General features: G+C 48.4%; 1 protein-coding gene across 1 annotated transcript; it reads left to right on the forward strand.

The window, feature by feature from the left end:
- The first annotated feature begins 81,518 nt into the window (after window positions 1–81,518).
- On the forward strand, window positions 81,519–218,886 carry TLCD2 (TLC domain containing 2). The gene is made up of 4 exons (XM_086955206.1): window positions 81,519–82,306; window positions 97,915–97,997; window positions 100,120–100,202; window positions 218,100–218,886. Exons 1-4 carry the CDS (start codon window positions 82,131–82,133, stop codon window positions 218,475–218,477), a joined length of 720 nt encoding a protein of 239 aa, XP_086811332.1. The 5' UTR covers window positions 81,519–82,130; the 3' UTR covers window positions 218,478–218,886.
- Window positions 218,887–288,358: the final 69,472 nt, after the last annotated feature.

Here is a 288,358-nt window from a genome sequence, read left to right on the forward strand (position 1 = left end):
CAAAATTAATGCAGCCGCCAATGCCCCAAGGGAAATTTTTAAAATTGTTAAATCCCTCATCTCATCCCCTGCGGAATGTCCTTCTGCTGATGGCGCCCAAAACCGTTGCAATGATCTGGCTGTCTTCTTTTCTCAAAACATTCAGACTATATACTCTTCATTTAGGGATGTTAATAATGATCTGGAACCCCCTGTCCCCACAACCTCTGTTGCCTCTGTCTCTTGTATGCTTGACACAATTCCACTCTTAGACATTCCGGTCTTGGACAGACTTATCTCCAAAATCACCTCTGGCTCTCCTAATGATCCTGCACCCCCGCAGACCCTCATTAAGGCTACGGACGTGATCCGCCCGGTCATATTGGACGTTCTCAACACTTCCATCATCTCTAAATCCGTACCTCCTTTATGGAAGTGCGCGATGGTGAGGGCCTTGTTGAAGAAGCCCAATCTTGACCAGAACCACTTGGCGAATTATCATCCCATTTCCTTGCTCCCTTGGCTGAGCAAACTGCTTGAGAGGCTCGTAAATAACATCTTGATGAACTATTTGGAGTCAAATAGCCTTCTGCGTGCCTCTCAGACAGGGTTTCGTCCTTTACATGGGACTGAAACCGCTCTCCTAGCGGTAACGGAAGAAGCAAGAGCCGTGTTGGACCAGGGCGGAAAAGTCGCTATTATTCTATTAGATCTTAGCGCCGCGTTCGACACGGTTAACCATGTCACGCTATTACAACGTTTGGTGGACATGGGCGTGTCGGGCGCGGCCTTGGATTGGCTGACATCCTTCCTGGCTGACCGTTTCTTCCAGGTCTTTGAGGGTGAGGCGGTGTCCCCTAAACACCCACTCAGATGTGGGGTTCCTCAGGGCTCCTCCCTGAGCCCCACCCTGTTTAATGCCTACATGGAACCCCTAGACAGGATAGTCCATCCCTTCGGTGTGCGTATTGTCACCTATGCGAAAGATACCCAACTGGTGGTCTCCTTAGACCACTCGGAGGGATCGTCCCACACCTTAGGTCCCTGTCTGGAGGCTGTTGCCAGATGGATGCAATCTTCCTGTTTAAAACTTAACGGGGAGAAGACAGATGTCATCTTACTGGGTAATCCTTCTCCCTCTGTCTTTGCATCCATCTGGCCACCATGTCTAGGCCCGCCCCCCGCTCCCAAGCCCCAAATAAAAAGCCTGGGGATCTGGTTCGATACAGCCTTGAACTTCTCGGTCCAAGCCACAAAGACTGCAGCTACCTGTTTTGGGTTGATGAGGATGCTTCGGAAGGTGCTCCCCCTGCTTCCATTCCAGGCAAGGAGGATCCTGGTCCAGGCCCTTATACTATCTCGCCTGGACTACGGGAACGCCCTCTATATGGGAGCTCCTACCTTTGCCACCCAGAAGCTCCAAGTCACCCAAAACAGCGCGGCCCGTCTACTTTATAATCTTCCCCGTTGGCAGTCAGCAAGGAATGTCCTAAGAGAGCTTCATTGGCTCCCTATAGCGGCAAGAGTACAATTCAAGGCCATGTGTATTTTACACAAAGCCTTTCATCGCACAGGCCCTGCAATTTTACAGCCCTTGGTCACTCCCTATGTCCCGTCCCGTTCCCTCCGTTCATGTACCCTCCAGCTGGCTACTTCCATCAGAGTCAGGAAAGCCCGCTGGGGAGGCCGCTCTTTTTCACACACTGCGGCCAAGTTCTGGAACACCCTCCCTTTATCCCTTCAGGGAACTGTTAATCATCTTTCCTTCAGGAAAGCCCTGAAAACACACTTGTATGCTAAATCCTGCTGATCTGCCCTGAGCCCGCGCTAAGTAAGTTTTCAGTCATAAGCGCTACGAGGCCTCCGGGTAGATAGCGCTATACAAGTGCAGTTTTCATTCATTCATTCATTCATTCTTTCATTCATTCATTATCCTCAATAAAAGATTTGAAAAATTAGTTAAAATGAGAGCCGGATTACAAAGTATGGGGTTACAGCTATTCACCAGTGCTGTACTATTGCAAACTACCTGGGATATGGTATTCTTCAGGTTCGCAGTCCGCCATACCACCCTACGCCCTGCATCCTTACTAGATAGATCCTGGGGAGGCATTAACTTAAACTTATGTTGCACGTGGCGACAGTATCTGTGCAGTGATGGGGTTATGGTCGCTGAGTAAAAACCTCACAGTTATTAATAATTAGAGACATACTCCAGGAGATAAAAATATAATCTATGGTGCTCCCTACACCCCACCCTATGAAGGTTGGGATATGACGGTCAGTAAAGTTAGGAACCTTGTTGGCCAGACCCGTTCGGCCAGGAGGGAAAATAGGACCCGCCCCCTAGTATCCACCACATTGTGATCAGTTTCTCGAACAAATAAACCAAAAGTGGTTGGAGATAGAGACGGCGGGTGCCCCAGTTTGGCATTAAAATCACCTGCCACGAGGGGGCGTGGTTAGCAGCCAACGATGGCGGCCGCAGCTTAGAGAGGCTCCCGTGACGAGGCGGCTTCCCACTTAAATCCGATATATTAATCCTGATTTTCGAGGTGCTTTGAGGGGTGGATCGGACCCAGAGTCCGTGCAGCACCCGGTGGTCCAATCTTGGGACGGCGAAGTCCCCGAAACAACGCGATCATCGCCTGGCAGAAGGCGGCGAGAGGTGGGGCCTAGCACTCTCCTGGAGGCAGCGGAGTTGCGTACACTTGGGACCCGGCCGGAAATAAACTTTTGTCCGCGGTGGTTGGCCGAAAGTGCCGGTGCACGGGACGCACCTCCAGAACGATCCGTATTCATCCTCCGGCGGCCCGGTGATGCATGTGAGGCCCGGAGACGGCCTGTGGCGGTAGATACTAGCTGACCACGCCCGGAGGCGCCGCAAATATCGCCGGGGCTCAGACGGCCGGCCCCGCCATCTTGGGACCCTTGCTCATTGCACCATCAGGATTCAAGCAAACCGGGCCGAAGACGGCTGTAATGCCAGAAACCGGTCCCCGGGAGCTTGTTTCCTTCCCAGTGTAAGAATTGGCTTTTGTAGTTTGGTTTGCCCTGTTCCCATCATGCACTGGGACAGGAACAGACTAATTTGCATACAGCCAGGTTCTGAAACTGGGATGGTGCAGTGAGCTAAAAAACGGTGTTGGATCTAGCCCTGATCTCTTGACTGGGTGAGAGCTCTCTGCTTAATTCAGAGACTCTGTCCCTCACCACCCCTTGTTGTAAATATTTTTGTCCACCCTAAGCGTGGAAGGGTATTCTCAGATGTGAGACCCTTGCTCATTGCACCATCAGGATTCAAGCAAACCGGGCCGAAGACGGCTGTAATGCCAGAAACCGGTCCCCGGGAGCTTGTTTCCTTCCCAGTGTAAGAATTGGCTTTTGTAGTTTGGTTTGCCCTGTTCCCATCATGCACTGGGACAGGAACAGACTAATTTGCATACAGCCAGGTTCTGAAACTGGGATGGTGCAGTGAGCTAAAAAACGGTGTTGGATCTAGCCCTGATCTCTTGACTGGGTGAGAGCTCTCTGCTTAATTCAGAGACTCTGTCCCTCACCACCCCTTGTTGTAAATATTTTTGTCCACCCTAAGCGTGGAAGGGTATTCTCAGATGTGAGACCCTTGCTCATTGCACCATCAGGATTCAAGCAAACCGGGCCGAAGACGGCTGTAATGCCAGAAACCGGTCCCCGGGAGCTTGTTTCCTTCCCAGTGTAAGAATTGGCTTTTGTAGTTTGGTTTGCCCTGTTCCCATCATGCACTGGGACAGGAACAGACTAATTTGCATACAGCCAGGTTCTGAAACTGGGATGGTGCAGTGAGCTAAAAAACGGTGTTGGATCTAGCCCTGATCTCTTGACTGGGTGAGAGCTCTCTGCTTAATTCAGAGACTCTGTCCCTCACCACCCCTTGTTGTAAATATTTTTGTCCACCCTAAGCGTGGAAGGGTATTCTCAGATGTGAGACCCTTGCTCATTGCACCATCAGGATTCAAGCAAACCGGGCCGAAGACGGCTGTAATGCCAGAAACCGGTCCCCGGGAGCTTGTTTCCTTCCCAGTGTAAGAATTGGCTTTTGTAGTTTGGTTTGCCCTGTTCCCATCATGCACTGGGACAGGAACAGACTAATTTGCATACAGCCAGGTTCTGAAACTGGGATGGTGCAGTGAGCTAAAAAACGGTGTTGGATCTAGCCCTGATCTCTTGACTGGGTGAGAGCTCTCTGCTTAATTCAGAGACTCTGTCCCTCACCACCCCTTGTTGTAAATATTTTTGTCCACCCTAAGCGTGGAAGGGTATTCTCAGATGTGAGACCCTTGCTCATTGCACCATCAGGATTCAAGCAAACCGGGCCGAAGACGGCTGTAATGCCAGAAACCGGTCCCCGGGAGCTTGTTTCCTTCCCAGTGTAAGAATTGGCTTTTGTAGTTTGGTTTGCCCTGTTCCCATCATGCACTGGGACAGGAACAGACTAATTTGCATACAGCCAGGTTCTGAAACTGGGATGGTGCAGTGAGCTAAAAAACGGTGTTGGATCTAGCCCTGATCTCTTGACTGGGTGAGAGCTCTCTGCTTAATTCAGAGACTCTGTCCCTCACCACCCCTTGTTGTAAATATCTTGGGGCGTTGGCTGCACGTTGTGCCCCGGGCTTTCTCGGCAACCACCCCAGCGGAACCGCTCGCCATGGCGGAGCGATGAAGACCTGAGGTCCTACTACTGCGACAGCCAACTAACTGGACCCCCGCGGACACCAACATAGCGTATCATTGATTTGATCCCGGACCTGTGTTGGTCCGCAAAGACCGTGAGACCACAGTCATGTCCAACAGAGGCCCCAGGAATACCGCTACTCAGGCAAAACTGGACAAATTCGCCTACGAGAGACAGACCCCTCCCCAAGACCAGCGCAAAAATGCGGGGAAAACATCGGAGCCCAAGGGGGCGAAGAAGGCCACACTAGAGGACGTTATGGCGGCGCTGGCCCAGGTGCAAACTACGGTAGGAGCGACAGCTACGGAAGTCACCCTGATACGAGCGGATCTCCAGAAAATGAACGAAAGGGTTAAGCAGGTCGAGGTGGTCACTAAGTCACTGGTCGAAGATGTGTCTGAGTTACAAACGGCAGTGGAACGTCTGCAGACAGATAACAAACTACTCAGAGATAAGTTGGATGACCAAGAAGGGCGCTCCCGGCGCAACAACGTTCGAATTTTAGGAGTGCCGGAATCTGAAGACAAGGGTGCCATGGACCTCTATGTGGAAGAGTTCATTAAAACCAGACTCCAGCCCAAAGGCCTCTCAAACTTTTTTTCGGTGGAGCGGGCCCATAGAGTGCCGGGGGGCAAACCAAAGACAGGTGGTTCGCCTAGACCAATATTGGCGAGACTTTTCAATTTTAGGGACCGCAACATCATCTTACAGGCCGCGAGGGTGGCGCCGCCTATCCAAATACAGAACTCAAGAATTGCCTTCTTCCCAGACTATACGGCAGAGGTCTCCAGGAAGCGAAAAACGTTCTTGTAGGTAAAGAAAACATTGAGGGAGAAGGAGCTGCCATACTCGATGCTCTTTCCGGCCCGGCTGCGAGTGGTGGTAAATAAAAAAGTATGGTTTTTTGATACTCCTGAAACGGCCCGGGACTGGCTTGAGGGATGGCATACTGTGGACCGGCAGCGGAGGCGACACAGGTCCGACCAGGATCATAGACTTGACAGCAGGACTGGCTCACAGACGTCTGGACGTGGAGGAGTGGAAAGTTCTCCGTCCCGTGGCTTTGCGGGGGCTGGCGGTGAAGAATGACCTCATTCTCTGATTCTCTTGAACAGGGCAATAGCCGACCATTCACACACTGTTGTATAAGCTGCAGTTGGACACTGGCACGGACACCCCTACGGCACACAGGGATGCCGCCTGCTCGGGGAGAAGCTCTCCCCCCTACACGCAAGTACTCTGGTTGCGGGATGGGTTAAGCACTCTGCTCAGTTGGGGGGGCAGGCAGTTGGAAGTCCGTTAGGCAGGGTAGCAGGGAGGGAGGATGGGGGGAGTTAGTAGTGCTATTGTTAGGAAGGTATGTAAAAGGTCGAGGACAATGTTTTAATTCCTGTATGAGTCAATGCATGTTGGTTGGGATGGACAGTGATCATACGCCCCCGTGATGTCCCTTAGTTCTTCGCTGTGCATTGGCATAGCCACCAAGCCGGATCCACTTCTTGGCCGATACATCATGAACCCCGAGGTACCTAATGGCTGATAACTCTGTCCCGGCAGGGGGGTAGTGGCCCCTGAAGCACAGTGCCCTCCCCTACATTTGCTTTCTTGGAATGTGAGAGGTCTAGGGGATAAGGTCAAGCGAGGGTTGGTACTGACTGCAATTAAAAGACAACGGCCCACCATAGCCCTACTGCAGGAGACTCATCTGGTAGGGGGGGCTACAAAGGCCTTGGACAGGCGAGGTTATAAAATGTTGGTCCACTCAGAGTTCACGTCCGGTTCCAGGGGGACCGGCATTCTACTACAGAAAAACACACGATTCATCCCCTTATTGACTAAGACTGATGATCAGGGCTGTTTTGCGGCCCTGCAGGGGCAGTGGGAGGGGAAACTTTTTAATTTGGTCTCAGTGTATATCCAACCGGCACTGCACTCGGTCCACCTCCCAAAACTAGGTGACTTTCTTCTGACTCTCCCCGAGGGCGAGATCATCCTGGGGGGGGATTTTAACGCAGTTATGGACACGCAGCTTGATAAACACCCCACGCCGGTTCAATCGGGGTGGGGGTCCCCTACCTCCAACGGTTCGCAGTGGCCATGGGACTGACTGACATCTGGAGACACCAACACCCTAACACGAAACAATACACTTTTAATTCCGCTGTGCATGGCAGCCTCTCTTGCATCGATCACTTCCTGACGCTGGGAGAGGGCCTCCAACATATAGATGCAATGGCAATTCACCCTCTAGGGATTTCGGACCATTCACCGCTCACGCTGACACTTTCCTCACAGGCAAGATCACGCAAACGCATTTACCCCAGTCACGCTACCTACTTTAAAGTTCCACAGGTTTGCAAGGCCCTTAAAAGAACAACGAAGCAATATTTCCAAGAAAACATACACTCAGTGCGCTCCCCCGAGATACTTTGGGAAGCCTACAAAACGGTCCTACGGGGACAAGCCATTAACTCCATTACGGGTCATAAAAGACAAATGTCTCAAGAATTGGTCGGTCTGGAGGTGGCTTTACAGGAACGGACCACGGCCCATGAACAGCACCCCTCTCCATCAACACTTCATGCACTCACCCTTCAACAACAGCTATATAACGACCACCTGCGCATCCAAGTAAAAGGACACATAACCGACACACAAAATAGAGTATACGAGGTGGGTGAAAAAGCTGGGAAAATGCTGGCGTGGCTTGATAAACGGGAGGGTAATTCCAGGGGGATCCAGCGTCTGAAAGACGAAAGTGGGGCGGTGCACACAGACCCAAGACGTATCACAGAGCTACTCGCTGCCCATTTCGAACGGGTGTACACCCCGGAACGAGTGATCACACCCGAGATGGCCAAAGACCTCCTAGCTCCGATAGAGGTCCAAACGTTGTCACCGGAAGCGTCAAATGAGTTAGAGGCGGACATCACTGCCGAGGAAATCCAACTGGCGATTCGGGCACTAAACCCGGGCAAGGCAATGGGACCCAATGGCATACCCATTGAATGGTACCAAGCAGTGCCTGAGACCCTCAGTGTACATCTATTGGGAATGTTTACAGAATGTTTGGAGAAAGGTTCCCTTCAGCCGGATCAGCGCGCGGCGACCATCGTAACTATTCCTAAACCGGGCAAAACGCCTGATGAATTTTCTTCTTATCGTCCCATCTCCCTGCTAAATGCCGAAGTTAAGATTCTGGCTAAACTCCTAGCGACGAGGATCCTGCCCCATCTGTCGTCGATTATACACCCGGACCAATACGGATTTATGCCACACAGAAACACAGCGTTGAATCTGCGAAGGATGCACGGTGTGCTGGCTAGAGCCGATTCAATCAACACACCAGCAGTAATTTTGGCGCTTGACGCTAAAATGGCGTTTGATTTGGTGGAATGGGCGTATCTTTTTGAGGTGCTGAAGCACTTGGGATTTGGGCCATGCTTTATTGCGTGGGTCAAACTACTATACACTGACCCGATGGCACACGTGGTAGCTAATGGCCATATTTCACGTACGTTCCCGCTGGGGAGGGGCACACGGCAGGGTTGTCCTTTGTCACCCCTGCTGTTTGCTATTTCGTTGGAACCTCTCGCGACCCTCATAAGAACCTCGCCCCTCCTCAAGGGCATATCATGGAGCGGGGGATGGGAGGAGCGACTGTCTCTATATGCAGACGATATGTTGATTTATCTAACAGACCCCGAATGCGGAGTGCCGGCTTTGTTACACATTTGTGACGCTCATGGCAGTGTTTCCGGCTATACGCTGAACTGGAATAAATCGGAACTGTATGTATTGCAGGGCAGGCCCCGAACCTTGGCGAGGCGTGCCCACTGACGGTAGCGGGCTCATCGTTTAAGTATCTGGGCATTCATATCACTAGGGACCCGACGGAATTTATGGATAAGAATCTGAAACCTCACTTGGATAGATTTAAACGAGATGTTACGTTCTGGTCCGGTCTTCCGCTAACACTCTTGGGCAGGGCCACACTCTATAAAATGATGGCGTTGCCACGTTTTTTGTATGTCCTCGAAAATACACCCTATCCTGTAGCCCCTAGGTTTTTTCAGAAAGTGGCAGCACTAGTTTCCAACCTTTTATGGGGGAATCTCCCCGCACGCATTGCGCAATCCAAGCTGCACAGAGGTTGGTACAACGGGGGTATTGCTCTACCAAACTTAAGACTGTATTATTGGGCAGCGCACCTTAGGCCGATCAACCACTGGATTCACGCACCTCAAACCGAACCAGCGTTCCAGTCCGACAGGGCACAATTGGGCACGAATAGTCTGTTGGGTCCGTTGTATGATCATCGTAAAGTTCGCGCCTTACTGGGTCCCACCAAATTAACAGTTCAGTTGTGGCATACAGCAACAGCAGCGCTGGGTTGGAAAGGGAAGATCACCAAGATGACCCCGCTGTGGGACTCTCGGGTGCTGGGCAACATGAGGAACAGTAAGGGTTTTACACACTGGGATACTATAGGGATTTCCACGGTGGGTGATCTTTGGGAGAGGAATGGTGTGATACCTTTTGCCCGGCTAAAAGAATTATATGACCTTGGTGACAGGGAACTTTACAGATACATCCAAATTCAGCATGCATTGCTCGCAGCCTGCCCCCCGACACACCCCTGCCCGAGTCCTCACTGATTACATGTTGGAAAGGGCAACATCACTTACTTACCGCAAACTGCTCAATAATTTCCCGGATCCAACACTCCTGTTAAAAGGGAAGTGGGAGGGGGACACCAGCGAAATGGATGAACATGAGTGGAATGAGGCACTTGGGTCCCCTAAGGAAGTGGGCATCTCGGCGCGAATGCGGCTAGTACAACTCAAGATACTACACAGGGTCTATTACACTAGGACCATGTTACACCGCATTCATAGAACGCCACATCCATACTACCTTTGTCGGTGTGGGGTGGAAGTAACATTTTTCCACACTATATGGGAATGCCCCAAGATTAGGGAATACTGGAAGCAGATACTCCGCACAATTTCACAAGCATTGAATCAGTCGCTGTTGCCTGACCCACGGAGGTGCTTACTAAACATCTGGGAGCCTACTGACCTTTCCAGATATGAACAACTTTGGGTCACGGTAGGATTAATGGTGGCAAAATGAGACATCGCACAGCGCTGGGGTGCGGCAGACCTGCCGACCAAGTCACAATGGTGTCTGAATATGGACAGGGTGATGGTAGCCGAAAGGGCAGTTTATTCTAACCGGGCCTGCCCAGGGAAGTGGAATAAGGTCTGGATGAAATGGAATGTGTACAGGGGGGAAATCTGTGATCCCTTGCTGGAAGATTACCAAGATGTCTCCGACGAGGAAGAGGAAGAGGGGTGAAGCTGGGTGAGATGGGTGGGAAGGAGGGAAGCCAAGGATGCTGTAAGGGGTCTCCTCTTAAAATAGACATGTGGGAAACAGGGAGTGGTTGTAAGGGTGAAATAGGCGGGGGCGATCGAATACCGGGGCACGAAATTAGAATAGGCCTCTCCCGAGAGGCATTTGTAACTCGAACTGTGTTGATTCATGCAAGACCGTAATATCATTCCTACTGTTTTAGGTTTAAGTTTGTTGTTTTTTCAAAAAATGTAAAATCAAAAAACCTCATTCAGCGTCGACACATATATCTGAGATGCACTTTTATTTTGCAGCGACCTCAATTGTACATATACAGACATTGGTGACTTAAAGACTATTTCGAAATGCTGCATTTTGAGTTACGAACTGTGATAGCGGCCGGCCCACTGGGTTGTAGGCATTCCGCTTTGTAATATACAATGTGCAATAAAGGTTTTTGAAAAAAAAAAAAAAAAAAACCTGCCACCATCAAATTAAGGGGGCATTCAATCTGGGCCTATTTCTCCACAACCATATCAATTACTGTAAAGAGTTCTTGAAAACAGCAGTCTCTCTTACAAGAAAAATTATTGTTGTAAAACTTTACCAAATGGATCTTATGGTTTTCATTCCAGCTAAGGCAGAATGCCTGCGCCTCCCCCGGCTCCAGAACAAATGCAACATAGAACAGCCAATATTAACTTTAAACCAGGCAGTCATTCCCCCTTTTGCTCTACCCACTGGGGATGGAATCACAGGCAAACTAAAGCACGTAAATCCATCAAAAACAATCTCATTCACCTCCTAGGTGTCCTGCATAAAAACTATATCAAAATTTATAATAAAGGATTGCCATCCTTCAATCGAAATTTTGGAGGCTAAATCAGCAATGTTCCAACTTAAAAAGTTTATACATTGCACCTTTAACCATGGATGGGCTCGCACCAGACCCTTTGGAAAATGGTTCTGTACAAGATTGGTGGTCAATTGGACAGCAGGAGTTGGGCTAAGAAGTACCCCACCCTTTTCCAGCGCACCAGAGTAATCATGCTCCTCACTCAACTGTCAATCAATGTCCTCCAACCCTGCCAGGACTGTGAATCTATTATTCAGGGGACTATCGATTGAGGAGGCGGTCTAGGCAAAACACTCTTTGTGGGATAGGTCCGTCAAAATTGCAAGTGGGTTAGCAAGATGCTGATAAACAAAACCAATTGGCACTATTTTAACAGGACTAGTTTTAGCCATTCCTACACTTGCTTTACACAGTATTTCCTGGACAACCATAGGATTATGGAGGTTAACCACCTTAACATAGCCATTGTACCCTTTTCCTCCCCCTCCAATACCCCCACATGTCTTGCCAACAATATCTCTTTAGATATGTCCCAATTACCAGGAACATTGCTGTTCAACCAATGCATAGATTTGTTCATTAGGCCCCTGGTGGATTCCGTACTGCCAGCTGGGAGCCGGGGGCATTAGCCAGGACAACAACGTAGTGAGCAGACGCAGGGGAAAGATCGATCACAGGTAGGGGAACCTGGCTAGAATCACTTGTTACCGGTTGCTTGACAGATAGTTTATCCTTTGTATGATACACTTCGATGCTTTGGACGACTTTGTTAGAGAGTGAGCCAGTGACTGAATACTGAGTCCATGTAGAGACCCTAGGGGCCAATGGCTTCACTATTTTGGCTTCAGTTTGTACTAATCGATCATTAATGGAACGCAATTTAGGGTCAAGTGGGTCACCGAGGCAACTACTCAGTTGGTTCCAGGTATTTTCATCTGCAGCAGACATTAGCCCTGGTGTTTTGTCGTTACAGGACCTATTACAGGGTACCATTTTGCCCTTTGAGGCAGGCGTTCTGATTTTCGTGGATTTAACAGCTTTCCTCCTGTGCATTACTTTTGGGCCTCACTTCAAGTTAGATACACAATGTTGGTCACCACCCGCCATCCCAATAGGGCTATGGTCAATTCCCCTCCCTGATGCCAGTGACCCAACCCCTGACTATGCTGCAGTGACATTGGGAGTTTGTCTCTCTCCCCGGGCCAAACACTACCAGTTGTGCCAGCAGGTGTACTTGTTGAAATGGATACACACGGCGGGAGCAACCCAGAAGGGCTTTGATTGTTGGACTGGAGCAAGGGCACAGCTAGAACATGTTCCTCTGTAGTGAGTGAGAGGCGTCGTTCCACCAGTGTATTTCATTAGAGACCATATACACTGCCCGGGTTAAACAGTTATCAATAGTGGAACAGGTACGGGGTGGAGGTAGCACACTAGGCACCACGGAAGTTCCCTTCCTTTTTCACATTCTCTGGAGCTACGATGGAACAAATCAGTATAAAACTGAAAAGACAAAGAGACAGCAGAGAGCCACAGTCCTCAGAGCAAGAAAGCACGTCAAAGGGGCATAGGCACTATACCTCTGATCATAATGGCATCTTGAAACCGTAGCCAAAACCAAATCCTGGTGGCTCCTAAAGCAGATCTCAGGGGGGGTGGCTTAGCCTCTTCCGGGATATGACGGGGGCAGATGGGCCCTCCTTTGGCCCGGGCTTCTCCTATGTGTGTCCCGTACTACGGAGAGCCTCGCTGCTGAAGAGCGCCTCCGGGCGCAGAATGATGTGCGGCGATGGCCACAGGCATTTCTGGGGCTTTTAGTCTCCTGCCCACCTCTGCCTCTGCCAACAACACTAAAGTACCGAGCTCCCCGCTCTACAGGAGAGCCGTGCTGCTGAAGAGCACCTCCGGACGCAGTGTGACGTGCGGCGACGGCCGGAGACGTTTCTGGGGCTTGTAGGCTCCTGCCCCCCTTTGCCTCTACCAACAACACCAAAATACCGGGTTCCTGTAAGAAAGTGGCTCTGTATATACTGCACCAAAGTAAGGTACAGTGTGCACAGAGTCCACAGTCCCCAGAGGTTTGGCAGAGGCTAAAGTTAGATATAACCTTACTCTCCAAAGTGGTAGCTTGGTCGAGCAGTAAGGCAGTATTAGAGGACAGTGTAAAGCATTTGTTGTACACACTCAGTCAGCTAATCGTCTCGCACACTCAAGAACTGAACTCTAGGCCAATGGTTTGTATAAAAAGTATGTAGCTGGTTTATTTTAGAACCAACAATAGGTATCAAAATGTACTTTCTCAGAATGAGTTACTTTAGTTAAATACTTTTCAAATAGGCAATAGACTTTTGAGTACAAGAGTTACAATTGTTGCAATAGGCAACACAATTTCAAACACAATGTGACATTGAGCTCAATGGGAATTTCTAGTTAAATGCAATTCATTACTTTATGGATTACTTTTCTAACCACAGAACTGGATCCTAAATTAAGTCCTGGGACATCTCCTGTTAACAGTTGAGTAAAAGCGTTTTGGTTACAGTTGTGATTTTTAAGGAATATTATTGTATTTTAAAAGTTGACACTTGGAAACTTTTTCACATAGAATCACCAATGTTATCCTATGGGAGGAAATTCACTTAGCAGGTAAGTAGTGTTATCGTTACTTTTTCTTACTCAGTGTTGAATCCTGGATCCAGCCCTGGTGCATCTCCTGTAAACAATTGAAAGAATGGGTTTAGGTCATACAGGCGATTTGTAACCAACATTTGTAGGTTTCAAAAATCGACACTTAAAAACTTTTTCAGCAAAACCCAGGCAATGTTATCCTATGGAAGGAAATTCAAGTTACCGGTAAGTACAGCTGTATTTATTTTTCAGCGTCAATGCTGGGCAACAAGATCCAGCACTGGGATCCCACCTACTCCTCCCCCCCCCCCCCACCCGAGAGGGCCAGTAGCCTCTACCTGATGTAAGCCATCCCAGGGTCGATTCCCGGTACCCCCTGTATCCTGATCAAGTTCTCATATGTCATACCGCCCATCTCGTTACTCGCCTGCGCGGGGTGTATCCACCCCCTGCCAATCCTCTCTCCCCCCCCCCTTTTTGGAGCACAGACTGTATGGCTCCTGCTTAGACCCTGCTAGCGCCCACATGCTTCCTTCCCACAGTTTTTTCCCCCCCTGTTCTCTGGTAGCACCGTTATATGGACAGTACAGACCCCGATCCTGCGCTATTGTGGCGGGAACTTGCATGCCTGTCATTATTCATCGTCCTCTTGGCGACGCAGGTCCACTGTCTCCCAGCCTGCAGACATATTTGCGCGATCTGTACTGATTAATTGAGGAAATGTATATTTGTACCAGTTATATAAAGCAAGAAAACGTTGCACGCTTAGCTGATCGTGGCTGAATGTTGAGGCCACGTCAGCGGATTATTTACACTGTACCGGTATACTTTGATGCAACAATAAAAACAAATTTAAATAAAAAAAAAAAGATCCAGCACTGGGATCTCTCCTGATAACAGGTGAGTATTTTCGCTTTCGTGATTCGGCTGATTTGAGATGAATATTTTAAAGTTTCAAAACTCCACATTTGAAAGAATTTCCAAGTGAAACCAGTCAATGTTACTCTATGGAAGAAAAGTAAATTATCAGCTTCTGGGTAAGTACTCGACTGGCAGAGTTACGGTTTTGGGCATGGACTCGGGTCTCCCAGGGTCAGGTAGGTACAGTTGTTACACCCTAAGCGGCACAGGGGCAGCCGGGTGCAGAGAGAGTTAGGCCCAATCTTAGCCTATGGGCGGGAGGGGTCGTTTGGTTGGTGGGAGCTGGCAAGCAGGCCATGCGGCGGTGGGAGCTGGGCTCCTGGTCACTTGCTCAGGGCAAATGGGGAAGTAGATTAGGACAGAGGTTGCACTCCCAGGGGCACGCGGGCGGCTAGCTGCAGGGTGCTTTTGAGCCATCGGGCACTCAATGTTATTCAATGGGAAAGCTGGAAGTTGAACAAAGGCTGCAGGCTCGGGAACGGAGATTCTTCAGGTGCGACCACCACTTCGAGTGGTAAGTTGGGATCTTGGAGGCTAGGTAGACACCCAGGAGTTGGGCACAGGGGGCCATGGGGCGCCGGGAGCAGGGGTGTCTTTTGACGTCGGGAAATCTTACCCTCAGCTGGTCACGGTTGGAGGGGTCCCTTGTTGTGAGGCTGCAGGCGTCGTCTGGGTCGTCGAGGATGGTCCTTGTGCACTGGATTTGTGGTCACAATCGCCAGGGGGGTGTCCTTGTGGTCTTTGTCCACTCAGGCACAGGCAGGGCTCGGCGGGTGCAGAGTGTGCTGGATTCACGGTTCCTGGGTGGCACCAGGGGTGGTGCTTGTTTGAGCAGAACCACTGCTCGTGGGAGTGACAGTCTTTGTAGAGTCACAAGGCAGTCCGGTCCTCCGGGGTTTTTGAGGTTGCTGACTACTGAAGGTGCCAGAGTTTAGCAGGAGCAGGTTTGAGGGTCGACAGGTCTGTGGGGCTGGGGCCAAGTCAGTTGGTGTTGTCCTCTTCTTAGTAGTTGCACAGCAGGTCTTCTTGTTTCTTGATCTTCTTGCTTGTTTGGGAATCGAGATCTGAGGATGGAAGGTTCAGGGTGACCTTAAATACTAAATTTTGGGGCGTTACCGTTAGGGTAAGGGCAGGGACCAATGGTTCCCTGTCCTGGGGTGAGTACACCCCCTATCCTGCTCCTCTCCTGTGGGAGGGGGGCAGGAGCCTATCTCTGATTGGGCAGGGTTCCCCATCCTCAAGATGGTGGGAGCCCGGTGTTATGCTTCACCTCACCTCTCCCACCTGAGAGTTGGGGTTGGCAGAGGCTGGCACACCCCCTTTCCTCACCTAGGGTTTCCCGCCTGTCTTCCCGCCAGAGTGGGGGTCAGAACCGGTGGGGGCCAGTTGCTGAGTACAGCAATTGGCCTGGGGAAGCTCACAAAAGGTGGAATGCCTTTAAAGCTTCCTCTGCCTATCCTGGGGGAGGAGACTTACCACCTCGTTCCAGGATATGCATTGTTTCAGGCCCCCGAGAGCGGCAAGCTCCCGACCCAGGGGGCCAGAAACATGTGCAGTGGTAGCAGCCTCGGTAGCAACGCAGTCAGGACCCTGGGAGTTGGTTAGGTTTCAGGGGGCATCTCTAAGATGCCCTCTGTAGTTCATTTTACATTAAATCCCACTCTGGCATAAGTGTGGGTTTAATGTGCTGATGAGATGTTTGATACCAAACTTCTCAGTCTTCAGTGTAGCCATTATAGTGCTGTGGAGTTCATAATGACAACCTCCCAGCACCACATACTCTTAATGGCATCACTGCACTTACAGTGCCCAGGAATGGCCCTGGGTACTGTAGGGGCACAGGGCTCATGCACCTGTGCCCACACCACTGGCATAGTGCACCCAGCTAGAGGGATGACTGGGGTATGCCAGGGCAGTGTGTTTGTGGACATGGCACACATGGATGTGTGCCATGTCGACTCTCTGTTTAGTTCTGCGGCAAGACACTCAGCCTGCAAAGGCAGTGTGTGTGTCAGGGTGCAGGGCCCTAAGGGTGGCACAATAAGTGCTGCAGCCCTTAGGGGTCTTCTCTGGTGGTCACAGTGCCTTGGGTACCTAGGGTACCATTTACCAAGGGCCTACCTGTGGCCAGAGATGCCAATTGGGTTTAGGCTTCAACACCGGTTCAGGGAAGGAACACAGGCCCTGGGTACCTGATTGGCAGGAACCCAGGGCACACTCAGTCAAAGTACATCAGCAATTCAGCAAACAGTGGGGGCATACCATGCAAGAAAGATGGCACTTTCTCACAGCTCCCATGTAATTTTCTTCAAGAACCCTGTTCTTCCAACGTTCTTTGAAAAATGCCATTGACACTAATGAAAAAAGTGATCCCAAAACAAGCAACATCTGTGTTTTAACACCATCCACGGAATCTTCACTTGTCGGAGTCTTACATGAGTCCGCATCCACCACTGTGAGCAGAACATCACTTGTGTCTACATCCTCATGAGGACCGTCAATCATTAAAATCATGTTATCTTTCTCACTGATTCTTGTGAATTCTCCATTTTATACTCGGACACCATATTGACACTGTGCTGAGATTTACACACTGCTAAAAAGCCCAGCTTTACCACACTTGAAGCAAACCTTGGTAACTGCTGGACATGTAGATTTATTATCATGCGCATTGGATCCACATATGGAACATTTGGATCTACTAAGAAATCTGTTTGTATTGATCCTGTTGACTCAACGTTTGTTAACATTACTCACCAAAGCTATATCTGAATGAATATCCTCAATAAGAACCCTGAATGACTTGGTATATCTCTCCAATGCCTTAGCGAGCTCGACTACCTCCCCAAGCTTAGGGTTCTTATGCCTCAGAAGTTATTCCTGGATCTTGTGTGGCACAATGCATTATAATCTGATATCTGATATATTGACCCATCAAGGTTCCAAAATCACCAGACCAAGCCAGAAATACATAAAGCTGCCACATATCTTTCAGTTGTCTCACTAAAAGATTTGTGCCAATAAAAAAATAGAAATCTCTCCACAACCACATTAGTTTCAATGCAAAAATGTAATTTAAGTCTGTCAATAGCTTCATAAAAGTCACCATAATTCTCAACACCTGCAGGTGTCTGGATGACTGGTAAATGCTCAAATATTTCCTGTGCTGCGTCTCCTATAGCATTGAACAACTGACTATTTTCTCCTGGCTACAGAGAATCTATTAGCATCTATGGCAATCATGAAGTTGTCAAACAACCCCAACCATTTTTTCCATTTCATTGGTTGATCGCCGGGACATTGTAGTAATGGACGTAGAGGATTACAATATTGCTGCATGACTGCCCGGACAACAAAGCAGAAAGCTGCATGCTGTAGCAGCTCTTTGGTAAGTGCTGGTAAAACTGTACATTTTGATAAAAGAAAAGGTTGTCTTAGTAAAAAAATCATTATCCCCAGCTTAATCCTCGCTCAGCTAGCGCTTGACACAATTTGAGGCCAGGGCCGGCTTTAGGGTTGGTGATGCCCTGTGCGGGAATCTCTGTTGGTGCCCCCTCACACCCTGCGCTGAACTTTTCTTTTTAAAAAAAGTGCAGGTGACTAAACTTGCTCTCGGGGTGCCCACCCTTTTCTACTACTGGCATGATCTTCTTCAACCAACTGCACTGCCTGCTGCCTGCATAGACTCTTACTGAATTCAGGTGTAATACCTGACCTGATTTGCAAGTTAGGGAGCTTGTTTTTCGCCAGAAAGTTTCAAATCAGGGGTTGATGCTTCAGACAAAAATTTGAAAAATGTTTGTTCAATAGTGCATTTTATAGCAATACCTTCACTTACATTTGCTGCAAGACCATAGACTCTGATATAACAAACATTAAATATTCCAATACTTTAATGTTTTAAACATTAAATGGAAACAGGTTAATCAAGTTAAACAAGACCACGTTGGTTGGTGCTAGGGGCAGGAATAGGTTTGAGCAGCTCTTACGCATGCACCATTTTACTTGGTTCAGATTCATCACGCCCTGGCAGCCTGGACGGGTGCACATAGTAGGGTTGTACTCAGTGCTTGAAATGGAAAAATAGGAAAGCAGGTACTCTGTACCAGAGTACCTGCTTGTTTTTGAGCAGTGCCAGTACTCTCCAATTAAAAGTAATACATCACCCTTGAGAAGCACAGTACTTTCCCTCTCAAAATAAAAAAATGTGCTGGTACTTCGTACAGGACAGGACCGGCCCATTTAAAGCACTGGAGTGCTAAGCCAAATTCTGCAAGCAGTACTCTGCAAGATGTAGTATACGTGCAAATTAGGAAGCAACATGCGCATTGGTTAAGTTGTGGTCCAGGCGAGGTACATTGTGTTTTACTGATCTCGCTATAACTTAACTCGTGTGAGGCCCAAAGATCTTTCTATGTGGTCACGTAAGCCCTATTCAACTGTTTTAATACTTGGACACAAACAAATATAGGGCAACTGACTACACCAAAGAGGAGCCATAGGAATGCACAAATCACATGTCCACAGCAGCCATCCGATAGGCATTTGTGTCTCATATGTTAACAACTGAAGCAAACCGGGTCAGCTTAAATGAAAACACCAATGCTGTGGCATGTCCAGTTCAATTGAAATCTTTAACACTAAACCACAGACATATACTGCATTCATGACCACGTCAGTTCAACTGAGAAACATGTTTAATTCCTTGCACCATGCTAATATCTAGTCAGATAAATATGCAATTTGCACGACTACGCAGTCAAACAAACATAGAACTACACAGTTGCCGTACTCACCAACTATGAATTAGTCACATTCAAACGTGCTATGCGTGCTTTTAGTGACATATGCTCATTAAACAAATAGTGGTACAAACGTGAGGCACCGCATTCATTCAAGGAATACACAGTGCTGTTTCAGACACACACACCCTTATTAATGTAGCATTTCAGCCACAGACACGCTGCTCTCAAACACATCTATAAGCAAATTGTCATCCTTACAAACTGATTCCTCTGCCACAGAAAACGCTGCTATGGGCTACAGGAAAGTATGTGAGGCATACTGAGCCTAGCATATCGCCATTTTATACCATTCAATATGCAGAGTTTCCTTTCAAATCCTAAAATCCACCATGGGAGGAAGATCTTTCTCCTTCTTGGCGGCCAAGACCTGGAACTCTCTCCCCACTCGCCTCCGCCTTACTCAAAACCACACCTCCTTCAGAAAAGAACTTAAAACCTGGCTATTCGACAAATAATGAACCCCTTACCAAGCGCCTTGAGACCCTCTGGGTGAGTAGTGCGCTATACAATTGCCCGAACTTGAACTTGAACTATTTGTTTAATGAGCATATGTCACTAAAAGCACGCATAGCACGTTTGAATGTGACTAGTTCATAGTTGGTGAGCACGGCAACTGTGCAGTTCTATGTTTGTGTGAGCGCGTAGTCGTGCAAATTGCAGATTTATCTCACTAGATATTAGCATGGTGCAAGGAATTAAACATGTTTCTCAGTTGAACTGACATGGTCATGAATGCAGTATATATCTGTGATTTAGTGTTAAAGATTTCAATTGAACTAGACATGCCACAGCATTGGTGTTTTCATTTAAGCTGACCCAGTTTGCTTCAGTTGTTAACATATAAGACACATATGCCTACCGGATGGCTGCTGTGGACATGTGATTTGTGCATTCCTATGGCTCCTCTTTGGTGTAGTCAGTTGCCCTATATTTGTTTGTGTCCAAGTATTAAAACAGTTGAATAGGGCTTACTTGACCACAAAGAAAGATCTTTGGGCCTCACACGAGTTAAGTTATAGAGAGATCAGTAAAACACAATGTACCTCGCCTGGACCATAACTTAACCAATGCGCATATTGCTTCCTAATTTGTGCGTAGACTACGTCTTGTAGAGTACTGCTTGCAGAATTTGGCTTAGCACTCCTGGATCTGTCAGTACAACCAGTGCCTTAAATGGGCCTGTCCTGTCCGGTACGGAGTACCAGCACATTTTTTATTTTGAGAGGGAAAGTACCATGCTTCTCGAGAGTGATGTATTACTTTTAATTGGAGAGTTCTGGCACTTCTCAGAAACAAGCAGGTACTCTGCACTTCTATTTTTCCATTTCAAGCACTGAGTACAACCGTACGATGTGCACCCGTCAAGGCTTCAAGAAAGTGCTTCCAATAGATATTGGAAGAATCCCCTGGCGCTCTACTCTGTGGAAATTTTGATTGATTCAAGAAGAAAATTCGTGCAAATTATTTGAAAGAAAACTTATTTTATATTCATAAGTTCAAGTTATGAAGCAATATCCATTCAATAGTAAAGTTCATTATGGTTCAAATTCAATACAACACATTTGCGGGTCCAATGGATTTCGGGCTAAGTGCCCTTCATCTGGGACAATGGCTGAAAGCAAGACAAAGAATAATGTTTAAGTCGCTGTGGGTCATACAATCTATTCTAACAAAAACATTTCATCTTCTATACAGTAAAAATAAAAGTTGTGCTCTCCCCTAATGTGCATTCATGCAAAACTTAATAGGCATTTCCATGAACTCACGTGTTGTAGGTATCTGTATAACTCGCTCGAACGTTAGACTAGAGGATAAGCATAAAGGTTTCTCAGTGTTCTAGTAGTACAAAACCAGAAATATGAGGTAACTAAACATGATGGAATATGAACTTACTTATCATACGCGTAGCGTCTTCAAGCTAGTTTTCAGTATCGCGTCTAGCGCGAAGCAGTTTGAAAGCGACTACTGCTTGCGTCTGGTATAAGAAACCTGACAGGTTCCTCTTTATGAGCGGCGTAACTTGATTGGATGAAGTTCCGATCATGTGATCGGAACTCCGCCAATCAACGGTATTCACCCGTTACAACGCATCTTTTACTCCGCACTACCACTACAACGCGGGCATTACAACGCATACCGTTACAACGCATTGCGCTGGGGGGCGCTCTAGGATAAGAGGTAAGTTTAATTTACTATCCAACACCTTCCCTAGGGTCCACGGGGACTGGAGTTAGAATAGTAAATTATACTTACCACTATCCAGCACCCCAAAGCGCTATGCGTTGTAGCGGTATGCGTTGTAAATACCGCGTTGTAATGGTACGCGGAGTAAAAGTATGCGTTGTAACGACATACATCCCCAATCAACTGTCTAGATATCGCTAACAACACTGAAGGGAGAATGTATCAATAAAGTTACAAACAGTAGGAAAATTGTAACAATGGGGTTGAGTCGAGGCACTATCATAGTCAGTGTAAATATTCTCTAGACCATATTAAAGAACATGAAAAACTTGGAAATAAACGAAAAAGTAAAGTTGATGAAAAGCAATGAACAAGGCTGCCAGGGCGTGCTGAATCTGAAAAAAGTACAATGGTGCATTCTTAAAAACTCCTCCACCTTATTCCTGCTCCTAGCACCGACCAGCATGGCATGGTGTGACTGGTCCAGTAATAGAGTTGTGCTACTTTCAGAGTTGAAGTGCATTGGCTCAATGGTCAGAGTCTTAATGCTGGTAGAACCGTTTTGTGCTGCAGGTCAGGTCTGAGGTGAACTGTACAATTAAATCTTGTTGGGCCAATCTGCTAGACTTTTGTGTATGGAATGTTTTTTCTTGAAGATGATATATTATCACCCTTCTTATAAATTGGCTATTCACTCATCTCTGAGCAATCTGTAGCCACTTTGCATAATGGCATAAAACTTGGTTCTCTCTTGTCTTGTTTAACTTGATTAACCAGTTTCCATTTATTTTTTTTACTATTAAAGCATTGGAATATTTAATGGGTGTCATATAAGAGTCTGTGGTCTTTCAGCAAATGTAAGTGAAAGTATTGCTATAAAATGCACTATTGAACAAAAAAAATCATATTTTTGTCTGAAGCAACAACCCCGCATTTGAAACTTTCTGGGGGGAAACAAGCTCCCTAACTCTATGCAAATCAGATCAGGTATTACACCTGTAGACTTCAGTAAGAGTCTATGCAGGCAGCAGGCAGTGCAGTTGGTTGAAGAAGATCATGCCAGTACTAGATAAGGGCGGGCACCCTGAGTGCAAGTTTAGTCGGTTGCACTTTTTTTTTTAAAATAAAAGTTCAGCGAGAGTGTGAGGGGGCACCAACAGAGATTCACCAACCCTAAAGCCGGCCATGTTGCCACAGGTACAGGAGTGTCACAGACAGCACGCTGCTCTCTTCGCACATATATTTCTAAGAATCCTTGTCTGCACAACCAGCTGCCAAAGTTCAGAACTCGCTAGCTGCCGTGATAAACACAGTGACATGTGACACTTTCAGACATGCTAAATTGTGCACGCATGCACATGCGCAATGGTACTATACAGAAACATAAATATGTCATTTTTTTTACTCCTATTCTTACACACAAAGGGCAGCATGTCTGCTTCCGCGGGGCTCAGCTGGAGGTCCTGAGGCAGGATGGGGCGAATGCATCTGAGAACCGCTGCAAGCTCAGAGCCCAAAGGGAATGGGAACAGTAAACAGCTGCCGTCAGCTTTTAGAAATGTTTTAAACAAAGTAAATTCAGGCAGACTAGACGAGTAGGGCAGGTAAGCGGGTGGCATAAGTAGGGAAATGGGTTCAGAGCACACCACATCCAAAGCAGAACAAATTCGAGGCACTGTTGCCACCCAAATGCACTTTCAAGTACAGTTGTGTACCTCACCTGGTACGTAGTCCCTATCGCCGCTCTCAGCCAAACCAATTTCAAATAAAAAATAAGAAGACATGCGTGACTGACACATGATGACCGGCCAGGCCGCACTATATACTTTCATCACCAGTCGTTCAGCTAAGGACCTGAAGCACAGAGTCCCGGTGCCAAAAACTAAGTGGCGGAGGGCCGCACAAATAAAGTGCAATGCCACCTCACATGCCACCAAGGGGACAGGATGGAATTGGCACTGGGGCAGTCAGTGATGCATATTTTCAGAATGTATGTGCATATGGCGCCCCCACATCTTGACGTCTGGTGCGGTGGCACCGCCCGCACCTCCCAAAAGCCGGCACTGTTTGGGGCCCAAAAGCAAAATTCTTGTAGTCCTCAAATACTCGGTGCATGTCAAAAGTCTCTTGCCAACTGACAAGAGATTGGTAGAGATTGGTAACAGGACGCACAAAAACTGAAGCAAACCAGCAGGTGGCACGCAGAGCATGTAGTGCCAGGAGCTTTATTGCAGAAACGTGCTCCAAAACTCGGCACTGTACCAGTGACACCTGGCAGACGCGTCAGAGAATGAAAGCTAGTCACAAGTTTTCTTTTTTTTTTCTTTAACCTACCAAGGAGGCAATGGTATGACCAAAAATGCGCTTTACCAGATCCTGGAGCCTTTATGAGCGTGGAGAGCCAAGTGGGGAGGACATAACCCTCGCATGTGCCTATACCGTGGAGACACAAGCATACATCACTTACCGACCCCCGTATCCTGCTGTTGCCAATGATGGAAAATAATGTCAGCCAACAATAACTGGTATTAGTAGTGGTCGTTGTTGGCCGCAGTTTATTAATAACCAAAAACATATTAATAACACAAACTGGTTTTAAGCAATCTTCCATTTTGCGAACTGTAACCATCAATCATACATGTCATATTACAAATTATGACACCATCTTGTGATAACAGGTGTCAGTCTTTTTGTGCCCTCCTTAGTTCGAAAATGGGACTTGTACACAAACCAGTTTGTTGACAGTCTATTGGTGCTCCAGTGGTTGGTTGCCCACACCTTCTGCGTGTTGCGGAGGGGAGCTTACCTGTCGGGAGTTAGGTCCCCAGCTCGCTACCATTTGCGCCCTGCCGTCCGGCCGGGTCTGGGCCGCGAGTGCCGTCTCCTCCTGTTACTCCCCTCCTTTATGCCGCGACGTCACCCTGCCGTGCGGCATTCAAAAGTGAGTGGCCATCTTCTTACACACCGCCCGCCGGTGTGTTTCCTTAGCCAACCAGCGTAGGATTTCCGCAAACGCCCCTTCCCTTATCCAGCACTGCGACTTTGCTGTTCCTTAGGTGTGGGTGGGTGGGCTTCAGTCGTTGTTGCTGTCGCGCCGTTCTCCCAGCTCCTCGAAGGCGTTGTGCTTCTGCTGGGAGGGCGGCGGCGCTTAAATCCTCTTGCGCCCTCCATGAAGGCCACAGGTGAGCCCCCCTGATTGGGGGGTTCAAATAACGCCAAGTTGACCATTGGGCGCCCTTTGGGGGCGCCCAGGTCAAAGGGTCACTTCCGGTCGGGTGGCTGGTGCGCACCCCGCTTCCGCTGGTTCCTGGGCGCATCGAGGCACCCAGAACCAGTTTACCCCACTGGTGGCACCACGTGGATTATGGCGCCGGCCTTCAAGCCTCCCCCCCCCCTACGGGAGGGTGCGGCGGCCTCTGCAAAACTCTGGAAAATAAAAAAGAAATATTCTTCCTTTTTTCCCTCCACTCTGCGAAATGTGCAGAATCCAACTAGTGACACACCGTAGCCACTGGGAAGGATCATGGCTGACATGGGGGGCAAGAGTGGAATGTAATATTTTTTTTAAAAAAACACTTACTTGGGTGGCGTGGCCAAGATGGCAGACGCCTAGGATGTGCTTTCCGATTGCTCCGAGCCGCTGCCAACGAAAGCACTAAAAAGAGCCCGCCTGCTCATTCCCATGGCCTCCGGGAGTGAGTGTGAGCTGCGGTAGGCCGGGAGCACAAGTGAAGGCTCGTGGAAAAGGTGCAGATTTCTGCAGCGCCCTGTGGGTCGAGAGGACGGGGTCTCAAGGGTCATAGCTGGCGCGCCCACGGCCTGGTGCCCTCCTTCCCAAGGACCTCTCTACCGACTGCGGTTAGATCACTGCTACAGAGGGGCATATGGTATAATAAGTGAGTCAGTGGCGGAGGATAAAACTTTACAGGTCCTGTGATGACAGTGGCCAAGGAGTGGTGGTCCGAATTAAATACCCGTGTGGAGTGCCTGGATCACATCGGCTACAGGTCAGGCACTTACTAGCTGGGAACTAGCAACACTGTTGTGTGCTGAGTCTGACCAACAGGTGCCCTCCCCCAGAGATCCTGTGACTAAGATTGAGGAGGTGGTGCGTTGGTCATCTGCAGGTGTCGAGATAAAAGGGCCTGTCTGAAACACATGTAAGAGTGTGGGCTGACCAGCGGTAATTACCTTGATAAACCACAACAACATGACGGGGAGCAGAACAAAGAAAGTGCGCTCCCTTAAAGAAATGATTGGCAAGTCAGGAAGCTCCAGTGCAGAAGACAAAAGCCCAAGTATGGGGATGGACACTAGGCCAGACACTGAAGATGGGGAGAGCCCGGTAACCAAGATATTCCTGGAAACGTTATTCTCCTCCTTGCGCACAGATCTCCAGGCGATGAAGACGGAAATCGCAACAGAAATACGGGAGGTGTAACGCGGCGTAGATGAAGAGGGTGAGAGAGTGGCCGAGCAAGAGGACAAGGAATCTGGCTGGGAGGAAGAGGTCACCTTCTGCAAAAAGAAGCCCTTAGGCTCAAAGAACAACAGCTCGATCTCCAGGCGCACACCTAGGATTTGGAGAATCGATCCAGGAGAAATAATATTAGAATCAGCGGTGTGCCATCCAACGTGGAAGGGTCCATCCTAAGGGACTATGTCACGGACCTCTTCCGACATGGTCTGGGCCATGCAGTAGACTCCACCATGCAGTTGGACCGGGTCCATAGAGTAGGGCCTGACAGATCAGGAAAGGGACTCCCGGCAGATATATTGGTATGTGTGCATGGTTTCCAAACTAAAGTGGATAAACTTAGAAAAAGCCATAGATTTGCATTGAGTCCAGTTTAAAGGTCACTCCTCGACTTTCTTCGAGGATCTCTGCAGGATTAAGTTACAAAAACGTAAAGACTTCCATCCTGATACAGAACAGTTAAGGAAAGCTAACAGAACCTACGCATGGGGTCATCCCTTTCACATAATTTTCCGGTATGAAGGAACGCTCCACCAGATTAGATACCTCAAAGAGGCCTGCCCCCATTTACACATTACTGTACAGGAGGGCAATGAAGAGCAGCCTTCCTCTCCCAAGCGGCAGCGACCAATGTGGCAGAAGGTGACAAGCAACCGCCGCGGAGCAAGACCTGACCCGGCCACCATATCCAAAGAAAGGAAGGCAGTGCTGCAAGTCCTCTCTGCGGAATCTACCCTTTCACGAGGCATCCTGAATTGAGGGCAGCATCGTCCTGGAGGTGTGGGGAGGAGTCGGTGTGAACCCAGCAGTGGCATCGGAGCGGCTGGAGGCCTGAAGATACTAGAGATGATTCTCCTTCAACTCGCCCTATGGACATCTCCTCGTGTTGGCGGGAGACTCTTTGTTGGAAAGGACATCCTATGGGGGGTCACTTCTCACCCTGACTCACTGGATTTGACTGACATTGGTCACTTGTTTCATCTGTTGTATCCTTTATTTTTGCCATGGGTTTCTTTCTTTCTTCACCCATTTCATTTTCCTCCTCACCAATTGGGGCCGTATTTAGGTAACAGGCGCACCAGGGACAACAGGGCAAAGATCCTACTCACTATCCCTCTGGAAAGACAAAGACCTAGCAATTTAGCGGTTGTAGGGCGCCCCGAAGGTACATGACACATCTCATCCGTATCGTGAGCCTTAATGTGCAAGGCCTTAACAGCCCAGTAAAGCGCAAAGTGATATTATCTTAACACTCATATCATATCATAAAGCTTTATTCGGTACATAACAAATGATGACCATAAAAGCACAAAAAGATAAAAACAATGTCAACATATGGCATAGTTACAGGGTGCAAAAGTACGACTAAACATTATGAAAGATTAAAACATCATACTTTTCCTCACATGAATACATTTAAGAAGGTAGGTAGCAGTAAAAACAAGCACTGGCGTTGCCAATAGGTCTTGCAGTAGGAAAGTTGGAGCTATTGGTTTTGTAAATGACAAAGCCCTTTATGTTTTTAAAATGAAAACCAAAATAAAAGGCATTGTTATTTGCAATTGTAATAGCTCCAACTTTCCTACTGCGAGACCTATTCGCTCTCTTGTGACAGAATAGAAAGTGAAGACAGCCGTCTACCTTTCTTAATGACGCACACACGGACCTGTGAGCAACGTCCTTGTTTACTGAGAGCATTAATTTACAGAAACATCCGTAATCCCGAATGGCTTCACAGACCACTTCCTCTTTGATCGTTATCAGTGCATACAATAAATATGGCTTCCATTGAAGCAGGGTGGCTTTAGAATGATGGCCTCAGAAAGAAAGAACGCCCAGAAGAATATGGTATTTTCAAGCTGTATTGTACTCTATTTTTATTGTAAAGTGCAATAGAATATTGTGAAGATACGATGCTGCAGCCAACCGCCTTAATTTGTAGGTAGCACGTGCGCCACCACACATGCACACATCTATCAAATGACGCTAGCAGCCACTTTAAAAACAAGACGGAGGGAAGGCAGGGGAGGGGGGAGGAGAAATGTGACACGGTGTGAAGCAGCAGGGGCCTTTGAAGTGAAGCTAAGCTTCACTTCAAAGGTCTGGGAGGAGTGCTGCTACGGCCTGGGGGAAAACAGCAGCTGGGGCTTGGGGGGGGGGGGGGCGCTTGAATTAGTGGGCTAGTAAGGGAACCAAGGAAAGATGGGATCTACTGGCTTTGCCAATGTTTATGTCGCACAAGAACCATGTTTATGTATGTGTTTGTATTAATTTCCAGGACACTGTTCAAGGGTTTCTCAGCAGCATCTAGTCAAGGTACAGTTCGTTTCAAGCACGAGCAGCGTGTCACCACGCAAGGTTTTTATAACTTTCAGAACAGCTGAAATAGCAGCCGCACGTTCCTGACGAGACCAGACTGGTGTATGCAGCGTCCACAGCGCCCTTTCAAGAGCCTGTCACGGTGCCCCCTTGCCGGAAAGATAAGCAGGAAAGGGCCAGAGTTTTATGACCTATTAATAAAATAGGTACAGGACTCCTAGTCCTATGGGCAGAGGTTCTGACTCTCTCGTGTCATGGCAAATATATCTGTCCCAGACTAGAAGATGCTGAGAACTCACTGTACAGACCGCAGTGGCACGACCACCCTTCCAGTGAAATCAATGACCGCGCGCTCTCTTGTGACAGAATAGAAAGTGAAGACAGCCGTCTACCTTTCTTAATGACGCACACACGGACCAGTGAGCAACGTCCTTGTTTACTGAGAGCATTAATTTACAGAAACATCCGTAATCCTGAATGGCTTCGCAGACCACTTCCTCTTTGATCGTTATCAGTGCATACAATAAACATGGCTTCCATTGAAGAGGGTGGCTTTAGAATGATGGCCTCTGGAAGAAAGAACGCCCAGAAGAATATGGTATTTTCAAGCTGTATTGTACTCTATTTTTATTGTAAAGTGCAAACGAATATTGTGAAGATACGATGCTGCAGCCAACCACCTTAATTTGTAGGTAGCACGTGCGCCACCACACATGCACACATCTATCAAATGACGCTAGCAGCCACTTTAAAAACAAGCGCTACAATAGTAAATATTTTAGATCTTGTGCAATGGAAGGATTTTGCTTATTGAATACAACAGACACACAGCCCTACACGAATACAGGCACACACACTCTATTTTTCAACAAGACAGCTGCCATCAGGGAAAGTGAAAGCGCGCCATGTGTGTTGTGCGTGCATGCAGAGTGAACAAGGGGGAATGCAGAGCGGCCGGGAAACTGAAAGTACGGCCGGCCATGAATAATTAGGGGAGGAGAAGCCCTTTGGGAAACTGAAAGTACGGCCGGCCTGCGGCCGGCCATGAATAATTAGGGGAGGAGAAGCCCTGGCCGTGAATGCGCGTTCTTGTTTGCTCACGTGATTCACGTGAACTCTAAGAAAACCGCAGTGCAAGAAGCCCTTGGTTTGACGAGGATTTCGAGCACTTGAATTCTCGATCCCTCAATGCGCATTGTAGGTCACGAGACCTAAAAACAGACATCTGAATGGTACATGTTAAAAAGCAGTTTCATGGAATCGTGCACCATATTTTCCAAAAATTGGTTTTAAAAAATAAGTACGTAAATGACGATACAATTTACATATCAAAAGAAAATGTAAAGTGCTTTGTGCTGAGGTACCATCACATGGGCAAGGACCAACTGGATGCACTTTAGGGGAGGGAAAAGCTACCAAATTATGTATGATTCCCAGCCTCAGTCTGGTTAACACAAACCGGTGGGACACTCTGGTTACATTACTGAGATAAATTTGATAGCCAACCCTTTCCACATACCTATTATAAAACGTGCTGGTAGATAATTGGCCAACACTGACCTTTCGCCTCACCGCCCGGTATGTCATAAATATATTCTTCATCTCTAATTTTGACAGAACTGAATCAGCATAACAATCGGCAATAATATCAATACCATAAATTTCTTGAAAACTGGAGATGATATATTTTAACCACGGAATCTTGAGTCGATTATCAAGAGAGAGACACTCATTAATAACTGCTCTATTTAAGGAAATGAAATGAAATGAAATGAAATTTAGGTTTTATATAGCGCATGGCTGCCCGTGAGCGTCCCAGCGCTGGGATTGCAGAACATCTGAGGGTGAAAGCCGGAGGGAGGGAGGAAAGTTATTGCGGAAAGAGATGCGTTTTAAGGAGCATGCGAAATTTCATAAGATTGGTCTCGGAACGAAGATGAAATGGCAAAGCGTTCCAGGTGGTGGCCGCTGTAACCGAGAAGCGACGTCCTCCAGTTCGGGCTTTTCTGGTTCTGTGGACTGTGGCCAGATGACCTTGGGCTGAGCGTAGGGGCCTGTTGGGTCTATATGGGAAGATCATAGCTTTTAGCATTGGGGGCCCTTGATTTTGCAAAGCTTTATGAGTGGTACAAAGGGCCTTAAATTTGAACCTTTCGCGGATCGGCAGCCAATGTAGTGCCTTAAGGGCGGGTTTGGCTGAGACTCTACGGGAGGTCCCTGTAAGAATCCTTGCAGCAGCATTCTGTGTTCTTTGAAGAATGTTGATCGTGGATTCTGGGGCAGCCAGAAAGAGAGCATTGCAATAGTCCAGTCTTGATAAGACTAGACCTTGAACGAGCAATTTCTGTGAAGGTCCCGGAAGTAATGGGAGGATCTTTCTGGTGGAACGCAGTAGCCCCACACATATACCAGCTGTTTTTTTTGCTTGCGTTTTCAGGGATAGGTCCTGTTCCAGCCAAAAACCCAGACTTTTTAATTCAGTCTTGGGTTGTGGGAGGGGGCCTAAGCATGCTGGCCACATGGCGGAGGGAAGAGAAGGTATTTTGTTTTGCAGCAGCATGAGCTCAGTTTTCGAGCCATTGAGCTTGAGCCTTGAGGTGGACATCCAAGCATGAATTCCTTCTAAACAGTCATCGAGATTTTTGAGCTTGTCCTCTTCCAGTGAGAATGATACGATCATTTGGGTGTCGTCAGCATATGTGACGGCTTTTATCCCAAAAGGGGAGACCACATCTTCCAGGGAGGCCATGTATGTGTTAAAAAGTGTAGGGCTCAATGAAGAGCCCTGGGGGACCCCACACTGGAGAGGGAGAATGTCGGATCGCACATTCCCTTCGCAGACCTGAAATGTTCTGTCTTTTAGAAACGAAGAGAGCCAGCCAAGGGCTGTGCCCCTTACTCCCAAACTGAAGAGGCGCTTAATGAGAGTTTTGTGATCCACCGTATCGAATGCAGCGCTTAGATCCAGGAGGATCAGTAACACTGATCCTCCCGAATCCAAGATGCATCTGGCCTCTTCAACCACTTTCAGAAGGGCTGTCTCCGTCCCTTGACCTGGACGGAAGCCTGTCTGTGTGGGACGAAGAAGATTGTTGGTTTCAAGGAAGGCAGACAATTGCCGGTTGACCACCTTCTCTGCAATCTTACTTAGTCCAGGTAGGAGGGAAATTGGGCGGAGGTTGGTCAGATCCGCAGGGTCCATACCTGGTTTTTTCTGTAGAGCTTTGACAATGGCGTGTTTCCAATTAGGGGGGACCACTCCTTGGTTAAGAGAGGCATTAATGAGATTGGTGGCCAGATGCGAGATGGTGGGTCCGACTTGTTTGAGGATGCGAATAGGTGCTGGATCATTAGGGGAGCCACTTTTCAAGTCTGAGAGGACTTTCAGAAAGTCGTCATTAGACAGTTGGTTGAAACTGTCTAGAGTTGGACCAGTGACGAAGGCTGATGGGGCGGCCAGGGGATTATCATCGTTTAAAGGTGGAAGTGACTGTAAAATATTAGTGATTTTATTTTGAAAAAAACAAGCTACTTGATTGCATCTGGCAACTGTGGGTTGTTGGTTTGAGGGGGGGTTGGGTATAGTGAGGAGCTCTTTGACTATTTTATAAGTCTCACGAGAAGAATTAGAGGAAGCTTTGATTTTTTTTATCAAAGAAGGAGGCTTGTGCTGCTTTTCGCACAGCTTTATAAGTCCTCATCGCTGATTTGTATTCTTCCTTGATGGTAGGGTCCCATTTTTTCCTCCATTTGCGCTCATGGATTTTGCAGATTTTCCTTAGGTTCCTGAGTTCCTGTGAGTACCATAGAGATTTAAAGGTGGTACTTTTTTTCTTTAGGTCTATCTTGGGGGCGACTATATCCAAGGTGGAGGTGAGCCAATTGGTAAAGTTATCGTTGGCTAACACGGGGTCAGGGTCTGCAAGAGGGGTAGATCGTGTTAACTCCTGTGTCCAGTCTTCAAGAGGTATTCTGGACCATAGTCTGTCACGTTCTCTTGGAATTGGCAAGTGGCCGGTATTTATGCTGGTTTGCCACGTAAAAGGGATGAGAAAGTGATCAGACCAAGGGAGAGGAAGTGAGGGGCGAGCTTCAATTATTGTGAGATTGGCAAAAAGAGGGTCCAGAAGGTGACCCTTAATATGGGTTGCCTCTGAGTTAATCAGGTGAAGGTCAAGTACTTTTAGATCTGAGATAAGATCCCCAGCAGTTTTATTAGTACTGTCCTCGAAATGTATATTTAAATCGCCAAGCAGGATAAAATTAGGGGTCAAGGTACAAGATGAGGTGGTGGTTTCCAGTAGTGAACTGACAAAGTTACCTGTGGTCCCCGGAGGACGGTATATCAAGATACCTGAAAGGGATTTATTAGGAGTTAATTGGAGTGAAAAATGAGCACTTTCACAATCCTCAATCCCTCCTTCTTGTAGCCTGCAAGTGAAGGAATTCCTGTAAATAATCGCTAGGCCGCCTCCTATACCTTTTATTCTGTTTTGGTGATGTATGAAGTAATCCTTGGGTAGCATACTCACAATGTCAGCATCTGAGTGAGGCGTCAGCCAGGTTTCCGTGAGAAATAAAATATCTAATTGTAGATCTTGGATAAGCGTTTTAATCTCTAACGCATGCTTGACAGCCGATCGGCAGTTCAGTAAAGCCAGACTGAGGCTGTTGGTTGTCTGGTGGGTGAGTATCTCAGGAGAATCGTCATGGAAAATGATTGAAGGGATAGGAGTTGGGAGTGAGTTTGCCGAGCAGAATTGTAGGAGGTAGTCCCGTGAGTGTCTGATTCGGTGCTCGTGCAATACGGGCATAGTGGGTGGCCCTGTGCCCGGCCTGGCCCGGACGGGCACAGACGGGCTTGCCTTTGGCTCGCCTTCGGCGCGACGCCGGCACGCCCGCTGCGCCCGCCCGCTGCGCGGACGTGCATGTCCGTTATTTTTATTCATGGTTGAGAGGGTGGGAGGAGGGTGGGAGGGGCGATCAACTGGACCGTCGACCTTCCCTACCCAAGATGGCGGGTCCGTTCGGTGAGGCGATTCAACAGCGCCTGTCACGAAGACGCTACCTGGCGAAACAATCTCGCTGCAGGTAAGGGACAAGCAGAGCCTAAAAACTGCTGATTAAAATATATACAATTTTAAAAATATTTCGGCTCCAACTAGCGGGTACTCGGGGCGCGACTGCCCAGATGTACCAGTGCTCCTGTTTATGATCTACAGTGCTCCGATCAAAATTCAATTGTTAGGTCAAGTTAGCAGAGTGCGCAAGAGAGCGCTGAGAGCCCCGGCTTCCGCCTCAGGGTAAAGTTTTTACGAGTTCCAGCAAAATTCACGAGAGAGTAGGGGACCGCCCTTAAGTATCCAGGGAGGGCGGGAGGGGCGATCAACTGGACCGTCGACCTTCCCTACCCAAGATGGCGGGTCCGTTCGGTGAGGCGATTCAACAGCGCCTGTCACGAAGACGCTACCTGGCGAAACAATCTCGCTGCAGGTAAGGGACAAGCAGAGCCTAAAAACTGCTGATTAAAATATATACAATTTTTAAAATATTTCGGCTCCAACTAGCGGGTACTCGGGGCGCGACTGCCCAGATGTAACAGTGCTCCTGTTTATGATCTACAGTGCCCCGGCGGACCCTAAACTTCGTTGTGCACTCCCCATTAGTACCATATTGCACACTGGTTCGGAGATTGGCATAAAGTTGGGCTAGAAAAAAGACGATCCCTTCTGGCGCGCCCATTTCTAACAACTTAGCCCAAAGGATCGAATGATCTACCATATCAAAAGCACTGCTTAGATCTGCAAAGCAGAGATAAAGGGAACCCTTTTTGGCCTGCGTATACTTCCCTATAAGGAGTTTTAGATTTAGACACTGGTCCAAGGTTCCCCGCCCCTTCCTAAAACCATACTGGGTATTAGCCAGAATACCCCTATCTTCAGCCCATTCTTCAAACCTTACTAATAGAACCCTGCTCATGATTTTGACCGAGGAATCTTATAGGGAGATAGGACGATAGTTCTTGACTTCCCCTCTATCGCCCTTTTTTTATAAATAGGAATTATAATGGATTTCTCCCAGGTCAATGCTGCTCCAACGCATACTGCAGCGTTGAATACTTTAGCTAGCAGGGTCCCCACATCTCAGGAACTGCTTTATAAATATCAATAGGGACCCTATCAGGTCCCTGGGCCTTGCCCCCTTTACTAGCACTAATACTTGATGTAACCTCCGCAATAGTAACATCCAGCGGGATGCAGGGCCAAGAACCACTACTATCCCCTGGAGGTATATTGGTGTTAAAAATAGTAGAGAAGGGGGCGTGGCCAAGATGGCGTCGGAGTAAGACGTGCTTTTGAGTCGCTCCGGCGCCCGACCTGCTAAGCATTGTACAGCATCGCCTACGGGGCCTCGATCCGCTCCCGAACGACGACAGCGGTCCGTGGTGCTGAGCGGAGTGGTCTGGTGCTATCGGCGCCCTCCGGAGTGGTCGTCCGGCGCCATTCAGAGCTCTGCAGCGACGGGCCTACTGAGCACCGCCCTTGCGCACGGACGAGCCCGCCTTGGAGCGCAGTAGATTGGCGGCGGCTGGGCGGGGCTTCACGGAGCAGCGGACGTCCTCTGCCTTCTCGGCTCTCGGGCCCCCTTCGCTGCAACGGAACGTTGGTTTGGAGGTTCACCTCTTGCTTTGGCCATCTGGGGAGCTCAACGGCTGACTACTTGGGGCAACTTGGCTGTTGTACGGACCATCCACTGGGCCCGAGCGACCGGGAGACGGAGGGCTCAGTCGTGCACTGTGCCGAGTGACTGATTACGGCCTGGCTCTGCGAGTCCGGTCCGTCGACTTTGCTGCCACTCCCTGGCTCCTCGGCTGGGGAACTTTTCTCGAGTGTCCATTGCTGTGTGCAAGTGCTCTTCCCTGCAACTCGGACGGCCTTGTGCCGCTACCCCGCCGCCATGTCGACCTTGCCTCGCAAAGGAAGGACGGTGAAGGAGGGGACCTCCAAGGCATCGCAACCGCCCAACTCCCCAGGGGCGAGTGGCTCGGCGAGACAATCGGATGAAGAGGCGCCGGCCACTAAGGCCTTCATGTCGGAGCTCTTTGCCTCAATCAAGGAGGACATCTCTGAACTGCGAGCCCAATTAGCTTCGGACCTCCGTGAAGTCCGGAGGGACGTGGATGGCATTGGTGAGCGAGTGGCCGTACTGGAGGACCATGACCTAAGTATGGCGAATGACGTCCACCAGCTACAGCAAGATGTTCTTCCCCTTACGGACCAGAACTTGAATTTGCAATCCTACGCCGAAGACCTGGAGAACCGCTCCAGGAGGAACAACATCCGGATCAGAGCGGTCCCCTGGGACGGTGAGGCTGGTGATTTGAGGGGCTACGTGCAGGCCCTCTTCCTCCAGGTGCTTGATGAGGAGGACGTTCTAGAGATTAAACTGGACAGGGTGCATCGAGTGGGCCTGCCCAGGCGGGGGGGGCCCTCCTCCAGATATCCTGGCTTGTGTTCATGACTTTCAGATCAAGGAACGCATCCTCCGGAATGCCAGGGCCCTCTCCTCCTTGACCTTTCGAGAACATCGGCCACAGTTGTTCCAGGACTTGGCGGCATCTACCCTTCAGAAACGGAGGGAGTTCCGGCCGGTGACTGCCTATCTAAGGGAACAGGGCATCTCTTACTCTTGGGGTCACCCTTTCCGAATCATCTTCCGGTGGCAGAACCGGCTGGTGCAAATCCGCTCCTTGAAGTCCGCGAGGGAGCTGTTGGGACTGGAGGAAGAGCCACCCTCACAGGCAGCACGATCCTCGCCTTCACGGCGCCGCCATCGCTCCTCGTCATGGCAAAGAGTTGGGGCCTCCCCGGAGCGGCTGCGACCGGACCACTCCATTCGCCTGCAGGAGAGAGGATCAGCAGTGGCGTCGGTGGCCTCGGTCACTCTTGCAGACTCTCAGCACTCCTCTGGAGCGGCTTGACCCCTGATTTCTTTCAAGGTTGGGCGCCGGAGCGCCTCTACTTCGACGGCCCTGGGGTACTATGGTACTTTTGGAGAAGACACCCCGGGCCTTGGCCCTGGGGGCCCCCGATCTGGTGCCCCCGCCCCGGTACCAGTCTGATGCGGACCGTGTGACCTGTGGCCCATTGGAACTGCTGACTGTAATCTTCAGGTTGCGGGCCTTGTGCTCTGTTTTTTTGGTTTTGGGGCTGTTTGGGGGGGGTGGGCCAGTTGGTGCTTGGCAAGCGCTTGTAGTGGCAGTAGAGTTTTGGTTGGGGCTGGGGTTTGGGGGGGTGGTGGTTGCGACCTGGTGTGTTAGCGGTATGGTGCGTGTGATTACAACCCTGTTTACTCCCACGCTTCCTGGAATGCTCTGTTTGAGGGGTCCTTGGGCCCTGGTGCCTCTTTGGGCCTCTGACCGCGAGGTTCTGATCGGGCTGTGTGGCTGTTCGGACGTATGCATGGCGTGGCTTTCTAGTTTCCCGATATGACTATTAGCATAGGTACATGGAATGTGAAGGGCCTCAACTCCCCGCAGAAGAGGCAGAAGTTATGGAAGTACATTGTGGACCACCACTTAGACGTGGTTGCCCTTCAGGAGACCCATCTGGCTAGGAAAGATGAACTGCGGCTCCGCCACAGACAGTTCCCTCTTATCTATAGGGCGTCTGCGGCCACGAAGCATAGGGGAGTGGCCCTTCTATTCCGAGCTTCCCTGCATTTTCAGCCCCTGGGAGTGAATGTTGACAAGGAGGGTCGATGGCTGATGGTGAAGGGGGGGTTGCATGGCCGCCTCTGTACCTTTGTTGTGATGTATGCCCCGAATACGGGTCAGAATGGCTTTTTGCAAGGATTGCTTGATAAGTTGGGGGATTTTGTGGAGGGACACCTGATCTTATTGGGTGACTTTAATATGGTGTGGGACAGAGACCAGGACGCTTCTGGAGCACGAAGGGCGGACACTGGAGTCTTTTCGGAGGAAACTAAGCGTCAGTTGGGTGATATGGGATTGGTGGATGGTTGGCGCTTTGTCCATACGCAGGCTAGGGACTACACTTTTTTCTCTAATGTTCACCGCTCGTACTCTCGCATTGATTATGTCTTGGTGGGCCAAGCTCTCCGGGGTGATATTCAACTATCTAATATCTTTCCACTTTCTTTATCCGACCATAGCCTGGTGGTTCTGGGACTACGCTGGGCCCCTGGGGGGGACGGTTGGCGCAAATGGTACTTCCCAGCAGCCCTGGCGAGGGATGACCTGTCCTGTAAGGCTTTACGTAAGGCAATCGGAGATTTCTTTCTTCTCAATCCCCCTTCGGACACCTCGGTGTACACCACCTGGGATGCGTGCAAGGCCTCCTTAAGGGGCACTTGCCTCGCTCTCAATGCGCGCCTGAACAAACTGCGGCGCGAGGAGAGGGAGGCTCTTGAATCGGAACTTGCCACTCTGGAGCAGGCCCACAAAGCGAACCCCTCCAGGGTGACTTTACGGCCCCTAACGGCAGTGCGTGGGAAGCTGAGGGCCCATTATAATAACAGGGCGGAGTTCACTCTTTTGCGCCTACGGCGCGCCTCTTACTCCCAGGGCAACAAGATTGGGCGCCATCTTGCCCGGCAACTCCGTGACAAGCGCGAGCGGGAATACGTTGGAGGGGTGCGTGATCGCACAGGCTTGGTTCAGCATAAGGATGCGGACAAGGCGGCCATCTTTGGGCGCTTCTACGCAGCACTCTACTCGAGTGATGCTCTCGACCCGGAGGCTCAGTCCAGATTCCTGGAGGGGCTCCCTCTCCCGAAGGTCTCCGCTGAATGGAACAATTTGTTGTCCTCCCCCATCACTCGGGAGGAAGTTCTGGACGCTATCAAGGCTCTAAAGCTACATAAGGCGCCTGGGCCTGACGGCTACACGGCCCTCTTCTATAAAACGTTCGCCTCGGAGATCTGTGACTACTTGGTCTCCCTCTTCAATGCTATGGCGACTGACGGTAGGACTACGGACTCCATGGCCGAAGCATTGATCACCATAATCCCCAAGCCAGGGAAGGACCCTTCCTCCTGTACGTCTTATCGCCCGATAGCGCTCCTCAACCTGGACGCTAAACTGTATTCCTCCATCTTGGCGGGCAGACTGCAGGACCTCATGCCGGCCTTGATCCATCCTGACCAATCTGGTTTCATCAAAGGTCGGCAGACTCATGACAATCTGCGCCGCGTGGTCCATCTCATAGAAAAGACGGAACGATTCCGCATACCTGCGGTGCTGATAGGGCTGGATGCGGAGAAGGCCTTCGATCGCGTGGATTGGGGGTTCCTGCACCGGACACTGGAGGCCTTCGGATTCTCGCCCGGCTTCATTCGCATGATCGAGGCCAATTATCGAGGTCCTACCTCCCGGGTTCTGGTCAATGGCCACAGATCCGAGAGTTTTAGCCATTCCAGGGGGACGCGCCAGGGGTGTCCCCTCTCGCCCCTCCTTTTCGCCCTCAGCATCGAACCTTTGGCATTGGCGATACGGGAAAATGAGCGGATCTTGGGGCTTCCCTTTACAGGTGAACAACATAAGATATCGCTCTTTGCCGACGACGTCCTCCTGTCCATACGCGACCCTGCTCAGTCCCTACCCCATGTCCTCTCAGTCCTCTCCGCCTACGAGGCTGTGGCAGGTTTTAAGGTCAACTTTGATAAGTCCTATATCTTGAACCTGACCCTGCCCCCGGGAGAAGTGCAACAGACCCGGATGCTTACTACGCTTGCTTGGGCGTCCACGTCCCTGCTTTATTTGGGGGTGCGACTGACCCCCACCGTGGGAGCCCTGTTTCAGGCTAATTTTCCGCCGATATTGTCCTCAATCCGGGCTGAACTGGAACGGTGGAAGCCTAAATTCATCTCCTGGCTTGGCAGGATTCACGCCCTCAAAATGGTTCTTCTTCCTAAACTCCTGTACCTCTTTCAGGCTTTGCCGATTCCGGTGGGGCTGGACTATTTCCGCCGATTGAAGACCGTGATGCTGAAATATGTATGGCAAGGTGGCCGTGCCCGGCTTCCATTTGCGGTTCTTCGGCGCCCACGCTTAGATGGAGGGGTGGGTTTCCCGGACATGCAATTGTACTACAAAGCTGCTCAACTGAGAGTCCTGGTGGAGTGGTCCCAACAACGCTCGGAAAAACATTGGCTCCATATGGATCGGAGTGTGGCGGGCCGCTCCATATGGGATTTGGCATGGAAGCCTAAGATGGACCGGCCCAGGAACGCATACCTTAGCACCCCCACGAGCACGGTATTGAAGGTATGGGACGTGGTGAGTGGTGATGACCGCTGGACCACATTTCCGTCCCCGTTCACCCCGATCCATTTTAACCCGGCCTTCCCCCCGGCCTTGACGGAGGGTCCCTTTGAGGCCTGGAGGGAGGGCGGCTGCAGAGCCCTCACTCATTTATTTCATGGTACTGTGCCCCTCACTTTCCACAACTGTATGAGGGACTACGGGGTGCTGCCAACGGAGCGTTTTAGACATCTCCAGCTCCTCCACTGGGCGACATCGCCCTCGGTGGCGGATGCCGCCACCAGGCCCCTGACGACTTTCGAATCTTTCCTTCTTCGCACCTCCACCATGAAGGGGGCGATCTCTTTCATATATAAGCTGCTATTGGACACTACTATATCTCCGAGACCGCGGTACCAGGACCATTGGGAATCTGCGTTGGGAAGGGACATCTCAGCTTGTGAATGGCGGGGCCTGTGGCGGGACGTGTCGGCGCATAACCACTCCACCGACCTCAGGGAGGCCCATATGAAACTCATCTTTGATTGGTACCTGTATCCCTCTAAATTGCGACGCATATTTCCGACTGCTTCGGATAGGTGCTGGAGGGGCTGTGGAATGTTAGGGGATTTTAGTCATATCTGGTGGGACTGCCCCTCCATCAAGCCATTCTGGGCCGAGATTCTCTCACACATGAGGGATATCCTGGGTTATCCAATCCCAGACTCCATGGCTTTTGTCCTATTAGGCCTTAGGGACCCTCTGCTCGAGCATCAAACTAGGGCGGATAAGCGTATCATGTGGTTGTGTTTGGGTGCGGCTAAGATGACCTTGGCAGCCGCCTGGAAGGCTCCGTCTGCCCCTGCTGTCTCCTTGTGGCACGCCCGTTTGTGGCGCTTGTTGAGCATGGAACGTCTCTCTGACATTTTTCTGGGTAAATTTAAGAACTTCATGCACAACTGGGGCCCACTTGTACGATTTCTATCTCGGGGCCTTCCTTCGGCAGTGTGTCCGTCAGCACTGCGATCCCTTCATCTTTTCCAGATCTGATTGTGGGTGTGATTGTGATGGATTGTGTGTTTGGTGTCGCCACCACTGGGGGGGGGTGAATGTTGGGGTGGGATGAGGGTGGGAGGGTAGTTGGGGACGTTTTTCTTTTTTGCGACTTACTTTACTCTTGGGATGAACACTACATCTTGCTTAAGGCTGGAGCTGCTTCCCCTCTCCAGGGACACTGCCTCTATTGTTGGTACGCCTGGCTTACTGTGGACGCTCTGATGGGTGGGCCTCCTACCCATGCCTCTGTTGCTTGCCCGGTCCCTGGTGTCATGGTGTGGACTTTGGAGTTTAGCTGGCCTTGCTCTGCGGACGTTCCTCTCCCCAATCATTGCTCCCCCTGTGTGGGGTTTATGGCGGCATGTCGCCTGTTCTTCTTTCCTTCTCCTTTGATCCTCTTGCTCTATTCCCTTCCCCCCTTTCCGTTTCACCTTGCATACTACAAAATAAAAATTTTACCAAAAAAAAAAATAGTAGAGAAATGTGTAACCCATGCTGCCATACTAACATTAGAGGTAAGTTCAGGGACCAAATCATCTTTAAGAAAGGGGCAGTTAACTGTGGTCCAAAATAGAGCACAGTTAGATGTTTCAGCTGCCAATGTCAGCTTGTCCCAAGCCTCTTGCTGAAGCTCCTTCTTCCGCTGTTTGACCTCTGTCTTGTAATTCTTTCTAAGTTGGTTGACAGCATTCTTGTCTCTCGGCCGGACAGCCAGGCTCTGCTTTAGCTCTGTTAACTTCATAGTACAAACGTGGTCAAACCACCCCTTACTGGGAGCTGATTTCCTCAATACATTTTTAGTAAATTTGCTGTCAATGACATTGTTGATGGATATAAAATCCTTCACAATATCAACAGCTTTACGGTCATCCTCAAGGATGGCAAGAATTTCTTCTCGGCAGCCGTTGACTATGTAATTCATTACCCCTTCAGCTTTTTCACCCTTCCATCTAATTCTTACGCCATTGGATCTATAGGCTTCGATGTTCACCACGGAACCTTCAATGGGGAGGAGACTATCCTTCCACATGGTAATTACAGTGATGATATAATTGTGGTCACTCACCATATAATCAATAACCTTGGGCGCCTTACACTGCGAAATAATGTTAGATGACACACAATTGTAGTCAATTACTGAGTTGGCATTCCTTCCCATAAAAGTGGGGATTATGATGCCCTGTCTTTCCTTAGCATTTTCTAAAATTTCCATGTCAAAGGATGCCAATAATTTATTCAAGGAATCCCCGTACGGATTATGCGGAAATTGCAAATCATCTTCCCCAAAACAATTCTTTGCCCCACAGACCCCCATGGTAGAAAAATACAAGTGGATACATTAAAATCCCCTACCCAGATAAAGTTAAAATCAATGTTGTCCCCAGAAATTAGGTCATCTAAGGCAACCCCCAATTTGTTCACAACTTGATGCCTCGTAGTATCGAAGACATTATTATAAAAATTTATTAAAATAAAGTTATAACCCTTTTTGTCAGATAACCAAAAAATCTGGGAATGAGCACCAACAGTCAAATATCTTTTGGCTTCAATTGGGAGATTTACAGAAACCAAGATCAGAAGCTCTCCCTTGGGTCTTCCCGATGACGAAGCCAGGGCTGGTAAATTAAACGAGACATGGCCCGGGTAACTAAGCCATTCCTTGCACCAGGTTTCTTGAATACAAATAATATCATAGGAACTAATGAACTCAGTCCACCCCAAGGTATCTCCTTTAGCAGCTAAACCTGCAATGTTCCAGCTAGCAATAGAACAAGACGGATACTCGTGACCTCTATTGGACATAAAATTCTTAGAAACCACCACTGTTCTCCCCGGTTCCTCCCCCATTATAATAGTGGTACCCTCTGCCCCCTCTGCAGCTACCCTAACGGGGCCCCGCCCATTCCCTGGGTTACCCCCAAGGTAGATGAATCTACCGTTGGCAATTCAAAGCATGGATGCTGAGCAGCTGCTCTGGGACTAATACCATTCTTACTCTGGAGAAAAAAAGTGCCTAGGTGTTCTCCCCCATTAGACTGTAGTCAATCTACCGACTCCAGTCCACTAAACCTGTTTTGGGTGGGAGTTTGACTCAAGACAGGTGGGAAAGCTTGCCAACCCTTGTTGGTCGTTCCCTTCCCGCGTCGCTGTACTAGGTCCAATCATCTTCTAGGGGTGAGTAATGATCGTAAGGGTAAAAATAGTAAAGTGGAAGAGATTGAATAGATGCTCCTGGGCTATAATAACTCCAGTTACAAATATAGTCCACAGTCCTAGTGTCCTTAAAATTAACAAGGACACAATCACCCCTTATAGCTTTAGCCCCACGTCCCACCCAAGGCACCCTTCGCACCATAAGTATTTTACTAGAAATATGCAGGGGTAAGGGCCTGAATTTATTTAACCAGTCAGCAACTTTGTTCTTTAAAGACATGAAAGATTCCTGTCCAGGTTTACTCAATTCTTGAACCCCTGTTAAAACAACCAGGAATGGGCTCACTTCGGGAGGCAAATCGATAATTATTTCTCCCTGGGGAGTCTTGGTGATTACAGCCCCCTCGCCCTCTGTAGGCTGGACCGTGTTACGCTCCCCTGTCGTCTTAGTCGAAATTGCCACTAGGGCCGGAAGAACTACGGTGGGGGCCGTTGGGGGGGTGGGTTCTGTCATAGCCTTCTCCCCTAACAGGTTATTCGATGAAGCAATATCCCTAGGCATCATTATCGTTTTTAGAGTATCTACAGTACCCAATGATACAGACTCGATTTTGGTAAGCTGTAGCTCAATCCTAGTTAGTCTAACTTCTAAAGGGTGAAGAAGGAGTCTAAGCAAATCACACACTTTAACCAAAATGGGATCCTCCGTCATCACCCTGTCCCCCAGACATTTGCCCGCACCCTGAGTGACAGCTCCCATAGTTATTGTAGGTTCAACCGGAACGGCTGGAGTGTGCAGGAGTTTGGTAACACCCTACCCCCTAGATTTAAAAGTAGCATCGGTGCTACCGGTTTTGTTAGTCAGTTTCCCTTTCTTGCCGCTGTAACCGTCACCATGCCCGCGTTTTGTCATCGAAATCTTTGGGATCGCTCCTTCTCGTCTCTCCCGGAGTTGTCTGGTATTAGATATCTCGGGGGGCTAACCAAAATAGGTGGCAGGGGCGAAGAAGTCACTAATAAATCAGAAGCTGCGGACTGTTCCTCAGGAGTAATATTATGCGAGTCTAGAGCAACCATAGGAATATGAGTAAGTTCGAGGGCACCATTAGCACTAGTTTTCCCATGGGACCCTGGTGTTCGTACATCAGCAAGATGACCCATGGACGTCCTTTGAGCGTTGGCTAAATCTAGTGAGACCCGCTGCTCCATTAACGTGATCCCTTGATCAATAACAGGATTAGCTCTAATAATGAAGCTGTCCAAAGTCCCAGTTAAGTTGCCATTTGCCGTTTTACTTCTACTCTCCCTCAGTGCCATGATACAATAGAAACTCGGTTCTCATATAAGAGTACTTACAGGTTAAGTCACAATGAGGTTGACAGGTCGAAATAAAACCAGATGACAGGGGGGTGGCCTGGTCCGGTCACCTCCGGTCTCTAACGAGCTACAACAGGCCTGCCCTTGGCCCGGGCTTAGCCCGCTTGTGTCCTGCGACGCGGGAGAAGGAAGGAGCAATTAAGGGCTGTAGGCAGGAGGAGGAGACTGCGGGGAGAGGAACCAGCTGCGATATCCAAGAGCCTGCTGGTCCTCGCAGTCCCGCGTTTAGTCAATGTCCCCGGCAATCAGGAATCCACTTTCCGCTACAGCAGCAATGGGCAAGTATGAGCGGCTCCCGCGGAGCGGGGGCCGCGAACAGTTAAGGGCTGCAGGCAGGAGGAGGAGACTGCGGGAAGAGCAACCAGCTGCGATATCCAAGAGCCTTCTGGTCCTCGCAGTCCCGCGTTTAGTCAATGTCCCCGGCAATCAGGAATCCGCTTTCCGCTACAGCAGCAATGGGCAAGTATGAGCGGCTCCCGCGGAGCGGGGGCCGCGAACAGTTAAGGGCTGCAGGCAGGAGGAGGAGACTGCGGGAAGAGGAACCAGCTGCGATATCTAAGAGCCTGCTGGTCCTGGCAGTCCCGCGTTAGGTCAATGTCCCCGGCAATCAGGAATCCGCTTTCCGCTACAGCAGCAATGTGCAAGTATGAGCAGCACCCGCGGAGCGGTGGTCGCGAACAGTTAAGGGCTGCAGGCAGGAGGAGGAGACTGCGGGAAGAGGAACCAGCTGCGATATCCAAGAGCCTGCTGGTCCTCGCAGAGCCGCGTTTAGTCAATGTCCCCAGCAATCAGGAATTCGCTTTATGCTACAGCAGCAATGGGCAAGTATGAGAACACTCATGGGTATGTCTGTTTTGTACAAGAGACTCATCTATTAGCTAGGGACACCCTTCGCATGCGATCCAGGTTCCCCAGGCAGTACTGGACTTCAGACACAACTAAGAAGAATTGGGTCGCTATTTTACTTACACATAAATTCCAATGAAGGTCATCAGCACAGTTGCAGAACTTAGAGGCAGGGCGCTGGGGATTAGGCTTCAGTGGGGTCATATGCAGTTTACGGTGGTGTCTATTTATGCACTGAATGAACACCAAGAGCGCTTCCTGATCAACTACCTTAAAAAGGTTCTAGCCACTCCTGGGGCCAGATGTAGGTAATTCCTATTTACCGACTTTTAAATACCGAATTTTACCGATTCGGTATTTAAGAGTCGGTAAATAGGAAGGGGGGAGATGTAGGTAATTCGAATTGAATAATTTCCGAATCGGTAGGATTCGGTATTTACCGATTCAGTAAATACCGAATCGGTATTGCCCATTGATTCCTACGGGCCATGAAGCCCATTGGAATCAATGGGCAAATACCGAATTGGTAAATGCCGAATCTTGCAAGGGTGCAGGGGGTGTCACTTTGACACCCTCTAGCACCCCAATTCTGGACTTGTGTGCCATGTGGCACACAGACATGCCCTAAGGGCATGTCTGTGTATCACATTGCACAGATGTGCATGCACATCTGTGCATGCACACCTGAATTCGGTATTTTACCACCCAATAGGATTGGGTGGTAAAATACCGACTCTTAAGGGCCTGTGGCACTCTTAGGAGTGCCACCTACATGTGGATTTACCGAATCAGTAAATATACTGATTCGGTATTTTACCGATCGGTAAATTTACAGAATCGGTAAAATATAGGCCCCCTACATCTGAAAACCCTAATACCGGTCGGTAACGGCCGAATTCGGCCGTTACCGACCGGTATTAGGGCTCCTACATCTGGCCCCTGATCATGCGGTAGTGATAGGGTCAGGGGGAGACCTGAATCTTATAATGAATACAGACTTAAACCGTTCTGTGCAGCGTACTACACAAGCTGGGGCTCTTTCACAGACCGGGCTTCATTGGCTTGCGAAAAGCTCTCTTAACAACATATGGAGACAGACACATCCTTCCACTAGGGATTACACGTTCTTTTCAGTTGCCCATAATTCCTACGCCCACATAGATCATTCTCTAATTACAGATGCCCTAAAAGGATGTGTAGCTGATGCAACAATCAAACCATGCGCCCTTTCTCATCACGCCCCGATCACGTTATTGCAGAACCTTGGTGCCTGCCAGCCGTGCGCATCGTGTTGGCGACTTAGAGATGCCATGTTCTAATCAGACCAGACAGTAAAAGCAATTAAAACGGAGATTACAGAGTATCTCACTATCAACGATCATGAGAAGGTACGCCTCGACTCTGTACGGGAAGCTTTAAAATTGGTAATACGCGGCGAACTAATAGGGAGAAAACAGGCTTTGTAAAGAGCAGAGGAATCAGATTGAGGCGGAGGTAGCAGAATTAGAATCAATGCATAAACGCACGGGTGCTCCTCGCATCTGGAGGTAAATTCAATTGAATCTCAATTCAGGATCAAATTAAAGACCTTTTTATTCGCTGGATATTGATTTCTTCCCCCTGCTGCCTGCAATCCTTAGCGCCGGGACACCCCCGTTGGGGGTAGCCGTGCGCTTAACAAATGTCAATAATAATATTAATAATAATAAATGGAAAAGAAACATCTACTCTTGCGCCGCCTAGACCTAGTACGAGCAGAATATGCCTTATTGCGCCTTTGGCATAAATTCTTTGTCAGTGGTGATCGCTCAAGCTATATGTTAGCCCACAGATTGTGTCAGGAGTTCTCCGGAACGGTGCCGGAGATTAAGACTCCTTCAGGGACACTAGTACACTCAGATTTAGAAATTGCTGAAGCCTTCCGAGCCTTCTACAGCAGGCTATATGCAGGAGAAGACTCTCCCTCCGGAGACATAGATTCATATCTCCGCAACGTTCAGCTAACCAGGCTACCTGCTGACATTGCTTCTCGAATTGATTGGCTCACCCAAATAGATGAGGTGGTGGCGGCAATAGCCCGCCTTAAATTTTCTAAATCACAGGGCCCAGATGGCTTTAGCCCACTATTCTATAAGAACTTCTGTCAGATTTTAGTTTCTTTGCTGACAAGACCTTTTAACTCATTCACTGATACAGGTTGTTTGCCTGACTCCCTCTCGGAAGCTTCTTTCTCGGTCATTCTAAAACCCTCTAAAGACCCGTAGGATTGTGTCCCTTATCGCCCTATCTTGTTATTCAATCTAAATGCAAAAATATTTGTGAGCATACAGGCTATTCGCATTAGTCTATACATGGCAGGTCTAATTGATCCGGACCAAGCTGGGTTCATGCCATTGAGGCAATGCGGGGATAACACTAAACGACTCATACACCTCACAGATCTCATCCATTGTTCTCAAGACGAAGCCATCTTACTCTCTGTTGACACAGAAAAGGCCTTCCACAGGGTCCATTGGCCCTTTCTATTTGCTCCGCTCCGCTGATTCAGCCTTAGTGAGAGGTTTCTCGGCTTGACAGGATGCATCTATAACACTCCCAGGGCTTTATCATTCAATGGTCACTCTTCCGGGCCTTTCCCCATATACAGATGAACAAGGCAAGGTTTCCCCCTGCCCCTGTTGCTATTCGCCCTATATATGGAGCCAATGGCACAAAGAATCAGAGACAATCCATTGATTGCGGGGATTCGCCTGGGGGCAGATACGCATACTATAAGCTTGTATGCAGACGACGTTGTCCTATCCTTGACGAATCCCGTGTATTCGCTCTTGGCCCTAGTGGATAAATGCTGTTGTTCTATTGGGGTGTCTGGCTTCAAGGTAAACCTTGCTAATCCTAAATCTCTCAACTGCTCCTGATAGGGTGGCGGCCTTGACTACTCAAATCCCATTTACCTGGGCCGGTGACCATGGGTTATATCCATCGTTCTTTTGCTCACCATGCCACCCCAGTTTAGACCCAGCCCTATGCAAATCAGTCTTGACCCTGTGCCTCATAGGAACAGTCCAGACCGAACTGCCAAGCCAGGTCCTCCCTGGATCGGAGGGAAACCAGCATTCTGGGACTGGTTTCTGTGTATTACCCTTCATCAGCCAGACTAGCTTGAATCCAGTGGCACAGTGAGCAAGGGAACAATGGATTAAACCCAGATCTCTTGACTGGGGGTGGATATATGATTTATTCAGCATTCTGTCCATAATTTGTTTGCGTAGCCCTTAGGAAGGCAGATAACCTTTGCTCTTAGCGCTGCAAGTTTAGAACTATTGGCTCACTGGGTCTCCACAATGGTTCCAGATCACAGAGCATGGTTGAGGAGGCTGTGGACTGTGCTCGGCATGGAGCGCTTCTCCATGATGGTGAACAATAAAGCTAAAGCATACATGGAGCTATGGGCACCATTTATCACACTGTTAAGCAAGGAATTCAGGGCGGTAACTTGCCCCAGGTTCCTGTGTGGAATATTAATACAAGCTTGGTGAACATTATCTGCGCCATCTTGCCCCTTTTCGAGCCCATTCGTGCGCGTAAGCGGCAGCCATTTTGAGCACCATGGCCTCCCTGCCCCTCGCTGATAGCCAGCGCGTCTCTCTCTCTCTTAACCTCGCAAGCAACCCCCTGCTCTCTCATGCCTTGGGTCATAAACCCCTCTCCAGCGCAGCTTCACCACAGAATCCCATCCTGTACCCAGCGCGACACCTTCCCTCATTCCTTTCATGGCCTCAGGTCCTTTTGATGCAAAACCCCCCCCTTTTTCCTGTGTCCCCGTTTGTCCTCCTTGTTCCCAGGCCGCCACCTGGCCCTGCGGATACTGTTTATTACCCCATACAGAAGGAAGCTTCCCCTCCCCATCAAAAGACCCTCGAGCCGATCAAAGCCCCCACCCTATGAGATCCGATCAACCCCATGCATTCCGTGAATCGGCGGAATGCCCTGCTGTGCGACAACCATCACCTGTTGTGACCGGGGTGGGGAATCCAACTGTAAATGTATGTGGGAACGGGTCTGAAGGGGAGATTCCGAGGATGTTCTTTCAAGTACCAAAGTGTTGCGAGAATGTGTTATGTGCAATAAAGGTCATAAACCCTAGTATAAGAGGCCAGGCCTCAGAGATGTGGTTAGAGCACCTCGTGACGATACTTGCTGTCTGAATTGATGTGTTCTCCTCCGGAGAGAATAAAATCCTCGTTTCCTGCCTTCCAGTCTCCAGCGCCTGCTTCTTCATTGATTAACATTGGTGGGTCATAGAGGCGATACCGCCGGGCAACATAAAAGGGTCTCTGGTTACTGGTTGTCTTTGAAACCCCTTTTTAACAATTGGCGTCCCAAACGTGGGGCCCATCAGCGACTCGTGGATCCAGTGGGAGAGGTCCTGACGACAGAGTGAACGACTGCAACGATCGGAAGGTACCCTGTCCGATAGACCCTCGTCTGACAGCCGATCATCCGAACTTCACTGGTTCCGAACAGACCTCTCTCGAGTGATCTGCGGTCCTGACTGGGAACCATCAGGAGTGCCACGAGAAGTACGAAGAGAAGAGGACGATCGGGCGCTGGATTCGGAAGACAAGAAACTGTCCATGCGGTCCGGGTAAGGTCGTGTAAACACGACGAATTGCGAAAGTGATTGATAATTGAAAGTGATTGATAATTGAAAGAGATTGATAATTGATGAGAAAATACTAGTATTACTTTTTGTTAATTTATTTGGAGATTCACTGTCTGCAAACGGAGAAACAACAGGCTCTCCCTTTATAAACAGTGAAGGATAGGTACGCATCCGTCGGACCTATCTTTCCCCCCACTGAACAATTGCCCCTCCCCCCATTGATTAACTGTTATAGATTGTTTTCTGGAGATTCTCTGTCTGCAAACAGGGAAGAATAGGTCCCCTCTTTGCAGATAGTGAAAGGGTAGGTGACGCGAACCTTTGCGAGCCTACTTATTCTCCCCATTGACCATATTGATTTTTTATTTTTGACCTAAACATTGCCATTGATTAACTGTTATAGATTGTTTTCTGGAGATTCTCTGTCTGCAAACAGGGAAGAATAGGTCCCCTCTTTGCAGATAGTGAAAGGGTAGGTGACGCGAACCTTTGCGAGCCTACTTATTCTCCCCATTGACCATATTGATTTTTTATTTTTGACCTAACATTGATTGCTCAAAATTGGTTCATGAGGTATTCACTACGTGCAAACAACGTAGAATAGAAATATTCTGTCTAGTCTTTGCACGCAGCGATAAGATAGGTAGTGCTGACTATTATCCCATTGTGATCCGTCATGCCTGTCTTCTCCCCACTGGTTAGTAGCCTGTTTAGCCCGGACCGCTTATTAGAGATGAACCATCCGGCTCCACTGGAAGGCACCCCTAATAAGGACATGTTCACGAAGCATGGATTGATCGCTATAGCCTATAGTGAGCTGTGGCATAAATATACGAAAAAGGATCGAGAAAGTCAGTGGCCACTGAGAGGATCCTTTGATCTTGACAAAATAGAAACAGTAGAAATAGCCCTTCGTAGGAATGAAACAACACCTATTATGCTCGATAGTCTTGGTATGTGGCGCAAAGAAGCCACACGACGAATGGAAGGCGACGAATTCGGAAAAGGTGAAGGGACACGACGGACAACCCTCCAAACGTCTAGTAGGCAAAGGGAAGGGCCAGCGATGGCGCAGTTCCGAGGAGTAGACATGAAAAGAGAACGGTGTAAAGGGATGTGCCGACAAGCCAACCCCGGAACACAACGACCCGAAGGTAATCCCCCGACACTATGCACAGGACGAACAGATTTAAAACAAAACCAATGTGCTTTCTGTAAATGTCTCGGACACTGGAAAGCTCAATGCCCGACTCTGCAGAGCATAGGTAAGAACGGAGGGTCGACAGAAAGAACAGGCCGACAGAAAGGGAAAAGGCGCGAGATAAAAACCAATCAGACTAGTGCAGACAGGACAGACAGAACCACCCCGTTTGATTATGCTCGATGGCACAGATTTCGTCAGACCAATTTTAACGACATGTTAGAGTTCTGGGACTGATTGCTCTCTGTTGCTCCCCCACTCTGAAAAACAAACACAACTACAGGCCAGTGTACACAACCCCCGTTAGAGAAAGGACTCCAGGAAGCCAAGCGTCTATTATATAACTTAGGATTTAATTACGGTAAAGAAAACACACAGCCAACGGTAAATAGAATACCTAGTAGAACACTCTCTAAAACAAACTGTACTAATAGGAGAAATATAAAACATATTCTGCTCACTCCGGAAGTCCTCGAAATGTAACAGTTCGATGGTCCCGCCCACCCGAAACACATAACACGTGTGGGGCGGGGCCTGCCAGCAACCATGGACCAAAGGGGATCGCCGGCAAAGAGGTACTGGAGGCTCCACAAAGCAGGCAATGAAATGGTCTTCCCATACTACCCTTCCAGGGATGGCGTCCCCCGGGCCACGAGTAGGGAGGGGGCGGATGCAAATGACCCCCTCCCTCGTATCTCCTGGTCCGGCCATCACGAATTCCTCCATCGAGCGGATGCAGGGTGGGCAGGGAGGAAGAGGCGACGCGGACGAGCCTCTTCCACCTCCACAGGTAGGAGGCTTCCCTGCCCTGGTCCGGCGCCGATGTTCTCCAGCCGGGCGACGGCCATATACCTACGCTGCACAGGACCTATAATGCCCGCCTGGTATATTTCCGCAGCACAGGACCTATAATGCCCGCCTGGTATATTTTCGCAACACAGGACATACAATGCCCGACTGGTATACTTGAATAACACCGGACGTACGATGGTCCCCCAAGAGTCGGAATCAGGGGTGTAGGGTGGTCATCATGTGCACCCCTGATTCAAAGGGACGGCACGGGCGAGCCTCCCTCACCTCCCCAGACGAAGGCTCCACTGCTGCACCCTGGCGCCCCGAACCAAAATGTCCTGCTCCAACAACATGATGTTCTGCTTTTCATCACCATAAGAAGTTTCTTCCACTCCTGATAGATACGACGAAGGGCGGCTGCCGCAGGGTCTCAAAATGGCGTCTGGGCCCTCGGAAGGCGGGTCTAGGCCGCTGGAGTAACTCTGTCCGAAATTGCAACTCGGGCACTTGCCCACCTGGGCGCAAGCCCCCACCATCGACAAACATCCCCTCGACTTTGAAGATTCTACCAAAGTCCCAAGAGCCCTCAGCCCCTTCAGGCTTCCGGTGGGGAACAGCTGCATTGATCACTAATGAAATAGCCGCGGCACAGCAACAAGATGGCGGTGCTCTCGTGTCTGCATCAGCTTCCGTCTGAACCACCCAGGAACATTATGGGCTAACGAACTCGAGTAAGTTCCGGCTGAACATCAACATGACCCGGTAAGAAAGACTCTACCCCCTCCCTCTCTTGATTGACGGTCCACGCCACCAGCCCCTCTGTTAGCACAGTTTTTTTGAACTGCCGAAAGGGACCCTGGTCCAACCGCCAATCGTCGGGGACATTTTTCCCTGATGCTACTTCCGGACTAAACCGGCCTCGCCCAAAATGGCGCCGGTATCAATAGAAACTAACGGATGCCTCGTGGTGTTCCTCAGCAAATGAAACTTGATGTACTAAGATATATATATACGAACCATTGTGCACTCGATGAGAAAGGGAGGAGGGTTCACTTGGCGAACATTTGAAAGGGGTTCCGTAAAAATGTTGATTTCAATGAACGATTTATTTTGATATTTATTGTAACTGGTACATAACGTCGCTTATGATGCACACCCACGGTATACATCTAGGAAATGTGATTACGATGAGCTTGACTGTGTTTCCATTTATGAACTGAAATGCCCCTGATTCCCCATCACGCAATGAAATGTTTTTAGTTACTTGCAAATAATTAATTAGGCCTTTTTTACATGTTCTTGTGCTACAGAATAACCCCCTACTGTATGTGCTTCCATCGACGACATGTCAGGCCAAAATATGATTGCACTCTCACATTTTACGTACTGAATGATTATACAAATAAAGGTCTTAAAAACTATGAATAGGCATCACATACTTTTGTAAATGTGGGTATCGGTGGGAGGGTTTTTCTGTGCGCAACCGTTCTGCTCCTTTTTTAAGGTTATCTGAAGAAATGGTTGTTCGGCCCTGGATTAATGATCGAATCAAAGGTATGATACGTTGCCTCCGAAATATGCGACTAAGCTCAGGAACTAACGTATGAAGAAGGACCTCGACGTCTGAGAATGGGTAAAGTAAAGCGGCGTGATTGATAAAATGTTATAAAGATATGGTGGTCAAAGGTACTGAGGTACCGGGTTGAACGAAGAACTGATATGCCTTAGAACCTCACAGCTTTGAGAATGATTTAAGGATCCCGATGGCCGGATACATCTACAAAACCGGGTACCTCACGCTAGGCACCTCTGATCCCTTTTTAGCGTTTCCCTACGCACGATCCTTCATGCCACCCTCGAACCCCCCCCCCATGAACCACCTATCACATTGCCCGCCCCCCTTGACTTCAGAGACCAAGACCCTAAGGATTATATCCCGAAGAGATAAGTACGAGTATGCAGTAAGTAAAGGACTTTCGTGCCTGTACATTTGATGTGTTCGAATGTTGTTCCCCCACCTTCCCCCTTTTTCCCTCCTTTTTCCCTCCGCAGATTATGTTGGGGTCCTGATTAGGGTACCGTAAAGGATCTGGAGCCACGTCACGCCCGATGCATGAAAACGGATTAACGCTGCAAGACGGCACAAAAAGACGCCCTACCCAATGCACGACCTTTCTGTACCTGACCTAATGCTCTTCCGTCCCAAAACTGCATGCTTTCTACATCCTAACACAGACCCGAAACGTCTAACGTTGGGTAACGCACTGAATAGCCCAAACAATGCACGGTCATTCTCCATGTTACACGTGTACTGTTTGGCCTATTGTCTCTCTCTCTCTCTCTCTCTCTCTCTCTCTCTCTCTCTCTCTCTCTCTCTCTCTCTCTCTCTCTCTCTCTTCCACCCCTCCACACTTTCCCTCTTCCCAGCGACTGGCACCTAATTGGCAAACCTGGTGCACCTCCTGATTGGCCCCAAATACCACAAGTATTTGCACAAATTCGTCCTAAATAAAGTTGTATCGGTACCACGTTACTACCTCTCCTTTTCTGCTAAAATATGGATGAAATTTAAATTGACCAAAAGGAAAGGGACAGGTAAGACGACTAAGGTTCCCTAAATTTGACCCACAGCCAGGGAACTATTTGTCAGTGGCTTCTATGATAAAATATGTCTGTGGTAATGCGACCATCCCCATTCCCAATTGTCTCCATACCCCAAACAGTAAGAAATGATCGAGACACCCCCGTCTTCCCAAAATGCCCCCAGTTTGGTATCAGCTGCCCTGAACAAGAACCTGAAAAACGCCCCTTGCTCCAATTCGCTGTGTTCCTAATTGTTTTCCATAAGATCCCACCCATCCCAAGGATAAGTTTAGTAATTAACACAAACCCCCCGAGTTTTTGTAGTAACCAGGTTGCGAGAATTTATATAGAAAAGTTAGAAAGATGTGTGCAAAGTTAAAATTAGATCGAAAATCGAAAAGAACTTGTTGCAGTAAGCCTTGTTGAAAATAGGTTGTTTTGATGTAATGAAGAGTTGTTTAGCCTATGTTCATCCCTCAGAAGGATGCCTATCAGACTATGGTGAATAGCACGTTGCACTTTTTCGTAAAATACAAAGCCCTGAAGACCAGCCTAGCCTTTCAAGACTCGTACTAGGGAAATGGGTCTCTACCAGAAGAACTGACATCTACTATAATAGACGAATGCAATAAATGATTACCAGACCTCGTACCTATTACAAATGAATATAATAACCAACAAAGCGCCAAAGAATTAGCCACAAAAGGAAGTTGTAAGGGAGCCAGCAAACCCATCATCAATTGTTTATACGTTGGCTGCAAAATCTCAAATATAGCGAGTGCTTACCCCAGTTGCTTGGTGTTGGGAGAGAAATAGATTTATGTAATTACCTTCTTCTGCAAAATCTCTAAAGACTGTCTTTTCAAAACTCATTTAAAGGTATCACTGTCGGAGGAGAAAGAGACCGGATGTGGGAGCACGCGGCCTGACTGCGGATTGTGGAACATCAGCGGCGGAGGCCGAGGCGAGACCACAGCAGTAAGGAGTCGCAGGATGAGGCACTGTTTCAGACAAAACTAAGGAAAGGGCTGACCTGAAGCCCCTGCGCTATGATCGACGTGTGCCAAAAGGTCCCCGCTCTCTGAACTTGGTTATGGATCCGCCTGTCTCAAATTCTCCGTCCCCCTGATCTGCTCCCGACTTGGCCCTGCTCCATCCCCTCCTCCTCCGACCTACCATAAGGACTGTTCACACCCACACCTCTCCACCTGAACTTCCAAGTTCCTCCAAAATCCTACTGAGCTACCCAGAAAGGGGTATTCCCTGCGTCAAAAGGAAGGGAACTCCGACCGAGTAGACCACGAACTATGTTAATCTCAGAACGGTGATCTAGAACTCCACCAAGGGTCACCCCTAAAGAAAAGATGAACGAAGTATGTGGTTCTACCCGCTGCTGAACGCCTCGAAGATGATGGAAGCAACAGGAAATACCCACCACAGAGACTCAAGAAACAAACAGATCTCACAACTCAGGGACAATTGCATTTTTCATCGCAATTCTATGCTCTGCGTTACGGAAGAAAATGCACCTGCTCCAAAACCATAACGCATTTCTCCTATGAGGTCTGACGAAACCGAACAAAATGTACCCCTACCCGCAGACCCCCAACGACTCAATCCACATGAACATTTCTGTTGATAGGTAATCCAGGTGTTCAACAGTGCCAACAGAAGACGACAAAGACACCGAGAACTCTGATATTTTTACTGTATCTCCTTTCTCTCCCAATCACCATTGGACTAACTATGCTCCCGCCGAATACAAAAAGGACTTACTTATATGATAACTTACCAGCTCCTATTTCGAATGACTATAAGTATCTATGATCTGTAACCCAACGCCCTCACTACGTAATTCTAGTCTGATATTACATTACGATGATTTTTTCTACGACCAACTTAACGATGAACCCGTTTACTAGATGAAGAGATTTTTCAATGTGATGTTTATAATATGATGTATATGCACAGTTCCTTTGCCTAAGTCCCCTCTCCCTTACTTATGACCGCTGCAATAGGTATAGATAGGAAATAGGCCAGCAAGATGTCTTGGAAATGTTAAAGGGAGGACTGTGGAATATTAATACAAGCTTGGTGAACATTATCTGCGCCATCTTGCCCCTTTTCGAGCCCATTCGTGCGCGTAAGCGGCAGCCATTTTGAGCACCATGGCCTCCCTGCCCCTCGCTGATAGCCAGCGCGTCTCTCTCTCTCTTAACCTCGCAAGCAACCCCCTGCTCTCTCATGCCTTGGGTCATAAACCCCTCTCCAGCGCAGCTTCACCACAGAATCCCATCCTGTTCCCAGCGCGACACCTTCCCTCATTCCTTTCATGGCCTCAGGTCCTTTTGATGCAAAACCCCCCCCTTTTTCCTGTGTCCCCGTTTGTCCTCCTTGTTCCCAGGCCGCCACCTGGCCCTGCGGATACTGTTTATTACCCCATACAGAAGGAAGCTTCCCCTCCCCATCAAAAGACCCTCGAGCCGATCAAAGCCCCCACCCTATGAGATCCGATCAACCCCATGCATTCCGTGAATCGGCGGAATGCCCTGCTGTGCGACAACCATCACCTGTTGTGACCGGGGTGGGGAATCCAACTGTAAATGTATGTGGGAACGGGTCTGAAGGGGAGATTCCGAGGATGTTCTTTCAAGTACCAAAGTGTTGCGAGAATGTGTTATGTGCAATAAAGGTCATAAACCCTAGTATAAGAGGCCAGGCCTCAGAGATGTGGTTAGAGCACCTCGTGACGATACTTGCTGTCTGAATTGATGTGTTCTCCTCCGGAGAGAATAAAATCCTCGTTTCCTGCCTTCCAGTCTCCAGCGCCTGCTTCTTCATTGATTAACATTGGTGGGTCATAGAGGCGATATTGCCGGGCAACATAAAAGGGTCTCTGGTTACTGGTTGTCTTTGAAACCCCTTTTTAACACCTGCAAATCCTACGCCTTACTTCCATTACCCAGGATACGGACACATAAAGATGGGGTGTGCTTAAGAGCTTATCAATAGTTAACATTGTGGGATGATACAGGATCACCCTCAGTGTGGAGGAGACATGGGGGAGGGATGGAAAGTGGGTGGGAGTCCTTTTTTTCCTGGTTATTGGGTTTTCCCCCATTTGCCTTCCTGGGTTCTCTTTTTCTTTTGGCCACTTATGTTGTACAGCCTTTGGCATAAACAAAGCAGCTTACTGGTGCATAGTTTGATACACATGCGCTGGTATTTTGAAATTTGCTGCCGGCCTACGGGTTGTTGGCGCATAGGCTGTGTCTCTCTCATATGCATGTAAACTTGATGACGGGCAGTGGTTGTAGGCATACGCAATGTTTTGATATTGTGAAAAGGAATAAAAGAATTGTTCCATAAAACAGTTACTTATCGCTGCGTACCACATCTCTGCTCCATCTCTTCTCCGTCGGACTCGGCCCAGGAACAGGAACCAGGAAGCATACCCAGGCTCCCCTTACAAATCACAAAGCTGCAATGCAGCGTTGTGATTGGTAAGCACCTAGGCTTCCCTGACCAATCACATTGCTGCAATGTAGCACTGTGATTGTTCTGAGCGCCATGATTCATCGCTCAGACAGAAACTGTAATGCAGCCTGTGTGGAGAACATGCAAAGTGCGCATGACTGTTTGGCCGGCCCCAGAGGACTGCCCAAGCATTCATGCGCACTTGGAGTGGGCAAACCTCTCCTCCCCTGCCCTGCTCTGAGAGCATAGCAGCTTGGCCCGCCCGCAACGCAGCTGGAATCAATAAAATGATAATTATTATTTTATTTTTCCTGTAGTCACACTGCTTAAAAGCACTGGGGCAACGCTCCTCTGTGCTTTCGTGAAAGAGCCACCACTGTGACACAACTCATTGCCAAAAATTTTAGAAAAGAGAAGAGACAGTAACTCTTGCTTAACCCCTTCCACGCGGGGCTAATTCCCCCACGGTGCGGGGGGTCGGTGAGGGGCTGCGCGTGGCGCTGCGGTACTCAAGACGAGTCCAGCTCGTCATGCTGCACAGTGGAGACATGCTCATGACGAACTGGACTCAACATGACTCCGCCCACTCCAGGTAGGACCAACTCAGCATTTTCTAACATCATAATGACACAAGCAGGCTCGAGGAACCGCTCGTACCAGAACATAAGCATTTCTGGTCTGACCAGCATGCAGCTTATACATACCTGATAAATGGCAGCCAATGACAGACAGAGTATTATTTAATTGTCCGTGAGGTTTGGTCTGCTCCCTCAGCAACTGGTAAAAGGGAGCACATATCTGCCCAGTAAGGTGTAGAACGTATATTTTTTGCGAACTAGAACCCATGGGCCATACAGCTCTATACATGAGCACCAGTTACATTACAAAAGCACACGTTCATTTATTTTTTGTGCACAGGGAGACTAAGTGATATGCCCAGAATCCCAGGATGTTGATTTTACGCTGAGACTCGAACCTGGTTCATCAGTTACAAAGTCCACAGCTCTGGTTGTTAACGTCACATCCTCTCCTATTCATTTCTGTTAATTGTATTTTGTTTCTACCAAGGCTTTGGAGTGGTATAGGGGCATGAAGGAAGGAATTCATGTATGACCAAGGCGAACCAGCATATGGCCAATGAAAATATGCCCTTTTTCGGTAATCGATTATTACTGCATTTGAAGGCATAAGCAGACTAGATTCTGGTGTCCACTGAATGTTATTTATTTGGACCCATAATTCTGTTTTTTTCTTTATGAGTTTTATATAGCGCGAACTTGACCTGAAGGTATCGGGTATCAGAGCGCTTTACATAGCACCAGTTGCGTTACATGAGGAGACAATTAATTTTTCAAATCATCAAATGTGCCTGGTCATCAACCTAACCAATGCTCATACTGCTTACAATGCATCAACTATAATTATATGTGTGTCCCTAAATGGAGAAGTTATACATATTTCTTAAAAGAAGATATACCCAATTTCAAGCCATACATAAATTCCAGTGTTAGATTCACAATTATTCCTAACAGTCCCTAGGCTCCCGTCTATTCAAAACATTATAACCAATAGATGCCCCAATGAAGCCACAGCACTGTGTTTATCTTTGCTCTCCTTAAAAATATGCCATAAATCAGTTGTCTACCATATATACAAGTCCATTTGCTTTTAGAAAAAACCCTTCTCATTTTCATATGTTGAAGCTCTGGCCTCAGTTACAAAGAAGTAGATTGAGGAATAGGAAGTTGTAAGACAGTAGAGGTAAACAGACAAGTAAGTTAGACATTACAGAGTATTTATTTATTTATAAAGTTTTATATAGCGCGAACAAGATCCCGAAGGATATCAGAGCGCTTTACAATAAGTTGGTGGAGAGGACCCACCCAACCCAAATAAAAAACAGTTGAACAAAGAGCAGCAGTATTTAGACACAATACCTACAATGTGCAGAATTATATGTCACCTACACTCAGGGCACAAGTTGAGGGTACACACGTGTAGATGGCGTCCACCCACTCTTTTCACAGGGTGGACGCTGCCTTCTCTACCAAGAAGATGGACCCCAAAAAAAATATGCTGAACTTATCCTGGTACTACAACAATATACAGGGGTTCTGCCCAAATTACCCTCCCATACCTGGGCAAGGAGCATCACAAGGATGAAAAAGTAGAAAAAATGGTACTGAGGAATCAATAAAGCATGGGTTTCTTCAAAACAAGATACGTTTAATTATCCTGTTTTATACAGTTATTTGTATCGTCATTAAATGGTACAATTTAAGGAGGACATATATATGGATCACAAGACAAGGTGGATCAAAATATACACAATAGACAAAGACCTACAAATGCAATATATACATTATATATACAACAATGTACCCTAAACAAAGAAAAAAAAGAAAAGGAAATCAATTTTCTGTCAATACCCACTCCTCAATTTGAGTGGAGTATCACAATCAAGGAAGTCCTTATAGCGCCTAAGTTGTTACTCCTTATAACCACAAGCAAAAATAATGATTAATCAAGGCGCCTAACGTCATTCAAACAATATACAGTATAATTGGACTCCTTAAAAAGGTGTCGCTGGGGGTCGCGTAACTAGTTAGCATGGAGGTGTAATTTTCAGACACTGGGACACATTCAGCCCGCATACACGTTGTCTGCTTTAATTCCGAGCAGCAACGTGCAGGCTAGGAGGCTTTGTTGCTTTAAATTCCAGTTGAGGTCAAAACAAAGGCAAAGGTTAGAGGGCCATTAGGCCTCTTTTTGATTAAGTATCCAGGCTGGGGGCAATCTGGAGCCTCGCTCCTAGATAGGGATCAAAGGCTCACAGCTTGTCATTAGTTCTCAGGTGCTTGGAAGAGGCATGCTTTTGACTTTGTTCAGTCCTGACATATGCATGCGCTGTAAGAATGTCAGATGGGTTGGTCTGTCCAAGTATTTACACACATAACAACTTAACCGCTTCGCCGCAGCGAACTACACCACCCTGAAGAACGCTATCACAGCGCGCTTCGAGCCATATATGAGTTGGCCGATGTGTTCCATAGCCGTCTAAAGGAATTGGCTAGCATGTGCACTCTTCCTAATGAAGCTGAAGTGTGCACCCAGTTTATTCAGGGGGTTTTCCTCTTGCAAACTTTGAGAGGGGATCATACAAGAGCCCAACATGTGCATGAGAGATATCCTGATCCTGGGGCTTTCCAATGAGCTCTCCAAAGCTGCCCTGCCTGTATGGACCCCAACCACTCTGCGCCCATTAAAGAGGAACCCGCCATTGCTGTCAGCAAGGAGATGCGAAAGCCGAAGTCAGAGTCTACCAAACCGAAGACAGACTTTACCAAACCTAAATCGACAGCCCGAACATGGTTGGTGTGGTGGACCATACCCTAACTCTGCTGCCTTCCCGCCCAAGAGAAGTCCTGCATAGTGTGCGGCCAGCCAAACCACTTCTCCAAAGAGTGCAGTTCGTCCAAGAAACAACAGCCCAACCCCCTACCACTGAAAATGGTCAGCTGTGTGGAACCACACCCAGATGAACAGACACGCAGGGGAGCCCAATCTCGGAGGTGGAAAGGGGCAGACTACAAGCCCCAGAGTATTCCACAGCCGCTGCCTGTCATCAGTTTTTGCGCCCGGAGGTGCTGAAAAGAACTCTCTGGCTTCCGCTGCTCTCTGAGCCCATGTGGTCAGGGACTACCATCCATCCCCCTCCCCTGCCTTGTCCACCCCACATATTTATTAGAAATTGGACATGAGAGAGGAGTTTCTTTGGAAGGCGGGGTCTCAAGACCCCCTAGCCGTATTTAATAAAACATGAAAACAAATTAAAAATTTGAAATAAACAATATTTACACAATCATTTATGCAGAAAAACACAATCAACATTTGATTACAATCCATGTAGACAGGTATCAAAGGGCTAACCTTAATATATTTCTAATACAGAATATTTCCCATCCGAATCTAAAATTTTGGATCATAATCACACATTTATTAATTTTTCTGCATATCCTATTTTTGGGCCTACGGCAAGGTCGCTAACCAGTGTCAGATCCTTATCAAACAGACAAGTCCTCACGTCTGAGTGTACATGCGCAGAGGGCCCGTTTATCCAGAGGGTACTTATCCCCCTCCCGGTTACCCCTGTACGTTCCATGAACTCCATTAACCAAAAGGGGGCCCTTGCACTCTGCGCCGTTTAATGACGTCATAGTGCACGTGCGGGGCTCCCAACCAGCCTAAGGAAAGCGTGACTCCTCCCTCCCCCGCACCCATCCAACCAACCGGATGTACTGCCCCTGTAGTTCTAGGAGAGACCACTTGTCCCTCCCCCTGGGCGACCTCATTCAAGAATGGTGCCGCCCCCTAAGGACCTTAAAGTGACTGCTCACCAATCATGACCTTACCGCCTGACCAAGGAATAGCAATAAATACGACAATTGTTGACTTGTGAACCGGAAAAAAGGCCTAAGGAGAAAACTCACGCCAAAACACAATTACTGTGAGAAAAGAGATACAGCGATACCACAACATTATCATACAAGCCTCACAATGTGCCTCAGGCGATGGTGGGTGGGGAAAAAAGGTCAAGGCCTCGAGAGGCTGGGGGGCAAAGGGCAGGCCGGGAAGCGCGGGAACAAGAGAAGGTCTCCCGCGCTCCCCAGCCTTTTAAACCCTCCACAGCAGACCAGTTCCAACTGGTCTGCCCCATGGTTCCCCCCTTTGACCCGGAAGCGATTCTATCGCTTCCGGGTCACCTGGGGAGCCGGGCACCAATTGGCGGTAAGGTGCGCCAGCCGCGTCATCTGACGCGACGGGGGCGCGCCCCACCACAGTTGTTTAGCAAGGGGAAGGGGGACCGGCGTCCTGCCATACGTGCGGGTGGCCGATGCGGCCCTATCCTTTCCTTATGGTCAGGGACTACCATCCATCCCCCTCCCCTGCCTTGTGCACCCCACATATTTATTAGAAATCGGACATGAGAGAGGAGTTTTTTTGGAAGGTGGGGGTCTCACGACCTCCTGGCCGTATTTATTAAAACATGAAAACAAATTAAAAAATTGAAATAAACAATATTTACACAATCATTTATGCAGAAAAACACAATCGACGTATGATTACAATCCATGTAGCCAGGTATCAAAGGGCTAACCTTAACATATTTCTAATACAGAATATTTCCTATCCGAATCTAACATTTTGGATCATAATCACACATTTATTAATTTTTCTGCCTATCCTATTATTGGGCCTACGGCAAGGTCGCTAACCGGTGTCAGATCCTTATCAAACAGCCACGCCCTCACGTCTGAGTGCGCCTGCGCAGAGGGCCCGTTTACCGAGAGGGTTCTTACCCACTCCCGGTTACCCCCGTACGCTCCATGAACTCCATTGACCAAAAGGGGGCCCTTGCACTCATTTAATGACATCATGGTGCATGTGCGGGGTGGCCAACCAGCCTAAGGAAAGCGTGTTTCCCCCCTACCCCACACCCATCCAACCAACCGGATGTACTGCCCCTGGAGTTCTAGGAGAGACCACTTGTCCCTCCCCCTGGGCGACCCCATTCAAGAATGGCTCCACCCCCTAAGGACCTTAAATTGACTGCTCACCAATCATGACCTTACCCCCACAGGCCAGCATAGTTGCCCGACTATCTGGCCCCCCTATCCTCCTAGCCTTTTACCCTCCACGGCAGACCAGTTCCAATTGGTCTGCCCCTTAGCTCCCCCCTTTGACCCGGAAGCGATTCTATCACTTCCGGGTCACCTGGGGAGCTGCGCACCAATCAGCGGTGAGGCGCGTCGGTCCCGTCATCTGACGCGGTGGGAGCGCGCCCCACCATGGTTGTTTAGCAAGTGGAAAGTGGGGCCAGCGCCCCGCCATACGTGCGGGGGCCGATGCGGCCCTCCCCTTTCCTATCTTGGAGGTGGAAGGGGGCGGACCACATGCCCCAGAGTATTCTGCGGCCGCCGCCGCTGCCAGTTATCAGTGTTTGCACTCGGACCTAGGGACCCTATGTTGAAATGTCCTGCTAAAACATGCAAACTAGAGGCTAGACGTAAAATCTCCACCCCGGGGTTGTCCATATCTACCAAGTCAACCAAGAAGGCTATACCTGAGCGTGGGAAAGACCCACCTATTCCCGTAATGGATAATCTTGTAGTTACCAGTAGAGACGCCCCAGAACACAGTTTTTACGCGTCTTTTAAACACCTGGAAATGAAGATCACTACAGCCCTAAATGCATAAGCAGTTGGCTTTCCAATTTTCTGAATAATTTTTCAAATACAGGTCTGAGCACTATCCCTCATGATGTTATTGACAGTTCAAGGGCTGGAGCAACCCTTCAGGCTGAAGACGGCTGTAATGTCAGAAACCGGTCCTAGGAAGCTTGTTTCCGGTCCAGGGAAGGCATGGCTTGGTAGTTCGGGGTGGACTGTTCCCATGAGGCACAGGATCAAACGGATTTGCATATCTGAACTGGGGTGGCAGAGTGGCCTAAAGAACGGTGATGGATTAAACCCAGATCTGTTGACTGGGTGTGAGTGTTTGATTGGTTCAGATGCTCCGTCCATCACCACCCCCTTTTGTACCGCTGTGTCTAACATGAGCAGTGAGCCTTACGTCTTCTTTTTCTGTGGTCAAGGGTGATTACCCTTTTATTGGCATCCCTTGGCTGCGTTTTGCTTTGAGCTGCCTGTTGGCCTGCTGTGGCCGTGTTCCATAGGTTGCTGTGTCTTCTGACTGTGGTATTGAGCTGGTGGCTCAGCTCTGTAATGTATTACTGCTCTGAACTCATATTCACGGGTTTGGTTTGTTACTGCGCTCTTTTGGCTTGGCTTATTGCCCTAAGAGGTGTTCCCCTTTGTTTGGGGTATACATACTCCATATGGGGTACTTGTATACTATTATTTAGCTTTGCTTATCTCACCTGGGCCTGGAGATCCTGTCTACTCCATGCGTCATTTGGTGGTCCGTTGTACGGTGTTCTATGTTTGTCCCTGGTGCCATCTGCTTTTGCCATGGTCATCCACCTCCTTGGGATGTTTATGGTCTCCTCTTCAAAAATGGCTCCTACCTGACTTTACAGTACTAGGTTTGATCCAGTATGGACATGTTCCTGCTCCTGTCTAGTTCTGTCTCTATATAATTATATGTTTATACATTTATGTATACATGCTGATTGCTTTGGTTTTCCTCTTTCTACGTCACCACCTCTTTTCGAGGCTGCGAGGTCTGGACCAATATCTCCGTATGTGGGGGAGCTTTTCTGAGGTGTTGCAAGTTACCCATAGGTTCCTCCTTGCTTCCGCTTACTGGGGTGATTTCCCAATTTGACATATGCTCCCTTTTTGGTGTTTGATGCTGTACGTGTCTTTTCTGGAGTGTTGGTCTCGTATTCTTAGACTCTTCCCACCATTCGTTAACTTGGTGTTTTTGGACACTTCCTTCGGATATGACCTTTTTCCCAAATTATCACTTACTATTGTTAAAGCTACGCCTGCAGGACAGCTCTTCTGATGGCAGTGGTCCTTGACTACTGCCTGCAAGTCTATATTGTGGGTTGTTTCTCACTTTGGCTTCAGACTGCCCGGTCGGGCACTCTTATGCTTCTTGTGTAAGCCACTTTAGGTCTCTATAGCCGTTTGCCTGCTGCATATTTCTACCTGCTTCAGCAGGATTAGAATGGATGCTAATTGCCCCTAAATACCCTTTTTGAGATTGGTGTGCACTTGGCGTGTTTCATGTCCCGCTGGCTATTCCCAACTCATTGCTCAGGTTGTAGCTCTTGCCTTTTAGCTCTTGACACCGGCTCCTTCGGCTTCCTTCTATAGGCTAGTCTGTTAGGCTCTGGTTGCATCTTTTCAAGTTCCTTTCGAGCTTGGGTCGGTTAACTCATCGTGCACCATTAAGCGGAGAGTGGTCCTTCTTCCTCTCTCTCTCTCTCTCTTTTTTTGCTCTGGTTTAGGGCTCATGCCGTTCTACCTGTCATTTTTATAAGGGTATGGTGTAGCACCATTCTGGCGTTTTTAGGATATCTACTATCCCTTTATTTCTGCTCTTCGAGCTGCTTGGGTTGCTGTCTGGCTGTTCCGCCACAGCTTTCCCCCTTTATCCGTCACTCTGTTGCCGGTCCGGATGCTTGCCGCTTTCTGTTGTTCTGTCGCAGACCTACCTCCCCTTTGGGGTGTGGCTGTGGTATCTATTCTAAGTTAAGGAATCTGCGGCTAGATGCCTCTATCAGATGTACGAGTTACTTACCTTCGGTAACGATGTATCTGGTAGAGAAGTTGTCTAGCCGCAGATTCCTTAACGCCCACCCAGCCTCCCCATTCTGCAAGAACCTTGCAGAGTGGGTTTCTCCGCTGGCCTCTTCAGTTGCCATTGGGTTAGCTCTCACTGGAGTTCAGTTTGTGGCTCCCCACTGAGTGTTTCCATGTACAGTTAACCTCTGCTGAGGGGCTTCTTTCCTGTAATACGGCACAAGGAGATTTGTTTTCCTCTCCAGTTACCTTGCCTTCCTTCCGTCTTCTCTATTGACTCAGGGCCTTGGTCATTCTCTTGGGGGTCGGTTGTGCTCTGGTTTCAACCTCCGTTATTATAGGGAGAGGGCCAGTCTTTTCATCCTGCCTATGGTGCACTGTTGCTCTTCTGTGCTCCGTTCTTCATAACTACACAGTTCTACATGGCAATATCAGTCTATTTCGGTCTGTTGAGATGTTCTTCCCTTGTTGCACTCAGGGAAGGGCTTTCGCTTAGCTTGTGGGGCTTTTTCTCACAGCTTTTCACTTATATGTAGGCAGTGTCTAATTCTGTCTTTTATGATGGTGTCTCCACCATCCTCCTTCTTGTTCACAGATTTTTCATCCCTCGCACACTGTTCCCATACTGACACGGTTTTTTGTTGGTGGCTTCGCGTTGTGCCGCGGAAAGGTTTCTCTGAAGAAACCTGACGTCAGCACGCCGGGAGGGACTTATATGACCTTGCTGACGTCACGTACTTGGACGACATCAGGGCGGATCATGTGGCGCCGTCCCCTGGCGTGCAGTGGTGCTGCTGCAAAAAAATTCCGGTATGACACCTGGGGATATTCTAAGTTAAGGAATCTGTGGCTTGACAACGTCTCTACCAGATACATCATTACCAAAGGTAAGTAACTCGTACATTTAAACAGGGACTCCCGGTGTTCAGTGCTGCCTCAGTTCCAAGCCACCCAGAAGGTCCACATCTAGTGTGCAGCTACGGCTCGTGCAGGTAAGAGCAGTGGTGCCACGTGGGTGGTATTTTGAAGGATGATGATGAGGGAAAATAAATAAATAAATTATTTTTCCTCGTCTTCGTCCGTTGAAATACCCGCCACATGGCCCCACCGCTCTTACCTTCATGGGACGCGGCTGCTAGTGTGGTTCCCCATGGTTTGAAACTGTGAAGGGGCTTCTGGACTGCTAGTGAGCCTGCAGTTATGGAGTTACTATCCAGCTCTTAGATCTCTGGGTCTAGGTGATGCCTGGACTAGAAGAATGTATTAAAGTTTCTCGTGCTCAACTAAAAGGACTGGTGATTGGTGAATAGAAAATCTCAGTACTGTACTACATGGCAAAGTCACAATAATGATAATGCCAACTATAAATAACATCAATGATGTACTGTGTACTTTTCCTATAGGTTCTTTATACTCACTTCTGTTATTTTGGCAAAAAACGCTCTCCAGTCATCATCTGGAGCTGTTCCTACAAGATGTAGGTAGTGACAATCCTACTTCTCCAAGACTACTGCTTTCCAATATCTAACTCTCCGACATACATGCCATTGCAATGTTTACTGCCTCTTCTAAACTAGGCGTAACCTATTTCTAAACAACGCCTCAAAGGTCCAGAAAATATTCCGACAAAGCATGTGCAATCCCCTCCGATATCTCATTAGCCGTTTTCAGCTAAATCTTCATTTTGGAAGTAGAGTTACTGTGGCAGGTCACAGATCTGTATTCTGGAATAAGAGTGTTAGCCAGACCAGTCCATTGCAAAGTTCTCATAAAGGAATTCTAGATAATCTCCTGTTACAAAATTCTGCATCACCAGTGTTGGAATCTGTAGTTTAACTCTTGTAAGGGATGCTTCTCCTGTTTGGCCACCTGAGTTTGTAACACTTGCTGGAAAGCTTGGAGATTCACCTGAGCCTGCAGGAGCTGCCCATCCGCTAATGCTTGAATCAGGAATTCTGATTAGATAGACCCCCCCATGTCCAATACCAATGAGTATCTTCCAATGAAGTATGCATAAGGCAAGTGGTAGTCCCTTTCATCTTTATCTGTAGTTGTATTCTCTTAATGTGTAGCGTCTTTGAACTAATACAATCTAAGTTACTTCTCAAGTCCACTTAACATGGCTTCTAAAGACCATCATAATTAGGTCAGATGGATAACAGTTCTTTGATTGTACTTCACATGGTACAATATGGGATGGCCATTGGAGGCCATCCCATATTGTACCATGTGAAGCAGGCAATTTCCCCTTCACCATGCAGGCTGCATATAGCCTGCATGGAGAACATGCTCACCCCTACAGCCCCTGGCTGAGCTCCGTATCACGGTGCTCAGACCAATCACAACACTGCATTGTAGCATTGTGATTGGCTTTGGGGAGGTAGCCTGGCTGCCTGCTTCCTGTTCCTAAAGTCGGAAGCAGGAGTGCAGGAGCAGTACCAGAAACGTAGAACTCGGGACCAGAGGAAAGGTAAATTATTTTCTTTCTTTTTTTAAGCTTCCTCGCAACCTATAACTCCTCTCCCAAACACCCCCCCCCCTGACCCCCGCACCCACCCCCCAACCTGCAAGCCATGCTGGTCGCCCTTGCGTTTTAGTATCAGGGTGCTTGTACAAAAAAACTAGACCCAGTTTTCCTTTCTCTACATGATGCATATTTAAGTTCCTGCATAAGTGCAGATTTAACACTATTCTGTACTCTCTTCAAGTAGAAAAAACGTAATTCTGAAAACAGGTTATGCAAGACAGTGTCTTCCTGGTTTGGAATTTGGTATTCACCTGGACAGACTTGCTGTCTATTTTGATGTGTAATTGGTTGGTATAATTTGCTTTCAACCATAACTTTTGGAGAAGAATTTCTCCCAGAGCATGGTTCTTTCTTTCTCTTCTGTTTGGAGCTCAATTTAGCTGATAACATTTTTTTTTGTGTGTCACTCACATTCTTTACTAGAAACTCAGTTCTTTAGCGAAATGGCAATTCCTTGTTCTTTCTCATTTCAGGATCCAATCAGAGACATAAAGACAACTCCCAACTATTGTGTTGAGTATGGTGATCTCACTCCTAGATTGTTGGGAATCCATTCTATATATGGTGTGTTAAGTGCATTTATATGCTGCCATTGTTATAGTCCTAAAATATTTTCCGAATTTAGTTACCCTTTATGTCTAGGTTGACCATTTCACAATGGCATATTCTGGGCAGGGACTGTAAAAAATTCAGGACAAAGGATACATTCTACAGACACATCTGTGTAAGTCGAGCAATATTAGAACCTTAAAAAATCCCTTGATTTGTTGTCCATGTGCTCCCCATTCCTGCACACCCACCGTTCGAAGTCCATATGCTCCTCCAGCTCTTGCCACCCACTCTCTGTCGTCAGCTTGCTCCCACACTCCCTCCCGCCCACCCTCCGTTGTCAGTTTGCTCTCAGAGTCCACCCTCCATTGTCAGATTTCCACCCCAATGCCTCCTGCCTACCATCCGTTCTCAGCTTGTTACCCTAGACCCTCCTACCCACCATCCATCATAAACTTGCTGCCCCGGCCCCTCCCACCGACCCTCTGTTGTCTACCCTCCGCACACCCTCTGTTCTCCGCTTGCTACCTCAGCCCCATCACCCACCCTCCGTTGTCAGCTTGCTTCCCCACCCCTCCTACCCACCCACAGTTGTCAGCTTGCTGCCCCATCCCCTCCCACCCTCCGTTGCCTGCTTACTTTCCCAGCCCATCCTGCCCATTATATGTTGTGCGTTGGGCACTCCCAGTCTCTTCTGCCCGCACTCCATTGTCTGCAGGCTTCCCCACCATCCCTTTGTGCCCTCTCCTCCAAACAGATCCTTCTCTACCCCCCTCCCTCCATGTTGACTTGTCCCCAAACTTCTACCCATTTCTTTTTTTTATAATAATAAAAAATAAAAAAAAGTGCTGGCCGGGTCCTAGCACTTTTACTTTTATTTATTTTTATCCCTGCTGCTGTACTGCATGGCAAAGCATTGCCAAAGCCAATAGTTCTTATGTGTGTGGAATAAAAAAAGGGTGTTCTTTACTGGAACAATGCAAGCAGCATGAACAAAATTAGTCCTAAGAGACACTGAAAGGAAAACAAGCAATGACAAGGCCAATAGGGTCTCACCTATGCAAGAGCTATTGGCTTTGCCAATATGTTAGCCATGTTGTACCCGAGCGTGGCTGCTGTTCAGCATGGTTAAAAGTTAGTGGTGTAAAGGAGAGGCGTGTGGAGAGAAGTGTCATGAAGTAGAGTGCCATGGAGTAGAGTGGAGTGTTATGGAGTGGCGTAGAGAGTCGCGGGGTAGTGTAAAGTAGAGTTGAGCAGCATGGAGTGAAGTGGAGTGTACAGTGTTGTGGATTGTCGTGGAGGAAGTAGAGTGGCGTAGAGTGGAAGGGCATAGAACAGAGTAGAGTGAAGTGGTGCAGGGTAAAATGGAGTGGTGCACGATAGAGTGCACATGTTTAAAGTGGCATAGAGTGCAGTGGCATGGAGTGCAGTGGTGCCGAGTAGATTAGAGTGGAGAGATGCAAAGTACAGAGGCTTAGACTGAATTGGCATAGAGTGCAGTAGGGCAAAATAGATTTGAGTGGTGCAGAGTAGAGTGCAGTGGCATATAGTAGAGTAGCGCTGAGTTCAGTGGTTGAGAGTGCAATCTTGCGAAGTAGTGTAGAGTGCATTGGCTATAGTAGAGTGCTGTAGAGAGCAGTGGCGTACAGTACAGTGGTGCAGAGTAGACTAGAGTGGCGTAGAGTGCAGTGACGTAGAGTGCAGTGACGTAGAACACAGTGGTGTAGAGTGGTATAGCGTTTATTGCATAGAGTGTAGTGGCGTAGAGTGTTGCAGAGTACAGTATGGTGGCATAGAGTGCAGTGGTGCAGAGTAGTTGGTGTAGAGTGCAGCAGTTTTGAGTAAAATGGTGGAGTTCATTGGTGTAGAGTGTAGTATCGAGTAGAGTGGACCAGAGCGCAGTGACATAGAGTAGAGTGATGTAGTGTGGCACAGTATAAATTGGCATACAATGCAGTGGCACAGAGTAGATTGCTTCAGAGTAGAGTGAACTGGCATAGAGTTGAGTGGAGTGGCATGGAGTAGTGGTGCAGAGAGCACTGGCGTAGAGTGGAGTGGTGCAGATCAGAGTCGAGTGGCCCACACTGGAGGGCGTAGAGCGCAGTGGTGCATAGTAGAGTAGAGTGCATTTGCATACAGTAGAGTACTGTAAAGAGAAGTAGCGTGCAGTGTCAGACTGCAGTGGTGCACAGTAGATTAGAGTGGCATAAAGTGGATTTGCCTGAAGTACAGTGGCTTAGAGTGCATTAGAATAGAGTGTAGTGGCAAAGAGTGCATTGGTACAGAGTGGTGCAAAGTAGAGCGCAGTGGCTTAGAGTAGATTGCCATAGAGTTCAGTAGCAGTGAATGCAGTGTTGTACAGTAGTGTCGTAGATTGCAGAGGTGTAGATTATAGTGGCATAGAGTGCAGTGGTCTAAAGTAGAGTAGAGAAGAGTAATGTGGCATAGAGTACAGTGGTGCAGAGTAAACAAGAGTGGCATTAAGGTCAGTGACGTAGAGTGCATTGGTGAAGAGCACAGTGTCATAGAGTGCAGTGGTGTAGAGTAGTGTGTTGTAGAGTATAGTATTGTGGAATACAGAGCTGTGGCATAGAGTGTGTTGGTTTTGAGTAAAGTTGTGTGGAGTGAATTCATTGAGTGCAGTGGTGATGTTGGAGGTCCTTCTTTCATTCACAGTTGTGCCTTTGAAGTAGGGAGAAGCTTCTAGAGGCATGCCTTTGAAGTGCGCAGATGCCCGACCTTCCCTGCCCTTGTTCCATAGTAACTATAGGGGGTGTACAGTCTTTTTTGTGGAGACAGGACACAGACTATTCCAGTGTAAGTGAGGCTGTGGCCAGTTCCTCTCTTTTTTTTGCCAGTGATGGCCCATCCAGTCACACCTAAGTTCCCCATTGTGTGTGGCTGTCAACGAGGAACACACAAAGCCTAACTGTCACCCACACCCTGTCAAGTGGCGCAGAATAAGGCTGCAAGCACCAAATGTAAGGCAAGTAAATTGCAACTTTCTAAAAGTGGCATTTTCAGAATTGCAATTTTAAATATGGTTTCAGCATAAGTTAGGATTTTAAATTGTGATTCCAGATTTACCAAACATGAACCGGTTATCTCTTCCCATTTAGAAATTACACTTATAAAATGTAATACGGTAACTCCAATGTTATCCAATGGGAGAGATAGGCCTTGCAGTAGTGAAAAACGAATTTAAGAGTTTTTCACTACCAGGATATGTACACTTAAAAGTACGTGTTCGACTTTTTAAGTACATGGTAGTCCAGGGCCTACCCTAGGGGTACCTTAAATGAATTAAAAAGGAAGGTTTGGGCCTGGTGAAAGGTTTACTTTGCCAGGTTAAAATGGCAGTTTAAAACTGCGCACACAGGCTCTGCAATGGCAGGCCTGAGATATGTTTAAAGGGCTACTTAAGTGGGTGGCACAATCAGTGCGGCAGGCCCACTAGTAGCATTTAATTTACGGACCCTGAGCACAATTATCATAAAACACTATCATAATACACTCCCCACATAGTCCCATAGCCCTCATAGCCAAAATTTAGTGTGGCCGAAGACATTTGTTATCAAAGTGGGTAGGATTGGCCCCAAAACCTTTTATCCTATTGGTTAGGCTGTGCCCATGAGTCATTCCCATCCACTAGCTAGTGACAGTCATAAATGTAGCACCTCCGGGTATCCACTTCAGAACCTGAGGAAGAACAGAAGATGGCTGGACCTGCTCTCTATGACCTGAAAGGGGCCCTGGAAGACTGGACCTTCTCTCTCTTGTAACTGGCACAAAGAAGTAGACTCCAACGGTCAGAAAGCTAACTTCTTGTTCAAGCTTCAGGGATACAACAAACTACAAGAGGTCCTTTCCTGGAAGTACTCATCTGGCCAAAGGCATTTGGACCTGGCCTGGACCCTGCTATTGGCCTTTGCCTAACACGCTGTATCTCAGTGACTCACTTGAGGTTCTGGGGGTCCTTTAGGTGTGTACTCCTGTGTTGGATTGGGATTTAAAGGACTAAATCAAAAGGTAAAATCTTTGACCAGGATAAACCTGATTGGTGTATCTGACCAGTGCTCCATTGTGGTCAGCCTCAAATTGCACCTTTGCTGCGGTCTACCATGACCGTTGACTTTCATTGGCGCTTTGTGCTTTTTGGCTTATTGGATTTTTGTCATTTTGTTTATTACATTGTACTCTCTTTTTATAATTCGGTTTGGGATTTGTATTGGGTTAATTTAATAACTGTATTGGAGCTGAATAAATTACTTTACACATTGCCCTACATTAAGCCTGTCTGCTTTGTTCCACTGCTTCCAGAGGGTTGAACTCAGTTTAGTTTAATGACTTTGAGGGTTCACTCTGACAGGGAATGATTGCTTCTTGAGAGTTTTCATGCACCCCAAATAATAATCCAGATTCTTAAAGTTGGGCTTTACAAATGCCAGAATAGCATTAAAAAAAGCTTGCTAGCAACCCTAAAAAAACAAGACAATTATGTCTATGACTTACAGCTCACAAACCCTAGATAAACATCTTCTGGTGTCTCTTGAAGTGATAATGGAAAGTTAGCCATTCCAGATTCATTACCCACACGTTTCTAAAAGCAACATTTACATGTAGAGTGGAGGGGATGTAGCCTTATGACTAGAGCTACCCACTTTGGAGCTGGGGAACCGAGTTCGAGCCTCGGCGTCGGCTCAGCATCCTGTGATTCTGGGCAAATCATGTAATTTCCCAGCGCCTACAAAGAAATTAATGTGTCCTTGATTAATGTAATGGGTGGCCATGTAAAGCGCTCCAATACCTTCAGGTCGAGTTTGTCCTATATAAATCTGCAACAACAAAAAAAGTAAAATGCATGCATAGTATCTGCTATTTAAGATGCTGACATCATCACTGCACCTCACATCTATGTTTACGGATGAAAAGATTTGCTTGTGATATTAAAACTGGTGACATGAATGTTTCCCCTGATCTGGTTCTAATAGTACCCGGTGTGACCCCTTGTGAATGGATTGCTAGTGCCAGGACGCCAGAGGAGCACGGCGGACTCACCGTGTAGCTGACCCTTTGTGGATTTCATCCTTCTCCACGACTCGCCGGACCCGCTTCGCGGGTCCCGCAGCGCGTCGCTTGCCAGGAGGCAGAATCAGAGACCTCAGGAGGAGCGCGGGGACAGGCGAGTAACCAGCGGGGCTGCGAGCATAGGCAGGGGACTCCAGCGTCCAGGAGCCCCTGCGCGCCCAATCACCATCACCTGGGCTGCTCTCCCCGCTGGCCACGCCCCCCCGCCTATCACGTAGCTGCAGAGCCTTAAGGAGACTAGTATCCCCGCCAAGGGCGGGACCGTCTGTGGCCGTCCGGGGCCGCAGGAGGCCGGGCTGGGCCCTATTATTAACACCTTCTTCCTTACTACTTTCCATAAATTGTATTTTGGTTATATTTTTATTGTTACATTTTGTGTCCATAGTGACGTTAAAGTCCCCTTATTTGGAAAGATTAATATTGTGGCCTGAGTGGCTTCGCTGACTGAGTATTAAGGTTGGTTATATTCCTGTCCGTTGTATCCTAAAAAAGAATAACAAAAATGACCCTAAGATCTGGTAAGGAGAGGCAAGTTCAGGTCTCCACCTCTAATGGTACTTTTACTGGTACAATTGACCAATTTTTTAAACGTTCAACTGCCATATTAGAGAAGGAGATCGCCTTAGTTGAAAAACGCCTTTCGCTTGATATTATTACTGGCAAGCGTTCTTCACTAGGTAAAATAAGTGAGGCTGTCTCCCCTGTTCCACTCTCCACGTTGAACTCGGATAGTAATGTAGATGTAATGTTGGCAACTGTTCCTGAGATTCACACTGGGGAGATAATGGATTCTAACCAGGAAAATGCTTTTAATACTGCACATGATAACTTACCAAATAGTGGGACCATTTGTTTAGATCAGTCCAGGGAAAATTCTGGTCTTTCAGACTCTCCAAAACTCAATATTAGTAATGATCTAATGGATTCCCCTTCCCAATTAGAACAGACACCGACTCATAATCCAGGGAAACGCAAGAGGGTTGACTCACCAGATCTGGAGGAACAAACTGAGGGGGTGGTAAATGCCTCACCTTCCCCCTACAGCTACCTAATACTTACGCTACTACCCAGCAAGGGGGGGTGAGTCTATGACTATGATTAGCATTACAGAAGAGATATTTTTGGCTAAAATTGAGTTGCTATTCAAATCTCTACTTTTACCTCTCTTTGAAAGGACAAGGTTATTAAACACAAAAATGGATACCCTAGATTTGCTAGTGAAGGATAATATAGCGACTTCTGACAGAATTCTCGCCAGCTTAGCAAGTGCTGGTCTGTCCCCTCCTGTCCCGTCCAATCCGAAGCCCACGATTGTGACAAATAATAATAAAGCGGGGGGTAATAACTCACAAGTGGGACCCTCTAAACCTAAGGCCCCGCAAAAAACTGGACCCGCTCCCAAGAAAGTAGTCTCTACAGAGAACCCTGCAAGGCCTAAGCCTGTAAAAAATCAGCAGGCTCAGAAAAATCCTACTCCGGTCAGGGGCCAAAATATTATCCATCAGCCCATTGCCAAACCCATCCCAAAGAAGCAGTGTGTGAACCTTCCACCGGAGTCAGTGCCTTATACAATCGTTTTAACTGGCGTGGCTCCGCTTGTACATGGTAAGAGGGAAACACACAAGGATCTTTACAACAAGGTTACATTTTGGCTTAATAAAAACCGGCCACTCCCTCCTAACCTAAACCCTGAAATACTTAACGTAAGGAGGGTGGATTGGATAGGTTATGGTAAGAAAGATCTTGAGGGGGATTGTGTGGTGGTTAGCTTTAGAGAGCCCTGGGTTGCCGAATACATCGGCAGGGAACCAAGATTCGGTAGAGTTGGGGACGTACAAACTTTACTATTGCATTATTTTTATCCAGCTTTATATGTTAATAGATCCCACACTCCGTTTCAACACTCGAGAAGGGACAGGTCTAGAGGGAGATTCCATTTTGACACCCCGCTCTATCCAATGTTCTACCCCCACCTTGCGAACCGGTTTGCTCCCCTTTCCGGTCTAGACGGTGTGGATTGACTTGATGTAGAAAATCGAATACTGGGAGTGCTAGCGCTGTAGTAACTTGCTCTCCAAATAATGTGAGTGCTCCAGGGGTAGAGACTGTTTCTGTGTCTAGCGTAAAACCTAAGAGGGTGGAAACAAGGGAAACATTCCTGTCAGGTAACCCCAGACAGATAATTACTAAGGCTATTGTCAACCCAACTGCCAAGATGGCAGAGAAAACACACACCCTCGCAGTCTTGTCTTGGAATATAGCGGGATTAAAGGGGAAAGTGTCAGAGGCCGCTTGGGGCTCTTTTGTGGATCTACATGATGTAATCATCCTGCAGGAAAGTTGGTCAACTGAAGCTATTCATCGGGTTGGCTACCTTAACTACTATAAACCAGCTAGCAAAGGACCGAAGGGCCACCCTTCAGGAGGTTTAGTCATTTGGATTAGTCAATCCTTAGCCATCACCATCACTGAACTCCCTACTCTGGGTAATGATATTCTAGCGTTGAAATTAACAGATAACAATAATCAGGACCTCTTTCTGTTCAATATATATGCTAGAGGGATACCAGGTGGGAAGCCTGCGGGAGTGGTAGCCGAACTTGACTCCTTATTGAATGACATTAGTAGTGACAGTTGTGTCATGGTGGCAGGTGATTTCAACTGCTGTTTCGAACCGTTTCCTAACCTTGATAGCGGGGGATATGGGGAAATTGATCAGCTTTGGAATATTCCCCCTTTGTCTGTTCCTCCAATTAAAAAAGTCACGGAGGCAGTTATGCAATGGTTGGGTCTTTGTCTTGAATGGGACTTACGTGCAGCGAATGGAAAGACCAAATCAGACGCGATGGGAAAAGTTACATTTGATAACTCCGTAAACTCGAGCCGTATTGATTATTTTCTGCTAAAGATAGAGTTCTGGAAAATGTTGGTGGACATGGAAGTAGTCACTAGATCTGAGAGTGATCATAATCCCCTGGTGATATCACTATCAGTATATGAGGGTTTCCGCATGAACCCTGCAACAAATATTGATACAGCAGATGCTGGCCTTACAAATGACTGCAGAAGGGTAAGATGGGCTGGGCTCCAAGACAACACTGCTACTATTAGCAGGATTGCCATGGAGGTCTTAGCGGCTACAAAACAGATGGCACCCATACTTGAGGCCGGAACCCCACTCGACCAAATTGGGACAATTCATGAGTCTCTTTTTAATAAAATTAAGTCTTTTTTATCAAACCTGTTAATGGAGGAAGCAATAAAGTCCAAGCACAACCTAGGCTGAAATGGTATGATAAGACCTGTAGTATTGCCCACAGCTCTCTGTTAAGTGCTATCAAATCCAAATCATGTGCGGATATAAGGATAGCTAGGGTGAATTATAAGAAAGCATTAAAAGAGGCAAAAATCAAATGGGATGACCAGCGTTGGTTAGACTTATACCAGGCAAGCACCTTATCTAACCAACAAAAATTTTGGGAGGTTGTGAAATGGGGAGGATCGGGGGAATTACATATTCCGGTAAACCACGTCCCTGCAGAGCAATGGGTCAAGCATTATGAGGCGCAGTTCAGCCACACGGAACGGATCTCCCTTACCGCCATTAGGGAAGATGCCAGTGTGCAGCCTGAATTGTCCTCACTTGATCACGTTGTTTTTACTGAAACTGAAGCTATCTCTGCTCTTAAACAAGTGCAGAATGGCAAAGCCCCCGGCATGGACTGCATCCCTGCGGACCTCTTCAAATACGATCAAACACACTGGGTCCCGTATATATTATTCTTAGCAAACGCTATAGCTAGAGGGACTAGAATCCCTAACTCCTGGAAAGGGGCTGAGATCTTGCCAGTGCATAAAAAAGGGGATAGATCTGATGCTGGAAACTACCGCCTCATCAGCCTCATCGATGCCCTTCAAAAAGTAATAGCCAGAATGTTGTTGGGGAAAATCCACACGTGGATGTCAGAAGTAGATGTCCTGTCTCCAATGCAGGCTGGTTTTAGGGCACACATTAGCACAGTTGATCAGATATTAAGATTTGTCATGATCTATTGGAAAACTGTGTTACTGAGAGATGGGAAGATCTTCGCTGCATTTGTGGACCTCAAATCAGCGTTTGATCTGGTCCCCAGAGGGAAGATGTGGGCAGCATTGAGAAGGATGGGGGTCCCTACCGCACTATTAGAACTTACCATTAGGATGCATGAGGGTAATTTTGCAAGAGTCAGATGGGGTCGTCAGGGCCAGGTTACCGAATCCTTCCCCGTGACCCGTGGTGTGAGGCAGGGCTGTGTCCTGGCCCCCACCCTATTTGTACTCTTCATTAATCAGGTGGTTAAGTTCCTTTCAGATACCCCCACTGATGCTCCTTCACTGGGTGGGACAAAATTCCCTCTTTTAATTTTTGCAGATGATACTCTCATATTGGCCAAAACACAGAAGGGTTTACAGGTTGCAATAAACAAATTCATGGATTTTTGTAATATGAACGATCTTGAGATTAATATTAATAAAACTAAGTTCATGGTCCTGACCAAGAAAAAGCCATTGAGGGGCCATGTTTTAATGAATGGGTCTAGACTGGAGCAGGTTGATGTAATGACTTATCTTGGTGTTACTTTGGATTATAGGCTAAAATGGAAAGATCAAGTAGCGGCACTTTGTCTGAAATTTGCCCGCTTGACCGGTTGCCTAGTAAAAGAACAGCGGCGTTCCCTGACTAAAAGAGTACTGCCCGCACTTAAAATCTATAGTGCTAAAATCAGCTCAGCCATATTGTATGGGGCAGATATTTGGGGATGTGTGGACCTGGCGGTCCTGGATAGGTTACAGAATAAATTTCTGCGTAACTTAGTTAGTCTCCCCCCCTCAACACCAGTCCTTCCACTTTTGATGGACATGGGCATGCACACCATTAAACACCAGGCCCAGTATAGGATGGTGGCGCTATGGAGACGCATATGGTCCACCCCGGAACTGGCCATGTTTGCCCGTGAGCTTCAGGATGTGAGACTGCAACAAGGGGCAGGTGACATACCGTGGCTAAAGCTAATTAAGAACACTCTTATCGAAATGGGCCTTCCTTTGCTATGGTCAGAGCCGGGTTCCCAAACCTTTCCCACCAAGAATGAATTTAAACTTCTTTTCTGGTCCATGGTAAAAACGGAACATGTGGCACTTTCTGAGAAAGTGAACTTGACAGGCCAGTTCTTGCTCCACAAAGCAGTTCCCAACAAAGAAGTATACTGGGATGTTATCCTTAAAACATTAGACAGGAAACTATACCATCAGTTCCGTGTAGGCACATTGCCTTTGAGGGCCTTTACTAGCGGCTGGCAGAGGTTGGAGTCAAGCTTCTGTCCCTGTTGTGCCGTCTGTAAAGAAACACTAGGTCATTTTTTTTTTATTTGTCTGTACTGCTTATTGCGAACCTCGTAATAAGTGGCTGAAACCTATATGTACTAGACTAAACACCCGAGTGAGTAGTGATGCACTGTACATCTTGAAAACGAACACATCTGAATGGCTAACTATAGGATTGGCGAAATTCCTTGGGTGGGCTTGGCTGATAAGGATTAAGTCAATCAGTTCATAAATCATGATCTAAATAACTTGTATCCCATGTTATCCCACTGTTTTTTTGGTCTATGACTTTATTAGTATCGATGATCTGCTATTTTTATATATGCTCAAATGATTTTACCATTTCTCTTGACGTCTTTACACGCATGTTTAATTGAGATCTTAACTTCACTTGTCTTCCCTTAATTATTTTTGTCTTGTTTTTCTCTTCTGATTTGGTTAATACGTGTATTTAAATATTTATATATTTATGACTTTGTTGCACCAATTGTATTCATTGTAATTTTTGTGTATATATGTGTCTTTTATGATGAAAAATCGAAATAAAGACGTTAAAAAAACTGAAACTGAGTACCCGGTGTGATTTTCTGTGATGTCATTAGCGAACAAAGGTTCCAGTGAGGACACAATTACGCTGGTGGGTGGGTTTAAATTTAAATGATCCTCTTTCTATGTGATCACCGGAATTAAGCATGCATGATTTCACCAATTGGTAGTAAGTTCCCCACTGTGGGGTAATGGCATTTACCACATGTGGCAATTATCTCACCCTATTCTTGTGGTCCGAGCCGGCCCTGGCTTTGATAGCGCTCTGGCGCCCTTGCTGATGCTAGTTAATACGATACAGCTGGGTCCCTTTTGTGTTCACTGGTCACTCCCTGGCTGAGCAGTGAATGGTCCCTGAATGCAAACTTCTTTGGACCTCCCCCAGCTCACCTAAATCGCCCATGGCTTAGGTGCCTCATGCCGATGAGGGTGTTAGGGAGTGTCATCATGGGTGAGAAGGCGAAGGGAGGGCAGTGAAGAGGGCAAAAGGGGTGTAAAAAATATCGCCTATGGCACGATACGAAAGGCCACTTTAAACTGGTAAATGTGACAGAGAAAAGATAACACAGGGACACGGACAAGGTTAGAGCAATAGAGGGGTGATGCTGGTTGCATAAACTTAATTAATACACCTCCAAGTGCCACTCAGAAGCATGGCGCCTTGGGCCTGCGCACAGCTCACCCATGCCAAAAGTCAGCCAAGCCCTTGCTTTAAATGCGCAGGTATTGTCCAGTGCAGAGTACCTGCAGCTCTTCAATTAGAAAGAGCAAGTACCTGCACTTCTCAGCACTGCTTCCACTGCGTTTAATGAGAGTATCTGCCCTACTATGGGGCAAACCATTATTCTAAATAGTACCTGCATTTCTATATTTCAATTTGAAGCAATGCCCTATTCTACAGAACCCATAAATGCCAATAGACCCGGGTCAGGCAGGAGACTCTCAATTTTTAAAACAATAAATTGCTTTATTTAGGCTGTCTCCCGACTGAAATTTACACTGCTTCATTAGAAGTCAATGGGAGAAAAACATACTCCAAATATTTTTTTTTAAAATGTTTCACTTTGCTCTTCTAAAATGTTGCCATGTGCATAACCTGTGATGCGGGCCACTGAGTTTTTGCTGTATCACACTAGGAGCGAGGCAGTCGCCCCCGTTGCTTTAATGTTTTGGTTTGCATTTCCTCTACATGCCTTGCTAATTCCGGTCTCTTAATGCATGTCTCTGTTCATCATTATTCCTGGCTACGTCCCAGTCCTCGTACCATCCCAACTGAATACAAGGTTTGGACTCGCTCCGAGCGCAGGTATATAGCTGAGCCCGCCAAAGTCCCGGCGGTTGCTGGGACTGGTAGTTTAACCCGCAAAACATTCGGGAGTTGTAGTCTTCCATAAATACTCCGTGGCGCAATCGCTCCTCCGGGGGTGTGACCGGTCGCCATGGAGACGATTGGGCGTGGCTAAGGTTAGCCAATGGACGAACGCTGGAGGCCACTTGTTTGCTGGTTACGAGAAAATGTTACACAAGGTTCGAAAAGGGCGAGAGTAGCAGAGGAAGGATATCTTAAGGGGATAGGGAGCAGATCCCCCCGTGAGACACGAGAGGAGAGCGCCCGAGGGAGAGAAGAAGAGCGAAGGAACACTGAGCAAAGAGCTGTAGGCACTCCGCCTCGCCCATCGGCCAATTTCCACCTTTCCTCTTTAGTTTCACTTCTTATTTAGATACCCCCTTTCCTTTGCCCTTTCCACACCTCGTCTCTTCTTTATTTTGACCCCTCGCCCCATTTTCAGTGTCTTCTCTCCAGGCTTGAGATCGCCCACCCCTTCTATACTCTTTCTCTCCATCACGCCCCTCCTCATCCGCAATTATTTCCGCTTTCTTCTCTTCTCAGGCTTTTATCATCTGTCTCTTTCCACTTTTTTCACCCCTCTTTCTTTCTTCTTTCCCCATTCTCCCCTCCTCTATCCACATTTCTTTATCTGATTATCTTGCTTTTTTATCTTACCCTACAGCCCATCCCATCGTTTTTGTTTCTTTCCCTTTTCATTGTATCCTTCCAGTTTGTTCTCTCATATTTGTATCCCTATCTGTCCTCCCATTTCGGATTCTTTGTTTCCGCACTCTTCCATGGATTCCGGTGTGCTGCTGGTCGCTGGGTCGTTTGCATCTTTCCATCTTCTCAACCGGAGTGTGGATCGCTTCTTTCCTACCCCGCAGTCCGCGCTGCGAAACCCCTGGAAATGGAGAAACATCTGGACTTCCTTCGTGCACAGCCTACTTACCGGCTTCTGGGCTCTGCTGGGGTAAGTGTGGGTTGTGAGTGTGTCCCCGAGGGACGACAGTGGCATGGACCGCATGTGCGGGGATGCGGGTGGAATCACTTCAGAGGTGGCGTGGGCGGTCAGAGCTGCCGGGTGTGTGTGGCTTAGACAAATCAGGGACTGCGAACCCAAACGTAACTATGCTGAGTCCGGCTCACAAGAGAACAGTTGTCAGAAGAAGTGTGGGTCAAAGGTCATAGGTAAACTGGGGCCACTTCTGCAGCAAGACTTAATCGAACCGCGGAAGTTACGCTGCCCGGACTGTAACGCACCCCTTTAGGCCCCCAGATCCTGTGACCAGCTCTTTATCACACACACACAGGCTGTCCCGTTCTCGCCTTCAGCCTCATCTGTGTCTCTGAACATAGTTTGGTGGGGACAACAGCAGAGCTCGTTGCGTTCTCGGTATAGATATCTTGATTTGCGTCAGTTGAATCAGTCAGAAGAGCTTATTTGATAGTAGTTCTCTGTTGGTTAAAAGCCTATACCTGAAAAGAGCCATTACCTGAAAAGAGCCTATACCTGAGAACCGACTATGTGATGACATGAGGGGGTGGGGCAATTTAAGCACTCCCATCGGGTGCAGATCGAGGAATTGAGGCCTCGCCTTCACCGTCTAGCTGACCTCAACCTCCTCTCTGTGGAGGAAACTGGCACAGCCGGCGAAGAACGCCGTTCAACCAGAACGTCCACCTGGTCTAATCTCCCCCCCCCCCCCCCCGCCACCTGACGTGATTTCATGGAAGCATCGCATAGCTGTATTTAGCACCAAAACCACCCTACACACCCTGAGTGGGTATTTCAGTGCAGGCACACACCTAAGCTCTGAGATGAGGCTTCAGAAGGCACACACCGTCGAGAGGTGCTGATATGTGCGGCTTCTGGGAGGGCCGCGTGCCACTTAGTTCCACATCTCTTTTCCAACGTGTTTACTACTACCCTCGCAGCCTGAGAAAGGCAAGTGTGGGCTAAAATGCAAATGACGTCTCACTGGAGCAGAAAGAATACTCTTGTTAACATGTTTAGAGTTGTTTGCCATTCTCCGTATATTTGGACTAAAGCCCTCATTTGGCTTTAAAAAAAACTGAGCTGCCTGTTTTACGTTTTTGCTGACCGTCGGAACCCCCAACTTGTCTTTTTTTTTGTGCAACTTCATTTTAATTGCCCTATTTTACATATATATTTGTGTTTAGAGCAAATCTTCATGCATTATTTTTGCATAGTCTGCTACAAAGTTGTGTAGTAGTGGGAAAAGAAAGTTGAGCGTATTTTCGCAATCGTAAGGATTTGACAGACGCGCTATAACTCTTTATAGCGCTGGGTGACGTCAAACACCGCGCCAGTGACCCCGCCGCTTCCCCTTCCAGTGATGGTTCCTGGCTGTTACCTCACTGTACTAATGTGAGCGTGTGTGTGGTGGCAGTGCGTTCGCACTTCTGTCCCGTGAGTTAACCTAGGCCATTGGTTGGGGGAACTAAGCCAGGTTCTGGCTATCTGCACGCCACCTGCAACTGGCAGGTGTGTGTCACAGAGGGCCGACTCAGACTCTCATCCTTCCGAGAATTTGGTATCATTCGATCGCGTAATAGCACGTGTTAACACCAATAGGTGAGACATAGAAGTGTGGGTAAAAAGAGGTCTGCTCCTTAATAGAGGGCCTCTTGAGAGTTACGAAAGAAGCGCGTGCGACTGCAGGTGCACGTGGCTGAGCCCGGAACCTATGATGTGGACTCTCCCGCCTCCCCCTTCCCGGCAGGCAGTTCTGCATCTGGTGGGAGCCAGGCAAGAGGGCAGAGTACCCTGGGAGCAGAGAGCATTATCAGTAGACTCTGAAAACATTCTTTATGTTTCACGGCCAGGCGGCAGAGGCATAAAGAGAATAACGATGAAGCTAGAAATGCCATGCTGCAGCCAGAATAAACCTCTCCCGTTAGCAGTTTTAAGCCACAGTGAACAAAGAAGCCAGCTGGTCTAAATCACGGATTCTAAACCTGTGGGCCACAACTGTCTTGAAAAATAATGTATATTAGTACATTGATAAAGTACATACCCTTAACAATGCAACATTGGAAAGTGTAAAATGCCTTGTAAATGTGAAGAGAGTTGAATCTGGAGGCTAAACGCTGGTAGCCTCTTCAAGCGCCTTGAGACCCTACGGGTATGTAGCGCGCTATATAAATCTTTTGACTTGACTTGACTTGACTAGCTTGAACTGGATTCGTGGTAGCTGCACAAGTACAGCAAACAAAAGTATGGAGAATTAGGGGCCTCGTGAAATACTAGCTTCCTCTGGCAGAAAGAGAGGATTCATTGGGAACAAGAAAAAGACAAAGTGATATGTTGGAGTCTAGCATATTGCTTTGTCTTTCAGAACTAAACCCTAATTCTGGAAATCTCCAACCTACCACTAAAATTTCGATTTTTGTTTGTGAATTAAAGGCGGTATTTCATAATTTTTATCTTTGTCTGATGCACACTTCTTTCTGCAGTTGTTTGTATTTTTTGTTTTCTACTTTTGAGAGGTTTGCATTGTGCAGATTGTTTAGGCATGGTGCCCGGCTTCGCATAGGGATTCAGTGGGGGTCTAAATCTATCAAAAGGTTAAAAGCTGCTGGTCTAAAGAACCATTTACTGAACACCTACCAGCTCAGCACCCGTAAAGCCCCCTCTTACATTACGACAATAGGATAAGTATACTTTGAAACTGTAGAACTCCTGTTGCTATGCATTATGTATTTCACTCAACATCTGCTCCTACCCAGTGTCCTGTGTTTGCTTCACTGTGGCTTCATTTTTAATGTTAATCTGTTTTCCAACCTCTAGAATACTCCAGCACGCCTGTGATGGCCACGGCAGCGCTACATAATAATACATGAAATATAAACAGACATAAGATGAATTAGTCAGGATAAAAGCCAAGAGGGGTAATTTTTCGACTGCTTCATAAAGTGTAGAAACAAGTTTTTGCTCTGGCTCCCAGAAGTAAATATAATGTTACTAAAGGCTGGAAATGGGGACAGGACCTCCTATGTTATAAAGTGATGTATGCTTCAGCTACCTGCATGGTAATGATAGACCACACCCTAACAGGATCTTCAAACATACCTGGAGGCGTGGGGGAGGGGGATGATTCAGACAAAGAGTCTGACATGTATGTAATCTACACCCTAGCCTATTCCGCATAAATATTAAAACATAGCAACACTGCTTAAGGAATCCTAGGCATCAGGTCTGGTGCTGAATGCCTCCCGCATGTGAACTTATCCTCCCAACACCCACTACAGAAAGTTATGTGCACAGCATAGATTTCCCGCAAGAGTGCTGCAGGACATAGGCCTGGTAAGCAAATCAAAGCCTGTTTTTAGAAAAAAAAGTAAGGGAAGCAAAACTATATTCCCCCAGAAGCTTATAAATAACTACAAAAAAGGTTGCAAGAAAAGAAAACCTCTTCTGCACTTGGGATGACAGATTTTCCTTGGGCAGTCAACGGTTACTGGGTTCCAGTTGCATCAATGGGAGTTGTTCACCACTGGTGTCCTGGGGCCATAGGACTATAGGACCCCAAACTGGATATCCAATTACTCCCTGTGAGAACTCTACGCTCTCAGCATAATGTGAAGAGCAGTCCGAAGAGGAGAGGTGGGTTAGACATTCAGAATGCAGTTTACACCATAATACCAGCCAATAAGATCTATCTCCAGCCAATGCTTTCATTTGTAAAAGAAAAATACTTAAATACACGAGAAAAAATATACTGCACATGAAATTAAGATGCATGGTAAAGACCAAAAGAGTCCGCAAGCCTCAGGGCCAAGTTTCTGATCCCAAACAGTATTATAGCTCCTAGATGCTAAGCACTATGTGTACAAACCATGTTGCACAGGGTTCCTCTTCAAAGCTAGAGCAACTGCACCAATACTTGTATTGCAGTCATTTTGGCTTCAGCAGTTCATATGAAGTCAATGTTCCTGGTCCTCTCACTGTCCCACTAGTCAATTTAATGGAAGTGCCCCCTTTGCTTGGCGAGGACACCACTCTGTTGTTGTCAGGGGTCTGGTTAGGAGTGGCCGCTGTTACTAAAGTCCCACTGACCCAGTATCCACTAGCTGTAGGAGGACACCAAAATAGGTGTTGGCCCGTACCACAGAGCCTGCTAATCCCAGTCCAACGTTTATAATAGCAGGGCACTCACAGAGACTGTGCTGCTTGCTTCTAGTGCAGGATGGGCAAGGACTAAGCCATATACAATGCAAGTCCTAGGGCAGTGGCAGAGCATATGTTCTTCTTTCTACAGGGTAGTCTTTCCCAGCTACTGATGGTAACTGGAAGCACCCACAGGTTCCCACATAACAGGGGTGGGTTCCAGAGAGAAGCAGTCTCACCTGCTCGGACTGTAAGGAGCTACCTTTGTCTCACTTGTTGAAGTACGGCAAGTTGCCTTATCGTGAGCAGCTGCCTGGATTTTCCTTAAGTTTAAAAACGCCTGTAGTTCCGGGTAGCTCATTCTTCGCTGGGATATTGCAGAATAAGCTCCTTCCGTCAGACTGTTAAGTGCCAGGCAATCCATCACAGATGCACCTTCTCAAGTCCAGACTAATTTCTGCAGTCTGCCAGGGGGGGTGAACAATTGAGCTTCTGGGTTCAACTCTTGGTTCTCTGCTTACCGAGGACCCTGCTATGTGACTGGTCCGAAAGCAAGAACAGTGTTGAACAATTCACTGGCCAATGAATCCAGTCTTTTATCATTTCCTGATGGATGCGATGATCCAAACCGGGAGGATGGTACTTTTCAATCTCGGTAGCCCATCAGTCCTTGTGTATATTTACTGCACGATCAGTGCATGAGGAGCTCCTGTTGTCCTCTTCCTTTGTCCCTTGGTACCTGTCTGTGCTATCCCCAGGGAGGGATGCTAATTAGCTCCATTCCTTGAAGCCCTGATCATCTCCCAGTAGAGGGTTGAACACCAATGGTTCATTCCTGGTCCAACCAAGCTTCTATGAGGACTAGAATGTGGCACGAGTCAGCTGGAATGTTCAGCAGAACCAGCTCCGCACTAAACACAATGGCTCTCCAATCCCTCCTTACCCAGTGAATACACTGGCTCTCAACATACATATCCCAAACATGCTAGAAACAAAAAGAACCAAAGAAAAACGGGTAAAGGATACTGCACAGACTTTACCAGGAGGGATCAGCCCCCCCAAAGAGTACAGCTACCTCGGAGTATACATGAATGCCACTGCTGGCCATCTATCACAGCTGGTGTAGAGGGCAGAAGCCATTCTTCATAAAAGAGGTGTGCACTTTGTATGCCCCTTTAACCTCTGAGCCAAGCTTTAGCGTCTCAATCCTTGTAAATACGGAGATCCTCAGTGGACACGTGTGATTGTCATGTCCAGAGGTAAAGAAGAAAAATCCTACAGCTGCTTTCTAGTGACTTGCCAGATCATCAGCTTTTGGCAGGGAAAAACTCTCTCCAGAACATTGCAGAAGACTGTCCACCCCCAAAGCACTCTACCATCAAAAGCGAATTCTGCAGACTTTGATAGTATCCCAATGCTACTCTACAAACATGATCTAGCCTAACGTTATACACAGAATGGGAAGAGATACCACAGAACCCCTGCACCTCTGTTTCTGTAAACCAGTATTAAGTGTGCATAGAAAGGACCCAACTTGTGGATTCTTAGTAGACCTAAAAGGTTACTTGTAGTGCTCAATTTCTTTAAATTCACCCAAAGCCCTACACTACATGGCCAACATCTCACCAGGTATTCACCAGAATCCAAGAGCATTGTTTCTCAGCAACACCTGCCAGATCACTAATTGGAGGAACGCACTCAGGAACTTAAAATGGGTTCAAGAAAGTCCTAGTGCCTCATACTAGGAGACATCTCTGGGGCAAAACAGCAAACAAAAATGCTACAGGCCTCGTGCACAAGACCCAAAGTATGCAGAATATAATATTATGTTCTGAAACATAAACCTCATTCAAATGGAGACCACAGAGTGTGAATGGAGACTGACTGGCATAGACCATAACTAAAACGCAAAGGGTCCAACACATGTTCGTCTTTTTCCCTGGCCCTGAAGCAGTCCTTGGTTAACTTAATTATCTGTGGTGGATGCGGTCTTTGATCACAGGCGACTTAAGGCTCCGTCTACTATTGCACTCAAAAATAAAGCTACTACTTAGGGTATTTGACTGTCCAGGGTAGCAAAGTTAAACAGATAAGGCTTGCTGTAGCCAGGAAGTACTAGTAGATAGAAACTTATTTACAGCATGACATTTATAGTATGCAAGAAGCTTAAAAATAGGTCAGTTACAATTAAGGAGGATGAATGCGGAAACTCAAGCGCCTTCTGATTCAGAGCTGTGACCCTAAGCACTGTAATAGCGTTTAACATGGTGAAACACTCCATTCTCAAGGGGCCCTATTACCTCAGTGGATCTGTGTGCCAGGGTTCTTCTGTCCTCGGATCTTTAGAGAGTTCTCAAGTTGGTTACATATTTTATTCCTCCTAAACAGTCATTACGACAGAATTGCCAAATAGACTGCAGCAGTTGTATGATGCATTTGTCCTAGTTTGTTTCTTGCGATCATCTGTGTGCAGTGTTGAGTAAGCGAGTCTGTCCAGTGTGGCTGAGATTCCATAAAAACAAGCCAAAGACCTGCAACGCTAAAAAGACGACCACCCACATTTGAATAGGGTTTGCACTCAAGCCCAAAATGTTTGTCTCTAAAGCCCAGTCTGATACTGTCTTGGTGCTTGGGTGACAAGCCTGCATGAGATGGGTGCTGGGGTTGAGGAGGGATCCGTTTGCTGTGCACGGTTTTCTGATTAGAACAGTTTGGAATCTTAACTGGTTTCCCAGTCAACGAAGGAGGACTGGGAGCTGTCATAGACCCCGCATCCAAAATCCATTGTTATTTATGTATTTTTTTTAGGTCTCAAAGTGGGCTATTGCTCCGGGTCATCACCCTTCATGGGGTCCCCTGATAAAGAGATTTGGACAGCCAGAAGCCCCACTGTAATAATTATGTATAAAAGATACACCCATCTCTGTCTCTAACTCCATTCTTCCTGTACTGCACATATCTCGTCCTACTGTTCTCTTTAGCTCTATTTCTGTCTCCCATCCCCTCCTGTTTCTTTTATTCGGCAGAGCCAGGGGTCACTGTGTAGCCAGAAAAGTGTCCATAGAGAAAAGCAGACGCTGTTAGATGGTAAAGGAAAATAGCTAACGTTAAAATCACCAGATTTCATGCCGCTGGATGGCGACTGTCCTAAGAGCAGTGCGACTTTCAGTGTTCCAATTAGAATGCTAGTTTTGAAGAAGCATTACATTGTGATTATTAATATCCAGAAATGAAAGGCACAATGCCAAGAGCTATCTGCATTGTCTTATTTTAATATTACTGCTCTTCAACTCAACATCCATTACATTAAGTCACTGTCTATAACCAGGACTCTCATTCAGTGGGAGCAATAGGCTGGTTAGACACTGAATTCCTCATAACATACTTTTGCAAGACAAACAACCCTAGATCCAAGCACATGATGAAATGGCTTCATCAGTGCATGTTCAGAGTTTCTACTAGTACTGTTTGGCTGGCAGATTTCGGGCAGATTGAGATTTTGATTGTTTTTCTTAGCCTTTTCTGAAAGTTGTACCTATAATTCAGTATTGATATACATTATGGAGATGAAAAGGGCAGTACATTCGAAGTGCCAAACAAGAAGGCCCCGATATAACGTTTTTCCAGGAACTCTATAATCTTGAATATGGCACTGCTTGGGAACAGTGTATATAGAATATATCGCATCCAGGAAAGGACCAAGAAAAGCTGGAAGGGAATCCCCAATTTGGGTGGCTCACGGCGTGTCCTACCTGGCCACCATTCACCTTGACATGATTGCCTGATCCTACCTACATACCCATGAGAAGCACACCACACACAACTTCACCACACTGTGGCAGCAACGTAAAGACCTCATGGGACTGCACAAAATTTACAGCAAGCGCCTAGGTGAGCAATCTCGCTCCCCTTCAGCGGTACAGATAAAAAGGCATGTACCCTTTGTTGTCCGTCACCATACAATCTGTTATGAGGTTGTAGCAGCCACACTCGACCTTGGTTATGGTAAACCTTGGACACAGGCAGTCCTTGGCAAGCAGAGCCTGTGTTCTATTGTTGATCTTCCATAAATCAGAGAGAATCCCTAGTAGATTTAAGTTGTCATGTCCATGTCTTTCAGTCCTACTGAAAGAATCTGCCCAGCTTGTGACCTGGTGGAAGTGGACACTGTGAGGCGTGTTCTGTTACACTGTCTTGCATGCAAGGATATTCTGAGCACTTATTTTCCAGTATTTTGCAAGAAAGCCTTTTCGAAGACAATAGAAGCATAATCGGGAAAATAATAAAAATCTGAGTAGGGCAGCAAAGTGTTGTATTTGAATATCTTTTAATAGAGACCTTTACAACACAAAAAGCAATTGCCTGAATTACTCTCAATTGTTGTTAATTCCCCTGGGCCGCATTTGAGTCCACTGTTTTTAGTGTTTGTCCATTGCAGACAGAGACTAACCTCATGCCAAGCTGACTTGGCTCTGCCCCACAAAGGACAGTGTAGGCCAGGTCCAACCTGTAGGAGACACAAGCAACTCCCGGACAAGCTTCAGCCTTGCTCAGCCATCTTATTGAGGAGCAGCCTGATGGCTTAAACCGTAAAGTGACGTCTGGACCCAGATCTGGTTATGCACGTCACACTTAGACTGCATATACAATGACAGGTGGAATGCTTGCTTTAATGTCAGCCACTAGTAATTTACTCTGGGCCGTGTTCCAGTTACATGTTTAACTTGTCAGGGCCACTGTGGACGAGGACGACCATATGCATCCATCTTGGGTCACAACGGACAGTCCAGGCTGAGCTGCCCGTCCAAAGCCCGAGCAGTGAAAGGGAACACAGCAGCAAAGAAATAGCATCTCGCTGCGAGCCACCTTGAAAGGGAATGTAAACATTTGTACGGTTTATTGCTTTTTGTGTCTCCTTCTCATTCTTTTGGCAAGACTTGTTTGACTTGTCGAGCCAAGAAAGTGTTTTAGGACTGCATGGCTACAGAGTCTTCCTGCTGCCCCACCCACTGGGCGCGCGCCGGGTTAGCTGATGATGCTTAAGGAAAGAACATGAGCTGTTAGCAGTGTACGAAAAATGTGTTTATGAATGAATGGGCTTGTCTAGTGTCCGTTCCACATACCGGCGATTCAGAGCACTGTACAGAGCACTTCGAGAAACAGAAGCCAGGCACTTATTGACTTCTACTTCGGAAGATATTACTAATCCGTATAATTGCTGTTAAAAGTCGAGCATGAATGCACAGAAAAAAGTACAGTGAACAAAGATGTGTCTCAAACAAGTTAGAAAACACATTAAAAGCAGTTACATAGGGCAAGGTTTTTTTTTTCAATCCTAGCCTGCCTTGCTCAAAGCTTTTATTGGGTGTGAACGAGAAGGTCAAGAGTCTGGGTGCTGCCTTCTACTGCGGACTTGTCCTTGGGTCGCTTTATTCGGGTGCTGTGAGTGAGGGCGAGTCTTGCTTACATGGAATATTGCGCAGTGATATTGTAACCCAGCGAAGATCTAACCTGTCGTGTTGTGTGTTGCCCGTGTGTTTTAGGGGCCGTGAGGATGTACGCCTCGTTCCGGTGTTTGGGGTGTGGCTTTTTTCTCAACCGGCCATGTCCGCTTCATTGGTGAATGATGTGTTTTGAGTCTCCGAAGCTCTGATGCAGTGGTTCCGAGATCTAAAGGGGGACGGGGGGGATGGGGTGGACGGTTGTTCCTCTCTCGTCTCTTGGTGTCTCTGCCTGGAATTCCCTCCCTCTGCCCCTTCGGGAGTTGAAGAGCAGACCTTCAAACGCCTCCTTAAGACCTGGCTATTTGAAAGAGCTTTTGAGTCATTATGTGTCATTATAGATAATCACGAGCCAGTAGTGCCAGGATAATCCCTGAGCAGCCCTGCTCTCTACATACTCTGACTGATTGAGCCACACACGATCAGTAATTTCACCAGTTCGTGGGGGACTCTCCTCCTTCCATGCTCTTGCCCTGTGCCCGATTGTGGATTGCTCATAAACTCCCTGAGTACCTTGTCCTGCGGGGACCCCTGTAGTGCTTGTCTGGTGCTGCTGGCAGTGCTTGGAAGTGCTTGTAGGCCAGCCACCGGGCTTACTTTCCATGCTCCCATCGTGTGATTACTTTATCGTACTTTTTCTCTGTGTTCCAAACCTGTTTTCACCTGTAAGAATTTGGGATGGTGGTTGAGTGAGGGGTTGGCGCTGCTAAAGCAACAGCCACAATCCCTGTCAGGGTGAACTGCTAGTGAGCGTGTGCCTTGCTAGGCTTGACCCATGGGGGTGGGGGGTCCATCTGGGTGACAGCCCACATGTGGTGTCCTTGTATGCCGATAATGCACTGATCTATTTACGGGACCTGGAAAAGTCGGTCTGACTTTTGTTTGAGGGACCAAGCAAATTTGCTGCAGTCTCGGGGTTGTAGATTAACAGGGCAAAGTCTAGGTTGTTTCCCCTGGCGCGACAGGCGCAGGCAGACCTGGTACTTACTCTACGGATGGGACTACCCTGGAAACTGGATGCTTTTTGATATTTGGTGGTTCTGGGTAGCACGAGACCCGAAAGCTCACTATGCACTCAACGTGGAGATGGTGGTGGAGAGGCTGGCTTGGTCGTTCGAGTTCTGGTAGATGCCACTACCCTCCTTGATGGGACGCATCTCTGTGGCAAAAATGTTTTTTTCTGCCGTGTTGTTCCTTTGCTGAAGAATGCAGTGTTCCCAATCCTTCCTATGACCTCTGTACGGCTGGACCGATTGCTGGGCCGCATGGTTTGGGTGGGTGGTAGAAATCCGGTCAAACTGGACTCCCACAAGCTCCATTGGTGGAGTGGGGGTCTCTGACTGCCGGACCCTTTTGTATACTATACAGCATTACAACTTCAGAGTGCAGTGGTTGGACAAAGATGAACTAGATAAGTCCTTCCTAGGGGAAAACTATGACCCCTACACACTACAGGAGGTTCTTATGATAGGGATTATGGTCCCTGATTCTCTCCCCTACTTGCAGAGCCAGATGTTTAAAGTGTGGATATGAAGACCATTTCTTGCCCTGCTACATAACATATCATTTGAGCGGGAGGTGGGTGTGTAAGCTGGTGGGAGACCTCTATGCCAATAAACAGTTCATCACATTTAACCAAGCCCGGGAACGGTTTGGAATGGACCCGTGCCAGTTCTTGCAGCAAGCTCGCCTGGCACATCCAGCCCAGGGTGCCTAGACCATGTTTCTGAATGAACCAAGAGAGCACAAGGTATAACAAGAGACTGGCAGAACTGGTGGACTGCTGGTGCTTCATCACACACCTACATGTGGCCCTGTTGGCGTACTAGTAAGGGAAAGCTCTCTGGGAAAGAGAGATGGAGCGTGGATGGTGGGAAAGACCTGACCGACTGAGTGGTGAAAAGCCTGTGAGCAGATCAGGTTTGTGTAAACCAATGCCCGCTTTAAACTTATACAATTTACTACTTGCATCAAACCTATCTGACCCCTCTCAGACTTTTTAAAAATATACCCTTGCTCTTATTCCAGATGTGGTAGATGTCAGTCCTCAGCTGGATTTTTGCATATGGCCTGGGACCGTCTGCAGGTGAAAAGTTTTTGGATAGTGTGGTTGGTATTTTGTCCTAAATATCCTTAATTTTGATGCCATGAACTGTTAAAGTGAGTCTCTTGGGAGTGCTTCCATAGGGACCCGAATCGTTGCATTGGGGTGGTTCTGGTAAGACACCAGATTGCTCTCAGCAGAGATTTCGGTCTGGAGGCAGGACCTACTGGAGTGTGCGGTGGCAGGTGAGCAGCACATTAAGCGCAACCGCAGAGATGAGCGTGAGGCAGAGGACATAGCGACATAGGGGTAAATGGTTCTGATGATAGTAGACCCTCCGCCGATCACTCGCAGTGAAGGATGCACTGGGGTAACTGGCCAGTGTGTTGGGTGAGCAGATAGTTGATTTAAGGTAGAGGGTATTGTTCCATGGTTTGAAAGTAATTGCACTGTATACAACTTGACTGCAACAAAGACCCTGTTATGCATTGTTAGCAAGTAAAACTTAAATAAAGAAATTTACACACAAGTTTGTCCATCCTTTTAATTACAATGCATCTTGCCTTGTGGGCTACCTAGGGCCTACCTTAAGCCAGACTTGTATGCAATAAAGAGGGAGTTTAACCCCTTGGCCGCGGCGGTAATTCTGCCACAGCGCTGGGGGGAGGGAGGGAGGGCGCTCGCGACCCCACCATGCTTGTGACGGAACTACTCCGTCAGGAGCCACGGGCGCGCTGTGCTCATGACAGTGGTTCTGTCACTGCCCCACCCGCTCATTAATTCAGCCGCGCAGGCGTGGAATTGATGCAGTGTGGGCGGAGCGGCTGCAGCGTGACGTAACCACTCCGTCATGAGCACAGTGCGCCCATGGCTCGTGACGGAGTGGTTCCGTCACTAGCACGGAAAGGGTTAAGGCTTGGCAAGGGGTTATTTTGCCAAGTCGAATTGGCACAATAATGGCTACAGGCTCACTTGTAGTATTAATTTTTATAGGCCTTGGGTATATGGTATACCACTTTACTAGGGACATATTGGTATATTAAATATGCCAATCTGGTGTAAGCCAATTTACCAGGTTTTAGGGAGTGAGCACAAGTTCACACTGGTTAGCAGTGGTAAAGTGCACACGGTCCGATGACCAGCAAAAACGAATTCAGGAAAAATGGGAGGGGGAAGGCAAAAAGTTTTGGGGAAGACTACCCTAAGGCTGACTGGTCTGATACCACCTCTTAGCCACACTACTGCTAAAGAGTCATGTGTGAGAAGAGAACAATACGGTTATCCATTTGAAGTGCAGTTTTACCAGAGTCCCTGGGACACCAGCAGTAAACACTACTAGTCACAGATTCCAGTTAGTAGCCACTAACTTAAGTGCTTGGCCTAACGTGCAGTGAGGTGGCTGCATTTTAAAATAACTTGTTGCTCGCTTCGCCGACATTGGCATCCTCCTAGAAGAACTATTTGAAGCTGCCACATTAAGAGCGATAGGATGGCGCGGCAAAGCGACAGTCATCCAAATGGCCTTGATGGGCAGCACCCGGCAGAGCTGGAGCCGGGCAAGGTGAGGCACTGCTGGGTGGTGCAGCGTGGCCGCGCACAGACCTGGGATAATCCAGAAGTGGCGTGAAGCCTGACTGCAGAAGATTAGCAGGCAAGCAGGACACACCAGGTGAGAGGTCGGCTAGTTCCAGGGCCTGCAGGGACAGGGTGCTGGCTGGCAATTGTGAGCGGGGTCAGAAAACAGCTCCAGATGCATTGAAGGCCAAGGATTCTGTGGGGCTGAAACTGGCCTAACTTGCAGCATATTAGATAAGGCCCACTATCTTGACGAACACAGGGAAGAATTTCTATAGGCTCATAGTTACCCTGCAAAGACACACCTCGAGGGTTTTTAAAGGGACTCTCACCCACGTATTATCTGTAGCATGCTTTAAGTTCCTCTTTCAGAATGATAAAACATGTGTACGGGCTCAAACTTAATGAGAGCTGCTAATATTGCTAGGGGTCCTGTGTAGATCAAATAAAATTACCTAGGCAAAGAAAACAATCGAGTATATTTAGTCATGGGTTTTCCAGGCAGGATTCAAAATGGGTATACAGTGTAGCAGTGAGCTGATTAGTACTCCAGTATCACAAAGTTGGTCTACATGTTATGGTTGTGTTTTAGCCACATGGGTCAGTCTGCCTTCATCAGGATCAGAGAGGTCCCTAGCAATTTCCTATGAAACCAGTTGTGATTCATGAGTTGTAATGCAGCGGTGAAGCGAAGGAGACAGGTGCACAAGAGAGCCTCTACCTTTGATGTAAATTTGACAACCGTGTCTTCTCACTGTCCCCTATGAAGCTTTAAGAAGACTGTATAGTGATTCATACCTGGTTACCAGATGGTGAAACATATGTGTGCATGTTTGCTTCCATGCTGATTCATTACTGCAGCCAATCATGAATCACAAATTCATTAATTGAAAATTGATAGGCTATTTACATTATTTTGTCGCAATAGAGCCTGACTGATGGTGCAACATGGGCAAGTTTAGACCAGTGAGACATCGGGTGGTGAACAAACTGGAAAATATGTATTTTTGAGAATGATAGGTAGAGGCGGGGGGGCTGAGAAGTGGAAGAAAAAGGCAACCACTAACTGCCCCAAGACCCATTGGAAAAATTGTAATTGTACAAACTTATTACATTCCACCTCTCTGTGCTAAGTGCCACTACTCCAAAACTGGCAAGTTAACTGTTATTCAACATTTGTCAAGCACGTTGAAACAATAACAAATCACTTTACTCCATGAAAGGCCATTCAATTGTGATGTGAGCCTAGTGTGAGTTCTGGTTGGTGGGGAATTCGGGTTCTGCAAGCTACGTGGTCTATGGTTGCTATAATAGGTAAGTGGTTTCTTGCACCCCCCCCCAGGTAGGGCCATCCTGCCACTCTAGCATGTCCCCCGTTGAATGCCAGGCTTGAGCGCTGATTTAAGAGCAATATGGTTGGCCAAAACCAACAGTGCCCTCATGGCCGCATTCCAGTCTACACCTTGTATATTAAGGGCCTGGGTTGGACCTTTTTGCCCAGTTTACTATTTGGTTTCCATTCCAGCCATGATACCAATGTAAATATTTTGTATTTATATAGCGCCTTCTACCCAGAGGTTTCGTATCGCTGTATTCATACCGCTGTGAAACCCTTCCTGGCTTTCCTGTGAGATGTCCACTCCTGGGCACCCCCGAGGTGAAGCCAGGCATCCAAGCGCTGCTGGGCCCATCGCCCAGAGTCACAGAGTGGGACACATGATTAGACTAGGCACCAGGGCGAGAATTATCAGGTCGGGGTAGATTGAGTCCAAGAGCCGCCGAGGCGGGAATTGAACCCTGGTCCCGGGCCAGACCTCTGCATCAGGGTCTGCCGCTCTAACCATTGAGCCACGCTTCTCCACCAGGTTATGCTATGTTAAATTATAATGCACGCAAATCACCCCGGGAGGGTTAACTCAGCCATACTAAGTGGCGAACTCCTGTGTAACATGCAGCAGCAGCAGCAAGCAGCCTTACACATCTGAAGAATGCTCCACCTGGTCCTGTGTCCATAGTTTTTCTTTCCCCAGAACAGTCCCAACTGCTGAACCGCAGTACCTGTCCTCTGCAGCACCTTGTTATGTGACCGGCGGGAAAGGCAGTAGTCTTGGTCATTCAGCCAAAATTAACTCCCTCCTTTGGAGTTTTGTACTTGTAGAGAGGAGCTCACATGTTGCATTCTGCGAAGGGGGGGGGCTTATACTTTGAAAGTAGGATTCACATTATCCAAAAGCCTGCTTATGCTCATGCCTCGTGCTATGTACTTGACTGACCTGTGACCTGTCCATGTGTACAGCATTAAGTGTTGTGTGACTGTCTCCCAACAGGTTTTACCTCCATCCAGAAATGGCAGAGGACCTCATCTCCACTCACTCCAGCTTCTCCCACAGCCTGGTTGCTGTTTCCATAGGTAAGATTCGCGTGGTGACTGCGGAATGTGGGGATCCCGGGGTATAAAGGACTGTGGGGGCAGCTGTCAACAAAGAAGAGTGCCTGAAGCACCGTGGGAGGGGGCGATGACACGAGCAGTAGGGAAATGGGGCAAACACAATAAAGGAGGAGGATGGGCGAATAGTGGCGTGCACGTCTTTGTGTATCTGTGTGTCTCTTTGCTGCCATGTAGAGGGGTGGGCTGAACATGGATGTTTGTGTGTCTGTTGGTCTGTGTTAACATGTAGGGTGCTGGGCTGAAACTACAACCCCATATCCATCAAAGCCACCAGTGCTGCTCCAATTAAAGAAAGCCTATCAGACGCCCCGCTTTAAAGAATGCTACATCAATGCATTCATCGCCCTCAGTCTGCTGCCTCCATAGCCCCCTTTGACTGTATGCATGTCTTTGACACTGTACAGCGCTCTGCTACTTTCTGGCTAGGTCTGCGTTTTTAGCTAGTCCTATAGCAGGATGGGCTGAATAGGGGTGTGTTTGTGTGTTATGGCATGTAATGCTGAAACCGCTTTACCTGGTGCTTTGATTTCAGTGGTACCTGTCGGGTTGCAGGTGTGTGGTATGAGTCTCAGGTCAGGTCAGGCAGTGTCCTTTCATGGGGTTGAGGTGACTGCATCTGCTAATCCTCCTTAGTGTTCAACACAGCTGCGAGGAGGCAGGAGATTATGACACACTTTCTGGTACTCCGAGACCGAAACGGAGAGGCACAGGCTTCTGGGTCCATTACCCAAGGAGGAGTGGCGAGGATCCGAGTCTGCCATTAGAACTGCAGCTACCGGTTCCTTAACAGCAGCCCATTCACCCTCCTGTCCTGGAAGCTCATGGGACAGTGATCCGGTCTGTGAATCCATCACCACTGGTGAACTTCTGTGTCATGCGGGTGGCACAGCAAAGCCTATTGCTCGCTCTTTAAGCTGACAGTTGTCTTGAATGTACTGGGGACACTGCTCTGGAGTTGGCAGGAGGCCATCTCCACTCCATTGCTTTCCTAGCATTACATCTTTACATTGTTGAAGACTCTACTATAGATTGAGTTCTTCTCGGTTTTTTTTCTCCCCAGCTTTCATTCTTGGTCTCTTCTTTGTGCCTTTTCAGTGTTTTTTTTTTTTTTTATTCATTCAATGAGTTCACTTTTATTATACGGACTTGCATTTCCTGTACATACCAGTTTATTTCGGGTTTTTTTATATTAAATACACTTGATTTTTTTTTTTAATGGACTGGATTTTTTCCCATTGTCGAATGTATTTAATTTATGCCACACACACTTGCAGACGTGACGCCTAGTCCCCCACCTGCTATCAAAAGAAGAGAAAGGGGTTTCTTTCAGAAAGACATTATTCCTCTTTGAGCGGGAGTACTTCAGATGCGTCTGGCAGAACATTGTACTACTGCTTATTATGCTGAGATCAGCCGTCCTGCTCTTTGGAGCGCAGCTGTAAACCTCACTGACCTTGTTTGTGGTGGTCATTGTGTATTCCTTGTGCCCTATATCTGTGTGACCTGTTGCATGCAAGTCATGGGTACTAGTGTGCTCTTGGGTGGGCTGTCAGTGTGATGATGTTGACCTGTTCCCGTAGATGTATGTGGATGTTTGTATTGCCATCTTTCCTGCATTAGCGGGGTCCTACCATCGAGGCCTTGAGGGAGAACAGATTGGTACTGATGCTAACATGTGCTGTGGGTATTGTAGCGTCTTCATCTATTGCCCTTGTGTGTTATGGATGCAGTGTTGTTCTCAGGGCATTGAGACTATCTGTGTGTAATGCAGGGCACCGAGGCTGTCTTCGCCTGCATGCTGTGTTTGACACTGCTGTAGCCTGCGTGTAAAGCTTGGCGTCACTGCAGTGTTCACATACAGGCAATGCATGGCATTGATGCCTCTGGGTAGTACAGGCCACTGATGCTACCCACTCCTGTGAGTAGCGCAGGGCACTGATTCTATCCTCGCCTGCCTTGATAATGTCTTCGATCCTGTAGTTCAGGGCACTGATGTTTCTTCTCCCATGGGCTGCGCAGGGCACTGATGCGGTCGTCTCGCATGCTGAGCGCAAGGCACTGATTCTGTTGCGGTCTTTTGCAGGATATTTTCTCCATGACTTTGTGGATATGATATTGAACCAGAAGCTCCATCAGTCCTGGGAACTGCTTTTCCATCACACAGTGGTGAGTCTTCTGCCCGTGAGCCTGCTGTACAGGTCACGTGTCCCACACTACTACAATAGTGACGCTGCGGTGCACACCGTGTAGAATCTCGTGGTGGGGTGGCACAAGTGGGTGGCCTTTATTCATGGTGTTTCATGACCCTTTGAGGTATGCCCCACTAGAGGGAGTGCTATAAAGTCTGTTCTGATGAGGAAGGGCCCTTTCATGGGCCCTGGCAGTTCTCTCGGAGGGGGGCACCACTTAAGGGAGGAGGCGCAGACCTCCCCGAGGTGTTGCCATCTCACGGCACTGTCTGTTCTTTTTCTGCTGTCTCAATATAACGCCGTGCCTCCATCTGCAGAGCACGTGCTGTGATCATGCTTGTGTATGGCCTGCTATAACCTGGGGGGTGAGTGTTTGAAAAGTTTCCACACCCCGTCCATCATTTTATTTTGTGATGCTGCTGTAACTCTATCTTGGCGCGCTAACCTACAGATGTATAGTGGTCCCTCCTATATCTGCTGCCTGCTCCATGACTGCTGTGCCCTTGTCTTCTCGCTTACCTGGTCTGTCTGTTACTCCTACTTACATGCCCCATAGATCTGTGTGTAGTTTGTTTTGTACATCTCTCATGACCCTACCTTGTGTACACCCGTCTTCTGTATTCCTTGCTCTTTGTTATTGTTACCCTGTTACACACCATCCGAATCTACAGAAAGATGCGTGGACATTTGCCCAAGTTGATTTCCGATGTCTGTGGGAAAAGAAGGTAAAATATGTGGAAATGACAGTGGAAAAAAATAACTTTTTTTTTTATTCCCGACCAATGAATAGCGCATCAGACTGCGCTTGCTGGGTTATTTTTGTTTTCCTAAATGTTCTGGGGAAAAAAGCTTATTGAAATGTGGATCTATGCCCCTCTCATTCAAATGTATCTTCAGATACAATTGGTGAGTCCTGTTGCCAAGGTCTTGCCTCCTTCAGCAGCCTTTCTGTGTCTTAATCCCGGGGTATAAGGTGCACCCTAACCCTAACGCACCTTCCCTCGGGCCTCTCGGCGCGTGTATCTGCCCCTAGCAGCGTGCACGTGCATGATGCTTTTATGTAATAATGATCAGAGTCACTGGATGACTAAGTAACTTGGGCTGGGCAGCTTCTCTGCAAACTGACTATGCAGGCCTCCCTGATCAGACCAGCCGCAGGGTTAATAATAATAATCCACATTTGTAAAGCGTACAATCACCCGTAAGGGTTTCTAGGCGCCGTCGGGAAGATTAAGCAAGCAATTCCCAGAGTCCCATGGTGCTGGGCTAATCTGCCGCCGGTGATCAAACCATGATCCCGGAGTCAGTCGCCCTAGCCGCTGCGCCACACCTCTTCCCTTAGTGCGTGCATTGTTTGTAAGCTGTTAATAGCTGCCATCAAGGTCTCACCTCCCTGGCCCCATACATTCCCCTTTCCTTTCAAATGTTTCTGCACGCTTTCCCTCAGCGTTGACATTCAAGCAGAAATAAAACAAACACTGGGTTATTTCTCTACAAAAAAAATGCCCACTTTATGTACGAAAAACTGAGAAATCTGTGTCTTCCGCAGGAACATCTGCTCTGCAGATCTGGACTGTACATCTGTCCTCCTGAGGCCGCCATTTGCTTGGTGCCGGTGCAACCTGCGGCATTTCTATTTAACAGTCGTGCGGTTTGCGGAAAGGAGTTGCGTCTTTAGCAAAGAAGATTCCAGGGCAGAGGTCACCGGCTCCCGTTCATAATAGGATGAGGCGATAATTCCTGAAATCCACACTGAGCTTGGGAGGCGGAGGGGTGCGACGGGAGGAGGGTGGCCTGAAAAGACTTGAGGTGACTGGAGGCTCAGGACAGCCTGCCCCGTGCGTGTCAGCCCCCTGGGGCGCGCGGAATGCATGCCCTGAGCTGAACTCGGACTTGTACCCTCTTGGTCTAGGAGTGACGACCCCCCCCCCCCCCTCCCTTGAAGGGCGGAGGGCGTTTATAGTGAAGTGAAGCTTTCAGGGTTCAGCTGTGAGGAAGGGAGGGGCGTGGGCGGCGTGAAGCCTGAGGCAGCCTGCTGTGGGCGTGTGGTGCCCTTGGAGTTTCCCCTGCGCTGCTGAAGTGTGTGGTCTGGCCCTGCGTTTAGCGGTAGTAGGAGCCATATATTGCTGCCTCCCTCTGGAGATGGTGATGTGGAATACAAAATTTTCTAGCTGTCTCCAAGAATGTTAGATTTTTAGATTCTATTAAGGACAAGGAGGCGAGGATTATGCTTTCTCATTTCTTTACTGCAAAACACAGCAGCCAATGAAAGTAAAACTACACATGTAAAAAACTACAATATCCATGAGGCTTTGAACCACGCCTCCAATATAACATCCAATCACATCATGAACAAGCATACAAAGTAGAGAGACACTAATACTGCCTCCTCTTTCTTTGCGCAAAGAAGTCCCATAAGAACAAACAAAGTCTTTGAATTCTCAACGGAGAAATTAACAGTTCCCGTAATAGGTTCTCAACGGAGAACAATCCACCACAAGCGAAAACGTCTGTTTCCATCCTGAAGGCACGACCACTCCATCTGGAGAAGGCACTCAACTTTTGTTGGAATAATTTCCTACAATAGAAAAATAAGTTTGAGAAAGGGAGCCCACAACTACATTTCTCTTTGGGCGGGCATAAAAGCTGTTAAACAGCATGACATCAAAACAACTTTACAGTTGAACAACTGTCCCACCGGGTGGGATAATACTCACCTCCGTGTCCTTAATAGAATCTAACATTCTTGTCGCGATAGCTAGAAATTTTGTATTGTATGGCTGGACCGGAGGCTTCTGATTATGCTGGTTCAAAGCTCATCAATCACAGCATCAGAAACAGGAGGAATAGGTTTGTAATAAAACACTTTAAACATTGAGTCAGACGACCAATCAGCTGCTTTAAGAATGTCCTCTAAGCGGGACCCTAATAAATAGGCCTTAGAAGCCGTAGCTCCTCTAGCGGAGTGAGCACCATAAACAGAAACATCAATGCCAGATTCAGACATGATCCACCTGACCCACCTAGCTAGCGTAGCAGCAGGGACTGATTTGAAGGGTTTCTGAACAGAAATTAACAACTGACCCAAAGGATCCACCCTGTGAGAAATAGTACGTTCTTCATACACTTTTAAACACTGTAACACACACAATTTATTATTGTGAGGAAAAGCAGGACACTCCACCGACTAGACATAGTCTTAGTCTTTCTCGTGATAGTGAAGGAAACACCCTGTGGAGAGAACATCCTACCAGCTAGGTCTAAGGCTCTGACATCTGACACTCTTCGACAAGAAATAAGACAAAGCAACATAGTAAGCTTGGCAGAAAGCTGCTTCAATGAAAGATCAACATTGTTGGGCCAGGATTCCAAAAGAGTGAGAACTTTAGTAACATCCCATAGCGTGGAATACTAGGCCGAGGGGGGTTAGACACCGAACCCCTTTAAGTAATTTGCAGACCAGGGAATGCATCCCCACAGGTTTACCATCCACATGATCGTGACCAGCCGAAATAGCGGACCTGAAATTATTAACAGACCTGTAGGCAAGTCCAGACTCGGCACATTCGGACAAGAAATTCAATACTTCAGTTAAAGATGATCCCACGGGATCCACCTGTTTTGAAAGGCACCAACCCATCCATCGCTTCCATGAAGCAGAATATCGTTTCTGGGTGGAATGAGCCCACGCTTGTTGCATAAAATTGGCAGCCGCTTGTGAAAGTCCTGTAATGCTCTCATGTCGCCGGAGTGCGTCCACACCATCAATGTTAACTGGTTCTGCAGAACTAAGGGGTGGCACGACCCCACTGGGTCCTGGAGAAGCGTCGGGAGAGTTGGAAGCTGGAAGTTCTACAGACAACTCCAACAGAGTGGGAAGCCAAGACTGAGTCGACCAAAACGGAGTCACTAGTACTAGAGAGGCTCTCTGGCACCTGACAAAGGCTGCCACCCTCGGTATCAATGCAAACGGAGGAAAAGCAGAATTCCTCTGTAGCCCCCATTGTTGCAGGAATGCATCCGTTCCCATCGCCATCGGATCCGGTCTCCAACTGAAGAACCGGGGAAGCTGGGCGTTGAGGCTCGAGGCAAAGAGATCTATCTGGCAGGGGCCACGCATAACCATGATCTGTGCAAACAGCGAGGGTAGAAGTCTCCAATCGCTGAAATCACGCTGAAACCGGGAGTTCCAATTCACCAACTGATTGAACTTCCCGGGTAGATACTCTGCCACCACTGAGATCTTGCGATCTAGGCAAAACTGCCAAAACTCTTTCACAATGTGTACTAGCATCTGGGGCCTCGTCCCCCCCAGATGGTTGATGTATCTCACCCCTGAGACATTGTCCATTCGCAGCAGTTGCTCCTCAGCGGTGAGATAGACTTGATGGCAAAGGACCCTGCTAACCACTCCAGACAATTTATGTGTGAGCTGAGTTCGTCTGCGGACCATCTTCCTCCAGTGGTAAAATCTCCACAGCGAGCGCCCCAACCCCACTGACTGGCGTCTGATTCGATCACCACGTCCGGGGCGGATCCGAAGATTGCTCTCCCATTCCAAGCTGTTATGTGCTCCAACCACCAATGAAGCTCCTTTCGAGCTTCCGGAGATAGGGGAATGAGATGGTCGTAATGATGGTTCTTTCTCAGATAAAAGATTTTTAACCTCTGAAGGGTTCTGTAATGTAAAGGTCCGGGGAAGATAGCTTGGATCGAGGAGGACAGGAGGCCCACAATTAGCCAGCACTCTCAAAGAAATCATCTCCTTGGTTAAGGTGGATCTGATTTCCCTCTTTATGGACCTGATTTTGCTCATAGGAAGAAGCAGTTGAGTGGATACTGAATCTATCATGAAGCCCAGAAATTCCATCTGTTGGCTTGGTAACATCACAGATTTCTTGACATTGATAATGAACCCCAGATTCTGTAGCAGGGACGTCGTCCACTCCAGATGAGTAAGGAGGAGACCTCGATCCTGCGCCAGAATCAACATGTCGTCGAGGTAAACAATGAGGCGCACCCCCATCTCTCGAAGGCGAGAGACCACTGGTTGGAGTAGTTTAGTGAACACCCATGGTGCTGAGGAGAGGCCGAAGGGGAGTGAACGATATCGGTACCATCGCCCTTTCCAAGGAAACTGTAAGAATTTTTGATGAGGGGCAAATGGGGACCGTTAGATCAGCATCTTTTAAATCCAGGCGGACCATCCTGTCCTTCTCCAGCAGGAGATCTTGCAAGAGGTGAATACCCTCCATCTTGAAGTGACGATACACTACAAATGGGTTGTAATCTCTCACATTTAGAACCAGGCGCTGGCCGCCACCTTTTTTCTGAACAAGAAAGACATTGCTGCAAAACCCTCCTGGAATGAAGGGTCCTACAGCAATGGCCTGTTTGGCTAGCAACTCTTCTAGCTCTGAGTCTATAAGACTCTGCTCTCGATGGTGAAAAAGGAGAGGGGGGAAGAGGGAAGGCCTGCTGAGGGCACTCAGTCATCTCTATGTAATACCCCTGAACCGTCTGAAGGATCCAAACGTCTGACGTAAGGGTCTCCCAATTCCTTACAAAATGTCTCAACCTGCCCCCTAGAGGCATAACGGGAGTCGTCAGACTTACCGGAGGACTGATTATCGAAGTTCTTGTAGCCTCGGTTGACCCCTCGATTAAAGCGGCCTCTAAAACCGCGGGATCTGGACGGGTAGAACCCCACCTGATCGGGTTCCTGGGTGTATCCCCCTCTGCCACGTCGAGGGGTGTATACTCTCTGGGGACTGTTATTAGAGAAGCATCCGGTCGAACGTCCCCTGCCACGCCCAGCCCTTCCAGAGACCACCTGTAAAACTCTCTTCAGAGATGCTTGCGACTTGTCAAGGGACGCAAACGTGCTAACAAATTTCGCAATGTCTTTTACAAATTTGTCGCCAAATAACTGCCCTTCGGCCAGAGGACCTGGCTCTGAAGAGGCCAACTCCACCAGCTGTGGGTCAATGCGCAATAGGACAGACTTCCTTCTCTCAGACGCAAGGGCGCAGTTAGCGTTCCCATAGCTCGTTGCGCCCAGCCAGCCAGTACCTCGGGATGGATGATAGCGCCGGTTTACTGAGCCTGGAGGGCCAATGCAAGTATTTTTGCCAAAGGGCCTGAAAGGTCTAGGACCATGTCTTGGCACGCTCTGAGCGCGCGATCAATCCCCTTCTTGGGGTCCTTCTTGTATTTCTTGAGGAAGGTAGTCATAGACGTATCAATATCAGGGGTAAGGGCTACCTTGTGGGCCAGGTCGGGACGGGGACATTCGGACCTCAGGCGTGCCCTGACTTCCTTATCAAATCCCTTGCGCAGGTGGGTTTGAAGATATTCGGCCACCGCAGGGGGAGGGACCCAGTCTGAAGACCCAGGGTGGACAATGTCCGCAGGGTCAAACAAAAAGGGGGAGGGAGTAACTGGGGAGGAGGAATGTTTGCGCTTCTTGGCGCATTTACGTGGCTTGGGAACAGGTGAGGAACTCGTGTCCGTGTCTGTGCCAGTGGAGGTGTCAGTGACCGGAATAGGGGAGGACTGCGGTGGAGGAAGGGAAGAGGTGGAATCCTTGGCGCCATCCTTAGACTTACACAGCTTAGAATAGGAATGTGAATGAGGCCACGAGGACTCAGTGGGCGCATGGGGAATAGGGGAAGGGGTCTGGCCAGGGTTAGAAGGCGTGGAGGCCTTGGGAGCACCAGGAACAAGCAACTCCAATTTCTTTGCTACGGGAAGCAGGGCGGTTGACAAAGCTTTGTCTAATTTGGCATCAAGCTTCTTGTCAATGAGGTCCTCCATTGTCTCGTCATTATAATATTCCTCTTCGCCCAGTTCATTACATGCAGGTACCTCCTCCTGGTAGTAGTCGAACTCTTCCATAATCACAAGGAATTGCAATTCCAATCAAATTCCCAGAGGGAAGCTCAGATCACAGCCCAGGTATAGGGCGTCGGTCGGGAGTAGTGCCAGGCACAGGAGCCGTGAAAAAATATAATTATACAATGCCAAAGGGAGATATCCAGTCCTATTCTAGGACTAAAGGATGTATTTTGCCCTTATTAATGAAAAGAAGGGCTTCCAAAAATTACCCCACTTCCACACTCTCAGGGAAGGTAGGGGTTACGGCCAATAGCCTTTGATTTCAATCATGGTGAAAAACGCTGCCTATTTTGTCCAAAAAACGGCCTACCAGCTACTGGCCACCTGCGTGATTCCCCACTTCAGCTGGGGGGGGGGGGGGTAGAGCGTCTGCTGGCACACAATCACGGGGCTGCGCGTACAAGGACACGCGTGAGCTCCCGAGATGCACGCTGAAGCCGGGCTGGTCTCAGCATGCGTTTCACTCCCCTGGGGGTGGGCCAAGTCCCTCTGAAATGCGGCCGTAATGAAGGCAGCCGCGGCTGCAGGAAGCTAGTGGACACGGCCTAAAGTGCAACACGCGCTCGTAATAAAACCCTGTAAGGGCTTAGAGCGGGCCGGAGAAGCCGCGCTCTAAGACCAGGAGGTAGGGGGGAAGGGCGCCGCGAACAGCACCGGCAGAACGAGGCAACCAGCACCGCGAGTAATCAAAAATGAAACACAACAACGTGCACAGGATAACAGTAGCATATATCAGATGCATCAAGTTAGCTTTATAAAACCTGCAGAAAACTTGGTTGAGTCAAACAAGCATACAAAGTAAAGAGCACTTATCTGGGCTGCGGAGCAGCAAAGAAAGAGGAGGCAGGATTAGTGTCTCTCTACTTTGCATGCTTGTTCATGATGTGATTGGACGTTATATTGGAGGCGTGGTTCAAAGCCTAATGGATATTGTAGATTTTTACATGTGTCGTTTTACTTTCATTGGCTGCTGTGTTTTGCAGTAAAGAAATGAGAAAGCATAATCAGAAGCCTCAGGTCCTGCCATAGAATCACACGGGTGGGGCAGCAGTGTAGCCCTGGTTTGGAGAGGCCTCCCGCCTACAAACTGGCTGTCCAGGCGCTAGTAAAATGACCATGTGAGGTGCTCCCGTCTTCCTGCAATATACGCTTTACCAGCTACATATTTGAGTGAAAGAGCGCGCCCCGGGCAGGGCCGCGGAGCTAAAATCCCTTCCCCCATCTTTGTGCAAGGGGCAGGGTTTCAGATCATGGGGGTATACAGGCAGGGCCGGCCTTGGGCATGGGTGAGCTGGCGCCAGTATTCCGAGGGGTGCAGCAGGGAAATGCCTAATTTAATATCATGCAGACAGCCGCTCGTCCAACCCACCTGGTCTCAAACCGGTCCTGTTAAAGCCTTTCAATCAACACGTACAGTACCTCAGTGTAATTGTTACCACCCAACAACTCCTTGCTCTCCTCGCACCTTTCGCCCTCACAATGCAGTGACCTCCTAGCGCGACAACAAACACCCAATTTTCTTTCCGGCCAGGATGTTGTCCCGGTCGGTCTGATTTTGGGCCGGCCCCCTGTACAGGTGTGGGGGCAGGGAGCGTCGGCCTTTCGCTGACTCCATGGCCCCAGTGGGTTAAGCAGTGGGTGTTTGTGGTGTGAATGTTACTAAGAAGAGAAGAGACGAGGGCACGTTTTGAAGGTTTCGGAGTCATAGGCGAGGTTGATATTTGAGCCTCTCCACAGTAGCACAGGTCTTGGTAGTTTTAGCTTTCACGTGGTTGGTGGGGATGGGGGAGGGGGTGGGGGTAGTGGCAGCTCCTCCGCTAAGGTGGAGGAGCGTCACCCCACTGCCAGTGAGCAGCAAGAAAGCAAAAACCTAAAATGAAAATAACAATGTTTTTATTATTGTATTTCGTCCTCCTGCTGCTGCAGTGTGTGAGGGGGCGGAGCTGCAGGGGAAGATGCTAGTACAGTTCTGTGCACAATGACTGTTTGGTAGGCACTCTCGGGTGCCCAAAATAGTCATGCGCACTCCCCCTTCCCCCCTCCTTTCTTCCTCATTCAGGCTGCATTACAGCCTGCATGGAGAACATGCCCACCCCTACAGTACCTAGAGGTGTGCCGTGGCAACGCTCAGACCAGTCACAACACTGCATTGCAGCACTGTGATTGGTCAGAGTAGTCTGGGTGCCTGCTTCCTGGTCCGACCTGGAGTCGGACTCAGGCGAGCAGAAAAGAAGACGCAGGACCCGGCAGCAGCAAGGTATGTTGTTGTGGTTTTTTTATTTTATTTTTTAAATGCAGCCCACGACCCCCCCCCCCCCCCCCCCCCCCACCCCCCCCTCGCTATGAGCCGTGCTGTCTGCCCCTGGCATAGGTGCGGGCATAACCACCAGGGGGCAGTTGGGACTAGATACTAGATTTAGAAGAGCTCAAAGACCTGGACAACATAAACACAACAAGGAGTTCGACTGGGGACAGTTGGTAGAGCGTGAGAGAGGGTTTGGGGATGCAAGGGGAGGGCTGCGAATGGAAGAACATACAGTGGGGAAAATTAATATTTTGCATTTTAAAGGAGGGATTGTTATGTATTCGAATCGTTTATTGAATGTATTTTTATAAATTGGTTCAGGAACTAAAAGTCTGTCCTACTAAAGTGGCCTTTTATGCTACAGAGGTTTGTGGTCTGTTTCATTGCACAGTCAACCTCCTATGAGACCACTATCCGGTGTAACTCCGTTTTATATAGCATTCTGGTGTTCAAACATTAAGCATTGCCCTTTAACCGGTTCGATGCTGATGACGGAACCGCTCCGTCATCAGCTGCGGGTGCACTGTGCTGGTGATGGAGCGGTTCCGTCATGGCCCGCTCGGAACGCCTGCGCGTTGCGAATTCCGCGCCTGCGCTGGACGTTCCATTGAGCAGGGCGGGCCATGACGGAACCGCTCCGTCATGAGCACAGCTCAACCGAGGCTGGTGACGGAGCGGTTCCGTCACCAGCATGCGGCCGCCGCGCGACCGCCCCGCCCCCTTAACACTGCGGCAGTGAAGGGGTTAACTATTATTCCTGTCAGATGTTTTTTTTTTTTTTTTTTTTTGCAGAGCATGTTATACCATCCTTTGCACAAATAACATTTATTCTTTTGTAAAATGCCTCACCTGTCCGGTGTTTGTTCCACCGTTTTGTATTCTGAGACAAACAAAGAAATGATGGGTGCAGTGTATGAATTAATCTCAGCTATGTTGCATTCCATTCCAGGTTTTTTTTTTTTGTTCAACTGCCTGTATTGTAATTATTTATCGGATTCTTGAGTGCTTTTCAGGATGCAGTTGGTAGGGAAAGCGGGACAGGTTGTGGGTCTGGGGAAGGTGCGAACAAGCAGTTTCGTATGCCTGAGGTGGGTGCAGGGACAGGCTGCATGCCCTCAGCATTGCTGCCCACCTGTGGGCTCGGAGATCTGTTCCTCTGAAAAAACTGCATCTAGGATTAGGTGAAACCATGTTCCTGGGGCAGGGCCGTGCATCTAGCATAAGGTTTATAAACCTGGCAAAAGGGATACATTACGGCTTCATCGGAAAATAAAATGATGGACGGAGTGTTGCAACTTTTTCAACACTTCCCCCCCCCCCCCCCCCCTCCCCCCCCCCCCACCTCCCCCCCCCCACCTAGTCGCCGATCTGGGTTTCATCCATTGTTGTTTTGATCGCCATATCACTCCAGTTTGGAACCAGCCATAATCAAATCAGTCTTGACCCTGTTCCCCATGGCAACAGTCCAGCCCGAACTTCCAAGCCAGGCCCTCCCTGGACTGGAAACCAGCATCCTGGGACCGGTTTTGGGCTTTCAGCCCTCATCAACACACAGCGAGCAGGACACCCACGTTTGAGCATACCACTTAAGGTGCACATAGCAACATCACAACATAAAATGATGGACAGAGTGTTGAAACTTTTCTGGAAGTTCAGGCCGGACTGTTCCAATGAGGAGCAGGGTGAAAAGACGGATTTGCACATGGCTGGATCTAGACTGGGAAATAATGATGGATTAAACTCAGATCTGTGAAGGGCAGTGAGTGAAAGGTTTCTTCTACACCCCGTCCCTCATTTTATTTCGTGATGTTGTATTAAGGCTTCTCCATACCTAAACTCTTAGCCCCAAAGGTGACTGACCCAGGATTGTAAAATGTTTTAGTGCCCCAGCGTTACGAAAACATACGTGTGTATTCGGTGAGATAAATATGCGAGCAGTTTAAACTGCAGTTAAATAGTACACGCCCACCACTACCACACCTGTACAGGTAACAGCAGAGTTAACAATCTTCCAAGGGAGAAAAGAGCATCATTTGAAGGCCGTCGTTTACAGCTTAACAGAAAAAGGCAAATGTGTTGCAGTGCTTTCTTAACTGCTTTCCATGAATGACTCCCTGTCATTAGAAGGCCTGTTCAGCGCGTCATTCCCAAGGCTACACGGTAGGGAGGGTGAGCGCAGTCACAGGTGTTATAAAGCAGACCTGTTTTGTAACCAAGCACTAACCATTGCATAAGTTTTCCCGTGCATGCTCCTAAACAAAGACGTATTGAGGACTTTCTCACTTGTGGTAAGGAGGGTGCATTTTGTGTAAAGCAAACGGGAGCTGTGCTCTTCAGAGAGCTGTGGGAGGCAGGGACTTCAAACAAGAGACCTGAGCCACTCGGGTACGAGGTTAGTTCTTTATTTTATGTTCAAAACTTACGTTGCACCCAGAGCTCGCCGGCCTGTTGGGGCTCTCGGATCCCCCCAGGATCGCACAGTCGCCCACTTTCCGCGCACCGCCACAGTCTCACAGCCTCCACCCTCAACGTTCCATCGTGTCAGCCTCTACTGCACGCGCACCTCACGAGCGTGTCAGCCTCTGCTTGCACGCGCACCTCGCCTCTAAAAGCTGCCAAGCCTCTCCTTAGTGAGCGCGCGGCGGGGCCACAGGGAAAGGGGTCGACAGGTGCAAAGGGCACATTATTCCTAGTCTCGTGGCAGGGTAAGGCTGGGAAGGACCGGGGCCTCAGTTCTTAATAACTGTTGCTCTGCTCGTTCTTGAATCAACATAAGTACACACAGTCGGCTGCCGTCTAATGATTTTATACATCTGGGTGTCTCGTTGAACCTTTAGCAGAGGCTCAACTAGAGCCAAATGTCGAGGGGGGGACGGGGGATAATTTTTCCAGCAATAGGCAGAGTGGAGATGCAGGGGCTCTAAGAAGGGGTGAAAAAACAACAAAGCCTCGTTAACACGCACATGGTATTTTAAAGACCTGTGAAGCACTCGGTGTGCAGCACACGGGAGGGGGGGGGGGCATGGGGGATGCTGAACCCTTTTGAGCCCTTTGGCGTTGCGCGCCTGCCTCATAGGTTTAGTGGAACATTCTCAGATATTTAGAATTCCAAATACCAGTTGAAGTGCCATTCTTCCAACTAGACACATCAGGCATGTAGCAGATGGGGGATCTGCAACCCAAAATTAATTTTTTTCCTCGATAATTGAGTACTTCAGAATTGTCCAAAAGAGAAGGGTGGGTTTGCCACGTTCCGCTTTCCTCTCAAAGTTCAGCGTGGGCCTTAACTTTATTTGTAGCAGAGCAAACTGCCCTCACTAGCACATCCCTCCATGCTCCGTAGAGGCATGCCAAAACCCCATACCATTCAGCCCTCTGTTTCTCTGCTGCGACTGCTAACATAAAGCCAATAAAAATTGCGGTCAAATCTTGCTTCTCCCTCCCCTGGTCTTGCGCCCATATGTGGTGCTTCTAGGGGGGATCTTGCACGTCCCAGCTGGGGCTCCCCTAGGCAGCTGCCTAGTCTGCCCCCTCGCCCTCCAGTGGCCCTGGACTGACCCGTGGTTAGATGTAGCCGTGGCGAGGGTGGTAGGTGGCAAAGCCTCTTATCTGAGGAGTGACGGAGGGCACCTGAGCCTGCGGTCATGTCCTTGCCCTGCCCGCCCTCGCGCTCTGCTGCAGGCGAGCAATCTGCATTCCCGAGCAGTTTATGCAATGCTCTCCAGGATCTTTTGTAACGTGCCCCGCCCCTGTTATATCACTTTACAACGGAAGATGTTGGAACTGATAGGGCGCTCCTCGTCCTCATGACCTCTACCGGCTCTGCAGAGCAGGCGCTGTCTGGGTGGGGCATGCGCTGTGGCGCCGCCTGTGCGGGGCAGGCGCTGTGTGCATCCAGCATGTCCACGCAGTGCACGGGTAGCAAATGGTCGTACATCTTCCTTCGATTCAGCTTCCTTCATTTTTAAATGACTCCCCTTTCATGCAGACGAGTCCACCGAGTAATCATGCTTTCAAGCCCTGTTCCCCAGCGCCTTGACACCCTCACGGGTATGTAGCGCGCTTTAGAAATGCAGCGATTGATTGTTCCCGGTGGCCTAACCTAACATCGTTGGGGCCCCCCTGCGGAATATGACGAGGGCCCCCTGAGTCTTCCATCTCTCTTTCTCGCTTTCTCTTTCTCTCACTTTCTCGCGCTCGCTCTCTTTCTCTCTCTTCCCTCTGTGTTACGCTCCTGTCTGTTCGATATGGACAAATATTCATGTGAAACAGAGGAATACAGCACTAAAAACACAGGATTAAACTCCTGTACCATTAGAAGCCTTTTGGTCAGTCCGTTGCTAACCATTGGCGGGTAGTGACCTCTTGTAACTAACTTTTACTTGCTTCTTTTTCAATGCCTTTCTTTCCGCTTCTTGTGTGCGACCTCTCTGAAGTAGCATGGCTTCCCTACCATCATTTGGACTGGATGAACCCAACCCACATTTAGGGAACCCTTTTCTTTGCTTTAACACTTCACATGAGTGCATGTGTCTTCTTGCTTTCATACGCCACTCTCTCCACCAGTCGCCACCCCAAGGCTATCCTTGTTGCTTGCTCTTTGCTTCCCCCCCCCCTCCTCCCAGGCTGCCTTTTTAGGTTTCACCTAAGAGAGCGTAAGCACTATCTCTTGCAAGACCTTTTGTTCCCTTACAGTGGGCTTAGAGGACTCCCATTGCCACTGGTAAGCTCCATTGTCTCTCATTTGCTAGATTCTTCATCTGCTTCCGTTAGCTTCCTTCCTCCTCGTGTGCTTGTCCCTCCCCTGGAGCATGGATGCATTACTTTCACTGCTTATTTTTCAGGCACCACTCTTTTCTTTTTTGTTTAGGCACCTTCAAAAATGCATGTGTTGGTGTTTTCCATCCACCCTCTCTCCGTTGTCTGCAGTTTCCCAGCCACCTGCCCACAGTTGCCATTTTGTCTTTTTAAACATAAACTGCTTGTAGTTTTTCTGTTCCCTTCACCCCCCCCTCTCCTCAGTTGCGCCATCTTATTGTGTTTTTTTCTCTTCTTTCTTTTAAAGAGCCCAGCAGTTGCGTTTTGCTTTTTGGCCTTTTCTTTCGTGAAGGGTGCTTTTGCGCACATTTGTTTTTCAAATTTAACACTCACAGATAGGTATGTGCAATGTTGGAATGCTAAAGAAATAAAATGGTGACTGCGTCATGCCATATGCATATGTGGTGGCTCCAATGCATTTATATTTCGCCATGCTGGGCTGCCGTAGCGCCATAACTCATGCATGATGACTGATGCGCGTGTGTATATATACACTTTTTTTTTTGCCAATACTGTTCAGCATTGTATAACGAGCATTGTTTTTTACTTGTGAAAGAAAAAAAAGGCCTCCGCAAAAAGACCTATTGGCTATGCCCATGCTTTTTTTTTTTTTTTAACTTTCCCTGGGCACAAATGGGCAGATGTAAAGGAGGTCGGAGTATATGCAGAGATGCTGCTGCATGGAAGCTGAACCCCTCAAAACTAAACAACCATCACTATATACAATAACGGGATCATCCTAATGCAATCCACTGACAAGAACCTGGAACTACTTGACAACATGTTCCCCAAGTTCAAACAACACCTCGCCAGTCATCGGACCCCCACTCACAGCACCCGCAGGCCTATCACCCCTGAAGTTACCCCCAATCAACCCCAAAACGACACGCACCTTCCCCCCACCCCCGGCACCTCAGACACTCACCCACCTCATGTAGCTACCTTGCACTCCACAGCTACAAACATAGATCCTTCAGATCCTTCAGCCGCACATTCCAGCGGCACCCCCTTCCCCCCCTACAACCTCACCTTGTCATCCTCTCATACCACACCCATCCCTGACACCACTGCCTCAAGCCACAGTCATTCTAACCTAGCCCAGCCTCGAAACGACATGTACCTCTCCTTTACTCCCGACACCCTAGTCACTCACCCACGTACCGTATCTACCTCACTCCCGTCGAGCACAGACATAGATCACTCCCCCGCCTACACCAACCACCTCACCCCTTCTCATCACACACCAGCCCTCACCCACTTTCCCACCCCTAATACCACAGCTCCCACCCAAAACGACATGCATCACCCCTTTACTCCCGGCACCTTAGTCATTCACCCACCTACCGTAGTTACCCCTCATCCCTCAAACACAGACATAGATCTCTCTCCCGCTTACAACAACCACCCCACCCCTTCCCCCTACTCAACAGACCTCATCCACGTTCCTCTCATCCCCGTTCCTCTCACCCCTGATACCACAACTCACACCCACAACCCGCCTAACATAGATCAACATCAGACCGTCACACACAAAGGCAAACCCCACTATTTATCCCCCCCCATTCTCAGCCCCCACTTCCTCCCATTAACTAATCACACAGAACACACCACCTCCATCAACTCAACTCCACCCGCTCAAAAAAGAACAATCTACAATCCCGCTACCCTCCCCAGTCTCACCCCCCACTACCCAACCTCCACCCCCTCCACCACTAATAAACGCCCATCCTCCACCTTGCACTCTACGCCTACCACCAATACTCTCATCCACGCCACCAACCTCTCCCCTATGTCATCCACGCCCGACCCTCCCAACCCCACCTCCAACACATTTCCCACAATAGACCACATTACGGCCTCCCTCCTCCAGCTCAAAGAAGACATGTACATCATCAAACAACAACTACTCTGTCTATCACACTCCAATCACCCCTCACCCAACACCCTCCACCAGATCAAACAAGACATTCACAGCATCAAACAAATACTCAGCACACACCCCAGACACCAATCACGCGCCTCCACCGTCACCTCCCCTCCCAAATGGTCCTCCAAACGGGTGGCGAACTCTCGCACTCGACCCCCACCGCATTGGACCTCAATCCCTGTTCACAATCGCGAAAATCGCCCCCATCGATCCTGCAACCCCCTCTCAGACCTAGACACAACCACACTCCTCCGCTCCTATGACTCAGGTCCCCATAGCATCACACCCGACACTCTCACTGCCATTCCCACGATTCACTCCAATCCCCTTAGACCCCCCACACTGAACAACAGAATCGCTATCCATTGTAACCTGAGTAATGTCCCCCTCGCTCTAGAACACCCGTCTGCCATCGACACACACCGTCTCAAATGTACTCTGCTCAACTGCAGATCAGCCGCTAGACACTCCGCCGCCATTGCCGATCTCATCCTAAAATTGGATCTTGACTTAATCATCATTACTGAAACATGGCTTACAGAAGCTTCCACACCTATAATGGACATTCTGGTTCCCCCCAACTACCACATCACTAGGCTTGATAGGTCTGGCAATAAAAAAGGTGGCGGAATCGCATGTATATACAGGAGCAACCTCTCTGTTCTGAAAGTAACTTCCCCTTCCATACCCTCCCCAACGTCTTGTGAATACATCTGCCTCGATATTGTCAGTGAGGGCAAACAGATCTGCACTCTGCACGGCGTTTACCACCCACCCGGTGACAACCTTACCTTCTCCCAACAAATCATGGACATGATCTCAACCAACTCCGGGCGACAACTCTCACAAATATACCTTGGTGACTTCAACCTCCGCTGGAACGATCACAATGATGCGGTGGTAAAAGGTCTGAAGAATTTCCTCAACGCCCTTGACCTCACCCAAATTTGCAACAGTCCAACACACGTTAAAGGCTCTATCCTTGACCTTATCATCTCCAAAGAGGACTCTATCCAACTCGAATCTATCCAACCCTGTGACTGGTCAGATCATCATATTGTCACATTCTTCATCAATGAAAAAGTTAAATTTAACCCTGCTCAATCCGCCAGGCCCAAAGTCTGGAAAAGAGACATGAAAAAGCTAAACTCAAACTCGCTGCCCCCCAACAGCTGCAACTTACTACTTCCTCCTGCTGGCGTTAAGGACGTCCAATCCTTGACTGATCACTATCTCAACACTATGACCTCAATAATTAACGAAGTCGCACCCTTGCAGCTAAAAAAAGCCACCGCAAAAATCTCCAACCCCTGGTACGACGGAAGTCTCAATGACGATAGACGCGCAATGCGAATGGCAGAGCGCACCTGGAGATCAGCTCCCTCTGCACTGAACCTAAAAAACCTGAAGAAAAAGAGAAATGCCTACTTCAGGAAAATAAAACGATCAAAATCAGACTTCTTCAGTCGTCAGCTCGACCAAGCCAAAAATCGTCCGAGAAAGCTGTTTGAGCTTATCCGAACACAATCCAAAGAACAACCCCAACCTCTCAACACCATGCGCGAAGCTCCCTCCTGCGAAGACTTCGCATCTTTCTTTTACCAAAAAACTGACAACATAAAGAATGATCTCCTCATGGACGCAAGCCTCTTCCCCAAACCCCACCGCATAGCACCCACTAAACCAAAAAACAATGCCTCCTGGTCAACCTTTGTCACCTACACAGAAGAAGAAATTGGCAAACTGCTCAGCACTCTGAAACCATCCAATCACCTCACGGACCCCCTTCCTGCTAACGCTGTCAAAGTCCTTACCCCGTCGCTCCTTCCACTCTGGACCAAAATCATTAACAGCTCACTTCAACAAGGGATCATTCCCGACTCCCTCAAAGTCGGACAAGTCACACCTTTGCTAAAGAAACCTACAGCCGACCCCTCTGACCTTAACAACTACCGTCCCATTACCAACATTCCGACTCTTGCCAAACTGCTGGAAAAATGCGCACAAATACAATTGACTAAACACATTACTCAGTTTGATCTCCTCAACTCTCATCAATCAGGCTTCCGAGCAAACCACAGTACTGAAACTGCTATGACTCACATAATCGACGACGCCCTCCAAATCCTAGATCATAACGACACCTGCCTCCTCATCCTCCTTGATCTCTCCTCCGCATTTGACACCGTCAAACATGAGAACTTACTCGAACTATTAAACACAAGAATGGGCCTATCTGGAACTGTGCTCAAATGGTTTACGTCCTTTCTACATAACAGGTCGCAGAAATTCAAGAGCAACAACTTGATGTCCGCGCCAAGACCTGTATCGCTAGGCGTACCACAAGGATCCTCCCTATCCCCAACTTTGTTCAACTTAGTTATGGAACCTCTAACCACTTTGCTGCAAGAATCCAATGTACACTTCCACATGTATGCTGATGACACCCAACTTTATCTCAAACTACAATCACCCAAAGACATCACGCTCTTGAACTCAACGATCAGAAGCACTCAATCTTGGCTGGCCGCTAATCATCTCAAACTCAATGCCCTTAAAACAGAGTTCCTTCTGATCTCACCACCCGCGAAGATCACTACCGCACAAATGTGGCTTAAAGACCTCACAGCACTTAATGTTCAACCCACCATTGTGGACTCAGCAAAATCTTTGGGCATAACACTTGACACCAATCTCAACATGCAGGAACACATCAACAAAGCAACTAAGGGAGCGAACTACCAAATCAACACCCTTAGGAAACTTAAACCTTTCCTTCCGGCCAAAGACTTCCAAACTGCGGTACAATCACTAGTCATACCTCGAATAGAATATGGCAGCACCGCACTCTGCGGTCTCTCCCTAGCTACTACGGCACCCTTAAGAGCCTCTTTAAACGCCGCAGCAAGACTTATCACTGGATCAAAAAAACACTCACACATTTCCCCTGACTTCAAATCCCTGAACTGGCTGCCGTTTGAAGCCAGAATACACCTGAAAATCGCTTGTTTGACGCACAAGGCTATCCACCTGAGCTCACCTAGATACCTTGCACAGAAGCTCACGATTTCTGGAGGCACCAGAATCACTAGAGGTACAAACAATCTTTTGCTAAAGCCTAAACGATTCCGCAAGGAAAAAACCTATAAACGTTCCTTCTCGGGAATGGCTCCCAGGATTTGGAATTCGCTTCCCCCTGAAACCAGGCTGATCACATCCTCCATACTTTTCAAGAAAGAAGTAAAAGCGATCCTCATGGCTAAATACACTTGATCCACTACTGGAGATAAAACTACAAAGACTCGTTACCCATCTGTACTATTTGTTCGAACCCTTGGTATTTTATTTTGACTCTGAATTTGATTGACCACACTGTTTTATGATATAACTTCAATGTACTTCTAACATGATTGATGTATCTGCGTATACATGCTCCCCTTCTCTGTAAAGCGCTCTGATATCTGCGAAGATCTTGTTCGCGCTATATAAAACTTTCAAAATAAATAAAATAAACCAATACAGCTTAAAAAGGTATGCTAGTTAATACCACTAGAAATAAAGAACGTGTTTTTGAAGAGCATTAAATACAATTGTCCCCATCCTCTGGTAACAGCAGTGATTGGTGTTTTACCGAGGGAAAGTCCCATTTTGCATGCCTGCTGTCCTAATGAAGAGCCCTGCAGTAATAAAGTGTATGAACTGAAATGATAGCTCCTTTCTCGCACTTGGTACTGGCTGGCATTTTTGACAGAACCAGTGATGAATTTCTTTCCACTTCAGCTTTTTTTTATTAAATTAGTATCTGATGTGTATTTTCCATTTGTACAGTTTATTAGGAAGGAAATGTATGGTCACTTCAGCAGTGGCCGAAGTGCAAGAAGTATGGAAATTGTGATCCTGAGTACAATGGGGGGTGTTCAGTGTGAGTGTGGGGGGGGGGGGGGGGGGAGTGGCAGGGTCGATGATGTGGCTAAAAAGAACAAAATATTCTGTAACAATTCGGTTACCACTTCATCTATACCTTAAATGAAAAGAGAATGCACGTTAAATGTATCTGTGGGGAATTAATATTGCTGGTAGGACCGTTTTGGGAGGTTAATGCATTCAGTTCAGATAAAGTTGGATGTACCCGATTGGTTACTGATTTGAATCCTGGTTGGCGCCTAAGTAAGTCATTAGTTTAAAACCTGAATTACACACAGTATACACTGGGTTAATCCACAAACTGTCCAAAAATGTGCAAAAAGATTGTTTAAATGTTCACAGTGCTTTCAAAAGTTATTTTTGCAATAATAGTCCGATTGTACCTGATGCAAACCACTCATGTTTTCCTTTAAAATTACACATTCCAGATTCTATTAATTAAAGTCCATACTGGCCCCCCCAGAAGGCTTTAGATTTTCTGATTAACCAATTGCACACCTTTACATTTTTTTCACGTATCCGACATCCTAGAGAAAAGGCATTTTAAACTGCCTCTCCCTTCTTTCACTTCTCAGTAGAGGGGTCCCTACTCCCCTTTCAATCTGTGCAGTGGCGTAGCAAGGGGGGGAGGGGGGTGGCGGTCCAGGCTGAACGAGTTTTGGCGGCGGCCGCCTCTCCCATTCCCCTCCCACTCTTCCCTGTGGCCGCAAGGGTGGCAAACGCAGGAATCTATCAACAGCACCCCACACCCCCTGCTCTTATTTCCGCCGCGGGCTAGCAAAAGGCCTAGCTACACCACTGACCTGCGGCAACTCAACCGTTAAATAAAATGTATGGGAACTGTTTTGATCAAATTAATAAAAGCTGCCTTCCAAGCTATTGTTAGTGCAGTGATGCAGCGTACCAGGAGTTTAAGGGTCCCACATTTGTGTGTGATGTATGTTACCCAACACTACTTGGAGTGGGTCCTTTTCGGTGCTTGCACTAAGGTCTGACATCCTAGCTACAGCAGAGGTTCACACCTGCAAGCAACATCAGAGAGGAGTATCTGATGTGTAATCTGCACTGGCTCCCCGTCAGCAAGAGAATCACATTCAGACTCCTCATCCACGCACACAAGGCTCTCCACGACAAGGGCCCCAGGTACCTCAACAACCGCCTCGCATTCTACCCGCCAGCCTCGCCCTTGCCACCGTCCCACGCATACGCAAAGCCACCACCGGAGAAAGATCCTTCTCCCACCTGGCAGCCAAGACATGGAACTCCCCACCCACCTCCGGCTGACACAGGACCATCTCGCCTTCAGGAAGACACTCAAGACCTGGCTGTCCGAGCAGTAGTGACCCTCCCTCCCTCCCGCCCCCCCCCCCCGCCCCCCCTCCCAGCGCTTTGAGACCCTAACGGGTGAGTAGCGCGCTCTACAAATTCCTTGATTGATTCAGGTAGCATTTCCCTCCCAGAAGTGCACAAGCAAGCCAGTGCGCTGGGACTCCAAGGCGGCCAGCAGACCCCTCAGCTGCCTAGCAGGGCAGAAAGTCTATCCCCAGCGGTGGTTCCTCCTGGCAGGCTGGCAGCCTGCCAGCCGAAAGTAAGCACCAAACAGCACCCAAAAAGCACACTATCATGGGGTCACAGCCCCAGTACTTATACCTCACATGTCTTTGTTCTCTCCCCCTGGCACAGGCCTAGGCCCGGTCCAAGCCAGTTCTGGGGGAACTCCAACCTTTGTTTACAGGGCACAAACACCCTCATTGTCAGAGTAGGTTCTGGTCCGAGGCACACCACAGGGGGGGGGGGGGGCGGAGCCAGCATTGAACAAGGCAGCCACACACCTATTAAAGGTCAGGGTCTACTTCTCCCACTACTCCCCATGCAGATCTGCCTATTCATTCTAGTGCTGACTCACCCAGCCCCTCTGGAGCCACAGCACCACCCCAGCCCCTGTCACTCAAGAGCCAGACTTGCAATACACATCAGGCAGGCACAAAGACACATAGCGCACAGAAATGCCAACTTAAAAAAATTGGCATTTCTAAAACCGCGATAAATCTGTGTTCACCATCACCCAGCATTTATTATTACTATTCCAAACCTAGAAGGGTGTTCCTGCAGTGGCCGTATAATTCAATAATGTGAGTACATCTCTAATAAATCAACACAAATAGTGACAGAAGGAGATAAGGTACAAGCAAAGTTCATTCAAAAAATATATATTTTTATTTACTTATTCTATTTTATTTTTATGTGAATATAGATACATATAGATTAAATTCTTGATCAACGAATCTTCTTTTATAAAGTTCATAAGAAATACATGTGGTGTTTGAAAGAATTCAATAGGACACAAAAACAATTCTAAAATCCATAACAAATTAGTAGGAATTCCCCTGAAAAACAATCATACACAGCAACTCACTCACGTGCTAACATCCATTCTGCATTCATACTACATACACAGATGAAAGAAGGAACTGGATTCCAATTAGCAAGATGGCTACGCTAATGTGGTTCAAGGGCACCAAGGTGTAGTTGTTGGCCCTTGTGGCGGGTCTACGCGCGTTTCGGTGGGCAAGCCACCTTCATCAGGACCTTGTACATCGAATAGTGCAGATAGCAGGGGATCAAATAAGAAGGCAATAGGCAAGGTGATAGATCAGCTATCATCAAAAAACGGGTTCTTTATAAGAGTAGAATGGTAGGGTCACTCAAATGGCACTGCATCCCAATTGCCAAGTCAGAAGTGCTAGGTGACCCTCAAAGCTTCATCTTGGTGTCTTAAATATCAGATTCTGTGTAGTAGGCGAAATGGGCAAGATGTTCCATTGCATAGTGGATTCTGAAGAAATACTCCTAATAAATACAGGGTCTCAGGATAATGTGGTCCGCGTAGTGCATGAACTCATATATTATTTCGGTCTAATTCTTAGTGGCGATTATTTGTCATAAAGAACAGGCATTCTGCGAGGTGATTTAATACTGTAAGGCCACCGCGACCCTGTGGGTTCGGCGAGTAACGTACAGGCATCTACGCGTCCCCGACGGAGATCCTCGGGGACGCGTAGATGCCTGTACGTTACTCGCCGAACCCACAGGGTCGCGGTGGCCTTACAGTATTAAATCACCTCGCAGAATGCCTGTTCTTTATGACAAATAATCGCCACTAAGAATTAGACCGAAATAATATGAGTTCATGCACTACGCGGACCACATTATCCTGAGACCCTGTATTTATTAGGAGTATTTCTTCAGAATCCACTATGCAATGGAACATCTTGCCCATTTCGCCTACTACACAGAATCTGATATTTAAGACACCCAGATGAAGCTTTGAGGGTCACCTAGCACTTCTGACTTGGCAATTGGGATGCAGTGCCATTTGAGTGACCCTACCATTCTACTCTTATAAAGAACCCGTTTTTTGATGATAGCTGATCTATCACCTTGCCTATTGCCTTCTTATTTGATCCCCTGCTATCTGCACTATTCGATGTACAAGGTCCTGATGAAGGTGGCTTGCCCACCGAAACGCGCGTAGACCCGCCACAAGGGCCAACAACTACACCTTGGTGCCCTTGAACCACATTAGCGTAGCCATCTTGCTAATTGGAATCCAGTTCCTTCTTTCATCTGTGTATGTAGTATGAATGCAGAATGGATGTTAGCACGTGAGTGAGTTGCTGTGTATGATTGTTTTTCAGGGGAATTCCTACTAATTTGTTATGGATTTTAGAATTGTTTTTGTGTCCTATTGAATTCTTTCAAACACCACATGTATTTCTTATGAACTTTATAAAAGAAGATTCGTTGATCAAGAATTTAATCTATATGTATCTATATTCACATAAAAATAAAATAGAATAAGTAAATAAAAATATATATTTTTTGAATGAACTTTGCTTGTACCTTATCTCCTTCTGTCACTATTTGTGTTGATTTATTAGAGATGTACTCACATTATTGAATTATACGGCCACTGCAGGAATACCCTTCTAGCTTTGTGTATTCTTTCTCCCCTCGGTTCCTGGGCCATAATCTACTTTTTTGAGGGGGTCCCATTACTCATGTTTACTATTCCAAACCTACCAGACTTGACCACGCTGCTCCTCTCATATCAGAAATTACCATTGAAACACTTATCAGGGAATCCCCAATGCATTCCTATGAGTTGGCAGCCTCACAGCAGTGAGAAACCAGAATGGCTGTTTGTCACTATCAGGGCATGTCACACATTTAAGGTACATGTCCTACCTTTTACAGACAATGCACCTTGCCCATGGGGCTAGCTAGGGCCTACCTTAGGGGTGACTGACCTAGTAAAAGGGGAGTCACAGACGTGGCACCCACTTTATGTGCCACGTCACAGCGGCAGTAAACTGCGTGCGCAGGCCCTGCAATGGCAGAGGCCTGAGACCGGTTTGAAAGGCTACTTTGGTGGGTGACGTAATCCGCCCTGCAAGCCCACCAGTAGCATTTAATTTACTGGCCCTGGGTATCTGAGATGCCACTTTACAAGGGACTTACAGGTAAATTAAATACGCCAAACGGGTGTAGACCAATCTTACCATGTTTACCACAGAGAGCACACACACTTTGCACTGGACAGCAGTGCTAAAATGCCCAGAGTCCTAAAACCACCCACACCAGGTCAGGAAAAAGACTAGGAGGCAGGCAAAATGTTCAGGGATGACCCTGCAAAAAATGGCCATGTCCAACAAGCTGGATTCTTCAAGTAACGATATTGCAGAAACCCCTTGTTTTGGTAAAATGTTCTTTCTCTGGTTGGACTCCACAACCTGTGGCTCCTGTTAGAATTGACTTGAGAATGCTTTGGGCAAAGGATCATGAAGCTGCCCATAGGTCCAAGAAAGAACAGTAGATCCGGGATCCCTTGATGCCATCAATGTTGGGATGTTTATGTCCTGAAGCTAGTTATGGGGCTTCATTTGTCTCCAGCGACACTAGCAGACCACTTGTCAGGATCTAAACCCCTTACTCCCAAAGCCTTGGAAGTAGATGGAAAACCATGTATGTTAGTTCTCACTGACTTCTGCCAATACACTACCTTCAAAGTAGGATCCAGTGTTGCCTCTCAAGCCAGTAAGTTTTAGTTTGTATTGACTTCAGGGAGATTCCAGGCACCAGTATAGTGAGAACATTTGCTAAAGACAGGCGCCTAGTTTCCCTTTCTGGCCCAGGTCAGGTCCTAAGTTTGTAAAAAGCTCAGCTGCTGTGCCCTGATTTTGGGCAGAAATTTAGGGGGTGGTATCACCGCAAGAATGAGAGAATCGACATTCTAGAAGACTGAAACCTGCATGAAGAAAATTTTGAAGGCGTGATCTGTCCAGGTGCCACAAGCACCTTGCAGCCAGGATACTCTGTTTTGAATACCTCAAACAGGAACAGTGAAATACCTTAGTTGGGTGTTTTCTCTTGGCAACAAACCATCAGGCTCAGATTGCTGATAGACGGTGCTTTCCTGCAGACCCGTAAAAACAACGAACTGTATGCAAGAACACTGCTCACATGCAATCTGATGCTGACTTTAAATTGAGGAAAATATGAATGTTTGTGTTGGGATGGAAAAACCCTCAACATTGTAGCAGACGTGCACCCCAGCCCTGAGTGCCCTACTGTATTGATAGTTGGATCCCTAATGCTGTTTTTTTGTTGTCATAGGCAAACCTGGATCATGCGCGTATGCCATGACATAAGCCTGTCTTGTGGATTGCGGGCTTGTTAGACTGGGAGGGGTGCCCAAAGTGCTACCCTCCGATTGTTGCAAGGCTACTGCCTTTATCAGGAGTTAAGCAGCACGAGTGTGGTGGTCGCAGCATACCGTGTAGTGATCAGTAGGAGTCACTGGTGTGAGGTTCATTCAAAGTTCTCTCTTGTGTGCTTAACTCACCCCTTGGCCTACACCAGTTTGGAGTGGAGTTCTGCGCAGTGCGTGAGTAGTGAGTATGCGCTTGGGAAGGGTCCAATACAGGGATAATGCAGTACCATGCAGTGTGTGTGTTACACACTGGAGAAGGGGGAACCAGAGTACACTTCAAGGGGTGCTCTTTGATTCAGAGAGAGGTCACCAGGAAAGGGCCTGGGCCCATCTCAGAAAGGAGATGGGGCTGATTAGAGAATCATAAAATGTAGGGCTGAGGCCCTGGGTTAACTTTTTGATGAGCATATCGCTGTGACTGACATCCATGTCTGACTCTAATCACACCCATGGCCTGTGTTGTGGGGTTTGAAGTTGCTCCTGTTGAGACCATGCTTTTAAGAGGAAGAGGGAGTGGGTCCTTCAGAAGGAAGCAGATTCCCAACATAAGCTTCAAAGACTCAGACTATGAATCACATTTGGAAATGGACTATAAGAAGGCAAGCTTGAGACCCCCAAAATTGGCAATTGTCAAGCCGCCTGTGGCGGGTTGTTTGAGGAGCAGCTCTGCAAGACTTCTGCCTGTGACCAGGACTCTGGGACCAAGTCCTGCTGACCTCCCAGCTCAGTGAGGGGACATCAACCAGGGAATCCAGGACCACCTGCCCTGTAGCACCTGCTTCTGCCTGCCAAGACCAGTGTGCCCTGTGAGGAAAAGAATGTTGGAGAGAGCCAGGTCCAGTGGGGAATCCAGTAGAGTAGACTCCATTTGCGAGGTGTGAGGAGACCGCTGCTACACCGATCGGGTTGTTGCTGGGGTGCAGGAAAAAGTCTGCAACCTTCAAAGGGCCACGGTGGAGTGAGCCATGGGCATCACTGTGCCACAGGGATCAGGACCCTGTTGCCAGGAGGGGCAGCCACAAAGTGAAATGTGATCATTGCTGTGCTGATTGGGCCGAAGCCCATGTGCAGTAAGGAGCTTTCCAACCCATATTCCAGCCGCCGTGTACAGACTGCCGTGCGGAGTGGACCGTATCCCTTATGCAACATGAGCATGCGACCCCCCTCTCCCCCAGCCCCGTCCCCCCATATGTAAGGAGGGGCCGTCGTGTGGGAATCTGATGTGTCAATAGGGGCAGAGCTCACTTCCAGTAGAGATACGGTGACCCTGTATGCCAGCGGAGGTCACTGGGAACAGAAAGAATTGTGTGACCTGGTCAGGATTGGCACTGGAGGAGTGAGGCTGCCCTGGGCTCCCCTCCTTTCCCGCACCTACACTGGGATAAAGGATCATCATCTGGACCTTCGCACTACTTCACCCACACCATGTGATGAACTAAGGACTTACCCTCCCAGGAGAAGCTGCAAAGAACCTCTGGTCTGACCGCAGGGGGACTGTGTAGTCTTTTGTGAATGTCATATTTCCCTTTGAGTTAATAGCAGTAAAATAACCTACTACTTCTGTCAAAAGAGTAAGTATTTGGTTGGACAATAATTTATTGCTGCTATTGCATATATTTTGAGTTCTGAGCCTGTGTTCACACTGCTGTAATCCACCACATCCCGAGGGGGCCTTGGACTGCTCGGACCACCCTATTCCTGAGAGTCAAGTGCTGAAGGGCTACTTGACCTTGTTGCTGAGGATTCAATTCATAGTAAGTTGGACTACCGGAACATCAGGAGTAACTGGCTTCAATCCCATGTTTGGGCCTAGGAGCTCCTGCTTGCACTGTGGCCCTCTGACCGGGGATCTGACAAATTGCAATGACAAAGACAGCATGGAAGGGAAGGAGGAGGCCTGCCATTCTGCTTTTAGCACACACATGTCTAATGGCACAGGACCTGCAACTGTTTGCTGGTTTTGCCTGGGACAGGAGGACTACACATCCCGCGCTGTTGTTGTGTTGCCAGTTGGTATGTGGGGGAAGGAGAAGGTGTGTTAATTGGCTCATAGATTCCACATCTTTCCCTTAGTGCAGGACATGCCTGGCTGTGCCCGGGCAAAATCCAACCTTGCCTGCTCCTGTTTGAGGACCGGCTGGGCCCACCCTTTTAAAATTCTCTCAACCTTGGAATACACAGGTGGCAGCGAGCACTCCTCTAACACTTCTATAATTAATGTTTTAACTAAGCCTGCTGTGGGCTATAATGAAGAAATAACTACTATGGAAGAACAATTGGCCACCCTAAATTCTGTTCCTCCTGTGCGTTCTCTGACCAGTCTCTCAGTAGTACCTACTCCCCTTCAGAGTATTAATGCTATTCCTCTGTTGAACCCATATGTTTCTACCACCAGGTTAATGGGTGAGGCTGAGGTGCATCATAGTGCTATTCCCTCTCTGAGACCCTATGGTCTAACAACCTGTCCCAGCTGCACCCCTCCATAAACTGACTCAAGGCTTTCAAGTCAAGTAAAGTCAAATAGGCTTTATTTCGACATAAAAAGTATCTTAAAAAGCATACATACATGGTAAATTCAATATTTAACATTGCTAGATAAAAAGCATAAAAACCCCTACGTGCTAGGAATCAGCTTTTTTTCCCTGCCAATTCTGATGGGGGGATTAAATAAATTACCTAAAAGAGATAGGCCAATAACGGACCATAAATTTAAAATCAAGATTAAACAATTTGCCTAAGTCTTTTTGACCGAATCCGCCATGCCCACCCAAGATATTTCGAGGTGGCGCATGCAAAAAATGTACGAGTGTCTGTAAGTAGTATTCTTAGTGCCACATTGCAATGTCTGGTGCCCAAGGTGAGACACATCGGTTTCATCCATTTCGTGCGAGGAACCTTGTAGGCAGGGCACTCGAATAACAAATGGGGGACAGATTCACGCCGCTGGGGGCAAAAGGGGCACCATGGAGCAGTCTGGTAAGGAATTTTCCAATGGCATGTGAGCTCCATTACAGGGAGAAGACCTAATCTGAATTTAAAGTACAGTGATCTTTCCCATGGGGCAGAGATAGTATCCAAATACAATTCTCTGATAGGGACATCTTTGATCTCCAAGAAGTTTCTAGTCGATTTGCAGGTTGTTGTCGAAGAATTTCTTCTGTTTACCACCCACTGCCAATAGAGTTTTTTTATCGTGGATTTGGGCGGGGCTGACTGTTGGAGCCACGCTTCTTCCAGCCCCAGGTTGGCAAGTAGGGCCTTGATGTCCCTTAGCCATTTTATTTTTGCCCAACCCGGGGATTTGATTATTTCCCGAAGGCCATCCGCATATCTTGAGAGCTCTGGTACTCTCCAGATGCGGGCCCACAGTAACAGGGGGCGTAACTTTGCTTGGTCTTCGATCGCCCGACATCCCATATCCAGTTGCAATGGTATGATGGGGACAGATGGGCCGAGAGACATTAAACTTCTCAGGAAGGTATTCTCTGCTCGAATTAGCTCTTTCATATTTGACATCCCCCAGAGCTCTGCCCCGTAAAGTGCTGCGCTTACTCCTCTAGCCGCATAAATGTCCATTACTGCCGCTATTGGTTTTGTAGAAGCTGCTCTCTGCTCTTTCAACAAGACCCCGGTCACTCTTTTCAAACTCAATAACATTTTGGTCAAGTGACAGTCCCATTTCATGGAGTCCACCAGCCGGATGCCCAGGTAGTCGAACGTCTTAGTCCTTTCCAATGCAACGGACCCCAGTGTTGGAGGGGGTCCGAGTTTTTGCGGGGGATTCAAAATGAGATATTTTGTTTTATCTGTATTGATACAGAGACCTCTTTGCTTGCAAAAATCGTCAAATCCAGAAAGAAGTTGCTGGAGGCCCATTGGGGATTTTGACAATAGTAAAGTGTCGTCAGCAAAGAGCAGGGTAGGGATTAGACGGCCTGCCAGACGGGGGGCGTCTGCTGGTAACTTGGTTAGGAAGTCCACCACCCCATTCACATAGAGGGAGAATAGGGTCGGGGCCAGTACGCAGCCTTGCCGCACACCTCTATTCACCTCTATTTTTGGGGTCTTTTGACCATTTGGCCCCCAGCGTATTTGAGCATAGTTCTTTTCATGAAACCTCATGATCAAATGAAGCAGATAGGGTGGCATGCCAAGGTCACTCAGTACCTTCCAAAGGTTGTTTCTGGGTACCAAGTCAAAAGCCGTTCGGAGATCGATGAAGGCCAGGTATAAGGTACCCTTCCCAATCGTGACGGTCTTCCAGTGAATCATGAGCAGCCTTAGAGATTGTTCTATTGTTCCTGTGCCAGCTCTGAACCCAGCCTGGAAGTCCGAGAGTATCATGTTTTCCTCTGCCCATTGCTGAACTCTGGATAGGAGGACCTTGCCCGCTACTTTTTGAGAACAATCTATCCGGCTAATCGGCCTGTAATTGGCTGGATCGTCTCTTGAGCCTTTTTTGTGCAGGGGTACCACCTCAGCGGCCTTCCATGAAGTAGGGAGGGGGGCCCCTGCCATGGCAGCATTTAGTACAGATGCGATTAGTATACTCCAGTCATCTGGGTCTGCGCGGAGAAGGTCGCCAGGAAGGCCATCAGGACCAGCTGCTTTACGAGGAACCAAGGATTTTATAGCAATTTCAGCTTCTTTCCTGGTAAACAGACTTTCCTCATAACTCCCATCACCTCGAAGGATCTGTGGTAGCGGGAAGTCCGTTACTTCTACTTCAGATGATGTGTACAGTTTTGAGAAATGTGCAAGCCACTGTTCTTCGGTTATATTGCATGTGATGACAGTATCTAGGGGTCTGTTTTTCTTTCGCAATAAGTCCCAGAAGCCTTTAGCATTTTTTTCCACACTGGCGGCACGGAGTTCCTGCCAGAAGGCATCTTCCCAGTCTCTCCTTGCTGCCCTTAGCGCAGATTTATAGCTCTTGCGTTTGTTAGCTATTAATGTTGGATCACCGCTCTTTACTGCCAGTATTAGGGCTCTCTTTCCAGCACGGCACTCCGACGAGTACCAGCCTGATTTGCCCTGTCGCTTGTCAAAGTTTTTGCTCCCCTTTTTTGACTTGACCATGAACAAATCCCCAATCGACGTTGAAACCTCGCTAAACATGGCTGCAATCCTGTGCGGACTGGGAGGCTGACTTTCCAGGAGTTCACAGGCTGCAGCAGTGACGGCTTTAATGCAGGATAATTTTTCTTCGTCGATAGCCACTTTGTCCCATCTTAGGCGTCTGAGGCAATTTGAGGGGACCACCCCCCCCGATGACCTTTGCTCTGAAACGTCACGATCTCCATAAAATGAGCCACTGTCCCTCCACCAGTATATTAGGGATAATGAGAGCGCATTATGATCACTATCCAGGGAAGGTAAAACTGTCATGTCCTTCGTGTGGGCCCACAAAGGAAAGTTTAGAAGAATGTAATCTATCCTGGATGAGTGACCCACCCTATTATACGTGTGAGCCCCCGCTGGGTCAGAGCGTGTTCTCCCGTTGGCTGCTCTCAAGCCATACTCAAGTGTGAGGGAGTTTAGTTGAACAACTCTAGGGGTCCATCTTTTGACAATAGGTAAATCAAGGGACGGAACACCTCTCCTTGAATCTTCGTCGTACAGGTCCAGCGATTCATCGGTTAACAGAGGCTCAAATGTGCAGTTGAAATCCCCCATAACCAGGATTAGGGAGTCTCTATGGCACTCCCCTAAGGCTGCCTCCAAAGCAGTAAGGGTTGGTGACAAAGCCCTCCCTGAATCCCCACGTGTGTAGATGTTAAAAATCTCCAGCTTTACGGCTTTCCTTGGGCATTTTACAGTGAGCCGCATAAGGTCTGGAGATTTTTAGGGGTGATGATGTACCCTCCAACCTAAAGATATATCTACCCAGACTAGGAGGCCTCCAAACGGGCGCCCTCTTCCCGAAGCTGGAATACCTGCCGGGACAAAGAAGGTAGCATAGCCTACTCTATGCCTTGGTTCCACACACCACGTCTCTTGGAATGCACAGACTGCGTGGGGCTCAGTGAGCGCCACCCAGTCCGGGGCGTCCAACTTGTTGTTTAAGCCTGCCACATTCCAACTAATGGTTTTCAGGGTAGGGCAATTTGGAGACTCAACACATCCAGCTTCCTCATCCTGTACAGCCATAGATTGTACTCCATCCACGGACTCAGTGGACCCGGTCCAATAGCCTGAAGAAGAAGGGATAGGGGGGTTGGGCGTGGGCGTGGGTTGGGGCACAGAAATGTTGGCTGGTGACGAGGGGACCCTCTCGGCTATGCGTGATGTAATAACCCTTGGTGAGGGGGCGTTTGTTACCACTTTATCACCGAGTCACCAACCCCAACCCTGCGAGGGGGCCGCTTGGGTCGGTGTCCATGCCCTTGCTCTAACGTCTAAAGTTGGGTGGTGCGGGAACCATGCACCTCTACCCTCATCCGGCAAGAACTTCTTATGCCTTGATGAAGGAGGGGGGCGGTAAAAATACCCCAAATCCCTAGTTTGAATGTCGCAAAAGTTATAATGCGACTGCTGACTGCATATCATGCCTGCTGCTCTGGGATCATTAAAATTGATCAGTACGCAGTCCCCAGTTAGGTCCTTACGTCTATTACCAATCCACCCCACACGGCGAACATAGGCTATTCTGCCGTCAATGTGCCCTGGGAGGGGTCTATTTACTTTGAGCCAGGAGAGGGTCTTATGTTTAAGATCAGAATATAGCTCAACAGAACCCTCTTCGAGCTCCGGGACACCCGTTAAGATTACCACATACGGTTTACAACCAGGGGGGAGGCTAGCATTGGGTGTGTGCCTTTTTACCCTATCTACTGGTGTTGTGCCCGGAGGTTTAGCTAAGGGTTTGGCTAGGGGTTTAGGCGTAGCCTGATTGCCAGGAGTGGGAAAGGATGGAGTTGTGTTTCCATTCGACGTGGCAGGCAAGTTTCCTACTGTAGTAGGGTTGAGGGCTATAGGCTTGGGATTGGGAGCAAAGTTAACCTTCGGGGCCTTGGGCGCTTGGGTAGTGGGTTTTTTCTTTTGGCGGCCCAAGCTGGGCTCAAGAGCGGGAGTTTTTGGAACAGGACTGGTTCCAGTATTGGGTTGGAGTGACTGAGGGATCTCCCCAGGTGCAGGCGGTTTTTGGCGAGGCACTGACTCAGAGGGAACTAGGGTGACCGCTCCACTCCTTGACCCGCCATTTTCTTCTCCCTGCACCTTAGCATGGAATTTGACCAGTGATTTCACAGCGTAAAAGTTGTCCAGCATTGACTGCTCTAGGGCAGCTAATTTACGTGTGAGACTGTCAATCTTATCTACGAGCGGCATTACCACAGACCTGATTAAGTTCTCGACATCTAAGTCGGTGTGCACAGCCTGGGGGAGTATGGTGGAACCTGGAGGAGCCAACGGGCCTGGTATGCCCTCAGGTGCAATATCTCTAGTGTGGGTGGAAGAAGTGTTTGAGTATGGGACATGGTTTGTAGTAGAACCCCCTTTGGGCGCATTTTGCCTACTCACTTTACTGTGTGGCTTATGAGACCCCCCCTTCCGAGGACTGGCAGGACGCTTTCGCTTTTTTTGTGCAACTTGTCCTAAGGCTGGTTTCCCAATAGGGATAGTTTCTTGAACTACTGCTGAGGGGGTGCTAGCTTCGATGGATTCAACTGTGGGGGGAGGTTGTGTGGCTTCGTTAGGCAACGCTGAGGGGCTACGGGCATTATTGATCTCGGAGTAAAGATCATAATTTTGGGCCCCCTGCGAAGGGTCAGTTTGATCAAGAGGATTTAGGTGTGTTGGGTCTTGAGCAATGACTGGTGCAGTGGTGGTTACCCTTTCTAAGCTTGCCCTAATCCGACTTACTCTCTCGTCAATGTCCGGAGAGTTGATTACGACCAATGGTGTAGTAGGCACGTTTACGGGGCTGGGGGCTAGGGCAAGGGCGCCCAAGGATGAGCGCTTATGAGATAGACCCCTGGAGTCCCGGGATAATCTTCGTTCAGCAAGGATTATCTCCTTTTCTACGATGGAAACAGCCCGGGTAATAAATTGGTCCATTGTGCCTATAACAACGTCTCCCGCAGCTTTCCTTGATTTACTTGCTCTTGTGCCTGTGGCCATGTTCTTACAATTCGCCCTCCCTCTTAGGAGAGCCAAGAGATGTGGCCCGGCCCGGCCTCTTCTGGCCCCTGATGGCCACAGATGGTCCCGCCCTTGTCCCGGGCTTCTCCCGCGTGCTCCCGCACAGCGGGATGAAGGCGTTCCTTTGTGGGGGCGTGAAGCGAGGGGGTGGGAGGGGCAAGAGGTCTGCAGGTGTGCCAGGACGCAGGGACTCCTGGTTCTTTGAGTCCCTGCAGCGGCAGCGCTGGTGAATAGAGCGTGGGCCTGCTCCCTCGAGTGCTTGTTAAGGGCTGTGTATTTACAACAAGTGGTGGTGAGGGACAGAGTCTCTGAATTAAGCAGAAAGCTCTCACCCAGTCAAGAGATCAGGGCTAGATCCAACACCGTTTTTTAGCTCACTGCACCATCCCAGTTTCAGAACCTGGCTGTATGCAAATTAGTCTGTTCCTGTCCCAGTGCATGATGGGAACAGGGCAAACCAAACTACAAAAGCCAATTCTTACACTGGGAAGGAAACAAGCTCCCGGGGACCGGTTTCTGGCATTACAGCCGTCTTCGGCCCGGTTTGCTTGAATCCTGATGGTGCAATGAGCAAGGGTCTCACATCTGAGAATACCCTTCCACGCTTAGGGTGGACAAAAATATTTACAACAAGTGGTGGTGAGTCCCTTTCTCACTGCTCCATCAGGATTCAAGCAAGCCGGGCCGAAGAGGCTGAAATGCCAGAAACCGGTCCCCGGTAGCTTGTCTCCTTTCTGGTAAAGAATTGGCTTGGTAGTTTAGTCTGCCCTGTTCCCATGATGCACTGGGCCAGGGACAGACTGATTTGCATATAGCCAGGTTCTGAGCTGGGATGGGGCAGTGAGATAAATAACGGTGATGGATCAAGCCCTGATCTTTGGACTGGGTAAGAGTGGTCTGCTCAATTCAGACACTCTGTTCATCACCACCCCCTTTTGTAAATCGATTTTGGCCACTATAGGTGTGGCAGGGTATACTCAGACATGAGTCCCTTTCTCACTGCTCCATCAGGATTCAAGCAAGCCGGGCCGAAGAGGCTGAAATGCCAGAAACCGGTCCCCGGTAGCTTGTCTCCTTTCTGGTAAAGAATTGGCTTGGTAGTTTAGTCTGCCCTGTTCCCATGATGCACTGGGCCAGGGACAGACTGATTTGCATATAGCCAGGTTCTGAGCTGGGATGGGGCAGTGAGATAAATAACGGTGATGGATCAAGCCCTGATCTTTGGACTGGGTAAGAGTGGTCTGCTCAATTCAGACACTCTGTTCATCACCACCCCCTTTTGTAAATTGTTAAGGGCTGTGAGCAGACGTGCTCCCAACAGCCTCACGGACCAGAGCTGCGACGCGGCACCCGCGGAGCGGGTGCGGCTAGTTGTAGCGAAAGGCAGCAACAGCTACAGTGGTGTCCACAGCTATCACAGGATAACGCCGGTAAGCCCTCGGCGTGCGAGTGTCCCGCTGGAATGGAGCGTTCAGCTTCTTTTCCGCCCTCTGAGCGAGGGGTGGGAGGGGCAAGAGGTCTGCAGGTATGCCGGGACGCAGGGACTCCTGGTTCTTTGAGTCCCTGCAGCGGCAGCGCTGGTGAATAGAGCGTGGGCCTGCTCCCTCGAGTGCTTGTTAAGGGCTGTGAGCAGACGTGCTCCCAACAGCCTCACGGACCAGAGCTGCGACGCGGCACCCGCGGAGCGGGTGCGGCTAGATGTAGCGAAAGGCAGCAACAGCTACAGTGGTGTCCACAGCTATCACAGGATAACGCCGGTAAGCCCTCGGCGTGCGAGTGTCCCGCTGGAATGGAGCGTTCAGCTTCTTTTCCGCCCTCTGAGCGAGGGGTGGGAGGGGCAAGAGGTCTGCAGGTGTGCCGGGACGCAGGGACTCCTGGTTCTTTGAGTCCCTGCAGCGGCAGCGCTGGTGAATAGAGCGTGGGCCTGCTCCCTCGAGTGCTTGTTAAGGGCTGTGAGCAGACGTGCTCCCAACAGCCTCACGGACCAGAGCTGCGACGCGGCACCCGCGGAGCGGGTGCGGCTAGTTGTAGCGAAAGGCAGCAAAGGCAGCAACAGCTACAGTGGTGTCCACAGCTATCACAGGATAACGCCGGTAAGCCCTCGGCGTGCGAGTGACTCAAGGCTTTCGTTTTAAATTCCCTTTAGTCTGTTAACAAGAAGTTGTCTACCATTGAATCCAATATCCATTTCTTCTTACATCATTTTAACTCTAGTTCTTCTCACAACTTAAATGCTATTAACACATTAATATTCAGGAAGTGTCTAATCCTCCTCGGGTAGTTGAACATTGTTAGAAATCGGTTTTATGGTTGGCTGGGAGTTTGCACCTGAGCCAGGCAGAATCCACTTCTCTAGTCAGGATAAGGGGATTACACATATTAAAATAACCCCCGATCACATCCTTGGTAGCTTGGCACGAGCAGTCAGGCTTATTTTAGAGATAGTGTATGAAGCATTTGCACATAACATACAGTAATCCAGTGAATACACTACAAAAGGACACCACACCAGTTTTTAGATAAATATCCAATATTTTATCTATGCAAACAAGACCAAAAACAATAAAATCCACCATACAGTTCTTGGAAATATCAATAAGCAAAAATAGACTTAAAATACAGTCCCGTGAAGTCGATAGCTCAGTCCGGGGCTATCACAGCGTCGTGAACAATGAATCAAAACCGTTCTGGCTGACTGCCGCGTTGCATTCAGCTATAGTGTTGCTGAGATCCGGAAATAGTACCTTTTTAAATGCAGGGCAGCGATGGCCTCGCAATGAGCCTCGATGAGCCGGTGTCGGTTCAGGACGTCGGTGCAGGAATCAGTGGGCCTTGAAGTCACAAGTGTTGCATATCGAACTCTGTGCGGCTGAAGTCAGGAGTGCTGGCGTCTGCAGGTATTGGGGCTAAGGTGAGCAGAGCAGAGGTGCAACGTGCGGTGCTCTGCGATTGCAGTGGAGGCAGCGGCTCAGTGACGGTCGTCCAGCGACATCGGTAAAACCGAGGCTCTGGTGCAAAGTGGAGCTGTGCTAGCAGGTCACCATGCAGGCAGTGGTGGTGGTGTTGCTGCTGAAGCGCTGCCGTCGACTGAGGATCCGGAGTCGATGGGGTCGGGAGGCCAAGGCTGCAGTGTGGGACATGGCGGTGCATCTTGGAATGTACTAGCAGTACCCTCAAACCATGATGGGCTGGAGATGTAGAGATACAAGGGCGGTGGTGTGAAGTGAGTCAGTGAAAAGTGTGTGGCCAGGCAGCAGCTTGGACGTGGAATCGGGCGGCGTCATCGGTGAGGCCAGGGTTGTGGTGCCTTCAGGAAATGGAACCTGCAGCAGCATCGTTGATGGCATCAGGTTGCTTTTTTTCTGTTGCAGCTCAAAACACACAGTTCCCAGTGCTGGTAGCAGATTAACTTTTAGTCTTTGCTGTTCCTGACACTTCTTGAACAGGGGCAAGCTCTACCTCAAGCCCTTGGAGACACTCAAAAAAAGAAGTTGTAGGAAGTTCAGTCCAGTTCTTTCACTGCCCAAGACAGAAGCAGCCACTGCAGTCTAACACAGCAAAGCACACAGCATAGTGGTAGTCTCTGCTTACAGCGTTTCCACCTCTTCTTCTTGGCAGGTTCCTTGATCCAAAAGAGTTCTAACGTCCTGGTGTCAGGGCCCCAATATTTATACCACATTTTCTCTGTTTTCTTTGTGGTATGGGTCTCTGGATTCCATTCCAAACCAGTTCTGCCCGCTGTGGTACAGCTCAACTACAGGAGGTGGAGACCGCATTGTGCAGAGGAGACACTGCCTATTCAGGTGATATTGAAAACTCCTCTCACCACTCTAAATGAGGACAGGGCCTTTTCAGCCCAAGTATGAGTCACCCAGGAAAGGCAGGACACACCTCAACCCCTCGTTGTGGCTGTCTAAAATTAATGCTTATCCCCAGCCCCTGTCACTCCAAAACCAGACAGTCGATACACAAACCAGCAGAAGCACACAGAATGGTTAGGCAAGAAAATACCCACTTTCTAAAAGTGGTATTTTCAAACACCTAATATAAAAACCACCTTTACTAAAAGCTGTATTTTTAAATCCAGAGTTCAGGCATACTAAACTCTATTTCTCTAGTTGTCCCAATGGAAAGTTAGGCTTGTAAGATGTTACAAACCAATTCCCAATTTAGCCTATGGGACAGATAGCCTGTTGATAGTGAAACCCTAAATTGGCAGTATCTCACTATCCGGGTATGTCACACACACTAGGACATGGCTTACCTCACATACACTGCACCCTGCCCAGGGGGGTGTCTTTGGCCTACCTGAGGGGTGCCTTACATGTGAGAAAAGGGAAGGTTAGGGCATGGCAAGTGGTGGCACTTGCCAGGTCGACATGGCAGTAAAAACTGCACGCAGACACTACAGTGGCAGGTTTGAGACCCCTTTGAAAGGCTGCTTGTGTGGGTGGCACAATCCGTGGTGCAGACCCACTAGCAACATTTGATTTACAGGCCCTAAGCACACCAATGCACTCTACTAGGGACTTAGTAGGAAATCTAAGAAGCCAATGATGGTAACACCAATACATACACACAATTTACATAGAGAGCATATGCACTTTAGCACTGAATGGCAGTGGTAAACTGCCCAGAGTCTTAAATCTAACAAAAACGGGGTAAAAAACTGGAGGACAAAAAGTCGGAGTGAACCCGCTGAAAAAGCCTAAGTCTAACAAACATACAAAGACACCCTCTGTTCCCGTGTTGACTGATTCCACCCCATCCTTTTCACAGACTCTGGAACTTTCGACTAATCACCCCAGCATTGGCCCCATGGCTACTAACTGTTTACCTGATTCCATATTTCCTTTTGACTCCCAATCCCACCATGGAACCATGCATCCACTGTTAGGCTAACGCATTTCAGCGTGGTGGTCTGCATCACTGCACTGAAATGCAATATCATGCATTATAGCGCCATCTCAGCTGTCAAGCCACAGCGCTGCTATAATAATGCACCATACAAGCAGCAGTGGCAGCGCGAGGTGGGCGTTGCTCCCGGTAGGCTTGAGGTCTCTGGCTCACCTGCTAGAGCTGCTCTACACAGTTGCTGCAGTGTCACACTATGACACCCAACACCATGCAGCACAAGCAATAACAGACCTCAGGATGGATAGTCTGTCTTTGTAGCCATGATTGGGCACAGATTCAGTGTACTTGTTCGTAAGACTGCAACACATGGCTTAATAGGCTGGTTCGCTACTGACCCATGCAGTGCGAGTGAGTTCTCAAGAAGTTTGGGCTGCCTGCGCCCCTGGCCTGTGTGAACTGAGTCTTAGAACTGTGCAGTCACGCAGTCTGAGTATGCTGTGCTAAGTTTTCAGCTGCCTGCCGTTAGCTCACTTTAGATCAGTGACTTTTTAGAGTTTCTTGTTACTCAAATCTGTGTAATTTCTGACATTTATATATTCCCTCATCTTCATTGCTTGATTTTACTTGTGAGAAAGTGTCACTCTTAGTCGTTGAATGTATAAATACACTTATATTATGAAAATGTCACACACAAGCAATCTGAAACCTTGGCAGATATGGTCCTAATCATGTTTCCACCAGTTTTCGCATTGCGATTGTGATGTTAATGGTCTACTTACCACTCACCCCTTCTTCGAGTTACTGTTTTTATTTTCTGAGTCCCTTAAATCCAACCCTCCAGTTTCTTCTCTGGTTGTTCCTCTGAGTTGTTTAAGTCCCCTCTCCTAACAACACTGTCCATGATCCTGTTGTATTGATTGTCACAAATTTCCTTTTAATATAAATCTTTCCCCTCAACACGTGGAGTGTTGGTTTTGGCAAATGTTTCTTCTTAATTACTAAAAAGAAATGTGAATCAAATGAGAATAGTTCCCAGTTAAAAAAACAAGGCAGTACATTGGATCGATTGTTGGTTGGGTGGTAGACTTTCTTTGTTTCGCCATGTTATCAACATGAGACCTATTTCCTGTATTGGGACAAATGTTAAGTTGCTGGTGAGCTATTGTATTGTAATCAACTTTGAGCTTGTTGGCCTTGTTTGTGACATTCAGTCCCTTTTTAGGTCTCGCTAGACCTATTGTGACCGAGATCCTTGTCAAGCGACCTAGATCTGGCCACGAGCGCCGATTACACCTCGTGGACGCGCCCCCTGGCCCCGCCCCCCCAGCCGTGCACATCTCTTGCTCCAACTGTGCAAGGCAGCCTCTCGCCTCTCAATCACGCGCACACACACACACACACACACAGGAGTGCACAGAACCCCCACCCCACACAACTAAGCGGCACACTCAGACACATGCACACACACATTCCCCCACCAATACCACACACCCCCACTCACCTGGCTCTTTCCGCGTGTCACTCTCCCTCCGCAGCAGGTCAGTTCTCTGCATCGGCATCAGGCTCCATGTCTTCTCCGGCGATCCTCCCCTGCTTACGTGCACGCTCACGGCGGCGTCTCGAGCTCCTTAACCTCGTGCACTACTCACGCCTGAACCCAGCCGCATAGCTAGGGTGGGGGCGGGGGGGGGGGCGGTCCGCCCCAGGCGGCACTGATTTGGGGGTGGCCAGTGTGCTGGAAGGATCGTGCTGCTGCCTGGCCGGAAGGGTTCTGCTGCTTGGATCAACTATGAGCGAGCTGTCAAGTCGCCAGACTGCAGGTGAGGAGAGCACAGCCTTGGGCTCGGGGCTGTATCCGCGCTATGTGCCCCTCCTTGGCCCCTGTCATCCTGGTGCCTGCGTGAGCGGCAAAGCCCACAGCATCGTGTTGGTTTCTTCAGCCCCGGCTGTAATCACATGACTAGGATGACTAAAGACAGTGCACGCGACCTGCTCACGGCCTGCCCTGAGGAAGCACGCACGTTCCTGATTACTGAGAGGTGTCGGGGGTAAAGAATGGTGTTTGCCTACACCGATGACGTTTATTGGGTGGCAATTAAGAGAGGAGCCTGTGGAAAAAAGATAGCACGAAAAAGGAAGAAACAGAAGTATTGTATATGAAAGCCGCGGCCGCGTGACACTGGTGGCCGTACTGTAGTGGTGGTAATTGTTTGATTATTGGATGGCGGCCGCGGGAGTTAAAGGAAGTGCGTCCTGACGTTGCGCGCGCGAGACTTGTGTTGATAGGCTGCGGCCTCACACTCCTCGCGCACGCAACGCCAGGGTGCACTTCCTTTTACTCCCGCGGCCGCCATCCAATAGCCCTTAAAGGGTGATAGGCCCGTAACCGGGGCCTGCGCTGCACACAAAGGAAGCAAGTCTCCGGGGAGAGCCAGCGCCGCCACCTCCTTTCGGCTAAGTGGGGACGAGGTGCGCGATGTGTCCCTGCCTGGGGCCCCTTCAAGACGCTTTACATTCACTCTCCCAATTCCCGGCGCCCCCTCTCACCATGGTGCAGAAGGAGAAGCTGCAGTCTGCTGGAGAGGAAGCAGAGCTACCACCCAGCCCGTGCACTGCTGCCCCACACCGGCAATGGTTCATCCCCTAGAGACTGTCGGGGAGGAGACCGAGACAGAAGCTGCAGGCTCCCGCAAGTTCCTGTGCGGCCTAGTCGAAGGTGAGCCAGTGGTGGGTAGGAGGGAAAAGAATTGACTATGATGTCCCTTGCTATCTCCACTCTGCGCACGCAGCACACTCAGCTGGGCATTTTTTTACAAGTCCTTCCAGGTCCTAGGATGTCGTTGCTGCTTTTAGGTAGGGCATAGGCAAAATAAACTTTTTAAAGTTTTACTGCTGCTAGCATTTGCCCTTTGTGACCCAGTCATGGTCTAGCAATTTTTCACTGTCAATGCAATTTCTTGGTGGTTCTGAAAGCAGCAGTGGTGATCATAAGTGTAAAATAATCTAGGATTAGATTGTGGGTATATATACAATCGTTTGTCAGTAGGATCAGGTGATTTACATCAGTTTCATTTTCTTTTCATAGCTTGTCCTTGCTTAAATGAGTGTAATTTCTTATGTTTATCTGTGTACATAAACTTAATTTCTTCATTTTGCTCGCAAAAAAGTGTCACTCTTAGTGTCCTACATTTAACAGTTGAATGTCAATCATAAGTACTCTGAAACCTTGAAAATGTCACACACAAGCACTCTTAAAACGTGGCAACTATGCCGTCTATTTTCATGTTTAACTGTGCCCTTCCATTTCTGGTGCTTCGCAATAGTTTTAAGATCTTCATAGAGTTTCTCGTTCTGAAATGGCTGTCATTTGTTATACATGTTTCCCTCAACTTTGTTGCTTGATTTTTGCTCGCGAGAAAGTGTCGCTCCTAGTCGTTGAATGTCACTCATAATTACCCTGAAATTATGAAAATGTCACACATTAGCAATCTGAAACCTTGGCAGCTATGCACTGTGTCACTTTTCTCTTGAGTCTCAGGCTGTCAGACCCGGCCTGGTGGTGCAGCCCTGTGCTGCTGTGGCCGTCGACTTGTGGGGCCTGGCCGCAGCATGTAGAAGCAAGCACAAATTGAAGTGCGTTCATTTATAGTAAGAGTAGGATGGAGTGCTATATGATAAGTAAAGCACTCTTAATCAGATGTTCTGTATAGACTTGTTATCTTTCATGTGAACATTTGCTGTTGTAAAGTTTTCTGATAACTTTGGATCTAGCTATTGCTACATAATCATCTCAAATAAATGAAGGTTGCTGTGCTACTGTCTGTGTGTTACCTGTTCTGTGTGAGGGAAGCGCACACTGCTGTTGCCTCCAACACATGGCTGTGTTGATTGATGGCTCTCTGATGGATGTCACATGTGGTTTTTCTGAGTCCCCAGATAGATTATGCAGTCAGTGTCTTCTCCTTTGTACTGCCGGTCACTGGTGTATTCAACTGTGTAGCCTTGGACCGTGTCATGTATGTGCATGTAACTTGCAAGATTGATCGAGGTAACTATTAGTGGTGATACTACGTGTCTCTCTGACCTCTTTCAAGTGCTCGCTGTACTTTTCCCCAGCGCCCCTTCCCCCACACCCCCAGGGGCCGCAACCTGTGGGATAGCCCCGGGCGCCACAAGCTCTAGCTACGCCCCTGCCTGAACCTGGGGAACGGGATCGTTTTTGAGGTGTCTCGCGCTGGTGCGCGTGCAGCAGTTCGTTTCATTCTTGTTACATCATGTGATGCTAATCTGAGTCTGTTTCGGCGTGCTGCGACGCAGTCCATCCTGTCCAAGTGACAATTGTAACAGCGGATTTACTGGCACTCAACTTTGTTTTATTCTGGAAACATTCATTCGTTTTTTGTATTCTTCCTTACGTTGTTAAACTTTTGTCAGTTTTTGCAAGTGAATGCACCAGCGTGGCAAGATGAATGAGGATTCGGAATTCCCGATGTACAGTTAACACAAGGCGTTGCAAGCGCGCGAGCCATGCCGGGCCTGGAGAAACCTCTTTTCCCGCCTGGCTCCTTGTAGGCTCCATATGCTCTTGAGTTCCCGCCAAGCAGAAGACCAGCATTTCCCACATCTGATCCGATGCCAACTCTCGTCATCCCAGCGACATCCCGGCTCATCTGCTCGCTTCCAGCTCCGCCACCTGCAGCAGGCTCTCATCACAATCAGCCCCACTTCATTTTATTGTGAAATATCTATCTCCACGCTGAAGCGAGCTCGACGCATGTAGCAAGAAGTTAGACTGTTACTCCATGCTGTAGTTTCCTACATCTACCACAGGCTTCTTTTATCGATTTTTTTTTTTTTTTTTTTTTTTTTTTTTTTTTTTTTTAATTATTTTTCCTCAACTACTTTAACTCGGAGGCTCGGCCAATCCTTTACGTTTCCTTTCATAAATTGAATGAATTTTTATATACCAATACACATTTTTGGCGACCAAGATACTCCAAGTTTTTTACTAGGCAAACAAAACCCAAGCAGTATACTTCTAACCATGACCTTGGTAAGTAGATAACAAGCAATTGGTAATAGGATATACTTCTAACTTGTACAGTTACTCTCGAAAATATCTAAAATTTATTATAGTTGCATACAAGATTTAAGGGGAAAAATTTAGAAATGGTGTATTTCTATTGTGGCATATTGCAAGTAGCCCGAGCCAAGAGCATTTGATGAGAATTGTGATCAACCAATTTAAGGCGAGCTGTCAATTCATGTTCCTCTAGCAGCTTGCAAAAATTAATGTTTTCAAAAGTTGTCTCTAAACCTCCACTTCCTGCCTCCTTTCTCAGGTATGATCCCCTGGTTGTGGCTTTTCTATGCTTTGAAAGATGCAACTTCCTGTACTGTGTATATTTCCTTTAAGAATTTGAAATTCTCTATAATGTCCAACTATGGATCAATTGCACCGCTGGGTGTATGTTTAAGATTTTTAGGGCTTTGTGCTTGTGGCTTAAAATCAGGCACTATTTTTGTTGGCAGTCGCTGAATTGCCTCCAATCTGTTTCCATTATTTTAAAAGTATGCAATAAATTACAGTCGTAAAATTAGGCATTCGTCAAAAGAACAAGTTGAGTCAGAATCTTACATTGGGTATATGAAGACTTGGGGTATATATGAGGTCAATATCAATCAATAATAATAATTAATTCGGTCGGAAATACGACCATAAAAGCATATTAAAAAAAATTGATATGGTGAGTATAAAAACATAAGACATATTATTAACTAGCAGGTAAAATAATAAAATTTCACATATACATACATGTTTCTCCGACTCAGCAATATATAATAAAACAACAGAAAAAGTACAAATAAATATCAGGTCAAAGCAAATTCTGTGACCTCACATCACCAATATATGAGTTATATCTAGTGCCCGGTATTAGATCTTAAGACCACCATGCAAGCTTTTGCCAAGCTTCCACAGACTGCTCTTTGATACGGCAATTTAAGCTATGACTGGAATTTCACTTGGAGTCCACCATGATGAAGCAAAAAGCTTCCCTTGCGGCACACAACCCGCGTGCTTTTCTGCGCACACGTGTGGAACCTTAATAAGAAGGAACTGCTGGCGTGCCAGAGCATGTGTCGCGCACCAGATGAGAGACGAGGACTTGGCAATGGGCCCTAACTCTCAAGGCTGGGTTCTGTTTTAGAACACAAGGCACGTTGGGCGCATCTGCCTACTTTGGAAGCAGCTGCGGTAGGGTTTTTTTTCTCCCCGCTTCTGCATCCCTGCCAGTTGGGATGCCAAGCATTGCTACTTTATCAACTACCTGTGGCTATAGACGTCTTTTCTCGCAGCTGGAAATTTGATTTGTTTCCAAATATTGCAGTCGCTTCAGTCTGCCTTTTTATGTGTGTGTCTTTTGATTCTAATCTCTGTAGACATAATGTGCCTCTCTTAATAATTCAGTGCCTACTTGCATCGACCATCTGCGACATAGCGCTCCGACAGATCCATATATTTGATACCCAGCTAACCTGGCTGGATCGCATAGACAGCTCTAGTTTCTCATATGCTAAGAACGAGCAAGCGAGTACTGGTGGCCAACTGCCATCCTCTTAGACTATGAATGGTCCTTTTTGGCCAGATAGAAGACAGAGGCAGCCATGGAAAATAGGGTTGGATTTAGATCTAGGCGTACGGATTAAGCCGTCATATCAATAACAGATATCCCGTCCACCGAAATATTTATCCCATAGGATATAATTGTATTTATATTTCAGTGGACGCGATTCTGTCTCCGTTGTGACAGAGTAACCTGTCCGCTAAGACCTAAAACTGTTTTTTCTTCACCTTAGATTGTCCATACAGATTGGACCATACTTTGCAAACATTTAGCACAATATGATATAGGTAGAAAAGTTCCAATGTCTCTTTGATATTTTCTTAACTGACTTAGGAGTTGATAAAAAAGGTGTTACGCATGTAAGAGCAGGCACGCTAGACCCCCAGGGAAAACAGGAGTTCTCCAGACAAGACAGTGTCTCTGAACCACTGGTAGGTTTGGAGCAGAGTGAAATGTGTGGAATATGGTTGGCTGCAACACACCTTCTAGGATTGATATGATTTGTATTTCCATCTAGGGCAATCTACTTTCATGTTTGTGATAGAGTTGAATCTGGGACCACGCCTCTTGATTCGTCCTTTAGGAATGGGGAGGGGATGTGGCCTTACGGCTAGAGTGGTCAACCTTGAAGCTGGGAAACTGGGTTTGAGTCTTCACAGGGACGCTCAACAACCTGTGATTCTGGGCAAATCACTTAATCTCCCCGTGCCTAACAAAAAATGTATGTGTCCTTCTGTAACGCAACTGGTGCTCATGTAAAGCGCTCAGATACGTTCGGCTCAAGTTTGCGCTATATAATACAGAACAAAAAAAACAAAAAATGGTTCAAAATCAGTTTGTTAATTGTATTTTTCCCTTTTTCAAATTGAATAGCTTGAGAGCCTGTGTTTATCTAAGCAGCAAAAAGAAGCTAGTGTCTTGCAGCTGCAAATGTTATCATTTCATCAAGCCATTCTGCCATTGGATTTGGTGCCTGGGCAGTTCCTTACTGTTGCAGGTGTGTAAATATTACCTAAGCATAGGCGTATTTCACGGAGTTGTGCTATGCGGAACTCCACAACGTGACAAAAAACCTCCACCAAGCTATGCAGAGTTCCACGAGTGGCGGAGTGGGTTACCTTGCACAATTTGCACTGATTTTTAGTGCCGGGTGTTTGTCCCACACTGTAAAATCATTACGAACAGCATCTCACACACAGGGCCGGACTGGGAACCAAAACTGGCCCTGGCAAGCTGCTCGGCCAGCCCCGTGAAGGGGGGAGAGGGGTGTGGCCAAGCTGTTTGCTACGGCCGGTTTCGGCCGATTTTGTTACAGGGGGCCGATATTGCCAGCCCCCGGTAACAAAAACGGCCCCCAAGGGGCCCAAAACCGGCCCCCACCCTAGCATCCCACCGGAGAAATGCCAGGTGCCTGCTACGGCCAGTCCGGCTCTGCTCACACAGTACAAGAGGGTGCTGCTTCTTTGTGCTGCTAGAGCAGAAGTTCTACTCGAGGGGCAGCTTCCTCAACGCGAATGGGTTTGTCAACACGAGCGATAGCGACCACCCACTTTGAGAAATCTCACAGGGAAGTGTCTAGCGTTGGATTTTTCGTACTCACCAACTTACTGTTGGCGAGTGAGGAAACCACTCCCCTCCCTGGAGCGGTGAGTGCAAAAAACTCTGCAAACCCCACAAACGGAGCAGAGTTCATCGCCCAGGCTTCATATTATCTTGTTTAGTGCAAGTTCATGCTCTCTTCCCTGCTGCCAGAAGGCAGTCCAGACTATCATTAATGTTTTCAACACCCAGACATCCTTATTAGGTCTCGCCCTGGAATTCGCATCCGAAGGATGCGTCCAGGGTCGGAGACTTATAGCTATCGGACACGGGGGAATGGAGGACAAGAAACTGTCACAAGCTTTAGAAGGCAGATTTGGGTGCGCGAACGCGCACGTTCCGTCCTGCGCCGCGCACATGCGTGCGCATATACACAAACAGCAGACAGACACTCGCTCGCTCACACACACACACTCCCACCTCCCCCCCCGTCATCGGGCTCTTGTAAACACACACGCATACACACAGACTCCAAGACACATACACACACGCAAGCTCACACACATACAGACCACCCCCCCCCGCCGCCCCACGCATGCACACACACATGCTCCCCGCCCTCGCAGCTCAGCAGAGGCCCCCACTCACCCCCCCACTCACCGGTACTCGTCTCCATGCGAGGGCTCGTTGCAGGCGGCGGCGGTCTCTAACTTCTGTGCGTGCGAGGCTCTCTCACCTCACGGGAGCCCGCCCGAGCTTCCGGTGTGTCTTGACGTCCCGCCCCCGGCCTGTCTGACTTCTGCCCGGGATTGTAAACCTTTTTTTTTCTCGCCGTCTGTCTCGCTGTGTCAGTCTCCGTGTCCGGATGCCTCGTATGTCGCTTTCTCTTTCTGCCTGTCTGCTTGTTTATTTAATTATGTAGCTGCGCGATATTTTTTCACTGCGCGTCTTTATTTCACCACTCTGCCAGCTATTCTCTTGTGCCTATAATGGTATTTATTTTTACACCACTCTGCCAGCTACTCTTGGGTGCCTATAATTGTATTTATTTTATGTGCGCAAATCTGTTAGCAATGTTTCTCAGCATTGCACACCGTTCCTCCCGACTTTGCAAACATAAAACCCATGCGCAAAGCCCTCCCCTTTCTTTACATTTCCTCTGAGTTGACAGCCACAGTGCTTTATTGGAGTGGTGGTTCTGCAGTGATACAAGTATGTACCCGGTGACTGTGATTCATGACGAAATTGCACAAATATTATCTTGAATGTAACCCCGAAGAAGGAACACAATCACCATGCCCTTCTACGGCTTAAAATACTGACACTTGCACATTTATTTGGGCATAGGCGAACAATGTATTTTCTGTTTTAATGCATTTCTAGCATACGAGGGATCCGTTTTTTTTTTAGTTTCTATAAATGTATTCTGGTACAGCATCCCCAGTCAAGAAAAACGCTCACCGGCTGCATATCTTCTAATTCCTACCCTTTTGAAACATTGCTTTTAGCTGAACTTTGTCTCGCTGGAATAAGCTGCCAATCTTTCACAGCACGGTTTTATCAAGTCATATCATCTTTTTAACAACGTGTGTGTGAGCGATTAAATTTCAGCAATTGGTGCTGCTATGTAAAGGCTCAGAGTTACCATTTAGGTAGATAAAATTGTATATTAGGTATGTGTGCACGGTCCCGGCTGCTACCACAGCAGGTGAGCAGGCAGTCTTCCTCTCGCCACCTCCAACCGTTAGCAATAGGGTGCTTCTCGCTGGTCTCACAATAGACGTCGGCTGTTAAATCCCAGAAAGTATGGGGTCTCTAGTAGGTCCTAAGGCAGGGCAGTAGGCAGTCCCCGGCAGATTGGTTAGTGCAGGGGAGCCCCCCGGTGCTCTGCAGCATGCCCTGACACTCAGCAACTGCCTCTCCGCTCCTCGTCCCGCCCCTCCGCCCTGGATCCTCTCCGCGCCACCCTCCAGCACGAGAAGACAAACAAACACTGCCTGTTCCCACCACCTGTGGGAACCTAGGGAGCCCGAAGGGGGTTTCGGTAGATCTAGTTACCGTGCACCTGTAGCAGCAGGCGCTACGTTAGGCACAGAAGCATCTTAAAATGGTAATAACAGCACACCTTACAATCTGCACATCTGCATATATGGCTTATGACATTCCATATTTTCATGAGTATTTGTGTAAAATAAAAACATACCAGAACGTAGATCGCAGCTCTGCCCCCGTGGGAGCTAATAAACAAAACTCATAAAGAAAAGCAGTTGAAGTTAATGGAAGCGGCAAAACCACAGTGCTTCGTTTAACGTGGACAAGGGGTTTGGGGGGAGGATCTTATAGGGAATGTGTCTTTGAAGGGAAAAAATCATAAGCCAATTACGTTTACGAGGCATGAGGGCACCTGGGGAGTATGTAAAACATAAAAAAATAGCCATGAAACGCAGCAGCGCCCACCTTCCAGACATGAGTTGGAAACACACAACCCACACCTGCAGTGTGAGAGACAGCAGTGTGTATTAGAGACAGCAGTGTGTATTAGAGACAGCAGTGTGTATTAGAGACAGCAGTGTGTGTGAGAGAGACAGCAGTGTGAGAGACAGCAGTGTGTGTGTTCTACTGAGAGCATGGTGTGTGAGAGAGACAGCAGTGTGTGTGTAAGAAAGAGAGCAGTGTGTGAGAGACAGCAGTGTGAGAGACCTTTTTTTTATGTTTTGGTTTTTGAAACATAAATAAAACGCATAGTTATTTGCAATGTCAATAGCTCAAACTCTCGGAAATACGAGACCTATTGCATTGCAAATGCAATAGGTCTCGCATTTGCGAGAGATTAAGCTATTTTCATTGTAAATGACAATGCCATTTATTTTTTAAGTATTACTTATTTAAAAAAATTAAAAGACATTGTAATTTGTAATATTAATACAGCTAAGTCACGTAAATACAAAACATGTTGCATTACAAATGCTATAGGTGTCACATTTGCGAAAGTTATAACTATTGGCATTGTAAATGACAAAGCTATTAATTTAGCTATTTTCAAAATACTGCATAAATAACTTTTGTACAACACATATTTTATATGTACCTTTTTATGCAAAGAAAAAAACAATAACGCATAAATGAAAACATTGCCATTTACAATGCTAATAGCTCAAACTTAAATAATGCGAGACCTATTGCATTGCAAATGCTTGTTTTAGATTCCGTCTAGGCTGCGCATGCGCTGTCTCGAACAGCCATATTTTCAATCTGTGGGCTTCAGCCCGCCCATAGGCTTACTACTTGTTTGCTCCATCGTGCTCTCATATCCTTTGTTCCTCTTTTTCCATAGCATAAATGCGTCATGCCTCTTCCTGTGTTTGACCCTCCCCCAGAGCATGGACCAAGTACCTGTGTACATCCACTGCTTCCGTTAGAAGAGCTACTTTTTTCTTTGTCTTAGAGTGAAAACACCAGCACCCGTGTGGAGTTCTTAGTCTCCTACTGCCCGCCCCAACCCTGTTGAATCTTCTCTTTTGTAGATCGGCTTTATTATTCACCTCCTCACCTGCCAAGCCAGCAGCATAAGAGATGTATACTTACCCCATAGCTAATCCACTTACGCACAGATCAAGAAAATAAATGGCCTTCCCGCTAGTAAGGAGCTTGGGCTTCAGTTTTCCAAATGCACCTATTTTAACTTGCAAATTATTAATTTCCTAAACACCGCTTCATGATTAATTGTAAAGGAAATGCATTGTTTAATCTCATACATTTTGGGACAGTAGCTGAATTGTGTTGGTGTCCAGCCACTTTGTATTTGCAGATGGGAGTTTCACATTAAAAGAATGACCTTTCTGCCTTTGTAGAGTCCCTGAAAATGTGCTCCTCATTATGGGAAAGCTTGAAACCAGCATCTCCGCTGAATTGCAAACCCATGAACAGTGATCTTTTTGACTCGGGCTCTCTGCACTAATAGGCCAGAATGGAATGCGCACTCCAAGGATAGATTTGTACAGCAGGGGGCTAGCGGACTCTGTAATGTCCTCTAGGATAAATTGATGAACGTGCAGATAAATACAGGCTGATCGGGCTTGAAAGAGGGGGGTGTGGCGTGTCAGACTAGATATGGGGAGTGGACAGACAGTCTATGCCTTCGAATGATCCCTAGGGGGTGATCTCGGGCGACCTGTATACTAAATCTCACTGCAAAGATCTGTTGCCCTCGCTTTTCAGTATTGGGGCACACAGCTGAACTTTATCATGACTAAAATTAACAATAGCTGCTCCATGGCGCCAATAGACGCACATGCATCTCTTGTCGCGATGTAGTAGGCCGGGCACAAGTTGAGGGTAGATTGCGTTTACCCTGTGAAAAGAGTGGGAGAGATGCAATCTACCCTGCCAAGAGATTGGGCCCTACACAAATATGGTAAACTTGTCTAGGTGCAATTTTCAGACACCGGGACGCATTCAGCAGCGCTTGCACTTTGTCTGCTTTTGTTCCAAGTAAAAACGTGCAGGCGGGGAAGCGGCTTATCAGATTCCAGCTGAGCCTATAACAAAGGCCGACGTTAAGGGGTTATCAGGCCTCCTTTTGTTGGAGTATCTTTGCTAGGAGCTAGCAGGAGCCTAACATCTAAATGCTATGGAGGAGAAACAAAGGCACACAACTTATCACTTCACAGGTATTTGAGAGAGGCATGCTTTTGACTTTGTTCAGTTCCTTTTTATAAGAGATATGCATGCGTGTAGGAATGTCAGGTGTGTTGGTCTGTCTCAGTATTTTCACAAATAACAAATTAAATGCTACTATTTTGTTTTGTTTAATTTATAGCACTATAGTGCTACTAATCTCATTGCAGGGTGTCAGAACCCTCTATACGTACATATTATACATGGACAATAAACGAAGTGTGTAAATCCGTGTACAGGATGTGTTACATAAGATGAGGAGAGTTACAAGGTGTAGGGGCCATATGTCCTTCATGGCTCACTGTTCTGTATTATAAAGATTCCAATTTATGAACTGCAAGTAACAAAAGGCTCTCGGTGCTCAAAGCGCTAACCCACTTTTTCATTTACATAAAATAAAAATCTGTCCTCTGCTTATTACATAACATGCTTTACAGGAGTCCTATCAACCCTCAACTCTATTTTGATTCAAAACTGGGACTAGACAAAACACAGACCTCCAGAAAATGGTTCTTACCATAATTATTTATGTCTGAGCTTCACTGAGCACACAAAGATCTCTGCAGCAGGCACCCTAACTCCATAAAATATTTAAAAATGCAGACTTTGCAACCAACTAAGCAGGACAGATTTACTGCCACGTTTCCCCTTGTTGCCAGTTTCTTTGTGGAGGGTTTTAAAAAATAAAGAAATCTTAAGGCCCTGATTTTGCAACTGGTTGCGTCATTTCTTTTTTCTCTAACCCGAAGCAAAATTTAATTTGTTGACTATTGTAGTGTGCACAAATGTACTCATGAAAGACCTGCTAAACAAACATATAACTTTCATGTTTGGTTTCTTGTACTACTGGCAGCGACTAATATTGATTTTAGTTTTTGTTTCAAGTGGCAGTCATTCAAGCTGTAAGATAATTGAGAGGATTTGTTAAATAATTAATTATTGAAATGTTATTTTGGCGGGTTATTACCTGGTAAAAGTAATCCAGTTGTCTGATTGGGGTAAGTTCCATTGTCCCGTGTGAAATGCCTGTGATTTTAATTCAGCTCTTTGTATTTGGAAGAATGCAGGGGTGAGAGTTGCCTGGAACAGCTTCGATGCCTCGGGAGTGAAACTATTGCAGCAGTTACTGTTAAAGAGCCGTGAACATGTTGCATTAGCGTGTGTGTGTGTGTGTGTCTGTGTCTGTGTCTGTGTCTGTGTCTGTCTGTCTGTCTGTCTGTCTGTGAGACAGACACGGTAAAAATGGCCCCGTTCAGTATCCATGATCACCTGTGTAGTAGAAATGTATAATATTGTGTGGCAGGCGTCTTCAGTGTGTCATGGGCCTCGGTGCAAGGAAGGAAATGGCCCGGGGATTGCTGTCTGGATTCTGCAATGCAGCAATAATCAGGGTTCAGTGGCCCCATAATGCCACTGGAACTCGGTGCCGCTGCACCAGTGGAAGCTGCGGCCATAGGGGTGTCCAACATTGAGATGCGTTTAAAGGCAGTGATTCTAAATGACACTCTTTGTTGTCGATGGACAGTCGCTTAGTACCTGGCACTTCTGGCCTCTGTGCTATCGCTGCTGTACAGTGCTCTGAGGGAGGTGAAGGGGCAGATTCCATTGACCCCTCGTCACCCCCCGGTAATACCACTCCCGCAACATTGTAAGTAGACCTTTTTAAAATGGCGGCTTCTTGACTTTCTGTGACATCCAAGGCATTTCAATAGAGGTATCCGTATTTTGGAAACATAGCAAGCTGTAATGCAGGTTAAAACAGGAACTGCAGGTTTTTCTGTTAAAGAGTTTCCATTCTGCATGAAGGCTTTGGTACATCTGGAACGAAATACTGCTGCAAAGCAATGACCAATACTTCAATAAACAAGTGCCCTCGCTCTATCCTGTGCCACCAAGCCCTGGAGCTGCCTGGAGTCTTATTCCATCCTTCGCCCCCTGTGTCCTGGAGCTGCCCACTCCTTCGTCTGACTCTTGGGCCTTAGCATTGCTCGACACCGCTCTCCTTCCATCCTTTGTGTCCTAGCGTTGCCCAGCGCTCTTCTGACTCCAGCCCCTGACTCTTGGGCCTTTTGGAGTTGACTTGATCAGCACCACTCTTGCATCCTCCTTTGTCTCTGGTGTCCTAGTGTCACTCAGCACCGCTCTCGCACCATCATTTGCTCCTGGTGTCCTACTGTCACTCTGCACCGCTCTCGCACCATCATTGGCCCCTTGTGCCCTAGTGTCACTCTGCACTGCTCTTGCATCATCATTGTCCCCTGGTGCCCTAGTGTCACTCTGCCCCTCTCTCGCATCATCCATTGCCCATAGTGTCACTCAGCAGTACTCTTGCACCATCATTTGCCCCTGCTGCCCTACTGTCACTCAGCACCACTCTCGCACCATCATGTGCTCCTGGTGCTCTAGTGTTGCACTGCACCACTCTCGCACCATCATTTGACCCTTGTGCCCTAGTGTCACTGCACCGCTCTCGCACCATTATTTGCTCTTGGTGTCACTCCGCCCCGCTCTCGACCCATCATTGGCCCCTAGTGCCCTAGTGTCACACTGCACCACTCTCGCACCATCATTTGACCCTTGTGCCCTAGTGTCACTGCACCGCTCTCGCACCATCATTCGCCCCTGGTGCCCTAGTGTCTCTCAGCAGTACTCTCGCAACATCATTTGACCCTTGTGCCCTAGTGTCACTCGGCACCGCTCTCGCACCATCATGTGCCCCAGGTGCCCTAGTGTCACTGCACCGCTCTCGCACCGTCATGTGCCCTAGTGTCATTCTGCACTGCTCTCGCACCATCATTGACCCATGGTGCCCAAGTGTCACTCAGCACCACTCTCGCACCATCATTTGACCCTTGTGCCCTAGTGTCACTGCACAGCTCTCTAACCATCATTCGTCTTTGGTGCCCTAGTGTCACTCAGCACCACTCTCGACCCATCATTGGCCCCTGGTGCCCCAGTATCACACTGCACGACTCTTGCTCCATCATTTGACCCTTTTGCCCTAGTGTCACTGCACCGCTCTCGCACCATCATTCACCCCTGGTGCCCTAGTGTCACTCTGCATCGCTCTCGACCCATCATTGGCCCCTGGTGCCCTAGTGTCTCACAGCACAGTACTCTCGCAACATAATTTGACCCTTGTGCCCTAGTGTCACTCGGCACCGCTCTCGCACCGTCATATGTCCCTGGTGCCCTAGTATCATTCGGCACCGCTCTCGCACAATCATTGGCCCCTAGTGCCCTAGTGTGTCTCAGCAGTACTCTCGCAACATCATTTGACCCTTGTGCCCTAGTGACACTCTGCACCGCTCTCGCACCATCATGTGCCCCTGGTGCCCTAGTGTCACTCGGAGGTACTCTTGCACCATCATGTGCCCCTGGTGCCCTAGTGTCACTCAGCAGTACTCTCGCACCATCATTTGCCCCCTGGTGCCCCAGCCCTGCTCAACCCTCAGCTACCACCATCCTTTACCACCGTGTCCTGGTGTTGCTCTGTTAAGTATTAAGTAATCATCTCCAACCCAGGCAGAAAAAGGCAGGAAGTATAAGTCCAACAGAATTCTTTTATTCATCTTTAACATTTGACACGTGAGAATTACCTGAATATGTGATACAAAATAACCTCTGAGACGTCGGGGAGGGGGGAAGAAGAGGGTGAGGGGTTGGGGAGCGTGTGTTATGGACAGTGGGACGAAGAAATACTGGAAAAATAACCCCTACTGAGACGGGGAATATAGTGCACAGTGGAGGCAGAGAGATATTGGAGAAGAAAAAAGCTCTGTTGAGAGGGGGAGATATAGTGGACAGTGGAGGTAGAGATACTGGAAAAATAGCATCTGAGACGGATGTGATAAAAGTGGACAGTGGGGGCGGTGGGATATAGTAAACCGGTGATGCCAGGGGAAGAATATTGCAGTCTTTTTTCTTCTTCCTGAGTAAAGCAGTCCCTCTGTTTGTGTAAGCGCTTCTATCACAGACCGTCTCTGACGCCCTGGGGGGACAGCAGGCCGCAGACAAAAGAGAGCTTGTCTGTGATGCATGTGACAGGCGCTGCGCGAGTCTCCTGATTCGGGACGTCACGCGCGTGGAACGTTCGGTGCTGATCCGATCACAGCCATAGATCAGATCATGGGGCAGCAGCGCCCCGCTCCGAGCCCGGCGCATCTCTGGCACGGGCCTGCCGAGGCCTCAGAAGCCTCCTGAACTTCTGAGGCCATTGCTGTCCCGGATACCAGCAAGAACCTTGCAAACACAGTTGTAAACACGGTATTTACTCAGTAAACACCACTCGTACACGCCAAAGGAATAAAGTCCAAAGTTACAACCAGCCTGGTCAAGAGGTCCGGTGCGAGGTAGTGAGGTGGCAGCACACACCAAGGCTACAGGTGAACTCGCCCTGACACGGGGCGCTCTTTGGTGCTGCCTGGAGGCCAAATGTCGGCGCGAGCTGCTCTGGCGATCTAAAGAGGGGGCATGTTTGGGAGGGATGAGGAAGGGTTGAAAGTAGCGTGGGGGTTTAACGCATGACGTGTGATAACTTCTGTACTTTAACCACCTCTTGAGCGCCTTGAGACCTCACGGGTGTGTAGCGCGTTTAACAAATGTCCTGATTGAACTCTGGTGACTCGGGGTCACTCCTCTCACGAAGAGTAACCCGGCCTCCTTCAAAGACCTCTTCTGAGGTAAATATAGGGTGACCAACTGTTATGGGTGCAAATTCAGGACGGTGACTGTAAAAATTCAGGACAAAGGGACAAAATTCATGACACAAATTCAGGACAGTAGGTCAAAATTCAGGACAAAACTTCAGGACAATTGGATAAGTTTACAGACACATCAGAGGTCGCGCAATAGTATATAAGTAAGCCCAGCCCTACCCAAACATATTCAACCATTTGCAAACCTATTCCTCATGTATCCGTCCATCTATCATTTCACTCATCCATCCCTTCATTCATCCTTTCACTCATCCATCATCCATCCATCCATCCTTTCACCCTATCCATCTGTACACTCATCCACCATCTCTTCTACCCCTCCCTCCATTCATTCACTCGTCCATCCAGCCATTTACCTTTTCACCAATCCAGCCATCCTTTCACTTACTATCCATCCACCCAGTCACTCATCCTTCCAACCATCGACCCTTTCAGTCATCCATCCATCCTCCCTTCCTCTGTCCATCGACCCTTTCACTTAGCAATCCTTCCTTCCATCCATCCACCCATCCACTCATGAATCCATCCATTGACCCTATCACGCATCCATCCTTTCTCATCCATTTATCCTTTCACTCCTTCACTCATCTATTCATCCTTTTGTCCATCTACCCTCCCTTTCACTCCCTCATCCATCCTTGCATCCACCCTTTCGCTCATCTGTCCATCCATTCACCCTTGCACTTTATCAGTTCATCAATCATCTATCATTTCACTCATCCATCAACTCACTCACCATCCACGCTTTCACTCATCCAGCCATCATTTTACTGATCCATCCACCCTTTTACTGATCCATCCACCCTTTTACTGATCCATCCACCCTTTTACCCATCCAGCTACCCTTCCACCCATCCAGCTACCCTTCCACCCATACATTCAGCTATTTACCTTTTCTCTCTTCCATCCTTCCACTCACTCATCAATCCAGCCGTCCTCTCATCTTTCAATTCAATCTTTCATTCATCCACTCACCCTTTCACCAATTCATCCAGCTATCCACCCATCCCTTCACTTACTCGCCCACCTTTTCATATTAATTTTGAGCTGAGCCTTTCTGAGAAGAGACCCTCGCTGCAGGAGCCTTTCCAAGAGTGAGACAGAAGCCACCCAGGGCAGAGACAGGATCCACCACAGGAGGGGGACAGGAGCCATCACAGGCGGGGGGGAGGTGGGGGGGGGGGGGGGACAGGAGCCATCACATGGGGGGCACAGGAGCCATCACTGGGGAGGGCAGGAGCGATCACAGGTGGGGGAACTGGATCCACCAGGGTAGGCACAGGCGTGGGCATGTAGTATTCTAGTATCATCTTGGTCTCTTCCAGGGTGGGGTAGGGCTCCTCACCACCTCCTGGACAAGACAACGAGAAGACGGGCTCTCTCTCAAATGTTAGTTTTGCCATCCCACCAGTCCCCCACTGTGATGTACAGCACTTAAAGGAGATACTCCAAGAGAACTGATTGAACTGATTGTCCTCCATACTTTGTTAATCCGTGTGGGTGCGATTGTGCCATTTCTTTACTTTATTACATTATAGGCTGCATGTTTGAAGAACCGCTCTGGGAAGAGAACTAGTGCTGCCTCGGTGTAATCAGGGCCAGTTCTAGGATGTTTGGGGTCCTGGCAGAAAGGGAATGTGTGAGGCGGCGGCCCCTCTAAATTGCAGAGACTCATTCAGGGCTGTTTGCATCTGAATAGATGCCCCTGCTCCTGAAGCTGCAGCCCCTCCCTCTGTCACCTTCGAGCACCTCTTAACAGCTCATCAAGGGCTGGAGGTGTGAGGGTTGCCATCCCGCTGTGCCTCGCTAATGCTGCTGGGTATCTGAGCTTTGCAACAGCCTCGGAGTTAAGACGGGAGGTGGGTGGGAGCTGTGCCCGGTTAAAATTACAGACAAATGGCGTCCGTTAATGGATCCTTCACGGACAACGGACAGACGGCCGAAATTACGGACTGTCCATGAAATTTATGGACGGTTGGTCACCCTAGGTAAATACGCTTGCTTTTCTTACCGACAGCAAGTTGGTGGGGTCGGCCTGTATATAATTTGGGTAAGATTCTGCAGTATCCCACCCTCTTCTTTGTTCGTGGGGTCGGGGCATGCGTGGTAAAGGGTCTGCATCCCTGAAGTCAGCCTGGTGTCTTTCAAAGAAAACGGTCATCCCATTTGTCAGTCGTTCGGTGCAGAGGAGCTAACCAAGAGCCGCTGTGGTGTAAGGACTTTTGGCGCCTCGGGCACATTATTGACGTAGGCCCTCATTTTATTATTTTATTTGTTTATTTCATAAAGTCTGTTTTGGACCCCATGTAATTAAACAAACTGATTTCTATAAAAAATATTGCACTTTTAAATAGTATTCCGCGGTTGTTTTAGTTATGAAAGGCTGTACTTGTATTACAAAAACACTATTGTTAAAATTTCAAAAATTCACAAGCATTAAGATTTCCAAGCCTTCCATGAGCACTTAATTTTACGAAGGTTGATCTCCTTTATAAAATGATCTGTGCTCTTTCTTTGAGATATCCTAAATTCATGAAACTGTATAATTTCCTGTTAAAAAATCCTACTTAATTATGCTGGTTAAACTCTGGAATAATAGCTTCCTCTAAGCAAACAGTTTAGTGCGAGAAAATATGATTAGTTAATATACCTTTTGCTCATCAGAAAGGTGACGTAAGATCACGTTGTGCAAGGGCTCCTTTGTCTATGCGCAAGTCCTTGTAAGGAAAGTTGACATGGTCTTCCAAGTATACCCAGTCCGTTCTCTTCAAGGAAGGACTTATCTTGGACAAATGTTACTCTTCAGCCTTGCACAAACAAGCAGGTATTCTTGGTAATGCCCGTCAATTTACTATACCAAGGGCCTACCTCACTTCGCCTTTAAGTTTTATGTTACGATCAGACCACCAGTGAGGCAATAGGGCTTCAAAATGTGGCCTGTCAGATCCACTATTCAGAAGTCAATTTTTTGTCTTATAGAAGTCATGTTGGATATAGCTTAACATTGTGCCACTGACAACTGTCTTTAGATCCTACAGAACTAACCGAATGGATTGTTCCTCCCCCGGGGGTTCCCTTCCCCACTTCAAGGCCCTCTATGTTGGCATGCTGCAGAATTGATTGCCTGGGATTGGTGGATACCACTGCCGTAGTTCACAAACATAATTGTATAAACTACTGCTTCATTTATGTGGAAGATATGTAAAGCCCTACACAATACAGTTTAGTACGTAACTAGCGGAGACATTGGTTATAACGCGTTGTTTGCTTGAGGGTGACATTGGGGTGAGTCATGCCTCAAATGTCCAAAAATAAAATTTGGAAAAAAAATCCACTTCCAATTTTCCAAGTCAAACCCTAGATAATAGGATTACTCATACTCAGAGTGGTTCTCTCCCTGCCGTTCAATCTACACTCGAGTACCAAGGGAGTATGAACCAGGATTCTAATCAATAAATGAGCTCTCGTTGTGCTACTGGGGAACTAGAAATGCAAAGTAACTCGCCAGGTAGGGGTAGGATCAATAACATCAGTAAATTTGTCCATTTTTGGTTACTGCTTTGTTCCTTCAAGAATTGGTGAGGCAAAAAACCTGAAGTGGTAGCCACCTCCCCCAAGTAGACTTTTAAGATGGCTCAATGCTATAACTACCACCTCACTCTCCTAAGCCATGCACGCTGAAAATGGACACTCCAGTCATGTGCATAGTCTTGAACATAAGGACAACTTGGGTACTAGCAGTCAACCACCCTTTATCTAAGACATCTACATGCATGAACATTTCATAGATCGGATGAATCCTGGCAAGAAAAGTAAACTTTGTTGAAGTACAAATGGTAGATGCAGAGTTATTCTTGTTAGGACAGGCTTGCACACTCTCCTCCCTTCCTCTTGCTTCCATTCTCTTGTATTCATTCTTACCCCTGTCCTTCTTTTCGGTCTCCCCTCTTTCTCCTGGTATAGTACTTTCCTCCTCTCCCAATGCCCAATTCCTCAGCCTTGGCAGTTCTTCTAGCTTGGAGCCCTGGTTAGCTGTTCTTCGTGTCCTGGACCTCTCTCCCTTTCTTCTCTGTGCCTTTGAATGCTACACATGGTGTCAAATCTTATCAGCGTATACATTAAAAAAAGAAAAACATTGCCCAATGAAGCCATTACTGCGGCATGATGGGATAACAGGTGACACGTCATACCAAGAAATGTGACAATGGGGACTGATCACATTGAGCGTGTGATAATGGTAGCCATGCATGATGTGTAGTGAAAATGCCTACTTCTTCCACCTGGTCCAGACTGGGATGGGTTTCCTGGTCAGGATGGTGGTGTGCAAGTGTTGCAAAGTCATCCTGTGCCCTGGGCACCCCCAACTTTTTGCTGACCGGAACTAGTGTTAACTGACTGACTGACCCTGGGCTCTGTTTAACCAGGCCCAGGGCCAGTGCCAAGCTAAAAGGAACACATTAGAATACCGTTAAGACACCCAACATACACTTGGGTACACTATGGTATGGTGGGGTACCCGTGTAATTGGCATGACCTACCCCATAAGCCCCTAGTATGTAATAGGACAGGGGATTGAAACTACCTAGAAGTCTCCAGTATCCGGGGGCATGGCAGTTTAGAGGCCAGCAGATTCTCTGCACCAGCATGTGTGCAGTGCTGAAGCCTGAGGTCAGTTTAAAAGCTGCACTGGTGGCCAGGACCGCGTTTAAACCTTAAATTGTGCCCAAACTCGACTTTAGGGGTAGGGGCCTTTAAAAATTAAAAACCTACCATGTTTTTGCATATTAGGGACCCCCAGGGTCACCCCTAGGTATCCCAGGGGTGGGGGTCTGTTATCTATAAGGAGCGCACTTATAAAATGAGTTTTTATATGCCTGGGTAAAGTGAAATTTTACATTTCACTCCCCACATTGTATTAAAGAGCTGCTCAAATTCGACTTTGATGCTAGAAGGATTGGGCAAGGATGATCTGCAATATTTCTGCAGATTCAGAACCCCTGAAGTCTCCCCTCGTTGCACAGGGGGTGGGGGTCCTGTAGAAATTAGTGAAATGATTATTAAATATGGTTTTATAAGCCCTGGTTCTTGAAAAGTGGCCCAGGTCATTTTCCCTATTGCAAACCCCATGGCCCATAGGTTAACATGGTAGGAAGTGATTGATTAATAGATATTGATAGGAGAGGACTATCCGGACCATTCAAAGACATCCCAGAATGGTAGTAGTAAATCCAACAATATTATATTGTTAAATTTCTCCTAAAGTGTACATACAATAAGTTATGAGACTTTCTTGTTTGTAAGTCCAAATTCAGCCTTTCAGTGGTCTGCCCTGAGTGGTCAGAGTTAAGTGGATTAGCCAGGTTGCTGGGAGGGCAGTGTGCTGTTCTATAGGAATGCCAGGCCAGGAGATGGCATCGTAAACTACGCTCTTCAAAGGCAGAAGGGAGGCCTGGGTTTCAGTCCACTATGACAGTCTTGACCCAGAGTCAGGGCTAGGCTTAAGGAAGGTATGTCCAGATGGTAGGGGGAAGAGTCCATGGAAATAAGATATCCCAGGGTGCGTGTTTAGCCAGGTCTTACCTCCTTGCTGGAAAATCAGCCATTATGGATTTGGAAGAATGATGCAATCTGGGACAAACTAATGCCACACTCCACAGGATGTGGTCATAACTATGAGGAGTTGCCCATCTCTCATTGGTCCGCAGTGACCTGGTGCTTGACCCAGAGAATTTTGAATAAGCATCTGAGAGGGGCAGAGCCCTCCAGATCTGCTGGTTGAAACTGAATGAAGCAAGAAGTGCCCTGCTGAAGATTTTGCTGTGTGCAAGGAACTCTAAGGCCTGACCTATGAAGACTGCACCCTCTGAAACTACAGCCCTTTGGATTACCTTGCTGCCAAAAGACTCAAGAGTGGAAACTCCCTGCAATCTACAGGTTAACAGAGCTCACCTGGACAGCCCCACAAAGAATTCAAAGCCTGGAGTACCAGTGGAATTTTAAGGGTTTTGTTAAAGTGGATTGCGGAATTGACGTTTCACACTTTCAAGGACCTTCTTGGAGATTCCAGAACCTTTGATTGTGTGTTGGATACTTTGGGACCTGCAAACAGAACGCCAGGAAGGTGTTCTAACTGGACCCCGCTTGTTGAAGAAGGCGGCCCACTACAGTGGTGAGAATTCTTCAGAACAATTTATAAAGGTGTGTCCCTGACGGAGAAAACAAAATTACTTAAGGGGCACTGTTGGACTAATCTTTAAAAATTCATATCTCTGGTTCCCTACAGTGGATTATTTTTGTTTTGGTGTCATTTAAAAGATACAAATACTACCTATTTGTATAAATTGGTGTTGGATTTTTATTTTGTGTTGTGTCTTAATTATTTACGGAAATTGTGTTTTTGAATGCCTTACATACCTGTCTTTGAAGTTAAGCCTGTCTGCTCACAGCCACGTTACCAAGGGTTGACATAAGGAATACTTTTCAAAGACCTATGCTGAGTCCTATCATGTGTTAGTGGCCTTATTGCCAGTGACAGACCTACATTTGCCCCTACCAATAACCCACTTTCCAATAGCAAGACAGCTGTATGTTAGGAGTTTCTTTTGTCTTTCCAAGTTTTATTCAGGTTGGTGGACACTATCACCAAACCAGGGCTTCTCACGGTTGTAATGACCATGGTTCGAGTCAACGCATCTGCAGGGCCTCGTCTGGCAAATATTGGATCTCGAGGTGAACAGTTCCTGCAGACCTTGAAATGCCCGGTGCTTTCAGTGGAGATGGAGCTCGTGCACTCCTGGCATACAGCACACATTTTCATCTAAATGTATTTTGGTAAATGATTGAAGTGTTTGCCACTGTGTTGGTGCATGCGTTTCTGGATTAGTGTTTATCGTGAGCAAAGACTAAGACGTCCGTTTGGGGACTCTCGGAAATGCTGCTCGAAGTCTCTGCAGGTAAAGTACCACTCCTAGAGCGAAGATGCACCCGCAGGGGCTCATCTGTGAGCAGCTCCAAGGAGTCGATCCAGAGGGTAGAGGAGCCCCTGCCTGGCATGACGGCGCTCCTTTTTTTTCAGCTGCGTTATGGAGAATCCAGTGCACAGCAGCAGACACTTGGGTTACTCGCAATGTTTCGAGGGCTTTCCACTGTTGGCGCAGCCAGGGATGTTCTCTGCACGTGTGTTGGTGTGTCAGGCAGTAAGTGCCACTCCCACCTTTTGATTGGCTCCTACTTGGAGTTACCACCTGCCCAAATGCTCTAGTAACATATGGAGCTGTATGTTCGCACCAGAAGGTGCGTGAACCTACTGTTTTTTGTATATGTATTTCTTGTAACTGAACTACATACTTACTTGAAAGCTTCCTTTCCTAAACTAAAGCAACGGATTGAAAATTATTGTGGGTCATTTACATTGTGATACTGAATTTGCGGTCTTAACCTCCCCGTGACCAGGAGTAAGCCTTGAATGCTCGTCCTTTCTACCCTGAGAACTTCAGGTGTTCAAAAGGAGTAATTTGGTAATCTTTGCACAGTGCTTTAGTATTGTGGCCCTGGAATTAACCAGTACACCAGTCCATAGTTTGAGCCGGTGATTGCCAGTGGGGGGCGCCAAGAGGTATTTCCCACATCAGATATTTACAGAGCGCAAGAGCAGGAGAAACACACAGATTGGAAAGACTGAAGAAGAGAAATGCATCAAAACTGTAACAAAGAGAGAACCGGAACCAGCAAGAGGAAAAAAGGGGCAGGGTGTGTCTGGAAGTGGATTAGAGACCACCCGCATTGGTATTCGGCGAGTGGACACTTAATTGCACCCCCTGCGGAGTCTGAGCAGAGCTAAAGCACCAGCATTCTTTCTTTCACAAATTAACACGGTCAGTACCCATACAGGGTACTGCCCAGTGACTATTGATTGTCCCGCAATCCCAATGAAAGGTCTGAGGGGCATCACAAACTTTTTAGGTCGAGCCTGGGCAACGCATGCGTTGCTCTGCGACGCATACTGTATTCAGCTAGGGACTTGAAGCTCCGCCCACTCTCCACCCATATTTTTCATTGGCTTGTGCCATTGTCCACTGTAAACTGCGGCTGTTCATTGGTCAATAGGCTTCGTAGTCCCTCCTTAGTACTGCCTTCTCTCATTTTATTACATCCCATGACGACGCCCCTTGTTACGTGTGTTGTTACTAAGAAAGCTAAAGTAAAAAAAGTGTATCTGTGTCTTTAATAAAATCTCATCTTTTCTTCACAATTGGTAGGTTAGATCAGCTTTACAACCCGTTTCTAATCTTCCCTCTAGGCCCTTTGTTGCGTATGAGGCGTGCTGGACAGGAGCTGGCCATTCCAGCTCATACCAGAGTTCAGATCTTCATCCTAGACCTTGAAAGTCTTGAAAGAACTTTGAAAGTGAGAGCCACGCCGTTCTAGAACAATGTGAAACTGGGCCTGGCCCTCCCCTTCCCTTCATGGGTTGGAAACTTGCTGTGCCTGCGACCCGAATGCCAACTATCGGTTAGGGTTTCTATAAATATATTTTGCCTGTATTTATTGTTATATCAGTGTGCAATTGAAACACTTTCTGTAGCTCGAAGTCTGGCTTTCCAGATGTCTGTGGCCAGAAGGGTGAGTCTCTGTGGGCAGAAGGGCGAGTTTGCACGTTGAATGATTTGTAGGTGTTTGGGGTGGGCGAGGCCAGAGGGCTGGACCAAAAGGCTTATTTGGTTTCTTGGTTGGCATAGGTGCCACTGTCTGGGAAATGTATGTGAGTGGCTAGTTAAATGTACACAAATCTACTAACTTGGTCCTCTCCAGCAATGCTGCATGTTGAAACAAGAACTTTGTTTTTGTAATGTAGCCAGATGAGCGAATCCTTGTTGCCTTACTAGACAGGACAAGCATCCTAAATACTGGTCGAGTCCTACACACACACGCACTCAGACACCGCGTCTTTTTTATGTGGTGAGATTCGTCATGAGTTCTCGACTGAAAGCTGTTGTTGTTGTTAATTAGTGCTTTTGCTGTGCATAATCCTGCATGCACCACTGTTGTGTGCTTGAAAAGGAGAAGATGAGGTGGCTGTGGATCCCCTTAAGTTCTGAGCATGAGAAGGAATGCACCAGAGCAGAGTCTGGTGGCTTAGTGGTCTTATGCATCCACTGTAGGGGCTTGTGTTCAGCCTCATGGTCACAGTTTCTAACCCCACAGGTCCACTCAGCCTTTTATCCTCTGAGGCCGATAAAATGAGTGCCATTGATTTGGGTAACAATAAACATCTGTTGTTCAGCGCCAAGATACCCTTGGGTGAAGGTGCACTCTACATGTTATGAGCTGGAAACGCTGTACACGGTACGTGTTTTGCACAGGGGTGCGGTCGAGGTTATGTTAATTTCGATTTATATAGCGCCAAATCACCGACAGGTCCCTTAGCGCTTGCTTTGGGAACCTGTCCTGGCTTTCCCTGCGAGATAACCCCTACTGGGCATCCCCAAGGTGAAGAAAAGGCATCCCATCGCGGTGGGGCCGTAGTGGAGATTAGGCAAGCTATGCCCAGAGTTGCAGAGTGTGAACCCATGATTCGAGTAGGCACAGAGGCGAGAATTATCGAGTCCGTGGACATTTTTTAGCTCAAGACCCTGCCGCGTTGGGAATTGAACCCTGGTCCCGGGTCTGACCCCTCATCAGGGTCTGCCTCCTCTAACCAGTGAGCCACACTTCTCCACCAGTCCATTAGCTTGGAGATCCACCTGACTCCACCTGAAGTTACAGGCAAGGTGATGTGTGGGAAACCGTGGCTGCAGGGCCTGCTGCTGACCCCAGAAGTGAGGCAATTACCCGCATATAGTCCAGCACTCGCCTGAGGATCCTAATAAGTCTCCAGGAGTGAACTGGTGCTGCGCCTCCGTACTCTCCTGCAACCGTGGAGAAAGCGAGGAGAAAAACCCAACAAGTTGGTTTAGGTGTGTGTCTAAGGCGCTGCTTTCAGTTGCTTCAGAGCACTTTGTGACACATGGTGGCATGCAGAAATGTCAGAATAAAGAAATAAAGAACTTCTAAGTGAGCAGTGAGCGCTTCAAATGTCCAAGGGGATATGCTGCAATGTTACTCTCATGGTGGCTGTCAAACCTCTTTATCACCCCTGAAACTCCAGGTTCTATATGCAAATGCAAAGCCTTTTCTGCCTGCAGAATTATCCAGGGATATTCCCATTTCGTTGTACCCTGCTCAACCGTTTTCATGAGTCTTAATGAAGTTCTTTCTTTCAATTGGCCTTTAATTCCTCACATGAACTACAATATTCCAGGATGTTTGAAATTTCCCCTACACAATTTCCCCGCCCTCCCCATCACCCATCCAAGTGCCATTAAGTATCTTGGAGTCGCAGTTCTTGGTGGGCACAACTTGCAGCACTCATTGTGGAGTTCTGTAATGTTTTGTAATTTAATATTTATATAGCACTTACTACCAGAAATCCAATATTATGAATTAAGGCAAACACGCATGCGACTTTGAGTCAAGCATGGTTATTTCTATGACATTTTTCTGACCTCGGTTATCTAACGTCATAATCCCCAGATAAAGCTTCCCCACAAAGGTACACCCTGTTCACTCAACCCCTCTTATGGGATCCAATTTAATCAGGGCTGTGAATGGTTGGATCACAAGACTCTTGATGTCGTCTTCCAACCACCACTTGAGTGGAAATGGCTTTCAGTACTTACTCGTTCTAATCGGCTCTCGAGGTGAGCAAGTATGTGCTTGTCCCCTGTTTCCCTTCTCCCTTGTCTGCTTAACTAACCAGGGTCAAATTGGCGAGGTGGACAATCAGCCATTGGCCAATGGGCCTGTGCCCTAAACTAGCTCGTGGGCTGTTTTTAGGTCGAAACATACCGGACAACATAGCTGTCTGGTTTGCTTAGACATCTTGGGGACATTCAGAGTGCTTCCCTCAGAATGTATTCCACCCACTGCTTCCCATTGGCTTTGTGGCTTGTAAATCACATTTGGTTGCTTTCTATTTGCTGACTCAATTTGTTTTAAGCTGTTCAGCTTCAGCTCATCTCTTCCTTTACCCAAACCCTATTTACTGTATTCTCCCATCAGCCCTGGCCCTCCATGTTGCTACTCTGCTGATCTTGTCTTCCTTGCTTTCACATGTTGCTGGATCGGGTCACCTTTATGGGTTGTCCTCCTTTGACTGCTGCCTGTTCTTTTTACAGCCGGGTCGCCTCATCCTTGCAGACTTTCCCCGACTGTTTAAAAAAAAAAAAAAAAAAATTTAAATTATTTTTATTATTTTGTGCTCAGAAGATGAACTTGGTAGAATACATTAGGCAATTTCGAAAGTTTGAGTCATTCTTTGGTTACAGGCAGGTAAATGAACATGAAGAATAACTGAATGAATAGATAATCACAGTGAATTAAATGGAAACCCACCTTCCTCTCCCAAGTCTACAGTCCTCGGAAAACCCCCCAAGAGCCCCATATTTTCTCCCATTTTAGCGGACAACCTCTAGCTCTATATATAGTCTGTTCTGTTTGTTGGCACCAATCCAAGTCGGATTTCCACTCTGATATTTTGGGAGGTTGTATTCCTCCCCACTATTTTGCTATATTACGTTTGGCGACCACGGCTGCTAGGGTCAACCATTTTCTCGTATATCTGGGCCATTCCTTATCTCCAGAAATCGTTATCCTGAACCATTTCGGCTCTAGTGAGACCTCTAATCCCATCACCCCTGCCATGGTATCTCGTATCTGTGCCCAGTAGTTTTGTATCTTTGGGCATTCCCACATTGTATGAAAGTCCCCTCTTGTCCGCAGCCTCTCTGACAGAGACTATTGTCTGCATGGCCTATCTTATGGAGTAGTGGTCTGGGGTAATAGACTCGATGCAGGACTTTCAGTTGGATTAGGTGGAATCTGGAGCGGATTGCTACTCCCCGTGGGCTCTGAAGGGCTTCTGTACATTCTTCATCGTCAAGCTGCCCTATCTCCTTCCCAGGGGGTCTGTAGTGTCGAGTAGGGGTCAGGGGAATTATTAAGGATTTTTTTGTACATTAGTGAGATGGCCTTAACAATCAGGGGTCAGTGAGCAGCTGATTTTCTAATGGCGAGGCATCCGCTAGTACCTCCCCTTCCCTTTATATAGTGCTTTAGGGCATGTCCCAGTTGAGTTTATCTAAGCGACTCCCCTTGCCCCATTTCAAATTTGTTTTGTAGCATTTGGAATGTAATATAGGCCTGGCCTCTACAAACATCCCTTAAACTGTCTAGACCCAAAAGTTTGCACTTTTCAAACTCCCCGAGGTGGTCCACTTTTGCCAGTTAGTCACAATACCAAAGAGGAGTCATCACAGTCAACTTCCTGTCCCAACTCAAGAACCTATTACAGGCCTGCCATGCTTTCAACACTGTTAGCCAGTGAGTGGGTAGGTCTCTCAATTTCGGTTTGTTGTACTGGAGGAAGGGATAGGCCCTGGTTCCATCGCCACTCTATCTCCCCGGACTGTTGGATCCGATCTGTGAGTGAAGACTCAGTCGTTGATACACACCATTCGAGAGGCCCAATAGTAGGCCTTGATATCTGGTAAAGTCAGTCCTCCCTCGTAGACTCCTCTGTTTAGTTTGTATAAATTTATGCGTGGCAGTCTTCCGTTCCATATGAGCGTCCTCCATTTCTGCGTCTATTTTCTGAAAAAATACTCTCAGAATCTCTTAGGGTGTATTCTGGATTGTATATAGCAGCCGTGGGAGTGTCCTCAACTTAAATAGCTCTGCATAGCCCATTAACGTAAGAGGAAGCGAGCCTCCACGTTTGGCCTCCATGACTAATCTTGCTAAATGGGTCTGCATTTTTCTGGTATAACTCGTGTGGGGCCCTAGTTAGATATATTTCTAGGTATTTAAATCAGGACGTCTCCGCTGGTAGTTTACATCTGGAGGTGAGAGCAGCCCCCCCCCCACCAATGGATACAATAACAACTTGTCCCAGGTGATGCAATAGCCAGAGTACTCTCCGAAGATCTGTAGGATTCTAACAATTGATTGCCTGGGTCTTTCAACATATAGGAGTATGTCATCGGCATAGAGGGAAATGCGTTCCTCCCCGATTGGGTTACCCCATATCAGGAGATCCTGCCGTATCCATGCAGCCAGTGGCGACAGTGGGCAGCCTTGTTGAGTCCGCTTCTGTAGCTCAAAGATTTGAGACGTCGCGGAGTTGACCCGCACCCTCGCTAATGGTTTATGGTAAAGAAGCTTCACCCAGCTCACAAATTTAGGTCCAAAGCCGAGCTGGCCTAAGACTGCATATAAGTACTTCCATTTCACACTATTGAGGGCTATTCTGTCATCCAGCGGCCGCAACAACTCTGATGTTATGTGGAGGACCCCAAACAATCATGTTAAATTAAGCCTAGTGCTTCTATGGGGCATAAACCCTGCCTAGTCTGGGTGAATGAGGGACGTTATGACCTTGCTGAGTCCGAATGAGAGAGCCTTGGCTAGTACTTTAGGCTTGTAGTTTAGGAGCGATATCGACGGTTATGACCCACACTTGGTTGGGGTTTGCCCTCTTTAGGTATTACTACGATTAGTGGCATTCCTTGATCTTGTTGGAGTGCCCCCCCATCCCGTGCCTCTATACACATGTTATGGAGGTGCTCCGCTGTGTGATCTAGTGTGCATTTAAATAGCTCTACTGGTAGGCCGTTGCGCCCCAATGCCTTTCCTGTCTGCAACATGTGAGTCACACTTGTAATTTCCTCCTCCAGCATCTCACAGTTCTCCGTGGACTGTCTTGGTAGTTCAACATCCCAGAGAAACTCTGTACATTCTTCTTCCGACTTCTGATCTACCGAAGAGTATAGGGATTTGTATTATGAGAAGAAGTCCTCAGCCATCTCATTGCCTGTAACGTGGCTCCGGCCCTGTCCATCTGTTGTGCTCGGTACCCAGCTATGGTTAGTTCTCATTTTATCTAGCCAGGTTAGGAGTTTGGGTGCTTTACTGCCTAACTCATATAATCTGTGTTGTGTTTATTTTACCTGTATTCTGGCTTTATCTTCCTCCAAGTCCCCCAGTTTCCTCTGACGGAGCCCCATTTGGTAACAATGTATCTGGTAGAGAAGATTTTAGCCACAGATTACTTAACGGCACGCTCTTCCTCCCCGTTCTGCGAGGACCCTTTGGTTGGTTTTCGGTACTCTCCTCCCCGTGGGGGGCTGTGTCTCCTGTGAGTGCCTTCTTTTGCTCTTGACCGGTGGCTCCGTCTTTTTGCGGTTCATTCCTCCTCTTTGGTTCTTGGAGGATGTGGTTACGTTACTCCTGTGCCCCGCTGCTCTGGCTACTCCAGGTTTGGGGGGATTTGCCTTCAATCTCTATTCTTCCCTTCCTCTGGCTGCTTGAGATCCTGACCCCTTTGTTTATTCTCTGAATGAGGGTCATCTGGCCATATCTTGCCCGTGTCCCTTGGGGGTGGAGGGGGTTGCCCTCTATGTTGGGGTGGCTTGGAGGTTTGGGATTCCTGTCTGCCTTGGGACTGGCTCCCCTTCCTGTTTTCTGGACGAGGTTGGTAGGCCTGCTACATGTGCCGTGACCTTGACAGAGCAGAGAGGCTCTGCTCTGTTCTTCTGTCCCTACCTTTGGACTCTGCAGTGTTGTACTGTTCCCTATGGTGTCGCTGGTCTCCATTTCCCCTTCTTAGGTTTCGCCTAAGCCATTGCGTTAGCAATGCTTGGCGAGATATTAAGTAGGGGTTCTAAAAAAATGCTCCCAAAGGTGGATTGCCGACAGTGCATGTGTGGGTGCGCATGCACATCGCACACTATTTGGCAGCCTGTGAGCCTCTCTCCGCACTCATGCTGGTTTACACTTCATAGGAATCTGCTCCCCTGCCCCCCTCCGCGCAATGCCAAAGCTATTTGTTTACAGACAACACCCCAGCTGCGTTTGACCCGAGGCAACGGCGAGAGTTAAACCCAGTTCCTGACCTGCTTGCCACCATGGTTTTTTTTTAACCCACCACATCATTTTCCGTGCTGTTTTACTCAGCCCCCTGCTTCAGCCATGTCCTGCGCCCTCACTCGAGTCCCTGAAGGCACTGGAGTGATTAACATGAGCACCATGTACATTATACTGACACTTAGACACACTGCACACTCACACACTGTGCACTCACACTACTTTAGGCCACACACACTGTGCCCTCACACTACTTTAGGGCACATACACTGCACCCTCACACTACTTTAGGCCACACACTCTGCGCCCTCACACACACACTCTGCGCCCTCACACACACACACTCTGCGCCCTCACACACACACACTCTGCGCCCTCACACACACACACTCTGCGCCCTCACACACACACACTCTGCGCCCTCACACACACACTCTGCGCCCTCACACACACACACTCTGCGCCCTCACACACACACACACACTCTGCGCCCTCACACACACACACACACTCTGCGCCCTCACACACACACACACACACTCTGCGCCCTCACACACACACACTCTGCGCCCTCACACACACACACTCTGCGCCCTCACACACACACACTCTGCGCCCTCACACACACACACTCTGCGCCCTCACACACACACACTCTGCGCCCTCACACACACTCTGCGCCCTCACACACACTCTGCGCCCTCACACACACTCTGCGCCCTCACACACTGCACCCCTGCCCCCCCATCTGGAGGCACTGGAGTGATTTACATGAGCACCATGTACATTATACTGAGACTTAGACACACTGCGCACTCTCACACTGCGCACTCTCACACTGCGCACTCTCACACTGCGCACTCTCACACTGCGCACTCTCACACTGCGCACTCTCACACTGCGCACTCTCACACTGCGCACTCTCACACTGCGCACTCTCACACTGCGCACTCTCACACTGTGCCCTCACACTACTTTAGGCCACACACACTGCGCACTCACATACTGCGCACTCACACACTGCGCACTCGCACACTGCGCACTCAAACTGTGCACTCCACTACTTTAGGCCAGACACCCTGAGCCCATACACTACTTTACGCCACACACACAGCACTCCATGCAACATACACTCCAAATACCACTCATTGCCACATAATTACACACCACATAATTACACTCTACTGAATGCAACACACACTCCACACAATACCACTTAGTGTCACATAATGATATGCTACATAATTACAATGCAACATACACTCCAAACAATACCACTCAGTGCCACATAATTACATGCCACACAATTACACTCTGCTGAATACAACATACACTCCTCATAATACCACTCCGTGCCACATAATTACACGGCACATAATTACACTTCACTCAATGCAACATACGCTTCAAATACCACTCGGTGCCACATAATTACACACCACATAATTACACTCTACTGAATGCAACACACTCCACACAATACCTCTCAGTGCCACATAATTATGTGCTACATAATTGCACATCACTCAATGCAACATACACTCCAAACAATACCACTCAGTGCCTCATAATTAAACTGCACTGAATGCAACATACACTCCAAATACCACTCCGTGCCACATAATTACACGCCACATAATTACACTGCACTCAACGCAACATACACTCCAAATACCACTCAGTGCCACATAATTAGACGCCACATATTTACACTGTACTCCATTCAACATACACTCCAAATACCACTCAGTGCCACATAATTACACTCCACTTAATTACACTCTACTGAATGCAACACACACACCACAAAATACCACTCAGTGCTACATAATTATATGCTACATAATTACACTGCACTTAATGCAACATACACTCCAAACAATACCACTCAGTGCCACATAATTACACGCCGCATAATTACACTGCACTCAATGCAACATACACTCCAGACAATACCACTCAGTGCCACATAATTACATGACAGGAAACCCACGGTGTCAGTGCGCTCTACAAATTCCACTTAACATAACACATAATTACTCTGTCTATCTGTCGCCCTCACTCTGTCTATCTGTCGCCCTCACTCTGTCTATCTGTCGCCCTCACTCTGTCTATCTGTCGCCCTCACTCTGTCTATCTGTCGCCCTCACTCTGTCTATCTGTCGCCCTCACTCTGTCTATCTGTCGCCCTCACTCTGTCTATCTGTCGCCCTCACTCTGTCTATCTATCGCCCTCACTCTGTCTATCTATCGCCCTCACTCTGTCTATCGCCCTATCTATCGCCCTCACTCTGTCTATATATCGCCCTATCTATCGCCCTCACTCTGTCTATCTATCGCCCTATCTATCGCCCTCACTCTATCTATCGCACCACCACAGCATCACTCGGGCACCACAACATCCCTGTGCGCTACCAAAACACCCCTCAGCGCCACCACAGCATCAATCTGTGCAACCATTCATCAACAACTGGTCTAAATATGTTCTCTCAATGTTTCAAGCTTTATTACAAATGTCACAAAAAGATGTTAATATTTCACTTCTGTTCTTGGATTTGTCACAATAAAATACACTGAACATAATCTTCACAAAAGTTATTTACAAAAGTTTAAGCTATTGCCATTATAAATTACAATAACTTATATTTAAGTATTAATTATTTAAAAAAATTAAAAGCCATTGTTATTTGTAATATCAATGCATCTACGTCACGTATATACAACACATATTACATTACAAATGCTATAGGTGTCACATTTGCGAAAGTTATAACTATTGGCATTGTAAATGACAAAGCCATTCATTTAGCTATTTTCAAAACCAGCACAAATAAAAAATTTGTCCTTTACAATACCAATAGCTCAAATTTTCCTAATGCGAGACCTATTGCTTTGCAAATGCTTGTTTTCTACTCTTTCGCACACTGTTCCCATGCTCCCACAGTTTTTGTCTGGTGGCTCCACATTGTGGTGCGGAAAAGTTCTCCGAAGAAAACTGACGTAGGCGCGCCGGGGTTGGGCTTATGTGACCTCGCTGACGTCACGTGCGTGGACGACGCCTGGGCGGAGTTGCGTGATGCCGCCCCTCCTCCGGCGTGCAGGGATGCTGTGACAAAAGTTTCTGGATCCAGTCTCATGCCTGGGGATAATTCTACGTGAAGGAATCTGCGGTTAGAATGCTCTCCACCAGATGCATCGTTACCGAAGGTAAGTAACTCGTACTTCAGTATTCCGTACTTCCTTTCGGCCTGAAGTCTGCGCCTCAAACATTTTCCAAATACATGGCTGTGGTGGCTGCACATCTAAGGAAGAACAAGGTATTCGTCTACCCGTATCTGGACGCCTGGTTGATCGAGGCAGCTACGTTTCAGGAATCGCAACAGCATTTCAACCGAACTACCAATTTCTTACTTCGTTAGGAGCTCCACATCAACCTCACAAAATCTGTATCGACTCCTGTCCAATGTCTACAGTACGTGGGAGCCACCATCGATACACGCACAGCAAACGCATGTCCTTCGGAGGAGAGATGCTTATCGATCCTTCGGAAGGCTCGAGCTCTCATGACCATGCCCTCCTGTATCTTCCTCACTCCGAATGCACACCTGCACATAAGACCCCTGCAAGAATGTCTGGAGGATCAGTGGCAGCAGACACTGGGGGATTGGGAAGGCAGGATTCAGCTGTCGCAGCATGCTCTCCAGTCCTTCTGATGGTGGTGGTCTCTGCACAGTCTCCTTCGGGGGATTCCCTTCCACAAGGAGATACCGACACAAACCATAGTGACGGCTGCTTCTCTCCTCGGCTGGGGTGCACATTCAGACCACCTTCAGATACAGGGCACGTGGTCTCCAAAAGAGACCAAGTACCACATAAATTTTCTGGAGCTTCGAGCAGTCCATTTTGTGCTGAAAGCCTTCCACCCGTCATTTCATACTAGTTTCCTGCTTGTTCAGACAGACAATGCGATAACTATGTTCTACCTCAACAAGCACGGGGGCTCAAGATCTCGAGTGTTGTCTCAGGAAGCTCAGTCTATCTGGAACTGGTTGTTGGCCGTGAACCTGACCATCACAGCAACTAGCCTGCCAGGTGTTCAGAATGCTCAGGCAGACACGCTCAGCAAACTCGATCAAGAAAATCACGAATGGGTCTTAAACGACAACGTGGTGCGAGCCCTCTTTGAAAGATGGGGTATTATGGAAGTCGATCTGTTAGCTACCGCAGAAAACAGCTAATGGCGCCTCCAGGTTTTACCTACCAGGGACTCTGGGGAATGCCCTATGGATCAACTGGTCAGGTGGCTTTCTCTATGCTTTTTTGCCAATGCCCCTGATCCCAACAGTACTGATCAAGCTCTCACAATCAAGGGACAAGATGATCCTCAATTCTCCGGAGTGGCCCCGTCAGTGGTGCTTCACAGACCTACTCCACCGGTCTCTCCTGCCACATCTGTCTTCCATGCTAGCAGGACCTTCTGACGAAGTCGGGCAGATGGTGCACCCCAACATCTCATCGTTGAATTTGGACGTGGATCCTACCTCCTGTAAGGAAGATGTCATCCTTCCTTTCTTTCCACATTTGGCTCAATCTGGCCTTCGGTTTCATTTGATCAAAGTTCACCTGGCAGCTTTGACTGCTTAGAGGAAATGTCCTTCAAAAACTTCCTTTTTTTAAATTCCAGTGTTCAGAGATTTTTTTCAAGGATTGAAGAAAGTGTTTCCTCCCATTAGGCATCTTTCTCCTCCCTGGGAGCTCAATGTGGTCCTTTCACGACTAATGAAGGAACCGTTTGAACCCATTCATAAGCCTTCTCTTAAGCATCTGTCTTGGAAGACGGCTTTCCTTGTGGCCATAACCTCTGCCTGCAGTGTTAGCGAACTTCAGGCATTCTGTTGTAAAGAGCCTTATACAGTCTTTCATTCCTCTAAGGTAGTTATGAGGACACAACTTACATTCCTCCCTAAAGTTCTTCCAGAGTTTCATGTGAACCAAATTATTACAATACCTACATTGTTTCAGAACCCCTCTTCTCCTGCTGAGAGGTCGCTTCATTCCCTTGATGTTAGGACTGTCTTGAAATTCTATTTGGACAAGACTAAGGAGATCCGTAGATCAGACCAGTTGTTTGTAAACCATGGCTTGGTACGAACTGGTCTAGCTACCTCCAAACAATCCATTTCTAGGTGGATTGTTTCCTGTATTCAGCTGTTTTAACACAGTCATCAAGCCTTTGATTAGTAACCCTAAGACTCGCTCTACTAGAGGTAAAGCAGCTACTGCGGCTTTACTTCGTAACGTACCTATTTCGAAAATCTGTAAGGCTCCTACTTGGAAGTCAGTCCATACAGTTACTAAGCACTACTGCCTAGACACTGATGCTAGGGGAGATGCTCGGGTTGGGCAGGCTTCACTTCAAAATCTATTTGCACAATAGTGCGGTTGTTCTCTGTTCTGCCACCACTGGTGAGTTGATTTTGGGGATGGGCTTGCTAGTCTATTCACATTATTATGACTATACACTGAAATCCCCTGCAAGAGAAGTAGTAGTTTTTTACCTGTAACTCCAGTTCTCTTGTAGGGGTATTTCCTTGAGTCATTAACAAGACGCCCTCCTCCCCGGTGGCACACAGATGTCCCCAAGACTCAGCAGACTCTGCTTCTTTGCGCCTTCAAAAAGAACTGAAAGTAAATGCCTCTGGCTGTGTATCATGGGATACCGGGGGTCCCTAGAGACTCTTAAAGGCACAGTATGCATTTGCAGACACATAATGGCAGCCTATGGGGGCTTCCCTATCCATTCCTTTTCATCTCTATCATGAGAAAAATAAGGAGCTTTGTGAAGGATAGTTTTCTATGCTAAAACTCAGTAAATTACTATATTTAAAAAGTTTAACTGGTTATTTTTTCTCACTTCAAGATGAAGTAATGGCCAGTGTAGCCTAGTTGGTTAGGCTGCATTATTGTCTTTTTATCTCTTAAGTGTCTATACAGGCCTTCCTGAAGAAAGGCAGAAGAGGACAACTTAAGAAGATCTATCTAATGAAGTGCTCCGGGGTCCACGCACATGGGCGGGACTATTCACATGATTGACTATCATGGAAATACCCCTACTAGAGAGTTACAGGTAAGAAACTACTCCTTCTGCAGCAGAATTCTTTTTTGGGTTTGCAGGTTGCCACCCTTAAGCTTCTATGGGCTCCTATTAAGGCTTTTATGAGTTCTTGGAACAATCTGTCTGATTCCGATGGTTTGGTGGCGCCTCTTTTCAAAGGGTTGAAGAATGTTCTTCCTTCTCCTTGGAAGCACCTTCCTTTGTGGGATCTCTTTGATTTTGGGAGCATTGATGGCGCCTCCTTTTGAGCCCCTGGAATACGTGGATTTGCGTTTGTTGTCCCTTAAGACTTTCATTTTGTTGGCCATTTCTTCTTCTAGGGGTATGAGTGAGCTGGGAGCTTTGTCTTTTAAGCATCCTTGTTGTAGGATTTTTGATGACCGGATCATTTTGAGGCCTCTTTTTTCCTTTTGTCCTAAAGTTGATTCCCAGTTTCATAGGGACCATGAGTTGCCTTCCTATTTACGTCTCGCAGACTTACGTTGCAGCGCGCATGCGCTGCTTGCTCTGGGAGGCTTCTTGTAATCGGGCAGATTTCAGAAGTGGAGTTTAGGCTCCACCCCTTCTTTCCATTGGTTTGCGTCCTCGTTGATGCTAAACGCTGGCTTTGGATTGTAAGTGAGGCTTTTTAGTCCCTCCTTGTTACCACCCTGCCTTCATTTTGCCACGCCCACCCGGACTGTATCTTTTACTTGCGGCGTTATACAAGCATTATGTTTTGCACACTGTGGGATCCTTCGGATGCGGGTCCTGGTGCGCAGCAGCACGCCCCGGCGGCCATGTTTGCTCAGGGACTCATCCCTCGACGACTCTCCCTGCAGCCTTCTCCTCCGCCTTTTGAAACGCTATCCTTTTGCTGAATTTGATAAGTCTTCGCAGAGGGATCGATTTCGGTGCAGCAGAGACAAAAGGTGGCATGAAAGACAAATCTGGGCAGGCGGCATAAAAGGACCGTGCATCTGTGGGAGAGAACATAATGGAGCCACTCCTGCGCAGAGCCACGCCGACTGGGATGGGGAAGAAATGGGACAGACTGGAGGTCTCTCCGGGCCGCTGCAGAGAAATGGGGCGATAGCTCCTCTCCAGATTCCCTTCCTCTAACCTCTTCCCACATACGCTCTTCCGTCTGTGCACAGCGCCAGGCTCCACTGGCGAGAGACTAATACTGAACCCTTCCCGTGTGGGGGATGCATGGGCTTTCATAATTCACTTTAATGGCAGCGCGGCGCACATCGTGTTCAGAGACTTGCTCCTTGGGGTCTCTCCTGCCTCTCCCTCTGAGCACAGGACACCTCACCACTAAAAATAAAATAAACGCACTGCACACACCGCCATGTCTGCTCCGGTGCACGCACTGAGCCCACCCCGTCCATAATCAGTAAAATAACATGCAACCCGTGTGAACAGGAGCCGTCACCCGCTCTGTGAGCGATCTACACGTTAGCATGTGTGCTCCGGTGCATGCACCAAGGACGCCCGTCTATAAGCAGTAAAATAATGCACAGCCCTTGTGCACAGCTCTGAGCGCCGTACCGCCACCATGTGTGATCTGGTGCGCGCCCTGAGCCCACCCCGCCCATAAATAGTAAAATTGCGTGCAGCCCCTATGAACAGGATGGAAACTAGGAATACCCTAACCTTTTCTTACTGCCCTTCTTCTGTACTGCCTCCTTCCCTTCTGTTTCTTTCAAAAACCGTATGATTCTTCCCTCGCCTGTCCCTTCCCCCAACATTCTGGTTTTCCTATAAACTTCTCTCCCCATACCCTTCTCTCCCTATACCCTTCTGTCTCTTTCCTTGCCCGTCTGTTTCTTCCCAGCCTTTCTGTCTTTAATCAAGCTCCTGTTTCTACCTTTCCTTTCTTTCACTCCACTTGCCCTTCTGCTTTTCCCCTTGCCCTTCTGTTTCTCCCCCTGCCTTCCTGTCTACTCTTTACCCGTGTTTGTCTGTACTCCTGCCCTTCTGTTTCTCCCCTTGACCTGCTGTTCCTTCCCTGCCTTCCTGTCTTTCCTGTGCTTCTGTCTCTACCTCTGCCTTTATATTTCTCCCCGGCCTTTGTATCTTTACCCATGCTTCTCTTTCACCCCTGCACCTTTGTCTGTTCCCCTCCTATTCTGTTTCTCTCCGGGCCTTAGTCTTTACCCATGCGTCTGTCTCCACCCCTGCCCTTTTGTTGCCACGCCCTTCTGCTTTAGACATGCCGGTCTATCACTCCCCTGACCTCCTGTCCAGGGCACAAGTCCTAACAAGCATTTGCAGTGCATTAGGTCTTGCATTTACACAATTTAAGCTATTGGCATTGTAAATCACAATGCCTTTTATTTATGTTTTAAAAATGAAAACAAAAATAAAAGGCATTGTCGTATGCAATGTCAATAGCTCAAACTCTCATAAATGCGAGACATATTATATTACAAATGCTTGTTTGAGTCTCCTTCTGAGGAGGAGGAAATGTGGCTCCATTGTTTGGATATCAAGGGGGCTCTTCTGATTAATTTCAATAGGTTGGCTTCTCTTCAGCTTTCAGATTCCTTGTTTGTGAATTCTGGATCTGTAAATAAGGGATTGTGGCCTTCCACTTCTTCTTTAGTTCAGCGGGTTCGGAGTTTGATTTCTCTGGCCTCTAAGGCTTCTGGTCAGTTTTCTCCCTTAGAGGTTCGGGGTAGATCCACTAGGTCTATTGCTACCTCCTGGGCTGAGGTCCAAGGAGCTTCCATTGCTGTGATTTGCAGGGCTGCCACCTGGCTTTCACCATTGACTGTTGCCACTCCTTACCGGATTGTGCAGGAGGTGGACCGATTGGAGGTGTTTGGGTCTAAAGTGTTGTCCACTATGGTGTCTGAATAGTGGTCCTTTACTCTGTGTTTAATAAACCTGATTTTTGTTCATTACCATTTTTTGTTGTCCTGTTTGGCTTTGTACATCGCAATGTTGTAATGACGGGAAGCGAGGGAAGCGAGGGAGGGAGAATGAGGTAATGCTTCAATTACTTACCGGTAATTGCATTACTCGGGAGTCCTCTTCCCTCGCTTCTATTCATTACATCCCTCCCTCCCAGGTAGTCCAGGCCAACCATATCCTCCCTTTCGTTTCTTCCTCTGTCCTAAGGAAACCATCATGCTGTTCAGTATCATCTATCTCAGTTGAAATCGGCAACAACGTAGCTGGATTCAACGTGTTGCATCTCTTTATATGCACATGACTCACTAACAAGGTCAATTTGTAACCCGACAACCAAGCACTAGTTAAGTGCTGTGTCTTGGTACAATTCAACAAGGTATCCACTGCATGTGGAACCATCACAATCAGTATATTGTCCATTACCAAACCAACAGACTGTGGAATCGAGACAGCTGCTGCCGCTGTAGCTCTCAGACAACTCGGCAATGCTCTAGCTACTGGATCCAAAGTCGACGAAAAATAAGCACATGGACGCTGCTTATCGCAAAACTGTTGAGTCAAAACTGACAATGCACATCCCTCTCTCTTGTGGACATACAATGTGAAAGGCTTACTGTAGTCGGGGGGTACCCAACACAGGAGCCAAACACAACGCATCGCGTAATTCGGAAAAGCTCTTCTGACATTCGTCAGTCCAAGGAATAGGATTAGGAGTATTCTTAACTGTAAGAGCTATCAAAGGTTTCGCAAGCAACAAAAAATTTGGGATCCACTGTCTACAGTACGACGTAATACCTAAGAAAGCACGTACTTCTCTGTGACGTAGGCACATTCATTTTCGCAATCGCTTGAATTCTTTCTGGGGTCAGTTTCCTTCCCTGCAACTTCGAAAGAGAAACCTTATGATGGAAATCAGACAAGTGACGTAACAACGACAAAGTAGCCTCTCTACAAATCTCTTCATTGTCAGCAGCAACTAACAGATCGTCAACATACTGAATAAGAGCAGCACCATCAGGTAAAACCAACAAATCAAGTTGCGTCTTCAAAGCTTGACTATAGATTGATGGACTCTCACAATAGCCTTGAGGAGCGCGCTTAAACCGGAAACTTCGTCCTCCTAAAGAGAAGCCCATGATATCTCTACTTTCCACGGCAATAGGGATGCTGAAGAAAGCGTTCAAGTCAATCACCGAAAACCACGTGGCTGTAGCCGGGATCAAAGTCAGTAAAGCGGTGATATCAGGTACAACAGGAAATTGCGGAACTACAATCTTATTCACCTCGCGGAGATCGATCACGAACCTATCTACAGGAGGCTGTGAAGAATCAGTTCTTTTCAGAACAGGCAAAACCGGACTATTGCACACATTACCTCTCGTTTCCTCAATCAGATCATAGATAATCGCCAAAAGTGCTCTTTCACCATCAGTGGAAATGCTATATTGCGGAATGCGTGGCAATCTAGCATTCGCTTTCAACGTCACAACATATGGCGGAATCTCTAGGATACCCACATCATTCGGACCAGTAGCCCATAGAGAATCAAGGAGAGAGGACAATTCAGCTGGAAGTCGATCTTTAGACGGGTACATCGGAGAGATCACTCTCTGACCCAATGTAAGATGTACTCCTGACGGAGAACAATATAGCGTTGCATACAATCTCTTTAACAAGTCCAATCCCAACAAGTTCTCACCACACCAGTCGTCAGAATGAGGGGTGCTTCGAATTCACAAGGTCCAACAGAAATAGACAACAGACTAGAAATCTGATTCGTAACCGGGGCGCCACAAAAACCTACTGAAACATTCTTTAAGCCAGACAAAGGTGCGCCAGGGAGTTTAGAGTGCATAATAGAACTCTTCGCAGCACCAGTATCCAACAGAAAAGGCTCTGACACACCTGATGCAATCACTTCAACATAGGGTCCACTCTGATCTACTGGAACTGAAACAACTCCCTCTCTCTGTCCATGGCTGTCCTAGCAATCATTACCATCCACATTCTCACCTTCAACATAGTAATCGTCCGCATAGTACTGTGCCGTCCTACCAGATGCACCATTCTGCTGTTCAAAGCTATTCATAGAATTCTGTGGAGGCAAAGAACGCGCATTCTGACCACGACCTCTACCTCTAGAAGCTTGTTGAACACCTCGGCCTCTAACACCAGAACCACCATTCGAACCGGACAACTACTCTTGAAATGACCCTCTTCTTTGCAATACGCATACTGATTAGGGCCTACGGGAAAACGCGGTTCAATAGATGCAACATTAAAGGATCTTTCACAAGATCTTTCTTCTCGTCTTGCTGTTGAAGTGGCAAAGCTGGATAGCACTTGTCTACCGCTAGTTTACGTTGCCTAAGCATCTGTTCGCTTTCTTGTTCTTCATTATCCCTAAACTGTATAGCAGCTTGCACCATTGACATACCTCGTTCTCGTTTATTTTTGTTCGCTAACTTAATTTCTTTCTGTTTGGCTTCCTTTCGCCATAAGCGGAAAGAGTCCCAACATCACCGGCCGGGCTTTCTTCTTGAACAGTTTAACTTCGAGATTGTCTAAAATCTCTGTTTCAAAGCTACCATAATGGGGCCACTGTAGGACACCGTCTTTCCTGGTATATTTGACCCATATTTCATTATACGCGATGGGACCCACTCCATGTTTTACGTAGAGCTCATAGGTCGGAGTTCCGATCGGAGGAACTGGACACAAATCCTCCAATTGGGAATCCCTAGTACAACCACAACCAAATATCTTTCTAAGTCTGCTAAGACCAGGCATCTTCGCTCGCTAGTCTAGCTTCAAACTTCAAGGGAAATCTTAAAACGATAGTCTTGTGAATACACGAGTCCCTCGGCTTTGGGGCCTGCAGGTACCAAATCGGAGCGATCTCGAAGGATACCAAAACAAAACTAAGGACTGGGAGACGCTCCACTCATACTTAACTGAAATGTCGATGGCGTCATCAGAAGACCCATCTATTGTGACCCATCTATTGTCTCGCTCTACAAATTGTCTAATGGCTCCAAGACAGGGCGACAGTCAGGGCAGCAGTCCTTCGTAGCCGTCGGAAAGCGGGGAACCTCGCAGCAAAGACTTTCGGACCACGACGACATACAGGGGTCGATGAAGTGGCAGGCCTTCCTCCAGAATTTCGTCAGGCTTGGACCGGGACCGCTGAAGTCGCCCCACGTTGGGCGCCAACTGAAGAACTGGGTTTTAGAACCCAGCGGCGCCAGAGATAACGCCCGATGTCTTCGGATTCCCCTGCCTCGGCAAACAGACACAGGACACTTCTTGATGACATCAAAGACCAAATTTTATTGGCTGCAACTAGGAACAGAGATCTATGAAGCACAACACGGGTGGTTCGCTAGAGACTGCACAAATTCATGGAGCGGAGCATCGACTTGTATGCTAAAAATCACATTCCTGGCTAGCATCAATTACATACAAACTGACCAATAGAAGGGGGATATTTTGAACATATCGCATGACGACAATCCGACTTTCTGTTGTCCAGCCCACCAGAAATGACCAAGCAAAATCCAACATTCCTGTTCGAACGGGCCGGACGAACCCATCGTAAAGACCTCAACCCAAATCAATGATTAAGCCAGAAAGGAAGGAACAGAAGCAGATGAGAAGCAAGATAGAAGGGTGTGTGCATGTACCATAAACTCAGCAATGTCCTGCTCTTTGATCTCTATCTGACCAGCTGCTTAACAAGGAACTGGCTCAACGAGGTCCGCCTCGGGCAAGGGAGTCCGTTCGGCCAGGTCACACAAGTCAGCTAAAGATGTACGTGTCCCAAAGACTCGTTCGGCCATAGTCATCGGCCTATGTGAGGGCAACCACACAAAATGGCTGCCGCACCCAAAATGGAACCAGAGGGTTCAAACGAAATCCCTGAATACGTAGTGTTCTCATTGATCGCTTATGACAAACACTCGTACACACTGCACTCGTCATTTGCGGTCCGCTGATACCAAAATAGTCTATATCCGACGACCTTCATTGAACAGGTTTGGAATCACGGAACCTCAGTACCGCACAATCACAGAACCACACTCTGACCCCATGTTGTAAGAGCCCCTTTGGAACTGGGACTGAACTTTTGTCAGAAGGACTGCTGCACTGCTCACAATACTCACCTGGTATTGATTTTTGTTTCCCTGCCCCCAGCTGCTTCCTGACTCTCTGTACAGCCAGACAACTGCTGTTCTGCTAGTAGGAACCACCATTTGAACGTCCTTCTTTGTGCTGGCCTGCTGCTTGCCCTCTCTCACCCACACCTAGTGTTATCCAGGAGCTTGCTGGAGGACCCCTGCTCCCTCAGAGTCCCTGCACTAGTGGGACTGCTGTAGGATTATGAGGCTGCCCGATCTTATTTCTTAAAAATAGCTTATGGAGAGTGTTTTATGCTTTCCTTTCGTTAATTTTTATTGTTTGCTCTTGCTTCAGCACTTGCACCAATGTTTAGTACCTAGCCAACATAGAATCTACCTTTTGATCTTGATGAATTGTTCTTGTATAGTGTGAGGTAGTTAAAGGATTTCTGCAGGGAGAAGGGAATAGCTGTTAGTGGGAAAGCCACCAAGTGAGACCCTTAATGAAATCCTGTGTAGTTTTGAAAGGGACTGCTGGAAGTCATCAACGGAGAAGCAGGAGGGTGGTGGTTTTAGGGAAGAGCCTGAGGAGGACACTGAGATTAGTGAGGACTCTGAGTGGGAGTGTTCCCAATCTGTACCCCTAGAGGGCTGTTACCCTGAGGAGTTAGAGGAGCGAGGAAATGACTGTGCAGGAACGTCAATAGACAGATGGGACCCCATAGATGCGGAGTCCCTTACTGGGTATTGTGCCAGGAGTAGTGTCACCTCCCATACCCTGTGCCCTGAGGATCTTAGTAGACCGGCTGAGAGGGACCTGAGATTACAGCTGGCTGTGGAAGAGAAAAGGGCAAAGGCTGAAAGAGCCTTAGCTGAGGAGGGTATCGTGGAGACTGAAAGTGCCTTCACCAGAGAAAAATTTGCTCTTGATTAAAGGAAATTGGCCCAGGAATGTAGTTTAAGAGTCCTTGACTCGCCAGCACTGTAGGTAGGGTCCAGTGGTGTTAGCAATATTGAGTGCAGTCTAAAAATGACCGCCCAGACTTTTTGCCTCACTTCTAGAAAGGGGATGACATATGTCAGTGGTTGCAGGATTATGAGAGAGCTCTAGTAGTGTGCAGGAAACCTGAGGAGGATTGGGGAACTGGCCTGGGGATTTATATTCCTGAGGATGGGAGGGATGTCCTACTGGTCCTATAAGGGAGTGACAGGCAGAGGTACACACCCATGAAGGAGACCCTGATAAGTTATAGTTCCCCCTCCACCACCCTCTGTAGAGTATTGGTTCAGGGGCAGCAAGAAGCGGTCTCACAAGTCAACAACTAAAAGTCACTGACCACATGCTGTGATGCAGCCAGTGCAGGCCACATCATAACGCTTTTTTTGTGTTAGGAGGGGCAGGATGATAACTTAAACATGGAGGGGGGGGGGCAAAGAGACTGTTTGCTCAACATCCTTTGATTCTGGGCTTTCAGTGACTTTCAGCCGTGCTGAACAGCAGATGTGCTGTTCAGCAACATGGCTAAAAAACATTCACCTTGACAAGGCCAACAGCTTGGGCATTGCAGAGACCTGTTGGCTTTGCCAATGTTTGTCATTAAAACAAGTCTGTATTCCCTAACAAACTCTTCGAATTATGTAAATGATTTTATAGGCAGTGCCACTTTGAATTTTGTATTTGTTCTTTTTGTCTGTGGGATGTGATTGTTATTTGTTGAGGTAGAGGAAGTAAATAATATAGCACCTCAATGCCACAGTTAGTAAAAACAAGCATTGGCAAATCCAACAGTTTTACCTCTTGTCTGTCATGCTGTTCTTTTTTAGGTCTCCTGGCGTTTAACAGCGCGTCAGCGCTGTATCCGCCAGGAGATCTTTTGTCAGCGACTCTCAGTCCCAGGAGACAGTCCTGGCCACGCGCATCCTTCCAGGCGATTTGTAACTGGAACACGCGCTGTGGCCAGGCGCTGTCTCCTGGGAAGCGCAAGCACCCCACACGCATGCGCATACACACACACAAGCGCCCATGCACGCACGCACATACATACATACAGAGACACCCCCCCTGACACATACACACACGCGCGCACACACACACACACACGTGCACCGAGGCCCTCCCCTCCCTCCCTCCCTCCCTCCCCCGCCGTCACCGTCGCACGCATACATACACACACGAGCATACACGCACACACACACACAAGTGCACCAAGCCCCCCCCAGCCTTTTTTTGAACTTACCTGGCCAATGTCCGGGACTCTGCTCAGCACGCGGCGCCCAACCTCCTGCTGGCGCGGCCCCGGGGCTCCACACCGCTCACAGGAGCCCCGGGCCGCGAGACGCAACGACAATTCCTGCCTCCTCTTCCGCTCTGAACGTGGCTCCGCCCCCGTCACAGGCGACCGTGCCTGACTTCCGGGGCGGCCGCGGCGGCATTCCGGGGGCATACTCGATTCTATATTTAAAGTGCCTCCTACTGTGTAATGTGACAGGCGGCCTGAAATTATGTTTTGCGAGACGTTTTTATTGCAGAGAAACATTTGCAAATGGGAATATAAGCGCCCCTCAGTCCACACACTGATTTTCTAGAGGTTGACAACAGCCTCCTTTTGAGCGCATGGTGAATATCCACAGGAAAACAACATCCCCCCCATACCGCCCACTACAATCATCAATTGGGAATTGGAAGCACCCCCTTTAAGCACCCTATAAGAACTCACTGACTATGATAAAGCCCCAAGAAGCTCACCCTTACGGCCCACACTCAATAGCAACAGAGAAATATTTACGCCCTGATCATTAACCGAGAGACATTTCCCCTTCCTGCACAGACAATGTCAAACTGCACATCTCGTCGTGTTTCCGGTTCCTTTGAAAACATGTTAGGTTGATGAAAGTTTAAGTGAAAGGGGCACTTTAAGTCGTTCTGCAGAAGGATCAGGGGCTGCCTGGCTGTCCTGTCTGGTGCTGCGGAGACAGGGAAGGGGTGTGCTGAAAGCTGAAAGCAATGCAGCCCCAGTGCCAGACTCCCTTGCCTTTTCCCAGTTTGATGCAGAGGTATTTAACAAGGAAATAGAACAGTCTCTCACAAAAGTATGCAGAAAACGGTGAGACCTATTAAATGAGTGCAGAGTGAGTGCAGAGTTGTAATGCAGAGTAGTGAGTAGTGAGTGCAGAGTAGTGAGTGCAGAGTAGTGAGTGCAGAGTAGTGAGTGCAGAGTAGTGAGTGCAGAGTAGTGAGTGCAGAGTAGTGAGTGCAGAGTAGTGAGTGCAGAGTAGTGAGTGCAGAGTAGTGAGTGCAGAGTAGTGAGTGCAGAGTAGTGAGTGCAGAGTAGTGAGTGCAGAGTAGTGAGTGCAGAGTAGTGAGTGCAGAGTAGTGAGTGCAGAGTAGTGAGTGCAGAGTGCAGAGTGCAGAGTGCAGAGTGCAGAGTGCAGAGTGCAGAGTGCAGAGTGCAGAGTGCAGAGTGCAGAGTGCAGAGTGCAGAGTGCAGAGTGCAGAGTGCAGAGTGCAGAGTAGTGAGTGCAGAGTAGTGAGTGCAGAGTAGTGAGTGCAGAGTAGTGAGTGCAGAGTAGTGAGTGCAGAGTAGTGAGTGCAGAGTAGTGAGTGCAGAGTAGTGAGTGCAGAGTAGTGAGTGCAGAGTAGTGAGTGCAGAGTAGTGAGTGCAGAGTAGTGAGTGCAGAGTAGTGAGTGCAGAGTAGTGAGTGCAGAGTAGTGAGTGCAGAGTAGTGAGTGCAGAGTAGTGAGTGCAGAGTAGTGAGTGCAGAGTAGTGAGTGCAGAGTAGTGAGTGCAGAGTAGTGAGTGCAGAGTAGTGAGTGCAGAGTAGTGAGTGCAGAGTAGTGAGTGCAGAGTAGTGAGTGCAGAGTAGTGAGTGCAGAGTAGTGAGTGCAGAGTAGTGAGTGCAGAGTAGTGAGTGCAGAGTAGTGAGTGCAGAGTAGTGAGTGCAGAGTAGTGAGTGCAGAGTAGTGAGTGCAGAGTAGTGAGTGCAGAGTAGTGAGTGCAGAGTAGTGAGTGCAGAGTAGTGAGTGCAGAGTAGTGAGTGCAGAGTAGTGAGTGCAGAGTAGTGAGTGCAGAGTAGTGAGTGCAGAGTAGTGAGTGCAGAGTAGTGAGTGCAGAGTAGTGAGTGCAGAGTAGTGAGTGCAGAGTAGTGAGTGCAGAGTAGTGAGTGCAGAGTAGTGAGTGCAGAGTAGTGAGTGCAGAGTAGTGAGTGCAGAGTAGTGAGTGCAGAGTAGTGAGTGCAGAGTAGTGAGTGCAGAGTAGTGAGTGCAGAGTAGTGAGTGCAGAGTAGTGAGTGCAGAGTAGTGAGTGCAGAGTAGTGAGTGCAGAGTAGTGAGTGCAGAGTAGTGAGTGCAGAGTAGTGAGTGCAGAGTAGTGAGTGCAGAGTAGTGAGTGCAGAGTAGTGAGTGCAGAGTAGTGAGTGCAGAGTAGTGAGTGCAGAGTAGTGAGTGCAGAGTAGTGAGTGCAGAGTAGTGAGTGCAGAGTAGTGAGTGCAGAGTAGTGAGTGCAGAGTAGTGAGTGCAGAGTAGTGAGTGCAGAGTAGTGAGTGCAGAGTAGTGAGTGCAGAGTAGTGAGTGCAGAGTAGTGAGTGCAGAGTAGTGAGTGCAGAGTAGTGAGTGCAGAGTAGTGAGTGCAGAGTAGTGAGTGCAGAGTAGTGAGTGCAGAGTAGTGAGTGCAGAGTAGTGAGTGCAGAGTAGTGAGTGCAGAGTAGTGAGTGCAGAGTAGTGAGTGCAGAGTAGTGAGTGCAGAGTAGTGAGTGCAGAGTAGTGAGTGCAGAGTAGTGAGTGCAGAGTAGTGAGTGCAGAGTAGTGAGTGCAGAGTAGTGAGTGCAGAGTAGTGAGTGTGCAGAGTAGTGAGTGCAGAGTAGTGAGTGTGCAGAGTAGTGAGTGTGCAGAGTAGTGAGTGTGCAGAGTAGTAATGCAGAGTAGTGAGTGCCCAACCCACTCGCGGTAGCTTGCCTCGCTTTATGTCTCTCTCCACACGCCTAGCGGCCGCCACTTCTCACCTCCTTTGCAGAGTAGGCCTCAGCTAGCTTCGTGCTCCATCTACCAGTTCGGGCCGAATTTGCAATCGGCACCCTGGGCAGTTCTTTCAGGGCTTGCGGGTAGGTCTCTGTGCCCCACGGGGGGGTGGGGGGGAGAAACACCAACCTCAGCGAGCAGCTCCGACTTCACCCGATGGGCACACCAGGCCGCAGGTTGCCTCGTGGCACGGCCTACACCTCCTCGGGCTCGCGTGATATTCCCAGGCGGAATGTCAATAACTCAAACTTTAATGCTCCGAGATCTATTGCACTGCAAATGCTTGTTTTTGTACTCGTGCGTGGTGAGGTGCCCTAGGGGGAGGAGGAGGCCGTTGTTTTGGGTTTGCGGACAGTCGCAGAATCGAAAGCAGACTTTCAGTGAGTGTTTTTTTTCATTTATTTTTTAAATCGATTGTTATGACTATGCTTTTGTCCCTGCCTGTTCAGCTTCATTACAATAGCGATTGCGAAAGCTATCAATTTCAGTGCTACTTTTTCTTGCAGCATTTACCATCTTTATACAACAATTCAGAGTTTGATAACAAATTAATGTAACACATTGTAATATACAATGCCAATAGCTCAAACTTTAAAGCTGGGAGACCTATTGCATTGTAAATGCTTGTTTTTTTAATATGTATTACTTTGTTATATTGCACAGCAGCTCAACTACTCTGCAATATGTAAAAAAAGTCAGTAGAATTCGCATAGACACAACTGATTGTTTTTTGCCAATGCTTGTTTTTTAAATGCCCGGCCCAATTTCCAGTCGCAATTCGACCCAGTCACCTGCATCGGATTGGTAATGCAGGCACTCTGGCAATGCCCAAGGGACCGGTGTCTGAGTTCCAGCTGTGGGATGCTTTTTTGAGCAGTCTGTGGGCCGATTTGGGTGGTTTCTGCCTTGTTTGGATACCGCCAGCGGCCCAGTGGGTGCCTGAGTGGCCTTTCTGGAGGCAAATGGGCATCCATTTCCTCCCGTTTACCAACCGGGGAGAGGTGTTTATTACCCCCCTCCTTTTTTTAATAAAATTATGCCAAAGCAGTGTTTTTGAGGAAAGGCAATATACAAATGTGGGACACTTTTTTTTTTTTTTTTTTTTTTTTTTTTTTTTTTAAATCCAATCCTGCCTGTCACAAACAAGTTTCAAACTCTCACGCTGCCTCTTGCTGGCTGAATAAGTAACTTGGCTACAGTGGAAACAGATCCACATTTGAGGATCTGTCTGTCTAGTTCCTTTTATCTTAATTTGTATATCCTGCTGTAGAAGGAATGTTGGGAGCAGTTTTCATCCATACATGACGGCAGCCCATTCGATTTGCATGCTTCTTCCTTTGGGCACTGTGACTTCCTTATACTTTAGTCAATGGTTCCGGAGTTTGTTTATAGTGCCGCCATGCTTCTTTGAGCTACTAGGTTGCACAAATGCCAACACAAGGGCTGTCATTGAACAGATCTAGCGTCGTGCATATCAGGGTGTGTTCTTGTGGACTGCTCCTGTCGTGTTGCTCCGAAGCTCACCCAGTGGCCTCAAAGCCCCTGACGGGCAGGTTCTAAGCGTAGGTCACCTGCGCGAGGCTAGGACCAGTGTGCAATGGCAGCAGCCCCTATCAGATGTTGTATTAAGGACCGATGATGAGAGTGCGGATATTCAGCCACACGTGCACCAGATGCAGACATTTCTGCTGCCAGACCAGAAAAGGAGAAGAATGAACCGTGCGCACCAAACACTCTGACACGCAATGTGCTTTTGTGCATGTGCGTGAGTGACGATAAGCAGAACGTTTCACTACCCACTTCCTAGTAGGGAAACAAAATGGAAGCCCACTTCTCAAGAGGATATGATGTCCCAGGAGGTTCTCGTTGTTATCATTCCTGACCACTACCTACCTCCTCACACCTGCTATGCACACCCCCTTCTATGCTTCATACCGTTTCCCATAGTAGTAAACACCCTGATACACGTTACCAGATTACCCCCGCCCTCACCCTCCTCCAGTCCCCTCCCAGATAAGCCTGTGTCCTCTCCTCATCATGAGAGGCACGGTGACTGAGGGGTACGGCACAGAGCCCCAGCTTTCGGGCCTCATTCACAAATTATTTTACAATGGCTCACTTATGTGGTACTCCTGAATTCCAGGAGTACCCAGGAATTAGCGACACCTGCTTCTATTGCAACCTTTCCAAAACGGGTCTTCTGTGTTCCAGCTAGAGTTTTGCAAAGATTTCTGCAAATCACTGTGTTTTTAGGGCTCGCTGCGGAAAGCGCGCTCTCGCAGAGAGAACTATAGCTGTCGGCTCAGCCGACAACTAGTAGAATGTGGATACAAGACCTGGCTGCGCGCAGCGTTGTCCCATAGGATAACGTTGGGCGCGTGCGCTTTTGCATGGCAGACAAAGCCGGATCGCGCCGCGTGCCTCTTGGAATGCAGGGGGAGTCTGCAGAGGGGCACGCGGCGCTCATGAACAGGCAGCGTACACACTCCGTTGTATTTTTTGCTGCGCTTATTCCTTCCGCTCTCAACCCAGCCGCCATGTATTTTTAATTAGCGCATTCACGTTGGCTTCTCATCCCTCTGGGACAATGTAGTATGGGCGCTTTCACATTCACCCTTGTTTATTGTTGCCTCCTGCTTGTGTGTTCGTGGCTTAATCCAGCGCGATGCGATCTAATTTACTCCTCTAAAGTTCAGTAGGTTTCACTTCCCCGGTTGCTTTTTTTTTTTTTTTTTTTTTTTTTTTTTTTTTTTTTGTGGCATGCCGGTGTGTCTGTCTCCAGGCTGCGCCCCAGCGCTCCCCAAGCCCCGTCTCTGCTTCAGGGGACATACTGCAGTTGACTGACGCCTTGCATGCAGCTCGTCTGTCTGCTGGGCCGGTGTCAGCTCGGTTTGTATCCTCGTCTCTCCTCGCTGTAATCCGTGATGTGGCAGTAACTTGTACAGCTAGTGCATTGGTGAGTAATTCAGTATTCGAAAGCAGAAAGAGCCGGGGGTCCGGGGTTGGGGGTCCAACTGGCCCGTGCACACATGCTACCAGGCAGTCTGCACTTTCCCTGACAGTGAATACAAGTAAGGAGGGCGCATGGGTACGCAGGCATGTTTATATTGATGACAGATGGCTCTGGCGTGGCCTAGTGCTGTGTACCACAAAAGTGACACTTCATAACACGATTTCCGCCCAATCCTTACAAAATCGACTCAGAAGTGCCAGGGAATGTTCTAAAAACGCATTTCCTAGAGATCGGTTGAAGGGACGTTGGTTGTTGTAAGTACTATAAACATGAATAGGCAATGATAATATTTATTTAGGAAGTTTGCAGAGAAAATTCTGGCTTTGTGCTTTAATTGTTGTAAATAGCACGCTGCGCGTAATTTTTTTCCCCTCCCTAATGTAAATATCTCCTGCGTTGTTCTCTGTCGCCTGTGCCCCCTTCCTGTAGGGATTCTCCTTGTGCTTCGCTCCACCACCCACACCCACCCTCCCCATGTTGCTTTCATGTTAATCGCCACACCCTCCCTCGTATTACTTGTATGTGAACTCCGCCCCCCTAACAACCCGCCGCCCTACCCCTAGTTATTCCCCTCCACCATCACCCACCTATATTCCCCATTGCTTCAGGATGTTGGTCTAAACTCTAAAGTAAACGTTTGGCTGCAAAGCATAGCATTATTTAATCATTTTTGTTTTATTTACCGATCCATCTCGGATAGGTAAATAACAAGAAATAAACACCTACGTCATTTCGTAGGCATGCGCATTCATGCTAAAGACATGTGCCTACCTACAAAATGACACAGCAGCTGTGTCATGCTTTTTATTCTTTTTAAATAGCCAATGCTGCACATCATACGCGAAGCGGTGAAGCATGGCTAAAAAGGCTTGGCAAAGCCAATAGGATTATTAGTAAGGACCTAGTGTTTTTTTCAGTGTTCAATTGCATACATACTAGTAACTTTTTTTAAAAACGTTTTATTTATTTGAATTTCTGTGCATCATTTAAAATGTGTGCATGGCATGATTAGTTTTTTTTTTAAATTACACTAGCATTGTATTCTCGTGTTCAACGCTGATGCAATGTAAGGTTAATTATGATCACTATGAAGATAATTTTGTGACTTGAATTGTATATAAATTGTTAAGAATGATTATTCACTTTAGAGTTTAAGTAGGATTTAATAAACCAAGTAAGCTACACTTCTAATTCAGTATATAGCATCTAATTTTTCTACGTTTAACTAGAGAAACTGGTTCGGCCCCACTACAAAAGCGGACAATGACACTGGTACTAAAATCATACAACATGGTAGCTGCAGGAACCAACTGGCTCCGTGTAATTTTCCTCATCTATTGTTGACGTTTGCACCCTTACACCCCTGTGTCCTCACCTCTATGTGCAAGAACCTGCCCCTCCTGCTGCACCTCTTAGCCTTGCTTGTGTGCACTCCTCTCTGCCTCCCGCTCTGTGCACGTCTGTGCCTTCCTATGCATTCCTATCTGCACCTGTACACTCCCTGTCTCTTTCGTGCTGTGCGCATCCATGTGCCTCCCCATCCCCGCTTGCACCTCTCAGCTTCTCTTGTGTGCATCCCTCTGCCTCCCCGTGCCCCGCGTTTATGCTTACCTCTGCACTTCCATTGTTTCATGTGTGCACGTCCCTGCTTCCTTGTGGGTGCACACCTCTATCCCTTCTCTCTTTGTGCATGCTTCTGTCATAAGAACGGACATGGTACAGGTAGGCTGTTTTTTATTTATTTATTAGTTTTCACTTTTATATAGCGCAAACTTTACCCGCAGGTATCCGAGCGCTTTAAATCAGCATGCTTATAACAAGCAAGACTAGCACTCTATATTACTGCCAACTTAGCTTAGTATAAGCAACAGCTAACTACTCACAAACAATGTTTATATACCAATTGCAAATTAAAAAAAATTAATGCAAAGCATTGTCATTTACAATGCCAGTAACTCAAACTTTAATCCTCTAGAGACCTATTGCATTGCAAATGCTTGTTCAGAGATGCTTCTACCAGAGGCCTGGTGCGCACATGCCTCTGAGAGGCCGCCTCGGCAAGAGCTTCTGTGAGCGTGGCTCGTGCATCTCTGCAGCAGCCCCCGCCCGCGTGCCTCTTGGTCCCACTGTTCCTGCCTCTCTCTATTTCAGGCAGGATATCCGGGCTCTTCCACATTCTCGGGATGGTGTGCTGGAATGTGAGGAATGCTTGGCTCTAGTGGAGGAGGGAAATGAATCCCTGTTCATTGTGCTCAAGAGCGCAGAGCCCTCCATGGCCTAGAGACCAGAGCCTACGTTTACAAGCTGACAATGCTTGTTTTGTTTTGTATTGTAATTGCATTTATATAGCGCTAGCTACCCCTGACAAGGCTTTGAAGTTCTTTACTGCAAGTAGGACTCCACCACTTTGGAACCCAAGGATAGTGGTTAATCCAGTGGTTATTGCTGGTTATTGGGTTCACTCATTGACTCTGTATGCATGTACTCCAGTTTTTTTGTTGTATATTAAATTACTAGGAGTTAGGTGTGATCATTAGTGGTGGCTACGTGAGTCTATGCTAATGGCTGGTGTGATAGGCTGACGAAGATTGCATTGTATCGATAGGGTTTTCGACAAGGAGAGGTTGTGGTCTATGAAATGAGGTATGAGCCATTTGCAGAAATACAATAGGAGATTAGGGCAGCCAGGAAAGGCTTGGAAATAAAAGGCATGGAGAGGATAGAAGGGAAAGAAAGGCTCACTCTGAAGAGGAAAAGCAGAGGAATCATTTGGAAGTCGTAAGCCCAGGTCCATTGTTCATGCAGGATGCTAGGCATTTAGTGAGAGGAGGGTCTCTGAGATAGCCAGCAAGAGAATGTTAAGCATATTAAAGATTCAAAATCAAAAGAGACTAGCTAGGTTTAAGCAAAAAAGAGACTCAAAGGAGTACGTATGTCAAGGGAAACCAGTAGGTTTTATTTGAAAGCCCTCACCCACCAACCTAGTTGGTGGCATGCTTCATCATCGGGCCCCACCGCAGTGGCACCTAACGTGCCCCGGGTGTGCTTCGACGCCAGATTACTGCGGAGCTGGTATAATTGCTGAGTGTGCAATGTGGTGAGTATGAAGGTGAAAATTTAAAAAACCATACAGAAATCCCAGCACCCGAGGGTAAAAAACTATTTTAATAAAACTGGGTATCTGTTGGCGCGTTAAAAAGGCAGACGGACACAGTGGAGTATGGATTATGACCTCCAGTGTCCTGTGTGGTCTACATGTTTCAGCCTGGCCTTTCTTAATTTGAAACAGGCTTTCCTCAGGACCTGTTGAAGTTTTCCCTTACAGGTCGGATAATTATTTAAAATCATTACTACCTTCTTTTAGGGTCTCTTTCTCTGCCAGGCGACCCAAGGAGGCTTTGATCAGCTAAACACTGTGTGAGGACAATAATTGATTTATGTCTCCCCCTCTATGTTATATGTAGCAAAGCGAGAGGGAACCCCCTTCTCACCCATATAGCACCTTAGTGTGTGCTACACATAGAACCTTAAACACACTCACTGTAATTTATTTTAATACCCCCACACATACTCACTTGGTCCTGAGGAAAGCCTGTTTCAAATTAAGAAAGGCCAGGCTGAAACATGTAGACCACACAGGACACTGGAGGTCATAATCCATACTCCACTGTGTCCGTCTGCCTTTTTAACGCGCCAACAGATACCCAGTTTTATTAAAATAGTTTTTTACCCTCGGGTGCTGGGATTTCTGTATGGTTTTTTAAATTTTCACCTTCATACTCACCACATTGCACACTCAGCAATTATACCAGCTCCGCAGTAATCTGGCGTCGAAGCACACCCGGGGCACGTTAGGTGCCACTGCGGTGGGGCCCGATGATGAAGCATGCCACCAACTAGGTTGGTGGGTGAGGGCTTTCAAATAAAACCTACTGGTTTCCCTTGACATACGTACTCCTTTGAGTCTCTTTTTTGCTTAAACCTAGCTAGTCTCTTTTGATTTTGAATATATAAACGGGGATCCAGACTAGCTTACCTAGTCCTCCCTCTCTCCTTTGATTTAGTGAAGCATATTAAAGAAGCATTGTAATAGTGCCCATGTTCAGTTAAGATGTCTTGAACCTGTAAGCCCCAATGTACAGATTGTTTAAACGTTAAGACCTGAGCTTGCTGTGTGCCAAGACTAGGGAAACATAAGGAGATGATGGATGGAGCGCTGAAACTTTTCAGACACTCTCCCACAGTCACAGATCTGGGTTGAATCAATCATTGTTCTTTAGCTCACTTCGCCACCCCAGTTCAGACCAGTGCCTCGTGAGAACAGTCCAGCCCGAACTGCCAAGCCAAGTCTTCCCTGAACCGGAAACAAGCATCCTGGGATCGGTTTCGGGCTAACAGACCTCCTCAGCCAGGCTAGCTTGAACCCAGTGGCAAAGTGGGCAAGGGACCCACGTCTGGGCATACCCTGCAAACTTTGGGCGAACAAAGCAAACCCAAGGAGATGATGGATGGATGGATGGATGGATGGAGGGCTGAAAAGTTTCAGCGCTCTATCCATAGTCTGAGTATCTCATGTTTGATACCGAGTCTGTACAATGCACATTGAGATGTGGCACAGACTCCTTTCTTAAGAAAGGTCTCATTTAAGGATCTTCCTTCACTATTCTATATTGACTGTTGTTTCACTCACAAACGAGGAGTTATTTGGCTCAAGCTGAGCATCACACCAATGTGCAGTCAGAATTACACTCTTTGTTACTAATCTAATTATAGGTTATTTCTACAGCATTGCAGATCCCAACGGTACCTAGTGCTAACATACCAAGTGTTAGTTGTGTGTTTGTATATGTGGGCTGTGTGTCACATGCGTTGGGTGTAAGTGAATCGAGTAAAGGAGGCCTGTGGTTTCTATTTTGGAAGCCTCCCACCTGTCCATGCATACAAGATGGAGCTGATGTTGTTTTCCCAGATGAAGAACGGGGGAAGGGTGGCGGATTTGGGTTGCTGATATTCCTGAAGCTGGAGTAAGAAAACCTATGCACTGACGTAGGGACCGAGACGACAAGGCTCCTTTAAAAATAAAATGGAGCTACTGATTAGTTCTCTTTAAGCATTGCAATTTGGTAGATAAGGATACTGAAGGGTGGGACTGCAGTCTCTATTCAGAGTGAGAACGGTCCGTTAGGTGCCCACCAGCCTTTTGTCTATATCCTGATTAACCCTGGGCAGTGAACTCCACTCCATTTGCGGAGTTTTCCACAGAGCACGTAGAGTTCCCAAAAACTCCACTTTGCGGAGCAGATTTTTTTTTTCCTTGCTAACGCTTGTCAACTTTGCGAGTGAATAAATTCACCTCCCTGCGAGATTTTTCCTTGCTCCCACTCGCCAAGGTCTAGTTGGCGAACGCAGGTGAGGAAAATCACCTCCTGGTGAGATTCCTCAATGCGAGATGTCGGATTTCTCAATGCGAATGGTCGCGGCAAGTGAAACCTTCTTCTGTTCGCGTTGAGAAAGCTGCCGCTCGAATAGAAAAGGTAGCAGCAGAAAGAAAGCTGCACCCTCTTGCGTTGAGCATGGTGCCATTCGCAATAATTTTACAGTGCGGGAGAAACACCCGGGGCTCAATCATTGCGAACGGCATGCAGAACTTCATGTAGCACAGCAGAGTTTTTTGTCACTTCACGGAGTTCCGGTATGTGGAACTCCGCCCAGGCCAGATCCTGATCACCATCAGTGTGGCTGTTGAAAGACAAGTGTAACAAGTTCACACCTTTGTTGTGGGCACTGCAGGCTGGATACTTCTCCACTGCGAGGAGTGTCACTTCACAAAAGCTGTGTTTTTCAGAACCGCTTGGAGTGGCACTTGGAAAAAAAAACCTAGTTCTGTGCATGTAAAATAGAATTATATTAATCTGTGAACATATTGTTTGAAACACTAATTAGTGCTTTCTGACACATAAATTAATGTTTACAGGTGCACATGCTGCCTGAAGTGGTTTAGATGTGCACACACTGCGGAAATATGAATTCATGTTCATTAATGGATTTAATATCTGAAGCTTTCTGCTTTTCATCGCTATTTGCTTACTTCTTAAGTCACTTGGGTAACGCATAAAAACTAGACAATCACTTTGTGGCACTGTCAAGTGAACCCACTGGATAGGATTTAAAAACCAGACCTTTGGAGAGGAGTCTAGAAAATAGGTTTTCATGACTTGGGGAAACCAGATTTTAGAGCGCCAAAACGCAAAACGGTTCCTATTCCATGTTATATAAAACATTTTGTCATGGAATTTGTAAAACGTTATTGTTGGGGAAGCTGCAGGGGCCGTGCCGATATAAAACAAGAAACATTGGCTAAAAGCAAAAAATATTTTTTGATCTCCGAAGACATACATTTCCATAGTGGGTCCTGGCAACAAAGGAAACCACTTAATGTATGGATGAGTTTCTTGTGGACAAGCAATATCCTGCCCCTCACAGTGAAAACAGCCAGTAAGTGAGATGTCAATTGCCCCATGCTCTGGTTTGGGTGGAAGAAAAATATGAACGAAATAACAGCAGGCCAATAGACCAAGAGGCTGACTGAAAGCCCCTATAAGAAGTAAGCAATATAATTTTTAGTAACAGCAAAAGTCTGGGAGATAAAAACATTTATTTGTATTGATCCTGCGCCGTTCTGTTTGTCTCGGTGTCACCGGTTTATCAAATGGATGATGAAAGAACACTTCTTGCATGTAATGCCTCCTCCAGGGGGAACCCCCCACCATAGAGCCATAATACCTCCCTGTGGTGCCACAGAAAAGGCGGGAGACTCTCAAAGACTGGGAAAGCCTCCTTCTAAGAGACACAGCCAGCTGTGACTCACTCCCTTCCCCCACATCTGTAAAGCCTCCCATCATTGTTGTAAGACCTGAGAACAAGACAGGTTCAATCTGCACTTCCGCCCCCTATAGAGAGAGCAGTGAAGTGCAAGTCCATTATAATAATTTTTCCCAAAGTTTGATTGCTTGTAGGCTTGTATTTAACATGTTTTTTAATATATGTAAGAGGAAGCAGGACCCAGCGTACTGCTATGAAAACTGTGCACAGCTTTTTAAAGAAAAGTAGACTCAAACTAGCTAAGGGTAATGACACCAGGCGTTACCACTGTGTCGCTGTTGATGTGGATGTTGTAGTTGTGCATTTATGGCTTATGGCGTTGTGGTGCGGGACATCGCCGTAATTCCCTAATTGCCTGCAGCAACAGCACCTAGGAGACTACCCTGGCAACACCTGCTGCTCTGTCAGTACACGTTTATTTTATAATGCTTGTGGGTCACACTTGCTAGAAAAATAAACCGCCCACAAATCTGATGGTATACCCTTCATCTATTACGCTCGCGCCTCGAGGGAAGAGGAAGGGGCCACTAATATTGTGGTCACCAAATTATGAACTACACAAATGCTCTAAACAGTTACAATTTGCAAGCCTTAGAAAAGCTTCTAGCACAGGGTGAAACATTTGTTGGCGGGTGGTGACTTAAATTAGTACAGTAACTATCTACGAATGCCAATTTCTGTCTAATGGAGAGAAAAACAGATGCAGTAACTCTGAAACACAAAAATGGAAACTTTGCGTTCTAAGTAGATAACGCAGAAAAGGAATCTTTTGTAAAAAAACAAACTGTGAATGGAATCAGAAAATTAACTGTGCAACCTCTGTACTTATATTAATGCATTTGCACCACTATCTCTTTCAACTAGATGAATGTAATATGGACATAATTTCTAGACAAACCTAATCAGTCAAAAAAATAAATCATAGGGTTATGCAAGACAAATTTAAAAAATAGCATATCTAAGCATTTTTTTTTTTTTTTTACTGTAGTCTGTGGCCATGTGAATACAACACGGACATTAACCTCGTTCACCTACGTAATCCTTCCATCCCAGTTCTGAGTGGAACTGGAGCTTGCTGTGATGCAGACGCCCACATCTGTGGTTTAAGATAGAAAAATACCTTTAAAAAATGCACCGCAATATAGGTTTTAGGTTACCATTCTTTTCTGTGGAATTGTTATGCTGCATACCATGGACTCCATAGCTTGTGAAATCTCTCAGTTGAGCAGTGGGAGTTCTGCAGGGACTGATGTCTCCGGGAATGTATGTGTACGGAGGGAATTCAGTGGGAGGAAAAGAGTCTGCCTTATGTGGCACATTCTGGTAGTGCATACAGCGAGGGGTTGAACGCTCAAATAATCAGCCACTGGTACTTGGTATGAGCTGCATTACATCCATTCTTCTTAAAATGTGCCTACAGACCACTTTTAGCTGCCTGCAGTGGCGGCTGGTGACATTTGAAAGTGGTGGGGCGGAAAGTGATAATGATACTACACCGTAGCGAGCGAGCGAGCCTGGACCCCCCAAGGAGGGTTCGGGGGGAATTCCCCCCGAGAAAATTTTGAAAAAATAGTGGGAAAATGGTGCATTTTCGAGCAAATTTGAGAAAGCAGGAAGGTTAATAAAGCAATTGTGAAAGTGCAGGTATTACATTATTAAAGAGCTGTCATATAACATACTAGGTAGCTGCTTATTCAGTATAACAACAGAGCTTCATAACAGACAAATGCCGTGACTCACTGACCTCTTTACAGCATTTTGTGATCTGGATCAGGTACATGTTCCTTGCAGCAGGCATATTAACCTTCTCTGCTACCTTTCCATGAGTCAAAACCTCCATTAGACAAAACTCTGATCTCTCTGTAGGATAAACATGACCTGGGGCCACAAATTATGGCAGAGCAATGCGGGGAGTGTTTTAGGGTGTCCCATGGCAATGAGGGGTCATGGGCTCCAACTGAGTCAATTCTATTCAGTTCTTCACCTCTATAGTTCGACCCCCCTTACCATGAGCCCAGCCTCAGCAGTGTCAGCAGCACCAAATAGACCTCGGTAGTGCCTGTCTTTTTAGGGGCGCCCGGGCAGTCAGCGACTACTGTCCTTTGACAACCAGACCCCTTTTTTTGCTGTTGATGTCCAGAGGCTCAACCCTAAGTGTTGGACCCAAAGCAGATCGCCAAGTAACCCTACAGCAGTGGCCCTGTGGGCAGTGAAGTCCCTTCGTCACACACCATGAAAAGCTAGAGTTGATCCACCTAACTCAGCCAGCAATGCTTGCCTGCCTTAAAATCCCACAAGCCCCCTGTTAGACCTGTCAGCCCTTGGGTGGTCTTTCCCTGTATTTTTTTGCCCTTGCCTCATTTTTCACACCTACTTTTTGTTGGCTTTAGGACTCTGGGCACCCTCCCATTGCTAACCAATGCCAGGGTGCAGGTGTTCTCTTCCCCCAATGTTGTATTACCTTTAAGGAAAGGCGTCCTTGAGAGGTTTGATGTGATATTTAAAGGCATTACTATAGTCACTTCTTGTAGGATCCTCCAGGTTAATACAGTTACCCCGTTGCCTGTCAGAGAGTTGATACGACAAGCGGGGTTAGCTAGTGTTTCACTGCTAGATGAGCTGGTTAATATTCTAATGAAATGTTCACCCATTCATAGAAAAATGTAACCTGAACGTGATTCATGAAATGTCTTGATGAAATGCTGATGAATTAATAATGCAACGCTCTATTTGAAAGCCTATATAAAAGATCTTGATTCTTTCAAATACAACTACTGGTGTGGTCTCCATTATTGCTCCACTGTGTGTTTCATTGGATGTGTGCATTAAGTAGCTGCTTTACACACAAGCCCCTGGCTGCCTTCCTGCTCGAGCCATGCTACCCCCTTAAGAGCTGGTGACCCCAGGTCTTACACCCCCTCTATGCAAACCACCCTCACACTTAATACTGTTTCTGTTCAGAAAAGCACCTAGAAGCAGTTCAATTATGTTGTGTGCGCCTTACAAACAACATTGACATGGATTATAACAGAGGGTCGGTCTGTCTCACTACCCACACATCATGAAAAGCTAGAGTTGAGCTAATGACGGCCTGCCATAATATGAAAACCTATTCAGTAGCACTTGAAAAAGGGAATTGTGTTTACATACGCTACACGGAAATATTCCACTTCGGCTACCAGCTTTTCCATTCTTTGTAAACAGAATGTTTCCCTGAATGGGGATAAAGCTCGACTCTGTTTGGTACTGACAGCTAGAGAAAGGAACAGTGTACTGAGCGGGATAAAATGCTTTACTGGCCCTTTAAAATGAAAACTGCATTCTACCTTCGTGGCCCCTGGCTATATCTTATCAGGTCTGCTAGAGACAGATTTTGCGTTGGCAAGATCTCATTTAACAGCAAACATGAGAATACCTGGGAAAATATAAACAGGGGATTTCTGGGCTTTTTTGAGCACTTGTACATTTTGAATTGCGTTTTTCATTCGTAAGGGCAATGAAAAACAGTCCCTTTATGCGACTGAACTATGCAGTTTTCCTGACACACATTCTGCCCCTGGTACTCCCAGTGACTTGAGTGAGCAATCACAGCAGGGACTACAGTAGTAGCCACATCTATCACCACAGAAGGGACCAGAGCGGCAACAAATGCTGTCCTTACAGCAGTAACACATGTGCTGTCATAGCAGTTACCAATGAAGCAATCACAGGTTCCATCATGACAAGGACCATACAAGCAACAACAGCTGTCTGCACTGCAGGGACAACAGCAGCGACCACAGTAGTAACCACACCAGTGGAGTACAATAGCGTCAACAGTTGCCTCCGATTGAGTCACAACCGATGCGACAATTGCCACCACCACTGTAGCAACAACTGATGCAACAACAGTAACAACGGCTGCAAGTACTACAGAGCTAAAGATATAACAGGACTCCAGTAGTGATCAAAGGTGCCATCAGGGTAGAGACCAACGCAGTGACCACAACTGTAACCACAGCAGGGAAGACAGCACCAACCAATGAATGCAGCATACAATCACAAGCGCTGAGTGCAAACCTCTCTCACACGTACTGGTGCTGCTCTCGAAAGCACCTCCTAGAAGCAATTTAACTAGTAACAGTGTGCGCTTTGCAAACAAAATTAACTTTGTTGGATGTACCAGCCGCCATGGCGCAGAGTATTAATTATTGATTATACACTTTAGGAATCTGAGGCTGAGCTCGACCTCATAGCGACGGACGGTTCAAATCCAAGTGGGTCGACTCCGCCTTTCATCCTTTCCTTCAGGTGCTGCTGCTGGCCTGCAGCTCGGAAGAGAAGCCAGTTCATGTGCATGGCAGAGCTTTACCAATGAGAACCAGACAGAGGGTTTGGACAATTGAAAAGGAGCGCGTTATAAATGGGCAGCACAAGTACCAGATGGAGCGCTGAGCATAGTTTAGAATGCAGAGCAAAGGTCAGGAAGCTACTAGTCGGGTCAGGGGCTGAGAACAGTGACCTGGCCCACGTAAAGCCCTGGATATATGTATACTCATGGGACCGATTGCTAGGGTGCATAATGCATATCTGTGTTACAGTGGATAACATTCCATTTTTGTGTGGATGTGCCCCAGTACTGTTTTTGCCTCTGTATGCAAGCAGTTCACAAAATTCAAACCTCTTGGTTGCTTTGTTAGTTCTTGATATAGCAGATGTGTTCAACATCAGCTGACCAACCATGAGGACGGGGAGAGAAACCTCTCTTTTTGTTTCTCACGTTTGGTCCATGGAAAATGAAATAAATACCAATGCTTGTACGTTGCTAGCTGACTTGACCTCTGAAGGTAAAGGAGAGGATGGGGGGGGAAGGCCAGAGACCCCGACTTTAAGAAATGAGGAACCCTGTTCGAGTCTCTGCACTTCAGCTCAACATCTTGTGATTCTGGGCAAATCTTTTACAATCCTTGTGCCTCAAAAAAGGTGTCCTTGCATAATACAATTGGTGCTCGTGTACAGCGCTCCGAGTCCAACACCTTCGGTTGGATCGAGTTTGCGCTATATATAACTTTTAAAAAAACTGTTCCTTCATTTTTTTAGACTACCTATACTATACCCCATCCACGTGACAAGCGTAAATACGGGTTAAATGTTCATTGTATCTGTACAACAAGTTAGTTTGGCCTATAACTTCTCCCAGTCTTTAAAGCGCATTTAGGGGCAGGCATTTTTGTGATTAATGTATTTAGACAAGAATATTAATTGGTAAGATAAAAGGCACATTTAATTGTACTTTTTCTAGGAAGCAGCTCTGGCCCTGGGTTACCTCATTACTATTTACCATATAGCGGGAGAAGCAAATCCTGTGCATTGCAGTAATCAAACAGGATTTGCATACACTATTAAAGAGTCAAATCTCTGAGGTGGCTGCCTCGGCAGCAGAGAGAATGCTCTCTTGTTGTGGCTAGAATTGGTTCCCAGTCATGGGCATTAGATTAGTGAGAATGCGCTTAATTAATTCAATAACATATAGCTAGCTGCACGCAGGAGACGGCCCGGGGAAAGACGGCGGGCGTGTTTTTTGCTCGCACAATGAGTGGAAGATTGCTGATTATTAATTGGGGTCAAATTAAATATTTAGGCTGGGGTGCATCAAAGAAAACCAGGAGAGGGGGTTCCAGGCAGCAGAACAAGTTGGAAATGCAGGGCCCTGTTCCCTCAGCTGCCTCCACCGCCCGCACACTGGTGTTTTTCGTCAAAACAAATATCATAATTCACTTAAATGCCACTTTTGCTGGGGGTTATTGCTGTGAGGCAATGAACTGATTGGCGCCTGTTTCTTTGCCTTTACCCTCTTTGGTAGTGAAATTAATTGATCATTCTCACGGCCAGCTGGAGAGCAGCTGCTGGCATGCTGATGCTGACGGCGAGGCTGTGCTGCCCACCCACACGGGGACAGGGAGAGGGGAAATGCAGGGGATCAGACGATAAAGTTCTGCAAGGAGTCAGCGCTTCTCTTTAGGTAGGAGTTTTGCCACGAAATCGGACGTTTTACACTAATTGCCTTGTTTCTTGTGAATGTGGCCGCCCCAGCTTTGAGACCATTTCCCAGCGTTACCAGACGCACAGCCGATGGGTGCTGCGTGATTTTGGAACAGTGGTGTGCTGTTAACTTGTGCCTGCTCTTACACACACAACTCTAACCAGTTTCGGTTTAACTTACGGAGGGTGGACGGTGGACCGGATGGCTGGCACTAACTCAGACTGCACGCACACTACTTCTGCTGCTAGTGACTGCCTACTCTGCTGCACAAGCAAAGGTCCAGGCAGGCCGCAGGCTGCACTCTGAAACGGCAACGCAACAACGACTTCACAGGCAAGCAATGCAGCGGCGAAATAAGGCAGTAGATGGCCACGGCGGATTTTGAAGCGCAGAGGCCCGAGGTGAAGGTGAGAAAAAAAAGGAAAACGGAGGCCAGTAGTAGTGAAGCAGGCGATAGCAGGCAGTGACAGAGAGCGGGTTCCCAGCCGCGATCGAGAGGCAGAGTCTGAGTCGCGCCGTTAATGCTGCTAGCGCAGTGAGCAGCATATTAGCACGTTAATAAATACACAGATGTGGGGTGCAGTGTGTGCTTACTCACAGTTGATCCCAGTTGCTCCCAGATACTCAAGAAGACTCGCGGCCACTCGATCCCTCTGATTTACGGAACAGCTGACAGGTAGCGGTGAGTGGTGAGTAACTCTGTCCTGGTGTGTGGCTGCTTGATTCTAGGCGCCAGCGCCAGGCTTCCAGGTTCAAGAGGTTTTCAAAAGGTTTCCAGTTAGTTCAAACACCGGACGTCTTTTCAGAACGCAGGAAACATCGTAGGAAAGCAGCTAAAGTGGAGATCTGCACCCGTTTTGATCCTGATAGATTTAAAGATTTTTTAGCATATCGGGAACTGAGACAATATATCTGGTGTATTTGAAAGAGGTTAAGCCATCGTAGAGTCTACGAGGACAGGGTGTGACAGTACTTTTCTTCACTGCTGCCGGTCACGACGAAGAGTCTCCAGCACTGGTGTGCCACGCACGGTGACGTCCCCACAGCGTAGGCAAATGGCCAATCACAAACTACATGGCGACATAGCCATATGTGATTGGCCATAGTGTGCGACCCTCAGCATAGATAGCAGCCAACACCCACGTGGCACCATCCTGCTGCAGCAGCCAATCCTGGCGCAGCGTTAACAGCGCCACTGCGCCAGGATTGGCTTAAGAGCAGGGTACTATCTGCCCTACATCAGACCGGGGGCCCGGGTCCTGCCTATGTCTCTGAGTGCAAGATGGGAGAGGGGGGGGAGGAGGGCTACAGTCTACGCATGCGCGGGCCAGTCAAAATATTAAAGACTCCGGGATTTTACATGCGCTGTCAGCGGGCAGCTGTCTGTACGGTAACTGTGTGCTGCCTGCCTCTGCCTGTCACTCTCTGCCTCAGCCCCGCCCCCCACGGCCCACTTCCTTAATGGATGCCCGATTCAGTCGGGCTTGTCCCGGGCCGGTAGCGCGCAGTGCTCGGGTGCCTGCACGCTCGGCTCAGTTTTATTTAAAAAAAAGTAATTACGCTCATTTTGGCAGTGCGGTCGTCCATGGCTAGTGGGGCACCGCCCCAACGCCCCCAATGGACGCACCGCCACTGGCTGCCTGTAGAACTATCGTGGTCAGCCCATTGCTCACCATTGTTTGCATTTCGTGTCCCTCATTGCTTGCTTTTTATTTGATGGCTTTCTTTCATCTTCGCGTGTTTTTCCCTTCCCTGGAGCATAACTCCTTTCCCATCAAAAGAATGACTGGTATCGTTCCACTGCTTGCATTCAGCCAATTATTTTTTAGTAGCCGTCAAACAGCCCTATTGCTTACAATATACATAGTGTACTTTGGAGCAGCCCCTTTCAACCCTTGGCTAGTGACTTTGTCAATCACGTCTTGGCATGGCCCAGTGGATTATTCATCTCACCTGATGCTATTGGCTGTTTGGATGCATTTTACGCCTCCATAGATTGCTTGCATTGAACTGCCTGGGAGATTATTTTACATCTGTGTCACTCTCCGCTGTCTCGCTGTTATGTTTCTCACTATACTGTGCTAATTTACATTAAACGGTAGCCTGGTGCCTTTAACAGTGCTTGTTTCTTTAACTTTTAGCACTCCATTGGACTCAATGTGTCTTATTGCTCTCTCCCTATGGGCTGTTTCCTCACTCGAATAACTGTCCCACCCCCACGCTCTTTGCTTTGCTGGCCTATCTCCCAGCACATCCAGTGCTTCACCACCCCTGCCCGAACCGCTTTAAAAAAAAAAAAATGTAACCCCCTCCTCAGCTCCACTGTTTCTCTTACCACCCTCTACTATTCCAACCACTCGTTTGGGTTTAATTCAGCTGGGACTGTGCCCCTCCCCCACCCCCCCCCCCCACCACCACCACGTTTTTCAGTAACTCCTTTATTTTCTTTTTTTATGTGCTATGTGCACTTTTTAGATTGTTTTTTACATTTACAACTCTAAGATGAGCGTCTGCCAATATTGAACAGATAAAAAAACTAAAACGCCCAGTAAGTCCATCGTGACTTATGCTCACCCATTCCTGGTGACTTGTGTGGTTATGCATGCGCATATTAGGTCTTGCACAACCACACACGAGCTGCCTCACAGAGGAAGTGGTTGTAAGTTTGGGTAGAAACAATGTTTTTAAATAGGCAGAATGAAATTGCCCTCAGAGGTTGGTAAAGTGGTGTAAGTGGAGAACAGCAGGCTGTTAAGTACAGAGAGGCATGGGGTCACCAAAGTGAAGAGGCAGGGCAGTGCAGGTAGTGCCAGACCAGGGGGCTACATACGTGCAATAACAGCCAAGAAAGGCAGAGCTATTGATGCCAAGAGAAAGCAAGTTAGAGAGAAGAATGAAGTGGGTAACCGTGACAAAAGCAGCAGAAAGTATGAGTAAACTTGTACAAGTGAAAAAAGAGTAGAATGGTGGCCAAAAGTGAGAATGAGTGATTGACTGGGCGACAGATTAGTGGATTCCAGACTGATTGCCCCTGGGAGAATCCAGACTGAAGATGGAAGCGAAGTGAGTGGGAACCACTGTGGAAAGAAAGTTTGTTGTAGTCACCCCTTTCTAGAAGTTGTGAACGCAAGGGAAGAAGGGAGGTAAGTAGAAAGGTCCCAGCTGAGGGGGTCAGGAGTGGGTTTCTTGAGAGAGAAAGGATATTGGTGTCTTTAAAATATTCCGGGAAAATGCCAGTAACTAGAGACACATTAAAAAGATTATGGTAGAAGGGAAGCCTCTGAGGAAATGGTTGGCCCAATGAAGGCAGGTAACTAATTGAATATTAGAAATGAGGTTAAATGCAAACTCAGGAGGAGTGCAACTAGAACAAGGAGTGTTAGAAAATGAGTTTCAAATGTCATCTCTTTTAGAAGTGAAAAAGCAGAGCTAGAAGACAGTTATAACTTTTATAAAGAAGAGGGATGTGCAAGATTTGAAGATGCTTGATGTGTTTCCCAGATAGTTTCAGCCCAAAGAAGATTGCATTAGCATGAATAAACCATGATGGGATGGTGGGGAAGATCAAGAATCGCAGAAGGAGAGTTTACGTGAGAGAGAAAGACCGATTAGAAGAAATGATGAAAGGGCAGGATACAGGTGTCACAGTGAAGATAATCAGAGAGCTTTGGCAAATAGTATAATGGCTTTAAATGGATGCAGAAGAAAAAAGATCGCACGTGGTTATGAGCACCCTGAATGGGGGAACAAAGAAGTGGAGGAGAGTAACGAGAGAAAAGAGAAAATCTGGATCTTGAGATTTGAGGGAGGAGTGGGAATTTTGACAAGAAGATAAAGTGCAACAAAAAGAAAAAAAGTAGACGAGGAAGCAGGCAACGAGGGGCTCTCCCTAAGCCAATCCCAACGCTGCAATGCAGACCAATGTAGTGTTGATTGGTTGACAGCACTCAGCCAGGGGCTGCAGGGGTGGGCATGTTCTCCATGCAAGCTACATGGAGAACAGGGAAGTGCGCAAGACTGTTTTGTGCGGCCCGAGAGGGCCGACCAAACCGTCATTGTGCACTTAGGAGTAGGCAAACCACTCCTCCCCTGAGCAGAGCAGCATTGCCCACCCACCCACCCTCCTGCGACGCAGACGGACACGAACCATAAAATGATAACTCATTTATTATCATTTTATGTTTCTAAAATTCGCACTGCTGTGAAACGGAGAGGCGACGCTCCTCCGCCATAGCGGAGAAACCACCACTGGAAGTAGCACGAGCTGTGCATAGATGGATTATAAATCCACAAAGAGTAAACGTAAAAGGGGAAAATAACAGATTAGAAACCAACTCAGAAATATGAGGCATCAGAAAAGTAGCAGAACTATTCTTGTTCCTTTTGACCATGCACTTTTATATTGTGCTTTGTGGCTGTCACACAAAATGAAAAGGGCTATAATCTTTTAGTATGGTGTGGACACTGGGCTTTATTGTATATTAAGGGCTCTTCAATGCTCTGTTGAACACCAAGGGCGAGATGTATAAAGCATTTTTGTGGTTGCAAAAAGCATGATTCACAGAATTGGTTTGTTTGTACTTTGCAGTTGCAAACACCAAACTGATAGTGCAGAATTGCAATTTGAGTTTGCGATTTGGTATTTGGATAGGGCATATTTAAAGCTTTCCCCATAAATACTGAATCTGAGTTGTATGAATGTTTTGCAACCGAAATGCAGTTGCAAAACTTTCATATTTTACCTACAGCTCAAAAGAGGTGGTAACCAGTTCACAAACTGTAATGGGTCAATAAGGGAACCCTTTCCCTTTGTGAATATTGGCAGGGCTTCTCCAATATTCGGCTTTACAGTTATTAAGAGGCAGGATTTGAAGTCCAAGAGTGGGATGTTATTTGTGTCCTGCTGAGCCTGCATTATTTCCATCATGCCCTTGAACTTTGTGTGGCATTCAGCAGCAAGTTGTTTTTCTACCTATGGATTTTTTTTATATATATATATATATATATATATATATATATATATATATATATATATACTCTCACCAGCTTAGCTATGTGCTATGCCACTGAAAGGATGGTGAATGGAAACAAATTGCCAAACTAAAAGCTATGGAAGCGTAAATGCTGAAAGAAAAACTATTCCTATGCCAAGGTGAAAAATGTTGTTGCTAAGAAACAGGGCCTAGTACGCAACAAAACAAAAACACGATTCAGGGAAGAACGGTTTGATTATTCTTACCCAGCACGTGGACAGGTAGAGGATCCGACCCTAAGACTGATGGCAGTCTGGTATCTGTGTGCGAGAGTGGTCATTAGAGCGGTCAGATGTACTCTGTTTTCCAGCCCATCGTTACAGAAGTAAGGGCAGTACGTTTCTCCCACAAAGTTTTCTTTGCATTGAAGTCGCACTACCCATGTTCAAATAGAACTGAGGTCCCTGCATCGTTAGCTAGGGGGCAGGAAATGACAGAGCTACATATTAGGGGGATTCCTGGCATGCAATAAAATTGGGGGCGGTGTTGTGGTTAGGGAGGACCTGTGTCCAAACTACTGAGGTAGCAGGGTGTGTAAAATAATGATTTTGGGATTCGGTCCAACAAATTAATGAATTTAAGCATTCCATCGATCGCTTTGTATACTTAGTAATAGAAATTATATTATTCAAACTTAACAAAATTAAACGAGTCTCTGATTTAAGACCCAGCAATTCAGTAGGGATTTACCACCACTGCCAAACCGTTTTGTCGTTTGTTTTCATAGGCGCAAGGGTAAGTTATTTTCAAACTCGGGTGCATTGATTGTGGTGTTTATGGCCCAATGATGCCGAAAAGCACAAAAGATCAATTAGCTCGTGTCACAGTTGCTAGTGCTGTGGAGCATAAGTCTGCACTCCCGCTAGGTTTATAAAGCACCACCAGCACAATTAAAAATCAGTTACAAATACATTTTGCGGGTATAGCAAGCCATGAACTAGTGAAAGGGAAATTCATGCTGGCTTTAAGATCAGGTCGTCGCATAGCGTTGATGCGTGCCCCCTGTAAAAAAGTGTGCGTCGCATATGCTTGTTGTAGAAAGGGGCTTAACAATTCCTCACCTATACCAGTGAATTTAAAGTGAAAAGCATTGACCGCGCGGGCGTGAAAGTGATCGGCGCAGAGATGGCGCCTGTGCACAGAAGCTCGCGAGCCCGTGCCCTTACCTTCAAGCTCTAGGCCGCCTCAAGCGAAAGCGTGTGGTAGCATTTTCTGGAGCCACGTACTAAAAGTCTCGCAGAACAGCGCATGCGCTGGCTCAGCGAGACAAAAAAAGATTTAATTTTTTCCTTTTTTTTTTCTCCTTTTTTTAAACTCATTTGACTTTAATATTTTATTTTGAAAGTTTTATATAGCGCGAACAAGATCTTCGCAGATATCAGAGCGCTTTACAGAGGGGGGGGAGCATGTATACGCAGATACATCAATCATGTTAAAGGTACATTGAGGTGATAACATAAAACAATCAATAGGTCAATTTCAGAATCGAAATAACAATACAAAGTGTTCAACAAGTAGTACAGATGAGTATCAAGTCTTTGTAGTTTATCTCCAGTAGTCGTTCAAGTGTATTTAGCCATGAGGATCGCTTTTACTTCTTTCTTGAAAAGTATAGTAGAGGTGATGAGCCTGGTTTCAGGGGGGAGCGAGTTCCAAATCCTGGGAGCCATTCCTGAGAAGGAGCGTTTATAGGTTTTTTCCTTGCGGAATCTTTTAGGCTTTAGCAAAAGATTATTTGTACCTCTAGTGTTTCTGGAGCCTCCTGAAATCGTCAGCTTCTGAGCAAGGTATGTAGGTGAGCTCAGGTGGACAGCCTTGTGCGTCAGACAAGCGATTTTCAGGTGTATTCTGGCTTCAAACGGCAGCCAATTCAGGGATTTGAAGTCAGGGGAAATGTGTGAGTGTTTTTTTGATCCAGTGATAAGTCTCGCTGCGGCGTTTAGCGAGGCTCTGATGGGTGCCGTAGTGGCTAGGGGGAGACCGCAGAGCGCGGTGCTGCCGTATTCTATTCGAGGTATGACTAGCGATTGTACCGCAGTTTGGAAGTCTTTGGTTGGAAGGAAAGGTTTAAGTTTCCTAAGGGTGTTGATTTGGTAGTTCGCTCCCTTAGTTGCTTTGTTGATGTGTTCCTGCATGCTGAGATTGGTGTCAAGTGTTATGCCCAAAGATTTTGCTGAGTCCACGATGGTGGGTTGGATATTGAGTGCCGTTAGGTCTTTAAGCCACATTTGTGCGGTAGTGCTCTTCGCGGGTGGTGAGATCAGAAGGAACTCCGTTTTAAGGGCATTGAGTTTCAGATGATTGGCGGCCAACCACGATTGGGTGCTTCTGATCGTTGAGTTCAAGAGCGTGATGTCTTTGGGTGATTGTAGTTTGAGATAGAGTTGAGTGTCGTCAGCATACATGTGGAAGTGTACATTTGATTCTTGCAGCAAGGTGGTGAGAGGTTCCATAACTAGGTTGAACAAGGTTGGGGATAGGGAGGATCCTTGTGGTACGCCTAGCGATACAGGTCTTGGTGCAGACATCAAGTTGTTGCTCTTGAATTTCTGCGACCTGTTATGCAAAAAGGACGTGAACCATTTGAGCACAGTTCCAGATAGGCCCATTCTCGTGTTTAGTAGTTCGATTAAGCTCTCATGTTTGACAGTGTCAAATGCAGAGGAGAGATCAAGGAGGATGAGGAGGCAAGTATCGTTATGATCTAGGATTTGGAGGGCGTCGTCGATTATGTGAGTCATAGCAGTTTCAGTACTGTGATTTGCTCGGAAGCCTGATTGATGAGAGTTGAGGAGATCAAACTGAGTAATGTGTTTAGTTAATTGTGTTTGTGCGCATTTTTCCAACAGTTTGGCAAGAGTCGGAATGTTGGTAATGGGACGGTAGTTGTTTAGGTCAGAGGGGTCAGATGTAGGTTTCTTTAGCAAAGGTGTGACTTGACCAACTTTGAGGGAGTCGGGAATGATCCCTTGTTGAAGTGAGCTGTTAATGATTTTGGTCCAGAGTGGAAGGAGCGACGGGGTAAGGACTTTGACAGCGTTGGCAGGAAGGGGGTCCGTGAGGTGATTGGATGGTTTCAGAGTGCTGAGCAGTTTGCCAATTTCTTCCTCTGTGTAGGTGAGAAAGGTTGACCAGGTGGCATTGTTTTTTGGTGTCGTGGGTGCTATGCGTTGGTGTTTGGGATAGAGGCTTGCGTCTATGAGGAGGTCATTCTTTATGTTGTCAGTTTTTTGGTTAAAGAAGGAGGCGAAGTCCTCACAGGAGGGAGCTTCGCACACAGTGTTGAGATGTTGGGGTTGTTCTTTGGATTGTGTTCGGATAAGCTCAAACAGCTTTCTCGGACGATTTTTGGCTTGGTCAAGCTGACGGCTGAAGAAGTCTGATTTTGATCGTTTAATTTTCCTGAAGTAGTCGTTTCTCCTTTTCTTCAGGTTTTTTAGGTTCAGTGCGGAGGGAGCTGATCTCCAGGTGCGCTCTGCCATTCGCATGGCGCGTCTATCGTCATTGAGACTCCCGTCGTACCAGGGATTGGACATTTTTGTGGTGGCTTTTTTTAGTTGCAAGGGTGCGACTTCATTAATTATTGAGGTCATAGTGTTAAGATAGTGATCAGTCAAGGATTGGACATCTTTAACGCCAGCAGGAGGAAGTAGTAAGTTGCAGCTTTTGGGGGGCAGAGAGTTTGAGATTAGCTTTTTCATGTCTCTTTTCCAGACTTTGGGCCTGGCGGGTTGAACGGGGTTAAATTTAACTTTTTCATTGATGAAGAATGTGATGGTATGATGGTCCGACCAATCACAGGGATGGATTGATTCGAGTTTGATAGTGGCCTCTTTGGAGATGATGAGGTCGAGGATAGAGCCTTTCTTGTGTGTTGGAACGTTGCAAATTTGAGTGAGGTCAAGGGCGTTAAGGAAGTTCTTCAGACCTTTTACCACCGCATCATTATGATCGTTCCAGTGGAGGTTGAAGTCACCAAGGTATATTTGTGTGAGTTGTCGCCCGGAGTTGGCTGAGATCATGTCCATGATTTGTTGGGAGAAGGTAAGGTTGTCACCGGGTGGGTGGTAAATGCCGTGCAGAGTGCAGATCGGTTTGTCCTCACTGTGAATATCGAGGCAGATATATTCACAGGAAGTTGGGGAGGGTAGGGAAGGAGAAGTTACTTTCAAGACAGAGAGGTTGTTCCTGTATATACATGCGATCCCGCCACCTTTTTTATTGCCAGACCTGTCAAGTCTAGTGATGTGGTAGTTGGGGGGGACCAGAATGTCCATTATAGGTGTAGAAGATTCTGTTAACCATGTTTCAGTCATGATGATTAAGTCAAGATCCCATTTTAGGATGAGATCGGCGATAGCGGCGGAGTGTCTAACGGCTGATCTGCAGTTGAGGAGAGTGCATTTGAGACGGGGTGTGTCGAGGGTGGAAGGGTGTTCTAGAGCGAGGGGGAATTTACTCAGGTTACTATGGATAGCGATTCTGTTGTTCAGCGTGGGGGGTCTAAGGGGATTAGATTGAATCGTGGGAATGGCAGTGAGAGTGTCGGGTGTGTTGCTATGGGGGGCTGGGTCATAGGAGCGGAGGAGGGTGATTGTGTCTAGGTCCGAGAGAGGGTTGCAGGAGCGATGGGGGCGGTTTTCACGATTGTGAACAGGGATTGAGGTCCAGTGCGGTGGTGGTCGAGTGCGAGAGTTCACCGCCCGGATGGAGGACCAGTTGGGAGCGGAGATGATGGAGGAGGCGCGTGCGCGGTGTCTGGGATGTGTGCTGAGTATTTGTTTGATGATGTGGACGTCCTGTTTGATCTGGTGGAGGGTGTCGGGTGAGGGGTGACTGGAGCGTGATAGACAGAGTAGTTGTTGTTTGATGATGTCCATGTCTTCTTTGAGCTGGAGGAGAGAGGCCGTAATGTGGTCCCCTGTGGGAAATGTGTTGGAGGTGGGGATGGAAGGCTCGGTCGTGGGTGACAAAGGGGAGAGGTTGGTAGTGTGGATGAGAGTATTGGTGGTAGGCGTGGAGTGTAGGGTGGAGGATGGGCGTTTATTAGTGGTGAGGGGGGTGGAGGTTGGGTAGTGGGGGGTGAGACTGGGGGGCGTAGTGGGATTGTAGATGGTACTTTTTTGAAAGGGTGGAGTAGAGTTGATGGAGGTGGTGTGTTCTATGTGATTGGTTAATGGTTGGAAGTGGGGGCTGAGAATGGGGGGGGATAAAGGGTGGGGTTTGCATTTGTGTGTGTCAGTTCGATGTTGATCGAGGATAGACTGGTTGCGGGTGGGAGCTGTGGTATCAGGGGTGTGAGGAATGAGGATGAGAGGAACGGGGATGGGGGCTGGTGTGTGGGGGGAAGGGGTGGGGTAGTTGTTGTAAGCGGGGGCGAGATCTATGTCTGTGCTTGAGGGATGTGAAGTAGCTACGGTAGGTGGGTGAGTGACAAAGGTACCGTGAGTAAATGGGTGGTGCATGTCGTTTTGGGTGGGAGCTGTGGTGTCAAGGGTGGGAAAGGGGATGAGGGCTGGTGTGTGAGGGGAAGGGGTGGGGAGGTTGGTGTAAGAGGGGGAGTGAACTGTGTCTGTGCTCGACGGGAGTGAGGTAGTTACGGTAGGTGAATGAGTGACTAGGGTGTCAGGCGTAGAGGAGAGGTGCAAGTCGTTTTGGGGCTGGGCTAGGTTAGAATGAATGTGGTTTGAGGCTGTGGTGTCAGGGGTGACAGGGATGGGTGAGGTATGAGAGGCTGACCAGGTGAGGTTATAGGGGGGGGAGGGTGTGCCGTTAGAATGTGTGGGTGAGGGATCTATGTCTGTAAGTGTGGAGTGAGAGGTAGCTACATTAGGTGGGTGAATGTCTAGAGAGCCGGGGGTGGAGGGAAGGTGCGTGCCGTTTTGGGGTTGAGCTAGGTTAGGAGGGTTGTGATTGGGGGCTATGGATTCAGGGGTGATATGCCTGAGGGTGCTATGAGTGGGGGGCTGATGACTGGCGAGGTATTGTTTGAAAGTGGGGAACAGGTTGTCTAGTAGTTCCAGGTTCTTGTCTGTGGATTGAATTAGGATAATCCCGTTATTGTAAATAGTGATGGTTGTTCTGCCCGGGAAGAGTTGGGATGGGGTGATGGTGAGTTTTTGGCCATGCGCGAAATTCCTGGCGGTGGAGACGGTGAGTAAGGTGCGGAACGTGTTTCTCCATTGGGCTCTGCGTGTGGTGTGGAAGATAATATCAATGTTCAGTGAACCATTGACTGGTGAGAAGTAGGTGTCTGCACAAGGCGTTTCAGGGTGGGACCTCAGGAAGTTGTGTTTAAAGCGTTTAGCGGCTTTTTTAGTGAGTGAGGGTGGGTAGTTGATTCTATATGTGTGTTTGCCGACGGGTTCCATGATGGGAGGACAGACTAGGATGGTGTAGTGTAGGGGGGAAGGGTGCGCTGTCCTAACCAGTTGCGTGGGCCTAAAGTGACACTAGTGAGTGCACAATAATGCTATACGCAGTATACAAGGTATACAAAGGCAGACAATAGTAGTGATATAGTGGGAAGTGACACTAGTGAGCTGGCACAGTATTTGAGGTAGTAATCGGTACATACAAGATTAACTGACAGGGTATTTGAGGTAGTAATCGGTGACAAGTCTGTGTGGGGTATTCAACAGTACATTTTTAAACCAATGCAGAACAAGTATCAGTATAATACTGACAAAAATACTAGCAGTTAACACTGTGAAAACCATAAAAGTGCCCCCTGTAAATATAAGAAAAATGTGTGGCATAAAAAAATTGCTTTATTTAAAAGCGATCATAGACCTAGTGGTTTGCTGACTCCAGCAGGCCACCATCCATGTGATTGCTATCATTCCTCATGGGTCGCAAATTGCAACTTGCCTCATTAATTCTCATGAGGTAGTTTGATTTTTGCCCCACTAGGAATTGCTAATTAAAAAGAACTCTTTTTTTTTATATTGAGATTACCATATAGTGATTAGGAAAAAAATCGTTATTTGGAGATTACTATTCTTAATGTTCGTACAACTGGCCCTATGCTTTACTACCACTCACACATTCTTGCATCTGCTTTTCTCTCCACGTCCTACCTGTAAAGTTTAGAGACTTTTTTTATGCTGCAACTTCTCATTCTGTTCGTTGGGCAAAATCTTGCTCTTGCTTTATGTATAAACTGTGCACAATATTGATTACATTGGGAGAGGAGAGCAAGGCTAAGTACAGTAAATATTATAGTGTGGTATTGATGGTTCTTGTCATAAATTAGAATACAAAGCTAGTGTTCGGATACTGGGGCATTGTGAGATTACTATTGATGTCATGAGGGGCACTAACTTGTTTCACCTAAGATCGCACTTTAAAATAATTTTTAATTAAAATATGGTAACAAGGAGCCTAGATGGCAGAATAATGAGCAGCATGGGAATACAAAAGAGATTTAAGCCGAAAAACTATTGGTACAGATATGTAACTAAGTTCACATATGCTGAGGACTCCTTGGTATCTAGGAGGCTAGAGTGTTGCATCTTACACCCAAAATTGGCCTAACCAATGGTTACTGTCTGCTGAAGTTTGTCTATCTCTGTGGTATATGAATTCTTATTTTTTTGTCTCATCTCCCCAGGTGATTACCTGCTTTGGGATCGCCCTGCTCCTGCACCGCTATGTCGGTTTCTCACTTGTGGCGCTGCTGGTTGAGATCAACTCCATCTTCCTGCACCTGAGGCAGATTCTGCGGATGGCAAACTTGCAACAAAGCACCATATACCGGCTGAATAGCATTATCAATCTGGGCACGTATGTGGTCTTCCGCATCAACACGCTGGCTTGGATGACACGCTGGCTGGTCCTAAACCGCGACAACATCCCACTGCTCACCTACACTGTGGGCAGCGTAGGCTTGGCCATTATGACACTGATGAACATTGTGCTGTTCTACCGGCTTCTGCGCAGTGACTTCCTAAAGGCCAGCCGTGATGGGTGCCGGGACAAGGAAAAATAAGGGGCCACTCTGGTTTGGGGGGCGGGAGTGTTTGCCACACTGGGTGGAGAGTGGCGAAGTCGGTGCTTTACACCAGAAGATGGCAAGCATTCCACACTGGAGGACAGTGTTCAAATGTTTTACCGTGGGTTTCAGATGCACTACACTTCAGTGGCATGGGGAACGTGGGGAAATCACAGACACTATTGGGAGGAGCAAGGAGAGTTGAATGAGAATCATTCAGTCTTGTAATTTCATCTTCACCTTCCGAGTGGAGAATACCTCACAGTTAATGTTTGATTGTGTGGGTTTTGTAGGGTTAATTTGCCAAAACTGTTGATTGTCTGCACCCCCTTGTACCCATTATCCCTGTCTACGCCTATCCACCTTCTATTTATAATCCCAGATGAATGTAGGTTCTGGGTCCTGGGAAGGGGGGAGTGGGGGGGGAAGAGGAGGGGGGGGGGTGATTTATAGGCAGATCCCGCCAGTGTTTGGTGATACAGACACTAACAAAACACTTTGTGTGATTTCTGTAGGTTGCATATATACCTCTTAAGTATTTGCACAGTGAACATGCGTGCAGCTGTTCTCATGTGTGCATGTCAACATTTGGTCGTCGCAACAGAGAGTGGGGCACACTCCATACCCCTGAGACAGGAGCAGGTAGACAAATATATTTTTCTTGTTGCTTACTGCTCTGTGATCTCACGCATACGCACACACACAGTGTCTAGATTGTCCGTCATTTACAAGAGTCTCAAGCATTTTTGGGTCACTCTGGTGCCCCTCTGCTGCCTTATCATTGCAGTAGCCCCATGAACTGTAATCTCCCCTTTCACTGATCTCTATCTCAAATTGTTGGTCCTTCTCGCCCCACTCTCATTCAAGCTGCTGGATCCTGTTGGGTTTTTTATTGAACTACCTCCACAAACAAGGTGCTATCTCGGCTAGTTGAAACTGACTGTGCTGTGTGTCCATGGGGGTGGTACTTGGTGATTAATGTTTCTGTCGTTCATGGCATATCTTGAGTGAGCAGCTCCTCTGGTTGAAAGTTATGTCCAACATGTGCGCCTTGTGTTTGGGCTGCTCTTGCTCACTTGGATTTGCTGCTTGTGTCAAAGCTCATTTCCTCACTCGGGTCACAGTGTGATCTGGGGAGACTGGCTTTGTATCCCTCATCCTCTGCCTTGGCAGGTGTAAGTTTTTGGTACTGCGAACGCTTCCAACGTATGGCATCCAGCACTAAGATCTTACATTTAGTAGATTTGATAGTTCTATGGAGAGCCCCTCACCTGAAAGTCTAGCATTGAGATCTTATTTCACCACCCACTAACATTCAAAGAGACAAACTTTGGAAGCAGTCAGATTTTGTATTTGTGAATTTAGTTTCTAGAAATAAATATCAGGATTTTGATCGACAAAGTGGAATGCCAATCAGAAATTCAAATTTATAACAAGCGTCTTGATTGCCTATAAATTCATAATGGATTTTAGCTTGGCATTCATGATGCATATCAACTTAACATTCAGAATTATTGTCTGGGTGTTCGTGTGTTATTTGAATGGCCAGATTGTTAGTCTGCTAAGCTTTGTAGATTTGGAACCTGCCCACTGGTTAGACTGAGGACTTGTCTTATCTTGAAGGGTGGAGTAGGTAAGCTTCTGAAACTGATATATATATAATTTAAAAAAAAAAATTTTATTGGGTTTACAAGAACACACATTCCACTCTGGACTCTGAGAGCATCCTATGTTGACTTGTAATCAGTGTTTTAATAGAAATTGATTGGGTCAACAAGTATCGGCTTTGCAGAGTTGAACGCCGTTGGTCCATGCCTACAATAGAAATACTCATGGTGATCGCGGAGTTGACTGTCACGATATGGAATGATGTGGAGGTTTATTTGAGATGTACAAAGTCTTGTTTGTCTTTGTACATCCCACCGCCCCGTGCCCTCAGAACCTGGGTGTAAAATTTACCTTTTAGTCTACAACTTGACACCTACTAAAGAATTGGCGTTTTCCAGATATTTCAACAGTTCTTCTTGAAAATGGTCCCCCTCTTGTTGCCATCAAGGTAAGAGAGTGGTTTTGAGAATAGGTTGTGGCTTTTTCTCATGACCCTTCAATACATTTTTAACTGCTAAACTTACATCATTTTAAGCGTTTCACTTGGATAAAGCTTTTTGAAGTGTACCACACTGGAAATCCACTGGCCATATGTAACACCGTGCCACCTTTGGAGAATCCTACCGGTCACCAAATGGGGACCATTATTAACACCACAATATTGCAAACAAATCAGGTTAATTTTAATTGCCACCTATTTATAATGCACAGATGTCTACTACATGTTTACCTACTTAATCCTGTTAAGACGTTGGCAGCACATTTCGGCTCTCATTTCTAAGCTGAATCCCATCCTTAGCACTGGCTATGTTTACGTTCTGTTGAACTCACACCATTCAATTTCAGTATTTGTTCTAGGAGTCATTCAGTGCCTCAAATAATTCTGAATGTGCACAATTGGGATTTCCAGAATTTAGATTTCATTGAATGTAAATATGTGTATTCACAAGCATCATTCAAAATGAGTCTGCAGAGTTGCAGTTGACCAATGGTCTGAACTGGCAAGTCTGAGCCTTCAGAATTCCAACAAAAACAATTGGATTTAGATTGTTTTGTTGTCCTAGATTGAGCCAGGATCCTTTCCATTTTTCACATTGTAAACTGTAGATTTCATTTTTGCTAGCTGCATGTATTTCCCATTTCTTCAGATTTATTGCTTAACTTTCCATCTGTTTTTGCTGAGCCCAACCTCCTAATAAGACTCCCCTTGGCTTGACCCAACTTGCTACAGCTGCAAACAAGATGGAAGCAAGCAGATGCAGGGAAAGCGAGTCATGGGGGATTGATGATTGATGAAGGCTTCCTTCATAGAACAGTATGAGTAATGTAAGTTGTAAAGTCTAATCCATAAGAATTTTGAAGCTTGATCTTCTGCAGGAGGGATTTTTATTGTGTAACTGGTGTTTACTAGGTGGAGATGTTGCTTACTTTTGCATAATGTCCTGGTTTGGGGTTCCCTTAGACTAGTGTACCATAGTGTTCCAGGATTCTTCGTGTTGGGCTCACTGGTTAAGGTCCTCCTCTCCACAATCCCCAGGAAGCGATATCACTGGTGGAAAACATAAGGTTTTAGGGTTTTAGGGTTTCAGGGATTGTGCTCATTGGGTGGGACATGTCCTAAACTGACATTTCTGGGCACTTGTGCAGAATCTCCTGGTCTATTTTGAGGTTCCTCAAAAAAGATGCTTGCTGGCAGAGAACGCCCTTCTGGGAAGTTCAGTAGCCAAGTTCATGGGCAAAACCAGGTATTGCTGATTCTGTGGTCGTGAAATTGTTTAATAGGGGAAAAACCTTTTATTTTCCTCAACTCTTATTTCATTTAAGCTTTTACAGAAGCATACCCCTGCTTCCGTATCCCTTCACAGACTCTGGCAGGAAATGCCAAGAACCCTGTCCTTGTTTGCAGGAAATATGCAGCGGTTTCTGTTCATGCCATGGATTATTGAGCTGGTACACACTTGCAAGGAATGTCCTGCACTTGGGTTCGTTTTGGAACTCTTTACTGATGACCTATTTTCAGGATTGGGTTTACATGTCGCACACTTGTTGTGATGAATCTGTAGATCAACAGTAACTGCGAGATGCTCTGAAACTGTCCTGCTGCTTCCAGGCAGCCAAGCTACCATTATGTCCTTATTCAGGACTCCGCCATTCTGACTGTCACCCAATCCATAACTTAGCCACCGTAACCTCCATTCCATGTCGCAAGCTCTACCATCATGACCAGCATCCCTTTTTATGCCAGCAGAACGGCTGGCACCTGTTTATCAAAAACTCTACCATTTTGGCTGGTGCCCTTTCTCCAGGGCTTATCCATTGTGGCTAATTCCATTATTTATCCTGGACCGGCATTTTGGCAACCCTTTTCAGACCTTTTGCATAATATGTCACACACATTATAAAAAGTCGCTATCACTTATTAAGGCCTCCACCCTCTGGCTGGTGCTCTTCCCTTCAGTCTCGAGCAATTTTTGGAAGTATCTCGTGGCAGTGTGAGTCGAAGAATTTTAATTTAAGATCTCATGTCTTTAGAAAAGACAAACTATCTGTTTGGGCTTGCGTCTGAAGGCTTGATCCCCTTTATAGAATAATTAATCGTAAGCACTTACCAAGCCCGCACTCCAGGGGGGCCTACTTTTAGGTTTATTTGACATGTATAATTTGTATATAATATGTATATAATGGACTAATAATGATTTTTGTCAATTGTTTTTGGTTCTTAAAGTAATGCAAGAATTTCTATTCATTTTTGTGTAATTTTTCTTTTTGTAATTTTGTATAATCTGTGTATTTACAAGCATAATATATTAAATTACCTCCGGATATAGAATATGGCTGTCAGAATTTTACTTTTGGAGAACTCGAGTCTGCTTTTGAAGGAGATAAGTGGAATATGCCATCTTATGGAAGTAAGATACGGTTAGATGAAGGTTATTGTGGGTGGCTCTCCCTTCTGTATCTTCCAATGTCTAAAGACTGTGCTACATAAACCTTGTACATTGACTGACATGATACTGTCAACTGACCTGTATTTTCCTCTTCTTACATATTTGTTTATTTTATGAATAGTTTAATATTTGTTTCAAATTTACCATCTATACACACATTAAAACAAGAGTCTCCATATACATAATTAATTTACACAGAATGTTTTTGATCTTATCTTCTTGCTTTACTAACTGCTTTCACCTCTTCGTCATATATAGAGTTCCTTCAACCCTTTGCAAAACTCGCAAACCTCCTTAATTACAGACTTGTTGTTAGACCTGACATCTTCGACGTGAGTTCTTCCCCTATAGTTTGCATCTGCTACCTGGATTTGCGATGCTATGCTGAATTTCGTTTTGCTGGTTTAGATGTATTGGACACTCTGCCACTGCTAATCAGTGTCAGAGTGTAAGTGCTCCTAAGGTAAAATATCATATTTGATTGGATATACCTGATTGGCATATCTGTATCACCAGGAAGTCCCTAGTAATGTGCACTGTGTGTGCCAGGGTTGGTGATGTCAGATGCTACTAGAGGTTCTGCAGCGCTGATTGCGCCACCCACATGTGTAGCTTTAAAATGGTGTCTCAGGCCTGCCTGCAGTCTCTAGGACTGCCATGTCACCCTGGTCAGTGTCCACACTGACTGGGCCTAACCCTTCCCTTTTTGTGCACATCAGTCATCCCTATGGAAGGCCCAAGGTACCCCCCTGGGCAGGATGCGGTGTATGTAAAAGGTAGGGCATGTACTAGTGCAGGTACCATGCCCTGGTAGTGAACAGACATTTTATGTGCTCACTGCTGCAAGGTTATCTTGCTCCATTGGATAACATGGGAGAGGCTGGGGGCAATGGCTGTCAGCCTAACTCCTCATAGGAACAAGATAAGACATGAGTGTTTCATATCCCTGCGCTCAGCATTTAATAACCCATCTTTTGTGAGAGGTGGTTTTTAAATCCTGAGTGGGAGAATAGTACTTTTAGAGAAGTCGCTATTCTCCTGTCTGACCCTCCTGTGTGCCTGGGTATGGTTGGGGATTGACTGTCTGGTTTGGAAGTGACAGGAGCAGGAAGCCCCCAGGGGGTTAGATGAGTCAGCCCTTTGATGGGGTGCTGGTATTAGCATCTGGAAGTGAAGGGGGGAGGTAGCACCTGGAAATAGCTAGGGATGTGCCTGCCTGCCACAACACTGGCTCCAACCTCCTGCTGGGTGGCTGATGACCCTGCCCCTCTCCTTGAAAGGAACCAGGAAGATCAGATAACGAAGTGCTCCACTCCACCCAGAGCTGGGATCAGACAAGGATTCAGGGTCCAATGCACAAGGAACTTCAAAGCCTTTTTGGGGTAGAAGTATAGGACCCCTGTCCCCAGAAAATCAGATTCTACAACAATCAAGAAGGAACCTCTGCTGGAAGAAAGACTGAAGAACTGAAGGAAGATTGCCTTGCTGTGTGCTCTAAGGGCTGACCTGTTCTACTAACCAACTGAGCTGAGGAGAAGAGGGACTTTGCTGTGTGCTGTGACCCTGCTTGAAACCTACAAAGACTTTTGCTGTGTCTTGCTGTGAATCTCCAAGGGCCTGAGAAGAGCTGGCCTCCTGTCTGCAACCCAGGACTACAAAGGTTGCCCCAGAAGAAACTGCAGTGTTCGCTAAGATTTGCTGACCCCTCCTGCTTGCCTTGCTGTGTGTTCCTGGAAGCGTGGGTTCGATCTGAAGAATCGGAAGAGATAGAGTGTGGGGGGCGCTGGCTGCTCTGAGTGTCTAGGAGCGCCGCGCTGAAGATTCCCTACAAGTTGCACCACTGTTCGACGTGCTCATTGGCACGTGTGGGGCTGAAGAAGTGTTGGCGGTGTTCCCAAGGGGTTAAATCGCACTCCGTGCGGAGTCGCGTGACCTGTGACCCTGGGATCCGTAAATTCTTGCCATCGGACTTCACCGCCGTGGCCTAGGGCCCGCGAAACCAACTTGCAAACTGAGCGGCACCTTGGCTGATGCACGAAGGGGCCGCGACCTGATTGGTTGTTGCCTGGAGGCTCGTGGGAGAAGACGCGCTGTGATTGGCCGCTGCTGTAAGCTGTTCTCGTGAGCTGCGCATCGATTGGAGGAAGTGCCCCCGCGTCATCGGAAGCTGTCCCTGGAGCCGCGCTGTGAGTGGCTGACTCCGGAGAACTCCTCGACGTCAGCGAGAAGCCTGCAAATGCCGCGACCGGATTGGAGAAGCCGCGTTCAGCACCTGAAGCCTGCAACAACGATCGTACCTGCGAGGGTGAGTCTGAAACCCTACAGAGAGAGAGAGAGATCGCCTGCCCCCAGCACCCGGTATTGACACCGGCTGCAGAGGAAGCGCTGGGGCTGTGCAAGTGACTACGTTCGTCTCGGAAGTATTCTTGGGCGTGCGCATCGTCCCCCGAAGGTCCCGCATTGAGCGTGGGACACGGGGACCAACGACCAGTGCCCGATCTCCCCATTGAGAAGGGGGGAACCTGAGTAGAAGGAGCGGTGCTCCTGCTAGGGCCAAGTACAGTTTAGGAAGCACGTTTTTGAGTGCTGAATTCCTACACCTGAGTCATTCTATCACGATCTATTTTTTAGAGACTATTTTGAAACTTTCCTAAAACAAGTGCCTACCTGAAACAAGAAGAAGAGTGATAAGAGAAATACGTGCAATGCTTATGTGATTTTATTTACAGTGCCAAAACTAGATAAAAGTTATTTATGTATAACTCACCTGTGTGGTCTCAGTTTGTGGTGTACATTAGGGGGTCATTGTAACCGAATGCAAATACTTACACATTGCCTTGGGGATAAGCCTGACTGCTCGAGCCAAGCTACCTAGAGGGAGCAGGGTTTATCTACAGTGTGTGTCCCTGTGCCCTGACTAGATGCAAGGGTCCCTATTTGGTCTAAGGTGCCTACCTCAGCCAACTAGAGACCCCCAGATCTAACACTTGTCATTTGAATACAACAGTAATTTAATAGCTCTCATCTGATTGGTAAGAGTTAAAAAAAAAAAATTCCACCAAACCCATTCAAAAACAGTTGCACAAAGAGTAGCAAAAATATATAGGCAACATTCACACAGAAACAAACAAACATTTGCAATGCAAGTTTAAGCTATTGGCATTGTAATTGACCATGCCTTTTTATTTATGTGTTTTGAACCGGTGCGTAAACATGCACTTTGTAGTTGCTTATGAGAAGCAAGGCTGGCAGTAACTGTGCATCTTTGTACTTGTAGTACTTGCTTGAGAGAAGCAAGGCTGGCAGTAAAAGTGTGTGTTTACGCACCCCTTGCAGGTTTTCAAAATACATGAATCAAAGGCATTGTCATTTACAATGCCAATAGCTCAAACTCTCTCAAATGCGAGACCTATTGCATTGCAAATGCTTCTTTTTATCAGTTGTGTTTATGTCTGTGTGTGTGCATGCGCTACCCTCTGGCATCGTGTCTTTTTGTGATCTTACTCTACCATTAGTTCAATTTTTTTCATACCACTGCTGATGAGTCATAAAGGAATGTCAAATCTAGTTGTTAAATTGAGGGATATGTCTACTCGTGACTTCACAAACTTGCATGAGTCTATGCAGAACACTTTATCTCCTACCCCCAAATGTCTTGTCTGCCAGTAGCAGAGTGCTTAGAAACTGCGCTAACGCCACCATCAAATAATGAATGTACAGTTTAGACAAGTAGTAGTCCTAGTTTTTTTTTTTATTTGAGCGGCGCCCTGAGGGCAGCACTTTCTGCAAAATTACAGCTTTCATCCCTTTTAAAAAACATGATTTTTTTTTTTAACTTTCCATAACATTTTCAATTAACAGTTACACTAGTAAATAAGCAAACTGGTCTGTTTTCACAACTATTCTGGGACCGCAGTTGTAGTGGTAATTTACGTCCCATGGAGCCCTCCTGCTGGAAGTACTGTCGCCTTTGGTTGTGTGTGCTTATGGTTTGTATACACCTGCACAGCGAGTGCTTTGATTTGTTAATGCTGGTCGTGGAGATGTGTGGTGTGCTTCTGGGTGTGAACTGGAGACTGTCACTTTAACGGAAATGCCAAAGCCTAGAACAGGCTGGCTACAGCCTGGGCGTTGCCACGCTAGGCAGAAGAGTTTATACCAGCCCTTAGGCCGAAAGACACATTGCATTAGGGACCACATGTGATGAAACAGTGAAATAATGCACTGCATAAACAAGGTTAATGAAAAGGTGCTGGGTACAATGTACTAAGATCAATCATGCAATAATAATTTGATTTTTGTGTGGTGCAAGCTGCCATCGTCTAGCTGCTTTGCATTGCAGCTTGTACGACATGCCTAATACCCACCCAAGCAGCAGGAGTTCGAACAGAACCGTGAAGCTGAGTCGAAAAATCCCCAAAGCTCCATGTTCCATGCAGGCCTTCACAGCAAATGCAGCATGTCTGCTGCCTGCCAAGATGCTGGAGCACGTGCACTGTATCCGATGAGCTTTCCGATTTAAAGCTGCAGTCTCTCAATATATTACTTCAAAGTAATTAGTTGTAACATTAACGAAAAATGCCAGCATTTATGGATCTACACGTACGCATGTGTATATATGTATATACTTAAAAGACACAAATGGACCGTTATACAGGAGGAGGAGGAGGAGGAGGACAAAACAGACCTCTGTCTTTGAATGCACAGCAAATGTCGCAAAATAGGGGCAAGATTTACAGCACTGTTTACAACAGAGCTCTGTAAACCACAAGCACTGGTCTCATATGCTCTAGCTCATGGGTACTCACAAACTTTCTCTGGGGGCCAAATTTACAGTGTGGTTTGTGTCCGAGGGCCACACCGGTGGGGGCTGAGTCAGTGGGGGAGGGGGCAGGGCTAGAGCAACAAAAAAAAACTGTGACCATGAGGTTGAACACAGGTCCCTGCAGCGGACGCCTTCGTCCACTGAGCCACCAGACCCGGCCAAGAAAACAGCATTCAAGGATCGACTTGACAACAACGCCCACAACAGCAAGGAACTTTTCAACATCGTCAAGGAATTTTCCAATCCCTCGGCCAACTCCAACGACATCACCCCCTCAAGCCCTCTGCGACTCCCTAGCCTCATTCTTCCACAACAAGATTGCAGACATCCACAACAGCTTCGACAACCAACCCGGAGACCAACCATCCCAACCATTTGCTGAACGCTCCCCCCCCGCGAACACCCTTAACGACTGGAAGCCAATCTCCACTGAGGACACCATCCGCCTGATGAACTCCATCCACTCAGGATCCCCCACAGACCCATGTCCTCACCACATCTTCAACAAAGCAGACTCCGTCATAGCACCGCACCTCCGAGACGTCATCAACTGCTCCTTCAATTCCGCCACCTTCCCGGAAGACTGGAAACACGCTGAACTCACCGCCCTTCTGAAAAAACCCACAGCGGACCCCACCGAACTCAAAAATTACCGCCCCATTTCGCTCCTTCCATTCCCGGCCAAAGTAATGGAGAAAGCTGTCAACAACCAGCTCGCCGCTTTCCTCGGAAGCCAACAAATCCCTCGACTCCTCACAATCTGGCTTCCGAGCAAAACACAGCACTGAGACCGCCCTCATCGCAGCAACAGACGACATTCGAACTCTAATGGACAATGGAGACACAGTCTCCCTCATCCTCCTCGACCTCTCTGCAGCATTCGACACAGTCTGCCACAGCACCCTTTTACAACGCCTCAGTAACATCGGAATACAAGGAAAAGCACTTGAATGGATCACCTCGTTCCTCACCGGAAGAACCCAGAGAGTCCGCCTTCCACCATTCAAGTCCGAGGCCTCTGAAGTCATCTGTGGCGTACCACAAGGATCTTCACTCAGCCCCACCCTCTTCAACGTATACATGAGCCCCCTCGCGACCATCGCCCGCCAACACAACCTCAACATCATCTCTTACGCGGATGACACTCAACTAATCCTTTCTCTCACCAAGGACCCCAGCACCGCCAAAACTAACCTTCACGAAGGAATGAAAGAAGTTGCTGAATGGATGAAACGCAGCCGTCTGAAACTGAACTCAGATAAAACAGAAGTCCTCATCCTAGGTACATCCCCCTCTGCATGGGACGACTCTTGGTGGCCGGAAGCCCTTGGAATAGCACCCATCCCGACAGACCACGCACGGAACCTAGGCGTCATCCTGGATTCCTCACTTTCGATGAACAGACAAGTCAGCGCCGTATCCTCATCCTGCTTCAACATTCTTCGCATGCTCAAAAAAACATTTCGCTGGATCCCCACCGAAACCAGGAAAACGGTCACCCATGCTTTGGTCACGAGCCGACTGGACTACGGAAACACCCTCTACGCAGGTACTACCGCTAAACTCCAGAAGAAACTCCAACGAATCCAAAACGCCTCAGCCAGGATCATATTAGACATCCCGCGCAACGAACACATCTCTGGTCACCTGAAAGACCTCCACTGGCTACCCGTCAACAAGAGAATCACTTTCCGACTTCTGACCCACGCACACAAGGCACTCTACGACATCGGACCAGAATGCCTCAACTCACGACTGTCCTTCTACACCCCCTCCCGCCAACTACGTTCTTCCAGCCAAGCCCTCACCACCGTACATCGCATCAACAAGACCACCATGGGAGGCAGATCCTTCTCATACCTGGCTGCTAAAACATGGAACTCACTCCCCACTTACCTTCGCCTTACCCAGAACCACCTAGCATTCAGAAAGCAACTTAAAACGTGGATATTTGACAAGTAATCTTCCTCCCCTTCCTAAGCGCCTTGAGACCCTCTGGGTATGTAGTGCGCTATATAAATTCTCTGACTTGACTTGACATATACACATCTCTCTTCCTGTCTCTCTCTCCCTCTGTCTCACTCACTCGGACTGTCCCATTCCCTCTCACTCCCTCAATCCCTCTCTCTGTCTACTGTACCTCGCATCAACAAAACCACCATGGGAGGAAGATCCTTCTCCTACCTGGCAGCTAAAACCTGGAACTCACTTCCCACTCACCTTCGCCTCACTCAGAACCACCTAGCATTCAGAAAACAACTTAAAACCTGGATATTCGACAAATAATTCCCCTCCCTTCTTCAAGCGCCTTGAGACCCTCTGGGTATGTAGCGCGCTATATAAATTATTTGACTTGACTTGACTTGACTCTCTCCCTCCTCCCCTCTCCTTCCCTCCCTCTCCTTCCCTCTCCCTCACTCCCCTTCCCTCTCTCCTCCCCTCTCCCTCACCCCCTTCCTCTGCTCTCCTTTCCCCCTCTCTCCTTCCCTCTCTCCTTCCCTTTCTCCTTCCCCTTCCCTCACTCCCCTTCCCTCTCTCACCCTCCCCCTCACTCCCCTTCCCTCTCTCCTCCCCTCCCCCTCACTCCCCTTCCCTCTCTCCTCCCCTCCCCCTCACTCTCCTTCCCTCTCTCCTCTCCCTCTCCTTCCCTCTCCCTCACTCCCCTTCCCTCTCCCTCACTCCCCTTCCCTCTCCCTCACTCCCCTTCCCCGTCCCTCTCCCTCACTCCCCGTCCCTTACCCTCACTCCCCGTCCCTTACCCTCACTCCCCGTCCCTCACCCTCACTCCCCTTCCCTCACCCTCACTCCCCTTCCCCTGCTCTCCTTTCCCCCTCTCCTTCCCTCTCTCCTTCCCTCTCTCCTTCCCTCTCTCCTCCCCTCTCTCCTCCCCTCTCTCCTCCCCTCTCTCCTCCCCTCTCTCCTCCCCTCTCTCCTCCCCTCTCTCCTTCCCTCTCTCCTCCCCTCTCTCTCACTCCCCTTCCCTCTCCCTCACTCCCCTTCCCTCTTCCTCACTCACCCTCACTCTCCGTCCCCTCTCCCTCACTCCCCTTCCCTCTCCCTCACTCACCCTCCCTCCCTCACTCCTTCCCTCATCCTTCCCTTTCTCCTCCCCTCTCCCTCACTCCCCTTCCCTCACTCTCCCTCACTCGCCCTCACTCACCCTCACTCCCCTTCCCTCTCTCCTTCCCTCATTCCCCCTCCCTCTCCCTCACTCCCCTTCCCTCTCCCTCTCCCTCACTCTCACTCACCCTCCCTCACTCTCACTCCCCTTCCTCCCCCTCACTCCCCTTCCCTCACTCCCCTTCCACCGCTCCCCCTTCCTTGTCCTTTTCTCACTCCCCTTTTCTCACTCCCCTTTTCTCACTCCCCTTTTCTCACTCCCCTCCCCTCCCCTTCACCCCCCTCCCCTTCACCCCCCTCCCCTTCACCCCCCTCCCCTTCACCCCCCTTCCCTTCACCCCACTTCCCTTCACCCCACTTCCCTTCACCCCACTTCCCTTCACCCCACTTCCCTTCACTTCACTCCCCTTTCCTCACTCCCTCACTTCTGCTTCCCTCCCCCGCCTCCCTCACTATGCCTCCCTCCCTCTGTCGGTCTCCCTTTCTCGGTCTCCATTTCTCGGTCTCCCTCCCTCCCTTTCCCTCCCTCTCCCCCCCTCCTTTTTCCTCCCTCTGTCATCCCACCCTGTGTGCCAGCCCGGGATGAGACCGCTTCCCGGGGGCACATACACCCACACAGCCGCACCGAACACTTCACAGGTCTTTCAAAGACCATTTGCATGTTAATGGGGCATTGTTGTATTTCACCTCTTCTTAGGCCCCTGCAGCTCTGCTCTGCCTATCACTGGAATGAATCACCCAGCCCCCACAGAGCAGCAGAGTCTCTGAGTCGTGCTCCGGTTGCAGACACGCTTTAAAAATGTGTTTTTAAAACACGGATAGAGGTCTGCAAGGTCCGCGGGCCGCCATGGAAGGCTTGCTGGGCTGCTGGCGACCCGCGGGCCGTACTATGAGTACCCGTGTTCTAGATTAAAATAAGAATTGTGCTCATAAGCTCAGAGGAACACACATGTAACAGAGGCAGTATTTGAAAATGGGCGGAGCTTTTGAAGCTAATATCCTCAAGGCAGCATGTCTTGCAGAGACAGTGCAAGCGCTGATTAGGCTAGACCTAATAACTGAAATTACCCTTGAACTAAAAGAAAATGTACTTAAAAGTACTCCGATTTCAGCACTGCATGATACAGAAATTGTCACTATGAAACAATGAAAGTGGGGTTTCTGAGGGGTCAGGTGTTATACATGGGTGGACGACTTGACTCATATAAACAAACCATGCTTATAAATGGTCAAAAAGTAACAGCATTGATCAATTCAGGATGCCACTACTCAGTTGTTCACAGCAAATGGATAAAACAGACTCCCAAAACTGACCCCAAGAAGGTTGTCACCACCTGCATGACACATATTATTCCTGCCAACACTTATGAATGAACAAACCTCCTGTACCCTGACTTTTGACCATATTGCATGCGTGAACCTTCTGGAAGACAGCTCTTATCAAATTAATCCCCTGCACCGGGAGTGGGTGTCCCGGTTCTTCTCGGGAGTCACAGTGTCCCGATAAGAAGCGGGACACTGTGACTCCCGATGGAGGTCTGGTAACATTGGCCCTTATTATGGAGGCCCATTGACTTAACTCTATGACTCTGTACGACATGGAATGACATTGTATCTCTTTTCGCTCCGCCGTGATTGGGACATTTCACCTGATTTATTTTGCCCTGATGAAGTTCAATTCTTGAGCGAAACGCATTGGCTGATGTTCCATGTTTGCATAACTTTAGATGAATTTAAATAAAGGTTGATCTCAATGAAGAAACTGATCGTGCTTCCTTATTAAACAGTACTGAACTTCGGTAGTGCACCACTCCACCCAGTTCAAAACAGATGCAAAGGTACTCCGTAAAGCTCTGGCTAATAAGATGCTCAGGATCATAATTACCGTGAGTCACATTCACCAATCAGGATTTATACCGGGCAGGAACACCATAAATAATATCAGACTCTTGACACAGAGAATACGTCTCATTGCAACACCCCTGTAACTCTTGACACTGGCAGCATTGAACATAGAACACGCATTTGACACAGTCTCCCTGCAGCATTTGTGGGAAGTGATGGAGCACATGGACTTTGACCCTTAATTCCAAACTTGTTGTATGAACAGTACACTGTCAGGAAACAGATGATGTGGTGGGTATTGGAAGAGTGGACACGTCGGAGGTCATCAATGCTGTTTGCCATCAAGCAGCTGGTGTTTAGAGTACACATGTACATGGTGGAATGGGGAATACATGTTGGCACCATGACCCATGAGATCTCTCTTTACGCAGATGATGTAGTGGCATATTTAAGGTCTCCACAAAGTTAACCCAATTTGGTGCTATTTCTGGACTGAGGGTCAATAATGATTAATAAGTTACTGCTTTATCTGCTGGGTGCTTTGAATGGTTGGAGACCGCACAGGTGCTTAGTGCGAGTATTAGATGGGAGCTGGACCACTTTCAATACCTGGATATTCAAAATGTCAGTAGACCCTGGTACACTCTATGACTGAAAAATTGGGAGGGCTAGTGTGAGCCTTAAGAGCTCGGTGGCCTTTTGGAAAACACTACCACTACCAATAGGGACCAGACAGTACTGGCTTAGATGGTGTTCCTGCCCAGATGCTTATACACATTTCTAAACTGAATGTGCCTCCTGCCCTGGAAAATGTTTTGAGAGTTGAACAGACTGTCTGAAGCCTTGGTCAGGCCGGAAAAATGTAACCAGGTGAAATTAGACACTTTGAAACGCCGCTGAAGGGCAGGTTACGATTGCCTGATTTTTTCACTCTGTTATGCCACTGCCCATCTACAACATGTTATGCGCTGTGTGTCTAAGGCCTCCTGTGTAATTAATGCCTCGCAGTGGGGAAGTTCTGCTGACTTTGGAATCTGTCCCTTCCACTCCTCCTCGCATCACCCCTGACCTGGGGGCGAGCTGGAGGTTAAGGCTGATCTAGCTTCCAGTAACTCCGTGATCGGTGCTATTAATGGATCTTTGACAATGCCCACTGGGCGGAACCCATGACTGTCTGTATATTACGCTGTACCCGAGCAACAGTGGCCGATGCCCGGTGGAGCTGTCCTATGCAGCTAAAGAGGCACTTGGCTCTGGTTCACCCCTCGGCCGGCACCTATCCAGCCGGTCATCGGACATTGTTTTCCTCGTCTCCCCGTTTTGTCTTCCACCTGTATTCCTTACCCCTGTTGTCGTAATTTGACAATGGCCGAGTTAGCGCTTAGCTGTGCTACACGTTTTTCCGCTTAAATTGGCTATACATGAAAACGCCATTTTGTAGGTTACGGCGGCCATCTTAGACCATAAGCTACCTCGTGGCTAGCGTGCCCTTTAGTCCGTTGTCCGTGCCACTGACCACTCGAGTTTTGCCCAGCAACAGGCTATTTTTAGTACTGGTCAACCCGTACATGCGCAGTCCCAACTGACCAGTCGTCCCTCAGGAATGTGCCTCCAAACTGACCAGCGGGGTTGTAACCCTCCAATGAGCTGGCTGTGTTCCAAAAGATGACCTTATATGTACATAACGCCTTGTAACTTTGTGCCGCCTATCTTTTATTACCTGTAGAACTGTATAAAAGAACGAGTCACACCGATGTTCTGTGTGATACTTCTTGCATTACCGAAGGGTGCTGTAGGAATGTACCACCACCCCATGGGGGTCTTAATAAACTTGTTCTTTGAATTTTACAGTTTCCGTGCCAACAGTTCTTGAATGTAAGTGGGTTATCTACGGAGCATGTAGGCCTTGGGAACCCCAATACTACAAATTGGCGACCACGAAGGGACTCATCGGCGACTCGGATGCCCGAAGGAGAGGTCGTGACGAAGGTTTGGAAACTCGCCATGGAGGCGTACGCTGCCACCGAGTGACCCGAGTCTTGGCACCCGCGGTGTTTCTTCCTTTCCTTCCGATCTGACCTTCCAGGTGGCGCCGGTCTCCGACTGAGTTTTCGATCGTCTGCATTGCTGGGAAAGTGCCGTTTGGCTGATTCGATTACAAGACCTTGGCAGTTGGAATCTGGACATTTGAGAGTTTGGGTAAGATTTGTGATCGGTAAGGTAGTCTTCGGACGCTTACTGAAGTTCTATGATTTGTGATCGGTAAGGTAGTCTTCGGACGCTTGCCGGAGTCCTATGATCTATGATTTGATTTGAGTTAGCTAACGTTTGTGAATTTGTGATCTTTGAATCTATATGTGTAGTGCACTTCACATAGGCAGGCATGTAGAGCTGTTTCTCTAACTTTGTTTCTTTCCTTTGAGCGGCACATTTGTGTGAGGTATTGCAAGTGCCTTTTTATACGGTGTCACGCTTTTGTGACCCTTTTTGAACATGCCTGTTTTTAGCACACTCCGAGGGATGTGCTGTCTTGGAAATGGTACCACAATTAGGTTAGCAGAAGCACAGCCGGCTCCCCCAGAAGGAACACCAAACCGTGAGATGTATATAAAATTTGGCCTTCCCCCTATAATGTACAGCAAATTATGGCATAAATACACAAAGTCAGATCCTGAATTGCAATGGCCTCTACATGGGTCGTTCGATTTACGTAAAGTACAGTTTGTTTGGCAATGTTTGTTTCAACGCAGGTCTAGACAAAACATGTTTGATTGTGTGCGAATGTGGGAGAAAGCGGTGCGTGAGCGAATGAAACGTGAAGTTGCCTTGGCGGACAAAGAGCAGCGCAAGGCTGCTCGGGATAAGGCTTTACAGCTTGAGGAAAAAGAGGCTCAGGAGAAGAAAGAGAGGGAGGAACGGGAACGTAAATTACAAACGACTGGTCAATTTCCTATTCGTCGGCCGCTTTATCCTGTCCTTAATAATGAATTTGATGATTTTTCGTTGCTAGATCAGTCACCGCCTCCGTACGTTTCGCCTACGGCTCCAGCTGCAGATTCGGAGGATGATGGACAGGATAAGCTGGAGAAGAAGGGTGTATCTGCTCTCAGGTTTTCCGCGGAGAGATCCGCACATTTACGTAGTTGGGCTCGTAAAGTGAATACGAACTATGTTTCTCAGTCTGAAGTTGTTACGGAAAGGGGTAGATGGACGGATCATGAATTACTGTATTTTCTGGCTAGTTTGGCAGATGAAGTTGTTACCGCATATCGCCAACTTTCAGATACGTTAGAATCTAAAGCTGTGTCAGTTCACTGTGAGAATCTGGATAAAGGTTTATTTGATCTTGCAGATGTTGATGCCTTTTACAAGCTACTGATCCAGCTGCGAGATGAGACTACCGGATTGCGGGACGAGCGGAAAAAGAATAAGGAGTCCGGGCCGGAGTCTAACGTGCAGACTAAGGAGTGTTCTCTCCGGGGTTCAGATAAGAATTCTGCATTGCATGTTATGCCTATGCGTGAAGCCGCACCCTTGTATGTTCCACCTAAAGGGGAAGGTACAGATGATGATAAATTGTCAAAGGATGCAAAGGGATATTTTGTATATAACTGGGTGTATACGCCTTAGAACAGAGCAGATGTTATGGCGTTGAAAAATTCTTTACCTGATCTTCGTAAAAATCCAGCGGCATTCTATGAAGGGGTGGAAGGGGCTATTTCATCTTGTGTAATGACTCTTGTTGACATAGATCTGTTTTTTGGGTTAATTCTTCCACCTGATATGTGGAGACAGATTCGTAAAAATAATGATGAAACGATACTTGGGGGAACTTGGAAGGAAATAACGGCAGCCGATTTAGACAGGGGACCGGCATGTAAACCTTGCCAGTTGATTTTGGACCTCCCGGCGGCTATTTTGATTAAATTAAAAACGCTCGTACCTTCTAAAAAGATCGATTGGACTATGTTAGCTTTGTGCAAGAAAAAGCCAGACGAAACGGTTTCAGATTTCTTTACACGCTTCGAAGAGGCGTTTCATGATTACAGTGGTCAATCTTTAACGGAGGATACGGGTAGACATTTGTTTGTCGATAAGTATGTAGCTAATCTCCTACCGGAGATTGCAAAGCGATTGAAATCGAGTGAAAGTTCCTGGGCCACGGCGACCCCTGCGTCTTTGTTAACTATGGCTCAGTATTATGAGCAACAGGAATTGGAGGCTAAAGAATGTATTGATAAGAAAGCAAAGGAGTTGAAAACAAAAGTGATGTTGGCACAGGTTCGTGGAACGCAATCTAGAGGGAATGATAGAGGTAGACGAGGGATGGGCAATGCATCGTACGGGCGTACAGATATAGCGGAGGACCAATGTGCTTATTGTAAGGAGTTTGGGCATTGGGCTGATGATTGTCCGGTACTGCGTGAACAGCGTAGTCAGCGTGGTCGAGGAGGTGGAAGGTCGCGAGGAGGTTATTCGGGAGCACGAGGTAGTGGAGGTGATCGTAACAGGTTTGAAGAGAGGGGCCGTGGCCAGGATAAACGTAATACGTTTGATGGACAAAACCAATATCAGATATCGGAGGGTGAGAATGTGGAGCACCAGGATTATGTGCATGCATAGGACTGCGTAGGATGGGGTACGGAATCAATTGAAGTGCCGGTAGATCAGAAGGGTCCATATGTAACAGCGGGTATTCTGGGTTCTACTGATCAATTTCTAGTCGACACAGGGGCTACTCGTAGCGCTTTGTCAAAAAACTTGGTTCCGAGGGCTCCCCTGTCTGGCGAAATGATAACATGCGTAGGGTTTGATGGCACACCCTCCCCTAGCCCATTGTCAAAACCCCTTGCACTTTGTCTTGACAAATTTTTTAGTTTTGGTCAATTTTTGTTATCGCCCCATACCCCAGATAATATCCTGGGTATTGACTTGCTTAAGTATTTCCAAGCAACGATACGGTGTGCTCCTGAGGGAGTGCGGGTTATCCTCAACGATAATTATCCTGACTCGGATAGATTTTGCACTATACTGGATATTCCAGCCTTGGCCTCTCCCCCGGTCACGTTATGGGCGACCTCAGATACGGATGTGGGAGAGATGCGTATTCCACCTATTCACATTACTGTTAAGGAGGGGGCCTCTCTGCCACGGGTGCCACAGTATAAGATTTCGAGGGAAGGTGAAATTGCCCTGACACATATTGTTCAAGATTTGATAACTGCAGGAGTGGTGGAGGAGGTTCCTTACAATGTTTGTAACAGCCCTATTCTTCCGATCCTTAAGAGAGATACTGACGACAAAGTCTATCGGTTTATTATTGACTTGAGAGAGATTAACAAAATTGTCATTCCCCAATACCCGGTGGTGTCCGATATTACGACCTTGCTTACACTGGTGCCACCAACGGCCATGACCTTTAGTGTAATTGATTTGAAAAACGCATTCTTTTCCATCCCTGTCCATCCTGATAGCAGATATTTGTTTGGCTTCACGTTAAATAATAAATCGTATAGATTTTGTCGTGTTCCTCAAGGTTACACTGAGAGCCCGAGTATCTACAGCCAGGCTCTGAAAAGACAGCTTGATTCCTTTGAGTTACAGTCTGGGGTTGTCCTTATCCAATACGTGGATGACCTTCTGCTTGCTGCAGATTCTTATGCACAATGTGAGGAGAGTACGATTGCGTTGCTTTCTTTCCTGGCACAGAATAATCACAAGGTTTCTAAGAAAAAGCTTCAATACTGTAGACCCAAGGTGACCTACCTCGGTCATCTTTTGTCTAAGGAGGGGCGTGCGTTAACATCTGACCGAATTCAGGCGATTTTAGATACACCAGTCCCCCGCACGCAGAGAGATGTACGTGCCTTCATAGGGTTAACGTCATTTTGTAGGCAGTGGATCATGGGGTTTTCGCACATTATAAAACCTTTGTTAGCGTTACTGTCCAAAACTACACCAATGCCCCTTGAATGGACAGATGAATGTCAAAATGCCTTTGAACAATTGAGACAGGCCCTTTGCTCTGCACCCGTGTTAGGTACACCAGATTACACGAAAGTTTTCACATTGTACGTGCATGAGAAAGATGGGTGCGCGTTGTCAGTGTTAGTGCAGACACACGGGGATAAGCAGAGGCCATGTGCGTATTTCTCTGCCATTCTTGATCCTGTAGCACGAGGGCTGCCTGGGTATTTTCGAGCAGTGGCAGCAACAGCAGTAGCTATACGGCAGAGTGAGGGAATAGTGTTATCGCACAAATTGTTGGTGCTAGTCCCCCATGCAGTAGATGCCCTGTTAAATCAAACAAAGACCCAATATCTCACGAGTGCACGTTTGACAGGATATGAGCTTACACTTTTGGCGCCACATATCACACTGAAAAGGTGCGCTACCCTGAACCCTGCCACTTTATTGCCCTATCCGGTCGAGGAGGGTCAGGAAGAAAAACATCATGATTGTGTTTTCCTGACTGAGGAACAGACAAAGGGTCGTGTCGACTTACAGGATATGCCACTTCCAGATGTGGATGGGGAACTGTGGGTTGATGGATCGTGTTTGAGGCTGCCAGATGGTACGACTTCCGCAGCATATGCGATCACGACACTTAAGACAGTGGTAGAAACAGCTAGAATACCACAGAAATCGGCTCAGGCAGCAGAGCTGATAGCGTTAACACGAGCCTGCGAATTGAGTGCTGGCCAATGTGTGAACATCTACACAGACAGCCGGTACGCCTTCGGAGTAGCGCATGTGTAGGAAGAGGGAGGCTCTAGTTGGCGCAGTGGAACACTAGCGACAAGCAGGGACTCTCTCTTCCTCGTCAGGGCTGAGGGTTACCTTCCAGACAACCTCTGCTTACCCTCTAGGTAGTGTGGCTTAAGCAGTCGTAGGCTAATCTTTGGGGCACATAGGGTTAAACACTTGCAATATTACACCCTCACAACCAACCCACCACACAATGAGACCAGACTGTATTCTGTAAAAATATATATCTTTATATAAATTTCAAGCAGGCTTGTGAATACAGTTATCAAACTTTCAAATAGCGGTTCCAAGTTACTTAGTTCAAGTTGCCACAGTTCTTTCCAGCAATAAGCGTTCTTTAGGGCCTTCTGCCCAGTTCAACAAAGTTCTTGTGGAGCAGGCGGCTTCCAGGGGAGCTGTCCCACGTCGCGTTGCCTTCCCGGGGTCGCTGTTCGTTGCGGCTCTCAGCCGAGCAGTTCACGGGTCATCCGGGGCAGCGGTGTTCTGTGGCAGGGTCCTTCCTTTGGCGTTCTCTCCAACCCTGGAGGCGACGACTGTTGTGGTGGCGGCCGGTGGCAGTACGGTCCCCAAGTGCAGGACGTACCCAGCCAAGGGCCGGTTGCAGCTATGCGCTTACAGCTGGGCTGTCGGGCAGGATACCGACCAGAGGGGGGTTCTCACAGGCGGTTGTCCGTCTTCGCAGGTGGATTGACGGCTCGAGGCACAGTCAATTCGGGAGCTTGGACCGGACGGGTCCTCCTTTACTTTGCTCCAGGTTTCCCGGTGCAGAGGCGGTCACGGTGTTCAGGCCAGCGGCGGCTGGACCTCACTTTGCTCTCGCTGTTGCTTTGGGGCGCCAGTCACGGTGTTCGGGAGGATGTCGGTGCCTTGGATTACGGGGAGCGTGGCAGGGATGCCCAGCGCTCCCAGACTCCTCTGTCAGTACTGCAGCGATAGCAGCCCACACAGTCGCTTTCTTCAGGGTGAAGCGCCCACTGGTCCTGGGGCGCTGGTCAGGGGGCAAGTTCAGCAGCAAGCCCTTGGAGATCGTTTCAGCAGAGTTTGGCACAAAGTCTTGTAAATCAAAAGTCTTCTCGCAGTCTTTCCTTTTTCCTCTCCTTCGGCAGCAAGGCACCAGACACAGGCAAGAGACAGCACTCTTCCTTGTCCTTCACGGTCCTTCTCGTCGGGCAGAGTTCCTTCTGTAGCCCAAACCGGATCTAACTTTCAAGGAGCAGGGCTCCTTCTTTTATACAGTATTTCTTTTGTTCTTGCAGGCCAGGGGGGCCTTTGCATATCCACTTTCAGTCCTTGAGTACCCTGGTGGGTGTACTCCGGCTTCAGCTTTCAGTGTGAGGGGCAGGCGCATCAGACGCCCCACAGGAGGTGGAGCCAGCATTGTGCGGACAGGGGCAGCCAGAGTACCTTGTTGATGGGGCTTCGTCCTTCCTGGGCCAGGTGTCGGCTGAGTCATCAGTCGCTCCCCAGGAGGGTGGAGCCAGCATTGTGGTGGCAGAGCACAGCAAGATTCAGAGTCAAGAGCCACTCCTACCTCCCACTAAGGTGTAATCTGCGCATTCACCACCTGTCATCCCCCCAGCCCTGTCACTCACACATCCCAGACAGTCAGATACACATGCCAGCAGAGGCGGGCTGAAATGGTTAGGCAAGCAAATGCTAACTTTCTAAAAGTAGCTTTTGCAAACACAGGATACTAAAATAAACTTGACTACAAGAAATATTTTATCATCCTGAGTTCAGGCATACTAAACACGACTCGCTACCATGCTCCTTGAGCCTGCTGGGATTATAGGGTGTAATAATTCCGGCAGCTCAGTCCGGCCTAATGGAAGCAGGTAGCCTTCAATAGTGAAATACGATTTTGGTTGTAAGTCACTACTAGGACATGCCACACACATCAGGGCCTGTCCTACCTTACACCTACAACGCACCCTGCCCGCAGGCCTACCATAGGGGTGACTAATATGTAGTCAAGGGAAGGTTCAGGGGCTGGCAAGTGGGTGCACTTGCCCAGCTAGCGTGACAGTACGAGACCGCACGCGGGTTCTGCGGTCGCAGTCCCCAGACACATCTTTACGGCTGCTTCGGTGGGTGGCGCAACCAGCGCTGCAGGCCCACTAGCAGTATTGGCATCTACAAGCCCCGGCATTCCTAGTGCACTTTACTAGGGACTAACAGTAAATCCAATGAACCAATCATGGATACCAATCGCATGTACAATTTACAGTAGGGAGTACTTGCACTGCGGCACGGGTCGGCCGTGGCGCAGTGCCCTGAGTATCGGAAAACCAGCAAAACATCGGAGGCACATCAGCAAAAAGTGGAAGGGAAACTCACGCCAAGGTGCCAGGTCTAACAGCATGACTTCGGGCTACTCTGGAAGGAACGTGGGTTTTTGACTTCTCATGGAGTTCATATTATGCACGGAGAACTAGTGCGTGATCTCTTAAACGCGTTGCTTTGTCCAAAGAAAGTGGCGATAATAAAATGTAGCGCCCACAAAAAGATCACTGATAAAGTGGGTCAGGGAAATGCCTTCACAGATAGCATAGCGAGACAAACGGCTATGTCTCGGACTGACTCCCCCATGTATGTGACACAATCACAGGCTGAGCGATGGAGCGATGCTAGAGCAGAAATCTTAGATATTCAGAAATCAGCTACTGAATCAGAACTTGCGGCATGGGCAGTAGATGGGGTGCTAGATGATGAAGGTTGTTGGAGAAGCAAGGATATGGAAAAATGGAAATTGCCTGCAGCTTACTTACAGGCGATGGTCCAGATGACACATGGGTTGGCGCATGTGGGAGCCCTTGCAATCACTCGACTGTTAACACGAGTCTGGGAGCACCCTGAGATTGCTAATACTGCCAAGAGAGTAGTGCAGACCTGCCTAGTATGTTTGCAACACAATCCTGGAAAGGGGACCCATACTCCGAAAGGAGGGTTCGTTCCACCTTCTGCACCATTCGAGGTACTCCAAATGGATTATATCCAGCTTGAGCGTTGCAACAATATGAACTACGTCCTAGTGGTGGTGTGTGCCTTTAGCAAATAGGTTGAGGCCTTCCCCACGAAAGACAATACAGCTCTAACAACGGCTAAGGTGTTGCTTAAGGAATTCTTTCCTCGCTTTGGAGTTTGCAAATTTTTGTGGAGCGATAATGGGCCCCATTTTGTTGGGAAGATTGTGGAGTATTTGCAGAAGGGGTTAGGGATTCAGCAGAAGTTTCATGCTGTGTTCCACCCTCAGTCGGCAGGTCTGGTTGAGCGGTACAATGCTACGTTGAAACTCAAATTGGCTAAGATTGTGGCATCCACGTCATTGAAGTGGCCGGATGCCTTACCGCTAGCATTACTCTCTCTTAGATCAGTACCCCACTCCCGAACTGGCCTCACACCATACGAAGTGGTGTTCGGAAGGCCGATGAACATTTGGGGAGTGCCCAAGCCGCGATTGATACATGATGTGCCTTGTATAATGATGAATGATTATTTGGCACGATTAACAAATGACTTGCTTTCTATTCATCAACAGGTTCGAGAAGCGCTCCCTGACAACTCTACTGGAGAGGGCCATGATCTTCGCCCTGGTGATCATGTAATGATTCGATCGTTTGAGAGGGCGAGCAGCTTGGAACCGAGGTGGCGGGGCCCTGAGCAGGTCCTTCTGGTGACCCGGACAGCAGTACGAGTGACCAATAGGAAGCGGTGGGTGCCCTCAACTCACTGCCGGCGTGTCTCTCCTGATCTGGTGAATCCTGCTGTGCTGACTGACTACAAGGAGATTCTGGATAAAGAAAAGAGCCCAGCTGTGACATCGGCCGAAGTTGAGGGAGCCTTCCCGGACCATACTGTTTCTGGACGAGAGAGTTACAATCTGCGGCCACGATAAAGAAGATTTTTTGGTTTTTTCAAGACTGGTTGGTTACCGCTCTGGGGTTTGTGAAACGGAAACCGGGAATTCCAAGGGGGGGGGGATCAGTTCTGCCAAGTGTAGCGACACCCGTCTTGGCCCGGAGAAGAAAACAACGGCTACCTCGGAGCTCAGCACCGTATTTTTCTTTTTTAGGCATATGCATATGTGCACTGAGACTTTGTGAACTTTGTGAACTATTTGAGAACTTTTTGAACTATGGCGTCGTCTGCAGCACGAGATAAAAGAATACTTGGTGCCATCCTTTTCGTCTTGACCATTGTGGTAATAGCGGTGATAGCTTGGGTAGTTGAACTTGTGGTACCTGTACGTGAACATTTGCTGCCGACTACCCCGGCTCCATCTGAACATTTTCACTTCACTTTGCCCTACCATGAAGAACGGCACCGACAGACTTATTTGAACAATAGCTTTATTCAGATCCTACATCATACGCATAACATGACAAATACGTCCAACTGTTGGGTGTGTGGGATGTTGCCTGGGCATCAGAAAAAAGGGGGTACACCACTCATTCCACTCCCTTTTTCACATAATGGATCCTGCAATGCCTGGTACACCCTTTTATTCACTTTGAGATGGCCAACGAAAGGGGGGGTACTTTTCCGTTTGAATAAAATCTGCTACCATGATCGGGATGGGTATCCACGAGCTGAGGGTACTCGATTTGAATGGGAGGAGTACCGCCCCGATAATGTGTCTGCCCCACGTGTTTACAGTAATCAGCGGAATATCAACGTATCCAGTTCACATGTCATTAATGTTATTGCTACAAAAGCTGATTTGTGTATACGCAATAAAGGTACAATTTCAGTTGGGAAAAGTGAATGCAACACCACACTCACATTTGACAGTCCAATTGGCATATCATTTGTAGCATCTCGTAATACTTACTTTATCTGTGGAACGAAGGGTTATCATCAGCTTCCGTTGGGATGGTTAGGCACGTGCTATGTATCTTTTGTACTACCCCCTGTATTCATTGCCCCACCAATGTATCATAATGACTATGTCTTATACCATGATTTTGTTTTAAATCGGGTCAAACGGACTGTTGTTCTGGACGACATTGACCAGACTGATACTGCCTTGCAGCAATATGTGGACTTCAATTTGGGGCTGTTTTCATTTGTGGGGGCTGCGTTAAACAGTCGGAAAATAAGACGATTGACACGTGTTGTTGAGGCTGTAGCAAATGACACTGCCATTGCACTTGGGAATATCACTGAAGAACTTCAGATTTCTAGAATCGTTACGCTCCAAAATAGGATGGTCTTAGATGTTGTTCTAGCTGACCGTGGGGGGGCATGTAGAATTATCGGAAGCAGCTGTTGTGTATACGTACCTGACAATTCCCCATCTGTTTATGATGCCATTTCTAAGCTACATAAAATAGATGCTGAAATTCATCCGGACAATGGAACTTGGACACTTTCAGGATGGTTCTGGTCAATGCTCACCACTTGGGGTTGGAAACTGTTAACGATTCTATGTATCATTGTTGGAATACTGTTCTTGGTATGCTTATGTATCCAATGTGGCCCAGCCTTATGCTCTATGTGTTTATCAGCTTGTGTACCATCGAGACAAGCTCTTGCCCATGACAAAATGATGCTTCATAAAGAAGTAACTCAAATAATGCTGATAGATATTGAAGATGAACACCCTGACTATGTTCACTATGAGGTAGCTTCAGCTAAACGCTAAAAGGGTCGTCTGTCGTAATTTGACAATGGCCGAGTTAGCGCTTAGCTGTGCTACACGTTTTTCCGCTTAAATTGGCTATACATGAAAACGCCATTTTGTAGGTTACGGCGGCCATCTTAGACCATAAGCTACCTCGTGGCTAGCGTGCCCTTTAGTCCGTTGTCCGTGCCACTGACCACTCGAGTTTTGCCCAGCAACAGGCTATTTTTAGTACTGGTCAACCCGTACATGCGCAGTCCCAACTGACCAGTCGTCCCTCAGGAATGTGCCTCCAAACTGACCAGCGGGGTTGTAACCCTCCAATGAGCTGGCTGTGTTCCAAAAGATGACCTTATATGTACATAACGCCTTGTAACTTTGTGCCGCCTATCTTTTATTACCTGTAGAACTGTATAAAAGAACGAGTCACACCGATGTTCGGTGTGATACTTCTTGCATTACCGAAGGGTGCTGTAGGAATGTACCACCACCCCATGGGGTCTTAATAAACTTGTTCTTTGAATTTTACAGGTTCCGTGCCAACAGTTCTTGAATGTAAGTGGGTTATCTACGGAGCATGTAGGCCTTGGTAACCCCAATACTACACTGTTACCATTCCCCCTCTACCTTTTTCTTCCCTTAAGATGTGTGTATGAGCTAATAACTCTTATTATTGTGTAATCTCATGTTTTTTTCCTCCAATGTCTATTCTTGCCTAATGTAACTATGTAACCTGTAACTCACTGATCCTCCTGTAAAGCACTCTGATACCTTCGGGTCTAGCCAGCGCTATATAAAACTTGGCAAACAAAGAAAGACCTGAAAAATAATCAGAAGAAAATATTGTTAACCAGAACTCCCCCCACACATAGGGAATGGTACACCTCCAAAGCACATAAAACAATGCCTGCTAAAAGTGTTTCCTGCTACATGAAGTTTTAAACTGTGGCGCTCTGTACTTTGTTGGCCAAATGTTGCTTTGCCATTCATTGGGCATCCCCCTAAGTCCCTGCATATGATGCTTGGAAGAAGGATTTAACAGAATGGGTAGTAGCTAATGAACTGCATATGAAGAATATGAGGAGGATGAGCAACAGGATCTCGCTGACTGGTCGGAAATGCTCACAAGATTGTAAGGACCTCAAATAACAGACCACATTGAATCTGGCAAGTATAACTGTGAGGAAATGGACTGTGTTATTTAGTGTGGGGGCCGGAATTTGTGTGTAATACACTTACCAACCCCTTTAGGTACAGTAGGTTTTGTCTGTCAAACCCTCAGCTCACCCCGGGCAGCTGTAGCAGTGAGCAGCAAGGCTTACAGAGATGAACAAGTGTAAAGCATTAAAAAAGCATCAAAACAATTAAAGAAGATTTCAACACAACATTCAAGAAATCCAACATCAATTTATAAAAATAGACTACATTTATATAAGAATTTAGACTCTAGAATGAAAAAGATCCACCGGAGGGTTCTGGAGATATAGATTTTACAAGCAATAATAAATCAAAGCAATTTCACTCAACTGCAAACAAGTCTTGGCAAATCAATGAATTGGACATTTAAAAACTTTTTCAAAGAAAACTTACTTAAGTTTCAATGCAGTCGGTTAGAGGTACCTGGGCTGACCAACTTGGGGAGTAAGCTAGTCCATGGCGGCTCCTCTGTAATGACAGAGGAGCATCACTCCACTGCAGATGAAAAATAAAACTATTTTATTATCGTTTTATTTTTCACTGACCGCTGATGCTGCTGAGTCAAGGGCGGGGTAGGGTCGGGCTATCCTCCATGGACAGAGAAAAGCACTGTAAAAATGCATGTCGGTTTGGCCAACTGTCTTACGATGGCCAAACTGAGTTGTGCACTTAGATTTCTCCAACCCCAGCTGTATTGTACAGCCGGGTGGAGAAAAGGCACAGGCGCTCCGTCACTTAGTAAGCACCTAACCAGACCGCTGAGACCAATCCTGGCGCTGGTCTCATGCTGAGTAATAGCTTGAGAGCAGAGTCGGATTGGGTGGGGAGTCTGGGAGCCTGTGTTGGCCCATGGACTTCTGGGAAGAGAGGAGCACTGAGGCGGCCAGCAACAGGAGCAGCAGGTAATTGCTTTTTATTTATATTATCATTTGCTCCTCCCTGTTGCCCCTCCACTTTTTTTTGGAAGTCCATATGGTCCTCAAGAACAGTTACCTTCCCAGAAAAAGCAGTAATTAGGCAGTTCCAGGCACTTTGTCCATGTTGCAATGGATTCTCATGGAGTGATACTGATGCAAGGGATGAAGGATGCTGAAGATTCTCTATGGATGCAATGGAGTCGACAGGTGTCACCCTGCAGGGACTGCTCACTTTACGAAGAAGGTGAGGTGGTCCTGGTTGCAGGGTCAATGTCCCACAAAGTACTCTCTGGTCTGGCCAAAGTCCAGTCACCGCTGGACTACCGGTCGCCCATTCTTGCGGACACAAGTCAACAATCCTTCCTGGGTCGATAACTCTCCTTCTGAGGGTTCTAGCAACTCTCAAACAGCACTTCCAGGCTCAGCGAACATGGGTGCAACTATGTGCACTAGGTCTTGGTGCATGGTGCAGTGCGGCGGCGGTGGTAGCGGCTTGTAGCTACCAACTTGCCTCAGCAGGCTTCTTCAGCTGTTTTGTCCCTGTGCTGCGAACAGGAGGCCAGCTGACCCTTGGAGTTCTCTTGTCTTGACTTAGCTCTAGAGACAGTATAGTGTAGTTCCTATATCCCTTGTAGGCTCTGCGCATTGGAATATTATACATTATAGTTTTGACATAGGACTGAGGTCAGTATGTCTCTATCGAGTACATTAAACTTAATTACTTGTGTATGCTAGCTAACTCAGAGGTCACTAGAAACTTTCTCGAATGAACAAGAATGGATTAGTTTCTGACAACCGCATAAACATGACAACTTTGTTTCCCTTAGAGTCGTAATAATCTTAGAGTCGTGGAAACAATAGATAACCATTTCACCCCAGTCAATCGTGCATGCTTTGTTCCTACAGAGTTTTGCACAGAAATAGGGAGACGGGCGTTTCAATAAAAAAGAGTTTATTGAACAGTCTTATTTCTCATGCAAGAGATATGAACTGCTACAATAGTAAGACGGAATGCAAAGTATGAAATGTACAGCTTTGGCAGTAAGATGGAATAAAATTGTAATAGCATGTCTTGTAGCTATGACATATATTCATTAAAAAATACATAAATAACACAGGCTAAAATACTCATCTGGTGCTTCTAAAATAATCCTACCCCAGTGTACCTAACTTAAGTCTAGTACGAGGGAAGAAGAAGGTGCTCTTTTAGTCGGGTTTAGTTATGCCAAGAGTTGCCAAAAGTTTCTCTAAGTTCTAATCAACTCCATACCTTAGAAAGAGAGAGGTTGGTAGCTCTTTCCCCGGACTCAATCTCTAACACCCTGCAAAGGGAGTCGGAAACACTGGAGCTGGATTTTCGGCGAGGAGGATGACAACGTCTGGTCAGTGCGTCAGTTGGGGACTTGACTTCCTTCAGGATTTGCTGTGGCGAGCCGCGCCGTGCAAGTAGGTAGCCGAACCGCACCGTGCCTTGCCATAGCAGGTGAAGGTATATTTATACCTTGAAGGTGTTTAGGAATGCCAGTATTGAAGTAAAAGTCTGGCATATGAACGTCATGAATGAACCCCTAAGGAATAGATGTGCATGCATAATAAATGAGTTCTTGGAGAAATCGATATCCAAGCAAGGGGAAGTCTTAAAGGCTTAAGAGTGTGGTTTTCCTAGAACTCGTGGTGAAGTAAATGAACGGATGTAAGTAGCCATGCCTGTATTTGGTTAGCATGGACAATGCCTAAATAAGGGCTGGATTTCTATGCCTAAATAAGGGCAATGTGAATTGTACCTATATAAGGGCATGAATCGGGAAATTCATACAGAATCTAAATCAAAACGCAACACCCACTCCACTTTTGTATGTACGACGTTACTAAATCCTAAACATGTTAAACATATCTAAAATATATCTATACACGAAGTGCTAAAAACATGTCCAAAATACATTTGTAAAATGCATTAGAACTGTTTGTAAGCATAGAATCTGCATTGGTGCTATACATATTAAAGCAATGTTTCATTTTAAGCATATGTTGACATTTGAAACGCAAATTGAATGAATCATGAAAATATACATTTATGAAATGGCTCGTAAATACAGAAGAAAAAAGGGCTGAAACCATCTCATTTCAGATTACATAATCATTTGGTTGTTGACAAGGTCATATATTGTCTCTGGAAGTATTCAAAGAATTCTTGTTCTCTATGAATAGTTTTACTATAAGAAGATTACTTGTGCCAAAAAACGAAAAATACAAATTTGGTAAAAAAAAATTAATCATAGGAAAACGTTCCAAAGTTAGTACCTTGTTTTGAAAAATGAAGGTCAAATTCAAAGTCTCTCAGAACACTGTGTGCCAAAATCAAAAGTCAGCATTAGGGCTGGGAGAAAACATGAAATCTTCTATATCTGTAGACAAAAAGTCATCTACTATTGTAGGTGAAAGTTGGATTACCTCGTTTAGAGGATTAACCGTAAGGAGATGAGAAGCATCTCCTTCAGCATTGGTTGCATCAGCAATGTTTGTGTTGGATGTTACCTGCGCGCCTGTTGTTTCCTCTCGTACCTCAGCAGCAGCATTTTGCGTCAGTGAGATCTCAATGAATGCCGTCATCAGGATTGGTAGCGGCTGGGGACAACACAGAGCATGGGCCGTTACCGGGTCCTGCAGAGTATCGATATCCGTAGGCATGACTGATGGGAGTGTTAGACAGATGTCTAGCACGCACTCTTCACCGCAAAGCAGGCAGCGTAGAACAGGTTAGATGCAATATTGCCAGATTGGTCTGAATGACAGAAACCATGTGGTATTTAATTCTCGTAGACGAAGTAAACCTAAAATTTGAACGATGCGCTCACGACACTTCATCTCCAATAGAGCTCTCTCTATGGTGCTTGGAGTGGTGTTGGTGATTTGACTTGCCATATTGTAGCAGTAGGAGCAAAACTAGGATCCCTGTAAAGAGTCCAAAAAGCAGTGGCAATCAGCCAAACACAGAGTGCACGTAGTTGGGAAGTATTCCGAGGACTGCTTTAAAAGGTGCTAACAGTCCTCAACATACGTCCTTAAATAGATGTACAATACCGCTCGTATCAGACCTGTTTAAGATACATTCCAACATTTCTGAGAAATGTATAGGGCAGTTTGTATTCAAAAGGGCATGTATCTCTGCAGAATTCCTTGCGACTTGGAGATCATAAGTTTCTTAGGCTGAAGTCAGTGGCACAGTTTTTTGTAAAATAATGGCTTTCATTCTGCTTAGAGTATCAATTCGTATAGAAGAGATGTTTAGTGAAGGCCATAGAGGCGACTCCCTGGCTGTCTTGGTTTGTGAAAAAATACTTGCATACAGCAAGTGACCCTGGATGACACAGTTACTAGATACAGAATCCCTGGCAACATGCCACAGCAGCTGTGATCGTTCAACATAAGGTAACTCCTGTTAGAAAGTAGTCAAAAAATTTGATTAATCACTGCAGCCGGTGAACCTTGCAGGTGACAGGATAAGTTTGTAGTGGAACCATCGCAGGCCCCATGTAAATTAATACCATGACAAAGGACAGAACCGCTTAGTGCGTTTTCACATTTTGAACTGCTAAAAAAGACTTCACATCCCCCACTCCAACATCTGTGTGTGTATGGTAAATTCCAGGATGTCTTGATGTATTCTTTACCCAACCTTTCATATTTGCCTGCTGGTATGTGTTTTAGGCAATACTGAAAATGGAAAATTGTAACAGGCCGAGTGATTTCACCATGTATGATCCACTCAGTAGCTGGTTTTTCGACCACAGTTAATGGTAATTTTTTCAATGCTCAGCACAGTATAGTCTGCTCCCCTTTGTGCCAGTTTGATCTGTTTATCAGTGAGATTGAATTCTGAAAACAATGTCATAGTATTGATTAAACGCCAAGGCACATAGCCTGCACGCAAGTTTTGTAGCGCCCAGCCTAATAGCATGATAGAACGTAACTGAGACTGATCATGTTGCAACATGAACAAGTCTTGTTCCATTATGTCTATGGCAGAAGACACAATGCTGTCCAATGAATATATCCTGGATGACAGAGTTGTTAACCCATTGTCTACTACAGAGAGAGATTTCTCTAAATTAATACGATCAATTTCTCGTATTCGTTCTGCAGTCTCTGCTTGGGTAATCTTCCATAGTTCGTTATATGCAGCATATATACCGGCATATATGAAACGTTTTTGACACGGTTTTCTTGGTCCTAGCAAGAATTCCCTAAGGTCTGCGCCATCTTTAAGTAAAGATAGGTGTTGTTTTACATCCTTTAGTGTAGATTTCTATAGCCAATCAAGGAATAGTTTCCCTACACTGTATGTTGTTAATATCCCAGAATGCTGTCTTTGAACATATCTTGGGTCTGGCCTATTGATAGTGAAACCCTGTGTTTTTTTTCAGGAATCGATCTTGACAGTTGTTTGTGTCTGTGGGCCAGAGTAACCATTTATTTCATTCAGGATTTGATCTGTTGTGATGCAAAACAGTATGTACGTCGACCTCGCCCCTTGTAGTGCTATTACAAGTAGGTACAGGTATTGTCGGTGTGTTAATGTCTTTGATCTTGGATAACCCAAGGCAAGACGATTGTTGGACAGTGTCATTCAAAAACATAATTTGCTCAGGGATGATTCAGGCCCTAAACATAGCTTCTACCCCCTGCACTTGCCAATCTTTTGTACCCCAGACACTTTTTGTCTCAATGTTGTCTTTTCAAAAGTCAAAACCCTGTCTAGACAGTTGGGCAATAAAGGCTGCAGAATAAATCTGTTTCATATTTGTTAACATAATTTTCGTTCCTGTCTTGTTCACATTTTTAAAGTAAAATGATTCAGCATTGGATACATTGAACCCTGAAAAATATAGAAATTTAATTGCAAAAGTTTTTGTGCTACCCTTTGGAGGTGTAGGACAATGTTCCCATTGGTTATACATATATACATTTCTAGGTGTTGTACATTTGTTCAATAAATAATGATCATAATGGTTTTAACAATACATTTGTTCATAGTCTGATGAACCCTCTAAATATTCCTGATTTGTGAATTTTGCAGACATTTCTAGATCTGACATCATGTTATTAACAGTCTCGAAGTCCCAATCATCAGAAAAGGTACTAGAGGCAATAGAGTCACTTAATGAAATCTTGTATAAGTGTGGAATCTTCAACAGCTCCGGCGGGCCAAAAATGTCATATTCAGTTCTGTCCCAAACTATACCATCTGGTATAGGAACGGCTGTGATGTTCACTGCTGACAAGTTTCTTTGTTCACGATGGGATGATTTGTGTGGCTGGAGAAGTAAGTTCACTCTTTTACTTGCTGTGTCCATTCGAACATTTCTTCCATTTATCAGCATACCCAGAGTTAGTACCAGAGCTAACCAAAGTAAAAAGAAGAATATTCCCAAGACAACCCATAGTTCATTCCATGGTGAAACCAGATATGTTTTTTCCAGGAGATGAAAAAAGTCAGTCTTTGTTCTTTGAAAGTTCTTTTTGCTGCCGTCGTTTCAGGTTCGCTGGTATCCTCAGAAAACGTATCAAAGTTAATGAAATAGCCAGAGGCAGTTCTTTCAATGGTTGGAATTGCATCCAGATTTGTTGAAATCGCTGGAACCGCTTGATCACTTGTTACTTCGTTGTAAACAGGTGCACCAGGGCGAACTGTTATTTGGGTCTCAAGAGGAATGAGTTCCATAGCTTTGTTGCTTAGTCCTTGTTTCTCACTGTAGAATCTTCAAAGGTGATGATTCTTTCAGTTTGAATCTCTTGGATTGTAGCTAGCGGAGTACCTCTGCTACATTGTCGGAGTCCACTTGGCCTACAGCTTAGTATCGGCCACATAGTGTGGTTTGATCAGGTCAATGGGCACAAATCGTGTCTCCTTTTTACCAGCAAGGGGCGGCAGTAGTACTGTTCTTGATCCGTGGATTGCTAGGACAGGTACTGGTTGTCTGTAAGAAGGCCCAAATTCCTTGTCCGCAATCTTTTCTCTGACTTGATCACCAAGCTTTGGGATCCAGACACACCTTGCTGGGACAGTTGTGTTTTCCCCAGTGGTGGTTGGCTTCAGAAACACGTTGCTTTATTTCGTTCCTAGCTCATTTAAGTCCTGAAAAAACAGCCAAACGATCTTTGATATCAAATTTCTTATTTTCCACCACTGTTCCAATCAAGGTCTGGAACCAACATTCTTGTCCCATATAGGACCTCATATGGAGTGACACCCCCTAGAGAACTTCTTGTCAAATTGTTAAGACTACGTTGGACCCCATAAAGATTTTTGACACACCCATCACCCGCACCTAATACTCTAGCTGTTATAGACTTCATTATGTCCCATTTTTTTAGTTCCACAGAATTTCTCTCAGGATGGAATGGATAAGAGTACCACAATTCGACACCCAAACTGGCCATGGCTTCTTTGTAAGCTCGAGAGCTAAACACAGGGCCCTGGTCAGAGTGTAGTGTGCCTATTGCGTATGTGCCGATAAAGACTTGCAAATCTTTCATAACAGTTCAAGCATCAGCCGTGCACTGAGGTCACATCCAAAGGAGCCTTGCACACGATTCCACTGCGACCATGATATATTTATAGTTACTATCCCTTTGTAAGGGACCGCAGTGGTCCAGGTAAACACAAGCTAATGGTTTCTCTGAAATTAACAGGGGCGTCTGCACAGGATGTTTCACAGTAGAGACTTTAATCTAGTGGCATTTTTCACAGTCCAAGATATAGTTTCTGGTCTGTTTCCTAATGCCGGGCCACCAGTATCGTTGTTTTAATAATTACACTGTTGCGGAAACACCTCCATGAGCAGAGGAGAGCCCTTCATGTGCTGCTAGGACTAGTCCTAATCTATGTTCCATGTTTACAATTACCCTAACCCCCACTCCAGGGATTCGAGCAAACGGAACATTGTTCACATCAATTATATATAAGTATTTAAGTGGAAACTTTTTAGGTAACGCTGTACCGCTGCCTTTGCTTGAAGCATTGAAGCATTGACAGCCAGTATTATTTCACTGTCTATTTTTGTTTTTGAACGAGTGATTGCAGCTACGGAAGCCGTTTGCACAGCTCCTTTCGCGGCTTCGTCAGCCAATGAATTCACTTCAACGTGAACGCCATCACGTTGATGACTCAGCACGTGTATAATGTGAGTGTTTTTTATAGTCCGTTTCGCAACTGAACTGCTTGTTCCCAAAGCGTTTTATGCTTGATTGTACCACCTTTTGCATCTTTGAAATCATTTTGAAGCCAATTCTGTAAATATTCATTGTGTGATTGAACACAGTAAAAGGAATCGCACACTATGAGTGTGGGGAATTCGCGATCCGTATTTTCAAGTGCCATTATGAACGCTTGTAGTTCAGCTCGCTGAGCTGTACAATCTCCTAGAGATTGTATTTTTGTGACCATAGGTCTGAATTTGCCATCGTGCATACGACCTTTAGAGATAGCGCATGAAGCACTTTAAGCTTGTTTAACCCCATAGTGGGTTGTACTGATCCATCAGTATAAATTATACATTCATACTGGTCTAGAGGTAGAATTTAATCAGGTAGAGGACATTTGTGTTCGTATTGCAGGAATGCTTGTGTTTTCAAATAAGGATCAAAAACGTAATCAACATCAGTTGCAGCAAGAGAATTAACCCATTGTATCCATCTTGGATGTAAAGCTTTTGCATTCGGAATGCTAACTTTTGTAACTGCCTCTAAGGCTGGTACAGGAGTTACGACCATAATGCGTTTCCCCTGTGCTAGGGTCCTTTTTTTGCTACAGCGGTTTGAACTGCTGTCAGAATTGTTTCTGTAGAAGTGATTTTCATTTCTGCTTGTGTGTACAAATGTGATTTGTATGCAATTGGTATTTTTTCACCTTCGTTAAAAGTTAAGTAGGTGAATCCGCATTGACCCGGAATGATTCGGATCACTAAGTTGCGTACGTTTACGCATGTTTGTAAATGTTTTGTTGCTAACATGTCTGTTTGAAGTGAACGCAAAAATTCTGTGTGTTCTTTTGTCCAATTTATTGTTTTAATATCAGGTTTGATTAATTCGTAGAGAGGTTTAACCCTTATTGCGTAGTTTAGAATGTAAGTTCTTCCAAAATTCAGGAAACATAGAATTGACTAAGTTTTTTAGCGTTTTTGGAAGTTGAAGCAGCGCACACTTTTCTAAAAAGTTGGCTGCCAGGCTTTTGCCTTCACTTGATAGTGAAAAAGGATGTTGAGATGGGCAATTCTTGACTTTTTAAAATTGAATTTATACACTTTGGAGGCGAAGCCCAGTATAATGGTGTTCACCCTGTTCAAGTGCCTGTTCAGGTCATCGTCTGTCAGATAGATATCATTGACATATAACAATGCCTCATAATCATAAGTTCGTAGTAACTCTGTTACCCTAGCTGAGAATAACCCCGGACTATTCTTGAATCCTTGAGGGAGACAACAGAAGTGACGCTGTGTCCCCATTATTGAGAAAGCGGTCAAATACCTACTTTCAGGTGCAATGTTTTGACAAAAGAAACCATTTGATATGTCTAATGTGGTTTTATATTTGTTACGCACAATGTTATTCATTAATGCTGTACTGTGTGCATTTAGCACACCAAATATTTTACAACAAGAGTTTAGGTGTCTGTAGGCGTGGCTAGCAGCCTAACATGGTGGACGTGTCTCGGTGAGGCTCTGACCACACGGGCCCACTTATCCTGAAAAACGCGGTAGAGGTGCTCCTGTGCAACTGAGACAGTGCAGGGTTGAAGCGCTGCTACATCTGGAGGCTGCTGTACCCAGGAGCGGTGACGGCGGGGGTCAGGGCTGAGGAGTGACTCGGCGGCGGAGCACTCGGCGGGAAAGCAGCCGTGGCCTGGTCGAGGCCTTACTGCCTGGGAGGTCCCCGCGATGCGGCGGGCACTGCGGCAGGAGGGACAAAGCCGGCCCGAGCGCAGCACAGCAGGTACCGGGAAGGTGGTGGGGGACGCCGGACCAGGCGGCAGGGGGAATGGCCTTGTGGGACCACGGGAGGAACCAAGACCGCACCCGGAGATGGACTGAGGATACCCAGAGGGGCTAGTTGGCGTGGTGAGGCCTGCGGGGGACAGCGGGACGACACTGGCATGCGAGGACATAAGAGGTGCCCCCTTTTCCAAAGCTCCCGTCAGGCGCTCACTGCCCGCGATCGCATACAGTGGGACACCTTGAGTGAGGCGGCCCTCGCAGACATGGTGCCGTGCCTCTGACTTACCGGAGGCTGGAGCGGCAGGATCCCAGGCCGCGGGGCGCCGCACTGGACATGCTCGGCGGAGCATCAGTAGGGGCCCTGGACGGTGTGCAAGAAGTGGGTTGCCCATCAGGACAGAGCTGCGGCACCCGGCGTTTTCACTCCTGCCTGATCCTAAAATGGCGGCCGCTGGGACATGCAGGTGCGCGCAGCCCGCTCCCATTCGATTCTGGTGGCGGATAGCACATTGCCTGCAAGGGACACTGGTAGCTAGTGAAGGACTCCGGGGTAACACCCCACCTTTGTAGACCTGCCATTCACCCACTGTAGACGCTGCTTCTGAGGTGAGGAAGCCCCCCAGACCCTCAGCGCACCAAAGCTAAGTGCGAGCTGATGCTGGTGCAGGCGGGAGACCAGGCGGCCTGCTGCGGACCGGTTGGTGCCCGCGCTCAGCAAACTGGCGGTCACCATTCGTTGAGGCAGCTGCGGGGAACCCGGAGATCCGGCGGGGCGGAGGCGAGAGAGGAGGCCCGAGGCCCCGGGCGGGACTACGTGCACAGACATTGGTGATGAAGCGCGACCGGCTGGGGAGCCACAGAGGATTTCGGTGCGCACCCGCAAGCAAGGCTGGGGAGGAGCAGCCGGTACACGTCCCCGTGCCCCTTTGGGGCCAACTGAGTGACGGAGGAGCCTGTGGAGTACGGCACACAAGCAGCGGCGGTGATCCATCTACGCTGGGTGCACACCACACGGCGAAACGTGGGCGGATTTGGCTAGCGCCGCCCGGAGCCCTGCACAGTCCCTGAGCCACAAGAGAGCAACGCGTTCCCCCTACCTGGGGCCGGGCTGCCGTTCAGAAGGGGGCTCTTGCCGCAGCATCAACCACAGGCCCGACGGCTGGTGTGAGCCCCACATGGAAGATTACCTGCACGCGGCGCAGAACACCGGGGGGGGGAGCGCAAATCATTAAAGGCGGTACAGGCAAGAGCGGAGGTACCCGGTGCAGCGGGCCACTGTAGCTGACCGATTGGATGAGGTGACTGGCCCTGGGTGGATCCATTCAGGTGACTGCAGAGCCAGGACATGTCGGGCCCCCCTCCTTCACAGACTGCCGCACCGCGCAGGCACATTCATGCCCACGGAGCAGCAACTGGTGATGGGGAAGTTAAGGGACAAGACGAAGCAGCAGTAACAGGCAACAGGGGATGTGGGCTCGACTCATGAAAGGAGCAGAGGGGACTCGAAGCTCACGATGACGCTGGCTGCCGAGATGGACACAGTGCTGGCGGCGGTGGAGCGCATAGGAACCACCCTGGTGCAAACCAAGACGTCCCTTGAAGCGCGGATAGACAAAGTCACATCTGACTTCACGCTGCTGCACGCCGACCATCGTAAACTCTCGGAGGAGGTGGTCGCCCAGCGCCAATCTGTCCAAGAAATACGGCCCGTAGTGCGCAGTCATGCTGCGGCGCTCCAAGATCTGGTGGAGAGGGTCCAGGAGATAGAAGATCATGCTGAGGATGCGGAGGGGCGCTCCTGGCCAAACAACGTCAGGGTGGTTGGACTGCCGGAGGGAGAGGAAGGGGAGAACCCTGAGAGGTATACGGAACGGTGGCTACAGGAGCTCCTGTCACCTGGAACGCTGTCCGCGCACTTTGTGGTTGAGAGAGCGCATAGAGTGCCGGCGCAAGCACAGCATCCGGGGACAGCTCCTTAACTACCGGGACCGTGACACGGTACTCCGCGAAACCCGGAAACTGACTGACCTCAAGGTAGGCAACAGTCGAGTGATGTTCTTCCCTGACTTCACAGCGAGGGTACAAAAACGGAGGAGCACATACATGGCCATGAAGTGACTGCTGCGGGACTTGGAGCTGCCTTATTCCCTGCTGTTCCCCTCGCGCCTCCGGGTGGTCACCAAGGAGGGCACGCGCTTCTTTGAGGCCCCTTTCTGATGTTTGGGATTGGCTGGAGGAGACCGGGCGGTGGTCAGGGACGAGGTCCACTGGCAACAGTCCAGGAGACGGAGACGGAGGAAAGGGGCAAGACAGAGCGGGGACCCAGGCCCGGCTGCTCCAAGCCCGGAGCGGATGAGACGGGAGAGGCAGGAAGCGTTGGCGGCGGTTGCGACGCTGGGAGCGGCCAAGTCCACTGAGCGCATGGAAGCTCAGCAGCTGAGTGATCTGGATGTAAGCAGCGCCTCCTCTCCGTTTACGGTCCTGTCAGAGGATGCCAACTTGCCAGTGGTGACGCCGCAGACAGCGGAACTCCTGATGTGACTATGAGAGAACTCCTGGCGGCAAGACCGGAGGTCATCGCCTGACGGCCATCGAACATGGGGGACAACATATCCTTTGACTGTCTACTGCGCAGAGAACTGCTAAAGTAGGGCGCTGACACAGAGACATGGGTGCTGCACGGGGAGGGGGGGCGGTGTCTGAGGGTTGGGGGGAGCACTTCAGCAGGCGGACAGGCAAGCTGGTTTTAGGGGGTGTGCAACTGGCCAAGTCCCAGGCCCGAGTACATGAAAGGGGGGAGGGGGGCATCATGTGTACTGCATGAGCAGCGCGCTGGCCATCCTTGAGCACCTCCTAGATGCACATAGGCCCTACGCATGGAAGTAACACCGACATATTGCTGGCTACATGACCCACTGAGGGACAGGCACAGTTTGTTTGGACGAATGCCCCGTTGGGTGATCGCCCCACATGTTTTGTTGTTTAAAGTTAGCTACAAGGCACAGACGCGACATGCAGGCGAACCCCCTGTGCACCAGCCACGCTTGGTACCCTTACCACCCTCCGACCCGCATGAGAAGGCAATGCAACACTATCAATGGCAAGCACTAATATAACGTGGAACATCCGCGGTATGCACACCCCAGCACGCCGTTATTCTGTATTCTCTTTCCTGCAGCGGCACGGGATGGTGGTAGGGCTGCTGCAAGAGACACATATGTCCCGAGCAGAACTTGGGAAGCTCCGTAGGAGATGGAGGGGCCAGATATACGGCATGGAGTATTCAGCGCATGGGCGCGGCACACTAGTCTGGGTAAGGGCTGGAGTCCCGTTTGTGTGTGAGGAGGCGCAGGTGGATCAGGATGTCAGGTATACCCTGGTGAAGGGAAAGCTTACCGGACAGATGGTACTGCTGGGATCCTTGTACGCCCCCAACACTGGCCAACACTCATTTCTGGGAACCTTGAACCGAGTCCTCCACTCCTACGCGGGACTCCCATGGCTATTTGGTGGAGATTTTAACATGGAATTGGACACACACCTAGACCGGTCCTTCCCCCTGTTGCACTCCGTACCGGGGCGTCCAATGCGCGGGCGCTACAGGACTGGCTTGCCCACTGGGAGATCTATGACCTCTGGCGGGCGCAACACCCCACCGATAGAATATACTCATATTATTCAGCGGTCCACGGCCTGCATGTCCGCCTAGACCACATAGTGGGCTCACAGTCACTGCTTCCGCTCCTGACCGAGACGACATACTTAGGCAGGACACACTCCGACCATAACCCCCTGTTATTCCGGGTTTGTAGCGATGCAGGCCGACCACTGGTACCCGTGTGGAGGTTGCAACCGGCAGCCCTGGAGGACGCCAAGTTCCGCTCCTCGTTGGGCACAGCCATTCTGTCATACTTCGAGGTTAATGCGGAGACAATGGCCGATCCACTACATTCGCAGGTCGGTGTCCGATTCCCTGACCAGACTGGAGTCACAGCTCCTGCAGTATGAGAGGGAAGGAGAGGGAGCCGGAAGGCATTCAATTCAGCTGGAGGAGCTGAGAGGGGAACATGCGGCCCTATTGGAACGGCTAAGGTGCCATAATTATGCGGCACAAACGACCAGGACGCATGCCAAGGCAGACAAAGCTGGGAGACTGCTGGCTTGGTTGGTGCATCGGTCGGACCAGGGAGCGTTGGTGGGGGCCATTCGCGCGGGGGGAGGGGAAATGGTCTACATGCAGCGCGAAATTCATCAGGCGATGGCTATATATTATGGCTATATATTATAAACACTTGTACACGGCCCGGGGGGTTGGCTCCAGGCACGCGCTAGAGGAGTTCTTGGGCCTGGTGGCGCTGCCTAACGCCACTGACGCCCAGAACGGGACACTCTGTGCCCCGCTCACCTTAGAAGAGGTCGGAGAAGCAATTCAGGCCCTGGCAACAGGGAAATCCCCGGGGCCGGACGGCCTACCAGCCGAATACTACAAGGCCAACAGAGAGATCCTGGCGCCTTGGCTTCTCAGGCTATATAACGCAGCGATTGATAAGGACAGACTCCCGCCATCTCTACGTGAGGCCTTTTTAGTGTCGCTCCCCAAGCCTGGCAAAGATCCCACCGAGTTAGACTCGTACCGTCCACTAGCTATGCTGAATGTGGACTACAAGATCTACGCCAGTGGTTCCGCATTCGGTGCACCCGGACCAGAACGGCTTCGTGCCGGCGCGGTCCACGACACTGAATCTTCAATGGTATTTCAGGGTAGCGGCGGGAGTGACGGTGGGCTGGCCTAAATCAGGATGCCTACTGTTGGACCTGGAAAAGGCGTTCTACAGCCTGGAATGGGGGTATCTGAAGTCAGTTCTGGAGAGGTATGAGCTTGACGTTGATTTCCTGTGGATGATGGGCCTTCTGTACTGAGACCCGGTGGTCCGGGTGAGATTGGGGCCGTATGTGTTTGAGACGTGGCGGTGGGCAGGGGCACCCGGCAGGGATGCCCGCGGTCCCGGCTGCTCTTTGTGCTGGCCATGGAGCCCCTGGCTGCGGCCATGCGAGAGTCGTTGGGCGTTGGGATTCCGCTGGGCGACGGTGTGCACCAGGTTCACTTTGTGCTGACGACCTACTAGTTTTCGTCAGAGATGTAAGTGACATCCCGGGCAGGCTGGACCGTCTGCTGAGTGACTTTGCTGAACTTTCCGGCCTCCGGGTCAATGCCGGCAAGTCGGGCCTCTTTGCGTTTAGAGACGGAGTGGAGGACCCGGGAGTTCAGTGGATGGCGGACACATTTAAATATATGGGAATTCAGGTCTATCGCCAGTCGGCCGACCTCCATGACGGGATCCTGGGCCGCGCAGGGACCGCGCTCAGATCGCAGATTGGCTTCTGGTCCACGCTCCCACTAACGCCCACGGGTAGAGTAACCCTGGCCAAAATGGTCATGCTCCCGCGCTTGCTCTACTACTTCACTAACTTACCCCTGTTCCTGTCAGCTTAATTTTTTACCATGCTAGACAAGATCCTCCATGACTTTGTCTGGGGCACATCCAGGCATCGGCTGGCACTCCGGAAGTTGTTTCTACCTACCGACCAGGGCAGATTTGCGGCCCCCTGCTTTGAGCACTACTACCTTGCTGCACAGCTTCAATGGGTTGCTCGCTGGTTAGCGGACAGGGGAAGGGAGGACACGGCCACCAAGGACCCTCCATATGCGCTGGAGCGTATACAAGTGCTGTTTCACCCACTGACCGCCCCGGCACGCCCCACCCCGCTGCTGCTGGTGGTGGCATACCAGTGCTTTCGCAGGACGCTGAGACTCGCGCGTGCAATCCTCCCATACGTGCCGGTGGTGCCATAGGAGGGCTCACCGGGAGGAGGGGGGTGCTTACGCGCTCTATGCTAGAGAGGTGGCATGATGCGGGCCTGCAGACGCTAGGTGACCTGTAAAGGGATGGAGCGCTGACGCCGTATGAGACATTGGTCACTGACGAGGGGCTCCCGCCAAGGGGGTTCCTACTACATCGCTCTCTACTGGCACGCATGACAAGGGGATGGGGGGATGTTACGACGGAGCCCGAACAGCACCGTACCATACAATATTTACACGTCATGGGAAGGGGGAGGCATCTGGTTAGGTGGTTCGCTGCATCGCTGAGAGCGCACACGGCAATAAGCTTAGACGCTTTACGGGGCAAATGGGAGCAGGATCTGGGGCGGCCTCTTGAAGATAAAGAATGGGAGAAAGTCCTCAGGAGCCCTGTGAGGATTCCCCCCAACATGAGATTTCGCCATATTCAGATCTACAAAATTTATCGGGCCTACCTAACCCCAGCCTTAATTAATAGGTACTTTCACAGGGCGGATGCGGCCTGTCCCAGATGTGAGGCCGTGAACGCTGACATAATACACATTCTGTGGGGATGCACGGGGCTGGGCACTTACTGGGGGGACATAGGTAGACTTCTTGCGCAATGTACCGGGCGCGTCATCCCATGTATCTGGCCCGAATTTCTTCTGCATCTCTTTAAGAGGCCCAGGAATGATAAAGCAGCGTCCCGGTTCCTAGACCTGGGGTTGGTGGTGGTGGTGCGTCTCCTCACCAAGAGATGGAAGGCGCGAGACCCACCCAGCACACAGGCTTGGACCCTGTCCCTTCAAGCGTGGGCCAGGGCGGAATGGGCCGCTATACGGCGGGAGGAAACGGTGGTACTCCGTAAGGAGCCTATGGCAGAGGCCTGGGAGCGTATGCTTCGCAACCTGCAGACGGGAGGGAAAACTGCAACTGAAGGACCGGTGGAGGGATAGGCAGGACTGCAGCTAACCTGGGGATGCGTGCTGTGGGCACCCGGAGATCCGGCGGGGCGGAGGCGAGAGAGGAGGCCCGAGGCCCGGGCGGGACTGCGTGCACAGACGTTGGTGATGAGGCGCGACTGGCTGGGGAGCCACAGAGGATTTCGGTGCGCACCCGCAAGCAAGGCTGGGGAGGAGCAGCCGGTACACGTCCCCGTGCCCCTTCGGGGCCAACTGAGTGACGGAGGAGCCTGTGGAGTACGGCACACAGGCAGCGGCGGTGATCCATCTACGCTGGGTGCACACCACATGGCGAAACGTGGGTGGCTTTGGCTAGCGCCGCCCGGAGCCCTGCACAGTCCCTGAGCCACAAGAGAGCAACGCCTTCCCCCTACCTGGGGCCGGGCTGCCGTTCAGAGGGGGGCTCTTGCCGCAGCATCAACCACAGGCCAGACGGCTGGTGTGAGCCCCGCAGAACACCGGGGGGGGGAGCGCAAATCATTAAAGGCGGTACAGGCAAGAGCGGAGGTACCCGGTGCAGCGGGCCACTGGAGCTGACCGATTGGCTGAGGTGACTGGCCCTGGGTGGATCCATTCAGGTGACTGCAGAGCCAGGACATGTCGGGGGCCCCCCTCCTTCACAGACTGCCGCACCGCGCAGGCACATTCATGCCCACGGCGCAGCAACTGGTGAATGGGAAGTTAAGGGACAAGACGAAGCAGCAGCAACAGGCAACAGGGGATGTGGGCTCGACTCATGAAAGGAGCAGAGGGGACTCGAAGCTCACGATGACGCTGGCTGCCAAGATGGACACGGTGCTGGCGGCGGTGGAGCGCATAGGAACCACCCTGGTGCAAACCAAGACGTCCCTTGAAGCGCGGATAGACAAAGTCACATCTGACTTCACGCTGCTGCACGCCGACCATCGTAAACTCTCGGAGGAGGTGGTCGCCCAGCGCCAGTCGGTCCAAGAAATACAGCCCGTAGTGCGCAGTCATGCTGCGGCGCTCCAAGATCTGGTGGAGAGGGTCCAGGAGCTAGAAGATCATGCTGAGGATGCGGAGGGGCGCTCCTGGCGAAACAACTTCAGGGTGGTTGGACTGCCGGAGGGAGAGGAAGGGAAGAACCCTGAGAGGTATACGGAACGGTGGCTACAGGAGCTCCTGTCGCCTGGAATGCTGTCCGCGCACTTTGTGGTTGAGAGAGCGCATAGAGTGCCGGCGCAGGCACAGCACTTGGGGACAGCTCCTTAACTACCGGGACCGTGACACGGTACTCCGCGAAACCCGGAAACTGACTGACCTCAAGGTAGGCAACAGTCGAGTGATGTTCTTCCCTGACTTCACAGCGACGGTACAAAAACGGAGGAGCACATACATGGCCATGAAGCGACTGCTGCGGGACTTGGAGCTGCCTTATTCCCTGCTGTTCCCCTCGCGCCTCCAGGTGGTCACCAAGGAGGGCACGCGCTTCATTGAGGCCCCTTTCTGATGTTTGGGATTGGCTGGAGGAGACCGGGCGGTGGTCAGGGACGAGGTCCACTGGCAACAGTCCAGGAGACGGAGACGGAGGAAAGGGGCCAGACAGAGCGGGGACCCAGGCCTGGCTGCTCCAAGCCCGGAGCGGATGAGACGGGAGAGGCAGGAAGCGTTGGCAGCGGTTGCGACGCTGGGAGCGGCCAAGTCCACTGAGCGCATGGAAGCTCAGCAGCTGAGTGATCTGGATGTAAGCAGCGCCTCCTCTCCGTCCACGGTCCTGTCAGAGGATGCCAACTTGCCAGTGGTGACGCCGCAGACAGCGGAACTCCTGATGTGACTATGAGAGAACTCCTGGCGGCAAGACCGGAGGTCATCGCCTGACGGCCATCGAACATGGGGGACAACATATCCTTTGACTGTCTACTGCGCAGAGAACTGCTGAAGTAGGGCGCTGACACAGAGACATGGGTGCTGCACGGGGAGGGGGGGCGGTGTCTGAGGGTTGGGGGGAGCACTTCAGCAGGCGGACAGGCAAGCTGGTTTTAGGGGGTGTGCAACTGGCCAAGTCCCAGGCCCGAGTACATGAAAGGGGGGCATCATGTGTACTGCATGAGCAGCGCGCTGGCCATCCTTGAGCACCTCCCAGATGCACATAGGCCCTACGCATGGAAGTAACACCGACATATTGCTGGCTACATGACCCACTGAGGGACAGGCACAGTTTGTTTGGACGAATGCCCCGTTGGGTGATCGCCCCACATGTTTTGTTGTTTAAAGTTAGCTACAAGGCGCAGACGCGACATGCAGGCGAACCCCCTGTGCACCAGCCCACCGGCCACGCTTGGTACCCTTACCACCCTCCGACCCGCATGAGAAGGCAATGCAACACTATCAATGGCAAGCACTAATATAACGTGGAACATCCGCGGTATGCACACCCCAGCACGCCGTTATTCTGTATTCTCTTTCCTGCAGCGGCACGGGATGGTGGTGGGGCTGCTGCAAGAGACACATATGTCCCAAGCAGAACTTGGGAAGCTCCGTAGGAGATGGAGGGGCCAGATATACGGCATGGAGTATTCAGCGCATGGGCGTGGCACACTAGTCTGGGTAAGGGCTGGAGTCCCGTTTGTGTGTGAGGAGGCGCAGGTGGATCAGGAGGTCAGGTATACCCTGGTGAAGGGGAAGCTTACCGGACAGATGGTACTGCTGGGATCCTTGTACGCCCCCAACACTGGCCAACACTCATTTCTGGGAACCTTGAACCGAGTCCTCCACTCCTACGCGGGACTCCCATGGCTATTAGGTGGAGATTTTAACATGGAATTGGACACACACCTAGACCGGTCCTTCCCCCCGTTGCACTCCGTACCGGGGCGTCCAATGCGCGGGCGCTACAGGACTGGCTTGCCCACTGGGAGATCTATGACCTCTGGCGGGCGCAACACCCCACCGATAGAATATACTCATATTATTCAGCGGTCCACGGCCTGCATGTCCGCCTAGACCGCATAGTGGGCTCACAGTCACTGCTTCCGCTCCTGACCGAGACAACATACTTAGGCAGGACACACTCCGACCATAACCCCCTGTTATTCCGGGTTTGTTGCGATGCAGGCCGACCGCCGGTACCCGTGTGGAGGTTGCAACCGGCAGCCCTGGAGGACGCCAAGTTCCGCTCCTCGTTGGGCACAGCCATTCTTTCATACTTCGAGGTTAATGCGGAGACAATGGCCGATCCACTACTGGAATTGGACGCGCATAAGGCGACCATTCGGGGGCACTGTATAGGCGCCACCTGGAACATTCGCAGGTCGGTGTCCGATTCCCTGACCAGACTGGAGTCACATCTCCTGCAGTATGAGAGGGAAGGAGAGGGAGCCGGAAGGCATTCAATTCAGCTGGAGGAGCTGAGAGGGGAACATGCGGCCCTATTGGAACGGCTAAGGTGCCATAATTATGCGGCGCAAACGACCAGGACGCATGCCAAGGCAGACAAAGCTGGGAGACTGCTGGCTTGGTTGGTGCATCGGTCGGATCGGGGAGCGTTGGTGGGGGCCATTCGCGCGGGGGGAGGGGAAATGGTCTACATGCAGCGCGAAATTCATCAGGTGATGGCTATATATTATGGCTATATATTATAAACACTTGTACACGGCCCGGGGGGTTGGCTCCAGAGGAGTTCTTGGGCCTGGTGGCGCTGCCTAACGCCACTGACGCCCAGAACGGGACACTCTGTTCCCGGCTCACCTTAGAAGAGGTCGGAGAAGCAATTCAGGCCCTGGCTACAGGGAAATCCCCGGGGCCGGACGGCCTACCAGCCGAATACTACAAGGCCAACAGAGAGATCCTGGCACCTTAGCTTCTCAGGCTATATAATGCAGCGGTTGATAAGGACAGACTCCCGCCATCTCTACGTGAGGCCTTTTTAGTGTCGCTCCCCAAGCCTGGCAAAGATCCCACCGAGTTAGGCTCATACCGTCCACTAGCTATGCTGAATGTGGACTACAAGATCTACGCCAGTGGTTCCGCATTCGGTGCACCCGGACCAGAACGGCTTCGTGCCGGCGCGGTCCACGACACTGAATCTTCAACGGTATTTCAGGGTAGCGGCGGGAGTGACGGTGGGCTGGCCTAAAGCAGGATGCCTACTGTTGGACCTGGAAAAGGCGTTCGACAGCCTGGAATGGGGGTATCTGAAGTCAGTTCTGGAGAGGTATGCCGGCAAGTCGGGCCTCTTTGCGTTTAGAGACGGAGTGGAGGACCCGGGAGTTCAGTGGATGGCGGACACATTTAAATATATGGGAATTCAGGTCTATCGCCAGTCAGCCGACCTCCATGACGGGATCCTGGGCCGCGCAGGGACCGCGCTCGGATCGCAGATTGGCTTCTGGTCCACGCTCCCACTAACGCCCACGGGTAGAGTAACCCTGGCCAAAATGGTCATGCTCCCGCGCTTGCTCTACTACTTCACTAACTTACCCCTGTTTCTGTCAGCTTAATTTTTTACCATGCTAGACAAGATCCTCCATGACTTTGTCTGGGGCACATCCAGGCATCGGCTGGCACTCCGGAAGTTGTTTCTACCTACCGACCAGGGCGGATTTGCGGCCCCCTGCTTTGAGCACTACTACCTTGCTGCACAGCTTCAATGGGTTGCTCGCTGGTTAGCGGACAGGGGAAGGGAGGACATGGCCACCAAGGACCCTCCATATGCACTGGAACGTATACAAGTGCTGTTTCACCCACTGACCGCCGCGGCACGCCCCACCCCGCTGCTGGTGGCATACCAGTGCTTTCGCAGGACGCTGAGACTCGCGCGTGCAATCCTCCCATACGCGCCGGCGGTGCCATAGGAGGGCTCACCGGGAGGAGGGGGGTGCTTACGCGCTCTATGGTAGAGAGGTGGCATGATGCGGGCCTACAGATGCTAGGTGACCTGTAAAGGAATGGAGCGCTGACGCCGTATGAGACATTGGTCACTGACGAGGGGCTCCCGCCAAGGGGGTTCCTACTACATCGCTCTCTACTGGCACGCATGGCAAGGGGATGGGGGGATGTTACGACGGAGCCCGAACAGCACCTTACCATACAATATTTACACGTCATGGGAAGGGGGAGGCATCTGGTTAGGTGGTTCGCTGCATCGCTGAGAGCGCACACAGCAATAAGCTTAGACGCTTTACGGGGCAAATGGGAGCAGGATCTGGGGCGGCCTCTTGAAGATAAAGAATGGGAGAAAGTCCTCAGGAGCCCTGTGAGGATTCCCCCCAACATGAGATTTCGCCATATTCAGATCTACATAATTTATAGGGCCTACCTAACCCCAGCCTTAATTAATAGGTACTTTCACAGGGCGGATGCGGCCTGTCCCAGATGTGAGGCCGTGAACGCTGACATAATACACATTCTGTGGGGATGCACGGGGCTGGGCACTTACTGGGGGGACATAGGTAGACTTCTTGCGCAATGTACCGGGCGCGTCATCCCATGTATCTGGCCCGAATTTCTTCTGCATCTCTTTAAGAGGCCCCCGAATGATAAAGCAGCGTCCCGGTTCCTAGACCTGGGGTTGGTGGTGGCGGTGCGTCTCCTCACCAAGAGATGGAAGGCGCGAGACCCACCCAGCACACAGGCTTGGACCCTGTCCCTTCAAGCGTGGGCCAGGGCGGAATGGGCCGCTATACTGCGGGAGGAAACGGTGGTACTCCGTAAGGAGCCTATGGCAGAGGCCTGGGAGCGTATGCTTCGCAACCTGCAGACGGGAGGGAAAACTGCAACTGAAGGACCGGTGGAGGGATAGGCAGGACTGCAGCTAACCTGGGGATGCGTGCTGTGGGCACCCGGAGATCCGGCGGGGCGGAGGCGAGAGAGGAGGCCCGAGGCCCGGGCGGGACTGCGTGCACAGACGTTGGTGATGAGGCGCGACTGGCTGGGGAGCCACAGAGGATTTCGGTGCGCACCCGCAAGCAAGGCTGGGGAGGAGCAGCCGGTACACGTCCCCGTGCCCCTTCGGGGCCAACTGAGTGACGGAGGAGCCTGTGGAGTACGGCACACAGGCAGCGGCGGTGATCCATCTACGCTGGGTGCACACCACATGGCGAAACGTGGGTGGCTTTGGCTAGCGCCGCCCGGAGCCCTGCACAGTCCCTGAGCCACAAGAGAGCAACGCCTTCCCCCTACCTGGGGCCGGGCTGCCGTTCAGAGGGGGGCTCTTGCCGCAGCATCAACCACAGGCCAGACGGCTGGTGTGAGCCCCACACGGAAGACTACCTGCACGCGGCGCAGAACACCGGGGGGGGAGCGCAAATCATTAAAGGCGGTACAGGCAAGAGCGGAGGTACCCGGTGCAGCGGGCCACTGGAGCTGACCGATTGGCTGAGGTGACTGGCCCTGGGTGGATCCATTCAGGTGACTGCAGAGCCAGGACATGTCGGGGGCCCCCCTCCTTCACAGACTGCCGCACCGTGCAGGCACATTCATGCCCACGGCGCAGCAACTGGTGAATGGGAAGTTAAGGGACAAGACGAAGCAGCAGCAACAGGCAACAGGGGATGTGGGCTCGACTCATGAAAGGAGCAGAGGGGACTCGAAGCTCACGATGACGCTGGCTGCCAAGATGGACACGGTGCTGGCGGCGGTGGAGCGCATAGGAACCACCCTGGTGCAAACCAAGACGTCCCTTGAAGCGCGGATAGACAAAGTCACATCTGACTTCACGCTGCTGCACGCCGACCATCGTAAACTCTCGGAGGAGGTGGTCGCCCAGCGCCAGTCGGTCCAAGAAATACAGCCCGTAGTGCGCAGTCATGCTGCGGCGCTCCAAGATCTGGTGGAGAGGGTCCAGGAGCTAGAAGATCATGCTGAGGATGCGGAGGGGCGCTCCTGGCGAAACAACTTCAGGGTGGTTGGACTGCCGGAGGGAGAGGAAGGGAAGAACCCTGAGAGGTATACGGAACGGTGGCTACAGGAGCTCCTGTCGCCTGGAATGCTGTCCGCGCACTTTGTGGTTGAGAGAGCGCATAGAGTGCCGGCGCAGGCACAGCACTTGGGGACAGCTCCTTAACTACCGGGACCGTGACACGGTACTCCGCGAAACCCGGAAACTGACTGACCTCAAGGTAGGCAACAGTCGAGTGATGTTCTTCCCTGACTTCACAGCGACGGTACAAAAACGGAGGAGCACATACATGGCCATGAAGCGACTGCTGCGGGACTTGGAGCTGCCTTATTCCCTGCTGTTCCCCTCGCGCCTCCAGGTGGTCACCAAGGAGGGCACGCGCTTCATTGAGGCCCCTTTCTGATGTTTGGGATTGGCTGGAGGAGACCGGGCGGTGGTCAGGGACGAGGTCCACTGGCAACAGTCCAGGAGACGGAGACGGAGGAAAGGGGCCAGACAGAGCGGGGACCCAGGCCCGGCTGCTCCAAGCCCGGAGCGGATGAGACGGGAGAGGCAGGAAGCGTTGGCAGCGGTTGCGACGCTGGGAGCGGCCAAGTCCACTGAGCGCATGGAAGCTCAGCAGCTGAGTGATCTGGATGTAAGCAGCGCCTCCTCTCCGTCCACGGTCCTGTCAGAGGATGCCAACTTGCCAGTGGTGACGCCGCAGACAGCGGAACTCCTGATGTGACTATGAGAGAACTCCTGGCGGCAAGACCGGAGGTCATCGCCTGACGGCCATCGAACATGGGGGACAACATATCCTTTGACTGTCTACTGCGCAGAGAACTGCTGAAGTAGGGCGCTGACACAGAGACATGGGTGCTGCACGGGGAGGGGGGGCGGTGTCTGAGGGTTGGGGGGAGCACTTCAGCAGGCGGACAGGCAAGCTGGTTTTAGGGGGTGTGCAACTGGCCAAGTCCCAGGCCCGAGTACATGAAAGGGGGGCATCATGTGTACTGCATGAGCAGCGCGCTGGCCATCCTTGAGCACCTCCCAGATGCACATAGGCCCTACGCATGGAAGTAACACCGACATATTGCTGGCTACATGACCCACTGAGGGACAGGCACAGTTTGTTTGGACGAATGCCCCGTTGGGTGATCGCCCCACATGTTTTGTTGTTTAAAGTTAGCTACAAGGCGCAGACGCGACATGCAGGCGAACCCCCTGTGCACCAGCCCACCGGCCACGCTTGGTACCCTTACCACCCTCCGACCCGCATGAGAAGGCAATGCAACACTATCAATGGCAAGCACTAATATAACGTGGAACATCCGCGGTATGCACACCCCAGCACGCCGTTATTCTGTATTCTCTTTCCTGCAGCGGCACGGGATGGTGGTGGGGCTGCTGCAAGAGACACATATGTCCCAAGCAGAACTTGGGAAGCTCCGTAGGAGATGGAGGGGCCAGATATACGGCATGGAGTATTCAGCGCATGGGCGCGGCACACTAGTCTGGGTAAGGGCTGGAGTCCCGTTTGTGTGTGAGGAGGCGCAGGTGGATCAGGAGGTCAGGTATACCCTGGTGAAGGGGAAGCTTACCGGACAGATGGTACTGCTGGGATCCTTGTACGCCCCCAACACTGGCCAACACTCATTTCTGGGAACCTTGAACCGAGTCCTCCACTCCTACGCGGGACTCCCATGGCTATTAGGTGGAGATTTTAACATGGAATTGGACACACACCTAGACCGGTCCTTCCCCCCGTTGCACTCCGTACCGGGGCGTCCAATGCGCGGGCACTACAGGACTGGCTTGCCCACTGGGAGATCTATGACCTCTGGCGGGCGCAACACCCCACCGATAGAATATACTCATATTATTCAGCGGTCCACGGCCTGCATGTCCGCCTAGACCGCATAGTGGGCTCACAGTCACTGCTTCCGCTCCTGACCGAGACAACATACTTAGGCAGGACACACTCCGACCATAACCCCCTGTTATTCCGGGGTTGTTGCGATGCAGGCCGACCGCCGGTACCCGTGTGGAGGTTGCAACCGGCAGCCCTGGAGGACGCCAAGTTCCGCTCCTCGTTGGGCACAGCCATTCTTTCATACTTCGAGGTTAATGCGGAGACAATGGCCGATCCACTACTGGAATTGGACGCGCATAAGGCGACCATTCGGGGGCACTGTATAGGCGCCACCTGGAACATTCGCAGGTCGGTGTCCGATTCCCTGACCAGACTGGAGTCACATCTCCTGCAGTATGAGAGGGAAGGAGAGGGAGCCGGAAGGCATTCAATTCAGCTGGAGGAGCTGAGAGGGGAACATGCGGCCCTATTGGAACGGCTAAGGTGCCATAATTATGCGGCGCAAACGACCAGGACGCATGCCAAGGCAGACAAAGCTGGGAGACTGCTGGCTTGGTTGGTGCATCGGTCGGATCGGGGAGCGTTGGTGGGGGCCATTCGCGCGGGGGGAGGGGAAATGGTCTACATGCAGCGCGAAATTCATCAGGTGATGGCTATATATTATGGCTATATATTATAAACACTTGTACACGGCCCGGGGGGTTGGCTCCAGAGGAGTTCTTGGGCCTGGTGGCGCTGCCTAACGCTACTGACGCCCAGAACGGGACACTCTGTTCCCGGCTCACCTTAGAAGAGGTCGGAGAAGCAATTCAGGCCCTGGCTACAGGGAAATCCCCGGGGCCGGACGGCCTACCAGCCGAATACTACAAGGCCAACAGAGAGATCCTGGCACCTTAGCTTCTCAGGCTATATAATGCAGCGGTTGATAAGGACAGACTCCCGCCATCTCTAAGTGAGGCCTTTTTAGTGTCGCTCCCCAAGCCTGGCAAAGATCCCACCGAGTTAGGCTCATACCGTCCACTAGCTATGCTGAATGTGGACTACAAGATCTACGCCAGTGGTTCCGCATTCGGTGCACCCGGACCAGAACGGCTTCGTGCCGGCGCGGTCCACGACACTGAATCTTCAACGGTATTTCAGGGTAGCGGCGGGAGTGACGGTGGGCTGGCCTAAAGCAGGATGCCTACTGTTGGACCTGGAAAAGGCGTTCGACAGCCTGGAATGGGGGTATCTGAAGTCAGTTCTGGGGAGGTATGCCGGCAAGTCGGGCCTCTTTGTGTTTAGAGACGGAGTGGAGGACCCGGGAGTTCAGTGGATGGCGGACACATTTAAATATATGGGAATTCAGGTCTATCGCCAGTCAGCCGACCTCCATGACGGGATCCTGGGTCGCGCAGGGACCGCGCTCGGATCGCAGATTGGCTTCTGGTCCACGCTCCCACTAACGCCCACGGGTAGAGTAACCCTGGCCAAAATGGTCATGCTCCCGCGCTTGCTCTACTACTTCACTAACTTACCCCTGTTTCTGTCAGCTTAATTTTTTACCATGCTAGACAAGATCCTCCATGACTTTGTCTGGGGCACATCCAGGCATCGGCTGGCACTCCGGAAGTTGTTTCTACCTACCGACCAGGGCGGATTTGCGGCCCCCTGCTTTGAGCACTACTACCTTGCTGCACAGCTTCAATGGGTTGCTCGCTGGTTAGCGGACAGGGGAAGGGAGGACATGGCCACCAAGGACCCTCCATATGCACTGGAACGTATACAAGTGCTGTTTCACCCACTGACCGCCGCGGCACGCCCCACCCCGCTGCTGGTGGCATACCTGTGCTTTCGCAGGACGCTGAGACTCGTGCGTGCAATCCTCCCATACGCGCCGGCGGTGCCATAGGAGGGCTCACCGGGAGGAGGGGGGTGCTTACGCGCTCTATGCTAGAGAGGTGGCATGATGCGGGCCTACAGATGCTAGGTGACCTGTAAAGGAATGGGGCGCTGACGCCGTAAGAGACATTGGTCACTGACGAGGGGCTCCCGCCAAGGGGGTTCCTACTACATCGCTCTCTACTGGCACGCATGGCAAGGGGATGGGGGGATGTTACGACGGAGCCCGAACAACACCTTACCATACAATATTTACACGTCATGGGAAGGGGGAGGCATCTGGTTAGGTGGTTCGCTGCATCGCTGAGAGCGCACACGGCAATAAGCTTAGACGCTTTACGGGGCAAATGGGAGCAGGATCTGGGGCGGCCTCTTGAAGATAAAGAATGGGAGAAAGTCCTCAGGAGCCCTGTGAGGATTCCCCCCAACATGAGATTTCGCCATATTCAGATCTACATAATTTATAGGGCCTACCTAACCCCAGCCTTAATTAATAGGTACTTTCACAGGGCGGATGCGGCCTGTCCCAGATGTGAGGCCGTGAACGCTGACATAATACACATTCTGTGGGGATGCACGGGGCTGGGCACTTACTGGGGGGACATAGGTAGACTTCTTGCGCAATGTACCGGGCGCGTCATCCCATGTATCTGGCCCGAATTTCTTCTGCATCTCTTTAAGAGGCCCCCGAATGATAAAGCAGCGTCCCGGTTCCTAGACCTGGGGTTGGTGGTGGCGGTGCGTCTCCTCACCAAGAGATGGAAGGCGCGAGACCCACCCAGCACACAGGCTTGGACCCTGTCCCTTCAAGCGTGGGCCAGGGCGGAATGGGCCGCTATACTGCGGGAGGAAACGGTGGTACTCCGTAAGGAGCCTATGGCAGAGGCCTGGGAGCGTATGCTTCGCAACCTGCAGACGGGAGGGAAAACTGCAACTGAAGGACCGCTGGAGGGATAGGCAGGACTGCAGCTAACCTGGGGATGCGTGCTGTGGGCACCCGGAGATCCGGCGGGGCGGAGGCGAGAGAGGAGGCCCGAGGCCCGGGCGGGACTGCGTGCACAGACGTTGGTGATGAGGCGCGACTGGCTGGGGAGCCACAGAGGATTTCGGTGCGCACCCGCAAGCAAGGCTGGGGAGGAGCAGCCGGTACACGTCCCCGTGCCCCTTCGGGGCCAACTGAGTGACGGAGGAGCCTGTGGAGTACGGCACACAGGCAGCGGCGGTGATCCATCTACGCTGGGTGCACACCACATGGCGAAACGTGGGTGGCTTTGGCTAGCGCCGCCCGGAGCCCTGCACAGTCCCTGAGCCACAAGAGAGCAACGCCTTCCCCCTACCTGGGGCCGGGCTGCCGTTCAGAGGGGGGCTCTTGCCGCAGCATCAACCACAGGCCAGACGGCTGGTGTGAGCCCCACACGGAAGACTACCTGCACGCGGCGCAGAACACCGGGGGGGGGAGCGCAAATCATTAAAGGCGGTACAGGCAAGAGCGGAGGTACCCGGTGCAGCGGGCCACTGGAGCTGACCGATTGGCTGAGGTGACTGGCCCTGGGTGGATCCATTCAGGTGACTGCAGAGCCAGGACATGTCGGGGGCCCCCCTCCTTCACAGACTGCCGCACCGCGCAGGCACATTCATGCCCACGGCGCAGCAACTGGTGAATGGGAAGTTAAGGGACAAGACGAAGCAGCAGCAACAGGCAACAGGGGATGTGGGCTCGACTCATGAAAGGAGCAGAGGGGACTCGAAGCTCACGATGACGCTGGCTGCCAAGATGGACACGGTGCTGGCGGCGGTGGAGCGCATAGGAACCACCCTGGTGCAAACCAAGACGTCCCTTGAAGCGCGGATAGACAAAGTCACATCTGACTTCACGCTGCTGCACGCCGACCATCGTAAACTCTCGGAGGAGGTCGTCGCCCAGCGCCAGTCGGTCCAAGAAATACAGCCCGTAGTGCGCAGTCATGCTGCGGCGCTCCAAGATCTGGTGGAGAGGGTCCAGGAGCTAGAAGATCATGCTGAGGATGCGGAGGGGCGCTCCTGGCGAAACAACTTCAGGGTGGTTGGACTGCCGGAGGGAGAGGAAGGGAAGAACCCTGAGAGGTATACGGAACGGTGGCTACAGGAGCTCCTGTCGCCTGGAATGCTGTCCGCGCACTTTGTGGTTGAGAGAGCGCATAGAGTGCCGGCGCAGGCACAGCACTTGGGGACAGCTCCTTAACTACCGGGACCGTGACACGGTACTCCGCGAAACCCGGAAACTGACTGACCTCAAGGTAGGCAACAGTCGAGTGATGTTCTTCCCTGACTTCACAGCGACGGTACAAAAACGGAGGAGCACATACATGGCCATGAAGCGACTGCTGCGGGACTTGGAGCTGCCTTATTCCCTGCTGTTCCCCTCGCGCCTCCAGGTGGTCACCAAGGAGGGCACGCGCTTCATTGAGGCCCCTTTCTGATGTTTGGGATTGGCTGGAGGAGACCGGGCGGTGGTCAGGGACGAGGTCCACTGGCAACAGTCCAGGAGACGGAGACGGAGGAAAGGGGCCAGACAGAGCGGGGACCCAGGCCCGGCTGCTCCAAGCCCGGAGCGGATGAGACCGGAGAGGCAGGAAGCGTTGGCAGCGGTTGCGACGCTGGGAGCGGCCAAGTCCACTGAGCGCATGGAAGCTCAGCAGCTGAGTGATCTGGATGTAAGCAGCGCCTCCTCTCCGTCCACGGTCCTGTCAGAGGATGCCAACTTGCCAGTGGTGACGCCGCAGACAGCGGAACTCCTGATGTGACTATGAGAGAACTCCTGGCGGCAAGACCGGAGGTCATCGCCTGACGGCCATCGAACATGGGGGACAACATATCCTTTGACTGTCTACTGCGCAGAGAACTGCTGAAGTAGGGCGCTGACACAGAGACATGGGTGCTGCACGGGGAGGGGGGGCGGTGTCTGAGGGTTGGGGGGAGCACTTCAGCAGGCGGACAGGCAAGCTGGTTTTAGGGGGTGTGCAACTGGCCAAGTCCCAGGCCCGAGTACATGAAAGGGGGGAGGGGGGCATCATGTGTACTGCATGAGCAGCGCGCTGGCCATCCTTGAGCACCTCCCAGATGCACATAGGCCCTAAGCATGGAAGTAACACCGACATATTGCTGGCTACATGACCCACTGAGGGACAGGCACAGTTTGTTTGGACGAATGCCCCGTTGGGTGATCGCCCCACATGTTTTGTTGTTTAAAGTTAGCTACAAGGCGCAGACGCGACATGCAGGCGAACCCCCTGTGCACCAGCCCACCGGCCACGCTTGGTACCCTTACCACCCTCCGACCCGCATGAGAAGGCAATGCAACACTATCAATGGCAAGCACTAATATAACGTGGAACATCCGCGGTATGCACACCCCAGCACGCCGTTATTCTGTATTCTCTTTCCTGCAGCGGCACGGGATGGTGGTGGGGCTGCTGCAAGAGACACATATGTCCCAAGCAGAACTTGGGAAGCTCCGTAGGAGATGGAGGGGCCAGATATACGGCATGGAGTATTCAGCGCATGGGCGCGGCACACTAGTCTGGGTAAGGGCTGGAGTCCCGTTTGTGTGTGAGGAGGCGCAGGTGGATCAGGAGGTCAGGTATACCCTGGTGAAGGGGAAGCTTACCGGACAGATGGTACGGCTGGGATCCTTGTACGCCCCCAACACTGGCCAACACTCATTTCTGGGAACCTTGAACCGAGTCCTCCACTCCTACGCGGGACTCCCATGGCTATTAGGTGGAGATTTTAACATGGAATTGGACACACACCTAGACCGGTCCTTCCCCCCGTTGCACTCCGTACCGGGGCGTCCAATGCGCAGGCGCTACAGGACTGGCTTGCCCACTGGGAGATCTATGACCTCTGGCGGGCGCAACACCCCACCGATAGAATATACTCATATTATTCAGCGGTCCACGGCCTGCATGTCCGCCTAGACCGCATAGTGGGCTCACAGTCACTGCTTCCGCTCCTGACCGAGACAACATACTTAGGCAGGACACACTCCGACCATAACCCCCTGTTATTCCGGGTTTGTTGCGATGCAGGCCGACCGCCGGTACCCGTGTGGAGGTTGCAACCGGCAGCCCTGGAGGACGCCAAGTTCCGCTCCTCGTTGGGCACAGCCATTCTGTCATACTTCGAGGTTAATGCGGAGACAATGGCCGATCCACTACTGGAATTGGACGCGCATAAGGCGACCATTCGGGGGCACTGTATAGGCGCCACCTGGAACATTCGCAGGTCGGTGTCCGATTCCCTGACCAGACTGGAGTCACATCTCCTGCAGTATGAGAGGGAAGGAGAGGGAGCCGGAAGGCATTCAATTCAGCTGGAGGAGCTGAGAGGGGAACATGCGACCCTATTGGAACGGCTAAGGTGCCATAATTATGCGGCGCAAACGACCAGGACGCATGCCAAGGCAGACAAAGCTGGGAGACTGCTGGCTTGGTTGGTGCATCGGTCGGACCGGGGAGCGTTGGTGGGGGCCATTCGCGCGGGGGGAGGGGAAATGGTCTACATGCAGCACGAAATTCATCAGGTGATGGCTATATATTATGGCTATATATTATAAACACTTGTACACGGCCCGGGGGGTTGGCTCCAGAGGAGTTCTTGGGCCTGGTGGCGCTGCCTAACGCCACTGACGCCCAGAACGGGACACTCTGTTCCCGGCTCACCTTAGAAGAGGTCGGAGAAGCAATTCAGGCCCTGGCTACAGGGAAATCCCCGGGGCCGGACGGCCTACCAGCCGAATACTACAAGGCCAACAGAGAGATCCTGGCACCTTAGCTTCTCAGGCTATATAATGCAGCGGTTGATAAGGACAGACTCTCGCCATCTCTACGTGAGGCCTTTTTAGTGTCGCTCCCCAAGCCTGGCAAAGATCCCACCGAGTTAGGCTCGTACCGTCCACTAGCTATGCTGAATGTGGACTACAAGATCTACGCCAGTGGTTCCGCATTCGGTGCACCCGGACCAGAACGGCTTCGTGCCGGCGCGGTCCACGACACTGAATCTTCAACGGTATTTCAGGGTAGCGGCGGGAGTGACGGTGGGCTGGCCTAAAGCAGGATGCCTACTGTTGGACCTGGAAAAGGCGTTCGACAGCCTGGAATGGGGGTATCTGAAGTCAGTTCTGGAGAGGTATGCCGGCAAGTCGGGCCTCTTTGCATTTAGAGACGGAGTGGAGGACCCGGGAGTTCAGTGGGTGGCGGACACATTTAAATATATGGGAATTCAGGTCTATCGCCAGTCAGCCGACCTCCATGACGGGATCCTGGGCCGCGCAGGGACCGCGCTCGGATCGCAGATTGGCTTCTGGTCCACGCTCCCACTAACGCCCACGGGTAGAGTAACCCTGGCCAAAATGGTCATGCTCCCGCGCTTGCTCTACTACTTCACTAACTTACCCCTGTTTCTGTCAGCTTAATTTTTTTTACCATGCTAGACAAGATCCTCCATGACTTTGTCTGGGGCACATCCAGGCATCGGCTGGCACTCCGGAAGTTGTTTCTACCTACCGACCAGGGCAGATTTGCGGCCCCCTGCTTTGAGCACTACTACCTTGCTGCACAGCTTCAATGGGTTGCTCGCTGGTTAGCGGACAGGGGAAGGGAGGACATGGCCACCAAGGACCCTCCATATGCACTGGAACGTATACAAGTGCTGTTTCACCCACTGACCGCCGCGGCACGCCCCACCCCGCTGCTGGTGGCATACCAGTGCTTTCGCAGGACGCTGAGACTCGCGCGTGCAATCCTCCCATACGCGCCGGCGGTGCCATAGGAGGGCTCACCGGGAGGAGGGGGGTACTTACGCGCTCTATGCTAGAGAGGTGGCATGATGCGGGCCTACAGATGCTAGGTGACCTGTAAAGGGATGGAGCGCTGACGCCGTATGAGACATTGGTCACTGACGAGGGGCTCCCGCCAAGGGGGTTCCTACTACATCGCTCTCTACTGGCACGCATGACAAGGGGATGGGGGGATGTTACGACGGAGCCCGAACAGCACCTTACCATACAATATTTACACGTCATGGGAAGGGGGAGGCATCTGGTTAGGTGGTTCGCTGCATCGCTGAGAGCGCACACGGCAATAAGCTTAGACGCTTTACGGGGCAAATGGGAGCAGGATCTGGGGCGGCCTCTTGAAGATAAAGAATGGGAGAAAGTCCTCAGGAGCCCTGTGAGGATTCCCCGGAACATGAGATTTCGCCATATTCAGATCTACATAATTCATAGGGCCTACCTAACCCCTGCCTTAATTAATAGGTACTTTCACAGGGCAGACGCGGCCTGTCCCAGATGTGAGGCCGTGAACGCTGACATAATACACATTCTGTGGGGATGCACGGGGCTGGGCACTTACTGGGGGACATAGGTAGACTTATTGCGCAATATACCGGGCGCGTCATCCCATGTAACTGGCCCGAATTTCTTCTGCATCTCTTTAAGAGGCCCAGGAATGATAAAGCAGCGTCCCGGTTCCTAGACCTGGGGTTGGTGGTGGCGGTGCGTCTCCTCACCAAGAGATGGAAGGCGCGAGACCCACCCAGCACACAGGCTTTGACCCTGTCCCTTCAAGCGTGGGCCAGGGCGGAATGGGCCGCTATACGGCGGGAGGAAACGGTGGGACTCCGTAAGGAGCCTATGGCAGAGGCCTGGGAGCGTATTGCAGAGCTTGCAGAGTGTAATGCGTGAAGCTGTAGACAGGGGTGTGATGGGAGCTGTAGGCACGCGGGGATAGGGGGGGGACATCAGAGCGGGTGGAGGAGCGGGTGACTGGGGTAGCTACTGGCAGTAAGAGGGAGGGGAAACATTGACTGTCTGCTCATGACTATGTCGCACTGTGCTTGGCTGTGTTAGCAAAGTTAAGAGTTTACTGTTTGGAAATTTAACTCACTTCTGTACCTGGAGCTGGGTCGCATAGGCCCCCCTTTACTTTATTTGACTTTGGATGCACTCGGGCACAATTGCTAATCACAGGAATGTTTGTAAAACAAAATGCAGCGCCTCAGAGGCCTAATATGTTCAAGTATCTGACAATCAAAGCATTACTGCAGAAATGTATTGGATGAATATGTATTTGCATTGTACCGTTTGCGGCAATGAAACTGAAAAATGCCAATAAACAGATTTGACAAAAAAAAAAAAAGAGTTTAGGTGTCTAAAACTAGACAATATGTATTGTCTGGTTTGGAAACAGGAAACAAAGGATTGTTCATTGATGAGGTGCATGTTTCAATCTCCGCTTGGTATTCAAGTTGATCGAAAATCTCCCAGACCTGTTTTTTAGCTTCTTGCTTATTTGGATACTGCCTTTGTGCAGTTGGTTGATTTTTTTTTTCTGTATTTTGTGGTGAGGTGAGTCCTCATCCCATCCTACATGACTTTTGTATAATGCTGGGGCTTGGGCAACTGCCCATTTCATGGCATAAGTATACTTTAAATGTACTGGAATATGGTTGGCGAAGGCTGGCATAATGATTTCTTCGTCATGTGGGCACTCCCTGACAAATTCTGGTGGCCAATCTTGTTCCGCTAGAAGTTTATCAAAACCTTTAGAAAGTCGCTCCCAAAAGAATACTTTCACTCTTCTTGGTATGTCTCCCTCCATCCGGAGTGTTATTTCATATAACCTATGTGGAGAACTAACTCTGGTATTTGCAGTTTCAACTTCAATGTCCTCATTCAAGTCCACTGTCTCCAGAAGTTCCTCCAGGTTCTGGTGAGGTATTGATAGTTCTGCTGCGCTGTCCAACATTGTCTGAGCTCATTCTCCGTTCTTGAGTTGTGTCCTCAAGATCCTCGGAATGTCTGATTTTTAGACCTGCTACCTTCTTTTTGGTGAATTGAGGTTTTGGTTTGCTTTTCTGAACGTGTTTATCCTCTTTGGACTTCACACGTTCTTCTTTTTGTTCTGACCGTCTTCTTCTTTCGGGTGTCTGTGATGATATCTAAAAGGTACGAGAGGAACGTGTATCAGTATCTTGATACCTGTCCGGTTTTCTCAAATTATCCCTATTCCTGAGGTTGTACCTCCTTTCAGAGGGCTCCTTTTGAGGAGACCTACCTTGGGATTGAGAATCTTTCTCTTTTGAATGTTTATTTTTTTCCCACTTCTTTTTAGGAGAGTTAGGAGTGTTTTTAGTAAAGGCCTTTCAGGACTTTCAGACAGTTTTGGTTTTACTGGTTTCCCACCCTAACTCTACCTTCTATTCTTCATAGGATCTTTCAATTATTCTGGCTAGTTCTTGTGGTTGTTCTGTTACATCAAATTCCCTTAATTTTTGGTGGATTGCCACTGATGCTGCTTCTCCTTTAACATTAGACCATATTATTGTTGAGATCTGGGTGAATTTTTCAGTAACTTCATACCTAAAAATTCAGAGCAGGCTCTGCCCCGTATTCGTTTTGAATCTGTTTAAGGACATCAGGTATTACCGCCATAGACGGAAAACCTGGGGCCTCATTTATGAGAAATGATGCATCGCTGCGTGAAAGCAGCGATGCGTCACTTCTCAGTGCGCACTCCTTGCGACATACCTGATGCGTCATATTTAATGTATGACGCATCATGTCGCAAGGAGTTACATATACGTCAGTATTTCTGACGTATCTGTAAGCTCAAAAGTGACGCATTGCTGGAGTGTGTTACAAAAGTGACGCAACTCCAGCAATGCGTCCTTTCACATGGGGAAAGCCCCATGTGAAAGGGGTTGCGTCAGTCTTACGCCTGCTGTGAGGCAGGCGCAAGATTTTGACGCAACAGCGTCCTCGAAGTGACGCAGTGAAATCTCATAGATTTCACTGTGTCACTTCTAAGAGGCTTTTTGCGGGGGAACGCCCCCCCGCATACATTATACCTGATGCAGGTATAATGTAGCACAGGGGTTTACAAAGTGACGCATCTGCTTAGATGCGTCACTTTGTAAATAGTATGCAACAGGAGGCATGTTTTATGCCGCCGATGCGTCACAAAAAGTGACGCATCGGAAGCGCAAAACTGACGCAAGGCCTTATAAATGAGGCCCCATGTGTTTTAGTGTAGATAGCAGCGAATACTGTGCCCCAAGTGGTGCAGTCTTCCAGATGTGGTGTTATCCCCATTGGTAAAAAGATAGTTAGAATTCTATGTTTGTCATAGGGACTGGTATTGGGAAATACTGCTTCGATTTGAGTAATTTTTTTGAGCTATCCAGAACGGAATTTTTTCAATTTTTTGCGGGTAGTTTACCCATGACTGCTGTAAAGTCTGTGGTATAATTTTTAGTGTATTCCCCTGGTGGGAGGTTTGTTGTGGAATAACTAATGGAGGTTGGACTGTGAAAGTCCGCATGCCATATTGGACCAATTGTCTGTAGATTTTGATTAACTCCTTTGGGTTGAGTGAGTAATTCTACATCTGTCATGTCTTCGATTTCAGGATAAGGTGTGTGGCCTGCTAATACCGGCCATGTTGCTCCTGGTCTACCTAGTGGACCGAGCATGGTGATGTGATTTAAATGTTTTAGGGCGCCTTTAAACCAGAGCTCATGCTCCTGGATTGTGAGTGGAATTTTAATATTCTCTAAAGGAATATATTCCTCTGGTGGATCATCTTTTTTGTAGAAGTGAAACAAATGTGTTACTGGATTTGATTCTGGAAATACTATCCATGAATAGAATACCTCTGTCTGGTGATATTTATGTGCCTCTATCACAAAAACTGCTCTACCACCTCTTGATGTTAGACCATGTTTTATAAGTTTGAGAGGGATGGCTCTTCCTAAATTTGGAGGAGTGCTTATAGCATTCACATCAGTTTCAGTAAAACCTGTTAAGTTAAAAGCTGGTACGGCGTCGTCACCTGTAGCTCCACCAGTTTCGGTGTTGTTGACTTCGTCGGCCATTGTTTAATGAAAGTTGCCGAGCAAGTTTCAAGGGAACAGAGATAAGGTGTACAATATTTTAGAACACTGTATCCTTCAACATTGAACAAACCAAAAAGCTAATACATAGGATTTTTCGTCCTACTCAGCTATGGCGGATATTATCCCTACCCACTCCAGACGTCTTATGGAGTATTATGAATAGAGGTCTCTGAGAAAAGCACGACTGAGTTACTTCAGTATCTAGCGTTAAATTAGTGCCTTACGAAACCATTGGGTGCCATGTAGTGTAGATCCTATATCCCTGAGGGACTCTGCACATTGGAATAATATACACTATAGTTTAGACATAGGACTGAGGTCAGTATGGCTCTATCGAGTACATTAAACTTAGTTATTTGTGTGTGCCAGCTAACTCCGAAGTCACTAGAAACTTTCTCGAATTAACAAGAAGGGATCAGTTTCTGACAACCGCATAAACATGACAACTTTGTTTCCCTTAGAGTCGGAATAATCTTAGAGTCGTGGAAACAATAGATAGCTGTTTCACTAAGTCAATCGTGCATGCTTCGTTCCTACAGAGTTTTGCACAGAAATAGGGAGACAGGCGTTTCAATAAAAAGGGTTTATTGAACTGTCTTATTTCTCATGCAAGAATTATGAACTGCTACAATCGTAAGAAAGAATGCGAAGTATGAAATGTACATCGTTAGCAGTAATATGAAATAAAACTGTTATAGCATATCTTGTAGCTATGAAATATATTCATTAAAATACATACATAAATAACACAGGCTAAAATACTCATCTGGTGCTTCTAATATAATCCTACCCCAGTGTACCTAACCTTAGTCTAGTACGAGGGAAGAAGTAGGTGCTGTTTTAGTCTGGTTTAGTTATGCTGAGAGTTTTTCTTTTTTTTATGATTTTATCAACTTTTTAATGTTCTCTCTCTCTATATATATATATATATATATAAATATATATATATATATAAATATATATATATATATATATATATATATATATATATATATATATATATATATATATATATATATATATATATATTTCTTTTTTTTACTTTGTTCATTGAGTTTAAGGCATACAAGATACAAAACAACCCAATATATGACAATCACACAGTGCAGTAGAATAAAAAAGCAATAAACAGTCAGTATCATATGAAATAAATAGAGGCAGATGTAAGTACTTGTTCATACTTATTCATGTTGTGAAGGCAATTCTCCAGGTTCATTCCATCAATACATTGTTATTGGGTAGATCAGGGGTACACCTCACAGCAGAAGTACCGTGGCATAATTCTACATTGGGACAGAGCGGAAATCTAATCAAAAGAGGAGTCGGGAGTGACTGGTAATTGCATACACCGTAGCACCTGTGTTACCTGCGCATGATGCACATTAAGCATCCATCAAGCAATCTCTATTGATTACAATACATCTAAGTCAGTCTATCTTCTCCAGCCTTAAAAGTTAAGCATGAATCTGTACATTATATTTTATGTGCTCATTCAGCAAGATTCTTCAGGGTGTTTGTACCATTTTGTGCAAGTAAGTAGCACGTAAGGGGAGCCCAGATATCTGTCGGTCTCGAAGCGAGTGGTAGTAACTCGCCATATGTTGAGAGTTGCTCGTGACAGTAAACAAGATCGTCTAACCAATCCTTGAATTTAGGTGCCCTCCCTCTTCCCCATTTACACGCCACTCGCCTTTTAGCCATGAGTAGCGCCAGTGCAGTATATTTACGGTGCACCGCCTGGATTGGTTCCACGTATCCCAGGTGTGCTAGGACCGGGGAGGGAGATACCTCTTCATTGATCATGTCTGATAGAGCTTTGGGGGGCGTGGCCTGGAGCCGAAGATGGTGGACGTGTAGCCCGAGAGCTCCGTCCGTAATCCTCTACATGAGCCGAATATCCTGCTTCCCCCACCTGCGACCCACCTGATAATTGCACCGGAGGTCCCCGGGGGTGTCCTACTGGAAGCGGAGCGGTGCTTCTCCAATCCGCCCGCTCTGCTGACGCTCTGACACGGCTGCTTCGGCCGCGGCCTGTTGCACAGGGTGAAGCCCCGGGCTCGAGTGGGCATTCTCCCCGGCCTCCCCATAGCCTCTGGCGCGGTCCGATCGGGACTCCGCGCCGGACCACAGGGGCGGACACCAGCGGCTGACCTCGCCTGTAAAGAGGTGATCTGATCCCACGGCGACCCTACGGCCCCCGTCTCCGCTGCGGAGCCCTGCCCGGCCGCCCTGCTGGGGGACCTGCGGATCGAGCGGAGGCTTCTTCAACTGGCTGACCGGCTTGATCTACGCGGTGGGCAAGCCGCCCGTTACCGACTGCGCCGCCCGGGACTGTGGGGTGGACAACGCCAGACATCTGACATCAGCACCGCTTGCTCCGGACCCCCCCCCCGGGCACTGCAGTATTTTGGCGCCATCTTGTCACTGGGACCCGGACGGTGAGAGTTTCTCTGGTCCACACGCTGGCCTATTGGCGGAACCGCGACTAGGATTCCACGCGGTGCGACGACCTGCGGAGGGCGGTGTACCTGGCGGTGAGCAGAGGGCGGTGGACTGCAGACCCTGGACATCAGGGCGACCGGCCCCGGACAGCGGCAAAGGGGTGAGACACGTGCGCTGCGGGCCTACCACCACGCACTGGCCCAGACTTCCCGAGTGCACCTGCGTAAGGCCGATTCACTGGACACTTGCAGCAGGCCGTCTTACTTCCTTCATCTGTTCTATGGGGAGCTAAAGTCGATTCTGCACACGGGGCCTCCCTGAGGAAGCCGCCTATACTGACACTGACACCAAGGACAGGGATTCTACGTGCACCCTGCCAACCCTGGGCCTGTGCTACTCCCACCCTTGACCGCCACACCCTGATCCTGCGGCGGACGCAGCCCGGCGCCCGGAGTAGACACGGGAGTGAGCGGCGGCGATCTGCTGTGCCCTTTCCGGCGTAACAAGAGCCATGGGCAAGCAAAGGGGCAAGACTCATGGACAGGGCGCTGCGACGGACCTGCAGTCCACGGGCTCCGAGGACCCTCTGGCCTCCTCCAACATGGACATCATTCCGCCGACTGGGAAAAGGTCCCAGGACGCGAAGCTGGACCTTATCCTTAATGAGATACGAGCGACTCGTGAAGCCCTGGAATCGCGTATAGACAATATGGCGACTGGCCTATCACTACTAAGGGCGGACCATAACAAATTGGCGGAACGAGTGGCGGAGCAGAAGATAGCACTGAATGACCTAGTGCCACAGCAGACGGAGCATTCCACGAGGCTGGAGGGAGTGGAGAAACAGCTTAAACATCTCTGGGATAGGGTGGATGAGGCAGAAGGACGTGCGCGCCGCAACTACGTCCGCATCTTAGGCATTCCAGAGAGAAGTGAGGGGAGGAACCCCACCCAATTCGTGGAGGACTGGTTACGGAAACTGGTGGGCCAAGAAGACCTCACTGCCCTGTACAGCGTGGAGAGGGCACATCGGATGCCTCCTCGGCCCCCCAAACTGGGGGCGCCCCCTCGTCCCCTGATCGCGCGCCTCCTTCATTTCAGAGACCGGGACACTGTGTTGCGTGCGGCCAGGGAGAAAGCACCGATACGATTTGAAGATAAAAACATTTCAGTCTATCCTGATTTCACGCCCACTGTACAGCGCGCCAGATCCACATTCATGGGTGTCAAACGCAAGTTAAGAGACAGAAATATGAAATATGCGCTGCTGTTCCCTGCTCGGCTCAAAATCCTGCACAACAACAAATCCCACTTCTTCGACTCACCGGAAGAGGCGGAGGAATGGATGGAGGTCACTCTGACACCGCCGACCTCACAGGACCCATTCGGGGAGCACCAGGAAGGCGGCCGCAACGAACGCGGAGATACACCGGACAGACGGCACAACACTCCTGGCCCGGGACTCCACTCTTTCCATGGACCCTCTGTGCAGACGCATCCTCCTGATGCTCAGGTGGCGAGCCATCCATCGTCATCTCACCGGCAGCAGCTCACAGAGGAGGCACTAGCAGCACACGACGCCCAAGCACTTAACGACAGGCACTCCGCCACCACTGACACTCATACAGAGGTGTCTGGCTCCATGCACAGCTTGCCGCTGTTCCCGAAAATTACAGCCCAAATGGCAGAGGAGTTCTGATTTGCTGAAAATATGATCCCCTCCAGGTGGTAATGTATACTTGAACTCCCCCCCCTCCCCCTCCTTTCGCATGTGGTGGGTTGCATGGGGAACCCACTTTGTTGAGGACTAACGAGCCCATGCAGACCGGTCAATGACAGTCGACAGAGGCCTGTCACCCCCGGTATGCACACGGACTCCAATGACTTGTGCCCACGTTGGGCACCACAGTTTGGATCCCTGGCACGTTGGCTTGGGAACCTTTTTGTTAAGGGGTTATTTGTTTTCACGACACACTCACCTTATCTCAACGCAGAACTGACATGGGGCCCAGGGCGCTTCACTGGGTCGCACCACATGGATGGATATGGGGCCACTTAATAATTACCAACTGTGCACCTGGAACGTGCGTGGCATGGGAGCAGTCCAGAAACGCTATAGAATTTTGGCCCAGCTTAACCGCAGGGGAACCCAGAATGCATGCCTGCAAGAGACACATTTGAACGCCTCTGAAGCTGTGAAGCTGCGCAAGAAATGGAGGGGACAACTGTTTGCTACCTCCTATTCTGCGTT

This window comes from Lissotriton vulgaris, chromosome 2_1 (genome assembly GCF_964263255.1).
Source record: "Lissotriton vulgaris chromosome 2_1, aLisVul1.2, whole genome shotgun sequence".
Lineage (NCBI taxonomy): Eukaryota > Metazoa > Chordata > Amphibia > Caudata > Salamandridae > Lissotriton > Lissotriton vulgaris.

What these genes read in the sequence shown, in the direction of transcription:
- TLCD2 (XM_086955206.1), top strand. Translation starts at nt 82,131, where the DNA reads ATGGATTCCGGTGTGCTGCTGGTCGCTGGGTCGTTTGCATCTTTCCAT. An exon ending in GGCTTCTGGGCTCTGCTGGG is followed by an intron (nt 82,307 to 97,914) that starts GTAAGTGTGGGT and finishes GTCTCCCAACAG; the next exon opens with GTTTTACCTCCATCCAGAAA. An exon ending in CCTGGTTGCTGTTTCCATAG is followed by an intron (nt 97,998 to 100,119) that starts GTAAGATTCGCG and finishes GGTCTTTTGCAG; the next exon opens with GATATTTTCTCCATGACTTT.